This window comes from Sciurus vulgaris, assembly GCF_902686455.1.
Source record: "Sciurus vulgaris genome assembly, chromosome: 2".
NCBI classification, from domain to species: domain Eukaryota; kingdom Metazoa; phylum Chordata; class Mammalia; order Rodentia; family Sciuridae; genus Sciurus; species Sciurus vulgaris.
This window is the reverse complement of record NC_136462.1, coordinates 7,176,145-7,444,207: the sequence shown is the minus strand read 5'-3', so window position 1 is coordinate 7,444,207 and position 268,063 is coordinate 7,176,145. Positions and strand designations below refer to the sequence as shown.

The following is a 268,063-nucleotide window of genomic DNA, read 5'->3' as shown; positions in this document are numbered from 1 at the left end:
CAGCTGCAGATGGCACAGAGAGGAGTGCCTCAGCCAAGACCCTCCAAGGCTTTGCTAACACCCTCCCAGTAGAGCCAAGACAAGGTGCTATAGGTGGGGTCCCTGGGTGGCTTGAGGGAGGACATGATTGGGCAGAAGAGGACAATATGGCAGAAGTGAGAGAACCCAGGACTGAGACACGGTCCTAAAACAAGAAGGACTTCCAGGCCAGAGCCCCCACCCTGAGGGCTCCTAGATGCTGGGGTCCAGCCAGAGGTACCGTGCCCCCCATAACCCTCACAGTCCAACAGTACCAGCGTGGTAAAATGCCAAGTGACACTTGTTCTAGCCCCATAGTGACAAGACCTGTGCTTTGTCATGCGAACAGTAAGATCAAACTCAGGAGCTCCAGCACAGCAGTCCTTGAGCTGCCCAGTGAAAGTTTTGAGCCTTACACAACAGAGTTGCTCTGGTATGTAGGTGTCACATCAGAGCCACACAAGGGTTTTTAATTGGTGGCTAGGGTCGAGAATCTGTATGCTAAGAACCCGTGCGCTAACCATGGTAGACAAAATACTCCAAGTCACAGGGTCAGTGGGGAGAAATGGTAACAGGAGCAACCAGGAAGGCAAGCAGATTATACAGTACCCCCAGACAGTTCAGTGATGGGGTGTCCTTGTTTCCACATCGTAGGAGGAGGAAAGGGCATCGAGCCCAGGAGCCAGGGTTGGCCTGGTGTTAACCCCCTACAAGGGTGACAACTGGAGGTCTGCAAGAGCTCGCTCGCTCGTTCACCCACAGGTGGCTGGAATCACTGATTTCGTAGGGAGGTGATAAGGCCAAGTCCAGAAAGCCTCCTATGCTGGTGAAGTATCTCAAGTTCAACCTGAAGGCAGTGGGCAGCCATGGAAGGACCTAGAGGAGAGGAGAGACCTGGATAGACTTTGGTTTGATTAGAGAGTCAGAACCTGGAGGCTTTAGGGATGTGCCACTGAGGCAGGGAAACATCCAGGAGCCCTTGAGACCAGAGGAGCCAGAGACTGGAGCCTCCTGGGAGTAGAGATAAAGGAATGGATTGGGGGTGCTGGCCTCTGCACCCCTCCTTGCTCCTCACCTCGAAACTGGAGCCACTGAAATTCCCTACCACCCTTCCGCTGAGTCGGGAGCTCTTTGCAGGGCTAACTCTTGCCTCGAGGCACTTAAAACAGTTATTTTTATGATGGATTAGTTCATATTACAAAGAACAACAAAAAAAGCAGGGGGTAGGGAACCCACCACCAGCTGAAGGGATCCCCAAGCAGCTTGAGAGGCCCGGGCCCGGGGCACAGGCCCCAGCCTCCCCACCTGACAGCAGGGTTCTCAGTGCTGCCTGATGGAGCCTTGTTTCAGGCTCACCACATTCCCCCAGACACAGAGTTGGACGTCCACGTGCTTTTGAAATTTATTTAAGTGACATTACACTTGCAGCCTGCCTTTTCCACTCATTATTATGATGGCATATGTAGCTATAGTTTATTCCTTCCTACAACTGTATACAAAATTGCTCAATCTCAGCTCAGGTGACATTTTAAAAAAATTTTTAAATTAAAACTTTTTTTAGTTTAGATGGACACAATACCTTTATTTTATTTATTTTTTTTATGTGGTGCTGAGGATGGAACCTCACATGTGCTAGGCAAGCACTTCACCACCGAGTTACAACCCCAGCCCCAATTTGACATTTTGGACCCAATAAATCTTTGTTTAGTGGAGGTGGGGGGCGGTTCCTAAGCATTGTAGAATATTTAGCAACATCTCTGGCCTCTATCCATTGGATGAAAGTAGCACCCCTTCTCCCACTATGAGCCGTATGTGGTGGCACACACCTGCAATCCCAACAACTCAGAGGCTGAGGCAGGAAGATCTCAAGTTCAAGACCAGCCTGGACAACTTAGTGAGTCCCTGTCCCAAAATGAAAAATAAAAAGAGCAGAGGAAGAAACTCAGTGGTAGAGTACTTACCTAGCTTGGATGAGGCCTCGGGTTCAATCCCCAGTACCAAATGGCCCCCAGGGGCAAACTTGCCACTTGTTGAGAAAAGCTGCCATCTAATATCCGTTGTATGCACCTACTATCTTTATGTCTTCATTCTCCTGTTGAAGGTCGTTCGTTTCCAGTACTGCTATGGACGTTGTTGTACATGCATCCTGATGCACATGAGCCTGAACTTGGCTCAGGCCTGTACCCAGACACAGAATGGCTGAGTCAGTCCTGTGGCACACACAGCTTCGGCTGAACCAGAGGATGCCCTGGTGTGCGTCCCAAACAAGTGCTAACTCACACTCCTGCCGGCAAGGTCCAGGCTGTGCCTTCCCTGTCCTTGCTAACTGACCATTTGTTGTCACTGGTAGGCTAAACCTCCTCCTTCCTGCTCCACAGCCTACTCCGTCTCTCAGCTCTCAGCACAAGAGAAGCCCACGCCAAACTTCATACTCAAGTACTCGGGGAAAGGAGAGAAGAGACAGGTTTACCCACTTGTGATTTATTTGAAATGTTTGTATTTATCAAATTGATGTTTTCATGCTTGCACTAATATAATGCAACCTGATTACGCTGCTTATAAGATAATTACAGGGTTTATTTAGGCAATAAGTCCTAGGCCCCAGACACACAGTCTTTGAGCCCAGCTGTGTATCTCTGTGACTGTCAGCAGCTGCACCTTCTGCATCATGCACCTCTGGGCCACACCCACTCAGCCCCACAGCCCCTGGATGCACTGCATGCCAGGCCTTGGGGCTGCCCTGGGCCCAGGGTCTATAACCAGCAGTGCCACCCGCAGCCCTGCCTGCTCACTGCAGAGATCTGAGACCATTCTCCTCTGGTACCTGAATATTTCATGCAGTGAGGGTGGAATGAACGTCGCAAAGACCTTAATTGTTAATGTGGCTTCTGCTGGCGGCAGGCCCAGCCCTCCCAGCCCCCTCCTGTTTGATGTAACAACAGTGGTGACAGTAATTCCTTGTGTACCACAGGCCTTATCATGACTTATGCTGGATGAGGCTGGGAAAAAACGAGGTTGTCCCCTGACCCTCAGCTGCCCAGAGAGCAGTGGTGACAGTCATGGTCATGGAAACAGACCCTTAGGTCCACTGCTTTACCCACCACTGTCCCCCCAGTACCCATTTGGCAGAGAGATCAGGAAACTCATTAAATGTTTGTTGAATGAATGAATGAGGGGGCGAGTCCTGGAATCAGGTCTGTGTCTCTGATCTGACAGCAGCAGGGCAGCCTCACCTCCTCCCGGGGCTCTAGGTCTGTACCTGAAAATAAAGCACTTCAGCCTCCTAAGGGTGGGAGACAATCCACAGGCAGAAGGCAGGCTCCAGACCTAGGCCAGGAGGTGAGACAGTGGTGCTGCTCTCCTGGGGAGGGGGCTGGGAGGCCTGTGGGTGCTCTGGGGCCTGGGCCTCAGCCAATATTCTTAAGCCTCTGAAAATCTTCCACGTGAGCTGGGCCTTCTCTCAAGAGCAGGCTCCGCGACTCAGCCCCAACACCAGACCCATGACTGCCGTACGGCATCTCTGTCTCAGCACCCAGAAAATTAGAGTCCCTGTGAGCAACCAGGGTCCTCAGGAGACAGCTGACCAGGCTCTCAAAACAAGGGTGAAGGGTCAGCCGCATGGGTCCCAACCCTGGCCACTCGTGAGATTTACCTGAAAGATTATAAAGTACAGCTATTCAGGCCCCACCCTGACCAATCCCACCAGAGTCTCTGGGGACAGGGAGTCCAGCATCCCAGGCTGGGAAGCTCTGAGCAGAGGAGGGTTTCATTCACTGGCATCAGGTTGAACTGGAAGGAGACACCCCATTTTTGTGGGGAACACCCCTTCCAAAGTGTCAGGATTTAGAGCTCCTTCTCTAGCAGTATCCAAATTCCCCCAAATAATCCTGAAATGTGCAGCCTGGGATGGGTACAACTGGCAGTAGGGAAGGAGACTAGGGTTTGTGGAGTTTGGGATAATGTTCACTTAACACCCCATATCTAATGGAATAAAATGAAGAGGAAGAAAGTCATAAAGATATAACACTAAAAAACTCTCAGGGACTCATGGTCACAAGTCTCTCAATGGAAAGGAACATCACAGAAGTGAAGAAAGACCATATTGGGCACATGATCACAACGTTTCAGAATGCCAATGTGAGGAAATTCTAAAAACATCCAGAGAGGGAGAGTCATACACAAAAGATCAGAAATCAGCACAATATTGATTCTCCACAGCAGCTCCAGAAGCTAGAAGATTCCAGACATCCTTTCTCTAAAATTAGTAATTAATCCAAGAGAAGAAATTTAAGAAACAAAATCCCAGGATGAGAGGGCCTGATAGCCAGAAGCAAAGAGTACAGATGAGTAAATGGAGCGACTGAGACTCCAGGAAGAGCTGCCCCAGGGAGAACCCAGGGATGGATTCCCTGGGGTCTCTGCTGTCTGGAGAGGAATATTCTAGCTGTCAGAGAATTTGGTGGTGAATACAAAGAAAACCAAAAAAGTCAAAACAAGAAGGCAATTATTAACTCTAGGGAAACTCAGAAGTCACCCAAGGAATGAAATCCAGTCATGGCTCAATTGGCCATCAAATTTACATAGTACCTGTAAACAATCATGATTTCACCCAAAATTGTGGTACATTCATACTGAGAGGGTGAGAAGGGGAGGAGATGGTATGTAAGGAGACAAAAGTGGGCAAAATCCTCCTCTTCCACAATAGAAAGGCTGCAGTTGAAGAAGCAATGAAGAGTAGTACAAGTGTTTTGTTTTCAAATATGGGGACAAAGTGCAGAAGAATCCAGAGAAATCAACTCCAGGAAGCAGATGCCAGGCTGGAGGGAGATTAGGTGGGGAATATACTTTTCTTGTTTCGTTTTTTGTTTAAAATAAGCTTATCATTTTATTTTGCAACTCTGTGCACATGGTTTTTTGTCATTGTTGTTGTCATTTTTGTTTAACCCTGGCATTCCCTGTAATTCCAGCTACTCAGGAGGCTGAGGTAGGAGGATTGCAAATTCGAGGCCAGGTAGGGCAACTTAGAGGCATCCTATCTCAAAGGCACAATAAAGGACTGGGTTTGTAGCTCAGTGGTAGAGCACTTGCCTCTCACTGGGTTCAATTCTCAGCACCACATAAAAATAAAAAATAAATAAAGCAATAGTATTGTGTCCATCAACAACTAAAAATATTTTTTAAAATAACGATAAAAAGGACTGGGGCTGTAACAGTGGTAGACCGCTGCTGGGTTCTATCCCTGTTACTGTTAAAAAACAAAACAAAAAAAAACTGACATTGGACTTCTCATTATCAACACCGGAGGCTAGAAGGCCACGGAGCAGTCAGTTGCCTTAAAAATGTAAGGGAGGCTGGGTCTGTGGCCCAGTGGTAGAGCGCTTGCCTAGCCTGTGTGAGTCACTGGGTTTGATTCCCAGCACCTCATATAAATAAATAAATATCTATTGACAACTAAAATATATTTTAAAAAATGTAAGGGAAAAGAATTTTCTGCCTGGATTTTATGCCTATGAGGCTGGAATATAAACATTTTAAGAAATGCAAGGTCTCAAACAAAACAAAACAAATAAATAACTAGTGCCCCTTCCAAGAAGCCTTTGGCTCCCTCCTAGGAGCTAAGAGCCATCAGGCAGAGGGCCATCACCCAGGAAGAGGGTCCTTCCCAGGGCAACAGACAAGCAGCCCCAGAGGTTAGCAAGCATTGCCAGGAAGGACCAGGGTGACAGGGATGCTGATCACAGCACGAAGCCAGGGCACTTGACAGTATCATCAAGTTTTAAGATAAGAGGCACCTAAATACCTTGCCAGTTTTTACCCAATGCATTAACTGCAGAGCATAAGCAAGCAAATTGGAACGGGAAACTAATCAACTACTTCACGACCTTCACAGAAGAACATTTACCTAATCATCACAAACCCTTGACCAGCTGTTGCCTAAGACTGGGATAAAGCCTTGGGGGGCGGGGGGCAAGGCTGGGGAGGTGGGAATAGCGGGCTTAGGAGGGCCTCAGAAAAGTCTGGTATCAAAACATCAAGAAATAACCATATAAACATCTTACTTGAAGCCCAAAACCAGAGAGAACAACCAAACGCTAAAACAGGTTACCTGGGCTGTGGAAAAAGGAAAGAAGGAATGTTTGATTTCCTCCTGAACATTCTAGTGTTATTTGATTTTTAAAAACTTAAGTGCATGCATTATTTTGTTTATCATAAAAATATAGTTTATTTAAACAGTAATAAAACCTAGCTCTGCAGTGTGGCATGTGAAACAAGTGGGAAGGACCAGGAATGTTCCCTGACACCCCCAGGCCCAGGTCTCCCTGCTGGAGGGTGCGCCCACCTGGTCAGCCTCTCATTCTCCAGTGGTTTCCCATCACCAGAGCTGTCTCCAGGCTGTTTCCTGCACCCATCCCACGATGGGCTTGTAACCAGTGGCAGGAATCGTGCCCATTTTACCTAGTGAAGTTGGGGCTCAGGCATGTAGGTCCCTCTGGTGGCAGGTGCACCATTCTGTGAATGGTAGATAGAGGACCACCCCATGAGCAAGGCTGCAGCTGGCATGTCAGAGCTGGGGTCCCCTGCCTCTTCCAAAGTCTCTCAGCAGGAGAGCTGCCAACACTTCATTTGACTACACAGTTTCTTTCTTTCTTTTTTTTTTTTTTTTTAATTTCAGGTGTCGATAGGCCTTTATTTTATTGGTGTATTTACATGTGGTGCTGAGTCTCGAACCCAGGGTCCCACACGTGCCAGGCAATTGCTCTACTGCTGAACCGCTGAGCCACTGCCCCAGCCCCTGACTACACAGTTTCTTTACTATAATATTGAGCCTCACATTCCACCCTCAGAGTCCATCAGAAGGAACATTTCTCCAATCAGGTGGGGGTGCCTAGTAGAGGGGGTGCCACCAGCAGTTGAAGAGGAAGAGCAGGCACTGGCAGGGGCTATGTGAAGATGTGGCATCCTGGGAGCCCCAAAGCTTTATCCTGGGAGCCTGAGAGAGAGTAGGACAGGCTGCCGGAGGACATGTGGAAGTTCCGTCTAGGGCCGAGAAGTCCCCAGGACTATTCCTCCAGTGAACTCACGGAGATCCTGAATTAGGAAGGGCCCCACCAGGGGAGCGGAAGGCCCAGCTCCTGCCTGACTCTGCATTTCCCTCTTCTCTGCTTTGTGACTGCCAGGGAAGGTGCATGGGCTGGGCTCTGGAATCCCTGCTGTGGCCTGGTATCCTCCAAGCCCACACCTGCAGCCCAGCTTGTACACCCACCCGTCCTCCTCAGCCTCACCCACTGCGCCAAAAGCGTAATGACTCCAGCAATGTCTTTGCCTGGCCTTTCCCTCTTCCCAGAAGCTTCTCTGGGACGCAGCACAGCTGCTTCCTTCAGGTGCCTCCTCTTCATGGGGCTCTTCCCAGTACCTGGGCCAGAGTAGGTACAGAGGGGCCTTCTGGAAGCTCATGGACAGTGGGCATCTGGTATCCTTAAAGCAGCTGGTGTGGCCCAGGGCTGGGGGAGGGAGGAGAGAGAGGGCATCCAGCCCAGAAGGGCCCCGCCTTGCCAGGCACCAGGCCAAGCGCCTGTCCACCATCTCACCAATGCTCCTAGCACCCAGGCACCAGCCCCGGAACTAGGTCCCTCTGACAGATGCCATGGCTGAGACTTGGGTTTAAATACACACATCCTTGAAGTTGCAGTTTAGGCGGGGCCTTGCACAGCTGCCGATGATAAGGAGCAGACAGAAGCTTGTCAGCCAGGTCCCCAGTGTGAGCAGGGGGCGGGGAGTGCCAGGCTGGGATGTGGCAGCACAGGGCGAGGAGGCCCTGCCCCTGCACCCTGCCTATCCTCCTCAGGAGTCCTGTTTCTGCCGAGGTCTTGTCTGCTCCCCGGCTGCTGGGCACCAGGGCTGCTTCCAGGGCTGGACTATTATAAACAACTCCCAGGGGGCCGTGTTTGTGCACAGCTTTGCTTTCCTGTTGGATTGTTTCCTCAGGACAAGTTCCCAGAAGTGGATTCCTGAGTGGAAGGACTGCTGTTTTCCCGCTCCTAACCCTAATCCCTAGCAGAGTCTGGCCCCAGGATGAGGATCCGGCCTTTCTCCTGGTTGGAGGAATGGCAGCCGGCAAATCCCGCCTGGCACTTCCGGAGGAAAATGACAGATCTGGCCCTTCCTGTAAGACCTAATTACCAGCTCAACGCATCCCTGGCTTCAGAGCTCTGAGGGCCCAGGTGACTCGGCGCCATGCTTCTGGGGCCCACCAGGATTGCTCAGCCAGCCCGTGATGAATTTTCCTTCTTGGAGATCACAGGAAGCAAGAAAACCATCCCTGGGCTCCCTGGGAGGCAAAGTCTGTCAGCAGCTTTGGAAAAGACCAGAAAGGAGGCTTGAAAACCAGGGGCAGATAATCCCTCTGTCCTTTCAGACAACAAAGGGCTCCTGGCCCCGCCCCCTGACCCGGACAGGAATGGCTGGCTGAGGGTCCAGGAGGCCCTGCTGGTGCCTGGGCCTCTCCCAGGGTATGCCTCCCAGCCCACGCCAGCACCAGGTCAGGATCCCTGGCTAGATCCAGGGCTGAGAGGTTCCTGTCCTTGGATGATCACCACTGAGGGGAAAGGGGTCCCCAGGGAGCCGTGAGGAAAGGCAGAGTAGGGGGAGCTATGAAGTCACCTTGGCAGGCATCAGCCCCCAACTCCCACAGGGAGGCCAGGCCTGAGCACCAGGTCATTTCCCTCTACCTGCCGAAGGTGGATGGGCTGGGTCTGTGGTGAGGCCACCCCTCCAGGGCCTATCTGTGGGGCACTGTGGACCTTCCCTGTGGGAGCACCCTCTGGTGGGAACAGCAGGAAGACAGGCCTGTGAGGCCAGCCTCTTGGGACTCAGTGAGTCCCACAGGGCTGGCCCTGGTATGCTTTCCCCATGAGACAATTTTTTAAGAGAGGGGCCAGTGTCTGCCCTGCTTCAGGCTCAAGGTAGTGAGTTCCCTGTCTCTGGAGACGAACAAGTGGAGGTGGCATGACCACCCCAAGAGGGACAAGGGAGGGCCTACTGTGAGAGAGTCTGTGGCTCACTGTCCACCTACATCACCACTCAACCGATACCTACTCTGCTCTGTGTTTGTCCCCAGCTGAGGAGACTGAGGCACAGGGGCTAACATGGCTTGCCTGGAGGTCTGACATCACTGCTCCTGCAGGAACCATTGCTATTTATTAAGTGCCTGCTGTGTGCCTGGCTTCCTGAGTCTCTCCTTGACTATTTCTATCAGCCATTGTCCATAGCAACCCCCGACAGGAGCACACGGACCCCCACACCCCACCCACAGTCGCTGTTCACATGATGTGGCCCTCTGGTCTCCAAGCAGCTAGAATGACCACTTGCGGGTGGGGCCAGGGTTTGCAGGAGGGTCAGTCCCAGCTGTTGTGGGTGAGCAAGGCTTCCAGGCATTGCTGGGCCCCATCTTGGCGCAAGGGACACTGGCCACCTCTTGCAGAGAACTCGTCAGGCATGACATCCATGGTCCAGGGCCCACTGCCTGTAGGTGTTTTTAGAGAACTTCCTGTGGCTGCCCAGGCAGGAAACAGGTCTTTCCATCTCGGCCTCAGGAGATTTGCTCTTTAAAGACAATTTGGGAGGGAAAAGTCTCTTGCCAGTAACTTGGTTTGTGCAATTGACCTTTGGCGACTGAAGGCAGGTTATTCTGGCTCTCCCTGTTCGCGCCCATTCTGTTGCTTGCGGTCCCTTGTTCCACCTGCCGAGGATCCTGAGGTGTGCTGTGCTCATGGGGCGTTACCATCGCACACCCGACAAGCCTCCCCAAGCTCCATCCAGACCCGACTGGAACAGGGCTCTAGGCTGAGACCTGTGGCTCCCTTAGAGACCCTTCTTCTGGCTTGCCCTGGGGGCCAAGCATTGTTTCTGGGTCCCTCTGTCCAGGGAGTTGTGGCTTCTCCGAATTGCCCACCTTCTGTTCTCCCCAGGGACTGCACGGTGAGCAGTCCCCAGAGGACCACTCTCTTCCTCCGGGCCTTTGCCCACGGTGCACACATCCTGTCCTCATCCTCACTCGGTTGACCCCCTGCCAGGACACAGGTTCGCGAAGTCCTGTCCCTTCCAACCTGCCAGGCTCGCGAGACCCCAGGTTGCTCCGTTGTGGCATGGACATGCTACGCTGGTCTGGATTGCCTACATGCCTGGTCACTGTTCCACTTTAAGTTCTGGTGGCCCTGAGAACAGAACAGAACTGACCCAGGCTAGGGCCCCTGCAGAGCCAGCACTGTGCTGTTGGGAAAGCCCAGGATTGGGGTCAGCCAGGTTTGGGCAAATGGTTGATTCCCTGAACCTTAGTTTCTTCATCTGTAAAGTGAGGATCATGGCCACTTAAAGGCGGGTAGTGAGTCACGGGCCAGGTGCACACAGGGCTCTGCACACCAAGACTGAATGAAGGATGTTAAAGAAAACATGTTCAGTGACACCTGCCAAAGCGCAGTGAGGAGGGCTTCCTTCAGGACCGTGGCAATAGGCACAGGGAAGCCGCGGTGGGATCTTGCAGCAGGGGAGGGGAGAAAGACAGGGTTCAACTCCAAACACAGTGTGGGCAAGCGGGAATTTATAGCCGGTGGGGGTTGGGGGTCAGCAGATGGAAAATGCCTGAGAGGTAATCAGGGCCAGGGGACTCTGGCCAACTGACCTGACAAGGTGTTGCTGCAGGCAGACATCACCTGGACATGGCGGTGGATGAGGAACCCATCAGACGTGGAGGGTGATGGGCTATGAGGGTGGATGGGGGTTCTTGCTAAGCCATCTTAGCAGGATGCTTTGCTAAAACTGGATTTCAAGAGGAAGTACACTGATGGGCCTAGCAAAGGTTCAGAAGCTTGGTTAAAATGTGGCCAAGCCAGGAATGGTGAAGCGTGTTGTAATCCCAACTCTGGAGGCTGAGGCAGGAGGATCACAAGTTCAAGGCCAGTCTCAGCAATTTAGTAAGGCCCTAAACAACTTAGCAAGACCCTGCCTCAAAAAATTAAAAAAGGGCAGGGGGTGTGGCCCTGGATCTAACCCCTGGTACCAAAAGAAAAAAAAAAAAATTTGGCCAAGCAAGAATCCTTGTCCATGAGCTCTGTCCCTGTCCTCAAACTGAAAGTCTAGCTGGAGTGGAGGGGACAATAAAGTGCCACAAACAAGACCAATGTGCTGTGAGACCCGCTGGGGCAGCATTTCTGCTGGGGAGCTGGAGGGCGTCACTGAGGGGGGTAAGGGAGGCTGAGCCTGAAGGGGCTGTCCACTTTGGGAGGCCTGTGGAGTCAGGAAAGGGCACCTGAGGGAGGGCCATGCAGGAATGTGCTGAGTTTCCAGCAGCGCTGTCAGCACTGGCTTTTATCATTTTAACGGTGCGTGTGATTCAGTAGGAGTGTGGTGGCTTCCAGCCTTATTGGGCATTTCTTTGACTGCCCATTGCCCTTTAAGGCTGAAAGAATCTCAGCTCCTCACGGTGTCAGTTCAGGGAAATTGTTGACCTTCAAATTGAGATTATGGAATGAGCTCAGCCCAGGAGCATCTGGGTGATTTGGAAGAAGTGTTTCATCTGAGGCGATGGGAGCCACCCTTGGAGGCGGGGCGGGGAGGAGGCATGGCAGCTCCCTGGGGCTGCCCCTCAGGGGATGTGGGAGCAGAGAGCTTTTCCCAGCTGCCCCTGCCCCAGGCGCCAGAATTCCAACACTCAGGGCCTTTCTAGAGGCAAGGGCCTCTCTTAAAATGTAAATATTTTGTCTGGGATGGGGAACACTTAGCTTTGCTATTAAGGGAAAGGAAGATGGAAACTTACTTTAATTGAGGACCTACTGTGTGTCAAGCAGGAACCAGTGCTTCTTCATCATCTCCAAATCCACAAAGCAGACTGGCAGGGCGGGGAGCTCCCCAGCCCTGCAGCAGAGAGGGTGGGAACTCAGAAGGCGGGTCTTGCCAAGAGGGTGGGACGGGAGCTGACTGTCCACCCTGGCTCTGCCACAGTGCCAGTGCTGGGCCACTCATCCCTCATCTGTGGATGGGGTAGCATTAACACCTACACAGAGTTGTGGTGGGACAAATGGCAAAGGCATAGTGGGTGACCGGCACCTAGGCCAGGGCTCCGTAGAGGTCAAGTCTGAGTGTTCTGAGTTGTCAAGTCGCCCTCCTTAGGCACTTACTGTCCCGAGACACGCCTGCCCTTTCTCCAACTGCCCCAGCAGGAGTGGGAACTGGCTTCCCTTCCTCCATGACCTCATCCTGGATCTCAGGGAAGAAGGCATGGGGTGTTCACAAGGACTGGTGGTCTCTGCCGCCCCTGACTCCTGGTCCTCCTCCTGCCCCAACCCTGGAACTCGCCCCATTCCGAGGCCACATTTGGGGCCTCTGACCTTTACCCCTCTCAGGCCAGAGGCAAACCCTGACCTACTGCACGCCTCAGTGGTCCCATCTCTGGAGTGCCCGTCAGGTCCACGTTGGCAGAGAAGTCAACCTGGTGAAATCGCAGCCTGCCGCGAGGAAGAGGTGGGTCAGCCACCAACCAGGGGCCATCCTAACAGGAATCGAAAGCCTGCCTGTGGTGTGGCTCCGGGGACATGGATAGCAGGTGCCCTGGGATGCCGCGCTGCCCACTCCAAGAGCGCGCAACGTCATGGGGCCGCCTCCCAGGGGTGGTGCCTCAGGCAGCTACGCCAAGGTCCCTGGGTTGCTGCCGCCTCTCAACAGCCTCGGCCTGCCTTGAAGTGCAGGGAGGTCAAGTCACCAGCCTAAGGTCCCACAAGGTGGCTGGGACATGCAGCCAAGTGTGCCTGTCCTAGGGTCCCGTCTCCTGCCAAAGCCAAGTCGCCTCCCATGGTCATTATCACCATCACAATAGAATACCCAGATTAATCATGGTCATTATTATTATTACTATGACTGTAAGAGCGGGCAGGTCTGTGTGACTGTGTCACTGGAGCCAGCGCCCAGTAGGCAGGGTCCTGTCCCCATCTGCACCAGGAAGGTGCTGAAGGCGGAGGCTCCAGCCTTGGTGGAGACAATGGAAACCTCACTCACCTCCCACAGATCCTGGGCTCAGGCAGCCTCTCCATGCCCGTCTGCCCTGAGTGCACTGCTCCTGGATCCAGGGGCCATTCACCAACACGGACGTTCAGCATCAACCCATTGCTTTTAGAAAATACCACCCCTACTGTGCAAGCCAAGCTCCCAACTCCAAAAGGCAGCACCCCTGCTGATTAAGAGCATGGACCCTGGACCCAAAGCCTAGAATGACCTTGCGCAAATGACTTCCCCCGTTGCTCGGTTTCCCCATCTGCACAATAGTGCAAAACTCAGCAAGGACCCCATGGTCTGGACCTGACAGATGTCAGTGCTCAGCAACTGTCTGCACTACTATCCCTCCAGGTGGGAACAGCCAAAGGCAGTCTGTCTTAATGCTGAGGACAAGTGGACTCACTGAGAAAGAACTGGATCAGTGTCAAGTGTGATCTGCCTCCCTGGGAGTGGTCGGCCTGGAGTATATTGGATGTGCAGCTACTCTTGGCTGAGACAGTCTGAGGGCCCAGCAGGATTTGCTCTGGGCTGGTGAAGTCAAAGGCCCGTTTTCCATGGAGAGTACAGACCCTTGTGTTTGCCATCCCAGCCTCCTGGTTCCCAGGACTGAGAGGTGGCAGCTGAGCCTACCGAACACGTTATCTGCTTCCCTACTCTTGAGAAGACTCCAGCTTTGTCTTCTTTTGATCTGTCCTGCCAGTGGGGCACCTAGAAAAGAGGTAGAAACCATTCAAGACCCACTCTAGGCCTGTGGGCCTGAAGGTCAAGGCTGCAGCCTCAAGTTCAGGGAATTCAGTGCCTTTGTCAGTCCAGGGCTGGCCTCTTGGGTTCCCAAACCAGATGGATACCCAGCATGCAGGCTGCCAGAAAGGGACAGCTCTGCAGGCCTGGGACAGAGAAGGGCCAGGTCATCTTCCTGCTCTCTAAGGTAGAATTCTGGGTACTAGTTACCTGGGTGTGGCCAGGATTCCTTTTCTCTCCCCTGATCTCTGTTCTACATGTTCCTGTGCCCAGGTGACACAACCCTGGAGCTTCTTGCTTGGAAATACCTACTTTGTCCCATCCCCAGGTCTCAGGTACAAACACTGCCCAATTCAGAAATGCCTTCTGGAACCCTGGTCACTGAGGCACACCTGTTCGTCCTCCCAGTATCCTGGCCACCCTGGGGAGCCAGATGCTTCTGGAGGAATATTGGGTCAGTGAAGGAGAGAGAGGTCTCTCACCAAATGGCTCAGGATAGAGACAGCACAAGGATTCATGTGCAGCATGGAGTTAGTGCTTACCAGGGTATTCAAGCCTGAGTGTGTCAGAGTCCAGAGCCACAGCTCTCACTCATCTGCCTGCCCATCCACCCATCCACTCACTCACCCATCCATCCATTCACCCACTCTTCCATTCATCCACATATCCATCCACCCGTCCACCCATCCATCCATCCATCCATCCATCCATCCATCCATCCATCCATCCACCCGTCCACCGTCTACCCGTCCACCCGTCCACCCATCCACCCATCCTTCCACCCGTCCACCCATCCACCCACCCACCCATCCATCCACCCATCCATCCACCCACCCAGCCATCCACAAATTCATGCATGCGTGCATCCATTATGGAGTCGCTCAGACATAGTACGGTGCAATAAGAAAGGGCATGGAATGTGGGGTAGGACAGAGTCAAATCCAGGCTCCATCATTTACAACTAGTTTTGCAACGAGAAGGCAGCTCCCTTATCTCTCTACCTCCCTTCTCCAGCTGTAGGATGAGGCCCACAACATCTGGACTCTGGGTTGAATGCTGTTTTGCAAAATGTGGAGAAAGGGCTTAGCATGAACCTGATGAGGAGCGAGGGCTTGATAAATGGACAGTGTCTGCATGCCTTCATTCAGTCCCATCTCACAGCTCTTCCACCCGATGCCAAGGTGCCAGGGTTGAATGAAGAGAGGTCCTGGCCCTCACTTGGACTGGGGACACAGGACCAGGATGTCATTTCTGAGGGCGTGGGGGAATGTGAGCTGTGGAGGTATAGCCCAGGACGCTGAGGTGACTGCCAGAGACGGGTGGGGCGTTGCTGAGGTCAGGGTGAGCTGGGTCTGCTCAGAGAACATGCTGAGTGGGAGCCCAAGTCTCCAGGTGGGGCAGCAAAGGGCCAGGTGCTGAGGGTGCAGGTGGGCTGGGGAGGAGGGACATGGGGGACAGTCTCTTCCCTTCTGTCTTTCTGAATGAAAATGACAAAAAAGATGGCTAAGGAGGACCTTCAGGAGAGGTGAGTGTGGCACATGCCACCCTGGCACCTGTCCCCAGCTCCTGAGCCCTCCCTCCTCCTGCTCGCCAGCTGGAAGTTGGGCTGTCCACAGGTCCCCTCTCACTGCCTGTGTGACTTCAGCTACATCATGCCCCTCGCTGGGCCTCAGTTCCCTGTGGGCTCATGGAGTTGGCACAGCAGCCGTGCCCATCATGGAACATGGCAGGAGCATGCAGGGCAGGCAGCGCTTCAGGAAACAAGCTCTAGCCGTGGGCCTCCCTGCCTCCCACCCTCCTTGTCCTGGTCACCCCTGGACAGTGCAGTGGCCACAAGCAAGACCAGGTGGCACCAAGGAGCCCCCTGGTGGCCTGTGGAGTTGCAGCAGTCACAGCAGCCAGGCCTGCTCCTTCCCTGACACGCAGGGACATGGGGCCCTTCTTGGGCATTTTGCTGGGTGCCAAGCCAGGGAAACCTCATCTACCAGCATCATGAGTGAGGCGTGCATCATTCCAGTCGATTCTATTTAGTTATGATGATTGTTTTCCGCTGTGCTGGAGACAGAGCCCAGGACCTCAAATGGAATGGAAGCTTGCTCTAACACGGAAGCACATTCGGCTCCCATCATCCCGCCGGTCCACGGCCCGGGCTGCAGACACTCATTGTTCTGTGAAACGAGAAAGAATAGAACATAAGTACAATAATGTAGGGCTGGGCGGTAGCACCACATAAAAATACACAAAATAAAGGCAATCTACGACTATAAGAGTTTTTAATGTAAATATGGATTTGCTTTAGAAATAAAGAACGAGTATGCTGGGCCATGCATAGACGCTCTGCAGGAGGACCAAGAGGCGGGGGTCACTCAGCTTTGCTGGGAGGAGAGCTGGAAGCTGGGGGGAAGCTGGGAGGGAAGCTGGAAGGACTCGCTTTTACTGGATTTGGTTTTGTACTTTTGGATTTTTGAGTTACCTAAAAATTTTACCTGTTGTCACCAGCAGTTCACGTGTGAGGCGTGAGAGCCGGGCAGTACCCCAGCGCATGCTCACACCCCTGGAGCTCATGCTGTTCTCAGCCTGACTCTAGCCTCACACTGACACTCCAGGGCTCACCAGGTGGCATGTCTGAGGCCGGCCTCACTGGGAGACCATCCACCCGGAGGGTGTGTGGAGGACTCACCATGAGCAGGGGGCGGAGGCTAGAAGCCATCTTCTCCATCATCTCGACCAGTTCTCGCTCAGCTCATCCGGGGTCTCAGTTCTCCACCGACCGTCTCCTGCTCTCTGGCCGGTCTTCTTACAGTTCTTCTTGCATCTGCCATGGCTTGATAAGGTGGACAGCACTGGGGGTGTCAGGGGTGTTGTTCTAGACTGTCTCTCATTGGGTTACACCTTTTTGGGGGTCTCTCATTGGTTACACCTTTTTAGGGTCACATCATTGTGTTTTGCACAATCACACATAACACTGCATTGTTCATATAATATTCCATATAGTAAAGTATAACAAAGCAAAGTAAAGCAAGGTATGTTATTCACAACACCTGTACTTAAAATTACATTTAAAATGTCAAAGACTTGCAGAAGAGTGACAGGAAGGAACTTGTAAGTATCCTGATTTCCCCCTTAGATACTGTAGAGCTGACAGCAACTCCTTGCGTGCCTCCAGTGACAGGGCGCTTACCCCATAACTGGTCAAGTCCACATCTGGAAAGACTCTCCTGCTATGGGCTGAGACACATCTCCCTGGTTTACACCGCCCTTCCTTCCTGGGATGCGCTAATTCTCTGGGATTCTCTAAGATGCCCAATATTGGCTGAGCATCCATCAGACTCAGCAACCTATTTCTGAGATCTCAGCGTTGGGCAGGATTTTGAGGCCATCTGGATGGTTCTCCGACAAGGCAAGACTAGCCCCCATTGAACAGTGGTTTGGAGTAGTAGAAAGGAAGCCCCGTAGCCCAAAGCCTCTGGTCCCCTCACGGTACCCAGAATTTCATCACGTGGGATTATCTTGCTCGACTTCCTCCTGTCCAGCCTATACCCACATGCCATGGCGATGGGAGGTCACGCCCGAGCGTGATACATCTGGTGCATCTGCCTGAGCTTTGGCAGCCTCAGTCACAGCTCTGTGTCCCTCCGCTTCCGTTTGGTCCTCTACAAAGTGGGCATCGCTAATAACACTCACCAAGAAAGCTGCGGGGAGACGGAGTGCCTCATGGCGTTGGTGCAGCGGAAAGGGCCGGGGGTCATGGAGAAGGAAGTTCTGACCAAGGCCACAGCCGGCAAAGGCAGGACTGAACTGCAGTGGAAGAACCTGGGAACATGAACCTGGGGACAGGGACGTGGGGCTCGCTGGCCACACAGATCCTGCACCAGCTCCTCCAGGCTGCTGTCACAGATCCGCAGACTGGTGGCTTCAACAGGAATGTACCTTTCCTCACATTCCCTGAGGCTGGAGGTCTGAGATCCGCCTGGGCAGGGCTGGTTCCTCCTGAGGCTGAGGGCGGACCAGCTGCAGGTCTCTCCCTGGGCTTCTGCTGGCTGCTGCTGTCTTTGGTGTTCCTCGGTTTGTAGCTCTGTCTCTGGATCTCTGGCTCCACGTTCACCTGACATTCTCCCTGAGTGTCCAAATTGGCCCGTGTAATAAGAGCACCATTGGATTAGAGTCCATCCTAATGGCGTCATCTTAACTAGTTACATCCATAACAGCTCCACGCGCTTCCAACAAGGTCACCTTCTCAGCTCCTGGAGTTAGGACTTGTACCTAAGAACCCAGGGCCGGTGCAGTTCGACCCATCTGGGCCCCTCGCAGCCTCCCTCCAGCATTGATGCCTCACTCAGGGACAGTCAAGTCCCCGCACACACCAGGTCTTGCTTCCTCAGGCCCTCTGAGCGTCTTTCCACTGTCGACTCTGGCTCAGGACTCAGCCCCCCAATTCTATTCCTGCCTTCTGGTCCACGGGGGTCTATCACCCAGTGGGCTGTGACGACCCCTCCCCTGGCTACTCCATCAGAGTTCCACGTCCATCCCCCCAGCATAGCCTGGGACGTGGCGGGGGGGGGGGGGCGCTCCAAAGGGCAAGGCCAGCCCAGGGCCACTCTCTTGGGTCAGAGCCTGGGATGGAGCCGGATGTGGGGCTGGGAGTGGACGCAGGGCAAGGCCAGCTGGGATATGACCAGCCACACCCACTGGGCACAGCCTGACCCAGGTTCTGGCTCTCTCACTAGAACATGTGATGCTTCAGGGACCACAGACCCCGGGTGTGGAACAAGGGGCAGCTTGGCCCACATGTGTGAGTGCGTGTGCATGTTTGAGAATTCCTTGCTGATGCATTAGCATTAGCTGATGCATTAGGGTAGATCTTAAGGGTCACCCAGGTCCAGCAGGGATCTTCTCAAGTGCTCTTCAAGGGGCATTTACACAGCCTGTGCTGGCTTACCTCTGAGGACGGGGAGCTCATTACTTCTGGGGGAGCCTGACCCCTGACAATGAGAGCGAACTGAAATGTGCTCCCACGGGCGCTAGCTCGGCCCTCTGAGCTTCCCTCTCCCTCACCCCATGCGCAGCTGCCCCCTTTTCTTCCCTTGCCTCAACATACCAACTTTCTCATAAAACCTAAAACCAGGTCCTCTTGACATCCTAGACCCTAACTTTGAATATGCTTGCATGTGACTTTCTATCACCAAGTGGTTCTGAGCAGCCAAGTTCTGAGCAGGCTGTCTATCCCCTTCCATGTTCTGAGTGTTACACCATTGTTAATGTCAGGCATGTGATCTTTCTTCAGCCTTAATGTGGGTCTTCTAAGCCCACAGTGGGAATATATATATATATATATATATTTTTTTTTTTTTTTTTTTTTTTTTTTATGTTGCGGGGGTGTGGGGCAAGAAGGAAGTGTAGAGAAGTTTCCACCTGTGGCCTCAGCTCAATTCCCAGCTGGGATTCGAACTTGTATGGGCAAGTCTGGCCAAGCAGTGAGTAGACAGTCCTGATGAATTTGCATGAGGACCCAGCCCCATGGGAGGGACACGTGGGGTTGGGACAAGGAATTCAGCAGCTGGGAAAGGCAGTGACAATTCAAGCTGCCCCTCCACCAGCCCCGACTGAGAGGTAGTTGCACCCAAGTTAAGGACAGGGGGCCACTAACAGCTCCTCCAGGGAGCACCGCCACAGCCTGCACCCAGAAGGCAGCCTGGGGTGGTGCACTAGCCCATGTTACTATTGCTTTAGAGGCAGCCTGGAGAGCCCCCTGGCAGGCCCTGTGGGGACACCCAGGCAGAGTCCATGAGGTCTGGAAGACCCCCCCAAAGTAACTGAATGGTCCTGTTTGTGAAACTCTGTGCTCTGGGAACCCCAGATGGCACATCACAGCTAGTGGGAGTGGGCGCTTCAGCTTGAGACCTGCGGAGTTGGGAGCCAGGTCTGGACCCAGCCAGGGGCTCCCTGAAGCCCAGATGAGGTTGCTAACCACATGCAGGGGCCACACAGGGCGCGTGTGGCCGTGGAGACTTTGACATGCAGTTTTAGATGGGCTTGACTATCCCGCTTACCAAGCCAAGGTTATCAGATGGGAGGCCGTGTCTGTGGACACCAGGCCCTGCCCTGCCCTCCTGGGCCACCCTCCTTGCTAGAGGAGAGAAAGGCCCCTCAGCTTTCCCAGCTGTAAAATGGCAACCTGTTTTCCAGCTCTCCGTCCACATGCTAGGATTTCCCCCAGAATTTTGGTTTGGAAACAAGCGCTCTGACACCTTGGTTAGCATTTTCCACTTCCACCCACATCCAGGACAGGGCTGAGGCGGGCCCTGCTGAAGTCGGCCAGGGAGGCTAGCTGGACAGGAGCAAGGCTACTGCTCATTCCTCCTGGGGGTGGAGGTCTGTGGAGCGCGTCCCTGACGGCAGGTTGCACAGTCTGCTGGAGGCCAGAGGCCCCAGGGACCTGAGCCCGGAGTGCAGTGCGCACGTGGGTCTCTTCCAGGCTCCTTCAGCTGCAGGGGCATTGGCATGGGAGGCGGGCAGGGGCTGTGGGAAGTGAAATGCTTCCCCGCTCTGCCAGGCAGGAGTCGACTCCCTTTTGACGAGGAAATGTCATTGTGAGGACTTAAGACTTAGCCCAGAACACTGTTAGAGATGTGCTGCAGAAAGTTAACCTTTTTATTTTTTTAGTTGTAGATGGACACAATACTTTTATTTATTTATCTTTTTGTGAATTCTTTTATATATATATGTATACATACATATATAAACGTTAGTTGTAAGTGGACATAATACCTTTATTTTTATGTGGTGCTGAGGATCAAACCCAGGGCCTCACGCATGCTAGGCAAGCGCTCTGCCACTGAGCCACAACCCCAACCCCTGGAAAAAGTAAATCTCACTCAAGCATAGGTGAACCAGGCTTTAGCTGTGGGACTTCTTGGGGCCTTTAGCATGCAGAATCGTGTCCTGAATCTCTAGAAGGATGTGGAATAACCACGGCACCCCGTGAGGCCCCAGCCCCTGTGAAGAGCACCAAGAAACTGTGTTCCCCAGACAGAGCATAGGAAATGTCAGAAGAGAGCATTTGAAGCTTGCATCTCTGGGGCATCTCGGCTGAAGGTGTGTTCCTGGAGAGGCGGGTCCGCGGCTGGCCCTGTGCTTGTGGTTGGACTCCGCCTCACTGTGGCTCCGCCAGACCGCAGGCAGCAAGCTGGAGGAAGAGGTGGCTGAGGTGAAGGCCAACCTTCCCCAGTGGGGAGGTATCGTCTCTTATTTGTTTCTTTTTACTGATTAATTGATTTTCAAACAGTGTCTAACAGGAAGCTTTAAACATTCACAGGGTGGAGGGCCAGATAATGGGGAGTCCCCATCACGCTTCCCCTGTCATCGACTGGAGGCCAATTGCGTGTCCTACCACTGGCTCTCCTCCAGGGGTTAATTTGGAGGCAAGTCCCCATTGGAGTCTTCAGATGGTGACCCAGAAGGGATCTACTGGTTTGGAGGAGAAGATGTTGAAGGGAGAGGGGGTCGGAGGAGGAGGCCCACGTAGGACAGCCCCAGGGAAAACCAGCTGTGGGGCCAGGGAGCCTCAGTTTCCCTGCCTGGGCCACGACAAGCAGGAGCTGAACTCTGGGGGCTCCCGTCAGGATACCACTGGTCCTGTGAGTGGCAGGAGAGCCAGGCTGTTCCTTCACCTCCCCCAGCTCCCTGCAGTGCCCACGATGCCTCTCACTCATTTGTTCCATCATTTGTTCCTTCAACTGCTGGACACTGCACACAGGTCCTCAGAAACGGGGCAGCCTAGGGGACCTCTAGGGGACAGAGTGCATGCTCCCTGCTGGGGTGGACCTACAGGTTCACTTCTGGAGGTGGGAGACTGGGCTGTGCCTTGGTGTTTCTCCTTCAGAATAAGCACATATATTTATAAATGCATTTTTGGGGTGGTATTAAGGATTGAACTCAGGGGCAAATAATCACAGAGCTATATTCCCAGCCCCTTTTGTAAAAAAATTTTGGGACAAGGTCTCTGAGTTGCTTAGGGCTTCACTGAGTTACTAAGGCTGACCTTGAAATTGCGATCCTCCTGCCTCAGCCTCCTAAGCCATGGATTATAGGTGTAGGGCACCACGCCCGTTTGTGGGTGTGCTTTCAGTAAGACTGTCTGTGGAGCAGAGTCCACTGTGTGTTGGTCTCGGGTCTGGGCCCTGGCACCATCCTGGGAACTGGAAGCCCTGGGCTCCAACTCTCCTGGCGCCAACTGCACTGGGGCCTCCTGCAGGCCCCTGGCCCTGGACCCAAATCCTAACGATTTCAGACCCCAATTGATTCAGACTCACCATTGCCTGCATGCACCTCAGTTTCTCCTTCTGCATATGATGGGGAAGCGCTGGCAACAGGCTGTCCTAGGAGGTGGAGAGGGACACCATGGGGGTGGCAGAAATCCAGCAAGCCCCCTGGAGAGCCAGGAAGAACTGTGTGCCCGGGGTCCTGCAGGCTCGTGGGGCAGCGTTTGGGGAAAGGAGCTTCTCCTGGTTCTCATGGGCCCTGGGACCTGGGCCAGGCTGCTCCTGGGTGCCTTGGTGCCAGTGTGAGGCCAGTGAGGTGCAGGGCCAAGCCCTTGGCACAGCACCGGGCTTCGTGAACCCTGCCTCTGCCTTCCAGTCTTACTTTTCCCCCAAGTTTAAAATTAAGAAAAGATGTTTTGAAAGGAGACCAGCGAGTTGGCACACCGGCATGTCTTCAGGGGTGGCCCAGGCTGCTGTTTGGTGACTTGCCAGCTCTGCAGGACAGTGTGGCACTGGGTGCTCTGGTTAGATCCAGCGACTTGCCCTTATCATCACAGACGAATCTCCAGCACCACTGGATTGAGGGGACAGAAGCAAGTTACAAAAGAAAAGTTCAACACTAGAACTCCTTCTTTTCCCCCCAGTGCTGAGGATTGAACCCAGATCCTAGATACATGCTAGCCAAGCACTCTGCCACGGAGCTATGTACTCTTTTTAAATTTTATTTTGAGACAGGGTGTTACTAAATTGCTGAGGCTGGCCTTGAACATGATCCTCCTGCCTTAGCCTCCCCAGTCGCTAGGATCAGGTGCGCCACTGCACCTGCTAGGCACTTTTCTAGCTGCTTCATTTATTGTCCCCATTTAACAGATGAGTAAGTCAAGGCACAGAGAGGTTACATGACCTGTCCACAGCCACAGAGTTAGTGAGTTGCAGAGCCAGGACCCAAACCTAGTATTCGTAAAACGAAAACCCAGCACACATGGTGGAGTACAACTCCTTGTGTTTTAGAAACGATTTCAGACATCTGAAGGGAATGTGGTTGAATATTATCACTGGCGAAGTCCAGAAGAGAGTCTTGGGAGTTCCTTCCGCTGTTCCTGGTAATTTTCCATAGCTGTGAAATGTTTGCGAAAGCCCCGGGCTGTGGTCCAGGCTTCTGCTGGCCCCAGGCCTTGCCCAGCCTCGATCCACGCTGCGCAGGTAGTCCAGCTGCCAGGGTGGCCAGGCAGAGCAGTTTACTCTCCGGTGCTCAGTTCCCCTTGGGGCCAGGAGTGGCCAGAGGTGGCCTGGGCCAGGGAGAAAGGACCTACCAATGCCTGGCTGTTGCCTTCAAGATGGGGCAACAGGCTGCCCAGTGGGTGGACAGGCTGCCCCGAGGCCCTCCCTGTCTTTCGGGAAAAGACACTGACCACTATGTAATTAGCGGGCATCTGGTCTGCAGAAACCGTGCTCCACCTCTGGTACTCTGGAAGTCTGGCCAGGGAAGTGTTGGACGGCAGACTGGTTTATGTGTCCTGGATGCCGGCTCAGATTCTGGAAACGTGGGTAACAGTGCAAGACCCTCATGACTTCATGTGGCTCTCGTGAGCAGAGGCTGGGACCCAGGGTGGTCACAGTGACCCAGTCTCACCTCTTCCTGTTCACACTCAGGAGAGAGGGAAACTGAGGCCAAAGAAGGGAGAGTCCTGCATGGGGTCACCTGGGGAATCTGAAGCAGGGCCAGGGTCCTCCTTATGCCAGTTCAGGCCAGGATGGGTGGAAAGCAGTCTTTGTGACCCCAAACGACTATTTTTTTAGACCAGGGATTGAACCCAGGGATGCTCAGCCACTGAACCACATATCCATCCCTTTTTATATTTTATTTTGAGACATAGTTTTGCTAAGTTATTTAGGGCCTTGCTAAGTTGCTGAGACTGGTCTTGAACTTGTGATCCTCCTACCTCAGCCTCCTGAGTTGCTGCGATTACAGGTGTGCACCACCATGCTTGGCCTGAATGACTTTTCAAAAACTGTTTTAAGCCAAGTACGGTGGCTCATGAGTATCTGGAGCAATTCAGGAGGTTGAGGCAGAAGGAGCACAAGTGTGAGACCAGCCTGAGCAACTGACCAAGACCCTGTCTCAAAATAAAACAAAAAGGGCTGGAGACATAGCTCAGTGGTACAGCACTTGCCTAGCACGCTCAAGATCTTGGGTTCAATCCCCTACACAGCAGAAAACAACCACAACCCCAAAAAACCCTTAGGAAATTGTTTTAGAAGTTGTCTAAGAATGTGCAATCTACATTTTGTTTGTGTGATTTTTTTTTTTTTAATAGACTTTATTTCATAAAAACTTTGGGGGCTGGGGTTGTAGCCCAGTGGTAGAGCACTTGCCTAGCACATGTGAGGCACTGGGGTCAATCCTTAGCACCACATAAAAATAAATAAATAAGTGGGCACAGTGGCACACACCTGTAATCCCAGTGGCTCAGAAGGCTGAGGTAGGAGGATCACGAGTTCAAAGCTAGCCTCAGCAAAAGTGAGACACTAAACAACTCAGTGAGACCCTGTCTCTGAATAAAAAAATACAAAATAGGGCAGAGGATATGGCTCAGTGGGCAAGTGCCCCTGAGTTCAATCCCCAGTACCCCCAAAATAATAAGAAATTAATTAATTAAAGAAAGGCACTGTGTCCATCTATCTACACTCAGAAAAATATTTCTTAAAATTTTAGAATTTTTAATATTTAAAAATTTTAATTTTTTAAAAACTTTGGGGAACAGTACAGAGGAAATACACTTCCTCCTCTTCTATTTTTGTACTCAGGGCCTGGTGCATGCTAGGCAAGTGCTCTGCCATTGAGTTTACCCCAGCTGGGAAATACTCATTTTTAACTAATATAAATCCACTTTCAAATCACACAATGCAATGCCACTCCAGGTGTCGGGCGCCCCGCACCCCCACCCAGGACTCTGCTTGTTGGTCGCTCGGGTCCACACGTGGCGTGACAGACCCAGGGCAGTGCTGTTCCACTTGGAGAACTTCTCTTAACATTTATTGTAGGGCAGACCTGCTCACCAGCAGATGACTCCTCCCCGTTTGTTTTCCTGGGAAAGCCTTCGTTCGCTTTCGACGCTGGAAGGATCGTTTTGCTAGGTACAGACTTCAGGGTCCATGAAGGTTCTCCTTTTCCTTTTTTTTTTCCTTCTTTCTGACACAGGGGATTTAACCCAGGGTTGCTTTACCACTGAGCTACATCTCTGGTCCTTTTCATTTTTTATTTTGAGACAAGGTCTTTCTGAGTTGCCCAGGCTGGCCTCCAACTTGTGACCCTGCCTCCTGAGTCCCATGCAGCACTACTGTGCCCACTGAGGGTTTTTTCCTTCCACTCTGTAATCCCTGGGATTGCAGAAATTTAGGAGACCCTGTCTCAAAATAAAAATAAAAAGGGTTAGGATGCAGTGGCAGGCACCCCCGGGGTCAATCCCCAGTACTGAAGAAACCCCAAGACTATGGTTCCCAGTTGCCGGCTCTCACACTCATCCATACAACCTCCAGCACCTTGTCTGTCGAAGCCATCCTCTGGCTTGGGGCTCCAGTGACCTCTACTCCAGTCAGCAGTCTCAGCCGCAGTGCTAGATTTGCTTGTCTCTCTGATTATCAGGGGCAGTTAGCCTGGGACCTCAGTTCTCTTATGGATCTAAGACAAGTCACTCATTTTCAGGGAAAGGCGGGCAAGTCCCTGACTTCGGGTCACTTCTGTGTAAAATGGACCTCAACACAAAGTCACCATGTCCCATGCTGCCCAGAACTAAAGAGGAGGGAGCCCCTGGGAACAAGAAGACCATGATGGAGGCAGCAGGTAGGTTCTGGGCTCCACTCCTCCCTCCCCATGACTCCATGGGCAGGCCTTCTCTGAGTCAGGCAGCCAGGGCACCTGGCATAGATCTGGAATCTGGTGGGGGCTGCAGGCATCAAGTCTAGTGCCCTACAGCCGCTGATGAACAACTGCTGAATGAATGAAAAAGCCTCTAGAAGGTTCCCATGGGCTGGGAGCAGGGGCTCAGCATGACATCAGAGAGCTGTGCCTGGGTGCTGGGTGGCTGGTGCGTGGGGGAAGATGTCTGCTGCCCATCTCCTCCAGGGAACCTGTAGAATGACAGGGGACATTGATGAATGAGGCCATCCCCCAACCTCGGGGTTCTGGACCAGGCTCTGTGTCACTCCCACCTCAACACTGGCATCCAGAGCCCTGAGCTGATGCTGCCATCCCCTGTTCGGACAGCCAGCTGGGAAGGGGAAACAGTCCTGTGTCCTTCCTGCTCTGTGTGCCCTCAGACCCCACTGGCTCTGTCCTTGTCCTGCTCTCTGTGCCCCCACTCATGGCTGCATTTCCCAGGATCCCACTCAGCTCAGTCCAGCTGTTGACTTCTGGTCCCTTATGTGTATAATGGGCCTCAACACAAAGTCACCGTGTCCCAGGAGCTGGCAGGAGCTGGGGGGTTGGAGGAAGCCTCCCTCCCTCTGTCTGTCTCTAATGATCTCTGACAGTGGCCATCTCCAGCTTCCATGGAACTGGCCCACAGGCTTTGGCCCAGTGACCATAGTGCCTTGAGTCCAGTCAGGGACTTGCAGACTCTTCCTGCTGCTGCTGAACTCCAGGCTGCCACACTGTGCCCTGTGTGGCTTTTTGGCCTCTTTGTCGTTGATTCTCTGTTAGATTTGCTGTTTGAGATACTTAGAGATGTTTGGTCTTGTGTGGAGGCCTAGACTCATCACTGCCCTGTTCAGGCCTGAGACTCACAGCAGTCCTGCTGAGTCTAACCTACTCCCAGCCCTGCAGAGGATGGGTGTGTGACTTGGGTCATGAAGACTAAGCAGGGGTTTGCCGGATGCAGCCCATGGGAAATGGGTGGGCAGGTGATGAGGCCCACTTGGGAAAGCCCTAGGTGTTTTTGCCATCGTGAGATTCTGAGTCTGATGAGACAGGGTATGTGTGTATTGGGTTGGTGTGGGGGTGGGTGTCCTGAAGCTGGGGCAGCAGCTTCAGGGTGGGCAGCGAGATCCCCATCCCAGGAGGGAAACCCATCAGGGCTCCCCATTTGGAGTGGAAGGAGGGAGGCTTAGTAGGTCCTGGGCTCTGTGGGAGCTGCTGGCCCAGGAGGGGAGAATGGAAAGAATCCTGGGCTGGGGCCAAGGGTGGACCCTGGGGGCTGCCACAACCTCCCCGCCCCCATCCTCAGGTTTCAATTTTGTGACTCAGAGGTAAACAGCGCCTGCCTTTTATGACACGCCTTCACTTTAGCTCCATGAAAGTTTCTGATCACTGTCTCCTTCGCATCCGTCCCTCCTCTAGCTCAGTAGGAGGTGGGACTGGAATCTATGAGTCCCAGCCTTGGGCCCTGGAGTCCTTCACCTCTCTGGCTAACCTGCACCGCGGAGGACAAGCCAAGTCCCCGGAGAAACGTGAAACACACGCGGCGCACGGGGCCTCAGCGAGGCCAGGCTACTGCGGTTGAATTCAGAGAGGCTGCGGCGGAGGAAGGGGCTGCCTGTTGAGCGGGAACAGAGGCCGTGCGGCGGTTGCTCCGCGCGCTTCTCCCTTTAGTCCCGCCAGGGTGTCCCTGGCCAGAGGTGACCTCCTGGCAGAGGAGGTCCCCAAACTCGAGGTCTGCGGGGCGGACCTTTGCCGCGAGCGCCCCGGGAGAGTGCGTGCGAGGCGGGAGGTGGCGCTCGGGGGCTGCGCCGGGCCGGGGGTGCCGTCCTCCGCCTCTTCCTCTGCTGGCCGGGCCGGGCCGGGCCGGGCGGGGCGGCATGGCGGGGCGGCTGGCCGGGGCCGGGGCGCTGCTGGCGCTGCGGGTGCTGCTGGCGTTGCGGGCGCTCCCGGCCGCCGCGCACCCGCAGTGCCTGGACTTCAGGCCGCCCTTCCGGCCGCCGCAGCCGCTGCGCTTCTGCGCGCAGTACTCGGCCTTCGGCTGCTGCGCTCCGGAGCAGGATGCAGCGCTGGCCCACCGCTTCGGCGCCCTGGCGGCCCGCGTGGACGCCCGGGTGTGGGCCGCGTGCGCCGGCTACGCGCTGGACCTGCTGTGCCAGGTGAGTGGGCGCGGCGGCTGGGCGGGCACGCGGTGCGGCGGGCGCGTGCACGGGGGCCTTGGTCACCGGGTCGCTGAGCGGAGATCGGAACGCCAGTGGGCCGAGGATCAGAAGTGGGTCCTTGGCGTTGGAACGCGAGGAGCCTAGAGGGAGTGATTTGGCACCGGGAGAGGAGCTGGGCATCCTCGGACAGCTCTTGGCTTTGTCATTCATAAGCTTCGTGGTCTGAGCCTTCCCGGACCTCAGCTGCTCTCCCGACACAGAAGGGACAGGCGATATCATTAGTCCCTCGGAGACTGGGGATTTTCTGCGCCGGGCCCCCTTGGTGTCGGCCCCGCAGTACTCCACCTGGTGGAACCCCCCCACCCCCCAGTCTGTACCAGATGTCCTACTATCCTGCGCGGCAGGGGCGAGGGGATCAGGGCTCTGAAGAGGGCGTGCTCAAGGTGCCAGGCTGGTCGGAAGGTCTAGGAACACTGTTTCCTATGAGAGCCCCTGCCCCACTCCTGCCCCGCCCGACTCCTCCCTGACCTGACCTGTGTGGACCCTCGGACCCTGGGTGAATTCCCTGGGCACTTCCAGTCCCCACCTGGTGGCCCCACCGGGATAGCACCCTCACCTGAAAGAGACTCTCTCAAGACACCTGAGTGACATCTCCCCACAGACCTCTGCCCACTCCACATTGCCATAGCTCTTTTCCTTCTGTGAGGGTCTAGTGTTGAGTGCCTCACCCTTGTGGGCAAAAGCTGGCTGACTGAATGCAGAAACAGGGTGTCGCCAGGAGCCCTAAGGCTGGCCTGGCTATCAACTAACTGCACAGTGAGAGCGCTCAGGTGTGGAGCCATCCCACTGGCGGGCGCAGCTAATGTTCCAGACTTCAATCAGCAGAGAGCAGGCGAGGGGAAGGGGCAGAAGGGCGGATTGGAACCAGACATCCTGGGGTTTAAGCCTGGCTTTGCCACCTTCTGACTTTGTGACCTTGGGAATATCACCACTGCACTTCAGTTACATTATCTTTAAAATAGGGACAGAAGCTGGGCGTGTTGGTGCATGCCTGTAATCCCAGGTACCAGGAGGCTGAGGCAGAAGAATGGCTAGTTGCAGCGAGGCCAGCCTGGGCAACTTAGAGAGAGACCCTGTCTCAAAATATAAAAAATGGGCTGGGTGCCTTGGCACACAATGTAATCCCAATGGCTTGGGAGGTGGAGGCAGGAGGATTGTGAGTTCAAAGCCAGCCTCAGTAATTTAGCAAGGTCCTAAGTAACTCAGAGAGATCCTGTCACTTAAATAAACTATTTAAAAAGGGCTAGGGAGGTGGCTCAGTAGTTATATGCCCTTGGATTCAATCCCCAGTACTACTAATACTACTACTACTATTAACAACAACAATGATAATAAATAAAATGAGAACTGATTTCTTAACTGTCCCGTGTTGCCATGCAAATTAAATGGCTCATACAAGGGATTCGGTATTTGCAGTTAAATTTCTTTTGTGCTTCCACTTGCCCCAGACTCTGCTGAACCCCCCATGCTGTGCATCTTAACAGCTGAATAGTCTGGCTAAGTGTCTGCATCTTACCCAAGCCTGGGGACTCTTTGGGATCAGGTCCTTTGGTCTCTCTACCCCCAGGCCACATAGCACACTTTGTTTATTGAACACCTACTAGGTACTGAACCCATCAAGACAGTGAAGCAGACAGGTCCAAGGAGGAGGAAGGGAAAGCCAGTCCTGGAGTGGTCTGCTGGTAGGAGGCCCCTCCTTTTTCTTGGGAATCTCCCAGGACGGCCTGGCCTTGAGCAACCCATGGTGGAGTGTCTGCTAGCACCTCCAGCTGAGGCGTCTCTGGGAGTGACCTCATGTCTGGAGTGAGCTTGCAGAGGGCGGCTGTGGCTGGGGCTTGGTTTCCCTGACGGGGTTTTGTGGAGATCGCTGGCAGGAGAACTGCTCTCTGCCAGCCAAGACCGTGTCTAGATTCAGTATCTCCGGATTCCCAGGAAGGCGGCCCAGGCACCTTATCTAGAGGTTTCAGTCAATGATGGCATTCGGGCCTCATATCTATCCTGGGGAGGCAGGGAGGCTGTGATGCCTGTGTCCCCTGGAGGAGAAAGACCAGCTGTGTCACATGCATCCCCAGCCTGGATCCTGTGAGCCTTCCACATGCTAACTTCCCCTGTAACTGAGGTGCCCTCTCTAGGTGCCTGAGGTCACCCTAGCATGGTTTCTGATGGACATCTGCAAAGGTGCTCTGCAGGCTCACACCTTCAGAAGATTGTTCCGGGACCTGTAAGGCTTGGCCCTCTGCTGGTGCAGGGCCCAGAGGTAGTTGGCAAGTGGCCCAGCCTCAAAGTCCCCTTGTTCAGTTTAGGACAGTCAGCAGCTACTTACCAGAATGTGCACGAGATGCACCACAGTTACCAAAACCAGTGAGGGCATCGCAGAAAGGTGTCAGGAGCAGGGAAGGAAGGCTTCCTGGAGGAGGGAATATTCAGTTACTTTTTAATAGTTCATAGAATGGGAATATTTACTCAACAAACCCATGTATCATCTTGGTTTATTCCTCTTGACGACCCGTGAGGTTGGAATTCCTTACGCCTTTCATAGATGAGGATGTGGACACAGGAGCTCGCCCAAGGTCACACAGAGACCGTGTACTCTGGCTCCAAAGCCCTTCTCCCAACACTGCCTCTCTCTTTGAAGCCTGACTATGTGCTGGGTCCTCGGATGCCCACCCTAGAGGGTCCCACAGTCTGTGAGATGGACAGGCATGCAAAGAGATAATTAAGTTCTAGCCAAGCAGAGGATCCAGGCCACCTCTGTCGATGGAGAGGTGATGGCGAAAGTGGAGAGTTTCTGCTGCAAGCTGCAGGGTTACAAGGTAGTGGATGCTGTGTCTGAGCCATGAACAGATGCGGTGGGAGTGTCTGCAGGGCCAGCAGCAGCCCTGGGAGAAAGCCAAAGTAAGAGAGGACTTTGAGTCCAGCCTTGCGTCATGAACAGGAGTTTGGCAGACGTGGAAGTGGGTGAGGAGGAGTGTCCCATGGAGAGAACATTGTGTGCAAAGCTCCGACTTCCTCAAGAGTGAGTGGTGGATGCCAGAGGCCTTTGGGACTCAGGACCATGAGTCATGAGTGTCAGTGGCCATGTGGTGGCAGCCGTGGGATGGTGAGGTGACAGGTGGTCTGCCCTGCATGGCACAGCCAGCTGAGTATACTGGAGTGGTTTTCTACCCTCTCCATCACTGGGTACTGGGAGGCCTAGTGCCTCATTGTCCTTTCTGCCAGCAGTGGTCACCAGTGCTCCTTGTCACTTCCTAGTTCTGGATGCTCTGGTCCCAGCACCATGTCTGCCCTGTGTTTAAGTGAGAGTATGCAGACTGCAAGGAAGAGACCATGGACCTAGGATTTGCTGGGTGGCTGCGGAGGTCTCCAGATCCTTTGGTTCCCTCTGTGGTCCTGCCTGGTCTTTGGTGAGTGGCATGCCCTCAGACTGGCTTTTAGAAGTTGTTCTTCCCTCCACTGTGTCTCTGGAGCAGAGGACACTGCCTGGCACAGTCTGTGTCCAGTAGACATGTGTGGAGTGGAACATTCCTGGCTCATCTAGAGAGAGCACCAGGTGGGGCATGAGTTCTGGTGTGAGCCCTGGTTTGGCCACATCTTGGAACGTGTCCTCTTTTAGCCTCGGTTCCTCATCTGTAAAACAGGAGTCACGATGACCCTGACCTGCAAAGACTGAATGAGGTGTGCACATACACAGCTCCTCCCAGTCCACCTGCAGTTGGCGACGGGCCCACAGGAGGCTCCAGGGGACCATCAGAGACACTGTACTGCACAGAGCTAAGACCTGGCCACCTGGCTTGCTTTTGGCAGAGTCAGCGTGTGAGATGTGGTATCTCTGCCTGGGCCTGGGACAGCGGCTGACCAGAAGCTCCAAGTGCACACCAGGATGCTTGCCTGTCGGGTGGACTCAGCCCTACAGCAGCATAGGGGCCAGGACAGGCCATAAGCTGTCCGAAGCCATGATTGTGTGACAGGAGTGAGTGGCCCCTGGACTGGAGCTTGAGAACATAGCTGGGAGGTCAGCCAGTTGTCCACTGCCCCCAGAGACCTCCTATTGGAACTCAGCCTGGTCCTCCCTGTTGGGGTAGAGTACGTGGTGGTGAGGGCCTCCTCCGCTGCAGGAGGAGCATCCCCTGAATTCTCTGGGGGCCCAGCTTCCTCATGTAAGGTCATGCAGAATAAGAATATCCTGTGGAAGCCTTGGGGGGAAGTGCAGGTTCACAAAGAGCACCCTGCACAGTGCTGGCCCACCGTCTGCCCCAGTACCAGGAACTATTATTTGTCCAGCTAGTTCATCTTTATTATTTAAGGATGCGGAGAACACTGCCTGCCAGAGAGGCATTGGGGGAAGGGTGCACTGCTGGGGAGCAGCTGCTGAGGTGCAGGTCTGCAGCAGGGCAGGGCCAGTCGGGAAGTGGAAGGAGGGCAGGAGCAGGAGCTGGGGGCAGAGCCAGATCAGGAGAGTCGGGCCGCCTCTGGTGCGGCGCTTGGGCTCAGGTCAGCGTGGGCACTGGAGGTGTGGAGCAGGGAGGAGGCCTCCCTCCTTGCTGCCTCTGCCCGGGGTTCCCAGAGAGCAGAGCGAAGGCACAGCTCCGGGGCTCTTGGTCTTACTAGAGTTAGTGAACCCAGGCAGCAGGAGAGAGGGACAAGTGGCAGGGACAGAGAGTGGGCGAGGATGCAGTTGTGAGTGGTTACTGCCAGTGTGAACTGGGGGGAGCCACTTCTGAGCAGCCGCACTCTGCACCTCAGGGCTGTTTGGGCAGTGAGATGGGCAGAGCCCTTCGCCCATCAGATCCCTTCTCCTGGGGCCAGAGGCTTGTCTCATGGCACTGACTGCCCTGCATTCCAAGTGGTGCCCACATGGCCCTCATGAGGTCCAGCGCATCTCGCTGGTGGAGAAGTCCTGAGTGGCGGGATGTGAGGCACTGGGTTCTGCCCCAGGCGGGGCTGGGAAGAGGATCTGTGAGGCCAGAGGCCTGAGGAGGGGCCCAAGGGTGCTGGATTCATGTACCGCATAGAAGGCTGCTCTGGTTGTGGCTGCTGTGGGGACAGCCGCGGGGCCTCTGCCAGGGGCTGAGAATGAGGTGTCCAGCAGGAGGGATGGGACCAGGGTCATGGGGTGGTTGGGCAATGGCATCATGGACACACTTGCTTATGTGCCCATGCCGGTCACCATGGTGTGGAGGGAGCAGGGCCCCCCTGAGAGCCCACTCCAGACCGTCCATGTCGCTAGCCCAAGCATGGTGCTGAATGACATGGGGCCATGGGCCTACGCTCCCCAGTGGCAGCTCCTCTGAGCTCTCAGGAAGACTCAGTAAACAGGTGTAGGAGCACATGGCCTGTCTCTGGTGGATCAAGGCCTGGGGGTGGGGTAGGGTACTGCCTGTGGGCCCACCATGCGCTGGACTCCGTCAGGCTCTGGGATACAACAGCATCCCCTCCAGAACCCAGGTTCTGAAGAAGACAGGCAACAAACAAGAAACCAGTTAATTTTTAGTATAATCTCAGGCCGTGCTCCTTTGGTTTGAGATACTGGGGATGGAACCCAGGGGTACTCTCCTGCTGGGCTACATGGCCAATCTTTTTTATTTCTGATTTTTAAACAGGGTCTAAGTGGCCCAGTTTGGCCTCAAACTCTTCCTGACTCAGCTCCCGAGTGGCTGGACTGTCTGATTTTTCTTTGTTTATTTTAAAGCAAGGTCAAAGGCCAGGAGGTAGTGGGGTAGGGGTGGACTAGATGGTCAGAGAGGATTTGAGGAGGTGGCCCTGGGCAGGGTCACAAAGGGAGGGAGAAAATCAGACAGATCCAGAGGCAGGTGAGTGATATGAAATGCCGTGGTGCTGCCGGTCCTGCCCAGCAGTGCTCCCAGCGGCCTCTGCGGGCAGCAGGTAGTATCAGAAGGGACGGTTTCAGGGTTTGTTCTAACACAAGCACCAAGGCACGGGAGAGGATACAGGAGAAGGGAAACGAGACCAAGGCTGCTGCCTTGGAGTTGACTAAAGGTGGTATAGACAGCCTGGTCCCCACTTTGTGGGTCAGCAGATGGAGGCTCTGCCCACGGGCACACAGCCCACACGTGTCCCCCGGCTCCTTGAGCCCTCTCTGTCTCTGCAGGAATGCTCGCCCTATGCAGCCCACCTCTATGACGCCGAGGACCCCTCCACGCCCCTGCGAACGGTGCCCGGGCTCTGCGAGGACTACTGCCTGGACATGTGGCAGACCTGCCGGGGCCTCTTCCGCCACCTCTCACCGGACCGCGAGCTCTGGGCGCTGGAAGGGAACCGTGCCAAGTTCTGCCGCTACCTGTCCCTGGATGACGCTGACTATTGCTTCCCACGCCTACTGGTCAACGAGAACCTCAATTTGAACTTGGGCCGAGTGGCGGCCGACGCCAAGGGCTGCCTGCAGCTGTGCCTGGAGGAGGTAGCCAACGGGCTGCGCAACCCGGTGGCCATGGTCCACGCCCGGGACGGCACTCACCGCCTCTTCGTGGCCGAGCAGGTGGGGCTGGTGTGGGCCTACCTGCCCGACCGCTCGCGCCTGGAGAAGCCCTTCCTGAACATCAGCCGCGCCGTGCTCACCTCGCCCTGGGAGGGCGACGAGCGGGGCTTCCTGGGAATCGCCTTCCACCCCGACTCCCGGCGCAACCGCAGGCTCTTCGTCTACTACTCGGTGGGGGTCGACTTCGACGAGTGGATCCGGATCAGCGAGTTCAGAGTCTCGCAGGACGATGAGAACGCGGTGGACCACAGCTCCGAGAGGTGGTTTCCCGGGAGCCACGGGGTGGGAGGGCGCGGCCTGCGGAGCACCCGCAGACACTGATATCGCGGGGCGGGGACACTGGAGCGCATGCCCCTGCCCGGGGAGGGGTGGATCTGCAAACCAGACATTCAGCGGAACCCGTCCTGCCTCCTCCGTCGGCCTCCAAGCCCATCATCTCTCCCCTCTCCCAGGCACTAGTTTCCTTTCATGTGATTCTCCTAAAACCCGAGGAGTTCCTATGGTTTATCCCACTTTTCAGATAAGGAAGTGGAGGCTCCAAGAGATCTAGTGACCTTTCAGGTCACACAGCCAGGAAGCATTCCAGCAAGAACCCTGGTCTGCTCCAGAACTGGTCACCCTCCTGGCTGCCTGGCTCTGGCCCCAAGGCCCAGCCCTCGACCCCACCCTCAGCTTCTCCCCACAGGCATCCTCTGCTCCAGGAAACTTCCTTCCCTCAGCCTTCATCCATTGCCACCGCCAGGTCCTCAAGGCCTACACAGTTGTTCTCTGTGCATTATTTATGCCCCAGCTGTTTTCAAAATGGGGTTGACCTGGCCTGGCCCAAGGGCACACCTGTCAGTCTGGGTACAATGGGGAAACAGCCTCTGCATCAAAGACCCAACAGGCAGAATTTGACATTGGAAAACAGTTTCCCAGGGGTTAGGATGAAGAGAGGACAAGCTAGAGAAGGGAGGCCACTCTGAGTTGAGCAAGTAGAGGACACTCCCTCCACCCCTAGTGCTGAACAGTGGCAAGTGGGGGTTTACTGGGGCCCAGGAGCCCGGGAGCCAGGCCACCCAGTGACAGCTGGAACCATGTTGGGCCTGGGCAGGTCAACTAGAGCCGGGGAGGAGGTGCAGATGCTGCCAGGACTCCATCTGAACCAGAGAGAGATGCCCTCCCGACTCCAGTCTCATTGGCTGTACCATTTCAGCCAGCAAAGGAACATGGGAAATGTAGTTTGCAGATGTTGGCCCCGCTTCAGTAAAGAGCAGGTAGGGGGAGGGCCAGTACTGGGTCAGAGGGCAAACAGGCAAATAACAGGCAATTATATATTTGATCTGACTGGCCTCGAACTTGTGATCTTCCTGCCTCAACCTCCTGAGTAGCCAGGATTACAAGTGTGTACAGGGATACAGGTGTGGGATTATAGGTTCCGCACCTGCAGGAGGGAATTTACTACAGGAAATTGGCTACCCAGGCATTGAGAGGGCCGGGAGAGAGGATAAGGGACGGGATCAGTTTCCTGAAATTAGTGACTATAAAAAGCTACTGCCACACTGGGACTAGAGGAACAGAAGGGAGAAAGTGTTTGTGCAGCTGTGTCTGCCCTGGGGCCCAGGGTCTGTGTTAGCCACCACTATTGCACCTGCTGTTTCTGGAGGTGGAGCCAGAGGTCAGAGGACCTTCGCTTCCGCTCTCCAGCGGTAAACCCTGACCTGAAGCTGGCTGGGCTATAGTGGGACATTCCCTGCAGTCGCAGTCAGGAGGTTCCGAGGCAGGGTGTGAAGCCCAAGCATCCAGCCCAAGGTCTTAGAAGTTCTGGTAGCTAACCAATGGGTGCATGTAGAATGTGCACCTGACTAGCTGCTGTGTGGGAAGCCACGATGATGGAAAGACCAGTTGAACCAGTGGCCAGGTCGACAGTTTCGCCTATCACAGTAGGGCAGGTGCTAGCATAGACAGCAGTAGGAAAAAAACTGCACCAGAACTAGAAGATGTGAGTTCTAGTCTCAGCTCTGCTACCAATGGGCTGTGTGACCCTGGGGAAGTTGTTCAGCATCTCTGAGCCTCCAGGTCCTCCTTGGCACAATGGAGTAAATTATCCCTGCTCAACCTACTTACCAGATCTTGTGAAAATCACTTGTTATAAAGGATAGAAAAGGTCTTTTCTAGCCAGCCATGTGGCCCTCACCTGTAATCCCAGTGACTTGGGAGGCTGAGGCAGGAGGAGTCCTAGTTCAAGAACTGCCTCAGCAACTTAGTAAGACCCTATCTCAAAATAAAAAATAAAATAAAATAAAAAGGACTGGGGATGTGGTTCAGTGGTAGAGCACCTCTGAGTTCAATCCCCAGTATCAAAAAAAGAAAAAAAGAAAACCATTTTTTTCCCATTGTGAAACGGCATCCAACGGAGAGGAGGGTTCGTTGCTGTGACCTTGTTTTGGTCTTGGCTCCTGTGTGGAAGGCTGGATTCTCATTGTTGGGGCTTATCTTCCTTTAGGATAATCCTGGAGATCGAGGAACCAGCCTCCAACCACAATGGGGGCCAGCTGCTCTTCGGGGACGATGGGTACCTCTACCTCTTTACCGGAGACGGCGGGATGGCTGGGGACCCCTTCGGAAAGCTCGGAAACGCCCAGAACAAGTATGTTCTGCCTCTAGTTGGATGGCGGCGCTCTGGGACTTCTGGCACTCTTTTGGGGAGCTGGAAGTTACTTCCTCAGCCAAGCGGCTTCCATTAGTAGGGAAGGGTTCGGGTCCCAGCTCAGCCTGCAGCTAGCTGGGGATCCCAGGCAGGTCCCTGTTCCCATCAATCAGAGGGGAATAAAGTCATCTCGACGGGAGGCTGGTCAGGAGGAGAGAAGGCAGTTTCCAATTGCCAAGGGTCAGGCACAGAGCCTGTATCTCCCAGGTGCCTGGTAAAGTACATCAGTGACCCTATGGGAAGGTCAGCCCAGCCCTGATGGGGTCCTGCTGGAGGAAGGTGAGGGGTGCTCCCCAGATGGACCAGGGAATGGGAGCAGGCCAGAGCAGGGTCTTTATGGCCCCAGGGTTACTCACAAAGACTCAAATGCTGAAGTGTAATGTTGGTCTCATTGACCCACTTGCTGGCTTGCGCCAAGGGCCTGCCCTCGTTCACCTCTGTATACGCACACACACTCACATACATGCACACAGAAGCAGCCTTGTGGGTGTAAACGAGCATGTTCAGGACTCTGGCCAGCCTCTTCCATTCCCTTAGCCAAAACGACAAAACCTCCCTTAGCCCAGAAAGTAAAAATAGAAAGGATGATGTTGATTACAGTAATTAAAGTGCTCACAATTTGTGACTTATGCTTTCACATGTGACAGTGTAAGAATCATCCGAGCCTTCTCAGTTTGCAATGTGTTCAGAGATGAGGTTGAGAAAATAGAAATTAAGGATTTGTGGATAATTGGATGAGACTTAAAAACATTATTTTGCTGCTATGTGTTTTTACCCACTCACATCCTGAGGCCTGAGGCCTGTGCTGCTCAGGGTGTGAGCAGCCCAGGACAGCGGGGAGGAGCCCCTGGAGAAGCTGAAGGCCCATGGTGGAGGCAACTGGGCTTCACTGGGGAAGTGTTTTATCACCATTAGCAAGACACCTGTGAGGTGTCCCTACTGACGGGGGGGAACACTTGGGTGCTAATTCTATGTGGGAATGCAGGCACACAGTTGTGTCAACTGGGCATAGGACACCAGCCCTGCCTGGAGAGGCAGCCTGGAGGGAGGGAGTGCATCCGTGCTGGGAAGGGGACAATCAGAAACCACAGGCAAGGACTGGGGAGATAGCTCAGCTGGTAGAGTGCTTGCCGCTTAAGCACAAGGCCCTGAGTTTGATCCCCAGTACCGCAAAATAAATAAATAAATAAATAAAAAATAAGAAACCACAGGCAAGAAGGCTGTTCCCCTCCAGCCGTCAACAAGCATATCACAGATTTTTCCATGTGATTTTTGTCATGTGAAGGCAAAAGCTACTCACCCCCCAGAGCTGCACCCCGCTCTCACCTTCCCCCAGCCCAGACTCCTGTGCTGTCTGCTTGGCGCATTTGGCTTTGATCACAGCCATTTGATCACTGGCTCAACACTTGATGTCACCTACTAGGTGGGATCACTGGACTGGGTACTGGATAAAAACTAAATCTGAGTCACTTTCTAGTGGAATTTTCATTCACTAGCACAACCCTGTAAACAGGCAGGGCAGAGTAGAACCCTCTGTCACCACGGAGGGCACTGAAGTTCCACAGAGGGTCTGGAAAAGGGCTTGGGTTTCTGGGGCCAGCCGCCTGGGCTGGAGCTCTGCCCTACCATTGACTAGTGGGGTGGCGGCGGGGCACCTTATCAGACCTTTTTTGAGCTCAGCTGTCTGTGGGTAGAACTGGAACATAACTGTACTCCCCGAAAAGATTCCTTGCAGCAATGAAGTGCGGCAATAGACGACTTTAGTTCCGATCCTCTGGACAGGGCTTGGTACCCGGTTGAAAGAATGCACAGGGTTCCCGGGCCTCCAGTAGCTGGGGAGGGCTGCACCTGGGTCTCTGCGGCATAGCCGCATAGCGGGGATGGCGCCACTCCTGGCCCAGTCTCCGCCCCTGCCTGCGATCCCGGTGCGCCCTGGCACTCAGTCCTCTCCCGCGCGGTCCGCAGGTCGGCGCTGCTGGGCAAGGTGCTGCGCATCGACGTGGACCGCAGGGAGCGCGGCGCGCCCTATGGCATCCCGCCCGACAACCCGTTCGCGGGCGACCCGGCCGCACGGCCTGAGGTCTACGCCCTGGGCGTGCGCAACATGTGGCGCTGCTCCTTCGACCGCGGCGACCCGGAGTCGGGCGCCGGCCGCGGGCGCCTCTTCTGCGGCGACGTGGGCCAGAACAAGTTCGAGGAGGTGGACCTGGTGGAGCGAGGCCGCAACTACGGCTGGCGCGCCCGCGAGGGTTTCGAGTGCTACGACCGCAAGCTGTGCGCCAACGCCTCCCTCGGTGACCGCCCGCGCCCCCGCGGACCCTGATCCGGGCCGCCAAACCCTCCCCTCGGCCGCGACGGGGACTCCCGCAAGGCCCGCGCCTGGTCCCAACCCCAGGCACCTCTTCATTTTGGATCGGTCCCCGCACCCACCCTACCCGGACTGTGCATGGAGACCACCTGTCCCCGAAGGAGACTCCCCGTGCCCTTGGGGCTCTCCCTGGCTCTTGCTTCCCCCTGGCCCTGGACCCCTGCAAATGCGCCCTTCCTACCGCACAAGCCGGTCTCTGTGAGCACCTCCCTTCCTTCCGCCTGCCATTGGGGGGGGGGGGGGGCGGGGCCCTGCTGACCTCCTGTCCCCTGTCCCGCAGCCTTGTTTTGGGGTGGGGCACCCATTTCACAGGCGGGGAAACAGACCTGGCAGGTGAACAGGCCTCCCAGGCTCACCCCAGGCCCTTTCCCCTTCTGCAGATGATGTGCTGCCGATCTTCGCCTACCCGCACAAGATGGGCAAGTCTGTCACAGGGGGCTACGTGTACCGGGGCTGCGAGTACCCCAATCTGAACGGCCTCTACATTTTCGGCGATTTCATGAGCGGGTAGGTGATCCACAGCCCTGAGTCCTGGTGGTTAGGGCCTCTGCTCCCTAGGACTATGATGAAGTGTGTGTGTGAGTGTGTATACGGTTGCACACCTGCCCTGACAGGAGCAGATGTGGGCCAACAGGTCGCCCCCTCAGTGGGTAGTTGAGAGTCACATCTGAGGAAATAAGCTCCCTGCTCCCCTGGCAGAGAACTGGGCCAAGATGAAGGCCTGGTTCATGGGGTTTGCTTAAGGGGGGGGGGGTACTTGGTCTTTCCCTCCCTCCTGAGACTCCTGGGCTCTGGGCTGCAGGCTCTTCTGATAGGCAGGGCAGAGCACCAGCAACCCCTTTACACCCAGGGTCACCTTGAACCTGGGGAAGACGGGACCTGTCGCTGCATTAAATGGGAGGAGCCCAGAGCCCTTCCCAGTCAACCCCAGCCAGGACTGCGGCAGGCGTTGGTCCAAGCCCCCTTGCCTAGCTGGGAAATTGAGAGCACAGAGGGCAGTGGCCTAGCCAAGGCGACTCTGCTGAGGAGAAGGGGAACCACGGCTGTTGTCCAGGCCCGACATTGTGGCCCATGGAGCCTCCTTCCCCTACTCCCATCCTCTAGGACAGTGCCACCCCCACCACTGAGACCTAACAGGTGTGGGGGGGATGAGTCACACCAAGGTGCATTTTAGAAGGGGAACGAACATAGCTCCTAAGCCGCCTCTGAGCCAGGCTCTGTCCTCAGTGGCACTCACGGAGACTTATGACCACCTTATTGTCCCACTGTACAGAGGAGAAAACTGAGAGCCAGAGCGGACCAGGGATGATTCTTAACCTGGCTTGTTGATGCTTAAACGTGCAACTGAGATGGCCTGGGTCCAACTCCTTCGGCTTATTTGGAGTCAATCTTGAGCCAGTTACTTGGCCTCTTTGTGCTTCAGTTTTCTCACCTATAGGAAGGAGTTGACAGTAGTACCCGCCATCTCAGGTTGTCCTAAGGACAGAATCCACTGGGCCATACACAGCACTTGGAAGTTAGTACAAACTCACAGACACATGGTGGCTCCGGATTCCCATCCTGGGGAGGACAGCTGAGTAGGTACCCGGGAGAGGAGATGCAGAAGCCTGAGGCTGGCGGGGACTTCTTGCTGCTGACCTTGTGCTCAGCCTGGAGCTGAGAAAGAACCCAGCCCTGGGCCCCGATGCTGGATCATTCTCCCAGTTCTTGGAGACTCCCTTCCTTGGCAACTCAGCTTTCCATCTGGAAAAGAATGAAGCTTTCATTTTTGTCCCCAGATCTTTCTCTCCCAAGTTTCGTAGCCACAGAAATTCAACTCATCTTGCCCACATTCCCAAGTCCCAGCTGGGTCAGGCATTATGCCAGGATCAGAGCAGCTGAGAGGAAGAGCATCTTGCACCCAAGCCAGGGACACCCTTGATCTGTAACATTGCAAACTCAGAGAGCCTGTGACCAGTGCTGGGAGCAGGCATAGTCAGGGAGGGCTTCCCAGAGGAGGCAATGTCTGAGCAGGGCCTGGAAGTTTGCATAGGTGACAGAAAAGCAGAAGAGGGAATTGGCACAAAATGAGCATGTTCCCAAGGTGGCCAAGTACCAGCTATCTGAAGTGCAGGCAGTGCCAAAGGATGCATACACCCTTGGGGGCAGCTTTGGTGGACATAAGTTCTCCGAAACACTGTGCCTTCATCTGGCCAGGGACTGCACTGACCTGATGGGCAGGAACCCAGCTGATCTTGTTCACCCCAGGGTCTCTCTGGTGGATGTCAGTGAAGACCACACCCAGCCCGCTTCATAGACACATACCTACCTGTGCAGCCGAACGGTGCCATGCGCGGAAGAGCCCACACTTTGCTCACTGCTCTCTCATCACCCTCCTGAAATTCTTCACAAGTTTTGGACAAAGGGACCCTACATGAATTTTGCACTGGATCCCACAAATTACATTTGGTCCTGGGTGCACGGATGAGTAGATAAGAGGAGAGAAGGATGGATAAGTGCTGGATAGATGGAGGGATTAGTAGATAAGAGGACATATGGATGGATGGTGATGGATGGGTGGAGGCTCAATGGAGGACTACATGGGTGAGCAGATAGGAGGACAGATGGCTGGATGGACTGATGGATGATGGACAGATGGGCGATGACTGGGTGGGTGGTGTGAGGCTTTCCTGTGCACCATGCCAGGCATGACCTCACCGCTCACAGCTCATCGTCCTCTGTAGGCGTCTGATGTCCCTCCGAGAAAATCCCGGAACAGGCCAGTGGCGGTACAGTGAGATCTGCATGGGCCGCGGCCAGACCTGCGCGTTCCCAGGCCTCATCAACAACTACTACCCACACATCATCTCCTTCGCAGAGGACGAGGCCGGTGGGTGTTTGGGAGGCCTCGCCATCCAGGCTGCCTGCGCTGGGACTGGGGTTCTGGCTCTAATGTGAGGGGCGGGGTCTCCGCCTGCAATGACCTGCCTGCAGGGGAGGGAGGCATTCAGTCCCTTTGGGCAAGTCGTCACCTCTCTGAGCTTCCACTTTCTCATCCCTCTTCCCTGCTCCCATCGGGGCAAGGCTGCTGGGAGGCTAGCGATGACAGGGGTCAGGGTCTGCAGGAAGGATCTGGAGTGTGGAAATGTAGGCAGGTGGAGGAAGTGTCTCCCAGGGACCTGCAGCCCTTGGCTCTCCATGGCCAATGTATTTGGACCCATCAGTGAAGCCACATTGGAACAGCACAGCTGTGTGTTAGCTGGTCCCACTCCAGGCTCTGTGTTTTCAATGCAGGGAAAGCCAGAGGGGGAAGGGAAGAAGAAGGGCCATGGAAACTGATCCTGCTCCAGTCTCCTGCCTTTGTCCTTGGACCCCTGACTATTCCATAACAAAAGACCAGGGGCCCCCAGCAGGCCCTGGTGGATGCTTTGTAGGGGTTTCTAGGCAACGCCACTGGGGCGGGGGAGTGCTTTGGAGGTGTGTCCCCTGCAGGGCCCAGTGCCAGAGTCCCCAGGGAGTCTGGGAAACCTTTGTTGAACCCACCTCCTCCACTCCCCCATTGAATCTGAATCTGAATTTCCAATAGGGCAGCCCCAGCCCCTGGAGGCCCCTGGGCCCCTGAAAACCCTTTCTTTTGGTCAGTAGGGGGTTAACGTATTTTAGAAGCCGGGGCCTCTCCCTCCCCACCTCCCTCACCCACAGACACAGGGCGGGGAGGAAGGTACAGTGCCCTGGGGCCCTCCCTCAGCCCTCAGAGATAGAGCCCAGGAGGAGGCGCCCAAGAGCCAGGAGCCTAGGGGCAGCTCTAGGTCCAGGGCCAGCCAGTGCTCCCAGCTCCCAGCTCTGCTCGCCCCTCCAGTACTCCTGACGCTTGACAGTTATAACCAAGGATGCCTGCTGGCCCAGTGGCCTCCAAGGACAGTCCATACTGCAGTATCAAGAGAGCAGTGTGGTCCTAGCTGGCCTTGGAAGCATGAGAGGGGTCCCTGTGTACACACCGTACGGGGACCCCGCTCACAGCTCTGGAGTCTGCCTGGTCCAACCCTGTCACTTCACACATGGGGAAACTGAGACTGACTCTTCACACCCAGTAATGGGGGTGGGCACTGTGGGGAGAGCAGGGCCTTAGGTTGGTCAGCCAGGTGAAGACGAGGAGGGGCATTCAGGCCAGGGGAGGGGACGGCATGTGGGGAACCCCCACCCGCACAGGTCCAAGTGTCAGTGTGAGGGCTGTGCAGAGAGAGGGACAGGGCTGCTCCCGAGTCTCTGTCCAGAAAGGGGCCAGAGGGGGGTGGAAGGCATGAGACTACACTGCATGTCCGTGGCTTCCCTTATGGACTCTGGAGGGCCATCCTGCCCCGGCCACCTGTTCCTGCAGGGGCATCATCCCCGGGAGGAGCTCTGCCCCTTGTCCCCACCTCCCTGATGGGCCATTGCTCCTGCAAGAGGGGCATCACGCAGACAGCGTCCTGCTCAGCACCCCCTGCCCATCGCAGCTGGGGCCACCCCTTACACAGGTACCCCTCAAGAGCACCCTAGGGATTCCTGCCCCTTGCCTTCTGACCCCACCTTTGTGCGCCCTCCCTGACTGTCCCTGTCTCCAGGGACGTGCTTTCCTCTAAGTATGTCTCAGCCTCTCCTTGGGGTGCCCCTTCCCCTCCTGCCCTGAGCCCTGGAGGAGCTCTCTGCTGTGCTTTTACAAGGACAGAGATCTTAGTGTGACTGAATTGTCATGTTAGGCCATGTGCAGCTTGTGCCAGGGTTCCCAGCCACGGTGGGTCCCACACTGGTGTGGGGTTGGGAGGGCAGACTGCTGCATGCTGGGTCTGGCTTAACCATTCACTAGCTGTGAGACTTTGACCTCTCTGAGCCTGTCTCCTCATTTGTAAGAGGGCAATAATGAGTCCCATCTCCTGGGCACGGGTGGGTCTGGCTGCAGGGATGAAGGTAGGACGGTCAGGGAACACTGAGGACAAATGTCACCTGAGAGCGAGACCAGCGCCAGGTGCTCAGAACTCAGACCTGTACCTTTTCACTGCCCTGAGAGCTGGAGGGGAAGGCCAGGATGGGGCTATCACGGAGTTGCCAGACAGAGGGCTTCCAAGTGGCCGGGCTGGGCGCACGCTAGACTCCTGACCATGCTTTCCGCCCTGCCCAGGAGGGCCTGCTCCCAGGACTCTTCAGTTCACAACAGGAACACGAATATCGATTTCTGGCTCTGCTCTCTCAGGAGCCCTGTGAGCTTGCCATTTAAGGATGGGGAGGCTGGGCTCACAAGGCAACACAGGCCCGCAGGTCCCTGGGAGGCCATCTGTGGGGAGCTGTGCCAGGGCTCTGTCCATGCCCAGAGGTGCGTGGTGTCGAACTTCAAGTCAGCCAGGGCCCGGGGCCGGGCAAGCCACCAGGAAGGAGCAGAAGCAGAGATCTGAGCAGGAGTGGGTGACCGATGGTGGTAGAGGCCCAGGGGCATGCCTGGACGCCTCTCCCAGCCTCAGTTCCCAGTTCTGGGGGCTGGCCATGAGGCTGCCCTCAAGGCTTGCTGAGGTAGGGTCAGTCCCCACCTGAGTGCCGCTGGGGGCAGAGGCAGGGCTGGCCCAACAGCGTCCTAGGTTGTCTGCTCACCTGTCACCTCGTTCTGTCCAAAGGGGAGCTGTACTTCATGTCCACGGCTGTGCCAAGTGCTACGGCTGCCCGCGGGGTCATCTACAAAGTCATCGACCCTTCCAGGTGAGTCTCTGTGCAAGATACCAACTGAGCTCCTACCGTCTGACGGAGTGCTTGCCTCTCTGACCTTCCCCAACTCCCAACGCGGGGAGAATTCATATCCCCATTTTTCAGATGAAGAAACTGAGGCCTAGAGAGAAGTGACTAATCAAGCTCAAACCACTCAGGAGGTGCAGGTCCAGGATTCAAAACGGGGTCTGTCTGTCTGGGTGCAGCTCTCTGCAGGTCGTGGGGAGTGGGGGATCAGGTTTGGGGCCCATGAGTGTAGTGACCTTGCCCAACCCCTCCCCTGTGTCTTTTCTCCTGTCTGGCATGCCCCTCATTCCTTGTTTCCCAGGCTGCTCCATCCCCAGCACTCTCCAGCCTCCAACTGGCCTCTGCGATGCCTCTCCCTGACCTCCTTGTCTCGATCTGACCCTGGCTTTTCTCCTGGAGCTACCAGCTAGAACTTGTTGGGGTTCTTCAAATCCTACCCCATTCCATCTCCATCTCTATCTGCTTCACTTCTAGGTGATTCTCCACTATGTTTTCCCCCCCTGTGATACTGGGGATTGAACCCAGGGATGCTCTACCACTGAGCTTTACCTCCAACCCTTTTTTAATTTCTATATTTATTTTGAGATAGGTTCTCACTAAGTTGCTGAGGCTGGCCTCTAACTTGTGATCCTCCTGCCTCAGCCTCCCAAGTGCTGGACTACAGGCATGGGCCACCACACCTGGCTTCAACTGCCCATCTTAAGGGGCAGAAGTGAGCACAAGGATTTAAAGTCATGTATGTGCCAGAGTCCCAGAGTGGCAAGACCTGGAGCTGGGTCCAGTGACTGGCTTGAGAGCCCTACCCTGACCTTGTGGCTTCACTGTGCTGTCCACAGGCCCTGGACCTCACTGCCTCCAGGCAACCCAAGCCTACTTGTCCCCCAAAGCCGCATCTAGTCTTCCTCACCTTGTGTCACACCAGGACTGTCTCCCACCTGTCTGTCTGGGAGTCTCCAGGACTGGATGTATCTTTTCACCCCTGGAAGTCAGCTCAGGCCCCAGGAATGGCACAGAGCAAGGACGTGGGCATTTAAAAAATTTTTGTTTTAGTTGTGGATGGACCTTTGTTTTATTTATTTCTGTGCGGCGCTGAGAATTGAAGGCAGTGCCTCACACGTTAGGCAAGCGCTCTGCCCCTGAGCCACAACCCAGCCCCAGACCTGGGCACCTTTGATGAGTGTCTTTCTGAAGCTGCTTCTCCGCCCTTAGACTTCTGCCTGTCCCCCAGCCTCCCTGCTGGTCCTTCCATTGAGCACCTGGAGTGACACCATGCAAGCTCACCCGCTCCCCGCAAAGCCCAAGGCTGCGCTCCAAGAATCTGCTGGGTGTTTGGCAGAGCCTGGGGGAACCCTGATGTGTCTAGTTACCCTAAACTTTGGGACATACTAGGTATGGAAAAGTCTCGAAACATCCAGTGCATCTAAACATTATTTTTTTAAAACTTGGAGTCCTTTTAGATTTATAAAGAAGTTGCAAAGTTTCCTGTGTGCCCCTGGCACAGTGCACCCTTCTGCATCTTACCGGGTCCTTGAACGTGAACATATACGCTATTACTGAGCCGCCTTGACACATCACGAACTCTACGGGCTTTTTAAAGGATTTTTCCAGTTGTTCCCTCATGTCCATTTTTGATTCCAGGATCCCGAATTCCATTTAGTCATCTTTTTTCCTTAGCTTCTGGTCTCTGGTCTGTGACATTGTCTCACAAATATATTATTTAATGACATTTTTTTTTTTTTTTTTAAATCAAGAAAAACAGCAATCCTCCTCCCTCCCTCCCCGGTTCTCATTTCCCTGAGGTCATTTCCAACTGGTGGTGCCAGGATTTAGGTCCCCACATCTGGACACAAGCAAACTTTACATTCTTCATTCATTTGCTCCCTCTTTTGTGTAAACCTTTCCACGTTGCAACATCACCCTCAAAAAGATGGTTTTAATGGCTGGTCATTTTCTGCTGAGTCACTGAGCCATAATTGCCTTACCAACTCCTTGGAATTTGAGGTCAATTCCAATTTTTTTTAACAGAATGCTTCTCTAAGGAAATGTCACATATATTAAGTGTCTAATTCTTGCCAGATGTTGCCTGGAAGGCATCATCTCCTCTGGTTTTTGCAACACCCTCTCATTCTTGGCTCATTGTCCCTGAGTGGAGAGAGAGTGAACCTGATGAGACCAGTAGCTTCTCCAGCTCAAGGTCCAAGGGTCAGGAGGAGCCCAGAGGGGTAGACTCCTCTCTTCCTCCCTGACTCTCCTCCCTTTCATTTTTCTCTTTTGGAATAAATATTTTGTTGCTGTTGTTGTTTGGTTTTGGGGATTGAACCCTTGGGGCTCTACTACTTGGCTACATTTCCAGCCCTTTTTATTTTTGCTAAGTTGCCCAGGCTGGCCTCGAACTCGGAATCCTCCTGCCTCAGCCTCCTGAGTTGCTGAGATTACAGGTGTACTCCTGCCTCCCACACAGACTCCAGAGGGGTCCGGCACTGAACATTTGGAAAATGAAGAACCAGGAATGGAGGGGTGGGGTCATGTCACCTCTCACTGCCCAAACATAACAATTGTAGCATTTGGGGGCTTATCGCCTATCCTTTTGCATAACAGATTTAAAATATAATTTCCTCAAGGAACAAAACCCCAGCTGGGCCTGACTGAAGCACATGTACACAACCTAGAGGGAAGCCCTGCCGCTCCTCCAGCTTCCAGAAGAGAAGCAAAGAGAAGCGTGTGTGCCTAGCTGCGTTTCTTCAGCCCCGGGGGAGCAGGCCCATGGCCTTCTGCCCAGCCTGTCTGGAGGCCTCTCACGTGGCTGCTTCCCACCCCGTGCTGACGGGACCCTATTGAAGTCCTTGGCCCACGTGGGGCACTCTGGGAATGGGGTCGGTACCCTTCAAAGAATACAGGGTCGGTACCCTTCAAAGAATCACAGACCAACAGCCAAAAACTAATTAAAATGGAATTCCGTTCCTTCCTTGTGCCCCTGAAGGATGTAAAAGGAGCCCAGTTCATACCCTGGCAACCTGGCACACAGTTCCCTTGCAGTTCTCCCCAGCCCAGGCCCTGGGCTCCCACGCAGGCTTGCTTCCCACCTCCTCCCTGCCATAGCCTTTAGCCTTGACCTTTCCCAGGTTCCCAGGCAGGCTGGGCATCACCAGACATCCAGGAAGCAGAGGCTAGAGAGACCATCCTCAAAGACTAGGGGTTGAAGGGCCAGGGTAAGGTGCAAGAATAGGGCACAGTTTCAGGTGTCAGACTGGCAGGGTGGGGAGGAGAAAGACTGGCATTTCCCCAGCGGAGGACGAGGCATGGAGCCCACCCTCTGACTCCAGAGAGGCACAGAGGGAGCCTCGGGCATCACCTAGTGCTCCGCAGGTAGAGAACGGGCAGGCACCAGTGGGCTGCCGTAGTGCCGGTGTCCTGGGGCTGGGCCCTTAGAACCCTGGGAGCCTGGAGGGTACCAGAATGCTGCAGGGCACACAGTAGGTGCTCAATAACTGGCCACCAGTCACTGCTGTTCCTGTCCACACCTGCATGGCCCTTGCCTCCCTGCCTCCACATGAGAAGGGCTGGTGTCAGGTGGACATGCTCAAGGTGAGTTACCAGGGTGGGACCTCATGACTTCCTGTGTGTCGTTGGCAGACGGGCACCACCTGGCAAGTGTCAGATCCATCCTGCCCACGTGAAGGTGAGGAGCCGCCTCATCCCCTTTGTGCCCAAAGAAAGTAAGTGCCCACTGACGCGTTCACTGTGGGGGAGGGGAGCTCCTGCAGCCTGCACTCTGTGGACCCCCAAGTCAGATGTTGGGGGCCCTCGGTAGGATCTAGAGGTCCTTCCTTGGCCCCTGTGCCTAGCAGCTTGCCTGGCACACTTCAGACACTCAGTTAAAGTGGGAGGGGCTTTAAAGTGAGTCTGCTGGACTGGCCACTCCTTAGACCAGGCCCCAGACTACAGGTAGGTGGTGCCAAGGGGCTGCGGGCCTCAGGAAGGACACAGCAAGGCATAGCTGTGCCAGGCAGGGTATGCTCAGAGTGCACCAGAAGGACACAGAGAAGGACACCTGTGTGTGAGCAGGGAAGACTGAATGAAGTTACTGGGGGCGGGACATTCACGCTGGGCTTTCTGAGCTGGTTCCATTTTGACTGGTGGCGGGGGGAGCAAACCCCATGGCTTGAGGGCCAGGAGAGGTGGTGAAGGACTGAGAGTCAGGCTCTGTGAAAGAGCGTGCCGCTGTCCAGGAGAAGCAGGAAATCTGCCTGGCCATCCATCCATCCATCCACCTGGCCCTTGCGGCTATGTGCTCTGCGGGCACTGACGTGGCACTGCTCCTTGCCTTCTCAGATTAAAATTTGAAAGTGAAAATTACAAGGACTGCTCTGCCACCAAAGGGATATCAGCAGACCAGGAGCTGCCAGCAGGGTGCCAGTGCAGGCCGAGTGGCAGGCAGTAAGCAGGGCAGGCAGCGGTGCTGGAGCAGAGGAGGCTGTGGGAGGGAGGAGCCCAGTGGTTCCAGCTGCAGTTGACCTGGACCTTGGCAGGTTTGTCATTCACTCCTTCAGCAGTTTCTGGCACTGTGTCAGTCACCCGCTCTGTGCTGGGTGCTGACCACAGGAGGAAGTCAGACCAGGTCCTGTCCTGGCTAGGACAGACAGAAGTCGTTTAGAGTCCAGCACAGAGTGTGTTCCAGATCCTGTGGGGACCTGCACAGGGCAGTATGGGACAGGCCTTAGGGATAGGGGAACCTGGAGAGAAAAGTGAGAGGTGCTAAGGGGGCGGCGGGATTGGGGAGAATCTAGACGGAGCAGCAAGAGCCTCAAAGAGAGGAGTGGGTGGCGCAGACCCGGAGCAGAGCACCTTGCTCAGGTCATGGTGCTTGGGGCCTGGGGCCTGCACTTGTCCTTGTTTGGAGAGGCACTTTCTCAGCACCGCCACTCCCCCCAGCGAATTTAGCTGTGGGACTAGCTGAAGTGGGATGGGTTAAAAGGGTTAAAGGGACTTGCCCTGGTGGCCCCATCCCCCGCCCCCGTAGTAACTGTTAGTCTGGTGTTCAGCCCTCTTCTGATGGCTGTCACAGAGGGCAGTGCCCACTGCTTGGCTCTGCCCCTGCAGGGGGTAGGGCTAAACAGAGCACAGTGTCTGATGTACAGTGAGGTTTATTCCTGCAGCCATCCTGGGCCAAATATGTCTCACGTCCTTTAGGGACAAAGAGAATCACCCACCTCAGTCCCTCAAAGACCTATCAGGTCCAGGCCCTGCGACGGGGTGGATGTTCCTGCTCTGACCCCTCTGCCCCAGGTCTGATCTGTGTGAGCTCAGCCACACACCGAGAGCGCCCAGCCAGCCTTCTGTGACAGTGGCAGGCCAGCAGCCATAGGCACCTGGAGGAGAGATTCAGCCTGATCAGAGGGTCCTGTGTGGCTCCAGTTCCCATCCTGCTGGCCACCACGGCTTTAGACCCTCAGAAGTTCATGCCCATTGGTGGCTTCAGCTTCCCCACCCTATAAAAACCGAGGACTGGAAGCAACAAGGGTCCTTGCTCTTAGGAACCCCCACCCCCAGCATTGCTACCCTCCCGCCAGCTCAGAGGTTCCCGCGTGGGTACCTGCAGGAGGGCAGGGCTGGGGTGGGGAGACCCAGTGGCAGACTGTCACAAAACAACTCCCAGGATTGGCTGCTGAATGGCTGAAGAAGCATCTAGCACCCTTTGGGACCAGTATGACCCAGGAAGCGACCCTGGTGCCTTCAGAAGCGCCCTATGGTCGGGAGCTGAGTGGGGGACAGAAGAGGACATCCTTCCCTGGGTTCACCTTCTTGCAAGTGGAGGCAGCCGGGTGGGAGATGAGGCTGGTTGGGGCCCCTCTGACCGTGTGCCCTTCCTCTGCTCAGAGTTCATCCGGACGCCAGAGAGCACCCCACGGCCCACAGTGCGCGCGCCCACCAAGGCGCCCCGCAGGACCCGCCCCACCCCGCGGCCAGCCCGGCCCACCCGGCGGCCAGGGGGCAGGAGGGGCGGAGGACGGCGACGGGGGCGACCGAGCACCGCGGAGCCGGCGCCCTCCAATGGCGCAGTGCGCCTGGTGCGACCCGCAGGACTGAGCCCCGGCAGAGGACGCGTGGAGGTGTTCGCGGAGGGACGCTGGGGCACCGTGTGCGACGACGCCTGGGATACCAAGGCCGCCTCGGTTGTGTGTCGCCAGCTAGGCTTCGCGCATGCAGTGCGCGCCGTAAAGCGGGCGGAGTTCGGTGAGGGCCGCACACTGCCCATCCTGCTGGACGACGTGCGCTGCGTGGGCAGCGAGCGCAGCCTGCTCGAGTGCGCGCACGCCGGTGTGGGCACGCACAACTGCGGGCACCAGGAGGACGCCGGCGTCGTGTGCAGCCACGAAGACCCCGACTCATAGCCGAGCCTTGGCTACCCGGCCTGGCCTTTCCATCTTGCGTGGAGCCTGGCAGGCAGCCCAGGGTGCGCATGGTTATGCCATCTAATGGTGGCGGGTGGAGTGAGTGTGGCCTAAGAGGTGGCCTATCCGCATAGCTGTCCTGTCGGACACACGGGTCTGTGTGTCCCTGGCCATGTGTCTTCTGCAGCCTAATGCTGCTGTGTTGGAACAGCATGGTCTCTGCCAGTGTGTGGTCCTGGGTCAAGAAGAGCTCTTTTTCACTTCAAGAATTCCAGCTAGCCCTGAGGACAGAGGACAACCATCCTTCAAGGGCAGATAAGGTCTCTGACTGCATTAATGGAGGCCCAACTGAAAGACTGAGGAAGAGGACCTGCCGCGTGAAGTGCAGCTGCAGAAGGTGCCAGACCAGCTGAAGCCGGGACCAAGGAATGTGGTCCAGAGAGCATGGCCTGGTGGCCCAGCAGTCCAAGGCACTGGGGAGAGCAGGATGCATCCTATGGGGCAAAAAGAAGCTGCTCAGATGGACAGATCCAGGGTGTCCTGTGGCCCCGACATCCCATGAGAGGGTCAGCCTGCCTAGGAGGAAGTGAGTACCCATCTCAGGAAATGGCTGGCCAGGGGGCACTGGAGGACCTCTGAGGCATGGAGCTGGAGAAGTCCCCTGGTCATCTCCACCTCACTGTCATGCTGACTGCCTGCAGGTGTTCTGGGGAAAGTTCCTGTCCTCCTCCAGCCCTGAAGCCAGATCTTCTCCTGCTCCTGGGACAGAGTCCACTGCCCCCAGCCTCTCCAAGCACCTGGGCCCCAGTGAGTGGGTGGGCCTGTTCTACTTCCTACAGGGTCCTCGGGACCATCAGGCCCCTCTGTCATCTCCATCCCCACCCCTGCTCGGAAACCCCAGGGAACTGCTTTCTTTAGCCCCACCCAGGGGCCAGTGAGACTGCCCAGAGTTTGTCACCAGGGCTATGCCAACAATGTGACTGTTTGCAGAGCCCCCTTTAGCCTCTTCTCTGATCCTGACTGCCAGGGAGCTCAGGTGCAGGGTGAGGGGCAGAGGCAGGGGGTGGCTGGCCACCTTCCTCTTCCTCCACAGGCTATTCCCTTGCCCACTGAGGGCCTCAGCTCTGTGCTGTGCTAGGTCTACGGAGGGGAGCTAAGGACTCGGGGCTCGGTCTCTGAGGGGGCTCTAGGGTGGGGGGATAAAAGCGGATGAGTCATTAGGACAGGATGTGGCCCATGCTGGGGGTAGTGGTGAGGGGTCTGGGTGACACACTCCAACCCATCCTTGTATGAGGCAGCGGCGCCAGAGAAGAGCCATATCTGCACCCAGTTTTACATTAAGCAGGCTCTGGGGTGGTGTGCCAGCTGAGGAACTGGCACAGGCACAGGGCTGGCAGCAGCTGTGGCTGCCCATTGAAGCTTAGGTAGAACTGGGCTGCAGAGGAACCAAAACATGTGTGTAAGAGTGTTGCTGGGGACTGACCCCAGGACCTTGTCCCTGCTCAGCAAGTACTCTAGAATTGAGTTGCATCCCCAGCCTTTTTAAAAACATTTTTATTTTGAGGCAGGGTCTTGCTGAGTTGCAGAGGCTGGCCTTGAACTTGCAATCCTCCTTCCTCAGCTTCCCAAGTTGCTGGGTCTAGAGGTGTGAGCCATTGTGTCCACCCAAGCTGCAACTCTGAGGTCAGGAGTTCTCTGGAGTGAAAGGGCTTAGTGAGCTGTTACAGAGATGAAGGACAGAAGGAGGAAAGACCAGGCCCAGGGCGGTGTGCGCCGTGGTGGCAAGGCTGGGTAGAGGATGTCGCTGCCCTGGGAGGGAGTGTTCTGGTAACGCACCCAGGAGCGGCACAGGTGTGAACACTGAGCTTCTGTTGGCTGTTGACCAAGGGGGGTAAGCGGGTGGGTGGGCCTTGGTGGTCGGTGCATTAGGCACAGTGCCTGGTAAGTTGGGATTGGTGGAGACTAATAGTAGAGAAAGTTCTCTCCTCATTGACTGAGGTGGATCCTGGTGTTCAGAGACTGGGGTCAGAGCCACACTCCCAGATGGTTTACTGACTCACTTCCTGTCTCCTCTCTAGTCCATCTTCCTGCCCTTATTAATTTAATGTAGGACCTCAGAATTTTCCTCTTGTCACCCTCTTGGACTCTTCATACCTCTGTGCTAAGTGGGGTTGGCGAGGACTCAGGACCTTAGGTCTCGTCTGACCCTGTTGAGCTGTCTCCGTGTGGGGCTGCCATTCGCCCGGCTGTGGAGTGGGGCCCGTGAGCGGGGCCTGGTTCTGGGGACGGCACAGCAGGGCTTACCTCGTCCTCAGGACAGCCATCTTCTTCTCCTTTGTCACGTGAGGGGAAACCAAGGCGCGTGGGGATTACATACCTTAGCCGAGGGTGCATGGCGGGGGGAAGAGAGACCAAGACGGCTGAGGCCAGATGGGCTGCAGAGCTTGCTGCAGGGCTCAGATGCCACTGTGTCTGCAGAGAGGGGTATGCAGGCCGGTGTGGCTGCGGCCTGGCTGGGCAGCAGTTGATGGCACCCCTGTGTGCCCCTCCTGCCCAGGGGCCGAGTGCCACTCTCCTCCTGAGAAGGAGGTTGGCGGCCGCTGTTCCTTGAGTGGTGACGGGGGATGGCTGTCGCCCGTACCAGGAGCTGCTCTCCAAGGTGTGCGGTTCAGTCACTCCTTCAACATCAAGTAGCAGTCAAGGCAGGTGCTATGATCACGCCTCCCGGCACCTTACAAGTGTAGAAACGAGGGTCCAGAGAGGCTATTTCTTGCCGAATGTAACACAGCCATTAGCCAATTTGAATGCAGGCAGTCCACCCTGGAGCCCCAGCTGTGGCTATCCTTCTGTGCTCTTTGGGGCATTAAATTCCAGCCATCCGCCCTCTGGGCCCTGTGGTCGTGCAGATAAGAACACCAGTCCAGGGGACACCACCTGCTGTGGAGCGGAGTTCAGGACTTTGGCTTGGGCATGTCTGTCTTCCTTGGGGTCTCTCAGGGCACACGGCTCCCCCTTCTCCCTACCAGTTTCCATCCTTAGCACCCCACCCCAATGCGGCCTCCTGTCAGCAGCCCTGCTCAGGCTCCTCGAGAGAGGCCGCCCCTGCCCAGTGTCCCACACTGCTCTGTGTTGGACGCTCGGGGCCAATGCTGCCATGTGCTGCAGTGGAACTCAGCATCCAGGACCGTGCCAGAGCGTCAGCCTGCAGTAACGCCCCCTCGGGCCCCTACTGAGCCTCGCTTGCACTTTGTCCACCTGCGCCCATCTGCACCCAGCTGGGTCAGGGCCCCTTCCTCTGACAGTAGGAAAAGCCCTCTGTCCCTTCAACAGCCACGTGAATGGCTGAAGCCTAGTCAAGGGAGTGTATGTCTCCAACTTCCCCAAGGTACCCCTGCGTTTATACCTTGCAAATGTTTGGCCTGTGTGACCTTAGGGCAGTCACTTAACCTCTCTGAGCCTCCTGGAAAACAGACATTATTAGCAGGATTACTGTACCAAAAAACAAAACAAAACAAAAAAAAGTGGTAACATTGCAAATGTGCCCAGCACATTCCTGGTGGCTTCCTGGATAGAGAGCTCTGGCCCAGGCTGGTGATATCTATGCTGGCAGCTTCCAGCTGTGCAAGACTGAGTGGGGCTGGGCATACTGTCCTGAGAGACCAGCACTGGACTGGTACGGGAAGAAATCCTCCAAGTGGGGGGAAACGAGCCCCTTCAGAATGACGTGGAGAACCCAGGTCTTCTCGTTGGGGCCTGTGCTTGCTCTCCCTCCCCTGCTGAGGACTAGCTCTTATGAAGCACTGGCTGCAGCCATATGCCTCAAGCATGTTGGCTCGTTTCATCTTGACAGCGGTCCCTCAGGCCACCCCCAACATCACAGTCCCCTTTTCCATCCCAGAGTGGTTATGTAACTGGCCTCCAGGGCTTCCAGGGCAGTTTTGAATGGAGGCTGGCTCTCCCAGGGTCTGGTCCTCCTCCTTCCCTGGGCTCCTGCCCCTCTGCCTGAGAGGCACCCAAGTAGGGCAGCCACTTCAGAGCCACCCTGCTGCATCTCCTCCAGAGGTTCCCGCTGGGAAACCACCCCCTTTATGGCAGGTCTACACTGGTGGTTTGTTTCCCCTGCAGGGCTGCTTAAAACACAGGGGGCTGGGTGCCAACACAGTTCCAGGTCGGGGAAGGGCTGAGGGTGTGCAGTTCTAACAAGTTCCTGGGTGATGCCTAGGGGCCAGACTTTGAGAATCAGTGTGTTGCTTGTGCCTTCCAGTAAAGCATAATGTGAGCCACAGGGGCAACCAAAAGTTTTCTAGTAACCATATTAAAAAGTCAGAAGACACAGGTGAAATTAATAACATTTCATTGAAGCAACATTCAAATTACTATCATTTTAATAGGTAATCAATATAAAAATATCAATGACCTTTTAAAAGCTTTTCTGGGCATTTAATTATGAAATCTGTGTGTATTTTACACACACAGCCGATCCCAATTTGGACTAGCCACCTTTCAAGTGCTTTATAGCCACATGTGGCTACCATATTGGATGGTATTAGTCTAGACCACCACTGTGAAGGGGTAGGCGGTGGTCCTATGCTTCCGTAGCACCTTCTGTTGCAGCTGGCCGTGTTGCCTGCTCAGGAAAAAGAGCTTCAGCCCAGGGGCCTCTGTGTGTGACCATGTCACACCACCTGATGACATCAAAAGAGAGGGTGACAAGGCAGAAGAGATGTGGTGCCTTGGATAGGCGGGTCTGTTGTCCACCCAGTGGGAGGAAGGGGGTTCTACGCAGACAAAAATGCGGGGGTGAGCCCCGGTCAGGCTGAGCCAGAGGTTGCTGATGTTGCCTGACCCTCCACAGAGTGTGAACACCACCCCTGTCCTTAATCCTGGGTGAACAGGCTCAGCTGGTAATTGTGCCCACATGCTGCTCTATGCCTTCCTCACACGGGGCCCCAGTCCGTGCCCAGAGATCTGGGCCTGTCCTCAAAAAACCACTGTGCAGGCTCCAGAGGCACAAAGCAATGCAAAGGGGACTTCACACAGCCAGCTTGGTACTTTTTGTAAAAAATCAGGGCCCAGTGCCAGGAACTCTAGTTACCAAAAGTGTCGCGTCCTTTTCTTTTTCTAGCTAGCCACGCAACTCACCTGAGAGCACAAATCTACACTCCTCCTGATTGCAGCTTCATCCTGCCTGCAAACTGCCCCCAAACCCTGGCGCTCTCACAGCCCGCGGGCGGGGGACTCTGACCTCACTCCCTTGCTCCTGGCAGCCGGAGGAGCCTGAGGTCCTTGGCGCACTCCTGCGTCTGCTTCTCGCCGCCACGCGGGGGCGCGGTGGCAAGCCATTAGCTTGACTGAGGCGAGTCCAAGTGTCTGCGCGGGGATGGACTGGGACCTATGCAGGTCGGGTGCCTGGCTGTGGGACCTGCATAGGCGGCGGTGTCCCCGGGAGCAGATATCTTGTCTCTTCCGTGCCGGACACGCCTCTGAAAGCTTGGACTTCTCCATCACCCCGCAGCCCAGAGGGGTAACTGTCCCTGGCTATACCTGGGAAGGTGGGCACATGGGTCACTGTTTTCCAATCCTCAAACTCTCCAGGACTAGCCCAAGACTAGGGCAAGGGTATGGCCTCTTCCCAGAAATCCCGCTGCCTCTAAACTCTTCTGGCGCTCCCACTCTTGCTCGGAGGATCTTTATCTGCACCAGGAGTAGGCACACCTGGTCCTCCCATTCCACTTTGGATGACCCTTGGGATAGGCATTGGGAACTAAAAAGCCCAGAGTTGGGCCTTTCAGACAAACCCGGATGGGTAGGGTAGGAGGAGCTGGTTATAATAGGGAGAGGAGCCCTTGGTTATTATTTCAAAATAACCCTTTGGCCACCCAGAGCACACTCCTAGCTTTTCCCAGAGGGAGGCCCAAGGCTAGATTATGCCCCCTCCAACTCCAGCTCCTCCAGACCCGGGGTCACACCTTGGGCACGGGCATCCCGGGTCTGGGAGAATTTGCGACGCAGGGACTCAGAGAGCAGCTTCGGGTCCCGCAGCGCGCTTTATCCTTAGACTCAGGCCTCCCTGCGTCCCGCGGGGTCCCGCGGGCGATGGGCACAGACAGGCCTCAAGGGGCGGCGCCCACGGGACATTTGGGTGTACCAACTTTGGGGCACTGGGTTGGGGAGGGAGGTTTGGGAAACGTCGGCGTAACACCGGAATCTGATGGCTTCGATGGGGTTTCCAGAAGGTTTGAGCCAGAAAGGAAGGGACCTAGGACCGCGCGCGGAGAGACGCCGCTATTTGGAGGCGCCAAAAGGGCGGAGCCAACCCTTTGGACTTCACACGGCCGCCGGGGCAGCACGCGCTGAGGGATCGGGGTTGCCAAGGACAACGCGTTTGGGGCGGGGCTGCTGTCGGGGTGGAGCTTGAGCCAGAGTGGGCGGGGTCTTGGGGTGAGAGCCAGAAGCGAAGTTATGATTGGTGGAGACCTCCTGTTCTGGGCTGGGGCAGTATGGAGATCGGGGCGGAGCTTAATTGTGGGCGGGGCTTGTAGGGGGCGGGCCCTGAGAGCCCGAGTCGGAGGTGGAGACGTGGTTGGCTGGGACCGCACGCCCGGGGCGGGGTCTTGTCGGAGGGGGCGGAGCCGAGCGGCCGGGGGCGGTGCTGGGGAGCGCCGGGCCTGGGGCCGAGGCGGCGCGCGGCGCTGACAGCCGAGTCGCTCGCGGCCTCCCGCCCCCTCGGCACGGGCGCCCACCCGGCCTGGCCTGGCCTGGCCTGGCCCGGAGCCATGAGCCCCGGGCTGCTGCTGCTCGGCAGCGCCGTCCTGCTCGCCTTCGGCCTCTGCTGCACCTTCGTGCATCGCGCTCGCAGCCGCTATGAGCACATCCCCGGGCCGCCGCGGCCCAGGTGAGCAGGGGGTGGGGGCGGGGGCCTGGATGGGGCGCTCGACTGGGGGGCCGGGGCCACGTCCCAGCCAGCATCGGGTCTGGGGGTCCAGCCTGGTCTTTTGCGCGCGACTGCTTGGAAACTGAGGCCATGAGAGGGGCGCTAACTATTCTTAGTAACAAATTACTCACAGCCGCAGCAGCTGCTGGGCGCCCGCCGCGCTCGGCTGGGCCCCACAAACGTGATAGCAGCGACAACCCTGTCAGGTAGGCGCTATTGTCACCCCATCGTTCAGACCAGTAGACTGAGGCGCGCAGAAGCGAAGTCACCTGCCCAAGGTCACACAGTTGGTAAGCTTAGATTTAAGCCAAGATCAGTCTGACTCCAAAGTGGGTGCTCTTAACTTTGGGACTTGGACAGGATTAACCTAGCAAAGTGCACTCCTTGATTACATTCCCTCGTATTTGTTGTGTTTCTGTCCTGGGATATACCATTTGTCATTTCAGTAGTTTCATTCTATTCTTGGCCCCCACCCAACGTACCAACCCCCTCACCAGAACTTTGGAGTCGCTGAATTTTGGAGTTGCTATGTCATTTCCCTGCTCCTAGGGCTTCCCATCACTTTAGAACCAAAAAATCCAGTTCCAAATTAAGTCCACTGCATGGCCAGCAAGGTCCCTGATGAGTTCTCCCAGCCAGCTCTGTACCCTTCTCTTCCTCTTGCTATTCACTGCTACCCTCTTTCCAACCCCCACCCCCACCGCCTCTCTCCCCAGAAATCTTCCTGTTCCCTTCTGGAGCCTAGGCATGGTGGGCTTCTTCCTCTGTCACCTCTGACAGGCCTTCCCCAACCGCCCTGTGTCAAGCTGGCTCAGCCCCAAACTCTTTATGAGGCTCTCCCTTCTGAAGGCATCTTTCTACCTGTTGACTGTTCACCTGTTGATTGTCTGTCTCCCCCTTTTAGACTGTGAGCCCCAAGAGGGCAGGGATGCTGTGTTCACTTGTGTATCCCCAGCACCTAGCATATTGCAGTTGCTCAATAAATATCTGCTGAATGAATGAATAAACAATGGTATTAGACATAATTTTTAAAATCTCAGGGCATGGATGTTCTGGAAGGTACCCATCTCCAGCCTATGCCAGATGTGCTGCCTCTAGAAGCCTGAATTCCTATTTGGTGGTTTCAGGAATGATCTCTGGCAGGTGACATTGGGAGGCAACTGTTCTCCCCTTGGCTCCCCATTGTCTCTGCCCCTTCCAACTTTTGGGTCTTCCTGGTTCCCCTTTCCTTTGATGAGTAGTTCTGCCTTCTACTTCACCTAGGTGGATCTTTCCCCAGCCTTCCATGCTTAGATTAAATGCTAACTCCTCAGAGAGATCCCTCCTATTGATCCTTGGACTTATTACATTTGTTTCCTAAACCCTTAAATCATCATGTAATTTTTAGCAGCATAATGGTAACTGGGTAGTTGTTTGTGCAATTGCACATTGTCTTGTCTGTCTCCCCCCAGGCCCTGTGTCTGTCTCATTCACTGCTGCGTCCTGAACATCCCACCACAGTAGCACCTGGAACAGTTGACACTCAATAAATAGTAATGCAAGGTTGAATGATGGAAATCTACAGTTCTGTCAAGTACATTATCACTCTTTTTTTTTTTTTGCGGTGCTGGGGATTGAACCCAGGGCCTTATGCTTGCAATGCAAGCACTCTACCAACTGAGCTATCTCCCCAGCCCCATTATCACTCTTTTCAACTCAGTAATGTGTTTTGTGCTTGTTCTGATGGGTCTCAGTCTTCTCATAAGGCTAAGAGCTTCAAATAGTGCATACCTGGTTGGATCTCTGTATCTGAAGACAGCAGAAATTAAATCAAGTCCCTCTCTCTACATATTTTTTAAAAACCCAAGATATAACTTACATACCATAAAATTTACCCTTTTAAAGCATGTAGTTCAGTGATTTTAGTATAGTAGCAGGATCATACAACATGACCACTACTTCCAGGACATATCTCCCTGTACCTATGAGCAATTACTTCTCATTACCCCACCCCCACAGCCCCAGTACTAATCTGCTTTCCATTTCTACAGATTCACCTACTTTGGACATTTCATATAAATGGAATCATAAATATGTGGCCTTTGTGTCTGGCTTCTTTCCTGTACTGTATTCAAGGTTCATCCATGTAGTGGAATGCGTCCATATTTCTTCTCTTTTTATGACTGAATGATCCCTATCTCTTGCACCAAGAGTTTACCTGTGACCTACAGGTGTAAGGGAGGGGTCAGAGGAGGGTAAGGAGGCTGAGTGTAGTCACCAATGGGCTCTTGGTGAACTGAACAGTACATATATAAAGATTTTAGGTTAACACTTGGTTGGTGGTCAAATGTAAAACTGTTCAAAGTTCTGAAAACTTTCTAGCACAAATCAGATGTCCTGGCATTAAAAGCCTGGATCCTGGAACCATGACTGGCAATGCTGTGGTTGACAGGAGGTCTGTATAATAGGGCTCTAGTAGTGGCATTTGTCCCTTGGTATTCCAAGGTTTTGCCAGCTTGTAGCAAGGAACCTCTGCAGCTGCTGTGGCCCAGCCTGCCCTCTGTCCTCCTTATTCTGCAGGAGGCTCTCTCCTCCAGGATGTCCTCCCAGGGACATACTCTGTGCTCTTATTACAACATCCTTCTGCACTGATTCATCTAACAGCCCAGAGCTTAGAGCCGACATTCATGTTTCACATCAGTGTGTGTTGCTTTTTTATTTCGCTGTCACTGTTCTGAACATTCTCATCAGCCCGGCTGGTGGTGTGCAGTGGGTGTCAACTTGACAATGAAAAGCCTCTCCTGGTTTTTATTTATTTTGGAATGCTTTTTTTTTTTTTACTTTGATTCCTAAACAATGCTGCCTCTCTCCTCCCACTCTGACTTGCCCAGTTGTCCAGGGTGGGGCCATTCCACTAGAAGCAGGGTGTTTCCTAGCCACCTAGCCAGGGCGAGGCCCCTCCATGGGCTGTCTGGTGGTACAGCCAGTACATTTTGGATGTTCAGCTGAACACTTGCCATCCCGTCCCACCAGTTGAGATACTGACCAGCTCTCAGCCCTGCTGGATGGCCTGCTGCTCAACCGTGGCATGGGCTCCCTTGGTCCCTCTGAGTGGTCTTACAGTGGGCCCCTCCTCTAGTTGCTGTCCAGGGCCTTCTCTCCTCACAGCAACCCTGAATTCCCACCTGGGCAATCACAGTGTCATAGGAAAGTGGATGTGCTGGGCAGTACGGGGCTGGAGGACTCCTTGCCCTCCCTCTCTCTTTGGCCTGCCCTACCATATCCAGTCTATCACCAGGGGCATGACAAGTTGGCTTCTGTCTGTTGGGGGCGCTGAGCTGACAGTCCCAGTGCTGGCTATCCCCTTAGCCCTACCTGCCCATGTCCACCACCTGGTATTCCTACTGTCTTCTCCCTAGCATCCCCTACAGGAACCAGAAGGAATGGCACTTAGTTTCCTCTCTTGACTGGCAGTGGGGATCCTACTCAACTCTCTGCCCTCTATCACCTTTTGATGGCACTCACCTTCCTTCCCAGGTGGCAGTGGGGGTCCAACTGGAGTTAGACAGGAGAACGTTACCCCAACACGTATCGATTTGGGGATTGACAGTGAGAATACTAGATTATTCTGGAAATACAGCTTGTCGTGTATGATTTCCAGGGCTCCTCTTTCTGTAAGAGGGGTAATGTCAGTCAGGGCTGCTCACCTGGAGTGGGCCTCCACTGCCAGGGTCACCCTGCACTTCCTGCCCCAGAGCACTTGCCCACCCACTCTCCAGGCTGCTCTCTTGCCTTCTCTTGACTTGCGTCACCTCCCCCTCCGCCCGCACACTTGGTTTTCATTCTTGCCTCCTACTTCCCTGAGCAAATGGAACAAGCAGAGAGAACTTCCTTCCGAGGGGTCTATACCTCAGCTGCCCACCCTGCACCTTCCATCTGTTCTCGCAGATGGATGTTGGTGTCCTGGCCAAGGCCAATCTGCCCTCTGCCAGTGACCGTGCCCAGCTGTCCTTCACCCCACCCACCCTTACCTTCAGTGAGCCCTCTCTTCTGCATCCCACCATTTTATATAACCTGCCATAGAATCCCCGGCTTGGAAAATCCTGCCCTTCACCCTCTCGCTCCCTGCAGCTCCAACCCTATGGCCAGCCAGCCCTGCCAGGCCCTGCCTGGGCCCACAGTTCCTACTGCTCTCTCTTGAATCCACCACTCTAAACTTTGGTCCTTGCCTCTCCACTGAGCTTGCTTTTCTCCAGGACCCCAGGGACCTCCATGTTGGGGTGCCCAGTGGTCAGCCCTCCATCCTAATCCTGCCTGGTCTTTCAGTGGCCTGGACACAGAACATGCCAGAGCCACCTGGGCAGTGGTGGAGGCAGCCGGGGTTGGTGATGGGGCTTCTCTGCAGTGTGCTTACCTCCTGGAACTTGCAGCCCATTCCTCTCTGGGGAAGAGCCAGAGGGGGCCCTGGTGGCAGAACTGTGCAGCGGGCAGGATGCCATCTGTCACTTGAGCCAACTCTCTTAGTCCTCATCATCTTAGTGAGCGGCAGCTCCACCCATCCTCCCAGCTTCCCCGGCCGAGGCCCCAGAGCTGTCTTTGGCACCTCTTACACCTCGCCAAAATGTCAGTGTGTGCTGTTGGCTCCACTTTCGAGGACAGTCCAAAACCTGACTTCTTATCACTTCCCCTGCCCGACCCTGGTCTGGCTTTCCTCACCTCTCATAGTCCCTCGCTAGTGCCCCACCTTCGCCCCAGTGCCCTGTCCTACTCCAGCTACTCCCAGCACAGTGGCAGAAAGAATCCCCCTAATCCCAAGTTAGATCAGATCTCCTTACTGCTCAAAACCCTATGATGGCTCCACCTGACTTATTTCAAAGCAAAGTCTGGTCCACAGCATACAGCACACTCTGTCCAACCCCACTCTCTGTCCAGGAGGGTGACCTCACCTGGAACCACCTGCCCCTCAAGTACTCTGCTCTGGCTACATGGGGCTTCTCACTGTCTAAGCACATGCCTACCTCAGGGCCTTTGCACCTGCTCCTCCTGTCACCTGGAATGCTCTTCCCTAAATACCTATGTGGCCAAATCCCTTACTACTTGCAGGTGTCAGATCACAGGCCACCTGCTTGGAGAGATGTTCCCTGCCTGCATAAATGCCCCTCTCCAGCATTCTCAACCCCAGCATGTGTCCTGTTTTCCTTCCATCGCTCTCTGGCATCTTATTTATTTACTTCCTCTTTTTAATCTCCTCTCTATCTCTCCCTGGGAGGATCTGAGCTCCATGACCCAGAAAACTCCAAGTGCAGTTTCACTGTCACCCATTTGAGATGCTGCAGGGAGCATGATTGGAGTAAAAACATGTAAGAGACAGGAAATCATGGGCATCTTGAAATGTGCTTCAAGGACACACCCAACAGGCTTGCTTATACTATGGCGTATAAGACTCAGAATAATGGCCCTTGGTGAGGAGTTTGGAGCACCCTGGTACCAGCAGTGCAGCTGTGGGCAAGTCCCCGCTTCTCCAGTCTGTCCCACAAATAACACAGTTCATCATACATAGATTGCCCAGGTGACAGCGCACAGCGGGGGTTAGGCTTGGCATGGTGCCCACCACAGGAAGGTGAGACACCATGCTCCTGAACCGTTGCTGTCTGCCAGGGACAGAGAGGATACAATGCCTCCTCTCCAAGGAGGCCTTCAGCACTGGTCCGACCTGGGTTGCATCCTTTCTGCATTCCTGCCTGGAGGTCCTGAGCCAGCACCACCGCCTCCAGGGCTCAGTCCTCCCTGTGTCCTGGGGGGAGGGGCAGTCTTCCATGGTGCTGCCGGTGAGCCTAATGCCTCCTGTTCTTCCAGTTTCCTTCTAGGACACCTCCCCTACTTTTGGAGAAAGGACGAGGTTTGTGGCCGTGTGCTCCAAGATGTGTTTTTGGATTGGTGGGTTCAAACTTGTCACTTGTTGCCTTACTCCAGGTCCCCAGGGAAAGTCGTCCCATTCCATCACACAACTCCCAACCCCACCCTCCCCTGGCCCAGGCCACACCTGAGTGAGGCAGGATGGACACCACACTATGCCATTCACCAAAGGGGGGACCTTAGACCAGCTGTCAGAAGCTTTTTGAGCCTCAGTTTCCTTATCTGTAAACTGGGTGTGTGGCGGGAAGACCATCGTTTGTCAAGAAGATGTGGTTCCCAGAACAACCTTCTTAGCACCTGGATGAGGGGTGTTGCAATTCTATCTCATAGATATGGAAATTGAGGCCCAGTGGGGGATGTGACTCAGCAATGGTGGGGGACAGAGCAGGGCCTCACCCCCAGGCCTCCAGGGCCCCCCGCATGGGGTTCTTGTGCCCTGTGCCGAGCACCTTCTGGGATGGGATGCTTCTGTTTCCCCTGGCAGTAGGGGACCCACTGGGCTGAGCTGCTGAGGGGCACATCTCAGATAGTTGACAGCCTCCTTCTGGTCACTTTGGTTTCCAGGGCTAAGAAGTATGGACCTGTGGTGCGCGTCAATGTCTTCCACAAAACCTCGGTCATCGTCACAAGCCCCGAGTCAGTCAAGGTAGGGAGTGGCGTGGTTTCCAGGGCGAGGTCCCTCCCTTTCCCCAGGTTGGGGGAATGAAACTGGGTCCCAGGGACTGTGGAGGAATGTTCCAGAGCCAGATGCATCTGGGCTGTTCTCCCAGGGATCCAGAAGGGGAAGCGTCTTTCTCTCTAACAGCCCACCACTGGGGGGCGCCTCCAAGCACTGCCACTTGGCATAGGGAGTGGGAGGGGCCTCTGTTGCCCCATTTGGGCTGGGAGTTTGGTCCAACTGGTCACACACATTTGGGGCTTCATCTACAAGACAATTCTAACCCTATCTTACAGGGCTCTGACGAGAATTAAATAGATGGATTTACTTAACAGGAAGCATCTGAAGACTCAAGCAGGCCTTACTGTGGGCCAGGTGCTTCTCTAGGTACTCCACCACTAACCCAATTCATGGGGTGGAGGCTTTTATTAGTCCCCATTTTAGAGATGAGGAACCAGGGCAGATGGCATTAATCTGTATCATGTAGGTACAAGGAAAGAGCACCATCATCTACTTTGGAATTGGCCAAAGTGGGCTCAAATCTGGGCTCTGTGACTGGCTGGCTGTGGGACCTAGGACAAGCTACTTCATCACTCTGGACCTCAGTTTCCTCATCTGTAAAACAGGGATGATGCCTCTCTTACAGAGTGGTTGTGAGAGTCGGATGTGACCCCGTAGCCCATGCCTGGCACACGTCATTTGCTCAGTGGTGTTTGTGCTGTGATCCTCACCGTGGACGTGTGGATATGCTGTTGTGCATACAGGTGGCTGCTGTGAGGGGTAGAATACACCGTAGGATGCCAGTGGGCTTTGCTTTTTTTGTTTTTGTGGTGCTGGGGATTGAGCCCAAGGCCTCAAATGTGTTGGGTAAATGCTTTACCATTGAGCAATACCCCAACTTTGGGCACATTTCAGGAGATGGGTTGAACAACCCATCTAACAGATGTGCCACTAACAGAATATCAAAAATCATTTTCAAAGAAGCTTAATTTCACAGATGCAGTTTAAGAGTTTTAAAGTATGCTACCAAAAACGTGCACTAAGACTTTCCTGATAGTTGGAGGTATATGTTAGTATGATGCATTATGTCAGTGTGGCAGTTGATATTCAAGTGTTAAAACAACTTTGCATTCCTGGTCATGATATGTTATGGTTTACTTATTTCTAGATTTAATTTGCTACTGTTTTATTAAGGATTTTTTGTTCCTGTATTTACTTTTCTGTAGTGCCTTTGTCAAGTGTTGATATCAGGTTAATACCAGACTCAAGATGGGTCTGGAAGTTGTACTACCTCCCATTTTTGTTTTTGTTTAAGAGTTTGCATAAGGAGCTATTACTATTTTCTTTAATGTTTGACAGAATTTATCAGTGCAGTCATGTGGATCTAGAGTTGGCTTTGAGGGAAGTTTTGTTTGTATTTTTAAAAATTAAACATTTCATTTGTTTTAAAAGTGATATATTTTAAAATATTTTAAATTTTAAATTATGATAAAATAAAATGTAATATAGAATGTATAATTTATTTCAGGGTCTTGCACATGTTAGGCAAACATGCCCTGCACTGAGCCACATCCCCAGCCCTTTTTACAATTTTTTTTTGAGACAGGGTCTCTCTAGGTTACCCAGACTGGCCTTGAACTTGCAGTCCTTCTGCCTCAGCCTCCCCAGTAGTTGGAGTTGTAAGTACACACCACCACACCTAACTGAGTTTACAGTTTTAACCGTTTTAAGTGTACAGCTCAGGGACATTAAGTACATTCACATTGTTGTGCATTCTTTACCACCACCCAACTCCAGAACTTCTTCATCTTCCCAAACCGAAGCTCTGTGCTCATTAAACAATGAGTCTCCATTCTCCTTTACCCCAGCACCTGGCAACCAGCAGGCAATTACTGACTCCATCAACCTGACTAATTTCAGTACCACATCTAGGTGGAGTCATAGACTATTTGTCCTTTTGAGATTGGCTTATTTCACTTAGCATAACATCCTATAGGTTTATCCATAGCTCTTTTTGTCTTTTCTTAGGTTTGGTAGTTCACATATTTCAGGGAATTGTTCACTTCATTTAAATCAGTTAAATAATTGGTACAAAGACATTCATCACATTTACTTATCTCTTTAATGTCCATAGGATCTGTAGTGATGCGCCCTCTTTCATTTCTGAGAATAGTAATCTGGGTTTTCTGTTACTTCTTGATCAGTCTACAAGACAGATGAATGAGTGGTTCAGAGAACCAGCTTCTGGCTTTATCAACTTTCTCCATTGTTTTTCCATTTGCTTATTTATTGATGTCAGGTTTTTATTATCTTCTTCCTCAACTAATTTTGGATTTAATTTGTTCTTGTTCTAATTCTTTAAGGTGAGAGTCTAGAACATTGATTTAGATCACTTTTTTGTTTTTTAAAATAAACACCCAAAGGGAACTATCTTAACACAAATTTAGTAGGTTATATTTTTATTTTCATTCAGTCCAAAATATTTTCTAACTTATCTGTGCTTTCTTCTTTGAACCATGGATTATTTAGATATGTATTATTTAATTTCTAAATATTACTGAATATTTAAGATATTGTTCTGTTACTGGTTTCTAATTTAGTTTTTTTTTTAAGATCAGAGAAAATATTTATCATGATTTCAGTTCTTTTAAATTCATTGAAATTTGTTTTATGGCCTGCATATCATCCATTTTGATAAACTTTTCTTTTTTTTTTTTTTTTTTCCCTTTGCAGTGCTAGGGATTGAACCCAGGGCCTTGTGCTTGCAAGGCAAGCACTCTACCACCAGCCCTTTGATAAAATTTTCTCTATATCACCAGCCCTTTGATAAAATTTTCAAAAACACTTAAAAAGAATGCATGTTTCATAATTGTTGCATAGTGTCTTAGCCAAGTCAATTAGGTCAATTGGTCAGTCATGGTATTTAAATCCTCCAAGTCCTTTCTAATTTTCTGCTACTTGTTCTGGTGATTACTGGGTGTGGAGTATTGGACCCTCCAATCGAGATCATGAATTTGTCTGTCTCTACTTTCAGTCCTACCTACCTGTTTTACTTTGTGTATTTTGAAGTTCTTTTATCTGGTGTGTGTGCATTTAGGATGAAGGACTGACCCCTTTATTCTTAGATATGTCCATTTTTATCCCTGGGAATGTTCCTTCCCTGGAGTGCATGTTCTCTGCTTCAGCTTTCTTCTGCTCAGTGTCACCTGGCATATCTCTTTACTTTTAACCCATTGGGGTTTTATGTTTAGAGTGGACATCTCATAGGTAGCGTATAGTTGGGTCTTGTTGTTATATGTAGTATGACAATCCCCGCCTTTAAGTGGAGCACTTGGAGGCCATTTACATTTAATGTAATTAATTGTATAGTCAGGCTTAGATCTCTCATGTTCCTGTTTGTTTTCTGTGTGTTCTATCTATCATTTGTTCCCCACTCCTCCCCTCCTGCCTGCTTTTGCACTAAGTACAGTTTAGTATTCTGTTTTATCTCCATTGTTGGCTTATTAGCTCTCTCTCTCAGTGGTCATCGTAGGATTGATAATATCATCTTTAACATGTATCAATCTACCTTCAACTTACCACTTCATCTCTGTCTATCTGTTCTTATGATGTTTCTCTTTATCACTTTAGGAATTCAATTATGATCTGCCTTTGGGTCCTTTTTTGTGTGTTTATTTATTTATTTGTGGTACTGAGAATTGAACCCAGGGCCTCATGCATGCTAGGCAAGTAAACCAAAGAGGTATATTCCCAGCCTTTATTTGATTTGATTTTAGGCATGGTCTTGCTAAGTTGCCTAGGCTGTCCTTGAACTCATGATCCTTCTGCCTCAGGGCCCCAGAGTTTATGGGATTACAGGTGTGTGCCACCGTGCCCAGCTCCTTTGTTTCAATTCTATTTGGGATTCTTTGAATTTCTTGGATATGTGGATTCTTTGAATATGTTTATAATGTTTGCAACTGGTGTTTAAAGTTCTGCTGGATCATTCTATCACATTTATTATTTCTAGGACTGGTTATAGGTCAGATTTTCCTTTTTTTTTTTTTTTTTTTTTAATTGATGACTGGTCACTGTTGTTACCAATCAAGTTTCTATTTTGCTCACTAATATTCAGAGACCAGAGTTGGTGGGAAGGGAAAAACAAAGAATAACTTCACGAGGACAAAGTAAAGCTAATATTGGATAAGGTAGTGTAAAACACAATGGTGTAGTCATAACCTCTGTTACACTATTTATTTTTCATCATTGAGCATTTAATTTTGTTTTAAGAGCTAAGTGTGGTGGCACTTACCTATAGTCCCACTTACTGAAGAGGCAGGAGACTCACTTGAGCCTAGGAGTTGAAGGCCCACCTGGGCAACATAGGAAGACCCTGTCTTTAAAACAAAAACAAAAACAAAAAAAAAAAAAAAAAAAAAACTATGTTTTTGCTTTTTTCCTTTAAAGATGAACTTCATTCAGACAGGTGATAAAGTTACTTGCAGACAATTCGATCTTTTCTCTGCTTGCATTAAGGCATTGATTGGTGGGTAGACAATTGACTCCAGGGTCAGTTCATTCCTACTGCTTTGTGGTGACTCTTCTGGGGCCTTTAATGAGACTTTGTGTTGGAAATGTGTCTACTCTGGCCGGTGGGTACTTGAGTAATTCTTGGCCATGTGTAAGTGCAATTCTTAAATTGTCCAGCCTACAGCTGCAAAATAATCCTCCTCTCCCCAGAATCTGCTCTGCCCAGCCTCGTGAGTCCCCCACAGGCACACTGGTAGCCATCAAATGCTCCGGCCACCCCCTGCCTGGAGCTCATTCCAGGCATCCTCCTTTCTGGTTCTTTGTCCTATAAATTCCAGTTTCCCTTGACCTTCCTGGGCGCTGAGCTCTGTCTGTGCACTTGGCAAGGCTGATGGACTGTATTTGGGTCTCTTCTTTTAGAGTCATTGTCCTAGAATTGCCTCCAGGTAGAAGCTGGGATAGATGCCAGGTCATAGGCCTACATCTTTTTTCCTCCCTCCCTTGGTGCACAATCCTGCCCTGCTTGCCTCAAAATGGTGTCTGAAAACAGACATGTCATACATTTTTGCCCCGTTTTCTGTTATGGCAGGAGGGCACATCCATAGCCATTCCTGCCTCCGCGGCGTGTGCATCAGAGGGGAGGCAAATGCTGGTGCTTTCCTGAGCAGCCCCATTCCAGGGCTCAGCTCAACGAGCAATCACTCAATCCCCGACCCTGGGACAGCAGGCCCTGGGAGACAGCAGGCGGTGGGGATGTTGGTTGGAGCCTGTGTTGAAGCTGCCGGGTCCTGGCAGTGGGGGCTAGTTCAGATTAGGATGGGCTGACATGGACCTCAGGTGCTCAGGGACCTCTGAGCAGGGCCAGGAGGTGGGCTTTTCCTGGTGTCTTCCTCTTGGTGGGAGTGGGTGATGACAGAGCTCGGCTTACAAAATGGCAGTGTTTGGGCTAGGCTCAAGGTCCCTGGGAGGTGGCTCATTATGCAAAGTCAGTCACCTCTGGGGTTTCCTTTCAGCTGAAAAATCAATATTCCACCCCAGGAGCTAGAACTGCAGAAGGCAGCAGCCCTGGGTTGATTTACAGCAGAGGAACAGCCGACTGTCTCCTGGTGCCCACAGGATAAAGCTCAGCATCCCAGAGGGCAGGTCTGAGTCTGGGCCTGGTGGCCCCTGCAGCCCTTCCCACTCCACACACCTCGGTGCAATGTTCCATCCCAGGCTTCCTCACCTGCCCTGCAGCAGCTTGCCTGGGTCCACGTCCTGTGTCCTCCACGAGTGTGACCATGGCCAGTTCTAATTCTCAGCTGCTCTACCTGCATGTGAGACGAGCTGAGGACAGCATGTGTCGGAGGGTTGACTGGGCACCAGTGAGCTGCAGGGTGCTGGTGTGTGCCTGGCGCTTGCTGAGCACCTGCGTGTGCCAGACTCTGTGCTCAGCACACTGCTTGCAGAACCAGATCACTCCACAGCAGCCTGAGCAGACAGGCACTCTTATCCCATCTTGTACCATGAGGACACCGAGGGGCAAGGACAGGAGCGACTCAGCCAGGATCACACAAGTATTAGCGAATATTAGCACAGGGATGCTGAACCCAGATCCAAGTTCAGGCTGGCAGATCTGGGCCCAAGCCACTCACCACTGGCCTGCACTGCTTCCAAGCTGCTGGCTTATGTTACTATGGCTACCAGCCAGCTCCTGGGGAGGTGAGCTGGCTGTCCCTCCAGGAGGTCTTCCTCAGCCTCTGGGGCTGCTTGGGGTTACAACCCTGAAGCCCTGCAAGTGTCTGTCCTGTGTCCTGAAGCCTCTCCCCATGAAGCCCCTCCCCCATGAAGCCTCTCCCATGAAGCCCCTCCCCCATGAAGCCTCTCCCATGAAGCCCCTCCCGCTGGCTTCTCCCCTTCCCATCTGGGTTAAGAGCAGTGTGTGCCTTCTGTTCCGCTGCTCAGGAAGGTGGGGTGGGGTGGGGTCCTGAGTGAGGAACCCCCTGCAGCCGCGAGGGGAAAGTACCTGACCCCCTGGGCCCCATTTCCCGCGTCCCCCTTCTGCAGCGCAGGCCTTGCTGTGACCTCAGGATAGCCCTCCTCAGTGAGTGGCTGAGGGTTCTGGGAGATGGTGTATGTGGAGCCTTCACCCCAGGGCTGTGCTCAGCTGGTGCTGGGGCTCTGGGGCCCATACAGCCTCTGGTGGGTACCCCAGCTTATGTTGGTTTTTTGGGGATGTTTAGAAGTTCCTGATGTCAACCAAGTACAACAAGGATTCCAAGATGTACCGCGCCATCCAGACTGTGTTTGGTGAGAGGTAAGGAGCTGAGGGTGGGGGGGCCTCTGCTGGGAGCACAGGGGACTCTCCAGGGCTGAGGTGACCTTGTGGCTGAGGCACAGGACAGGTGTCCAAGCATGGTGACCTTGCTCTTGTCATTGGCTCTTTCTGGGAGTGTGGGCTTGCCAAGGTTGGGACACACAGTCACCCTGTGCTTATTCATTTCTAGTAGATGTATAAATTGTCATATTTGTGGGGTACCTTGCTTAATATGCGTATGCTGCACATTTTTCTTGTGGTACAATTGGCAAAACACCATTTTAGCTGCCTGATGTGTGTGATCAGTGGCATTTGGTGCTCACAGTGGGTCTCAGGCCTTCTCATAGCCCCACAGGTGACCCATGCCCACCACACAGTCTCTGCCTGTCCACCCTCTGTCTTGCATCAAGTGTCTGTTTCCCACAGATTATTTGGCCAGGGCTTGGTGTCTGAATGTGACTATGAGCGTTGGCACAAGCAGCGGAGAGTCATGGACCTGGCCTTCAGCCGGAGGTGAGTGCAGCTGGAGATGGCAGCGGGCTCGGGCTGGTCAGCGGCACTGGATGGTCATAGCACGGTGGTCCTCGGGAAGGGAGTCTCCATCCCAGGGGCCTCACCCTGCTGAAGGGAGGACAGGGAGGGTGCTCACAGTCAAAAGAGAGAGCCAGACTGGCGGAAGGGCTCCAGGGTGCTGGGGCTGAGAAAGGTGCCCAAGAGGTTTGGGAAGGTCAAGGGCAGAATGACCATGACGGCCAGAGCCAGGTGTCTTCTCCAGGAACTCGCCCAGACCCCTGCACTCCCTGTTTGGGCTGCTTCTTTCATTCTAGTTTTTATTTATTTATTTTTTGGTGATATTTTATTCTTCCAAGCGATTCATATTCCATACAGTTCACCCACTGAGAACGTCTAACTCAGTGGTTCTCACCGCATTCACAGACTTGGACGACCATCGCCACTGCGTTTTAGAACAGTCCCTTTGCCCCCACGCCAGCCAGCCCCATTTCTTCCCAGTGCCTCATCCCTGGAAACCACTGTTTACTTTCTACTTTGTGGGTGTTCGCATTCCAGACGTTTCATACAAAAGGAGCCATGTACACGTGTCCCTTCATGCCTGGCTTCTTTCGCTCCACTGTTTTCACAGGTCATTCACCTCGTGCCGTTGACACCTCGTGCCGTTGCTTCCTTCTTATGCTGAATGCACTGCGTGCATATCTCATGCTGCTGTCATCCTTCGGGTGGGGACGCAGGGTTGTTTCCGCTTTTAGCTGTCATGAATAACACTGCTATGGGCCTTTCCAAAGTTTCTGTGTCAACGCATATTTTTGTTTCTCTTGTGTATATACCCAGTAGAGTCACTGGGTAACATGATAACTCTATGTTTAACATTTTGAGGAAGGTAATCTTTTGTTTTGATATAATTTCAAATTTATAGAAGACTTGTCATAACAGTATATGGGACTCCTGTATATCTTTTACCAAGATTCACTTGTTTATGGCTAAAAATCATTATTTGCTTATGATTTCTCCTCTATCTACATATGTACATATAAAATGTATGTATCGCTCCTTCTCTGATGTGTATATATATTCATGTATTTTTGTGCGGTGCATCATGAAGCTATTTAAGAGGAAGTCAGAGACATTGCCTCGAATGCCTTTACAGAGTTGTGTACACTTCCTGAGGACAAGGACCCCATGCCTACTCTTAGATTTCCAAAATGAGGAAAATCTGGGTTAACCTACAGCTGTCCTCTCACGCCCACCCACACTCAGATCTGTCATGTGCCAGCCCGGCTGCTTGTCCTTGTCCAAGCCAGTTCAGGTGCGCATGTTGTGTTTCCAGCCTTGACCTGTAGCCCCCACGTTCTGCGGCCGTCTGGGTCTCCTCTGGACTTACCCTTTCTGCAGGCCAGGCTTGCAGACAGCCCTCCAGTTTCGGTCCGTCGCCAATTCTGTGAGGTCTGGCTCAAGTCTGTGCCCTGTCCCTCTCTGGGCTCCCTCCAGGAGGCGAGGGCTGTTGAGGCCTTGGTGCTGCCATGTTGACTTCTCTGTGGGGAAGGTGAAGTCCTTCAGATTCCCCGCTGTGGATTTACTCTGGGATGTGTAACCTGCGGGGACTGCATGCATCCTCCGCTGGACTGCACCGCAGCCTCCTCCACGACCTCCCTTTTCTCCTCTCTTGTAGCTCCTCTCACTGCCCTGGAGATATTTATTTTTTTCTTAAATGCCAGTTAGAAATTTTATTATTGTTAGATAGAAGATTTTAAAATGAAAAGAAAGATACGATCACAGAAAAGTTTGCCTGTTTCATGCCTTCAGAATTTGTTTTTTAAAATGTTGGACAAATAGGACAGTTGACAAATATTTAGTGAGCATCTTCCTCAAGCGGAGTTTTTTACAGCAAGATAGATCTTTGCTTCTCTCCAAAGTGTGGTGTACACATTCCCTGGAGAGATCTTGCCAGGATTCAGGTGTGACCATGCCACTCCCCTGCTATGAGGCTGTCAATGGCTCCCTATCACCAGAAAACCAAGGGCAGACCCCACCCACCCTCAGTCTGCCCCTCAGCCCTTCTGGAAATGCTGACCTCGCTGGCGTCTCTGCCCTTGCTCCTGTCCCTCCCTCTGCCTCAGTGTGCCGCTCTGGGGAAATGCCTGCCCTCCTTTGCTGCCCAGCTGGGACTTCCCCTCTGAGACTGCCTCGTGACCCCAAAGCAGCTCCCATCATGTTCAGTGGGTGCTTCCAGCCCCAGGAACAAGGAGCAGAGGGTGCCCCGTCCCTGACTTCTGTGTCCTCTGGGAGGGTCTGTGGGGTGCAGGACCATGTGAGGGGTCAAGGGACTGACTGGTGGCCTCACTCCCTCAGAAGCGAGGTTCGCTGTGCCAAGAGCCAGGGTGGCATGGAACCTGCCCTTGAAAGGAGCCCTGAGGTTACCCAGGTTGGGCGTGGTTCTGAGCAGACGATGGCCACATGGTCATGATGTGGAACCAGTGCGTGCTTCTACTAAGGGTGTGAGGACAGGCTGCCAGTTTCTGCTTTTCTAGGTTTTACGTTGACCAGGAGATCTTGGTCCCAATCCTTCCTGTGAAAGTCAAGGGGCCAAGAACAGCCACCCCCCAACTGGACCTTCTCTCTCTACAGTAGCTGCAAGGGACTCAGTATTGGTACGATACCCCGAGAGTCAACCGAAATGGATTTTTAAAAAAAGAGGAACACAAATTATCTTGCAAATGAACATCTATTAGCAAACAGTGTAAGCATAGGAAGAGAAACTCAAAGGTACTGTTGACACTGCTCTCAAAAAATCAGGATTGGGTCCTCACTGCCCCCACTGCTGAAGACTGAACACCCGAAAAAAGTGAGACAAGCATAGAGAGCAAGTTTTATTTAAGAGACAGAACAGAGAGAGAGAGGGACTTCCCTGGGGAGAATCCGGACCCAGAGCTGGTGCCCGTGGGAGGGGTGCGAGTCTTGCCCCTTTATAGATCTCAGGTTTCCTGTCCTCTCCCCCTTCCTATCTTGCCTATGTGACCAAAGGGCAGGAATAGAGTCACCAGGGGCAGGTGGGGGGGGGGGTCTCACTAGCAACTCATCGTGTTGGGAGGAGCTGTTTTCTGGAGCCGCGAGTAACGGGTTGAGAGGGGGAGGTGCCCTGGAGGTGTTAGCCTTCCATTTCCTTCTCCAGCCCCCATCTTTCTGACCCAGTCATTCATTGCCTACTCTGACTATCTGCTTTTTGATTGTTTTGGCCTTGTCTCCTTGCCCCCTCTGATTCAGGGAACCCTTACTTCCATAAGGGGAACTGGATGGTGACGGCTCTGGCTGCTCCAGCTGAGGGGGTGACGTGGGGAGAGCAGTTAGGGTTTCCCTGTTAGAAATGTTTTGGGTCAGTTGAGGGGTCCACAGTAAAAGTCTGGTTCAGAAAGAACAGGCTGTAAAGTCATCTGGAAGGTGGGTGCTTCCACGCGAGAAGCCAGAGACATGAGCACTGCAGTAAGATTGATACATAATAAGTGCCCATCATGATGGTGACAGGGACCAGCGACTTTTTTCACCAGGAGGTATAAGAGCTAAGAAGTTGCTCCATGACAAGGCTGGTGAGGACATGGCCTCAATTTGGGAGTGTAAATCTTTAAGGGCATTAGTTATATTGTCAGAGTTATCAGGAATGTAAACACACACTTAGTATTTTTGTCATAGATGCCCCTTGAGGCGTAGTTAAGATACCTAAAGTCATCTAAATTTTGTAAAATACCTTTCTATTGGCGTAACCTCTTTTAGTAGATCCCTTTATTTGTATCACTTAGGGCTAGATAATCACATTAGCCAAAACAGATCAAGCCTGCCTATGCATGACGTTAGGGAAATTTGTGGGTCTTAAATTGACTAAAAAAAGCTTCTGACTCTTCTAGGCTCTTACCAGGCACTCTTGGCCATGAATCCTTCTCTCATAGCCACCAGCCCTGCTTACTCTTGGTGGATCTGTCACAAGTGTGCATCTGAGGTTACATTACAAGAACTATTGCTTTTCTTTTAAATGCCCAGGAAGGCTCTGTTTTGATTATAACTTGCTTTGCCAGGTGTTTAATACCAAGCTGGTCAAATTGACCTTGTTCCTATCTAGTATTAAGGGCCAGCTGAGTTTCTTCAAGGGGTCACTTGGGAACTTGAGAGAAGCCTCTTAGCTCCTCTAGTGCCGTCGCCGGCATAGGTCAGGGTCTCGCTGACACATGGCTTCCCTTGGAAGCATCAGTGATGTTTCCCTTTCCAGTGACCCTCTTCTTTGCAGCATGTGCACTGGTCTGCTTTCTGGTCTCCAGGGTCTCATTGATGTCCCTGATTGGGAGGTCATGTGGCCCAGAGTTGCAAAGCCCTGAGAGAAGTCCCCTCATTCCTTGGGTTCAAGCTGACCTCAGAGGGCAAGAGCCAAATATTGGCTATTTTCTATCTTGACCCTTTTATTTCCTTAACATTAGTCTTCAAGTTTAGGTTTCAAACATCTAGCAAGCCAGTTTGATCAATCTTAAAGTATGAGTACTGGGTTTTAACTTTAATGTCTGAGGTTTTACAGTTGTTTACTCCTTCCATTTAATTGGGGTAAATATTAGTACTGGAAATTAACCACACGTCTTTCTGTCCTATGGGTAATGACCTATTATCTCAAATTAGCTTAGGTTGTTATATTAGAAGTTATACTTTTATAGGCATTAATAGATAATAGTTATAAAGTTTCCAAGTAAAATACAAAATGAAATTAATAAGAGTAAGAATATATTTAGTTTGTATAATAGCTAGGAACCAATAAACATAATTTTTATAATCCCAAATCTTTACTTTGAACTTCAGTGAAGAACACCACTTGGTAAAATATTCTTCTAAACCTTATATTTTAAAGATTTGTATACCTGTAAGACATGAACACATCTAGTATACAAAGAATCCAGCAACAGCACCCACAACTACACTGATGTTTATATATTAATCAAGTGTAGCTTTTAAAGAAAAATTTAGAATCTATAGTGTAGTGTAATACTCTAAAATAACAGTTGTTTAATCAGAGTTGTACAAACCCCAGTTCCTTTACTCTAAATAATACAATTTGTCAGACCCAAGGAAGTGTTGTATAAAAGCAGATTCATGTGCTAAGAAATCCTTATTACTTCAACACATAGAGGATTAAACTTTGGTTTATATCAGCACATTAATGTTTGATTTTGGAAAATAATCTTGAATAACTTTAACTAATTGTGCTAATTATAGCCAACTTAGTTACATAAACTTTTTGAGATTTACCCTCCACAAACTTTGGGCAACTTACTTAGACATCCTACAACTTTTTATTTTACCACATAAAAGAATTTCTCATTCAGAAACATTGCTTTTTCTTTTACTTTTCATATTAAAATATATTTACATACCTAGAATTTTCTTATATCTCTTTCCTAGTTGTTGACCCTTTTTAAAATTTATATTCTGAAGCAATCCTTATAAAATTTCTGAGTTAGACAAATTACTCCAGTTTAATAAGATGAAATACTTGTTTCTATATTACTTTAATTGAAACCCAAATGAAACCTTTTGTAACCTTTGTATATAAAATTACACCTGAAAGAATCTTAATTCTTAATAACCTTGTTTTTAGTGAAGACATAGAAACAAAGCAATCTTAAACTTTTTTACATTTACCAATGTTTTAAAACACATTTAATGTTTAAATATATTACATTATAGAATTTAAGAGTCAAGAGCACTTGCTTTTATATTTAGTAGTTGATGTTTTAGCATTTTAATTTTGCAAATTAATCAGATATGTCCTCTTGTATGTGAGATCATTTATGAAGATTAATCCCATTGATGTTAAATCTAATTTAGCTATAAAAACCAGAATATCAGACAAGTATAGTTAACAGTATTAGCCTTCTCTTCCCTGTTAAAGAAAAACCCTAGAAGCAATGGATATTACATTCTAGACATCTTATAGAAATCAATACTCTTGTTTGACCACCTAGAAAATCTTGTGAGTCAGTAATTTTAAAGACATCTTTACTTAATTTAAATTGATCTTCTTTTTTTAAGTCACATGAACTAAAATGTATTTGAATCTATTTCTCATTTAAATTTTCATTTATGAGCACTCATTTATCTATATGCCAATTTTTATAACATGTACTTGATATATGGACACAAGCACATACGTAGACAACAATACAATACACAGGTATGCACACATTCGTAAAACAGGAAGCAAAGGTACTGTAGTTTTTTGTAGGTAGATCTCCATAGGTAGGAGATGTTTATTAAAGCCTCTATTAGATTTAGCCTGTTAGAAATTAAAATGAGCCTCTCAGACTTTTACATTATGACTTAAATACAAGAGGCCTGTACAGTTGGAAAGGTTATGTGTAAAGTCTGAGAGCCATGGTGGATACTAAAATCAAAGGTTCAGTTGGCCACTTGTCCTTGATTGCTATCGGATTTATTCTCAACACCACGTCTATGTCCTTCTTAGGATTTTTGTGGAGATTTTTTCCAATGTATTTGAGAGCTAACCCTTGAAAAATTGGCCTCTGAACAAAGACAGAGTGTGAAAATCTCTATAGTTAGATAAAAATAAGACTGATCAGAAAAATATATTAATTTAGGAATGCAGGATCAAATGTGAATTCACCATAAAATCATGAGCTCAAAAAAAATAGAAATTTAAGAAACGGGAGTTCTAAAAAAATGACATGGTTGTAATTACTCTAGTAAAGGAGCATGTAGACATCTTTATCCGATCAGAGTGAACTTTTGGGTCAGATTAGAGTCAGTCCAGATATTTAAAGAATGTGAGAGTCCTGAAATCCTCAGATAAGGAAGACTCATTTATTTGAGATCATTCCATTTTCCTCCCTGTGCTGTAGTGTTTCGGGAGGACCTTGTTAAGAAAGCTGCATGGTAGAGTGTAAAAAGCAGATAAGATAGCCAGGCATTTAGGTGCCACAGAGGCTTGCATTTAAAAGTAACACTTTTTTTCCTTTGATCTCAAACTGGTTTTGGATAATTGCCTCTGCAAGCCTTGGAGAGATAGAAATCTTGCGGAAAGCTAAGGAAAAGAGAGGCAAAACCTCATGCATCAGGCACCATTTTTTTTTTTCCTTTTGCAGAACCAGCCTCTTAAGGTATGGTGTTACAGTTTATGTTTCCTCTGGAGACCCTTTTTCATTTTCCCAGTTGGTAGTCAGGCCAGGTTTAGGTGTGGAAAATTATAAGGCATCTCCTTTTTCCAACTTCAATTAGGTCATCTCCCAGGCCTGGCAGCAGAAGAAAATGAGGTGCTTTTTCTTGAGTGTCTGTGGGTCAAACTTATCCCCAGTCTTCAGTGTGCACGCGAGTGGTGAACCTGGCATAACTGTTGAGAATGCAGTGCCCATCTGAGTATGAGAAAACCTCTCAGTCTCCTGTGCCTGAGAAAACTGCCCTTTTTGTTAGGGAAATCTCCCTAAATGAGCTTCTGATGGTCAGCAGAGAAGTAGAACTTATTCTGTCTCACTGGAGAGAATGTGAGGGTCTCTGATTTGCTGCATGCAAAAGATCCTGGAGGATTAGTGGTGATTACTGATCTCCTCCTACTACTGCTAAACTTCCAATTGTGATGACCCACAGGGGAAAAAAATAGCCTATGGTGGGGTGTATTCCTCTGCTCTGTGGGCTAACGGAATCTCCAGAGGGTAAGGAGAACATCTAGGGTTGTTAGAAATTTAACTCCCTTTTCTCTGAGAAGTTTATAGAAGAGGTAAATTGAAAATGCCTCCTTTTTTGCAGCCCAAGAAACTAGCAGCGCACAGAGACAACAATGAGGAGAAGTCCTAAAGGTTTGTGAGGACTTAATAGGTGAACAAAGGGAACCCAGGTATTTCCTTATGAACCACTCCATGTGATCTCAATGGCTACAGTCTGATCGGCAAGGGGAGGGGTGCTTGGGGAGAAAGCACGGGAGAGTGCAGCTCAACTTGTCTGGAGGTGTAGCCACTGGGGCTTTCCCTCAGCACTGCTTGATCAGCCAGTCACCATAGGATACCCATTGGGTTGTTGGGAAAAACCTTCGGGATTCACCAGGGAATAGCCCCAGCCAGAATCTCACAGTTGTCTGACCCGTTTGTTTGTCTCCACACATCCAAAGGCAAACCAGGATTAAGGGCCTCTGTCTACTGATGCTAGACTCTCTCCGAGCCTGGATAGGATAATGAGGAATGACTTTGGCAGAACCCAACACGCCTGACCCGCAAGACAGGTGATTAGGAGCCACAGAGACTGAACCCTCACTCCTGAGTCTTGTAGAATGGCAGCTTACACTAATTGCATTTAATCAGCCAATGGGTACCCATTATTGTCTCCTAGAAAGAAAAGAAAGAGACAGAAAGGTGCACCTCAGAAAGGTATGCAGTGTAGAGGAGCTTACCTGGATGCTGACCCCAGCTGAGCCCTCCTCTGAAGGTCGGGATCAGGTCCTCATTTTCCAGGGTTGAAGACTGAGCACCCAAGAAAAGCGGAGGCAAGCATAGAGAGCAAGTTTTATTTACAAGACAGAACAGAGAGACAGATGGACTTCCCTGGGAAGAAGCTGGGACTCAGAGCTGGCGTTTGTGGGAGGGGTGTGAGTCTTGCCACTTTATAGATCTCAGGGCCTCCCCCACCCCGTGTCCCCCTGCCACTGCCCTTTCTATCTTGTCAATGTGACCAAAAGGCAGGAAAAGAGTCACCCGGGGGTCCTCATTAGAAAATCCTCGAATTGGAGGAGCTATTCTCCAGAGGTGCGGGTGTTGAGAGGGGGTGTGCTCTGGAGGTGTTAGCCTCTGTTCCCTTTCCTTGAATACTTAGCCCCCATCTTTCCGGCCTGATCATTCGTGACCTATGCTGACTACCTGTCTTTTCCCTTGCCTCACTGTGAGCTTACAGCCAGCCTAGCTGGGGCTCAGGAGACCCTGAACTGAGGAAGCAGCATGTGAGTGTCCATATGGAGCCAGGTGGTCACAGTTATTCAGGTGGTCACAGGGAGAGGAAGAGAAGAAGATCCCAGGCAGAGGAGATGCCCAGCATCAGCCCTGAGGTGGCAGGAGCTTTGTGCTTGGAGGCACCAGAGGGCCATTGCGACAGGAGGGCAGTGTGGGAGGCGGAAGCCAGCCGTGCCAGACTCTGCCCCCCGAGCCAGGGAGCGTTAGGCTCCCTTCTGGGGTGCAGGTGTTCCAACTTTTCTGGGACAAGATCAGAGTGGCACTTTCAGGAGCAGCCTGGTAAGATGCAGCACAGGGCAGGGTCAGGACTGGGCAGCAGACGCAGGAGGCCAAGGCCTGTGCGGGCGCGGGAGCCTTGGTACTAGTCCATTCTCTTTCTCTACTAAAAAGTTACTCTTTTTGTTTCCCTCCTCTCATTTTTTCCTTTTAGTGCTTTAAAATTTTTATTTGGAATAATTTCAATATTCTACAGCAGATTTGAGATTAAGAATAGAACAAAAAATACCTATACTTATCAGATTAATAGTTAAAACAATTATAAAAGCTTACTCATAGTAGAAATCTTACTCGTCCTGAAAATCTCAGAAGCATGTCGCGCACACAGTGGCAGTCTCCTTCCTTGCCCTGTTTTGTGAGCCTGGAGCACGTCCTGCCACACACTCCTAGGCTCTGTTCCTTGGCATGTCTCGATGGGGACACTGGGGCTGGGAGCTTGAGCTGCAGAGGGCAGCTGGGGACTCATTTCCACTTAGGCCTGGGCTCTGAGCTTGCTCAAGGACAGGAGTGAGATGGGACAAGAAAAGGCTGTAGATGGCGGCCTGGGGACAAGCCAGGTAAGAAGAGAGGACACTGTGGGAGTGGCGAGGGGAACAAGATTCAGTGCTGCCATGTCCCTTGAAGGGACGCAGTGAGTTGAAGGCCGCAGTGGCTGGCAGAGGACCCGTGAAACCACCAAGGCAAGGGCAGAAGGACTGTCCACCCTCAGGGGCAGGTGGTGAGACCCCAAGGCGCAGCTCATTTACCGACTCCACCCTGCAGTGAGCCAGGCCTTGAGGGGAGGCCAAGGGTCTGGGAGGGGCTGCTCCCCTCTTCTGCAGTATCCTCCCTGCAGAGGGGGTTTCAGGGCAGTCCCTGGATGGGGCTGGTCCTGGTGGCCATTGATGCTCACGGTGTTTCCCCAGCTCCTTGGTCAGCTTGATGGAGACGTTCAACGAGAAGGCCGAGCAGCTGGTGGAGATTCTGGAAGCCAAGGCAGACGGACAGACCCCAGTGTCCATGCAGGACATGCTGACCTGTGCCACCATAGACATCCTAGCCAAGGTGACAGGTGACACCAGGTCAGGGGGCTGGGGAGGACGTGGGGCGAGGTCTCTTTCTCTCCCTCTCCCCTTCCTGCCTGCGCCCACTTGCGGGTCACCCCTTCTCTCTGCTCCACGTAGTCTTCACATTTACGTCTCCTGGAATGCGCAGAGCAACCCACCGGGAGGCTGGGCGTGCTCTCTCCTTCCCAGGGCTGCAGGGCCTGCCCAGGCTGAGCTGGCTGGCTGGGGGCTTCTGACCCAAAGCCCACCTCCCTGCTGCACCCGCATGGCACGTGGCTGGCAGTGGCCCAGCCAACCCACTGACAGCAAGAGCAGGGGACATCATTATCCTTGTGAGTTCCAGCAGTTCAGTCTGGGGCTGGCTATGGGGGACAGCCAGGTTGACTTGACTCTGGGGCAAGTGTATCCTGTCACAAGGAACCAAGGTCTGTTGAGTAGCTACCGTGTGCCTGTCGCATGTCACCGTGAGGAGTGGACACTCTCAGCCCAGGGCTGTCTCTAGCTCAGTGGTGCCCGCTACGCTGGGTCTGCTGTCCTCCTGTTCCCGGGTGTGACCTCGCCCTTCTCTCTCCCCAGGCAGCTTTTGGGATGGAAACCAGCATGCTGCTAGGTGCCCAGAAACCTCTGTCCCAGGCAGTGAAGGTGATGTTGGAGGGTATCAGTGCATCCCGCAACACTCTGGCCAAGGTAACACTGGGCCCCGTCCCCTGCTCCCCGGTGACCATCTGCATAGCTGTGCTGTCTGCCTCTGCCGAAGCACCTCCTCCAGTACTTTTTCTGGAATGGGTTTTGAGTTCCAGTGTGTCTGAAGTGACTTCTGAACCAGAATTCACGTGCAAAACCTCATGGAAGCACGAGAATGAAAGGGACATAGTGGGATCAGGAGTTAATCTTCCTCTCATGTTGAGTGATCCCCAAGGCAGACTTTTGAGGTGGCTTTGATGGCCCACCATGTTCTGCCTTTCTGGACCCTTCCCACTTCAAGTTCTGCTGTCCTCAGCACATCCACTCATTGTTACAAGGTGGCTGCAGCTGCTCCAGTTGTCCCTTCCTTATTCCAGGTATGAAGAAGGAAGAAATGGGAAAGGTGATTCCTGAGGTAATCTCCAGGCTCCTCTTCTGTTCCCTGGGACTTCAGTCTCTAAGTCTGCTGTTCCCAGTGCCACCCCATCTTTACAGCCATTGATTCTATTCCTATGCGATGCCGTCTGAACTGGCTCCATCCTTCAGGGGTCCCTTCTCTTTCTTTAATTTTTAATTTAATTTAGTTTAATTTAATAACTTAGTGGTGTTGGGGATCAACTGCAGGGCCTCAGGCAGGCGAGGCAAGTGCTCTACCACCGATTCACACTCCCAGACACTTTCAAAATTTCATTTTGAGACAGGGTCCCAGTAAGTGGTCCAGTCTGGCCTCAAATTTTCCATCTTCCTGCCTCAGGCTCCAGAGCAGCTGGGATCACAGGCAAGCACCGCTGTGCCTGGTCAGGGTCCCTTCTTCCTCCCAGCGCTACACAGATGTCGTAGAGCCTTTCCATCATTTCCAAGGGCTTGGTGCAGGTGGGGAAGCTGCTGCTTGGGCTTCACTGGCCCTTGCTCTGGTGTCCCTGGCCTGGTGGGCTCTTGCACTGTCCGAGGAACCAGATGGAGGTACAGCTGCCACAGGAAGAGCACTCTTCATTCTTATGCACAAGGCAGACGGAACAAGGGCACAGAGGTCCCAGGAATCCCAAACAGAGGACAAAGGCACAGACCACGGCATCCACGGGTGGGCAGGGCCTGCCTCAAGGCTGTCGCAGGCGGGGTGGACTTTGGTGGCGCCAGGCTCTTGCTCTTGACGCTCTGTCGTGTGTCCCAGGTCTCGGTGCTGTCTGACACATCTGCTGAGGGTGCACAGCTGTGCGAAGGAGGCCCAGGGCGCCGGCCTCTTGGCCCCTGAAACTCGCTCCTTGTCACCTGGAACGTTCCTAACTAAGCTTCAGAGTAGGGCAGATGGCTGCTCGCCTCAGTGGGTTTGATTTTGATGCCATTTTTCTTGGCTCAGGCTTCTTGGTATCTCCTCTGGCCCCGTGGTCTTAGGAGGCTGAGCCGACCTCGCGACCTCCCGACTTGGGTGTTACCTTGATTTACAGCCTTGAAGGCTGGTCTACTTTTTCACTCTTCACCCCATAAGACTGAGAGCTGGCTCGCCTTCCCACCTGCCCCCTGGACGGCTGTGACTCCTCCACCCGTCTCCGTCTCCCTGGCTCACCTTTACCTTTTCTCCCAGCTTGCCAGTGCTGCTGTGGGTTCCTGAAGTCCTCTTGGGGTGCAGGGTGGGGGAGAGACAGGGCCGTGCGTGCTGGGGACCAACGTGAGTGGGGCTCTCCTTCAGTTCATGCCAGGGAAGAGGAAGAAGCTCCAGGAGATCCGGGAGAGCATCCGCCTCCTCCGCCAGGTCGGCAAGGACTGGGTCCAGCGCCGTAGGGAGGCTTTGAAGAGCGGGGAGAAGGTCCCTGCTGACATCCTCACCCAGATTCTCAAAGGTGAGTGGCTTCTGCGGAGACCTGGCGGGTGGGCACCTGCTCCTGCTGCCCCCACAACACCTTGACCGTTCGTCCGTGTCTGGCTTTGAAGGAGAAAAGCAATTGGCTCTCCCTTGCGCTCTGGGGAAAGGGAGCAAGGAGTGTCCCGGGGCTGACAGGAGTGTCCCTTGTCTTCCAGCTGAAGAGGGAGCCCAGGACGATGAGATTCTGCTGGACAACTTTGTCACCTTCTTCATTGCTGGTTTGTAGCTCCAGTGGCGGACCCAGGCTCAGTTTTGCAGAAATGATGGGCACTGTGGTCACTTAACCCTGGCCTGAGCGACTCTGCAGGCTCTCTGAGAGTCCCACGGCAGGCCTGGGGTGGGCAGAGGGGCCAGCTCGGTGGCCTCTGTTCTGACTTGGTGGTGGAGCTGGCAGTTGTGGGCATCTGTGCAGCTGGTCTTTTGGCTCAGGAGGGCTTGGTCTGGGGTCAGGTTCCTCTTACTCAGAGTTGGTGAGGAGGCCTGCCTTACAGCGGCACAAAAAGATGTGCTGGCAGCTTCCTTATCTGCTCGTCACTAGACCTTGAGTGTCACCGCCCCGGAAAGCTCCTCCTCACCCCCTCAGGAGCTCAGCCGCCTGTTCCTCAGGGAAGCCCTCGGCAATTGCCCAGGGTGCCTCTGGCTCCTGAGCTGCCCATGGCACCCAGAGCTGCTCCCCGCAGCATCTCAGATGAGCTGCGTTCTTATCTGTGGTGACTCGGCGAGGACTGTCTCCCCCGCAGACAGAACCTTCCTCTGCATCCCTGGGTTCCGGGTAGCAATGCCCACACACCTGGGTGAAATGAATGAGCTGGGACTGGGAACAAGCCGAGGCCAGGTGACCGTCCAGTGCAGAGGCGTGCAGACGCCTCCTGTCGGATGAGGGCTCTGCAGCGGCGATGGGGGGACGGGCACCCAGGGCCTGCACGGGAGGGAAGCACCTGCCCAGGGAATGGCTTTGTTTTGGCCAGCGGGAGCCCAGGTCCCAACCAGCTTCGGGATCGGTCTGGGCCTCAGCCTCCACATCTGTAGCACGGGAGCGGAGGTGCTCTCCAAGCTTCCACCCAGCTTTCCAGGGAGGACAGCCCACCCTGAGCCCTGCGCCCGCCCCAGGGTACTGAGAAAGGGCAGGCAGGTGTACCCCTCCTTCCATTCCTGTGAGGAAAAGAAAGGCCCAAGAGGGAAGCACCCTCCGGAGTGACAGCGGTCAGAGCAGAGGCAGGCCCAGGGCAGGACGTGTGGCTGCATCTGTCCCCTCCTGTCCCCTCCCAGGGGCTGCCCTGGCTGTGGGGCTAGCCCCTTTCCTACCCAGGAGCCGGCAACGTTACTTCCCAGACTTGCTTGCTGTGTGTGGCTGGGCTGGACGGTGGTGGCCCCCTGGCAAGCCCCCTACCTCCCTCTAAGTACTTGCAGCCAGGATGTCCCTTCCAGCGGAGGCTGGGGGTTCCAGCCCCTCAACTTGGTCAGGACTGCTAGACCTCAAAATCAGCCCTCCTGAATCAGTGCCCTGCCCTCTGGTCAGGGTTGTCCCCTGTCACTCCTGGTGACTAGAGGCGCCTCCCTTGCTGGACCTTAGGGGAGTGTTCTGAGCTCCAGCCTGCCTTTCTGCAATATGGGGGTGAGCCCCCCCACCCCTCCAGGCCCCAGGCTCAATGGCTGGTGGAGGAGGGAGCTTTCAGAGCAGGATGTCTGGATGCTGTTACCTGCCCACACTGGCTGGCACAGGGACGTCTCCTCATATTCCAGCCACAGGGGACAGATGTGCTGCCAGGAGCTGAGGGTCTCAGATGCCAGGTGACCAGCAACCCCATAGTCCCAGGTGACACACTGCCCTTCTTCTTCCCCGCAGGTCACGAGACTTCTGCCAACCACTTGGCATTCACAGTGATGGAGCTGTCTCGCCAGCCTGAGATCGTGGCGAGGTAGGAGAGCCGTGCTGGGCTGGCAAAGGTTTTTCTGATGTCTCGTTCCTGAGGGCCACCTGCCCCACCCTCCAGTGGCAGGAACTCTCCTGCTTCCCTCTGCCCCAGGGGCCTTGCACCTGCAGTTCCCTCTTCTGGAAGCTCTCACCCTGCTTTTCTCCCAGAAACTACCACCACCACCCCCTCAGCAAAGCCATCTCAGATTCTGAGATTCCGTGCTTCCCCTCCTGGCCTCCCCCAGTTCACAAATATGCTTCCTCCTGGGACCATCGGCTTCAAGTCTGTTTGCACCAGGAGACCAGAAGCTGCAGGGGGCAAGAGCTGTGGCTCTGTCCCTCCCCACACGTGCCCAGCTCTGCGGGTGCCAAGGACACAGCCGCATTCCACCTAAAGTGCTTCAGCCGGCAGGCCGAGCGGGGTGTCCCTAGGGAGCGGGCATTGCAACTGGGTCAGATTTCCTCTGGTGTCCTTCTGTTGGGTGGATAGACAGGGTGCCAAAGCATCTGATGGCACTGTGGGCGAGGCCCTCCGGCGGTGGGGGAGCCTAGTGACACGGGTGGCCATCACTGACTTGAAAGGAGGCTCTGAAGCAGCCTGCATGGTTTACAATGTCTGATGGTAACATGCACTCCACAGAAAGACACAGGGGTGGGGTTGTTGCCCAGTGGTGGAGCCCTTGCCTGGCATTTGCAGGACCCTGGGTCGATTCCCAGCACTGGAGGAAAAACACCAAACAAACAAACCGGAAGAGGCACAAAAGTTAGCAATCCGACAGCCTCACTGTACTGTGCCACATAACAACCCTAACGGAGGGTGACGAGAGCACCAGGCTGGCTTCTCCACCTCTACCTGTCCTAACGCGGCCCCTGGCGGGCAGCGCGTCTCCCAGGCTGGCTTCTTCACTCAGTGGTGTCCTGGGGCTCGTCGGTGCTGCCTCAGGGGTCAGGGCTCCTTCCGACCAAGGCTGAGCCATGGGCCCAGACTGACCCCTGCTCCTCCGTCTGTCTGTCCATCCACGGGCCCTGCGCAGCTTCCGCCTTTCGCTGGGTGCACATTAATGCTACCGTGGCTCCAGATTCGCAATGACCTTCTCAGTTGCTACCTTCAGCCTTGGGGACGCGCCCTGTGGAGAATTGCTGGATCATGTGGCAGTGCCGTTCTAGTTTCCCAGGACTTGCCACGCTGCTTTCCGTGGCAGTCACCCCACTTTCTGCTCCCACCAACGGGCACAAATGTCCTGATCGCTCACCCTCAGAAACAGGAACAGGACCAATCGCCACCCTACTGGCTCTTTCTATCCACTGCTGGGGCTGGAACCCAGGCCTGGGCACGCTGGGCAGGTACTCTGCCCTGTGCAGCACCTGCCCCCACATCGACCCTAACACCCCATGTTATTCCAGCCACGTACCCCAATGCTTGCCTGGCCAGGGTCCTCTGCTATTTGCTGTTGCCTGCTGTCAACCAGGCCTTGCTGGGCCCCATCAGGCACAGGCTTCCAGTGGGCTGTGCCATCTTCCACAGCGGGGCCGTGTTCCCAGGCCCTGCCGGAGCTGCACACTTGCTGGATGAGCCAAGGGACAGATGCACGCTGCCAGTGGGCTCAGCTTGCCGCAGGCAGGAAGTCTGTCTTTGGAGACCAACTTGACTTTCTCATCCACAGGCTGCAGGCTGAGGTGGATGAGGTCGTTGGTTCCAAGAGGCACCTGGACTATGAGGACCTGGGGAGACTGCAGTACCTGTCTCAGGTGTGGGGTGTGGGGAGAAGCTTCCTGGCTGTCCCAGGTGTGGGGTGTGGGGAGAAGCTTCTGGGCCGTCCCAGGTGTGGGGTGCGGGGAGAAGCTTCCGGGCTGTCTCAGGTGTTGGGGGGGGAGAAGCTTCCTGGCTGTCCTAGGTGTAGGGGGTGGATAGAAACTTCCAGGCTGTCCCAGGTGTGGGTGTGGAGAGGAAGCTTCCAGGCAAGTGGGGGCAATTTGCTGAGTCAGGCCCCCTCCCTGGACCCCTTAGTACCAGGGTTCTTCAACCTGGCTGCCGCTGAGGACCTCCTGGGAGAGTCCATGCCTCTCCAGGCCCCGGCTGCCCCCACCAACGATATCAGAGTGGAGGTCCCCAGGCGGTCCCACCCTGCAGCTGGGGTGGACATGGCCCTCCGTGAGGGGTACCACTTCTCCACGGGGCCGGGCCCACGAGCCTGGAACCAGGCCCAGCAGACTCCTGCCCACACAAGGGGCACAGTAGGAGGCCAGCCAGGCCTGCGGGCCGCGCCGTGGCCTCGGGGCCTGGTTCTTTGGGAAAGCAGGGGCCCTGGCTTCTGGCCCCAGCTCTGCACTGTGGCCTTGCACAGCTTCTCTCTCCTTCTGGGCCTCAGTTTCTCCAGCTGTCACCTGAGGGGCTGGACGTGACAGTGGGCTAGTGTCCTGGGGCCTGGGACTCAGTACGGGGCGTGGATATGCTTCAGCCCCATGAGCAGGATCAAGTGGTGCAGGGCTTGTGCTGGCACCTTCCCTGGGCTCTCCGACCTCTCTGTTCATGTGCCCTGTGTCCCCAAGGTCCTCAAGGAGTCACTGAGGCTGTACCCACCTGCCTGGGGCACCTTTCGCCTGCTGGAGGAGGAGACCTTGATCGATGGGGTCAGAGTCCCTGGCAACACTCCACTCTTGGTGCGTGGGAACTCTGGGGTGGGCTGGCCTGCTGGCTCCATGGTGGCCAATCTGAAGCTCTCTCTTGCAGCCGAGGACATCCATGTGCCCCCTGATGTCCTTGTACCAGGCTCTCCTGGCTGTCCTGCACTTTCTTATTTGAGTCTCATTGGGATCTTGTGAGACTTTTTTTTTTTTTTTACACTGTCCAGTTTGAGATCATGGTGGGTGATTCTGGAAGGGAGGTCCCACATATACAGCTGAAGACACTGAGGTTCAGAGAGGTTAGGTCACTTTCCTGGGGTCACACAGCTGATGAGCAGGAGGTATGGAGTGTGCCTGGATTCCCATCTGACCCAGACTTGCCTTGGTCCTCTCTCCCTGTTTCATAACGCCTCTCCCATCGCAGTCAGCATCCATCTGCTACCCTCTGTGCTCTCTGAGATGTGCCTAGGACATTTCATTTCTTTGTGTGCTTATCCTTCGCGTATTCGTTTGGGCGTCCATTGGTGTACGGGACCTCCCTAAACTGCTGCCACCACCCATCTGTGTATGTGCCGTTCCCCTGCACCCCAGAATAATCACTACTCTGAGTTTTGTGTTTGCCATACCCTCGTGTGTGTGGTGACATGGTGGAGGACAGCTGAGCCTGGTGCTGTCTTCTCCTGAGGCTGTGGATCGTCCACTTCTGCTGCTGCATGAGGTCTGCTGGGTCCACAGACCACCTTGCTCATCAGTGCTGGGCTGGGGGCACTGGGAGGGGGCTCTGGTTTGTCACTACCTTGAGCACCATGTGGCTGCGTGTCTGCCTCCTGTGTCCTAAACGACGTGGAAATATGTTTCTGGGCTATGCCCAGGCGGAGGCAGAGGCATGGGACACAGAAGTGTTCAGCTGAAAGATGACCCCAAAGGCCACCCCCCGGTCCTGCTGACCAGGACGAGCCCGGACACGACCGTTCTCCCTAGCCTTCCAGCACTTACTGTGGCCCAATGTCTTATTTTTTGCAATCAAATAAGTATAAAAAAGTGTTTCCCAGTGCTCTCCGCTTGCCCTTCCCTGACTCCTGGAAGGTGGCAGGCCCCACGCCGCTTTCCGCTCCTGTGAGATGCCGACTCCCTTCCCTCTCGGGCTGGCTGACTGTAGGAAAGCCACACGGTACTCCAATGTCTGTTAGAAGTGTGGCGAGTGCCTTCCCCGATTGCGCTTTGTTTTCGTTAATGTGTTTTTGATGATCTGAAGTTCTTACATTTGCAATGGCTTGTTTTTTCATTCTGTGCTCTTTACGAATGCTTCCCTGTCCCGCACTCCAAGGGCTGTTGACTTCATGCTTTGTGCTTCCCCGTTCTCCATGTTTACTCTGAAGGTTAAGCTCTTAGCAGCTGGGAGTGCTGTGTGTGGCTGTGAGGTAGGGATCTGTCGTCTGCTCGGGCAGCCGCGATGGCGTGCGCTGTGCACCAGAGTGCGTGCACCACCGCACAGCCCCCACCCCGCGGTCCTGAAGGCCGACATCCAGCACCAAGGGGTGCACAGGGCTGGCTTCTCCTGAGGCCTCTCCCCTTGGCTTGTTGACGTCATCCCCTCCCTGTCCTCACTTGGTCCTCCCACTGGTCTCCTCTTCTTATGAGGACACCAGCCACATTGCACGAGGGCCATCCTAATTCCCTAATTTTAACTGAGTCACCTTTTTAAAGCCCCTTCTCCAAGACAGTCGTGCTCTGAGGTTGGGACTCCAGCCTGTGTACCTGAAGGGGCACAGTTCATCCCACGGTGAGACCCGTTTTGTTTGTGCCTGTGGAGGAGGCACAAGCCCGTTTTGTTTGTGCTCCCCTGGGCTGCCTGGCCTCCTCTAGCATACGTCAAAGCCTCATCTGCTGTTGTTCTTCATTGTTTTGCCGGTCATTTCTTCCATGCCCCTGGACCAGTCCATCCACCTGATGGCCCCCTTGACAACTGGCCCTTCCCTCAGGTAGAGACAGCCTGCAGCTGCTGCCTTGCCTGGCAGTACAAAGCCCGTGAGCTGGAGTGGACAGACCAGCTTCCACTGAGTGCCTGGCTCCCTGGGCCATGTCCATCATCTGGGCCTGGTCCATCGTTGCAGGTTGGGGACATTGGTGCCTGCATCCCAGGCAGCTGAGAAGATCCATAGGATCAGGCACATCCCAGGTGTAGCACAAGCCCCTGGACTGGGGGTGCCCTGGCCCCAGCCCCAACTCCCCAAAGCTCCACCTTACTTTCTGGAGTCCAGCACTAGCCTCCCTCCCTTCCACTGCCCTGGGCTGTCTGCACAGAGAAGCAGAAGTGGGCCAGCTCAGGGAGACACTGTCCAAGGGAGAGAGAGGCAGAGGCCGGTTCCCAAGCCCACATTGTGGGAAAATGTTGTGCCCCCAAAGGCCAGGGCCCAGGGAGCAGCAGCTCCCAGTGGGGGGACCGGGTGCAGGCCCAGGACAGAGGCAGCTGCAGCTCCCCAAGCCCCTAGAGGAGAAGCAAGGCCAGTCAAAGAAACAGGAAAGCAACTCCCAGGGAGCTGGAGGGAAGCCTCGCGGGCCAGGCTGTGCGGATCTCAGTTGCCCCTGATTTTCTGGGTGAGCCTCTCTCTGAACCTGTTTCCTCATCAGGAAGATAGGGGTAACTGCACTCCCACGGGCTGTGCCAGCCCAGATGAGCAGCACGCCCACTGCAGTGTGGACGTCAGGCTGCCCGCTTCTTCCTCCCAGAGGCTTTCTGGGGTCCCGTGGAATTCCACGCCTCCCTAGTGGGGGGGGGGTGCGGGGGGGCTGCTGCCCTCACGGTCACCCCAGTGGGCGCTGCAGGGTCGGGATGGGGGTGCCATCTGTGGAAGCAGACCAGCTCCTCTGCCGGCAGTTCAGCACCTACGTCATGGGGCGGATGGACACCTACTTTGAGGACCCGCTGACTTTCAATCCCGATCGCTTTGGCCCTGGAGCCCCCAAGTAAGTTCCCCCTCCAGCTGTCCTGAGTGGGAAAGGGACCGTCACAGCAGCCTTTGGTCTGAGCCCTGAGCCACCTGCACGCACAGTGCCCACACAGCTCCGAGAGGCTAGGCAAGCCACGCGGTCAGAGTTGGTGCTTGGCCCTGGTCAGCTTGATCTAACACCCGCTCAGCACCACATGGTGTCCCGGATGCCACGTGCCCCGGCCAGCACCTCCAGAGAGGTGGGAGCCGTGAGGTCTGGGGGTTGCTGTGGGGACAGCCACCACGGAGAGCTGGGCTCCAGGGACACGCCCGGAGTTCAGACCCAGAACCACACTACCCCTGAGGATCGACCATGGCCAGCGGCTCTGCCTCTCAGCCTCAGTGTCTCCCTGTGTGAAATGGCACAATAGCGGCCCTTCCCGGAGGGTCAGGAGGAGGGGCCATGGGCAAAGCAGGTCCAAGTCTGGCAGCAGCCGCAGCTGAGATCCTGTGCCCTGGCTGAAGTGGGTCATCGGCGGCCAGTGCGACCTGACCTGGGCTCTCCCTTCCCTCAGGCCACGGTTCACCTACTTCCCCTTCTCTCTGGGCCACCGCTCCTGCATCGGGCAGCAGTTTGCTCAGGTAGGAGGGCCAGGCCAGGGTCCTGCCCAGCAGTGATGGTGGGGCAGGGCTTTTCCTGGCCCAAAGCATTTCCCATCCCCTGTGGGCCTCTTGGACGGCAGGAGGGTGGCGGGGGAGGGCGGCAGCCCGGTTCGGTTCACGTGTCTTCCCTCTTCCTCCCTCCCTCCCTCCCTCACTTCCTTGGCTTGGCCCTCACTCCCCCGCCCCCACACCCAGATGGAGGTCAAGGTGGTCATGGCCAAGCTGCTGCAGAGGCTCGAGTTCCGGCTGGTGCCCGGGCAGCGATTCGGGCTGCAGGAGCAGGCCACGCTCAAGCCACTGGACCCTGTGCTCTGCACCCTGCGGCCTCGCGGCTGGCAGCCGGCGCCTCCGCCCCCGCCCTGCTGAGGGCTCTGGGCAGGACGGGACTCCTCGGGCCAGGACCGCCGCCCTCCTCTGCTGCCATGGCTGCCCACCTGAACCCCTGCCCCATCCCCTGGCACCCTCTGCACTGGCTCCCAGGGCACCCTGTGCCCCTCCTGCTTCACTCCCCTCAGCCCCACCGCTGTCCACAGCTCTTGGGCCCTGCGTCACCCCAGCTGCTGCCAGTGTGGCTCCCCACCTTCCAACCTCTGCACTGGCCACTCCCTCAGACAAGTCACCCTAACTCTTGCTCACTCCTTAAGACCCTCTTCAAGTGTCACCTCCCCCGAGAAGCCCTCTCTGCCACCCCCGGCCGGGCCAGGGGCCCCTCCTCTGTGCTCCCTCGGTCACCTGTGCTACCTCTAACACCACACTGACCACACAGTATCGTGAGTGCCCGCTGACATGACCCACTGCTCTGGCAGGCTGTGAGTGCCTCCAGGGCAGGGTCTGTGTGTGCTTCGCCTCTGAGCCCCTGTGGCCACCCAGGGCTGCACAGAGTCGATGCCAATAAACGTGTGTTGACCGCATGAATGAACGGCCCGCTCGGGCCAGGGCTCTCGCCTGGGTTTGCTTACCTGTAGGAGGGAGCTGTGGAGACTGGTCTTTAAGGGCTGGCACAAGGGCCCTAGAGAAGCCCGCCCAGGTCACTGACAGGCCCTGTGTTAGTGGAAGCCCGTTCACCACGTTGTATAAAAGACAAGTTGGGGGTGCAGGTTTGAGAGCTCGCTTTGAAGGGCCAGGGCCAGGCCTCCCTGGGAGGGCCTTGGTGAAGCTAGGCAAATGTACCTGTGTACACCTACTGGCCTGGCCAGAGGCGGCGATCGCAGCAGCCCCAGGTGGGGGGACTGTAACCCTCAGGGTGTATGGGTGGAAGACGCCATCCCTTCCTCCCCAGCCTAGGATGGCCAAGGGGCGGTAAATCTGGGCAGAACATGTCCTCTGGGTCTGTCCAGGGAAAAGGACCTGCCCCAAGTTCCTCCTTCAGTTTTTGGAGCTTATCTATGTCAGAGACAAGAAACTCCCATTGTCCCTGCCTGGGGTCTGTCCCCAGGAAGGTCCTTCTGCACCCCAGGGCAGGTGTGGATTTGTGCCATGCTGTCTCCTTTGATCCTTGCCACAGTCTTGAACATCACCTCTGGGGGATGAGGTCACAGGCTCAGAGGAGGAAGGGACACGTTCAGACCTGGGGGCGCTGGTAGGAGACACATGTTGGGTTCCTGGTCTGTTCCTGTCCCCAGCCCAGGGATTCGTGGGCACCAACACAAGAGTTCTGTTGCAGCTCTGGGCACCTTCTAGCTGCAGCGTCTGCCTGGGGGTGGCCCCCTGTTCCTCAGCGCTTCGCCTGACCACCTGATCACCTGGCCAGACTCATTGAGCTGTGCCCTCCCCAATCCCTCCCTGGGGGCCCTAGAACCCCCACCCACTCTGAGAATGGTGTGCCTGGGTTTAGCCTATGTGCTTAGCCAAAGCCACTCTTGCTTGTCATCTCCCTGCCCAGAAGCAGCCCCTTCCCATGGCCACCCCACGTGGGGTCCCCAGCCCTGCACTGCTTCCCCACCTACCCTGCTGTGACCTCCCTCACTGTCCTTCCCCGAAGTTCACCAGGACCCCCATGCCAGCCCCGACCAAGTCCATGTGCTCTGCTTCCTGCCACAGCGTGACGTGGCCCCACAGAACAGCACCCCTCTTGCCACTCACTGAGGGGTCCCAGGCACCACGCCTCTGTGTTGCAGGGCACAACCTAGCATCCTCTGGGGAGTCAGCTCCTTCCAGGAACCTCAGGATGCCCCTTGCCTCCTGATGTAGCAAATGCCCAGCAAGCGCTGAGTCTGAGTCTGCACGTTGTTTCTTCAAATGCTCCAGAGGGACAGAATGAGTGTGTGCCATTTCACAGGTGGAGCAAGCAAGGCCACAGACACAATTGGGTCATGGTGGAGGTGAGACTCCAACCCATGGCCTGTGCACCCAGAGGCAGGCCATGAGCTCAGCATGCACAGCTTTCCCTCTGCACTGGAACCCAAGGGCTGGAGGGGCAGATGCCAGGGATAGCCTGGCACCCCACCCCGGCTCTCCTCTGCCTGCCTTGGGCCAGTGTGCCACCCTGACTATCCAGTGCACTCTTCTGCCACAGAATGGGCTATCTGTGTGGGCCAGGGTGCTCTCAGTCCCAGCTTAATGGAAGAGTCACCCAGGCTGGGTGATTTGGTCTCTGGGGTGGGGACCAGAAACTTTTCTTTTTAGGCATCCCAGGGCTGCTCCCCATGTGCACCGGCTGGTGCCACAAGCCCAAGTGGAGCTTTCTGTGAGGGCCCAGGTAGGGCAGGTGGGATTGAACCCCAGGCTCTGACAGGCTCTGAAGCCAGACAGTCTGGAGTCCTGCCGCCATCTGTCTGTCACTGGCCATGCTGCTTGGGCCCCAGTTCGCCATCTGTAAGGGAAGACAAGTAACAGGAATCACTTCCGAGGGTTGGCAAGGGAGTTAAGATCGTTCACACGTGGGTGATGCTTGGCACAGAGCGAGCCAGCTCAGCTCAACTCAAGACCTGCTGGCTGTTACTAGTGTCTTCACTGCCTGGCACCTGCAGGAGAGGGAGTGCTTTTCTGCAGTCCCCCGTGGGGCCGCACGGGGGCGCCCTGGCGTAGCGCTCGGAGGCAGAGTGGGCGGCGCCTTCTTCTGCCTGCGGGGTCCGGATTGGGACCGACGGGCCCCGGGGGACCCGCCCCACAGACGCCAGCGCAGCCTCCTGCGGGCGGAGCGGAGGCGAGGGGGCGCAAGGCAGAACCTCCTCCCCGGCCATCTCGGGCATCCGCTCACCACTAGGTTGGGGTGGGTCTGGCGTCCCCATGTCACGGGGCGCGGGGGCACCGAGGCTCGGCGAGATTGCCGGGCGAGCAGGAGCTGGGTCGCACAGGGACACGGCCACCGAGCCGGGTGCGGTGGTCACTCGGCGGCCCCTCATCACTGCGTCTGGGGACCGTCCAGGTCTGGCGGTGGGACGCTGGCAGGCGGTCAGAGGGGCGAGCCGTGCGCGGGAGCAGACCCGGGCCACCGGAGGGGAGGGGAGAGCTTTGGGTGGAAACGCTCAAGGGGAGGTCGGGAGTGCCTCCCCACCCCAGCGACTCCGGAGGGTCCCGAGCCCGCCCCTGTGACCGGCAGTGGGTCTTTTCTCCCCTGTAAACCGGAAGTCAGGATGCGGGGTAGGCGCAAGGCTTCGGATCTTCACCCCTGGCTGGGGGCTTGCCTCCCTACGCTTGTGCTTGCTTAGCACGCAGCTGCTCCAACTCTCAGGGGACCCCTGAAGAGGGACCCTGAACTGGTCCGGCTATCCCAGCTCTCTGGTAGCCCAGACTGGGCTGGGGGTGACCTCAGGGACCTTGGTCTGCAGGGCTGAGTGAGTTTGACCTAGCATGGAAAGGTGGGAGTTTTCTTCCTCTCTGCTCTGGGTGCTGGGCTGGTGGCTCTCCCAGGCAGTGAGCCAGTGTGGGTGGACTGAAGGCTCTGCCCCATGGTCCCAGCAACTAGCTGCCCACCTAGGAAGGTTCCGGATGGGGGCTTGACAGGGAGCCTGAGCTGGCTCCTCCTGGCAGGCATGGTCTAGGGGCACTAAGTCCTTTACACTGGTCCAGAGTCAGGAGGATCTCCAGATTCCCCGGGTTGTGTGACTCCTGAATCCACATCTGCCCCAACCTCTGCTGGATCTCGGGCAGCTGCCCATCTCTGCCTGAATGTCCAAAAGTAACTGGATGTCCAACTGGGTGTCAGGCAGACACTGGGATTACTTGGGGCAGGGGGACATTTGCTACTGAGGGAGGGACATGTCTCTGATCAGGGTCAGCGAGGGGAAGTGAGGCCCTGCCTTTACTGGAGCATTAAAACACTGATTTCTTTCAGAACAAGCCGCTTCCCTGAAAGTCCTTCAAGCTTTAGGAAACTACCCTCTACGCCTGGCACTGCCCTCCTTGGGCAGCCCCTGCTGGCCGGACAGACCCCAGGCAGCCAGGTAGTGGCCACCCATAGCCAGAGCAGCCTGGGAGTGAGAGGGCAGCTTGACCAGGGGGGCCCAGGAGGAGGCCCAGGCCCACTGGGGCTGGCTTGCTGGGCAACACCCACCCTGGAGGGGCCTGGGCGTGGGAGGGGACAGCTGCAGCAGGAGCACCTGGCTTTCCAGAGGGCCAGGAAGGGTTCCAGGTCCAGCCTGGGTTGGCAGGGGCCCAGGGCCCATCTCCCTCCCACTCCTCTCCTTGGGCCCAGCTCCTCTGATGGTTTGACGTGGGGGGCCAGAGGGATGAAGCAGCTATATGGGCCCCTCGATGCCCACTCCAAGGGCAGGGCCTACGTGGCTTGAGTGGCTCTGGGGCCAGGGAAAGGGCTAGCCCTCACTGGGTGAGGAGGGGCATAGATGCTGGTGGTGGCCCTTACCTCTGTGGCATACCTGCCGTGAGGCCAGCCTGGCCCAGCTGCTCTGTAACCAGGGCCCCTGTAATACAGACAAGCGGGCCCCTTCCCAGGGCCAGAGAACAGAGGCACAGCCTCACCACCCCTGGGAGCCTCACCCCGCTATGGAAGCCAGGAGTTTGAGCTTGGGAGGCCTCCCCAACAGCTACCATCCCCCTTCACCAAGTGACAGTGGCTTCTCTGCCCCTGCCTCAGATATGAGGGGTTAGCCCCAGGGGACCCAGGAGATTCCCACCCTTCACACCCCAGGGACACTCAGTGCAGCTGGATGGGGCTCCCAGGCCTCTTTCCTGGCCAGGAGCCCGGAGGCTGGGAGGGTTGTCCAAGACCACCCAGGTGGTGGTCAGCTTGGGGGTGTCTGGGCTGGGTGGGGGAGATTAATTCCCAAGCTATGCTGGAGTGTGTGTGTGTGTGTGTGTGTGTGTGTGCCCTGTGTGTCCATGTATGTGTGTACTCTGTGAGTGTGTAAGTCCCACACCTATGGACCCCCGTGTGTGAGCATCTCTGTATGTCCCCACGTTCCTGTGGTCCCTGTCTCTGGGAGGCTATGGTTCGTGAGGCTGCGTGCAAGGAGGCATCTGCTCTGCCTGAGGCACTGGAAGACATGTGCACGTGACTGGCCTGGCACTGACGAGTCCCAGGCACCCCATCCTCACCACCGTCAGCCATAGGCGCCTGCTCAAGGCCACATGCCTAGCGGGTGCGGTTCCCCAATGTGGCCTGGCCTTGCAGTCATAGCCCTAAGGCCCCAACAGAGGCTCCATGTTCCCCCACTGTCCTGCCTCTATTTACAGGGGGAACCCAAGGCCCACAAAGAAGGGGGTGTCCATCAGGGAGGAGACGTGGGACTCCCGAGGTGGTGGCAGTGTGTGCATTGGCAGGGATGGGAGCAGGGCCTCCTCTCCAACCCTGCCTCATTTGACGCCCAGCTTGGGGCTGGCCCCACTGGTGTCTAGGAGATGGGTCTCCCCTCCCATCGCCCTGTTCCACGTCAGATTGCCCCAGCTCCTGCAAAACCAGTTCTCCCACCATTCCTGGGGTGTCCCAAGCCCCTTCCCCTCCACCAGCCCTTGTCCTCCTGCCTGCTGCCCCAGCCTGTTCCTCACCTCCAGGTCTCTGCCCGGAGGACTCTCTACTGAGGTCCTCTGACCACCCATCCTTCCTTCTTGACCTTGGCTTCTCCACTCGTGGTACCCCCATGAGCCACGAGCCACACACAAGAGGCTGCCCCCAGGACTCTTCAAGCACTAGTAGGGGCCGCCATGTCAGGGCACCCACCAAGTAGTTGTTGAAATTGGCATCAGACACTTGTAACCCCACAGGGGCTGGTGGGCACATGGACTGCTGGGGAGAATTGGGGTTTCTGATGAGCTGGTAGCAACATGCACATCACGCACACTCCTGATGCACGTAAGCTCCTACACAGTGCCTGCTCGTGCTCACGTGGGGACACACACGTTCTCACGCTCACTATTACACTGCCGTGCACATACACATACTCACACCTGAGTGCACCCCCACATGCACTTGCATGCTCGGCTGGCGTGAGGGGCCTGCGCTGCTGCAGTGACCTCAGGAGTGGCCAGCCAAGCTGTTTTTTTCCCTGCAACACATGTTCCCACAATACAGAGAACAGGAAGGGACTTGGGCCAGGGACAGGAAGGGGAAGTGGACTACACACAGGAGCACGCACCAGCCGGTCTGTTTGGGGGGAATGAAGGGACAGACAGACAGACGGCTGTAGGGTGAGGAGGTGGGAGGCCCCTCGGTGGCATCTCAGCCCTGGTGTCCTTTTCATTGCAGCCCCTCGCAGCAAACCAAGGCCAGGGGCTGGCTTGTTCTCATCACCAGGGAGGGCTGGTGGAGCTGGCATTTGACCCAGGTCTGTCTGCCACCGGGCTCCTTCCAGCCCTGTGTCTGCAGCCCACCTGGTGGTGACCAAGAAGAGGGCCTCCCTGGGATCTCTCTTCTGCAGCCCACACCAGGGCATGTGGCATACCCATGGCGCCTGGCCTGGACTGTGGCAGTCTCCCGGGGCTCCTGGAGGTAAGTCACTGTTCCATGGGGTGCTCCGCCATGGAATCTGCCCATGCCAGGGGCTCAGAGCAGGTACCCTGCATTGCCACATGGGCCTGCGCGTGCCTAATGCCAGGGGTTCTTCCTGTTCCCAAGCCTGGCCTATGGCCTGGCACACAGGAGGGCTCATTAGTTCTCCGCAGATTTGGGAACAGAGGGACCCATAGTGGAAGGGTGGTCACATGCCCAAAGCCATTCAGCAAGGCAGGACCCAGGAGGCAGGCCTGACCCCAGCCCCTGCCTCCTGTGCCCTCTGATATCTGCAATTGGTTACAGTTCCATTGGCCACCAGCTCCCCTTCCCTGACATTCCCCTGCACCGGGGAAACAGTGCCACCTCTGCTGACCTGGGCCATATCCGAAATCTGACACCCCCCACCTGTTAGTCTTCAAGGACCCATCCCCCGGGGCGAGGATCTTGAGGGGGAAATTGGCTTCTGTCCTTGAGACCCACATCTGCTTCTCCCCTGGTGCCCATGCTGCCCTGCCCACACACCCTGCCCATAGAGCAGCTGGGCTTCCAGCTGGGACTGAGTAGTCCTGGGATGGCATCCAGATGGGGAAGCCGGAGGAGGGGCGGGGGGGAGGGGCCTAGGCACCGTGCACTGATGCTCCTCACACTCTCGTTTTCCCGGACTGGTTGTCCCCAGTATCAGCATCAGCATCTGCCCCCGATTTCCCCAGCCCTGAACGCCTCCCTTCCACAAGCACAATCCTGGTTCCCTGGGGATTGCCACCACCTTCAGCCCCAGCAGGGAATCCCTGACACTCTTGTTTCAGCTTAGCCACCTCTGACCCTTGCGCCTGCTGGTCCCTCTTCCTGGATTCCCTCTGCCCTGAAAAACCTGTCTTGTCCCATGACAAGGGAACTAAATTGCTGGCTCTTCTGGAAGCCCAGGCATCTCTGCCCCGAGGTCATACCAACTCTTCTCTCTTCTCTGTCAGTCACGCGGTTCCCTCTGCTCTGTAGCAGAACTGGGTGGACCTCAAACCTGGGTGTCCAGTAGAACCATTTCCCTGGGGCGAAGCTTCTGAGTCTCTGACCCTTAGCTGGACCTGCCCTCCACCTTAGGGGGACCAACAAGGGGGCTGCACTAGCTCTTAACCAAGCACGTGGTGAGCACATCCTGAGTGCTCGTGGGAGTGTGTTCTCTCACCGAAATGTCTGAGCACCTTAAAATCACTTGGCTGCCTGGGGGACCCCTTCCCATCACTGCTGTCCCCCATACATATGGAGCAGTCAGCACCCAGTAGGTGCTCCACAGTGTGGCTGCTCTTGGCCAAACAATCAAAGGCCAGGTCAGGCCTTTCTATGGCTTTGGAGACAGACAGCCTGGCTCCCGGTCCTGGTCACACCCCTCAGGGCCGGATTGCCTTGGGTGGGCCACTTAACCCCATCCGTGTCATGGACATGGTGTGACCATCCGGAGAGCATGCAGGGACCAGGACAAGAGCAGCAGCACTCAGTGTGGCTCCTGGTACCCGCACGCTTGAGCGGGGGCATCACATGGCCAGACATGTCCCCGGCTGGGTGGGCAGAATCAGTCTCAGGCAGAGTACGAGCGGGCATTCTGGAGTCCCCAGGAACTGGGGACCTGGGGACCCTCCGTGCACCAGGGGTGCAGCAGCTTCTGAAGCAACATTCCGGGGCTGCCTGGGAGAGGCCCCAGGCAGGGGAGGGCAGTGCCCAGAATTATCCACCAATCGCACGGGCTCCTGGCACTGAAGCGTGCTCTTATCTGCCCAGCCCAGCATGGGGGGGTGGCCAGGCTGGCCGAGGCGGGACACTGCCTAGGGGCTGGACACGGAGCGGCCCCAATCCTACCAGGTGGGTGACAGCCCCTGAGGACTCTGAGTGTCCCTGCAGGCTGGAGGCCAGCGGCTGCCCCATCTTCAGCACCATGTCGGACGGCGAGGGCCCCTCAGCTGGTGAGTGGCAGCGCTATATTTACTCGCCATGGCTCCGGTTGCAGAGCCCAAGCCGCCGGTCGCGGAGGGCACTGGGCCCCCGTGGGCTGCAGGCAGCTGTGAGCCAGGCCCCCTTCCTCACAAGCAAGTCTGGGGAACGCTTGGCTTTCAAAGTCCAGTTCTTCCGCACCTCTGCTTCCCAGCGGCCAGGGCAGGAAGTCCCAGGCTGCCAGCCCGGGGAGGGGAGTTGCAGGCCACGGGAGGGAGGTACCTGGACCTGGCCAGACCCCAGGTGGCTCAGAGTGCCACAGGCCCTTGACACCACGTGCAAATGAGCATGTGTGAACATTTAACTGGGGCACAATTCATAGATTCCGTGAGAGTCTGAGATGGCTGGGAATTCCTGAGCCCCCTGCCCACCAGCATGAGGCGAGCTCCCCATGCCCCCGAATCCTCTAGGTTAGAAATGACCAAGGGAGTGGAGAGGGGTTGGATTCTGGGCCTGCCACATGCTCTCCACCTTTTCTTGGGAGAGAGGCTGCGGTGGTGATTGGCTGCCCTGGTCCAGCTCTGAAGTAGGCATTCCTTGGAGCAGCCTAGGGTAGAGAGGGGGCTGTGGACAACCAAATCCAGGGGTTGTGTAGGGACTCTGGAGTTGGGCTCTTCGGGTTCAATTACAGTTCCTTCGTTTCCAGGTCGGGTGACCTTGGGCAAGTGGCTTCACTTCTCTGAGCTTGTGTCCCCAGGTGTAAATGGAGACAGTGGTGATTTAACGCAATGATGTATGAAAGGATTTGCCAGGGCCTGGTGTATGGTGAGCGGTCATGGCTCTGTGTGCCGAGGCAAGTGGGCACCCAGGGCAGAAGCCCAGAGAGACGGGAGACCTGGGCACCTCTCCCGCCGGGGCTTCCTTTGGAAGCCGTGGATTGCCTCTGATCCAGAGGCCTTATCCTCAAGCCCTGCCTCGGAGATTCTTGGGCCTGCCAAGTCGTCTCGGGAGCTGCTGGGGTAGGTTGTGTGCAGCGCAGGGCAAGTCCCAGTGCCTGGGCCTGGCTGTGTGTGCGTGGGAGGGGAACCCGGACAAAAGCAGCCCCACCTTGCCCTCTACCATCAGGCGCCAGCCCTGCAGCTGCCAGGCATTGCTCCCTGGCTGCTCAGGCTGCCAGAGCTGGGGGAGCCGGCAGACAGCCCCTTCTGGCTGGCCGTGCCCACACCTGACGCGCACCCGGAATAGCACTCTCCCTTCACCAGGGACATGGCCCTGCTTTCAGCAGCTTGTAAAGCCAGCCGCAAGAAGATGAGTATTTCAGGAAGGCAGGGACAATATTTAGCCCGTCGGGTCGATGGAAAGGGTGCTGAGTGCCTGTGTGTGACCTGGGGACGGGGGGAGTTGTGGGCCTCACTGTCCCTCACTGCCCAGGACAGGGGTGTTTGGGTTTGGAGGTAGGGCAGGGCTCCATCCCAACTCTGTCTGTCCTGGCCAGAACAGTGGCCCTGGGCAAACTCTGGGCTTGGTTTCCTTGGTGATAAAATCCGTGTGGTGGTCTTTGTCTCTGATCTTGGGACCTAACACTGAGCCAGGTCTGCTGAAATCCAGGCAGGCTGGTGGGGGAGCACATTGCCTGCGGGGCCTGATGCCCAGGACTCAGGATGCCCTGAGATGCTTCTACCTGTTTTCTGTCAGCAGTCCCTGAACCTGTGCCAAAAACGGGAACATCTCAGTTCTCCACCCACAACCTGTGTGACCTTGGGCAGATTACACAAGAGCATGGTGTCTCTGTTTTCTCATCTGTTAAACGGGGACAGTAATAGAACATCAGCTCCTCGTGGTGCAGTAAGAATTAAATGATGGAAATCTTGTGACACACTTAAGATAATGCCTAGCTTCTTGTTAGCTGTAGTTATTATTATTCAACCACTAGTTAAGCTGCCACCCAGAGAAAGAAACAAAGGGACCAAATTATCTGCTGTGCCCTGGACATTGAGGACATGTCAGCCCGGCTGCTGAGTGCAGTTAAGGAAACAAACTCAGAGAGGCACAGGACTTGCCCAAGGTCATCTGCTAAAGCAGAGATTTGAATGCAAGTCTCCTGCACTCTGTTTGCACAGAGCCCTGTCTGGCTCCCTCTCCTGGGGGTCCCGTCCTGCCGGACTGGCCTCCTGGAGGGCTCTGTGGCTCCTGTCTGCCACATCGCCCCCCTCATTTCAGAGACAACTAGCTCAATACTGCCCACAATAATTTGGAGCCTGTAGGGAAAAAAAATGTGGTACCTTGTTAGGGCATCGGGAAAATTCCGCAGAGTAGGAGCGCAGCAGGAGGTGGCGGGCTCACTCGGGGATTTATGGCCAGGCGCCTGGGAGGGCAAGCACCAGGCTAGAGTTACCAGGGAGTCAGCACCATATTTATAGCAGGAACCGCCAGCCCACACTGTGGCCAGTGAAGGCGCGTCCTTTACAGTTGCCTGCATTCCAGGCCCAGCTCTGCCTCCGAGGTGCAGGGCAGGCACCTACTGAGCCTCAGTGTCCTCATCTGTAAAATAGGGGACTTGCAGTGACCCTCACTGAGTCTGGTGTCAGGATCTGAAAGTGCTTAGCACCTGCGTGCCATGTGGGGTGGGGGGGGGGGCAGACGGACTGGCTCCACACATCCTGGGTCTGTTGATTGTCTCTTCCTGCCTTTGACCTTGAGATGTACCCTTTCCCCCTCTGCAGGAAGTGAAGCCGGTCTTCCTGCTGTCAGCCCCTCCCCCACCCCGCCCACCCTGGTGTCGGGAAGGTTTCCAGCAACGCCAAAGAGCAGGCTGCTGTGTCTCAGAGAGCAAAGAATGTAGGTGGATCCCAGCCCAGAGTTGGGATCCCTGCTCTGCTGCTCCCTGGCTCTGTGGCCTTGGGCAACTCACTTAGCCTCTCTGAGACTCCGTGACGGGTGGGCATTCACTCTGCTGAGGAGGATTTGATAAAGACAGACCCTGACCTGAGTACAGCTCAGCCAGCAGGCTGACCCTCTTTCTCCTCCTGTGTAAACTCAGGCTTCCTCCCTTGTGCAGTAGGGAGCCAATGAGTGCTCTGAAGCTGGATTGCTTCGTTGCCCTGGGTGGGAGGACCGGAGACAGAATCTGGAGGGCGAGAGGTCATATGGTCCTGAGGCGAGAGCGTAGGGCTGACTTGGGAGATGGGTGACAGTGGCTAGATGGAGATCTAGCCATCGCTGGGTAAGAGGGCTAGGGAAGGCAGGGGAGGCTGAGGCCAGAGACCACCTCCCCATTAGGAAGACCCAGGGGACAGGCTGCTCATCTTCAGGAGTCTAGGGGTGACCAGACGAGACCTGCCAATGGCTCAGGTTCCATCTGTGAAAGCGAGTCAGTGTGGAGGAAATCCTAGATCAGAGGAGGTTCTGTGCCCACCATGACACGTTGCCGCTGACCCTCAGTTGTCTTCTCTGTGGGGTGGGGCAACACCCAGCCTCCACTGTCTCCCTTCTAATTTCATGAGATCCTCCTTTTTAAATTCCTTTTTCTTCTCTCTAGCTTCCACATATGAGAGAAAATACTCAGCCCTTGACTTTGGGAGACTGGCTTACTTCACTTAGCATGATGCGTTCCAGTTCCATTTACCAGCAGAGGACATAATCTCATTCTTCATGCTTAAGTGGAACCCTGCGTGTACATACACCACATTTTCCTCACCCGGTTGCCTGTTGAGGGACCCCTACGCTGGTTCCATAACTTGGCTATTGTGAGTCTTGCTGCTATAAACATTGGTATGCATGCGTTGCTATAGTATGCTGATTTTAGTTCTTTTGGATAAATACCAAGGAGTGGGACAGCTGGGTGACATGGTGGCTATATTCGTAGCCTTTTGAGGAAACTCGTACTGATTTCCATAGTGGTTGCCCTAATTTGCGATCCTACCATCAATGTACAAGTGTTCCTTTCTCGACATCCTCACCAGCATTTATTGTTATTTGTATTCTTGATGATTGCCATTCTAACTGGGGTGACAGGAAATCTCAGAGTTGTTTTGATTTGCATTTCCCTAATTACTAAGGATCTTTACTAAGGATGAATATTTTTTCATATGTTTGTTAGTCATTGGTATTTATTCTTTTGAGAAATGTCTGTTGGTTCATTTGTCCATTTGATGGAATCTTTTGGGGGGTGTTAAGTTTTTGAGTTCTTCATACATTCTGGATGTGAATCCTCTGGTAGGAGTGGCTGGCGAAGGTCTTCTCCCGTTCTGTAGTCTGTCTCTCCACACGCTCCTTTCCTTTGTGGTGCAGAAGCTTTTTAATTTGATGCCATCCCACTTACTGATTCTTGGTTTATTTCTTGAGCTTTCAGGGTCTTGTTAAGCCGCCTGGGCCTTTATGCTTTCTTCTCGCATTTGCACGTTGCTAGTCTAGTTCTGAGGTCTTGGATCCACTTTGAGTGGACTTTTGCATTGAGTGAGAGAGAGGGATCAAGTTTCATTCTTCTATAATGGATATCCAGTCTCCCCAGCACCATTTGTTAAAAAGGCTGTCTTTATTCCAGTGTATGTTTTGGTGCCTTTGTGGAAGGTCACACCACTGTATCTGTGTGGTTTGTCTCTGTCTTCTTTTCCGTTCCACTGGCTTACGTGCATGCTGCTTCTGTTACTGCAGCTCCCCAACTAGAGGTCAGTTATCGTGCTGATTGGGCATGGACCTTTAGACTGTTGCTAGAGACGCGCTGGGCACCTGTGACGTAGGTGGCGTGAAGGTATTACCCTGGGTCGCATCTTAGGACCTCACAAGAAGGGCTGGCTGGGGGGCGGGGCAGATGCAGGAAGAACCCAGGGCTCTGTCGTGCACGGTTCATGCCACACTTCCTACCTTAGGCTCCCTGTGCCTTCAGGAGGGAAACTGAGGCTCAAGAGGAGGACAGACTGGCTCCAAGTCACTTGGCAAAGGTGGTTCTCAGGCTGTATTGCCTAATACCTGCCCCTCCCGGGGGCACTCTGCTGACTGACCCTCTCTTTTCTCCTGCTCAAAGTCAGCTCATCATTGAGGTTTGGGGCCTCCAGCCTCCTCCAGGGACTCTTCCCTGAGTTCTGCAGCTCTCATGGGACACTGCACCCTGGGAGCACCTATCTTCCTCTCCTGCCCCTTCCGCTGGGTAATGGCATTGAATGGTGCCAGCCTGGGCTCCTGTGCTGCTTGCAGGCATGTCCAGGTAAGCTGCAGGTGTCCAGGTGACCAGGTGTTGCAGGCATAACCAGGTAAGCTGCAGGTGTCCAGGGCAGGTGGACAGGGCTCCCTCCCCTCCTGGACTCAGGGGGGCTACTCATTGGTGATCACTGGCCTACAGTGGACGTGCATACGTGGCCTGAGTTTGCACATCTGCTCGGCCCACGGTCCCACTATCCCACAGGCCCCGGGACCTCTGAGCAGCAAAGGAATGAGTTTTGCTAGAGCCCGCCCCGTGCCCGAAAAGGACAATAAATACAGGTCAGAGGCTGTTAAGAATTCAGCTTAAAAACGAAAACCTCCCTAGGTTCTTTCAAAGTCTTGGGTCAATCTGGATTGAGCATTCTTGAGGCAGAAAGTTAGGTTTGTTTTTGTTTTTGTTTTTGTTTTTTTTAAATTGTATTTTTAAAAAAAGAAACAGAGCTGCATTTATAGCCCCCCTAGCTGGCATTTTCCCTGATACTATACAGTCAAACAAACTGAACGTTGGTTGTAGAAGCAGGTAGAATATCTGTGGTTGCACAGGTCAAATTTCAGGGGTTTGCACTTTGTGTTTATTTCAAATATTAAAATTTATCAGAACAGCCTCTGTTTCTTATGGAATCGACTGTAAGTTGGGATGGGCTTGGAATATGGTGGAAAATCTAATTGCCATGCTGCAAAGCATGAAAGGTGTTTCTGGCTCATGCAGGTTCATTTTGCGGCTGGTAATTCTCCAGGGCAGGTCCCCTCATGGTGGCTCAGCAACATACATCAGCATGAACCCATGTTTTTCCAGTCCCTGCCGCCGAGAAGACACCAGCATGGCAACTAAATGCTCCCTCCAGGAAGGGACAGACTTCATTACCACTGGCATCTCACTGGAGGCAAGAGGGTGGGGACAGCCCTCCAGGAGAGAACAGAAATCATATCCACCCTCTGAGCTTTTTCCCAACTGACAATTTGTTTTGTTGGTGCTGAGGATCGAACCCAGGGGCACTTTGTCACTGAGCCCCATCCCCACTCCTTTTTATTTTGAGATAGGGTTTCACTAAGTTGCTTAGGACCTCATCAAATTGCTGCAAACTTGCCTCAACAGCCTCCCGAGCTGCTGAGAATACAGGCATCTGCCACCAGGCCTGGCTGCTTCCCCCACCCCCTTTAAAAAAAGAAATCCATTTTAATTGTGAAATCTTCATGGTACATATGTTGTGTGAGCTGCCGCCAGCCAGCATCTAAAATGAAGATCATGAGATTTCCAACATGCAAATCAAAGCACAGGGCAAGATCTTTCAAACCATCCTTCTCTCCAGTAACTTGAATTTGCACTTCAAAGCACAAAAATATCCACCCATCCACTGATGGACGCTGAGGATGGCCACATCTTAGTCACGTTGAGTGGTGCTGCAGTGGCCTTGGGTGCACAGGAGTCTCTCCTACATCCCGATTTCACTGCCTTTGGTGATAGACCGGAAGTGGGTAATGGGGTCCTATGGTAGCTCTGGTTTTAGTTTTTGAGGAACCTCCGACTGCTTTCCAAAATGACTTGGAATTTACACCCACGGTGTGCAGGGCTCCTGTTTCTTCACATCTGGTGAACACTCGCCGTGCTCTGTCGGATAACAGACTGAGGTGCTTTCCTGTTGTGGTTTCAATTTGTGTTGCACTGATGAGAGATGACGTTGGACATTTTTTTATATACCTGTTGGCCAGTTGTGTGTCTTTTTGAGAAATGTCTATTCAAGTCTTTTGCTCATTTTAATCGAATTCCTTGGTACCTTGCTATTGAGCTGTCTGAGTTCCTTATTATGCTCTGCATATGAAGTGCGTGTCAGATGTACACGGTCCTGCCTGGTGTCCTCAGGGACCACCCCAGGCCCTGAGTTACCAGGATGCCAGAATCCATGTTGCTCAAGTCCCTTATAGAAAATGGTGTGGTGTCTGCCATCACCTTCACACATCTTCCCGCACTTTCGCTCATCTCTAGATTATGCACAATGGCTAAGGCAGTGTGAGCGATGGAAATGGTTGTTACCCTGAGTTATTTAATGAAAGATGACAAAAAAAAAAAAAAAAAAAAAAGCCTACACCTGTTCAGTACAGGCAGAACCGTTTTAGGCCTTGCTACATGGGGCAGGACGGAAACACATCATATCTTTTTCAAATGTTTTGATGGTGTGTCGGCTGACTCCACAGAGGCAGAGCCCAGGGGTAGGCTGGGCACCCAGTGTGAGCAGTGTCTCCTCACCTTCAGGCTGTGTCTTCACCTGTCGACGTCAGTATTCCCTTCGGATGTAATCCCGTTCGTCCCATTGGTTTATGTATGCTTTAGGTGGCTGTGAGGTTTTGGTTGGGGTTTGGTTTGTTTGGTGCTGGGGACTGAACCCCGGGCCTTGCTCATGCTAGGCAAGCACTCTACCACAGAGCCACGCCCACACCTCCCCTGGGCTTCTGAGGTCCTGTGGAAAGAATTGTCGTCGGGCCTCAGTGTTCATCAGTGGATGAATAGATAAAAAAAATTCAGCCACTTATGCAGTGGAATACTGTTCAGCCACAAAAAGATGAAATCCTGCATTTGTGAGCACATGAATGACCTAGCACAGGATGAACCTCTGTTAGTGAAATAAGCGAGACACTGAAAGACAAAGACCATGAGGTCAGTCATATGTGGAATCTGAAAAAGGTTGATCCCCTGAAGTAGACGGGTGGGCACCAGGGGCCTGGGGCAGCAGAGGAGGGGCAGAGATCTTGGGTAAAGGACACATAATTGTAGTTAGATAGGAGGAGTACAGTTCAAGATGTCTGTGTATAGCAAAGTGACTAGTTAATGAGGATATCCTGCGTTCTTGAACAATGTAGCGTGGGTGTTCTGTTCTCTCAGCACAAACAATGGTAAGTAAATGAGCTACCGCTACTAAGCTAGACATAACCGTTCCGCGGGGTATGTACACTTCAAAACATGACACTCTAAGTAACAAGGGCACACACTGTTACCTGTCAGTTTTTTAAACTCCCCCCCCTCCCCCCCCAGTTTTAAAGACATTGGGAGAGACAGAGAAGGGACAAATAGGGACACGGTCATTTATAGGCCAAGGAGAGAGGCTGCAGAAGAAACCAACTCTGCCAACTCCGATCCCAGACCTCCAGCCTCCAGAATTGTGAGAAATGGGTTTGTGTTGTCTAGTGGGTGGGGGAGCACAAAAATAGATTTCTGAAGGACTTGGTCCTAAGACCAGCAAGGAAAAGCATCACAAGAAAACCTTATTGGCTGTTAATGGTCAAAACATTTCATTTGGCAATTCCTTTGCTAAGGCACAAGAGAGGGAGTTGGGTGGGGAGGCCACAGGGCGACCCATGGCTGTGATCCCCAGATCCCAAACGTGGCTGTGAGCTTAGGAGGAAAGGAACATGGAAGCATTTTGTAAACTGCTTGTAAATCCGCAAGGAGAATCTGCTTGTCTGATATGGACGCCGTGTCCTTGATTCTGTGGCACCTGGCGGTGAGTATCCCGCCACCCATTCGACCCACAGTGTTTCCTGCGCAGCTGGAGGAACTGATGGGAATGTGCGGCCTTAGCAGGGCAACGCTGTGTGATGAGGTGGGGCCCCAGGGCCTGGAGGGCGTCCACCAGCCCTTCCCAAAAACCAGGGATGTCTGCCTTGCTTTAAAAACAGCCTGGAATTGTAGAAGGAACCCCTGAGCTAGCTCCCCACGGGGAAGCCCCAGCCGCGGCCGCGCTGTCTGGGCAGCTCTACCAAATCTAAAAGCGCCTCCAGGAGCCGAGCCGAGCCTCACCGCTTTTGCTTTTTGCATTTTCCGGATAGAAGAGCAGGCCACACGCGGGTACAATTGCAGAGGACATCCTTCCTGCTGCTGCCGGCTGAAGGGACTCGGTCTGAGCTGACATTCTGATGCAGCGGTGGCTTATTAAGCATGTACTGTGTGCCTGGTGTCCTGGTGGGCACTGCAGGCGAGGCGAGCACAGGGGCTTTGGCCTGTCTCCTCTTGTGGGATTCGCCTTCACCAACTCACTTCACCAACCCTCTTGGGTAGGGTTAATATCCTGATGCTGCCAGAGGACTAAATGAGAAGGTATGCAGTAGGCACTTCAGGAGTGGTGTTCCTTTTACACACATAGTTCCCCCTGACTCCCTAGAACCTGGTGCAGTAAACATAATTGCTCCATTTTACAGGTGAGCAAACTGAGGTCTAAACAGACTACTGGCCCCAAATCCCCCAGTGTAGGTGTCGGCTGGACCATCTCTTGTGCGCACTCCTTCCCAAACAGGGCTGCTGCGTCACAGCAGGCTCAGGACGGAGCCAAGACAAGCAAACCCGACTCACCTGCCTTTGGAGAGCAGGCCATATGGGGGAGAGCCTGGAGCCATGGCGCTGGGCCAGCCCGTCACTAAAGCACTGGCCTCCGAGTCCTTTGTCTCTGCAGAGGTTCCCACAGGGTCCTGGGCCAGGTGTGTGACACACAGGAACACACCTCTTCCTCAGAGCCAAGTCCAGGGCTGGTGGCACCTCAGAAGTGCCAACCTTCCGCCTGAAGTAGCTGCTGGCTCTCTAGGTGGCTACGGTCCAGCTGGGGTGCCCTGGCTCTGCCCCATGACCAGGTGGGCTCAGCCACACCTGTGGCCACTCTCCACCCACCTGGGGCCGGGCAGCATCCCAGTTCTGCGGCCGAGGGCACCTTGGCTGCAACGCGCCCCTCCCCCAGGAAGCCAGGTCCTCCCGGTGAGAGTGGACCCACTCCCTGTTCACCGTGCCCTGCCCTGGGCCGCGCCCTCCTGTTTGCTTCTCCGTGCATGTCACAGCCTTAGGGAGACATGGTGCCCTCTCACAAGCCCCAATACCTGGGCTGAGCACATTAGACAGATAAACAGCCGCTGCTGTCCAGAAACAGAGCTGTGGGACCCTAGGGCCCTGGAAACTGCGAGGGGGAGAACACCAAGCTCCGCCCCGGCCTCGGCCCCAGGGCCGGAGCCCAGGGCCAGGGAAGGCCGCTGGGTGCACAGCACCAGGTGCATGCAGGGGTGCCGCTGCCTGGCCTGTGGGAAGGTGGGGTCTGCGGGGAGAAGGAAGGGCCAGACCCTGCAGTGGGGTGGGGGTGGCCTGCGATGAGGAGACTACGGCAGGGCCTGTGGGGGCACCGCAAGGCCTGTTCTGAATCAAGGTTATAAAGGGAAGCGGCACCTCCCCGTAGTTCAGGGTCCCAGGCAAGGGGACCAGCTGGGCCACAGCTGGGGGGCCCTTGTGAAGCCCGTAGGACCCACTGAGCTCACACTGAGGGCCAAGAGCACCAAGCCCTGCTCTCTCGCAGGCTGACGGCGGCCATTCGGGCTCAGGGTCGCCCCAGGGTGGGGCTGTGAGGTCTCCCTGCAGAGACAGTGACGCTTAGGGAAGGGCGCCCCATCTTTTCTCGGTCACATGGCTGACCACAGGAGTGTTAGCCCTGACAGTAAATAAATAAACCAAAAGCAAAATAAAAAAGCGCCCATTCAGGTTTTTTTTTCCCTGTTCTTTTCATCTTGAAACTTGCTGAACTTAAGCCAGGGGGTCACGAGCCATAAATAGGGGCCACCATGAGATTGTGTGCGTCCTGGTGCTCCGCTGCGAGCCCCCCCCCCCCCCCCCCCGCCCCTGCCCAGTTGGAGTCCACGTGGCCACACCCCCTCCACTCAGCCCTACTGGGCAGGGCTGTGGCTGCGGCCAGGGCTTCCTGCCCTGTGGGCTCTTCCTGGTGGCCTTCGCCCCGGGGCAGCAACAGGGATCCCGCTACTCCTCAGAGGAGTGGGGACTGGGGGTGGGGTGGTCAGCCAGGGGAGCTGTGCTCTGGTCCCTCTGAGGTGCCCGGGGAGGCAAAGGGAAGGACCGGGGCGCTCATGGCTGTAGAGTTAGGGGAGAGTCCTGGGTTCCAATTCCGACTCCTTTATCTTTCTTTTTTGGAGGGACAGTTTTAGAACATCGTCATCACCCCGAGGAAACCCTGTACCCCTTAGCCTCACGCACACCCTCGGGCCGCTGGCAGCTGCTCCCGTTCCTTCCTATAGGTCTGCTTCTCCTCGGTGGAGTCAGGTAACCGTGGCCTTTCGCTTCTTGGCTTCTCTCACTCAGGACGAGGTTTCAGGTTCCTCCAGGTTGCCAACCTGTCCCTGCTTCTTTCTAAAAGGGACATGGCTCTCATGAATAGGGGGCTGTGGACATGGGGTGCAGTTTTGTTTCCCTTGGGTGCACACCCAGCAGAAAGGTTGTGGGGTCAGATAGATGGGGACTCTGGTCCCACTTTGGGGGACCTGCCAGGCTGTCTTCTGCGGCAGCTGCTCCTCTCAGGCTCCCACCAACATGCCTCTGGGTTCTGCTTTCACCACCTGCTCACAGGCACCTGCCACTGTGCTTCCATCACGCCATGGCCCTTGCACTGTGCGTGTGAAGTGGCATCTCAGTGTGAGTGTGAAGTGGCATCCCAGTGTGGGGGTGAAGTGCCATCTCACTGTGCGTGTGAAGTGGCATCTCAGTGTGAGTGTGAAGTGCCATCTCAGTGTGGGGGTGAAGTGCCGTCTCACTGTGGGTGTGAAGTGCCGTCTCACTGTGGGTGTGAAGTGCCCTCTCAGTGTGGGTGTGAAGTGCCCCTCAGTGTGGATGTGAAGTGCCCCTCAGTGCGGGTGTGAATTGCCCTCTCAGTGTGAGCGTGAAGTGGTTTCTCAGTGTGGGTGTGAAGTGGTTTCTCAGTGTGGGTGTGAAGTGGTTTCTCAGTGTGAGTGTGAAGTGGTTTCTCAGTGTGAGCATGAAGTGGTTTCTCAGTGTGGGTGTGAAGTGGTTTCTCAGTGTGGGTGTGAAGTGGCATCTCACTGTGGGTGTGAAGTGGCATCTCACTGTGGGTGTGAAGTGGCATCTCACTGTGGGAGTGAAGTGGCATCTCACTGTGGGTGTGAAGTGGCATCTCACTGTGGGTGTGAAGTGGTATCTTAGTGTGGTTGTGAAGTGCCTTCTCAGTGTGGGTGTGAAGTGCCCTCCCAGTGTGGGTGTGAAGTGCCCCTCAGTGTGGATGTGAAGTGCCCTCTCAGTGTGAGCATGAAGTGACTTCTCAGTGTGGGTGTGAAACGACATCTCACTGCGTGTGCGAAGTGGCATTTCACTGTGGCGTGGAGTCCCATCTCACTGTGGGTATGCAGTGGCATCGCACTGGTTTTGATTTACATTTCCCTAGTGACTAAGGCTGCTAAGCATCTTCCCCTGTGCTTATTGGCCATCACCTCTTGGCTCTGTGACCCAAGTCTCAGATTCCTTATCTGTAAACTGGGGATGAAGCATCTGCCTCACCGGCTGTGGTGAGGGAGCAGTACTCAGCCTGGCCCAGAGTGGGTACCCCGCGGACTCCAGATGCTTTGAGCTGAATCAGGGTTAGGGCCCCTTCTCTGAAAGCTGGTAGGAGAGAGTTGCAGAAGAAGCTGGCGTCCTGGAGGTTTCTGTGGGTGCCAAGCCCCGTCAGAAAGGTTCAGATCTCATCAGAGAAAGTGCTCACTGACGCTGGCCCAGCTCCACGTGGTTCCTCCTGCATCTGTGAGGCTCTGTAACCGAGCAGGCCGCAGGACACCCCAGCTGGGCACTCGGCAGCTCACGAGAGGCCTCATCTAGCTTTGTGGACTTGCTGTGGCCAGCTGCCACACTGGTGCCCGTCAATGGAGAGCTCTGGAGCCAGGAGCACCCTGTTGGGGAACCTGCAGCCACCCTGGCAGAGGTGCTGATGGTCAGGCCGATTGTGTAGCCGCAACATGAGCCAGGCAGGAGGTGACGATCACAGCCTGCTGATTACAGTGGAACCCAACCTGCCTCTGATAGTAGGCTCATTAGGCCCGCCTGAAGGGAGCAGTTCTGTTCTGTTCTGGAACCGCATGGGACAAGTGAGAATAGGCCCACTGATGTCCCCTGGGTGACCAGTGGGGGCTAGACTCTGGAGAGCCCCACCACATATCTGATGGAGGACTGGGGCTCCAGTCTGGGTGTGGATGCTGTGGAGGGTGGAGGGCCAGGCTCTTTCCTTGTTCTGCTCCTATGTCCCTGACCACCTGGGCGGTAGATGGAGACATGGAGGAGGGGAGGGGCTGAGGAACAAGAAAGACTGACATGACTTTGACATTAGAGTTTCGCCCACTGGTGCTGTGTGATTTTTGCAAATCATGTAACCTCTCTGGGCCTTTGTCTCCTTGTGTGCAAAAGAAGGCTGCTGACCTCTTCCTGGGTGGTGGCTATGAGTGACTGAAAGAGTGGATGTGTTTGAGGGTGGAGTTGGGGCACTAGGGTGCTTTTAGAGGGCTCATTTTAGATCTTGGCCTGTAAAGCAGAGCTTCTGTCCTGGGCATGTAGCTTACTGGGACAGGCTCTCAGGATAAACGGTAAAGGAAGGAGGGGTGTGAATAGGGTTCCAGTTTTGTTTCAGGTCTGTGAGAACCTCTCTGCTCCTGAGGCTCAGCCCCCGAGGGCAGGAACCTGGAATCTTTGTCTGCAGTTGTTAGCAGACGTTTGTTGAATGACTGATTAACTACATGCTGCTGCTGCCTCATGGAGGACCCTCTGGTTCCACGGGGAGCTCCAGAGCCCAGACACTGCACACCCTGCAGAGGCAGGATGGGAAGTCAGGCTTCGCCGAGGCCCAGGAGTCGCGGCTGTGATCAGGGAGCCCATCCGCCTCCTCACCTCTCGCTCGGCGCGGCTTGACTCTGGTGCTGTATTTGTTTCTGGGGCTGGTAACAGATGCCACAAACTCAGTCACTTAAAACAACAGAAATTAATGTCCATGTAGTTCTGGAGCCTAAAGTCTGATATTAACAGCACGGGGTAAAGTCAAGGTGTGGGAAGGCTCTAGAAGAAAACCTGTCTTGCGCCTCCTCCGGCTTTCTGCCGTCAGGCTTCCTCCACTCCACTGTCTCTGTGGCCACCTGCTCCTCTTCTAATCTCTGTCTGCCCCTGTCTTATGAGGACATTGATGACAGCGTTCAGGGCCTCCTTGGATAATCCAGGATAATCTCCTGTCTCAGGAGCCTTAACTAGGTAACGTCTGCAGACCCTTCCACACAGGGTGCTCTTCACAGGGGCGGGAATTAGGACCTGTGGTCCTGGGGACCATGATTAAGCCCGGTGCAGGCGCCAGCCGGGATCCCCATGACGCTGGCGGCCTCTGGGTGTCCGACTGGGGAACCAGGAAATGACTAAGGTCTCGGATCCTCCAAGATGGCTTTGCCCCAGGGAGAGCCGCTCTCCTTGCCCCCGCAGGCCCTCCCTCCAGGTGCCTCGAGCCCTGTGCTCCCTCCCTCTGGGTGGAAGGACCCCACCTGGCCGAGCACCAGGTCCTGTACCTGCTCTGTCCTCCCTCCTGTGCCTTAACGCCCCCCCCCCCCCCCCCCCCCGCCAGGCTCTCCTCTGGGTGCAGAGGGAGCTTGGGATTTAGAAGGAGTTCAGTCCTGTGAAACCTGCATCCATCCCAAGGCTACTGCCAGTAGATGCTCAGCGCCTAACCCCAGCACGCTGGGTTCGAGGCTGTGACCCCCATCTCTGACAGGCATGTGCTGTGGGCATTGAATAAAATAAATAGCCATGCATGATGGTGACCAAGGCGATGTGGATGAAGGCTCAGGAAACAGGAAGGAGAGTCAGAACAGGGCCATGGAGAGAGGCCAGGAGGTTTCTCTGAGAATGTCACTTGAGAAGGACCAGGCGTATGAGGGAATGGACCGTGGAACATCTGAGGAAAGGGTGTTCCTGGCAGAACAAACAGCAGGTGCAAAGGCCCTGAGGTGGGAATACCAGGTCTTTTAAAAAAAAATACAGGTGAGATCCGTTTGGGCAGTAAATGAGAGACTAACAGGAGATGAGCTCAGAGAGGAGGGGACAGAGACTGTCAAGGACCTCTGGCAGGGGCTCCTAGAACCTGTCCCCTGCAGATTCAGAGGGATGACTGTGTATTCCAAATATTGCTCTTTCTTGGCAACTCAAGACTCCCCTTCCCTGTCCTTACCAGCTCCTCCCTACAAGGTCAGGACCTTGGAGTCAGGAAGTGTCAGGGTCCCATTGCAGGGTGGCAAGGGGTGGGGAGCTGGGCCTGAGCTGCTGCTGCCCTGAGGTGCCTGGAGGGACCAAGGGAGGGAGACCCCCCCCCCAAGAGGAGTGCAGCCTCAACCTTTGGGCTCAGCTGCCCTCTGGGGTCTCCAGACCTGGATCTCATTGGCTGGTGAAGCACAGCTTGCCAAGGACAATTATCTCCCCGCTGGGCCTCCAGGCCCCTTTGAGGAAGTGATTTATGGCCCTGAGAAAACAGGGTAAGTGGGAGAAGATGCTCAGGACTGACTCCAGGAAGAGCAGCAGCTGCTACCTTTAAAAAGCACACACCACGGAGCAGCAGCGTGTACGACGGTGACGCCCGAATAAGGAAATAAATCTCGAGCCGTGGGACAGGGAAGAGAAGCCCCAGGACGCTGGGAGGCACAGGCAGCACCAGGGAAGCCGGCTTCGACCCAGGCTGCCCGGCCTGATGCCCTGCACTGTCGTTCGGGGCCTGTGATTTCCCTTGGCCAGGGATTCGGCTGACCTCAGGATGAGTGTGAGAGGGAGGCAGGGAGGCTGGCAGAGTGGACAAGGACCTGTGGTGGCAATCCCTCATCCCTCGGAGCAGTATGTGGTCCCTCCACACCTGCTCCGCTCCTTGGCCGGTGGCCCTGGGTCCCTGCACTTCTGTGTGGGGAGAAGTCTCCATGGGAGAGTCTGAGCACGCCACAGCCCCCTGGACTCCCCCGGGGGCCCCTCCAGCTTCAAGTGCAGCCAAGGCAGACGGCCCCGCAAGCCCTGAGAGGGGTCTCACCTCCCAGCCCTTGCCAGTGTCCAGCCCTCTCCCTGGAATGTCTGGTCACCCCCAGGCAGGTCCTCCTTTGCTCCCCTGCCTCCCTGGCCCTGCCCAGCCCCTGCCTTCCCCTTCCATGGGCCCCACTGGACTGCGAGCGTCGGAGGGCAGGGTCTATGTTGGTCACCTCACCCTCCAGCACATAGTAGGTGTTCAACGGCAGTGTCACTGCTTGTCACTGTTCCTCCAGTCGCCTTAGGAACCACTTGGCATGGGTCCTCAGCAAGACCCTTGACAATCACTGTCCCCACGACCCCATTGACCCGTCGGCTCAGTGCTACTGTCACTCTCACGGCATTGCCAAGGCAACTGGGCCGCCTCGGGGCCTCCTGGGGAAATCCCTTCCCTTCTCTAAGCCTCGGTTTCCTGACCTGTAAAATGGGAGGGGAGCTGCAGCCATGGTGGCTCAAGCACCTCAGCCTGGGCTGGGAAGATGAGACAGGCTGTCTCTGACGTGACCCCGCATCCCTGGCGTGCCAGCCTCGGGACATGCTTATTGGTGCCTGCACTAAGCTGCTTCTCGTGACATAATCCCACAGCAGGCAGCCGCGCCGGGGCCAAGAGGGGCCCTCATCTCCCAGCCTCGAGCGCCTCCCCCACTCCTGCTCCCCCACGGTGGCACACACAACCTGGGAGCCGGGGGCTTGGGGGCTCTGGGAGCTCCCTCCGAGCCCTGGGAGGGGCCCTGGCTCCCCCTGCTGCAGACGGAGGGGCAGGGCTGCAGGCTGACCTCCCAGGGGTCCCTGGGGGCCTCGCTTCTGTCCTCTGCTGTCAACTCCTCTTTGACTAGAATGGAAAGTCAGAGGCTGGCGTGGGTGGGCAGGGTCGGCAGGCATGAACTCACTCCTTCCAAGTCCTGTTTTGAGGACAAATGAGTCAGCCTGGCATCCCAGCCGGGGCAGAGTGCTGGCAGCACCACCCACCAGCTGTGGCTCTGAGCTTGTCGCCTCACTGAGCCTCAGTTTCCTCACCCATCACTCAGGACATGGGATACCGAGCCGCACGGACTTCTCCAGGCCATGCGTGTGAAGCCCTGCGACCTGGGAGACAGCAGGCACCTGCCTCTCGGCCCACGCAGCGTTACGCAGGGGACAGGTGGCCGAGGGGAGAGCTGTAAACCTAGCCGGCCCTAATCCCACTAATGGTTTATCTTCCTTTCATGAGGAGGAGGCCCTGCTTCCCCCAGCCAGGAACACAACAGGCCTTTGTGTCCATTCTTTCGGGAAAAGGAGGGGCACTGGAAGACAAGCGGGGCACTGGGCCTTATCTTTCCTGGCACAGCCAGGGCCTCTGGGCCAGGGCCCTGCTGGCAACCGAAGGGAGCCTGAATAATAGAAGGGCTGGCACCGCGTCCCCCCACCGCCTGTGTCAGGGAGCAGGATGTGCAGCGCTGGGCAGCCCCGGGGTCTCAGAGGCCCACAGCAGCTCAGGGCTGGGGAGGCGATTGGAGAGGGCTGGACACCATGTCTCTGCTTCAGCGTTACCGTGGAGGCCCCGGGTTTACACCTCAGGTCCCACACACCATGTGTCCTTGGGCAAGCCACCTGACCTCTCTGAGCCCCCATCTCCTCATCTGCGACATCCTCATCTACCTTTCATGGCGGTTTGAGGATCCAGAAGAGAGCCTGCAGCATGCCTGGCCCAGCAGGCCGGGGCTGTGACGCCGGTGGAGGCGGGCCCTCTGGATGGGGACCGGAAGACACGGTTCTGGTCCCGGCTGTTCAGGCCCCAGCCCTGCCTCTTCCATGCTTCCCGGTGCAGGCAGCTTCCCCTTCTGGGAAGCAGGGCCTCCCGATGCCCCTGCGGCCCGCTGGACTCCTAATTCACACTGATGCTGGCAGGCGGCGCTGTCATTGGCCTCCTGAGAGGCACAGCGAGGGAACAGCTGTGCCTCTGGCCAGCCTGTGGGGGTCAAGCCACAGGAGGGTGTGGCTGGAAGGAGGCAGGGGCTTTCACCACCGAGGAAACTGAGGCCGAGGGTGTCAGTCACCCGCCCAGCTTACCTGATAGCCACGTGGGTGCCTGCTGCCCTCAACCCCTTAGCAGCAGGGCAGGCTCCACAGGGGTGGGACGTCCTCACCCTGGGATGGCTCTCAGTGACATGAGCTCGGAGCAGGTCGTGCTGAGTGAGCCTCCAGTGTGCTGAGGGCTCGGTCAGCACGTGCTGGGCCGCAGCGGGTGGGCGGAGGACCCTTGCCTGTGCTGCCAGGAGTGGCATAGGGGGCTGGGGTCACTGACCAATGCTAAGCACTCCTGATTAAGGGGCTCGAGTGGGGGCCGGCAGGCGGTGTGACCTACAGGATGGAGAAGTAGCAGCCCTGGCCCCGCCCTGCTGTTGTGGGACGGGGGACGTGGAAGGCCGACCACAGGGCCCCTTCGTCCAGCTCCACCGTGAGTCACTGGCTGGCTCAAGGCCCAGGCAGAGGCTGACGGAGGCTCTGGCCCGTCACTGCCCTCGTGTTTCTGGTGGGTTTTGTTCCTCTGGGAACCTGGACAGCAGATTGTGGAGTGGGTGGTCAGATGGTTTGGAGCTGGATGAAGTTACAAGTCCGCCCTCAAAGAATTCCTGGTTTGTTGGCTTCAATTTCCAGTAGCTAAAATCTTTGTCCAGTTGTTCTCACCCGACGGTGGGTGTTGGAGTCATCTGGGCCAGGACAGCTAGTTAAAATGACATGTTGTGAGCCCGCAGTGTCCGAGGCCGAAGCAGGAGAATCCCTTGAGCCCACAGGTTCAAATTCAGCCTGGGCAACATAGTGAGACCCTCCTCCCCAAAAAGATGTTCTGGAGCCCCACCTAGACCTGAAGAATCTGAATCTGGGGCTCCCTGTGTGGCTCCCTTCCCTAATGTTTGAGACCTGCTGTCTCAGGTGCTCTTGGACACGGTCACGAGGACTCTCCTTCCCCCCTCGCACCCACTTCCTCATGTTCTCCACCCACAGCCTCAGGGACTGCTCACCAGACACGTGTTCACACTCACCCACACACTCAGCTAGGTTTGGGGGGCACATGTATTCTTGTGCCCACAGGGACATGCAGACAGACTCACGTATACGCAAGACCTGCTACGTGGTTCTCCGGATCCACAGCAAAATGAATCTGTGCAAGAAGTCTTCATTTCACAATTGTGACAGCAGAATATTAGTCCCACGGGACAGCACAGGTCACAGGTCAGCAGAACTGGCCTTGTACATGCCGGACTCCACCATTTCCACACATCTGGGACCCTCCAGATGAACGTGCCCCACAGCCCAGGTGTCCACAGACACACTCACATGCACACACACTAAGCATTCTCTCATGCACACACTCAGCAAGGTGCTAAAAATTATCTCTTCTTGGATTGGGGAATATGTTGGTTCGAGTTTAAAAGCAAAATCCAAGCTGAGTCAGATGGGTCGCTTGAAGCAAAAAGTGCCAGATGGAGTTGTATGTGACTCATTGTCTTGGGTTTCATGAGTAACATTTTAATTGGGTTGTGACTAGTTTGGGAAAACTTTAAAGCTCCCCCACCCCAAATCTGAATTAAAGTGGGACTTACTGAATGCTTCCAAGGCCACCATGCTCCCCGATTGGGGTTTTGTGAATATACTTCTTTACTACACACGGTGCAACGCGTGGGTCAGTTCTTTCTGCCTACGGAGAAGGAGGGAAACTTGGGTTTACTGAGCCTGTACTATGTGCCAGCCCTCCGTTCAGTGGTGTGCACACAGAATCCATGCACTGATCGTAGGCGCCAGACGCGGCGCCTGGCGTGCAGCCGCGCCTAGTAAATGGTAGTTTAATGCTGGCTTTCATCGGATCTTAGGATTCCACTGTCAGTAAGAAGCGCATTATCTTCTGGGCACTAAGAAAGAAAAATCCACTAAAATCCTGACATCAGCTAGGACACACGGGTGGGAGGGCACGCACCAGGCTCAGAGGCCTGAGAAAAGTGCATCTTAAAGTCATCGGAAGCCAAGGCTGAAAGAGGGATTCCCTTCCCGGGCCACAGAGAGACTGCAGAGAGGCAATACCCCCCCGGAGCCCCAGGGGCTCACTCCCAGGTCCCACCAACATGGAGAACGCACAGTCCTGCAACTGAACAGGGAGATGTGTTGGGGGAGGAGAGCTGCCTCAGTTTCCCCTGAAAAGCTGCCCACGAGCCACCATTTGTGCTGCCTGGGGGCAAAGGGGTGCCCCAAATGAAGGCTCCATTCTTTGCTTCTGTCCACTTTTGAGCAAAGGCGGGCACAGCCGGGAATTTTTTCTTGAAAGCAGGTTTTAGAGATCAGTAGTAATTTGGAGGACTGGGCCGCCCAGGGCCAGGTCCCACCCGCACGCAGTGATTCATTATTCCAGAATTCTTCACAGACGGCAACTGGCCTTGGAAGGCAATGAGCTCATGAATATGCACAGGCCAGTCCTCATAAATTATGCATCCCATAGTCGGGAGGCTGAGGAGGGCTGAGTGGTTTTCTGCCCCAGGCGACAGAAGGCTTGCTCACAAGGACTTCTTGTGAAGCTCACATTCCGGGCTCCCTCCTTCTCCCCCATCACAATGACCATGCGGGGCGCCCCCCACCCAGCTCTGGTTTGCAAAGCAACCAGCGCCCGGACTGTGGCTTCACTGATGGTGATGCCGATGCTGCGGGCCCGCCCTTGATCAAGCCCAGGGCTGCCCAAAGCATCTGACCTTACAGGGCGGAAGGCTGTGTGCAGAGGTGGGACTTGCCTGTTCTTACCCTGCAGCGTGCTCGGGTGTTGGCCAAGTGTCACAGAACAAGCCCTGGAGTCGGGAAGGGGTCCAGGTCCCAGCAGGAATTGGGGGAAGGCTCTGCCTTCCCTCAGGGAGGGGTCTGGGCAAGCAGAGGGTCGACTGGGTTTCTCCTCTGCTTTCCGCCCACTCAGGTGCCAGAGCTGGGCACACAGAGGGCTCGCTGCCAGAGGGCGGGGGTTCCTGGGGAGCTCCAAATGCCTACTCGAATCAGGGTTGCCCCTCCCTGAAGGGCCTTCCCCCTCCTGCCAACCCCCTACTCCCAGGCGCCACAGCAAGCAGGGAGAAAGAAAAACGAAGAATCACAGACAAATCTAGAAGCCCTAGCGGACGCTGCCAGGGTCCAAGCCAGACAGTGACCACAGAGTTCTAGAAACGTTAACTCACTTAATCCTCTCTACACCCTCAGAGGCGCTGTCATGATCCCCACCTTACAGATGAGGAAACTGAGGCTCAGTGAAGTTGAGTGACTTGGGTGCAGTCACACAGCCCAGAGTGGCCGCGTCAGGATTCGCACTCAGGCTGCCTGGCTCCAGAGTTACAACCACCTCACTCCTGCTTGCTCCACATTCAACCCCTGTGGTGCTAGCACAGGATGTTCCCACGGTGGGTGCTCCTTAATACCTGTGAAAGGGATGGCGGGCGCTGACAGGCCCCAGGCAGGCTGGCGAGCAGGCTGGCAGGCAGGCCACACAGACCCACAGTGGCTTTGGGGTCCTGGGATGAGCTGCGCCTCCTGGGAAGAGCAGAGTGGCCCTTGCTTGTCTGAAGGGGTTGGGTGGAGCCCCAGAGGTCACAGGATGAGTATTGGAAATGATCTCAGCTGAGCCAGGACGGAGGACCAAATAGCTCAAAATCCAAGGTTAGCAAAACCCAGCACCTGATCAGCCTGGGGTGCCAGCGACAGTTAGGGAGATAGACGCAGAAAGAACTGGTGGACTCTGTGGCCGAACCGAGGTGGGTCAGACGGGCAAGGACAGTACATAAGTTAACACTGGGCCCCGAAGCAGACAGTGACCTTGACTTTCAGCACCTTCATCTATGTCATGGGGACAAAAACAGCACCTGCTCCATTGGGTTGTTTTTAAATCTATTTTTTCATAAGCTTTAAAAAATTGTAGTGTGGGATCTGGGTACTGTGGTGCATGCCTGTCATCCAAGCCAATGGGGGAGCTGAGGGAGGAGGACCACAAGTTCAAAGCCAGCCTCAGTGACTTGGATAGGGTCTCAAAACATAAAAGGGCTGGGGATGTAGCTCAGTGATAGAGCACCCCTGGTTTTAATCCCCAGTACCCCTCCCAAAAATTGTGGTGTCCATGTGTACAGAAAAGTGCAGAGATCATAAGCTCGCAGCTTCACGAATTTTCACACAGAGCACTCCTGAGTCACCAGTTCTTTAAGTAAGAAGAACATCACAGCATCAGAAACCCCCTCGACCTTCACCAGTCACTGTGCCCAAAGACGAACACTGTTTGGATTTCTCATACTGAATTAACTTTGCTTGTTTATAGACTTCATGAAAATTAAAACACCAATGGAAGTATTCCTAAGGACACAGAGCAACTGCAATTCACACACGTTCCTGGTAGAAAGTTATGACCATTTTGGAAAACTGATATCATCTACTGTATCGGTTCATTTTCTGTTACTGAAACAAAATGCCTGAGGCTGAGTAACTTAATAAAGAAAAGAGATACATTTAGCTCCTAGTTCTGGGGGCCCAAGAGTGTGGTGCCAGCTTCTGCTTATCTCTGGTGACATGGCCTCACAATGGCAGGAGCAACCGTGTGTGTGTGTGTGTGTGTGTGTGTGTGTGTGTGTGTGTGTGTGTGTGTGAGAGAGAGAGAGAGAGAGAGAGAGAGAGAGAGAAAGTGAGAGAGAGGGAGACTATATCACTGGAGAGGAAGCCAAAGAGGCTGAGGAGTGGCTGGCTTGTTCTTTCCACAGCTGTCTCTTGAGAACTAACTTGGGGTCCCTCGAGAACTACCTTAGTCCATTCTCAGGGAGGATCCCCAGTCACCCCACCAGGCTCCACATCTTGAAGGCCTGGGGCCTCTGTAGGGCCACACTGAGGACCAACACAGAAGCCACTGGGAGACTTGCAAACCACATCCAAAGGACGCCTGGGCACACGTGCATGGTGTGTGTTGAAGAATGACCATAGAGGGGGCGTGCATGTGAAAACACACTCCATTCACACACACCCAGGCGCGTGAGCAGTGAACCCACGGATCTCCGGAAGGACAGCAGCAACCCAGGGTAGCCTTGAGCTGGATGCTGGCAATAAACAGATGAGCACGGAGACCCCAGGCAGAGCACTCCCCCAGCAGGGAGGGAGGAAGGCGAGGAGCAGGAGGAAGCCCAAGGCCCGAGGAGCCAGGCAGGGCAGGGCAGTGCACATGAAGGCTACGGCAGGTCAGAACAACCAAGGGCACAGGGGTCATGCTTAGGGAAGCGCGAGGCTGGCCTGTCCCTCTCCCGAGCTCCCATCTCTAGGTCCAGACTCAGGTCTCCATCCATCTCACCAGCTGGATGCCTCGCCTGCCTGGCTCCCCAGGGGGGTGATGGGTGGTGACAGGCAGCCCCACCATGTGGCCACACCCACCTGTGCATGCAGGGGAGGGGACCGACAGCTCTAGAGGGACTGGGGCCACAGGAGGCTCGGAGCCTGGGAGGCCATAGTCCTCCTGCAGAGGCAGGTGTGGATGTTGGGCGGCTCTGCCTCTGGCTAGCACTGGCTCGGCCGAGGGTCTCGAATGCTTCCGGGGGAGGAGACAGCTTGGGCGGGTCAGCTTGGGTGTGAGTGGTCCTACACTGGCCACTCTTCTGCTGTGCGACATGCCCCTCTCCCCGCCCTCTCTGTGACTCGCCTTCCTGGCGCCTGCTTCCTCCCCTGCCCTGCTCACCTGTTCCGCCAGCTCCTCCGCACAGGGTCTTCATTGGTGGCTCTTCCCATTCCCCCTCTCAGCCCTGGGATTCCGGGTGAGACAGGGACAGCTCAGACAGGGACTGGGATTCTCGCCCGATTGTTCTGCCCCCACCAAGCTGTCTCCATGCAGGACGGCCTCCCCTCTCCAGCCGACAGCCCCTGCTCTGAGCTCATCATGCTGGGCCTCGGGGCTAGAGCCTCCACCAGCCACCCCTGCTAGGTGCCCTTGTCCTCCTCTCTCTCGGCCCCTCCCACCAAGGCATCAGGCCTGGGCTGCCTCCTCCATGTCCACCCTCTGTGGTGGACAAAAAAGACGGAAATTGCTCTGCTGCTGGGGCCTGGTCTTGGTGACACGTTCATCGCCTCTGTGGCCCGCAGGCCCATCCCACGGCTGTCCCTGTGCTGCCCATGAGACAGCCAGGGCTCTGAGGCCAGAGGGAAGCTCTGGGGGCCTCTGCCAGACGCCACGGCTCCTTTTCTGTCCTGTTCAGTGGATGACAACACTAAGAAATGCATCCGTCACCCTGGTGTGAGTCTGAAGTTCAGGCAGGTCCTTCTTTCCAAGAAGACGGCCATGGCCAGGCTGTGAGGCCATTCTGCTGATGAGGGGTCTCTGCCACCAAGTGCCCTGGCCATGCAGAGCCACCCTGTGGTGCCTGGGGACAGAAGAGCCCTGGGAGGCCGGAGGGGGTGTCTGTGGAGCGACGAGGGGAGAGAGCAGGCTGTCGACAGTCCTGTGAGTGGGTTAGGGAAGAAAAGAGACACTTGAAAACTCTGATATCACTCCTGTAACCCCAGTGGCTCAGGAGGCTGAGGCAGGAGGATGGTGAGTTCAAAGCCAGCCTCCACAACTTAGTGAGACCCTGTCTCTAAATAAAAAGGGCTGGAGATGTGGCTCAATGGTTAGGCACCTCTGGCTTCAATCCAAAATGAAAGAGAGAGAGGGGTGGGGGGGAATGTTCTGATATCGGCCATATGAGCGTTTAACAGCAAGGACCTCTGAAATGTCCCATGAATCCAGCCCTGGGGTGCAAAGACGAACCAGACCCCCAGAGCCCAGCTCCCAGGGGGACGTCCAGGGTCTGGGAAAGGAGGGCAGGGCAGGGCGAGGCCCAGGTCTAGTCTTAGCCTGGGGGCTCACCAGCCATTGTTGGCCAAGAGCCATGGAGGGGACAGGGAAGGAGGATAGGGACAAGATCCCAGCACTTTGTCCTCTGCCAGTGGAGCAAAAATGGGCCAGTAGCCTGAGCAGAGCTCCAAAGAGAACCGATCCCCACGAGGGCTTGGGGGCAAAAGAACCAGAGGCCGAGTCGGCTGCCCGGGATCCACATGGAGACGGGCGCCTCCGAATCTCCTGGGCAGGTGCCGTCTCGCTGCCACTGACCGGCGCTCCGACAAGCCGCAGGCTCTGAGGGCCAAGGTCACGTGTGGCGCCTCCATGGCCTCCAGTGTAGGGCTCACAGGGTCTGGTGAGCCGATAAGGCCAGAGGGTCAGGCAGGCTTCCTGAGGGCACACCTGAGGGTGCCGCTGCGGTCACACGTAAGGAAGCGCAGGCCACCACCCATAGCACAGCCCGGTCGGCGGGAGCCACGTGCATGTGACCTTCAGGCGCAGTGCGTCCGGGGCCCTTGGCGTGGTGGCCAGCAGCGCGTCCGCGCAGGGTGTGGGGACCCCCAACCTCTGTTGCGCGGCTCCTCGGCCCGTTCCTCTGTCGGAGTGTAAAGTACACTCTCAGCCGCTTCAGGGGCGTCAAGGAAACCCGGATCTGCAGTCGCCACCGCCGCCCCTCCCCCAGCTCCCTGCCATGGAAACTGTCCCGCTGCTTCCCGAGCGCCCAGCCCAGCCCTGCTCCCGCCCCTGCTTTCGTCTTGAGACCCTGACTCCTCCAGGTATCATGGAGTGGGAACAATACCACCTTCCTCCTCTCTGCCTGGCGCTTCTCAGCCCGCGTTGCTCTCAGGGCTCCTCCGTGTTGTAGCATGTGTCAGAATTTTCTTCCCTTTTAGAGCAGAATAATATTCCGTGTGTGTACATGCGAGGTTTTGTGTATCCACGTCCATCCACGGACACTTTTGGCCACTCTGGACACGGGTAAGCACCTCTCCGTCCATTTCCCTGCCTTCAACTCTCTTTGTTATGTTCCTAAAAGCCACGCTGCTGGATCACAGGCTAAGCTTATTTTTGATCCTGTTTCAGGGAGTGGATGGGTAGTTCCTACCACACGTTGCATAGACCAACTCCCCATGTTAGGCGGGCTCAGCCGCAGCAGCACAGGCCGCCGGGCCCTTCTAGAATTATTTAATATCAAAGGAACAGCTCCACGAGTCTAGACCTAAAAAGCAGGTTTGAACTCTTCATCCTTGAAATTCTATTGGACAACGTTAAACGTCTGCCCAAATCAACATCAATAATTTGTTTCCCTTGGCAAGGAAAAATGTTTAAAATTTAATGAAGCCAGCAGATTTCCACAGCCCCCTGTAGCCAAGCAGCAATCACACTAATAAATGGCCAGAGCTTTTCTTGTAAGAATGCTTGCACGGAGAGAAAGGGCCATTCTCTAATGGAGCAAGGATGCCACGGTGTCCACAGGAAACAAAGTGCAATCCATCATTCGGGGGAGTTTACTTTGAAAAAGCAGCGCCTCCACTGGGAGTCACAGCTTTCCAAAGGTCCTCTTGCTGCTTCTGCTGATTCATATTCCCATAATTCCCCCACTGCATAATATTTCCCCATCTCCATGGCGACTGTGAGAAGAAGGCCTGGTGAGGAACTTCAGGGTTTACTTCTGATTTCACTGAAAGTGGACTGCACGCTTGTATTTTAAGGAGGAGAGAGACCTGGGGCTCCCTGAGCAGGTCTCGCTAGAGCCAAGAGGAACCATGGGCTGGGGGACAGCAGCCGGCAAGCTGGCCCTGGTTCTCGCACTTTCCAGTCCTCCCCTCAGAGCCCCAGCTCCTTTTTCAGTAAAATGGTGCAGAGGATGGGAACCAGGATTCCCTGGGGAACCAGTCGAGAACCGCAAGCTGTAAAACCTTATCTAAAACAAACCACCACCACAACAAAAAACCCAAATGCAAGGCCCTGTTCCGGGCCAATGCGTTGCTGTCAGTGGCTTTCCTGTGGCCTCCCCGGGCCCCTCACTCACACCCATGTCTGTGACCTAGGGGACAGGAACTTGGCTGTATGCCTATTCTGAACCCTCCCCTTCTCCCAGCACGTGAGTCTACTCAGCACAGACCCCAAGAAGTGCTTGAATTCAAATCTGATCCAGCAAATGCTTGGCAAGCCCATTCTGCACCCGGTTAGGGGCGATGGGGTACATGGGGGAACTGAGTCACCCTGACTTGAAGATGCACCTCTGACTTCCCAGTAGCTTTGTGCAGGGTGGCGGATGAGAGCAGCCGACATTGGATCCAGCACTGGATGCTAGGTTCGCCCTCGCTACCTTTGAGGGCGGAAGCATGGTCATCACCAGTGCCGCATGTGGAGTGGAATCATTGGAAGGGTACGTGGTTCTCAGACGTGACCCAGAGGACAGAGGAATTCACTCTGCGCACTACCGTAGCATCTCAGAGTGTTTTGCAGAGTGGCTTTCTGAGCGGGGCTGAGGATGTGTCGGGGAGGGGGATGAAGGATTGTGGAGGTGACAGAGCTGCCTTGGAGAAGCGGATCTTGGGCAGAGGCAGAGATGAGAACAGCACAGGGTGGGCCAAGCGGACCTACTGACTTCTGGTGCTCAGGGTTCCTCACGATGTTATGCTGGGGACGCTCAGGTCCTACGTGTGCAGGAGATTCCTCTGAGGCCGCACCTCCCACGCTGGCGCTGGCACTGGCGACGTGAGCACCCCAGGCCTTCTTTCTCCCCCTCCTCCCTCCGCCTGGGAGCAGGGCCTTGGCCCTCCAGCTGTGTTTCCCACCAGTCCCTAATGCCTCCTCCAAGTGCAGGCCTCCTGTCCTGTGTCACGGGGCCACTTCACCTTGTCTCCTTTTGCCCTTCTCCCAGTTCCGGTGACGTCTACACTTGGTTGTTCATTCTCCTTCCTGGAAGAGGGATTCCCTCCTCCGTCTGCCTACAGTGGTTTTCTAGAGTCAGAGCTGTGTTCAAATTCCAGTTCCCACACTTCCTAGCAGTCCTCCTCAGTGCAGGCTGCCATAAGAATGCCGTAGACCGGGGACTTCAACCATGGTTACTCATCACAATTCTGGGGCCAGAAGTCCAGGATCGGGTGCTGGCAGAGCCAGTGTTCACTGAGAGCTCGCTTTTGGTTTGCAGACAGCTGTCTTGTGTCCTCACATTGTGGTAAGCAAAGAGAGAGAAAGCAAGCTCTCACACCTGTCACCTCCCAAAGGCTTCATCCCCTCCTGTCATCTTGCTGGGGTTAGAATTTCCGCACACGGATTTTGAAGGGGCATGAACATTCAGTTCATAGCTCTACCACAGTTTTGTTTTGTTTTGTTCTGTTTAACATCTCGGGCCTCCTTTTCTCCATTTACAAAGCAGGGATTATGGCCAAGGAACAAGAATTATTTAATTACATAACAAGCTGAGTGCAAGGCTTTGTGCCTAGGAAGAGCATCCCTGTCTTCCCTCTCCTGCTCTTCCTTATAGCAGTCTCCATTGGTATCAAAATGATCTGTATCTGCCTTGCCCTCTGGATGCTGAGTTTTGCAGGATCTGTGGCTCTGCCCTCTGTGTTTGCTACCCTAATAAACTTGTTCTCAAACTTATAAAACCACAAGTCACAGAAAGAAATACATTTTACATCATAACCTGTTGGTATAAGTAACAGATGAAGGGATTGAGGGAATGATCATCTACATCATTGCTAATTTTTATTGTTATTATTTTAGTATTCTACAAATTGCTGACAAGAGGGTGTTAAAAACTAGTGTGATATGGAATTGCCTATTGCTCCCTTTTAAAGTTGTCATTTTTGCTTTGTGATTTTGAGATTCTGTTATTAGGCACATACACATTTATTATTGCTATATCGTCCTTTAATCATCATGATGTGTTTCTTTTTATCTCTGGTAGTACTCTTTGTCTTAAAGTCTGTTAAATCTTAATAGTGCCACTCCAGCCCTGTCATACGTCCTGTGTTCATAATATATAATTTTCTGTCCATTTACCTTCAACCTCTATGTATCTTTATTTTTAAAATGAGTCTCTTATAGACAGAGATTCCATTCTGGTAATCTCTGCCTTCTCATTATTTAGTCCATTAATGTTTAATGTAATTATTGATTTGATTGGATATAATTATGTCATTTTATTATTTATTTTGCATTTATTCCTGCTATGGCTTAGATAATTGTCCCCTAAAGGTGCATGTGTTAAAGTCTTTGTTGCTAGCCTGGATGCTATTGGGAGGTGGTGGAATCTTTGGGGGAGGGTCTAGTTGGAGGAAAGGGATGTTGGGATCCCCGCCCCTCCATCTCTTTCCTTGCTGCCCTGCTCTGTCCCCATGAGGTGAGCAGTTCTCTTCTACCGTGTGCTCCCATCATGATGCACTGTACTGCCACAGGCCCAGAACCACAGGGCCAAGCGACCATGAGCCAAAACCTAAAATCACAACTCAAAATAAGCCTTTTTCCCTTACTAAGTTTTTTATTTCAGGTGTATTTTTTATAGTAATGAAAAGTTAACTAAAAAAACCTCCATACTTTTTAAAATTTCTCTATTCGCCTTTCCAGTTTTTTAATTGTCTTAATAGTTTTAGTATTTTAACTTATATCTATTGACTTTTTAGCTGTTCTCTTTAGTATTTTTAGAGATCATCGTATACACCTTAACTTTTCACTGCCCACATGATATTGCATCATTTTATATAGGTTCATTTATCCAAACTCCCACCATCCTCTGTGTGTGTGTGTGTGTGTGTGTGTGTGAGACTAAGATTGGAACCAGGCATGCTCTACCACTGAGCCGCCTCCCCAGCCCTTTTCATTTTGACAGTGTTTTGCCAGGTTGCCAAGGCTAGCCTCTAACTGGCCATCCTCCTGCAACAGCCTCCTGAGTCACTGGGATGACACACATGTGCCATTGCACCCAACATCCACCCCCCTTCTTAGGACAGGTGTCGTGTATACGAATTCTCATTTGTCAGTGACATTTTTTCCAGAACTTTAAACTGCCCTTACACTCTGGCCTCCATATCCACAGCCACTCCCTGCATAGCCCCAGTGCATGGTCTGTCTTGTGGTCTGCTTTTAAGGCTTTATTCTTTACTTTGTTTCTATCAACTTGACTATCATGTGCCTTAAATACAGTGTTTTTAAAAATATATTTTAGTTGTTGACAGATCTTTATTTTATTCATTTATTTATATGTGGTGCTGTGAATTGAACCCAGTGCCTCACACGTTCCTCTACCACACTCTTTATGTGGTTCTACCACTGGGCCACACCCCCGGTCCCTAAATACAGTTTTATTCATTATTCTGTTCAGATTTTCCTGAGATGTTAAAAAAATCTTTTTTATTTATATATATTTTTAGTTGTAGGTAGACACAATACCTTTATTTTATATTATGTAGTGCTGAGGATCAAACCCAGGGCCTCACACATGCTAGGCAAGCACACTACCACTGAGCCTTAACCCCAGCCCTTCCTGAGAGTCTTGAAACTGTAATTTGTTTCTCTCTAAATGTGGGACATTTGTGGCTGTTATTTCTTCAGATACTTGTCGCGCCCTGTCTTCTCCTCTGCTTCTGGTACTACGGGACTGTCCGTATGTCCCTGCTATAGTTTTATTTGTTTCTCTCTCTCTCTTCTTCAGATTAGAAAGTTTCTGTTCACCTCTCAAGTCTATGGATTTTTTCCCTCTGTCATCTCTATTCTGATACTGAGTCCAACCAGTGATTTTTCTTGTCTCAGATATTCTTCAGTTCTGAAGTTTTCATGATTCATTTTTATTTTTAAGTCCACAAATCAGTGATTTTTTGTATGTTCACAGAGATGTGCAACAAAACCTTTCATTACCCCCAAAAGAAACCACATGCCCATTAGCGACCGCCGGCCGGTCCCTGGTAACCATTAATCAACTTCACGTCTCTATAGCCTTACGCTGCGCATCTCCTGGGAATGGAGGCCTACAACGTGAGGGCCTCCAAGCCTGCCTTCTTTCTTCAACACGAGATCTCAGGTTCACCCAGGTCACAGCCTCTATTAGTACTTCATTCCTTTTTATGACTGAATAATATTCTATTGTGTCGACAACCACATTTTTTCCCCTATGCAGCAGTTGGTAGACTGACATCAGTCAGCGTCCACTTCTGGGCTACTAAGAATAACACTGACAAGTGGTTTGTTTATATGTTTTATGCTTCTTGACAGATATGTCTTCTCTTTATATTTATTAGATCATAGTTTCTTTATTTCACTCAATATTGTTATAATAGCTGCTTTAAAGTTCTTGCCTAATAATTCCAATGTGTGGATCATCATAGGATCGATATGTGTTGACTGACATTTTTCTTGAGAATGAGTTGCTTTTTCCCATCTCTGACACTTATACATATATATATACATAGACATTGTATAAATGTATGTGTGTATATTTGTATATATATATGTACACGCATATACATGAACATACATGCATACACATGCATACACATGCATACACACATACGCGTACTACATACATTTTGGGGATTATATCTGGGTTTGTGAGTGTTCTGTGGTGCAGACTCTGGGTTTTGTGATTCTGTTTTGAAGAGTTGCTGTTTTAGTTTCATCGGGCAGTTAGCTTAGTCAGAGGCAAATGTAGTCACACTCATGGACTGGGGTTCAGACTGCTTTTGATATCCCCAGAACATGTGCGGTTTGGGGTTCAGACAGAAGCGGACAGAGTTCACGTCCATGCCGGCTCTTTCTCTCCTGTCTTTCCTTTCTTGTTCTAGCCTCCTCTCCTGGTTCCTCTGCATCGAGGGACAACAGGCCTTCTGCTGGAGCTTAGTTACACTGGGCTACCACTACAGTGTGGCCACCCTCAGGGCAAAGTCACACACCGCACCCTTCCCGCCGAAATCCACCCTGGGGGGAATGATCCTTCTAGGTTTTAATGCTGCTCCAAAACCTCCTTCTGTCAAGGCCACAGGTCCCTCGGTGGTTTTATTTTTAAATACTTACTACTTAGTCATCGACGGACCTTTACTTTCTTCATTTATATGTGGTGCTAAGAATCAAACATAGTGCCTCGCACATGCTAGGCGAGCGCCCTGCCACTGAGCCCCAGCCCAGCCCCATCGGGTTTGTTGAGCGGAGTTCGTGCTATCTGCAGGGGTGCTTAGGACCTTACTCTCCCTACCAGACGTGGAGCAAAATCAGAGCCCGTGCTTACCCTCCCAGTGGTGTAGCTGATATGTTTCGCTCTCTTCCACAGCACTGCACTTTCGAGATGCTGGCCTTAGTCTCTGCCACACTGATTTTATGGCCCCTTAGAGGGTCACAGCCTGCAGTTTGGCCCGAGGTGCTCTCTCGTGGGCAGGAGGTCTCCCCTCCCGCCCAGAGGCTCCGTGTGCTGAACACACAGGGTGCAGAGCGGTCACAGGCGACCCCTACAGATGGGTGTGCAATGGTGTCCCCTCCTCCGTTCCTCTGGGCCCACAGTGACCAGGCCCGCAGTCCCTCAGGTGCAGTCCTCAAGCTAGCCCACGATTTAGACCTTCGCACCTCGCGGACGCCTTGGAGCGGCAACACAAGGCCGCCAACTTTTGATTTTGCTAGATAAAGACATTTAATAAGGTTGACCACCCACTGTGGCTGTCACTTCACACAAGGTAGGCTGTTTTATCACCCCAAATGTCATATGAACTATCTCAGAATAAATCAAAGTCCCGAAGTGAAACACATTTGCTTTCATGACAAACTCAGGCCACCTTTTCTTCAGGGTTCCTTGGGCAGCATTTGGGAGTCTCCCATCCAGCCAGGGCCACAGGAGCTCCCAGAATCCATCCGTGTCGGGCCCAGAGAGGGGCAGTCATTACCCAGGACTGAGCATTGGGAGGAAAGAGGTTTCCTGTTTTCCCTGGGTAATTCTCCACTGAAAATCCATCTGACTCCAGAGATGCAGCCTGGCTCCCAGAGCCCCTCTCTGCTGGGTAGAATTCCCAGGCCACCAAGTGTGCCGAGTGTGCCGCACTGACTGTCGTCGTCCCCCTGAGGCAGCCCCGGCTGCCCTACTTGCTATTACCCAGATACGCAGGGTCTTGTGGCAGAGAGCAGGAGCCTGGATGGGGAGCGGAGGCAGCCTGGCGAGCTGGTGCTTCTCCCCTCGCAGACCACACCCCGCTCCCCCAGCAACCCGGGAGCCCCAGGGGCCCTTTAGAGCCTGCATAATGGACGTCTGCTCGCTTCTGGGAAACCACCAACCCATCTTGCTTAATGGCCACAGAGGCAACCGGACGCAGGCATTCTGCTCCTAAACCGCCTCCCGGGCTCCCCTTGGAGGAGGGGCAACAGCGGCTCACACCGGAGAACCTGGCTTGGTGTCTTTCTTCTGCTTCTGGAAGGCTGGGTAAGCATCTTCCCTCATCTCACCCTCGGTCCGACTTCCTGGGAGGCTGGGGTACCAGCCATGGGGAGCCCCACAACCATACTTGGGGTGGGCAGGAAGAGTCTAGGTCTGAGAAGACCCCCTGGCAGGGCTCTCGGGGAGACGGCATGGGAGAGGGGCAGCCAAGAGGCCCTGGCTAAGCGCAGAGGGCTTGGAGTTGGAACTGAGAAGGTGGGGCTCCAGCAGGGCTTCTTCCTCTGGTTTCCAGAATGCCTGGTGGCACAGATGGCAGCCTGGGACCTCAGCACTAACCCCTGTCCACACTCTTCCCCAAGACTCTTTGCCTTCCTTTTGGGTAGGCAAAGCCCAGACTCAGTAGGCACACACCAATGGTCAAGGCAGCTGTGTAACGCTCTGGGTTTTTGTGATACTGTCCACCTCATCTCCTCTTCTGGGATCCTTCAGACCTCCGCACATGCAGCAGCTAATGGGTGCATGCCTGGCACTCCAGGGCACCTCCAGCCGCAGCCCTGGACGAGCAGATTGTGCACATTTTAAATAACTCCTGGGGCCTGGTGTAGGACAAGTGTCCAAATACATGACTGATGGGTGGTTTGCAGCCATGGGCACATGCCCTGCCTGCCTGTGAGGGCAACAGGGATGTCAGCTATGCTTGTGGTACCCCGCAGCCCCAAGGGTAAGGAGCAAACCTGCTGCATGCGCTTGAAGCCCCAGGTAGGAAAGAAGCTTAAGAGATGAAGGGAAGGAGGAGGGGTGTCTTGGCAGCATGCTCTTGAATAAGAAAGTTAAGATTTTAATTGCAAATCTTGCAAATCCCTCTGACAGCTTGACTTTAAGGGAAAAGATGAGCTAAATTTACCCCAGCCAGTTAAAGAGCCCAAAATTCAATTTACTAATTAGCTTAAAATGGAAACTAGTCCAGTTATCATAAAGAGCTTTTCTGTTTAAAAAAAATACAGAAAGAAAAAGAGTTGTTCCTCGTTTCATTCCGCCATGCACTTGAGCACCAACACGTAACCAGGAGTGCAGCTTGCGGGTGCACTGGCCGTGACAGGCAGGCAGTGTCACAGCCTTCCTGGACGGTGACAGGAGCCCTGCCCTAGGTACAATACTGGGATGGGGCATCAGGCCTGACCTGTTGCTCATTACCAAGCATCCACGAATGGTCCAGTCTCTGTTCTTCGGGAGTGCAGCACCAGTGGGTAAGCCAGGCAAGGTCATGAGAACCATCACACACCTGGACAGGTCCTGGGTGTGAAGAGTTCCCAGGAGGCAGGGCTACCTCTGGGAGGAAGGCTCCGAGGGTAGATGGCATTCAAGATAAACCTTGAGAGATGGTGAAGAGGGAAAATGTGGAGCAATGAGAAGGAACAGGTGTGAGGTGGGAAGAGGGGGTGGTCCATTTCCCAGGCAGGTAGACTGAGGCACAGTGGAAAAGGTCGTTCCCATGCCAGCAAGGTTGGCCTGGCCCTGTCAGTGTGGGCTCACAGACCGGGCTTCTTCTTCACGTGGTGGGCTGCGGGGATTGAGGGAGCCCCTGAGGACCTGAGCTGGGAGTGGGTGGATTATAGCCTCACGCTGGCAGCTCAGCCGGCCACTGTGTGCGGGATGCGCTGTCATGGCTGGGGTACGTAGTCACTTAGTGTAACTACAATATGATACTAGGAATGGCATGCCAGAAGCAGGCGTGCCATTATTAACCTCTTCCTATGGAATGGCAGCCTGGGGAGAGAAACAAAGACGCTGAATGAAACCTTTTGTAGATTCGTCCAGGACATTATAGGCGTGTTAATAATCGTGGCTCAAAAAGTAACATTTGGGAGGAAGAGCCTTCCACAGCACGATTTCGTGGCACGGTGTATGTTTATACTCTTCCAAGGAAAACAGATGGTTTTTCTAAACTTCAGCTCTCTTTGAGATGATTTTCCGTCTGCTCTCAAACAGTGCCATAAAATGTCCCAGAAGCAAAAATAAAATCAGAGCAGGTAGCACAGCTCCTCATACGAGAGCTGGTCCCTGTATCTGTGGTTCCACAGCCACAGATTCTGACACCCACAGATTGGAAATATCTGGAAAAAACTGTGTCTACTGAAGCTATACAGATGTTTTCTCTTGTCCCGATTCCCCAAACAATACACCTAACAGTTATTTACATAGGATTTGTATTTTAGGAGGTAGTGTAAGTAATCTAAAGGATAGGGCTGGACAGGGCTGGTGGTGTGGTCAGTGGAAAAGCCCTTGCTGAGCAGGTGTGAGGCCCAGGGTTTCACTTACAGTAACTGCTACCACCCAAACACACACACACACACACACACACACACACACACACACACACACACTCTACACAGGAGGATGTGCACAGGATTGTGCAAATAACTCTGCATTCTATACGAGGTACTTGTGCACACTTGGATTTTAGAATTAGCAAGATCCGGAGCCAATGCCCCATGGATAACCAGAGATGAATCTACAAAAGAGCCTCCCTCTCTAATGCCAGTGCTCTTAGAGACGATGCAGGAAGGAAGCAATTTTACCCGTTATAAGTGAAGGAAAAGTGAACACCTGTGAAATTGTGTTGAACCCCCAGGACATAGAGACATGCCTTTTGCTGTTGTGTTTATTGGGTGGAGTTGGTTTTAAATCACTGAGTGACATCACTACGAGGGCACATAGTAATGTATCTAACGACCTCATCTCAGTATATGGCATGAAAATGAATTCTAATTTGTTGTCGTGAGTAAGAGGGTCCTAGTGAACTCCCCTGTTCTCACAGGGTGAGAGCTTGCCTGGAAACGTGCTCCCCAGCTACCTTTCAGCTGCCACCTCTATTTCTCAGCAGAGTGGACAATATATGAAAACAGGACTTTATGCATCATACTATTGTGCAGGAATGCACTTTTTCCTGGAAGATTTACCTTAAAATCGTGAGCCTTAGCCACACATTATCCCGAACTCAATTGATTTACATAGGATTTTTAGTTTGGGGGAAACCCAACTGCAACGCAAAGCAAAGTAAAAAGGTACGTAGATCTTTCACCACCCAAGATTTTCTTACTCAAAGGACAGGTCCCTCTTGGGCTGGAGTTGAGACTTGGACTGGCACAGTTGCCGGCCTCAGAAGATGGCTCCGCAGATGTCTGCAGCGCCGACGACTGACCGAACTCACAAATAAGAGCAAATAAACAAACAGAAGCTTGAGAAGTTAGATTAAAACGCACGAGTGACTTTAAAGTGAGTTTAAAATTTGCCATGTCACACACTGTGCTTATTTTAAAAAATCAAATAGTTCCACAAGGCTTAAGACTAAAAGGGGGGGTGGCCGTTCCCTTCCCTGGTTTCCCACGCCACGCCTCACCCGTCCTCTTGCGTGAAGCCACCGCCGCTTCCGAACGTCATCTTTCCTTTTGGTATGCAATTGCCTTTCTTGGAATAGCGTCCACCGCTGCTCTCTGGTCTTCCTGGCTGCCAGGACACACTGGTGCTGTCCCGCCCCCTTTCCTGGGGACTCCTCCCATCTCTCCGTTCCCACATCACTCTCTTGGCAGCTCCTGTGTGGGATGAGCAAGCCAGGTGCCACGTGGTGAGCAGGCCCCAGGCAAATCTCAGACGTGGGACTTTTTTTCTTGACTTCTGTGATAAAAATCTAGATGACTGGCAACTTTATTTCTTGCCACTTTGATGCTGTGAGGCAGCTTCTGATGTTTTTTAATAACCCTGTGTGAATCTAAAATAATCTGCTGCAACGCACAGCGTGGATGGATGCTGAACCTTTCCATATCAGCTAGGATGACCATATAATTTATCATCCCCACCAGAATACTTCAGCGAGTCAAAGGGAGACATTAGCCACCAGCCAGGACACAGGCAGGAGCCCAGCTGTCCCAGGCACCGCAGGATGAGCAGTGGCTCTAACATTAGCTTATTTACTCTGTGGTTAGCCTGTGGTATGCCAAGAACTACCACGAAACTTCACAATAGAGCAAATCACCAAATGTCCTGAAATTGACATTATTCGGTGGAAAGGCTACAGGCAAAGATTAACATACAATGTTCTGTGGCACTTACAATAGAGACAGTGATGGCGAGTTTTATGAATGCAATGATGTTTCTAAGAAGAGGAAACCAACAACTATTGCTTTTGATCTTCCACTTCACTTCAGATACTTTGAAACATGTGTAAATTCTTTTGATGAAATACATCATTAAGAATGTCTGAGTGAATAGCCTACGGGGGTAAAAAGGTCAAGGGCTTCTTAGATAATAAAGAAGTATTCTGTCTCTTCGGACAGTAAACAAATTATCTAAGAAAATCTCCAACTTTCGTGGCTCTGGGGTGTCAACATTTTTATAATAGAATAATGGAGTTGGAGCGACCTTGATAAGGCTGTCTGAGCAGAGTGCTGCTTCTCAGCCGACCCTCTCCTCTGTCCTGGTCCATCCCAGCCAGTGACAGCGTTGGTCCAGGAGCTGGGTTCACCAGGCTAAGAATATCTTGGCTTTTTAGGATCTGATACCACACCTAACGCTCCCAGCCAGGTGCAAGGCCAGGGCACCCACAGATTCAGTGGAAAGACATTTCCATCAGCAGGAATCTCAAGAGCAAAATCCCCTGGGGCAGGCAATTAAGGGGTTTTAGGGAAATGAGAAGCAGAGTGGACTGCTGAGAACAGAACACATCCCCAGCCAGGAGCACTAGGATGGGAGCAGGAAGGACCCCGAGAGCCAGTGTGCGGATTTGGGACTTGGTTTCATGAGCTGGGAGCCAGGAAGGACCCCAAAAGCCAGTGTGCATATTTGGAACTTGGTTTTGTGGGCTTCTTTTCCTCCAGTGAGGACAATAATCTTAAAACTGGAGGGATAGGAGAAACATCCCTCTGGAGGTGTTGTCAGGAGTCCAAAGAAGGCAAGAGATGGCAGGAGACTGCAGTTCTCCAGGGCTCCACCAGCCACCCTTAATTTTGCCAGATGGGAGTCACAGAAAACTGGGAAGGGAGAAAAGGTCAGCATTTCCCAAAGAACAGAAAAAGTTGGATTCTGGAAAATGCAGCTGATATGTTTGATATTAATATGGGTTCTGAGCAAAGATTTCAACAGATCTTTGAAGAGCTAGCGTGTCGACACTTGGCAGGAAAGGTAGTTCCTCAGAGCCCAGCCAACCACCTTCCTCTTCTCGTGGTGTAACCAGACTGGCTTTCAAAGCAGTGGCAGAGATTCTTCTCAAACCCCCTGGACAAACAGAGGAAGACAGGCAAACAGCTGGACAAGCAGACCCAGGGATAGGCAAAGAGCTGATCGGAGGTGCAGGCAGGTGTCCCCAGTGCTCCCTGCAGGTTCTGTCCCCTTCCTGCACTGATGATGTGCTCATCAATTACCAAAATGAGGAGACCTTAAAGGCACATTCCCTGCTGTCACAAAGCTGATGTGTTACATGTCAGATTTAAGAGTTTAAGAGATTTTGGTTGTAAAAGGATGGATGGAAACCAATAAGATGACATTTAACAGGGATAAAGATAAATTCTGTCTTTATTTTATTTTATTTTTTTTTTTTAATTCTGTCTTTAGATAGAAAAAAATTAATTAGCTCAGTACAGAATGGGGAAGACCCAAGAGCAATTCATTTCAAAAAGACTGATGGGTTTATAATTGAGCAGAAATTCAATGTGAAACAATAGCCCACATCCTGGCTGCTCAAAAAAAATCAATATAAACTTTGGATACATCAATAGAATTATAATATTCAAGGTTCTAAAGGGAAGTACCACCAGGTCAGAGTCCTCTGGGGTTGCTGTGTGCAGTTATGGGTTCCAGGATGCAGGGGAAAGTTGACTTGGTGAGGTGGGATGTGCATCTGGGCAGATGAGGGGGTCTCAAAGTGGTCACATGATGGACAGGGAGGAAATGGTGTTACTCTGCAGACATGAGGGCTGCCTTCCAAGTTTTTGGAAGTCTGTCATGTGTAATGGGCGGCCAATTTTGTCGGGAGAGTTCATTCATTCATTCAGCAGCATTTTGATCCCTGTCAGTTAGATTCCACATTGTGGCAGGCATGATGGGTATTAGAGGCATGTGATCTCCTGGGAGAGATGGACACATACGGTGTCCCACAGGTCAAGGTGGATTGACATGAGGGATATGGAAAGGAATTGTAAGGGGTAGATTTGCTTGGGCCTACAGAGGTCCATTAAAGCCCTCCTGACTAGGCAGCCTTGGTGCTGGTGGGCAGGGAAGGCCAGCACTCAGGACTGGGGAACAGTGCTGGCTGAGGTCCAAAGTATTCAAGCACATGGTATGTCTGAGAGCCGAAGTTTGCTGATGGCATGGTGTGACAGGGCAGTTGGATGCCAAAGATGGCCTTTGGAGCAGGACAAAGTCTGTGCCAAGATGTTTGCCCTTAACGGTAGGCAACAGAGAATGAAATGACATCAAGTGACTTGTCTCTCTGGGCAAGTTAACCCTAGAGTAGTGAAGCTGAGCTGGGGGGATCAGTCCCTGGACTGTTATTGCAATATTTCAGAATAGATGAAGACTTGAACCAGGACAGAGGGAGATCAAATTGGCCAGACAGAAGTAGGACCCGCGAAGGATGCTTTGCAAGGGCTACTCGGGCTAAAAATAAGCAGCCATCTATTTAATCATTGGAGTTCTTCAACTTGTGAGAGGGGCTTAGTGACCACTTGTCAGGGATGCTGTAGAAACGACAGTCATGTTGGCAGGCAGGTGGGACACCATGGGGTTTAATGTTCCTTATCAGTGCTAAGAATCGGTGATTATCTCTCCCTGTACGGAGTGATGATTTCATCATAAGAAGGTATATTTCATATTTTTTTTAAAAAAACTTTGTTTTAGTTGTAGGTGGACACAATACCTTTATTTTATTTTATGTGGTGCTGAGGATCGAACCCAGGACCTCACACGTGCTAGGCAAGTGCTCTACCATTGAGCCACGACCCCAACCCTCTAGTTCATGTTTCAGTGTCAGTAATGAAGGGTGGCATTGCCAGCTCCTGGCTTTGAGACTCTATGCCAACAGCATTGACGTGCTATAACTCCCACAGCAAAAGACCACAAACCAGGCAGTCAAACAACAGGCACTTGCTACTTCTCTGGAGGCTGGAAGTCCAAGATCAAGGTGGTATAGGCAAGGTTGGTTCCTCTGAGGCTGCAAGGGAAGGACCAGGTCCAGGCCACCCTCCTGGCTTGTAGATGCCATCTTCTGCCAGGCCATCATCTTTCTTCTGTGGGGAACTGTCTGTGTCCACATTTCCCCTTCTTATAAGGATGCCTGTCACATTAGATTAGGTCCCAGTGTAATGACCTCATTTTGACCTGATTGCCTCTGTAAAGACCCCATGTCCAAATAGGTTACCTTCTGAGGTCTGAGGGTTAGCACTTCAGCCCAGGAATTTGGAGGAACAGGATTCAGCCCATAACACTAACTGAAGGTCAACCGTTTTTTGTTCTTGGAGCGAAAGCACAGCCCCCAATAGGATCTTCGAGCCCTCCTATGAGCAGGCTGTGTCCGTCACAGTGAAGTCCTGGGCTCCTCAGGTGCCTTCATCTGCCAGGAGCAGCCTTCCCTAGCTCAGTGCTCCCTTCTACAGCTCTGGTCCCTCAATTTCCTCCTCAAGCCAATTCAGATCCTCCAGAACCATCTGGAATCCTTCCATTTTTGTTTCATAGCACTTACAATTTGTAATTATGTATCTGCTTGTAGGATCAGTATATGTCTGAATGTTACCAGAAGGAATATGCTTTACCCGTTGTAACTCAGCACACATAGCTGCATTTAAAGGAAAGACCCATTGATCCAAGTAAAAATATTTGTTCCATACCAAATTTTCTAGTCCATTTCATTTTTTAAAGTTGTGGTAACATATAGGGAACAAAAAATTGACCGGTGTACCCATTTTTAAGTGAACAGCTCTGAAGCATTGGCAGATCCACCTTGGTGGCCCACCATTGCCACCATCCATCTCCAGACCTTTCCCATCATCCCAAACTGAAACTGTCCCCCCATCCTACCTCCCCTAAGCCCCCACACCCACCCTGCTATTTTCCATCTCTATGAATTTGTCTGCTCTAGGAACTTGATGGAAGTGGAGTTCTATAGCGTTTGTCCCTTTGGAACAGACTTCTTTCACTCGGCACCATGTCCTCAAGGTTCCTCTGTATCATCGCCTGTGTCCAAATGCCCTCTGTTTTAAAAGTGGAATGACAGTCCGTCGTCCGGCTCCCCACCCTGGTGCTTATCCTGTCATCCCTCAGCATGAGCTTGGGTTACTCCTACTTTCGGCCCCTGTGAACGATGCTGCCGTGAACACGGGTGTGCATGTATCTATGAAGTCTCTGCTTTCGGATCTTGGGAGGACACACCCAGAAGTGGCATTTTCTATTTCATTGTTAAGGTGCTGATTACAACCCTATAACCTGAGTTCATGGCCATCTGCCATTGGGAAGTCTCCATGTTTTCTAAGCTGCACCTTCAGTCCCAAGCCTGGCGCCTGGCACTGTGTGACTCTTTTTGGAGGCCTGTCCCACTAAACAATAGTGTGCAAGGCTTCACATTTCTGAGAAATTTTTTTATTGCTGCTCTCTGAATAAAGGCTACAGAGCTCCTCCCTCCCTTTCTCTTTTCCACACATCATACACATGCTGTTATTAATTCCACTGCACACTATGGTTACATTGTCCTGGAGAGTGTACATCATTTATTACAATGACAACATTTTCTGGGTGTAGGCCACAGATTATCTTAAAATGATATGGAATCACAGTCTATTAAAATATTTGGGCACAAATATCACACATTATTAATTAAATTTTCAGAGATTTTTCTTGAACTTCCTACTTGAATCCCTTTTTTTAGTGTTGTATAGGTTAGACCTAATTGACTTAATGTTAATATCCTTATAATGGTTCTAAATTTTTTTTTAGCCTAAGATTTTATCATTTTGGGGAAAATAGGGCAGTTTGACACCCTAGATTGAGTGTAATAATGATCTTGATTGACTCAAAAGCAAGTGGACTGAGTTCTTTATTGTGTTCCTTGTAATTCCATTCTAGTGGAATTAATATCTTCTAAGAAAATCTCCAGCTCAAATTTGCAGCTGAACTTTGAAACAGATTTCTCCTTTCCCAATTCTGAATTTTCTTTACTCCCAAACCTCAGCTCTGGCAACCAACTAGTATTCTTTTACCGTTGGAGGTCAGGGACACAAACATTCCTAAAGACAATCAACTTTTAATCATGTACTCATGGTTAACATTTCTTTCCTAGTTCAGAAATGCCACGCCTGGCTGATGCCAACCCTCCCCTGGATCCTGAGGCTTTAGATTGCAGGTGGAGCAGAGAGTGTGGAGATGGGCACTGGAGAGGGGAAGGGCAGTGGATGAGAAAACAGGAGGGCAAACTTGGGATGGCCATCTGTGCTCCATGCCACCCTTTGGAAGCTTCCTCTGCATAGCACCTGCCTCTTAGAAATGCAGGGGACAAAGGGAACCTTTGCTTGCCCTTTTGCCAACCATCTTGGACCCTCATTTCCTTTCCCTACCGACATCCTCCAACATACGGGTACATGTGTCTTCCCCGTGGTGTCCAGCAACCCGGTTTCCATTCTCACTGCCTCCCTGAGATGCTCCAGGTCACCTGGGAGTCCTCTGTCACCAGAAGAAGGGCCTTTTCCCAGTTGCATCCTCCCTGGCCTTCTGCAGAGGACCCAGTCAAGCACCCACCCCCGGAAGCTGTCTGTGCTCTCAGCTTCCTGCATCCCATCCTCCAGCGAGCTTCTGGCCTCTCCCAACTGCTCCTTTGGAATTTCCTTCTGTCCCCCTTGCCAAGGCTTTGCCTCAGCTCCCCTGATTGTCCACTCCCTTCTTCTGAGAATTCATTAGCAACTCTTTGCCAAGGACTCCTAGAGACCATTCTCTCCAGCTGCCACAGGGCACTCCTTACTGGAGGTTTTGCTGTCCCAGTCTGTCCCTCAGGCCCACCTGGCTTCTTCTGTCTGGGTCCTCAGTGCCTTATTTCTGGAACACTAAAGACAACCTGGGCTGCCCTAGCAACAGACCCTGACCCCAGGTGTCCAGGTCACACACAGACTCAGCTCCCAACCCCATTCTCATCAGCATGTGCACCCATGAAAACCTCCACGTATCCCTCAATCTCCTGCAGGGACTTGTTTAGTCCCCTCTGGCTCTTGGGATGCTCTCCCCTGGCCCCTATCCCTCAGTCCAATCTCATTCCGCAAATGTCTGCAACATGGGCCACCAGTTCCCATCAGGCCAGGCCTCCTGGCCTGTCCTCTTTCCTGCAGCATGCCTAGCATGTCCTGCCCACTGTCCCTCATCCACCTGGGCCCTTCAGCCTCTGTCCTCTATGAATTCAACAATACTTGTTCCTAGTTCTAGGTCCCCCTAAGTAGGACAGAGATCAGGCCTCAAACATCCCTCTTTGCCTGTAGTATCTAACAGCAGCTCTGGCTCCCCCTAAACTAAACGTGCCACACACAGAATGACAGACCCGGTCCCTCACCCTGCCATTTATTGATGTCTACTCTGGCTTCAAGAAAGATAGGCCTTCGAATGCAGGGAGGCCCAAAAGTTTCTTAACGATAGCTCATATGTCACCTGCTGTATTCAGCCTGTACAAGTTAATACCTAAAACTTTAGTTTTGTACACGAAACTCAATGAGATTGTGCAACAGGGGTGTAAACGTTACTCTGTTTCTTCTGGACCCAGTCGGTTAGGAGTTAGAGCTTCCTCACTTGCTCGTGCCGCATTTTTGTTTACTTCTGGCCATGGGTAGTTTGCTCAGATGGTTAACCTCGCATTTACACGGGATGGAAAAGTTGCAAACTCGCGGATTTGCGCTTTTCTCCTGCCAGGTTAGTTTGTCCTCCCTCGGCCTCTCCGTGAGTGAACGAATGCGGCTCGAGGCTGTGATGGGACAGGACTGTGACCCCGGCGCCGCCGGGCGCAGCGGCAGGACGAGGGGCTTTTCAGTCCGGCCGGACCGCCCTCCGGGTGGGAAGCGGCGGCAGCGCTGCAGCGGCGCGCGGTCCTCGCCCAGGCAGGGCCCGCAGCGGCGGGAAAACGTGCGGAGAGGGGCGCGGGGCTGGACGTGGCCCGGGGAGGCGCCCGGCGGTGGGGAGGCCGAGACGCGCCGGCCCGTTGTCCGTGCTCGGTCCTGGAGCTGCGCGCGGGCGCGGGGGCTGCGCGTCGCCGAGGGTGGGCAGGGGTCCCCGCACCCCTACTCGCGGCCTCGCCCTTTGTCCCCGCGAGGCCGCCGGCCGCTGCAGGGCCGGGCCGGGAGGCGCCCGCCCCGCCCGCCACGTCCCCGCGCCGCCGAGGCGCCCCCTGGCGGGCGGCGCGGGCGGCGGCGGCGGGCCGGTTGCCATGGTGACCGGCGGCAGCCGCCGCCACAGCAGGGCCGGCCCCAGCGCCAGCGCCGCCGCGGCGCGGCTCGGCTCAGTGTGTGGGTGAGCGGCGGCCGGCCGGGAGCGGGCGCGGCCCGCGGCCTCAGCATGGAGGACGGCTTCTCGAGCTACAGCAGCCTGTACGACACGTCCTCGCTGCTCCAGTTCTGCAACGGTGAGGGGCGGCGGCGGGCGGCGGCGCGCGGGCCAGGCCCGGCGCCGGGAGGCCGCGCGGCAGGCTCCGCTCCCGCCGCCGCCGGCGCATTGTGCTGGGGCCGCGGGGCCGCGCTCGCCCCGGGCCCCGCGCCGGCGGCCGGCGCGCGGACCCCGGCGGGAAGCGCGGGAGGCGGCGGGGAGGCCGGCGGCCCGGCCCGGCCGGGCCCGGCCCGCGGACCGGCAGCCGCGCCGCCGCCCGGCTCCCCGGCGCGCGGCGTCCCGCACGCCGCGCTGGGCGGTCAGACCCCGAGCCACCCGCGCGACGCCGAGGATGCGCGGTGTGCTGCAGGGGGACCCGGAGTCCGCCGGGGCCGCTCCACATCCCACCGTTTCTTGCAGCCCAGAGCTTTTCAATGCAAAGACGGGGGACCTGGCTGAAGAGTGCAGCGTCTTATTTGGCGTACGGGATAATAGTTTTTTGTTTGTTGCAATTTTTACAAGAAGGAAATGTTCATACCTATGCTTAGGGCATCTTTTTAAAAAAAAATGTAAAATCCTGCATGCTTGAAAGAGTTCTAGTCTCACTGGCGGGGTTGAAAGAGATTTTCACAGCACGCTGCATATTTTATCAGAACATGATGTGTGATAATTCATGCACAAAAGTTTACCACCAATCTTTTACATGTTGGGGTTATTGCTTCATCAGAGGGTCCCCAAAAGTTTGTTAAAGGAAAAAATGTGTTTTATAGGATATGCTTAAAGGCAGTCGGGATAATTTTCAATTCTAGAGTCTGGAGCAACTAGAGAGATTTTGCATTGTAACTGTGGTTTAGGGAGACCTAACACCTGTTTGCAAACAAGAGGTATCACTGTAGCAATAGAGAGTAGCAAGTGTGTTGATTCATCCTCTATACTGAGTTTCTTTTCTCTCTCTCTCTCTCTCTCTCTCTCTCTCTCTCTCTGGTGAAATTTATCATCTTTTTCAAGGCAGTGTGTACTCTGACGGTTTTGCAGCTTGTGATTTTCATATGGGCGGGGTAGAATGGGTTTGGTACTCCGTTGCCACTGAAATCTTTATAGTAGAGTCACGGGGTGCCAGTGGGTTGAATGCACTCTTCAGTTAATATTTTGAGTAATTTCCTTAATTGACTTATGATTGATCATACCCGAATTGCTATTTTTGATCTCCAAGGTACATGTTTATGGTAGAATTTTCTGTGCCTTAGTTGTAAAAGGCATGTGGTTGAAAATTACATGAAATGACTTCCAGGCATAGAGCCTTTCAGAAATTAGTATGTGGGCAGTATCACTGACAGTTTGACTTGGATACGAAAATGACTGTAGATATTTTTATTTGAGCAGTTGTTCGGGAGTCTGGTCATATGGTTCTTAAATAGAAATTCAGTCATGAAGTTGGCTTACACAAATATTCATGAATGTTTTGGTTTTCTGCCTTTTCCTGTTAATTGCCAGCCTGGAGATATTGGTATGGTATTTTACTGGTAACTATGTCTAGAAGAAAGTAAAAGCCAGCTCTTAAGCTTGTTTTTAGACCTGATGTGTTTTTAAACCAGCTTAAAAAAAGAAAAATCACTTTATAATCAAACAATAAGATCAATATTAAATCTTGTTGGATGACTTTTTTATTTTAAAGTTCTTATTAGCTCTGTATTTTTGTGGGAAGGGTTGCTTTATGAATAAAGTTGAAGGCAAGAGTAGCCTTTGGGGCAGAAATGCATGTTTAACTGATGACATCTTAGGCAATAGATGTTTTGATGTGAAAATATTCATTTTAAGAGGCTCCCATCAAGTGAAAATATAAATGAATACAATTCAGTTAATTACTATGTTGATTCAATTAAAGCCGTGCACCACAGAAACACCATTTCACCAAGAACTAAATTAAACATTTGGATATTTCATTAGCTACTTTGGAAAAAAAATTCTTTTAAAAGTGGATTTACATTACAATGGCAAGGCCACATGGGATAATATGTGAACTCCTACATTTTCATATGTCGAGTGTGCTTCATGGTTTTAATAGTGACAGGAACTCGAGACTCAGAAGTCATCATTATACTATATTAGCTTCAGAAAATGCAATCCACTCTTATTATCTGCAAGACTCTCATAGTGAGATAAAGACAAAAGAATGCATAAGTGAGAAGGGAGAAAGAGGGAAATGTTGTTCTAATGAGTGAAATTTCCATCTTCCCCATTTGCTCTTTTTCTTGTTCTCTCTCCTGCTTAATTTGTTGTGGCTGCTGAATGTAAACTTGGGCAGTCTCTGGCCTGCTGAAGAGGCTGCCCAGTTTTATCTTTCAGGAATCATCTCTTATTAAAGTAGAAAACGTGTGCATTGCTTCTTCTTCAAGGTATTTAAAATCTGTAGTATGAGCTGGAAATCACAAACTTCTTTTTAATGCTGTAAGAAAAACTGCAGTAATTTGAAAAGTGGACAATAGTTGTGCTTTGTAAGCCAATTTGTGGTTTGGAAAACACCATCTGTCACTCCAGGTTTTCTTTAGAGCCTCCCTGTGAGGTAGTAGCATTACCATCCTCCTCCTGGGGAAACTGAGGCACACATTGACTTGGGAACTTTAAAAGGCCACACACTAGGCCTTGGGTAATGGTCTGAACCTTTGGATTGTTTGTGCAAATGATAGTTCTGCGGAGCTATTTGCGGACCCAGGATTAGCTCACCCTCTTGAGGAACACCATTTTGTATTCTCGTCCGGGTCCTCTAATGTTAGAAGACTCTTGTTGCCCCAAGAGAGGCCTGGCACCCTCTGGCCCTCTAGCCCCTGTAGCTGCTCATCTGCTTTCCGTCTCTTCAATTCTGGTCGTTTCTCATAGCTGAAAGCTGTTCAGGCTCTGGTGCCTGGCTTCTTTCTGTGCCAAGCTGTGGTGTCATTGTGCCATTCCTTTTTATGGCCATGTGAAGTCTCGTCCTGTGGATGTGCCTACTGTCTGTTCCTTCAAGGTTGATGCACATTTGGGGTTTTCCACGCACTCTATTATGAATGACGCCTCTGTGAGATTCACACACATCTTTTACTGTTGCCTTATGAGTGTACATCATAGTGGTATTCCTGATGCTGTATTCTTCCTTGAACACAATTTGGTTCATCTCATTCCCTTTTCCCTCCCCCTGACAGGCCTGCTCAGATCTATTATTATTATTTTAATTAGTGCATTATAATCCTATGTAAAAGCTGTCCATCGTGGTAGACGCACACGGACTCGGCGAAGTCTGGTGGATTTCATTCCCCGGAGTTTCCTGTGTTGCCCTCCTCCTCCCTCTCCATCCCAGTCACAGACACACATCTCCCCCCACCCCCCTTTTTGGTACCAGGGATCAAACCCAGGGCACTTAACCACTGGGCCACATTCCCAGCCCATTTTTATATTTTATTTAGAGACAGTGTCTCACTAAGTTGTTCAGGGCCTCACTAAGTTGCTGAGGCTGGCTTGAACTTGCAGTCCTCCTGCCTCAGTCTCCCAAGCTGCTGAGATTACACACAGACACATCTTGAGTGACACAGGTTTGTTTGGGGCTGATACCTAGGAGTGGAATTGCTGGGTTCCATGGTCAATTGTTTTAACATTTTGAGGAACTGACCTGAATTTTTGAAATCTAAATATCTAGCTCTTTCTATGACACCTTGCTGGTAAAAGAATAGGAATTAAGGGATTTGAGGACAGAGGGGAAGAAGTGAGGGCAAAGAACAAATGTTGCTGCTCCATTTCTGTGTCCTTGGGATACCTGGACCATCACACCTGGCCCCGTGCTCCAGTGCATGCCCCTGCTCATCCTCACCACGGGTTTCACGGGACGGAGTGGGTGGTCTCATCTTGGGCTTCACTGTCTTGGGCCTTTGAGCAGTTTCTTCAGAGTAGATGACCCGGGGACACGGCTGGCTGGCATGGAGAGGGAAGCTGCTCTGGCTGGGTGGAGCCTCGTTTCCTGCGCCCTCCTGCCCCTCGGCTCGTTGAGCCAGTGGGTGGCCGGTGACTCGGGAACTCACTACCTCCCTGCACAGTGCATTCCTTCTTTCAATATTTAGACTGTAGATTCTGACATGCAGTCAAAATTTGGCACCCAGTTTTCCCTGTGGTTCTGGAGAGAAGAGTTTTCATCGCCTTCTGTGTTACTGGGGTGTCACTGTTGGAAGACACTCCTTATGGTTCCTTCTCAAGCCTTCTTTTGGCTAAACAAAACCATTAAAAAAATTCCTCAATTTTAGACCCTTAATCATCCAGGTCTACCTCCTCACCACCTGTTCCATTTTGTCTGTGTCCCTTTTCAAATTTGAGGCGACTGTATGTGGTATTCAGAGCAGAGCACTATCCCACTCCTCTACTCTCAAGTCTGTCCTTCTCATAATGCAGCCTAAGATGATATTAGCTCCTTTGCTGGCCACATGCCCTTATCACCGCTTGCTGATGTTCACCTAAAGTTCTTATCTGTTTTACATGTACTGTGGCCGAGTCCTTTCTTTTCTTGCTTTTAGTAGCTCTGTGTTTGTGTGTGTGTGTGTGAGAGAGAGAGAGAGAGAGAAAGAGGGGGTGGGGAGTGTCCTCCAGCAGGCAGAGCCCTATCAGATTAAACCCAATATCATCTCTGTCATAAAGACAGTAATCATCGTCTATGAAGAATCCCAGGACTCGGAAAATACATTGGCGTTACAACAACGTGGAAGTTGATCATCATCGAAGGATTTGGTCCTGGCTCGCTGCCTGTTCTCCTCCGTGCCTGGGGAGGTGTCTTGAGCGACCTTAGATCCCTCCAGAGCCTGTAGGAGGGTGTCCCCTCATCCCTCACATGGCTTTTCCCCACAGGGGCTGCTCCTTAGGAGGCACTCAGGCCAACCCACAGGACCTGCCCGGCACATTTCGAAGTCACTCTAATAATCTTTTGAATGCCTGCAGTTAGTTTCCTCTAGCTTGGAAATGGAAGATTGCTTTAATTTTCGTCATTCTGTTGTGGGAATTGAGAGTCACTTATTTAATCATCCTAGACATCTCCTGACATCTATGGTGTTGGTGGCATTCTCTTAACTGTGACAATGATAGAATTTTCAAGTTGGCAAATACTTGGATTTCACCCAGGATCCAGGGACTCCTGTGAGGGCGTACTCTGGACTCCGCGACGTGAAGTGTGTTCAGACCTCTTTTGCATTCTCACGTGGTGACAGAGTACTGACTTAGGCATTCTGTGGTAGCACAATCAAAAGGAAATGCCTCCATGGGAAAGTGCAAAGCAAGCACCATGCTAAGCGAGAATTGCTAATTGGCGCACTCAGCTCTCCGCCCAGCAAGGAATTTATTTTATAGCCAAACCACAAGCGTTTATGACATTACAAACAAACCCACATGTCTTGGTGGAAAATGCACAAAACTCTGTTTAAAAAGTGCTTATTAATTGGCTATTGTTAATATCTGGGATAGTATAAGCCTTTTCATATATTCTCTTAAAAAGTAAGCATTTGGTTGGGTGGAGGGTGGAGAAGAGAGAATCGACTTCTTGGTGTCTAGTGCTGCGACCCATAAAGCCAGGAGTGTGTCGGGGACGTGCGGTGGGCTGAGCTCTTAGGGCCAGGCAGCCTCCCAGGCTCTGGGAGCAGTGGTATTTTGTGCTGCTTCCTCTTGGGGAAAAATTATTATTCATCTTTAAAGCCCTGGCTTATTCACAGAGAGGTTCTAGTATTAACAAAATGTTTTAAATACCTGTGGAAACATTGCTAGTAAAAAAGAAAAAGCCCGCTGTGAACTCAGCTGCTGTGTGGTCGCCCCGTGGCTCCCTGGATCTTTGACAGTTGCCTGAAGCCCCGGGGTGGGGGGGACTTCAGTCCTGGGCAGGAGCAAGTGCCATCCTCTGTGGTTTGCTTTTAAGAAACAGCTCTTTTGAAAGGGGTTTTCCGTAAAGTACTGGGCTTGCTGTTTAATTAAGAGTTAGGTAGACACACTTCCACTTCCGTTCTCTTCGGCTCTGGTAATGGGAAACGCCGGCGGGGTGGGAACCCCGTGTTTGCAGAGGACCCGTGTGTGAGAGTGCGGTGGCTTATTATCCTGCCAGCCTCTGAAAAATACTTCAACTGTCTTAGTGCCCCCCCTCCCACCCCCGCTGGTGGGGCATATCTGACCTGCAGAGTGCGGGGTGCCCAAGGGCAGGACACGGCACGTGGAGCTGCCTACAGTGGGATGACCGTGGCCCCCTAGGAGGAACGCTGTACTGTCAGAGGGAGGGGAACCAGAGGCCACGCCGAGTGATGCCCACCCCTGGGCGTGGATCCTCTTTGGAGGCGTGGCCCTTCACTCCACACATGCCTCTGGGTGGGCAGTCATGCACTGACAGCCTTGCTGGACGGTGGGCAGCACAGGTCAAGACACAGGCTGGAGGTGGTAGGCAGGTGTGCATCAGGAGGCCTTCAGGTCCCTTGGCAGATTCTGCCCCATTTTTAGTGAATACCCACAATGGGTTGAGGCAATTACCAGAGCTAAAAATGTGGTCTCTGCTAGAAACAGTGGGCTCTTCTTCCCCCACCTCACCTCTTAGCTCAGTGGATTCTGCTCTGCAAACATCTGACCATCCGTCCCTCCTGCTTTAGCTAGGGCCCCAGCAGTCCTCATCCAGGGTTGATTTGTTGGCAGTAGTGGCCCTGGGCTAGTCTTTCTGCCTCTAGTGCTCACAGTTATTTATGCCAACAGGGATAGGCGTGCTGAGCAGTCTGGGGAGCCATGGTGGGGTGCCGTAGGCCTTGGCCTGGGGCTTTGTCTGGGCTGCTTCCCCAGGAAGGCAAAGCGGGCCATCCTCCAGCCTCTTGCTCCAGGCAGGTAGGTGAGGGCTGGGGGAGGACGTTCCAGACCCAGGGAAGCTTGCAGAAAGCCTCCCTGGGTGGAAAGAACCTTTTGGGAACTGAAAGATGGTCTCATGTGGTGAAGGAAAACAAAGCCAGGTGGCTTGCTGTGTGGCAGGAGATGGCATGGGACTTTGAAACCATGCTAAGGAGTTTGCTCTTGTTGCTTGGAGCAGGGAGAGTGTAGGGGACGATGTTGAGGCATGGGTGACTGGACCAGAGTTTCAGGGTGTTTGTGTGTGTGTGTGTGTGTATGGGGGAGGAACCGGGCCTTGCTATGTTGCCAGGGTAGCCTTGAACTCCTGGGTTCAAACGATCCTTCTACCTCATCCTCCCGAGTAGCTGCAGCTACAGGTTCAAGTCTCCATCTGGTTAGATTTTCAGTTTTGAAATCTGTCCCTTCAGTGGGGAGAGTAGGCTGGAAGACCCAGCCACGTGGAGATGGAAGGCAGGCTGTGACCGAGGAGAGCCTTGGTAATTACATGGGAGGGGTGAGAGCAAGGTTCAGGAGATACCTGCAGGCAACATCACCTGGACTTGGCTTAGGACGAGGAGGCACCAAGGACAACCCCAGACCTGGGCTTCTCCAGCCAGACCAGAGGCCAGGCGAGTGAGAGATAGGATTATGGGCCTGTTGGACATGAAACTGAGGTGCTGAGCAGGCCTTGGGTGCAGACCCTGGAGCCTGGGAGGCATCTGGGCTGGAACTGACAGGCATTTGCCAGCCGTCAGCACAGACAGAAGTTGAACCTGTAGGCATGGCTGGGCTCAACTAAGGAGAGGTTGACCCCAAGCGTTCCTCCTGGCAGATCCGATCCAATGCCTTCAGCTTGCCCCTTTCCCCCTTTAGCACTCAAGGTCCTTCCAGGTGTGGCCTGTGGCTCCTGGCCCTTTGGGGCTTGCTCACCTGCCAGGGCCTCAGCCCTGCAGTGGGGTCAGGTGTCCTGCTTTAGACTAAGCTCCTTCTGTGCTGTTTCTTGGGTTCATCTTTGGGCCTTAACCCCTTGGCAGTGCCAGGCCTGTGGTGGGCTTCCTGGTGAATGTCCACTGAGTCAACTCAGAGATGGACTAATTTATCTTCCAGGGACTCCTCACATGCACACACTAGCTCAGTGTGCAGAGGAAAAGCTCTCCCCCCACTTCCTTGACATCTTGACATCATGTGTGTTTGTGTATGGCAGGTCATGCACATTACATCTGCTTGCACGTACGTGCACCTGCACTCGGGATGCATGAGACACCTAGCTCTCTCCTCATCAGAGAACCGGTAGACCCGGGCTCTCGGGAGGGAAGGCATTCCAGGCCGGCGATCCCCAAGGCTAAGCCCCACCTGTGTGCAGGCTGACTAGGGCTGGCCTGACGCCTCAGGACTCTCCCGTGCCATCAGTACACAGTGTCTCTAGCTGGACGCTGTCACTTGAATCACTAAGTAGAAACATTTGGGGAAAGCGTTTGGTGGTTTGACAGTCTTAGCACACATTATTTTAAGCCAAAGTAATTGACACAATGAAGTCGTTCTTGGCAAACCCAGCGCTTTTAACAGTAAAAAGGATTTGACTTAAATCGCCCCCAAAAAGTTACGTAACAAGAATCTTACATTCTTAGAAAAATATGCTCCAGTTAAGAAATGATTGAATGGAGTCAGGGCTTCCTTGTGCTGCAGTATTATTAAATATTTTAGCTCCAACTGTAGACATGAACATGGTGAGATCCTTAGAGAGGGAAGCGTCCTGGAAACCTCGGGGAGGGACCTCCTGAGACCCTCATCCTGCAGAGTCACTTGTGTTGCCCACCCATCCCGTGCATGAAGCTGGGCGGCCACTCCTTGGGGATCCTTGGAGTGTGATAACAATGTCGTCCATTGCAGCTTCCCAGACCAGCCCCTAGAAAGCGGTGAAGCGGGACTGTCCACAGCTCATGCTCTCAAAGACTAGAATTTGACTTGGTGTGTAATTTCTTTGCCTTTCTCGAGACTGATCTTTTATCTAGTTGATACAATTTAATTATGTAAAGATACCTTTCACATTGCCTCTTTTACTTAATTGTATGTAACACCACAGTTATTTCCCAGCCAGCCAGAGCTGTGCTTTTTGAAAGTAGGCACCATGTCACTTTCATCTCTATCTCCCATCGCCAGGCATTGTGAGTGAGCATGTGAGTGTGTGTGTGCATGCATGTGTCTTGCGGCAGAGGGGACCCTGCCGATGTGCCCTCACCCAGTCCTGGCTTTGCCCTTCACAGTGGGCACCATCATGGCCTCTGTCGTGGCCGTGGAGGAGTTGTTAGTACTGTGCTGCCGGTGGCTGGTGCACTTCAGAGCAGGGATGTGAACCCACGCGTTCCGGGTCCTGAGTCTGGGACACTCCAGGTGCTCAGTCATGTTTGGTGAAGGCTGAGGGGTCCACAGATGGGAATGATTGTGGACATGAGAGGGGGTGGAGGGTCTTCAGTCTGCCCTTGGCATCTGGGCATATCGCTGGTTTGATTGCCTGTCACCCCTGGGGAGTCTGGAGCAAGCTTCTCTGTTGCTGTGCCTTGGATGTGGTTTGGCCTGTGCCCCAAGGGTCTTGTGTTGACAGGTAACCACTGGGGTGTTTGGGGTGAGGCCTTTCGGAGGCAACTATGGTCAGGTAAGGCCATAGGAGGAGACCCTGGTTGAACCTCCTGGCTGTGTAAGGAGAGGGAGCACAAGGGCACACTGGTCTCTGTCTCTGGCCCACCATGTGATATTCTGTGTCACCTCAGGACCCCACAGGAAGGCCACCTCTAGATGGCCTTCACCTCAGACCTCCAGACAGAGCCTGAGTGGACCTCCTGTCATCACAGGCATGGTCTGTGGTGCTGTTCTTGCAACAGGAAATGGACCAAGCAGTTGTGGTCACTGGTTGCTTTCGGGTCGCACTTGGACACTCTTCACTATGGAAACCTCATTTGTCTGAATTGCTCCAAGTCCCACAGAGTTTAGCCCCTGGAATACAACCCCAGGACGTGGGCGGACCTGGATGCCACAGCTACCTGTGTCGCTGACCCAGTGCCCTGGGATCCAGCCACCCACAGTGGAATACTAAACGGGGGTGTCCGTCTGGTCACCGCCTGCTCAGGAAGCTTTCAGGTTCTGGCCGGTGTGGCCTAGGGGTGAGCGCTGGCCATGCTGCCCGAGGTCGCTGGGGAGAGCCCCGGCGCCAAACCACGGGGGCCAGGAGTCGCGCAGCAGCCTCTGTCGACGAGCCCTCCTATGACTGCCGGCAGAGTTGTTCCTTCAGTTTTTCTTTAACCTCCTATTTACTTACTTTCTTGCTTCCCTCTGCTAGAGGAAAACATGGACTTGTGGTGAAGCACACAGCGTGCAGGTTGGCACCCTGCCCAGTCTTGGGGTGCAGCCTCAGGCGTTGAGTGTGTTCCCGACGCCGACTGACCGTCTCCGCCTGTCATCCCAGCCCAAACCCTCTTCTTGCTCAGGGTCTTCTGTAAGTGTCACTTGCAAGTGGTCGTCTTTTTGCCAGTGGCTTACTTCACTCCCAGAACCCTCGGTAAAAACAGTAGTGTCAAGAAGTCCCAGAATCCCAGGTTGGACAACGTCTGGCTACAAGTTCAAGGCCCTGTGCATTCGGGTGTCAGAATGACTAATGCCCTGTCCCCACTTGGTGCCCACGGGCACTGCTGCAGCCCCGCCCAGCCTGTGCAGGGTAGGCATCTCGCCTCTGGAATCAGAGCAGTAAAAACATCTCTTTCCCCGGAGCCAGGGCCAGAGTGAGGCCACGCTCCAGCAGGGCAGTGTGGAGCACCGGCCCGGGCCCCAAGCCTGACACGCCTCCCCACCATCTAAGCCAGAAAAGCTGCTCTTGGCAGGCCGAGTGGTGGCCAGGAACTGGGCTCCGGGGGTGGGGGTGGGCGGGAGCTGGAGTGAGATTTCAGAGTGGCGTAGAGAAGTGGTGAGGGGCATGTGTTTGCTACAGAACTCCCACGACATATGCCTTCTCATCACCAGTAACACGCATTCTCTCTCCACGAGCTAAGGATCTAAGAAAGGAAACAGCAGATGCAGGACCCAGGATCTGGGCAGGATCTGGACTGGAGTCCTGGAATATCTCTGAGTTCTTTTTCTTTGAGATTGTTTTTGCACATTGGGCACAATTCACTGACATGAGCATCTGATTGGAGCCTCTCATTTGCAGGACCATTTAAAAAGATAAGCAGCAGAAGCTGCACATGTCCAAAATGGATAAGTAATTCTTGAGAATTAGCACAAAAAGATTATGTGCATTCCTTTCAGGATTCTCTGTAATCTACCACAAATTATTTCTCAGGAGTTGGGATCCTGGGCTTTGGAGACAAGGCACATCTGGGTTCCAGTCCTGGTTTAGCATTTGCTGAAATGACTGGACTTAAATCAGTTGCTTGTTCTTTCCTGGCCTTGGGATCCTCAGCTGGCATAATGGGTGGAGTCCTGAGCCCTGCACGAGGTGCTTCCAGAGTCCAGCAGAAGCAGCCGTAGCTCGGTCTTAGGTAGTTTTAGGGGCATTTAATAAAGAGGCTGTTAGAAAGGCTGGGGGCGGGGTGTGCTGAGCTGCAGGGCTGGACTAGTGCCTGTGACTAGTGCAGAAGGTACAATTCTAGTGGGGGAGCAGCTACCAGTTACCAGACCAGATTCAGGGCTCTGAGGACAGGACCTTCAGATAGGAGCTGTGCCCAGCCAACCACAGTGGCCCCATGTGGAGAAGCTGGGGAATCCAGAGCTGACCTCAGTCTCCTCTCTCTTCCCATCTGTTGGGACTGTGCCCCAGTGGGCACACCCTGGGGAGGGCTTTTGGCACAGCTCAAGCACAGAGGACAGAGAGGGGTCCAGTAGGGTCTGTAGGGGAAACTCGAGAGACCCAGCATGTTGTGTCTGGGATGTAGATGTTAGAATTTAGCAGGGAGGGTCCCCTTAGTGCTATCCTGGTGGTTGCAGCTAGCTTGACTGTTCTTGTTGTGACACTTAGGATCCATCCATGTTGGATCCCTCTGTGTACTGTGTGCCAAGAATGTCCGTTGGCTCTGTGGTTGTGCCTCGTCCTCTTGACCCCTCCTGTCTGCTATTGAAATGTGTCCACACCTTGGGACCCAGCTTCAGCCTGCCCCCCAGGTGAAATCTTCCCTGATCTTGAGTTGCTTGTCTCTCCTATTTCCAACAATGCTGGCTTCGTCTGGTCCTGTCCTGTCCCATCTTGTATTGTGGCTGGCCAGGAGTGCCTTCATTTCCACCATCAGCTGGGACGCTCCTTGAGGGCTGGCACCTGAGCTGCCTTTTTGTTTTGCCTCTTTTATCAGCTCTGCTGGCTGCCTGGCTTGCAGCGTGGGTTCACTGGATGCTGGCTGAATGAAAACATCTAATGCTGGAGTCATGCAAGGGCCCTGCTGCCTGTGTTATGATGACTGTCAGAGAGAACTTCTGGGTCCGGAGCGCTTTTCGGACTTACCCAAGCGTTTCTTATTACTGTGTTGCACAGTAATAAGTGGCCTGCGTTCATGGGCAGCCAGCCTCTGGTTCTTGGAGATGAAGCCAGAGCATATGGACTTGCAGCGGTCACGGGTCCTGGGTGTCTGTGCCAAAGTTGGCAAAACACTGCCTATCTGCTTTCATTTTGTTCACCTGTTTTTTCGACGTGTTCCCTGAAGGCAGGCCAGACTGCAGGTTCAGCTGACGGAACAGTGGTCCTGCGCATTCTTGGAGAAATGGTGCCGTCCGTACAGACCCCTGTGTGCGCCACTCTGTGGACCATGTAGGAGCTTTAAAGACAGTTTCCATCTCAGTCACTGACCTTAGGACGTGACCCCAACAGTGAACAGTCCCCTCTCTTTTTGCAGGTTTGGTTTTGTTTCTTGAGGTGCGTCTCATCATGCCAGGCTGTTTTTTTTTTTTCCCCCTTGATATTTTTTTAGTTGTCAATGATCTTTATTTTATTTATTTATTTATATGTGGTGCTGAGACTCAAACCCAGTGTCTCACACGTGCCAGATGCGCACTCTACCACTGAGCCACAGCCCCGGTCCCCACCAGGCTGGTCTTGACCTCCTGGGCTCAGGCCATCCTCCCAACCCTACCTCCCCAGGCACCGGGCCTGCAGGTGAGGCCAGCTGGCCTGGCTGTGCTCAGCACCTCTGGGCCTGTTTTCCCTTGGTCCTCAGGTGGGAGCTCCCTGGTGGGTGAAGCAGCAAATCGGTGTGCCTCTCCCCTTGTGTGGATGGGGTGGGCGTGCCGTGACTTTGTGGAGGCCGTGGGCAGCAGTGACAGGTCTCCTGCCGCCCTTCCCCAGGGGTCCCGGTGCCTCCTCTTGGTGATCTCCAGACTGCGTACGCAGCCTGTGGGCCCACCTCTGATGAGAGGGATGGTTGTATCTTTATTCTGCAAGTTTGGTTCCTCCCCTGATCTTGAGTGTGCACGTAGCTTTGCCTTGCGTGGGGAAACCTGGCTGAGATTTCTGCATATAGAAAACAGAGGCCATTACAAGGTTACATGATCCCAGTGCATTGTCTTAAAATTGCTCAAGCGTCCCACTTAAGGAGCTTGTGTTCCACAGGTTGCATCTGGGATAAGGTGGCTTGCACTTCGTTTTCAATCCTGTTTTCCCTTGGATCCCAGCGGGACCTGTCTTAAAGGTCCCGCTACCCAAGAAGGCAGCTTTGCTCCTGTGGTTTCTGCCTGGGCCGAGCGGATGTCCAGAGTGTGTCTGATGCTTGAACAGGGCCCTGGTGGGCACCCTTGGGGACCTGCTTGGTGTTCTGCCTGTTTGCTGGGTCCCTCCGCAGCTCAGGGTGTACCTCACACCTCGAGATCTGGGCAATGGCCAAGTCTGGCCCACAGCCCCTTATCTGTGATTTCAAATTCAGAAAGCCCTGGACACCAAATGCTTTTAGTAACCGGTTTGCTGGGTAGACTGGCCTGAGCTGAAATCATTTTTGGTGAAACAGAAATCCCCAAGTTGGGGCTGGGGAGATAGCTCAGCTGGTAGAGTGCTTGCCTCAAAAACACAAGGCCCTGAGTTCGATCCCCAGCACCGCAAAAAAAAAAAAAAAAATAGAAATCCCCAAGTTGAACCATTTGGCCCTTAGAAGTTTCTGTTGACTTCTGGAGAGGTGCTTTTGTGTAGTTGCCCGCAGACGGGGAGTGTCGGTAGTACCTAGAATTCGCCCCATACTTCCATTCTAAAGTCTGAATCCAAATTCAGAAGCATTCTGGGTCCTGGAGGTTTGGGGAGGCCATTGTGTCCCAGTGACCCAGCTGGACCCGTCCCCATGCTGGTTCCCAGGGCCGCATGCTGCCTCGTCCTCACGCTTGTGATGTTCCGGTGAAAACCTGACCTGTGTGTGAATGTGTCCCTGGGGAGCTGTAAGTCACCCGCCATAGCATCCTTGAGAAGGAGCAGGTGTCTGGAGAGCCAGGCAGCAGCCTTGGTAGAATCCTGTCCTGAGAACGCAAAGTTCAGGAGGGCTCGGTGACTTTGTTAACTGGTTGACCGGCCGTTCCCTCCTTCCTTCTTGCTCCGCTCAGCAGGAAAGTCTGCTGTGCGTGAAGGCTGGCTGTGGCCTGAGAACAGCAGCGGCTCGCCACCTCTGCCTGGCACCTGCGCCGCGGTTTCGTGGAAGTGTCTCCTCTCACGCTGGGCAGGCTGGTGTCGGCCTTTTCCACAGAAGAGGAAGTCGAGGCTCCGAGTGTTTCCAAGGCTGCAGACTCCGGGCGCCTGCCTCTCCTTTCTGCTTCCTCCAGGGCCCTCACAGTGACTTGTCCCCCTTCCCCGTCTAGGGTCAGCTCTTCCTCAACGCCTAGTCCAGGCAGGTGATGGCTCCTTTAGGTGCCCGGGACTCACGGCTGGACCTCGCGGCCCAGCTGCCTGTGCTGCGGGGCGGATGCTTGTTTTGGGGCTGCAGAACCCCCGGTGGCTCTGGTCAGTGTCTGGTGTTCGTGCAAAGCTGGAAATCGAGTCTTCTCAGTTGCTGCGACGGTGGATCCCAGGTGTTCTCAGCATGAAGAGAGACGAGCAGCAGGGTGGTGGCACGTTGTGGCCCGACTCGGCCATCGCGTTGTGTCCTTCTATCTGAAGTTCACATTTTGCCCCCTAGATATATAAATTGTTATTTGCCATTTTTGAAGAAAACCCATCAGATCACATGGAGAAGCATTTCCCAATTTTTCTTCGTCCCACACCCAGACTTGCCTGTCTGGGGTCCTCCCGTGTGCCGCCCCCGTCTCTCATGGGCTCTCTTCACACAGCCCCGCGTCACTCAACACAGGGGTTCGTTCTGATAAATGTGGCGTTAGGCGTTTCATTGTCATGCACACATCACAGATGCGCTTGCACAAACTGAGCCAGCTACGGAGTTGGTGTCGGTGTCACTAGACGGCGTGAGTGACGGCCCACCATAGCAGATGTGGCTTGTTGTTGAAAGGTTGCTGAGGGCACGTGACGCAGCGCCTGTCTGACCTGCCCTGGGACTGTGCGCTGCCTAGCTCACAGAATGAGAACCCCTTGGTGTCTGCACCAGCCGGAGCTGTATCGCATGCTACTTTGGCAGTTCAAGCTTGCTGGTGTTGCTGGGTGCCTGGGCACCTGCAGTGCCCCTGGCTGTCACCACCGTGGTGTGTGGGTGCCTGATTGAGGGTGGGCACTCAGGTGTGCCTTCGTGACAACAGAACAGCTGGATGTAGACTGAAGAAGCAAGTCAGCCCGCAAATGTTTTCTAGCCTAAATCTGAGAATGCCGCTGACGATCCTGTTTGAATCACATCCTGGGAGTATTCCCTCCCCATATGCTGGACCGGAGTCTGTGGCCCACAAGCCATTGGCCTTCTGGACAAGCCCCTAGCAGTAAGGTGTTTGTCAACCTTCCTCCTCTGCTCCAAGCCCATCTGCCCCTCCTTCTCCGTCGTGTGGGGTCCTTCTGCAGGCCATTGTCCCTTACTTCCACGTGATTGGCTCTAGCATTGTGAGGGACTCGGGGTGACAGAATTTAGGGGCATGAAGATAGGCAGGGAGTGGGTGCAGCTTTCTGGACAGGGCTGCTGAGGACGTCAGGGGCCAGGATATCATGAGCCTTTGAACAGAGGCTGCAGGTAGGGCAGGTCCCTCTGCCTGGTGTCTCAGTGGCCGACTGCTTTGTCACTTGGTTTTGCAGGCAAGCGCACTCAGAGAATCGAGCACGGCAGTCTTCTCTGTTGGATCACAGGGCGTGGGGAGCGGGTGGCGGGGCTGCCCACCAACAGCTCCCCGCTCCGTGGGCTCAGGCTCTTCCTCCTTGAGGCCGCACACGGTGCGTGCTGTCCTTTGAAGTGGAGGGCCTACTACCCCAGACCCTTTTGTTAGTGCACCTTCTTGAGGAAAGAGGAGTAATCCTGTTATGAAGCAAAAGGATCACGGGTAGGGCTGAGCCATAACATGTGCTCCGAGACACAACCCTGTCCATCCTGGGATTCTCAGTGAGGGCAGAACAAGGGCCAGCCTCAGGCGAGAGAAGGACCAGCTTTGGATTTAAGGGAAAATATAAAGCTAATCATTGTCTTCAAGCAAAATTCAGATGCCCTAGCAAACACATTTATATAGGAAGTGCTTGAAATCCTAGTTGTAGAAAAAGATAAGCTGGTAGAGTAGCAAAGGAAGCAGCCCGTTAGAAACCTGAATGGTGAGGTGGCTCTTAGCTTTGCAGGTCATTGTCTGGTCCTCACGGGGTTGTCACAGGGTCACCAACTGCGAGGGAATTCAGACTTGAGTTTGGACAGATTGATTATTTTTATGCCCTGGAAAACCTGACCTGAGAATCCCTTTTGCGCCTGCCCTGGGGTTGCTGGTGCCCGAGTTGGTGGCCTGAGCGCAGCTCCTGCCAGGAGACCCTCTTCCACTGGCTGGGCCAACGGCTTCAAGACGGCAGTTGCCGGCCCCCATCTGGAGCAGGTGGCGCAGATCCATGCGTTTGCCTCCACGGTGTCAGTGAGGTGGCTTCCAAGAGTTGGCACCGTTCTTTCCCCAGAGAGGGGAGCAGGGAGGGAAGGTAGAGCTGTTCTCATTTTCATGTAAAGAACCTGACGAGACTCAGGACCAAACTCATCTCAGAACAGCACACCTTCCAAAGGAAGGCCCGCGGATCACGGCTTGCCATAACACACTCCTACACCGGTGGGTCACGTGAGCCGCCTGTCAGGGCTCATTGAGGCTGTGGCCCGTCCTCATTCCCACCCTAGTGGCAGTAGCATGGAGGTCCTTTTCCAGGCCACAGATTGCAAGCCCCAACAGAGACGCCATCCTGTGCATGACTCCACGGTCCTTATTCCAGCAAAGACAAAGAGCCAGTGCCTGCTAGTGTGTGGGCCCATCACTGCTCTCTGCAGTCCCTGGGGAGGATGGGCCCCCTCGGGTTTATAGCTGAAACAGCTGAGGCTCAGAGAGCCCAAGTAAACTACTCAAGGTCACACAGCTAGGGAGGGGCAGAATTCAAACCAACTTGATTCTGGAATGTTCTTGTGGAACCCATAGTTCATAGTTGAGTACTGCGTGGTCATTTTGGTATCTGTGAGCCTGAATTTTCCCCGTGCTAAAACTGAGATCTGTGAGGCTTTGTTTGAGAACTGTGCGTGTTGGCACAGCAATGATACTGCCTCTTTTGTGACTGCCTCTTGTGTCATGATCAACAGTGATTTGTTTTAGAGAAAATAATAATGGATCTATTTTTCTTCCAAAAACAGGTTTCCCTTTGTATTTCTTTTTTGAAAGGGGATGAACGATCCCTATTTTAGAAAGCCAGATCTAGCAGCTCTTCAAGATACTCCCTGCATTCTGGAAGAACAGTCTCGGATCAGGAGGATCCCTGATCAAAGCTGCTCAGGGATCAGTGAGGGCAGGGTCCAGTCAGTCTTTGTTGGGGTTCAAGAGCTAAGAGGATTTTGAGGGTGTTTGTGATATTTCTTCTGTATGGTTTGAAGACGATGGCTTGGGCCACTCTGACACTGGTTCTGTGTGGCAGGAGGGGTGGCCCCGGGAGACAGAGGCCCTGGGAATGGGGTCCGGGAGCCTGGTGGGCAGGGCTCCCGGTGATGCTGCCTGCCCCAGGCTCGGTGCCTCACCTCCCCCGTTCTCCCCGCTCTGGCCTCCCCACTCGGATCCTCAGTGCGTGTTTGTCCCTCTGTCTCAGGCTGTGCCCCTTCCCTCTGAGGTGTAGCCTGAGTGCACCTGGGGGCAGGGACACCACCTGGAAGATGGATTGGTTTTGATTTGCATCCTGGGACAGTCTGTCCACAGGCTACAGGTGACAGTGCCAGGGACTTCAAGGCTCTGGGGGGCCTCGCTCCACCCAGGTGACCAGGGGTCACTGACATGGTCCACAGGGTTTCTCCTAACTCTGTCTTGTTTGAAGTGGGACAGCCTCGGTGGAACAGTACAGCTGTCAGATCAGTTCTACCTGCTGGGGCTCACGGCCAGTTTTGAGGGAGACACATCTGCCTGACGTCTTTCTACTTCACACCCTTCCTTTTGGCCCTGTAAGTCAGTAGCTCTCAAGCCTGGGGTCTGTCTTACATTTAAATGGCTCTTTTCCAATGCAAGCTTTTGTAACATTACAATCTGGTCACTTGAGAAACATCCAGAGCCAGGCGCAGTAGTCATACCTATAACCCCAGCAACTCCGGAGGCTGAGGCAGGAGAATTGCAAGTTTGAGGCCAGTAATTTAGTGAGACCCTGTCTCAAAATAACAGAAGGGACCGGGATGCAGCCCAGGGGTAGAGTGCCCTCGGCTCAATCCTCAGCACTGAAAAGCAGCAGATTCAGGTTATGCAGATGTTCCAGGTCTGTCACTTTTCACACACTAGCAGAAAGTCACCAGGGTTAGCATCACCACCGGATCATCAAAAACACACGAGGCTGGGAAAGCTGTCACGCCCGCAGAGACCAGAGCCAGTTCTCCGAAGTTCTCTTGTGTTTCTGGAAAGCTCAGATAATATCCTGGGCAGCAAGCAGTGCTGTCTCTCTGAGCAATTTGTCCGTCAGCTCTTCTTCCAAGTGGACAGATGTCCTTAGGGGCCGCTCCAGCTCTAGTGCACAGCGCTCGGCCCTGGGGCAGTGGGCACTGGGGGCAACGGGTGCTCTGCAGAGACCTGTGCTCCAGGCCTGAACTCGAGTACAGTGAATGCTCTCTGCAGTGTCCCCAGAGGCCTCTGGGGTGAACTTTGATTTTTGCCGTAAGTGGCAGCAAGAGCATAGACCTTGGTGTCACCCCCTTGACAGCTGCTAAGGCACTGGCACAGCTGCCCAGTGTCACTTTGGCACCAAATGTTGACACAGAGACAAAGGAAATAACATCTTGGTATTAGTACAACAGTGGTTTTACCTCCTGAAGGGTCTGGGGGACTCTCAGGGGTCTGTGGACTGTTCTTTTAGAGCCACTGCCATTAAGTGTAAGAAAAAACTTGTTCGGCACGATCCCGGAGGGCCGACTTTGTGCCAGGTAGCATGCTAGGTGTGTGGAACACCAGAAGCCAACAGCACAGTCCTGTGCTCACGGAGTCCAGGTCTGATGGAGAAGGGGCTGTGACCTTGGTTAATAGGGGCTGTGCCCTGGCGAGAGGGCAGAGGAGCCCCCAGCCCGCTTGCTGTTCCTGTGGTGGAGACAAGGGGAGTTTCTGGGAGGAAATAGCCTGGTCTGGACTGAGAAGATGGAAGTAAGCCAAGTGAAGAAGAGGGGGACGTGCCCATGAGGCAGAAGGGTGTGAGCAGGCCCACAGGAGTTCCCTAAGGCTGGCCCAGGACGTCCACGGAGGTCAGGTCCAAGTGCTAAGAGTCTCATCCCCCAGACAGTGGAGATTGCTGCACAAGTCACGCAGCACTGGGAGATGATGGCGTCCCTGTTTTAGAAGGAGCACTCTGACATAATGAAGAGGGATGGGAAGGGGATTTAGGGCTGCTGGCAAGTAACCCAGCCCAGGCCGTTGCAGGAGTCCAGAAGCAAATGACCAGATCGAACCAAAGAGTGGGTGATGGAGGTGGGATCCGTAGGAATTTAGGTCTAGAATTTCCTCAACACGCAGATATCTAGAATCAGCAGCGTTTGGTGATTGATATATGGAACCAGTCAAGGACACTCCGAGGTTGCTTAATGACTGACTGAGCAGTGGTTATTCATAGAGCCAAGGGAGTCTGGGAAGAGAGGCACGATCGATACCACATCACGGCTTGTGTTCACATACTCACGCACATGCACTCCCATAGGCACCTACCCACCTACCCATCTACTTACCCACCAACCCACCCACCTATCCACCTACCTACCCATCTACCCGTCTACATACCCACCTACCCATCTACTTACTCACCAACCTACCTACCTACCCATCTACTTATCCACCTACCCATCTACATACCCACCTACCCACCTACCCATCTACCTACCCACCTACCCATCTACTTACCCACCTACCTACCCACCTCACATCTACCCACCCATCCACCTACCCACCTCACATCTACCCACCCATCCACCTACCTACCTACCTTCCCACCTACCCACCTACCCACCTACCTACTTACCTACCCACCTACCCACCTACCCACCTACCTACCTACCTACTTACCTACCCACCTACCTACCTACCCACCTACCCACCTACCTACTTACCTACCCACCTTCCCACCTACCTACCCACCACCCACCTACCTGTATCTCCAGGTGCAGGTGCCCGGCAGGGGTGAGACCTGGCTGTAGAGTCAGTTGAGGTTGAGTTGAGAGTGTGCGCCAGGGGAAGTGTGCACCTGCCCAACGTGGACCAAAGGCTCGCATCGAGAGAGGTGTCAGGTGGGCTGGCGGGCTTAGGGGGAAGGACAGCTGAAACCCAGGCCTTCCTGGTCCTCAGGCCTGCAGAGGAGAGCAGAGGAAACTGCAGGATTTGTAATTCTTCAGCTCATTGTTTGGCTGTGGTTCAAACATGCTTTTAAGCGCACCATCCTGAGCAAGGCGTTTTGTGAGCTAGTAGCCTAGGTAGTTTGTAGTTTTGTTCCTGAGCTCACCCAGACTTTATGTCTGTAAAAGTGGTAAAAACACCAATTACGGTTTATATTTCCTTTTCCCAGCAGAACGTTTTCTTTTAAAAAGGGAGCGGTTCTTTTCCGATCTGTGGTTTCACGATTCTTGGAAATTTCACCCTCCTTTCTTTATACTAAGTGGGTATACTGATGTGTGAGCGTGTAACAGCAGATCCCATCGTGTGTACAATGGAGTGCACCAGCAGCCAATGGGAGAAGCTGGGGTGACTGGTGGTTTTGGAAGTGACAGTTTCTGTGTTGCTGAACGGCCAGGGTGGCATTAATAACCTCCAAAGCTCCCCCATCTTTCCTGTGGGGTTTAGACAAGAACTGGGGCTGGTGCTGTGGTGACGGGAAGAGAGGAGCTGCAAGTCTCTTAGGACTGAAGCAGTGTGGCTCAGGTGGTGGTGCCTGCTGGGGTTCCCCCATGCGTGGTGTGCAGCAGACCTGGAAGAGAGGGGAGGCGGCAGGAACGCCCCCTGCCCCACTCTGCACCCTCGGCGTGTGCTCAGGCCCATCCTGAACCGTGGCCCAGCACCTGGCTCACCTAGGGTGGGAAGGGCTCATGATGCTATCTTTCTTACCTTTGGAGATCTTTTCTAATGTGCGTTTGTCTAAGATCACAAAGCTAGCTTGCACGAGATTCTGGGTTCCATCCCCAGCACTACAAAAAATTAGCAAAATAAAAATGAAAATCAAGACAAATAAAAAGAATAACCATTGGAAGGACTTCTAGCCCTCCATCTGTGAACCACAGGCGGCTCACCTGCCACCCAGGCCTCCTGTGGCGCACACTGCCCTGTGCCCATCCGGGGGAGTTAGGATGAAGAGCTGGGCGCAGTCACGAGCGTGAGGCTGCTGGACACGGTCATTGCTGTCACATGCCGGGCCCCTCGACCTGCTGGGTGTTTGGAGGTTCTCTGCCTTTAACTGCTGCTTGAAGCTTTTCAGCCAGCCGTGTGCTGTGTCCTTTGGTCTTTGGTCCTGGAATTCTGGGTGGGTTAGCACAGCATTTTGTCTTGCCAGCTGCTCTCGACTTGCAGTTCCTGCTGCTCCTGTGCGGGGCATGGCTGTGCGGCCTCCAGAGGGAGGCGTCTGCACCTCCTGGTCTCGCTCCTGGTTGTCAGCAGCCCTCAGGGGGAGGACTTGAGGCTGACCAGTGAGAGCCTTGACATCTCAGCACCTGTCGTCTGCTATCTCGTTTCCCTGATGGGCTGGATGCTTAGAAAGCCAGCTCTGCCCTGGTCAGATCAGAGTGCGGGACGATTGTCAGGCCACAGACGTGGTGCAGGTCGCTGGACTCTCCAGGCTCACTAACTCCTAGGCATGACCCACGCGCCTCACACCAGGTGGGGACACAGGCAGGTGAGCAGGCTCACCTCCAGCAACATGCACGTCCCAGAGCGTACCCAAGCAGCTGCGTGCAGGAGGCGGAGCAGCAGGGGAGGCTGTGTAGGAAGTGCCCTCCCCCAGCCTCACTGGGAGGCTGAGACAGGGCTGGGCGATGACCGACAGGGCTGTGCCTCACAGGGACTCCTGAATCAACTTTTTAATTTTTTCAGCTCTTTACATTTGAGCCTCTCAGTCCTGGGGAACAGGGTCATGGCCCCTTGTGCACAGATGAGGAGTGTGTCTGCTGTTGGCTGACTTGTCAGGGTGCTAGGACACCAGGTCCTTTGGCCCCAGAGCCCTTTCTCTTACTGGATCAGTGGCGGCTGGCTCCAGGAAGAAGGGCATGCTCTCTCTTCCAGCTCCAGAGATGCCACACTGCAACAGCGCATGGTGACAAGGAGCAGGGGCAGATCCAAAAATCCTTCGGGTGAGGCTCTGCAAGCCTGCGCCCATTAGCCAGCAGGTGGGCTCTGCAGGGTGCCTCTGCGGCCAGCCACAGGCTGCGAGCGAGGACGGCTGTGGTTGGGCTGGTGCGCCCATGGGGCGGTGAGTGAGGCGGGTCCAAGGCAGCTGAGGTGCGCCGTGCCCTGAGTAGTCGGCTACAGATGGCCTGGTGTGTGCGAGGGAGAGACCTGCTGCTCCGTGTTGAACAAGGGCATTTTCCACTGCGCGCCCTGTGAATGACGGCAGCGATGCCCTGGCAGACCAGGGTGCCCTCCACGCACTCGGGGCGCTATTTTTTTTACGTTCTGCCTTTTGAGACCGTCACTCCATCATCGCTGGCGTTTTTGAATACGCAAGGCAGGAGCGTGTGAGGGACACAAGTGCACACGTGTGGCAGGGGACCCTGGCCACTGATGAGTGGTCCTTTGACAGCATTCAGTTTTTGGAACAATGGCGATAATCCTCTTGAGCCTAATTTGCTGGCTCAGGTTGGCAGAGAAGCCGACTCTAGCCGGCTGCCCAAGCCCACTTTCTGCTTTCCTCAGCTGTTTCTTATTTGTTTCTCGGGTCCCCCTGCGGCTGCTGAGACCTCTCCAGCCTTTCCTCTCCTAGCACCCCTCCTTTCTGGCCCACTGTGCCCCACCAGACCTGCTGGCTGTCACCAGTCCAGTCCATCTGTTTTCTGGATGCACACTGGGCACCAGGGCCTGGGCAGCATGGGTTCTAGCAGGCCCCGCATTCTCCACAGGCATCTCCCTAGGGAAGCAGACTTGGGCCCTCTGCTTTCTGTCTGAGACCTGCCAACCTGTGGTGCCCTTAGTCCCAGGACGTGATGGGGAGGCTGGTTTGAGATACAGGACTGGCTTGTCGTCCGCTCAGTTTCTTTATGACATCGCCAGGGCGAGACCCTGCTGCCAGCAGAACAGCTTCTCTTCTTGTGCTTGTGCGAGTTCCGCCCCTGTGTGGGCGACAGCCACCTTGCCATGGTCACACAGTAGCCAAGTCTGCTCGGGCGTCAGAGGTGCTTGTGCTAGAGCAGCAGGCCTGAGGGCTTGGCTTCCCGGGACCTGGGCCGGACCTCGATGCGGTGCAGGGGTGGCACGCCCTCTCCGAGCCTGAATCTCTGTACGTTGGATTCAGGATCAGTAACAGCCGTCCCACCCGCCATGTTCCTGTAGAAATGACGGAGCCAAGGTGTGTGCAAGGACTGCAGCTCTGCCGCCTACAGGGCTGCCGTGCCAAACCTGCTGAGGCTCTTGGCAGCGAGGTAGAGAAACAGCCCGAGGTCCCTGCAGTCCAGTGCGGGAGGGCAGGGGACAAGGAGGCAAACGCAGGGGCAGGGACCTTCCTGCAGTGCGTGCCGAGGAGACTCGGTGGTGGCTGCAGGGACTTCGCCTGGAGGCTGGGCATCCACTTACACAAGCCGGGCACTGTGTCTTCCAGGAAGGGTCGTCCGGTTGTCCCAGGCCGGCCAGGGTGACAGGGGCTGTGGGTGCTGAGGACTTCCCTGTGCTTTGCTCCCTCCTCCCCCGGCACTGCTCTGTGGAGCTGGGGTGGAACCCAGGGCCTCCCGTGGGGTGCCACCCCTGCCCCTCGTGTTTTCTCTGAGGAAACTCGGGTCCTGAAGGCCAAGCTACTGCTCAGGCCACCTACAGGCCAGGTGGGATGCAGCATCCTGACTGCGGAGGCCCCACACCTCACCCTCATCCCCAGGACCCTGCGCCTCTCGCCCAGCCTTGCTGTGTCTCTGAGAATTGATACCACCGTGTTCTCCCCCGGAGCCCCAGAGCTGCTGAGGCATGGGACTGCCTCCCTTGGCACCAGAGCCTGGCCGACCACTTTCTAGAAGCGTACTCCAAGTCCCTGAGTGCACAAGCAGCCCCAGCCCCTGGTCCTGTGTGCCGCAGATTTCAGTAGTCCTGACACCCGCTCTCTGTAGGCTGCGGTGGGCGCTGGCCTGTTGGATGTGCCTGGAGAGAAAATAAGGATTCTTCATGTAAGAAATAACTTTAGATAGAAGGTGCCTGTTTACAAAAGCTGACCTTCTGAGAAGGCTTTCCTCCCAAATTCATGGTAATCATGCTGAGCGCTTGCTTACCGCTGCAAGGAAGCCGGGTCGCAGTGGTATAGAAGAGGGCAGCAGGCCGCTCTGTGTGGCAAGCCTTCAGCCTGGGGTGTATGTCTCCACAACTCTGAGCAGCGGGGACAGGGCTGGTGCGTGGCTGTGGTGCGCCGGGTTGGGTCTTGACCCTCTGCTGCAGAACACTGAGGCTGATCTCGCGGAGGGTCCTCCCTTCACCACGTGCCTATGGCTTCTGGAGATGGGTCCAGTTGCTCCTGTCCCAGCACAGTGGACACTGCCCTTTGTCCAGGGACTTGAGTGACACCACTGTCATGCAGTATGAACTAGTCCAACTTTATGTCGCCCTGTTTCTTAAAAACAGTGAAGTTAGGGCAAAAGCAATGACTGGACTGCTCAAGAATTCCATTCCAGGACCTCATTTTGGAGAAGCAAGCTGCAGTCCATTCTGATGCCGAGGAGAGGCACGTCCTGTCACCAGGAAGGTACTGCAAACCAGGACCTGGGGTGGCCAGGAGAGAGGAGCAAGGTCAGGCTCAGACAGTGGGGACTGCAAGGCAGGTCCAGGTGCAGGCTCAGTGGGCGGAGCCAGACGTTGGGCTTACACTAAGTGCAAAGTCAACAGCACCCCAGGAGCCGACTGGCAGTGAGACCCCTAAAGACCAGCTGGCCTGCTATGAGTACTGGGAGCACTCTCTGCTATGGGCATATCGAATCCCTGACCCCTAGTACCTCCGAATGTGACTGTGTTTGGAGAAGGGTCTTTGCAGTGGTGGTTAAGCTAAAATGAGGCTGTTAGGACGAATGGATAAAGAAACTGTGGTATATATACACAGCGGAGTATTATTCAGTCATAAAGAAGGATGACTTTGTGATATTTGCCAGTAAATGGATGGGTCTGGAGACTGTCATGCTAAGTGAAATAAGCTAGCCTCCAAAAACCAAAGGTCAACTGTTTTCTCTACGTGGATACTAACCCACAATGGGTGGGTGTGGAAGTTCAGTGAATTAGACAAAGGGAAGTGAAGGGACATAGGAGTAGGAAGGTCAGTGGGACGAGTCTGGCCTGACTTTCCCTGGAACACACATGAATGCACCACAGCGGATCCACCATCACGTACAGCCGCAGACTAGGTGCCCATGTGAAGAAGATACACCCCGCGCTTGTGCTATCACATCAAAAGGGACTCCACTGTCAGGTATGACTAAAAAGAGCCAATGGAAAGAGAATAAATTGGCATTGTCAAGAACATATCTATAGGGCTGGGGTTGAGTCTCAGTGGTAGATACTTGCCTGGCATGTGTGAGGCACTGGGTTTGATCCTCAGCACCACATGTAAGTAAAATAAAGGCCACCGACAACTAAAAATATTTTTTAAAAAGAATATATATATATACACACACACACATACATAAATATGTCTATGTAAGTATATACGTCTGTATGAAAACGAGGCTGTTTGGGTGGGCCTGCATGAGGAGAGGAGACCAGGACCGACTCTCAGCGAGGAGGACCACATGAAGTCACGGGGCGAGGGTGGCGAGGGCGGAGGCCTCAGAAGAAACCAGCCCTGCCCAGCCTTGGTCGCAGGTCCCCCCTCCAGAATCGAGAGGGAAACACATTTCTGATGTGGAAGCCACCGGGACTATGCCACTCTGTCATGGCAGCCCTGGCCAGCCACCAGTCGAGTGTCTGGACCCCATAGGTGGGCCTGGCAGTCTGGGTGCTGGGTACTCAGGGCACCCTTGGCCCACGAATGTGGCTGCTCACTCTGCCACCTGGGTGTGGGTCTTGGGTGCTTTGCTGGTGTTTGGTGGCTGCGGTTCCTTCTCCTTATGCTCAGCACCCGCCTTTCTCTGCCCCTCTCCTTGGTGCGTGCGTCCTGTGTCTTCCCAGGCTGCGTCCCCATCCCGCACGTGGTCTCTGTGCCCCTGGGCCTGTTCTCCCTTCTTGCTGAGTGGGCGTGAATGAACACACCGTTTTCTAGAAAGCCAGCCATTCAGAGTGGTTTATTACTTTGTGATTTTTTGAATTGAGGTAAAATAGATATAACAAGCTTGAAAGTTTAACCATTTCCAGGGAATAGTCCGTGGTGTAGATGACATTCCCACGCTGAGCAGGCATCGCCTCTCTTTCCGATTCTTCCCTCACCCCAGACAACTCTGCTCCTGAAGCAGTGACCACCATTCCCTGCTCCCACCCCTGGGAGCCTCCAGTCCACCTTCTTTCTCTAGGAATTTGCCATCTGGATATTTCATACAGGTGGAATCACAGAGGCCCTTTCTTTCTGAGACTAGCTTTTCTCTCTTGGCGAGTTGTTTCCAAGGGCCGTCCTGCTGCCCCATGCATCAAAACGCCGTCCCTTTTCACAGTATGGTGTCCCCCATGGCTGCAGCCTGTGCTGGCCGGCACCATACCTTGGTGGACACCGGCTGCTGCCACCTTTGGGTTGCTGTGAGCCTGGCCGCTGTGACTGGCTGTGTGCACATCTTCTCTGCCCTGCTCTCAGACCTGCAGCGTGGATTCCCGGGAGAAGCGCTTTCCTCGGGGCTCCCCGCTGCGTCCTACAGCGACGCCTCAGGGCTGTTTTCCTAGGTCCCCTTTTTCCAGGTCTCTTGGTCACAGCAGGTCTGGTCAGGGAAGGGGCAACTCATGGTGGTTTTAGTTTGTGTTTCTGGGCTGACTTGTGACTTGTCCTGAGCTCCTTGGCCATTCACATATCTTCCTGGGGAGCTTCTGTTTAAGGCTCTTGTCCATTCTTAGGTTGGGTTTTTTATTTTTTTGTTATTGAACAAAATAGTTAAAACTTAAAAGACAAGAGTGTGCTGCTCACAGGGCAGAAGTCCTTGCACTCAGCTTTCTAGAGTCTTCTGACAGCCTGAGTTGACAAGGTTCCGTCAACTGTGTGTCCTGCTTTCTTCCACTTTACCCTAGTGCTCGCATTTCAGTGAGCCCTCACATGGTACTCTAAGAACAACCCAACTGCACGATTTCACTTCGGAAATTCCTACAGCTGAAGCATTTAAAGTGCATTTTAAAAAGTCAGAGAACTGGAGTGTCAGCCTGGGTTCCGCGGATGCTCTTAGAAAGTGGCACTGTTACGTAAGTGCTCCCTGGACAGTTTTCCAGTGTTTCGGCCTGGAGTTTGAAGCAGGGCTTTGAACAGGGAGAGGCAAGTGGCTTTTGGGTGTCTGAACAGTCAGGTAAGGATGGCATCCAGTTGGCTGTCCAGTGACAGCTTCGCCCTCCGAGCTGTAAGTGCCAGAGAGCTAGTGGAGCTTGGGGTGCAGTGGCCATGGGGACAGGTGCCGGCCAGTGCAGCGTCCTGGCACAGCCCTGGGGTCTGGGGTCGGCATCCTCAGCTGGGGCAGAGGCTTCGCGTCTTGTGTGGAGCTTAGGATACCCTGTCCAGTGGGTGTCAAAAGCCCTGCTGGGAGTAAAGTGGCTCTGGGGAGCCGCGTCCTTCTGAACTGCCTGCTGGGAGAGGTGGCACTGGCCTTCATTAGACCTGTCTCTCCTTAGGGCTATTAAGAAAAAAATCTGCCGTGACCTTGAGGCCCAGAAACAGTTCAATTGATCACTTTATTTTCTTCGCCCAAATTGGATATGTTCTTCCATTTAATGTCCTGCCTTGAAGGACCATGAAGGATCTATGTTCCTTCTAGCCCTTGAGGAAGTTCCTAGAATCACTCACCAGTATGTTTCCCCTCCTGGTCTGCCCCTCCTGCCTCAGCCACCCCTTCCCTGTGCTCTCCAATGCCATTGATGTACGGTTTGAACTTACTGAATAGAACAACTCGGAAAGTCCTGACATACATATGTGACCACAGACCCACAACGTAGTCGGAACAGTGAGGACTCCCTGCCCCTGGGGTTTCTTTGTGCCTGTCCTCCGCCTGGCCCGTCTCCACCACTCACCTGTCCCTGTCAGTCAGCGCACTTCCTGCGGTGCTTTGTGGACACACCACCCGCACTTGGGAATCTTCCCCTGCATCATAGTGGTGGGCTCTGTGTTGTTGCGGGGGTCGTGTTTTTGTTGCTGGGCACCGTGGTGTGGCCGTACCGCAGCGTCTGTGCTTACTCGTTGATGGACATTCAGACAGTTTCCAGCTTTGGCCGATTGCAGATAAAGCTGTTGGTCATTTGTGTCCAAGCCTTGGTGGAGATTGAATCTCTCGTTTTTCCTGGGTGAATGAATACCTAGGGAGGGAGCCCTTGGATCATGAGGTGTGTGTTTAAGTGTTGTGGTTGTACATGTTACGACTTCCTGTGTCATTTGCGGTTGTCTACCCTCTCACCGGCACATGGGATGCTCCACTTCAGTTTCAGACCTTCTGATGGGTACAAGAGGATAACTCCTTTTGACTGAGTCTGCGTTCCCTGTGATATGGCGTTGAGCTTATTTGCCATCAGGATGTCTTCTCTGGTGGAGTCTCTGTTCAGATCTTCTCCCTCTTGTTCAGATACTTTAAGCTGGGCACAGCAGCACATCAGGAACCCCAGCCACTTGGAAGACTGAGGCTTGAGGTCCACAAGTTTGAGGTGGGCCTGGACTAGAGACCCTGTCTTGTCAAAATGATAGGAATGTAGCTCAGTGGTAGAGCCCTTGCCTACCACGTGAGAGGCCCTGGGTTTGATCCCAGTACCACACAAAAATTAATAAAGAAAGATTTAAAAAAAGAAAACAAATTATTCACTTTCTTCCTGAGTTCTGAGATGTCCAGGGTCTTCCGGGTCCAGTTCTGTGTGAGAGGCATGACCTGCAGCTGGCCTCTGGCCACCCTGCTTGCGGCATCTTGTCAGGAGCCGCGGTTCTGGGGCTGATGGAGTGCCACATGTCATCTTTTTCCTCTGTGGAGTTCTGTCGTCCCGTCCAGAGACGTTCCCAAGTGAGGTCACAAAGGTCATCAGGTTTCCTTCTGGTGTCCTACAGTCTGTTTTGAGTTGGTTTTCTCGCGTGGTGAGGGCGGCTGGCATTTGTCCTGTGTGCACCATTGGTCCAGCATGACTTGTGGGAGAGACTCCTCCTGCACTGTGGCCTCCACTGCCATCTCCTGTGCGTGTCCCTCCTCCTCTCATTTTCCCAGGGTGGACCCGCTCGCCCACACCCACGCGGCCTGCACTGCCAGAGCCCTGCAACTGTGGAGGTGGGCATCCAGCTCGTCCTTGCCCAAGCCGCGCGCTCCTTAGGTCCTCCGCATCTGCACAGACGCGTCAGGACCTGCTTCTCAGCTCTGCAGAGTGCTGCTGGAAGCTTTGATTGAGATTGCCTTGAGTGGATGGATTTGATTTTCTGTAGGGAAAATTGCCATCTCAACAAATCTTCCATTTATGTAACACTTTGATTTCTCTCTACAGAGTTTTCTAAGAGTAAAAGCAATGTTTCTTTTCTGTGTACAGATCTTAGACACCTTTTATCATATTGATTCCCAACCGTTTCTTATTTTTTATATTATTATAAATAGTTCCCTTTGTTTGGTGCAAGGATATGGAAATGCAATTTATTTCTCTGTGTTGATCTTGCTTCCTGCAACCTTGGTAAACTGAATAGTTCCAGTAGCTTTCCTGGAGATTCCCGCAGATTTTCTAGTTGCATAATCATGTCACCTGTGAAAAACGGTTTGTTTTTCTTTTCTAATCTAAATTGGAATACTTGATTTTTTTTCTTGCGGTCCTTACCTGTTGGGCTGCCCAGAGCCTCCAGCCCATGCTTCATGGTGTGACGTTTGTTGTGGGTCTTCTGTCCATGTCCTTCTTCACATGGAGATATCCTCTCCTCTTCCTCGTTCGCCAAGTGTTAATCAGAAATGGAGGTTGGTTTTGTCCGATGCTTTTTCTCCGTCCACTGAGATGATCACTGGTTCCTTTCTAAGTCTGTTCCGATGGGTTGCATTGATTTTTGAATGTTGAACCCAACTTGTGTTCCTGGACTGAACTATTAATGGGTCAAGATATTTTTTGCATAAGATTTTGTTTTGCCAAAGTTTAAAGAACTTTTGCGCTTATTTTCATGAGAGGTGTGGCGTGTACTTTTCTTTGCTATAATGTATTGGTTTGATGTTAACGTGAGTCTGGAGCTGGCTGGTAGATGAGGAGGGAATGCTGCCTCCTCTTGGGTACCTGGGAGAGTGTGGAATCCACGCTGTTCTTCTGCAAAGCTCGGGGGAGCCACCAGGGAAATGGTCTGGGGAGGACTTGCCCTAGCTCCGTTCCATTCCAGGGCCGTGGAGCCATCCGGTCCTCCTTGTGTGGGCCTTGGACGGGGTTTTCCTCAAGGAGCCGTGTGTTTGACCCCAGATACCGCATGTGTGGGCGTGCAGGCTTTCTTGCGTTGCCTTAGCCTCCTAGTTCCTCAGGTGTGGGGCTGTCCTTTCTCTTGTTGCTGATGTAGACATTTTGTGTCTTCTCTCTCTCTTCATTTGCTCATTGCTTTGGCTACAGGTTTGTGGATTTTATTGATTTTTCTCAAAGAGTCAGGTTTAGTTTTGTTAGTTTCCTGTTGTCTTCCTGTTCTGGTGCCTTCTGCTCAGTGTCTGCTGCTTGCTTTGGGTTTCTGAGGGTGGGCTGAGGGCGTTTCCCTCCTCCACTTTCTCCTTTCTGACGCAGGTGTCCCTGGTATGATCCTAGGCGTTATTGGCTCCCTCTACACGTTTTGATACGCTGCACATTGGAGTCATTAAACTCCAGTGACTTCCTAGTGTCCTGTCTTCTCTTTTCTTTGTGGTGCTGGTGGTGGAACCGGGGCTGCTGGGCAGCGCTGTGCTGCTGAGCCCCCTTCTTCCAGCTGAGTCAGTGTTTGTGAAATCCTGCGTCTGGATCGCTTCCTTTTCCCACGCAGGCCTCCAGTTGTCCCGGGGTTGGACACCGTTTGCTGACGTGTGTCCTTCATTTCTTCGTCCACTGGCTTACCTTTGCTGCTGTGTGAAGGGCTGGCTGATGTATTTGGGGTCTGTTCCTTCAGCAGCGGCAGTCTTGAAGTCACGTGGTCCTGCTCTCTTGCTCCTTCCCTGTGTTGCATGGCTGCTCCCTGAACTTTAGAATGATCTTGTCGATATTCACAAAATAGCTTTTTAGCATTTTGAGTGGGGTCTCGTTGAATATGCAGATCAAGTTGGGAAGATTTAACATCCTAACAGCTTTGGCTCTGCTAATCCATGAACATGAACTATCTCTCCACTTCTTTGGAATTTCTGTCATCATAATTATGTAGTTTTCTGCATATATGTCCAATATGCATATTTTGTTAGATTCATACATAGTTTTTTCAACTCAGTGCTGTTGTTAGTGGTGTTATATTTTAAATTTCAAACTCTACCTGCTCATTGCTGGTCTGTAGGAGAGTCGTTGGTTTTATATTTTAACCTCGTAACACGTGACCTTGTTAGAGTCACTCACCAGTTCCAGGAGTCTTTTCCGTGGTTCTTGGGCACCATCTATGTGGACCCACAGGACACCCGCAAGGCGGTCAGCTCTGCCTAACCTGAATGCCTCTTGCTTTGGCTTCTTGCCCTGCCGCACCAGGGGGACTTGTGTGATGTCGCCTTGGCATGGTGGCGGGGCCCCTGCTTTGCTCCTGATCCTAGGGGAGCGTGTGGGGCATCTCACCATGAAGTGCCCTGCTACCTCCAGGTTGCTGTGCGTGTCCTCGGCCCCCTTGAGGGGGCTCCCTCGTGCACCCCATTTTCTCTTGCCGCTTGTCTGAAGCAGTCTTTTTGGCTTTTCTCCGTGTCCTTTTCTTTGTGTTTCTTGTGCTTAGGATTCACAGAGCCTCTTGATCTGTAGGTTAGTTGTCATCACTCTTGGGATTTCCCACCATTATTTGTTAAGAGCCTTCCGTTGTCCACAACGTTGTCTTGCTGTTTCTTTGTGTCGCTGCCCTGCCTTGATCTCGTTCAGTGTCCGGCAGGGTCCCATCCACCAGTCTGACAGGCTCTGGCGGGTGTTCCCCACGTCTCTGCTACTTCTCATCCACCTTTCCTCCAGCATCTCGAACTCACGCTGTTGCTACTGAATTCTCCTCTCATTTCTACTGCCTGTGACTTCTGAGTGCTTTGGCTTCGTCCATCTGTGCCTCACTGGATCTGTTTCCAAGCTTCTGACTGCCGGTAGTCTGTTGGGGACACCGGCTTGTGCGTTCTGCCTGGCTGGGCGAGCGGGTGTTCTCCTGTTCCTGTAGATATTTTCCAGCTTTGTTCTGGGAGGTGGTTAAGCTACTTGGAATCATTTGGTCACTTTGGGTCTCGTACTTCAGCCCGTGGGGACCGCAGTAGCATTTAGTCTAGTGCAGTGCATGTGAGCGCTCTGTCCGCCACCCTGGGAGTGACGGGCTTTGTGGCCTGCCTGGTGGCGACAGGCACCGTTCCTGGCCCCGGGTCCTAGGGGCTGTTCTCGGTACCTCTTGTGGACGACTGAGCCCTCGCACGGCTGTCGCCTGCAGACTCTGGAACTCTCCTTCTCTGCGGCACTTTCCTTTCCAGCTTCCTGCCCTGCAACTCCAGTCACCGTGGCTGTGCTGACCTTGCAGCTCTGCGGCCTCAGCTTAGGGATGCCACCAGCCCCACCCCAACTTGCAGTGCCTCCTGGATGCTCCAGGCTATGTGCTGAGGTCGTCACAGGTTTACCCCTTCTGTCCACCTCTCGGCCCTCACCGCCCCTCACTGTCTGATGCCCAGGGAATTGAAAGCCATTGCTTGGTGTATTTTTTTTCTTGATTTGTTTTCCTTGCTCAAGGTAAGGATACTAAATACAGTCCCTGTTTTTTCATCTTGGCTGAAAGCACAAGCTAATGGCACTTTTTAGAAAGTAGCTCCACAATATTACTAAAAAAGGGCAAAAAAATTTACAACAACATCAATCACAAAAGGTACGTGGGTGGAAGGCTGGAACTCACTCTTCCTTTAGATTCTGGCCTTGAGTTGTTGTGACTCCACTTTTTGATGGTAACCTGAGCGAGAAGTTCTACAAGAACCTGCAGATGTGTTTTTGTTCTTCAGTGTCCTTGGTCAGCTGAACCTATCACCGTAACACCCTGCAGAGGGATCACTGTCTGCAGTGTGTTTTAGAAAGTTTTCATCTTGAGCAGCCAGTTATGTGGCTTCAGCCTCATTGGTGGGTTTTTACCTATTTAAACTGTGCTTTTCTGATTTTCATCTCAGCTGTTCCAGGAAAGGTCCTCATGGGCAAGGAAACATTTATCTGAAACTCAGCAAAAGTAGTAAGTTCAGAAGTTAGTTCATTTTGTGAGTAACGTATAATACCTTAGATAGAAAGTAATTGACACTAATACAAGTTAATGGAAAAAATTAAGCTTGTTTTTGAGACAGGGTCTTGCAATGTTGCCAAGGCTGACCTTTAACTTGTCCCAGGTAATTCTCCTGCCTTAACCTCCTGAGTAGCTAGGACCAGGTGCACACCACCGTACCCAGCTTAAAAAAGAGCTTTTCTTTCACTCTGTTTACAGAGTAATGTTCGAAACCTTGGTATCTAATAAAAAAGCAAGTAAAGCTACCTTTTAGATGCTTTTGTTAATTAGCTTATGACCTGACATTTCATAGTGTACAGCTGTAGTGTACAGCTTCTCTAGAGAAGACTGCCAGTGGTCTCCATGTACAGCAAACCTTTGGGCTGACGGAGCTCACCTCTGTAGCTTTAATCTTTCCTTGTATGGTTGGGATTTCGCGATCTTGTGTAACTTACTAGGAGCATTATTAAAAGACCTTGGTCCCCTGCCCTCATCCCAGCTGTCCCAGAGACGGGGCGTATGTCTGCTGCCATCGCTGTGTCTAGTACTGGACCCTCACGGCAAATGGTCAAGTTCTAAAGCATGTTGCTCCTCCCTCCCCAGGAATAGGTTTCTGCCCAGAGGTAGGATCCTTGGTTTGTTCAAGGCTGGAAAGTGTGTACGTGGGAAGGGATTAACAAGCTTACAGTGCAGGGGACCCTTGGCTCCTAATAGAAACACTCCTGCAGAGGCAGAGGATGGTGTATGTGCATGTGTGCACGCCTGCCTGCACGCACCCGCACGTGCGTATGGCATTTATAAACATTCCAAGGGTCCCTAGGAAGCCAAGGCCTCCATGGGAAGTCTTTTTTGGCTGGTAACTGTGGTCAGGCGAGGTGAAATGAGAGCTAAAGAAAGTAACTAATGAATTTCCTGAGCACTCAACTCATCATCCACAGATGAAGGTTCCTCCGCCTCCTCTCTTATTTTCAATGATTATTTGAATACTAATGAAACGGAAGCGACTGGCTGGAAGGCCTACTCTTCCCTCCCCACTGCTGGGGCTCGTCTGTCGAGGCCTCAGGTCCCTTTGCGGCCTTGTGATTTAGGCATGGGAGAGTTGGGGCAGGGCTGGGCATGGCTCCTGCAGAGAGCTTGCCCCACATGTGCAAGGTCCTGGGTTCCATACCCAGAACTGGAAAGAGAGCTGGGGTGAAGTGGGGCCTGGCTTTGCCCTCTCTGTTCTCATGTTTCTCTGGTGGTTGCTTGTCGGCCAGTCTCCTTGCAAGACTGAGCACTTAAGACCAGGGAGGTGGCAGTGTTAGCCATGTTGCCCAGGGGTAGGACTGGCCCAGGGAGGCAGCAATGCTCTGTGCAATCGAGCTGAAGGTTTGCCAGCTTTAAACTCCATGTCATCCAGACAGTCACGTGTTGCTTCTTAGGGTGATCTCAGGTCTTCTGGTCTCCACCACCACCATTATATAGCCTAAGACTTGTTTAAAAAATCTGTTAGTCAGCTTTTCATCATTGTGATGAAATACCTAGGAAAATCAATTTAAGGAAAGATTTGTTTTGGCTCACAGTTTCAAGATTTCAGTCCAAGTTGGCCAGTCCCATTGCTCTGGCCCAAATTGAGGCAGACTGTCATTGTGGAAGGGTGTGGCAGCAAAACCGCTCCCTTCGAGGTAGCCAGGAAGCCGGGGAAGGGGCAGCTGGGGACACGCTGTACCTTCCCAGAGCATGCCCCCCGTGACCCACTGCTTCCTCCAGTTGGGCCCCCTCCACAGTTTCCACCACCTCCCAAGAAAGCCGTCAGCTTGTGAATCCCTCCATGGACCCCACCTTCAGCACAGGAGCTCTGGGGGACGTTCCAGGTCAAACCTGCCCAGCTCTTTATACCACCCTCCCCAGATTCATGGGTTCCGCCGCCGCAGTTCTCTTCACCAGCAGGCAATGGCCACCTAGCTGTGTCCAGGGCTATTGCCAAGGCTTTGATGGTCAGTCATGCAAACATTAGCTCATGGCCTTTGTGGGACGGGTTTACTTTGAGATCTGGCTGATTCCTGTGGTTTTCTGTGGAGCGATGGTTTTGGGAGCCAGAGCACCGGTGGCAGGTCCAACCTAGGGAGGAGGAGGACTCGGCTCCTGGCTGACCAGATCAGAGGAGAACCCGCAGTCTTGGTGTAGGAATAAGCTGGACTCTGTCAGCCAGGGTGGCATCTAGGGCTGGGAATCTGACGGGAGACTGAGTTCTAGGCCTAAAAATGACACTGAGTGTTTTCAAGCTCCCTTTGCTATTGGATGCAAATAGGGTACTGCAGGGCATGACAATATAATGTATTTTTTTCTGCAAATAATACATAACATGGAAAGCCAACTTTTATATTAGCTTTTCTTGCAAATGATTGAACAAAAGGTTATTATTCCTTATTGGCTTTAAAATACTAAAACCCAGTGAGTTTTTTTTTAAATTAAACAATATTTAATATGTTGGAAAAGCCAAAAGGATGCAGAAATGCTGTGTGTTTCACTTAGTACGTGGAGCCCCGCTGGGTGGTGCTTTCCCCTGGGTGGACGGCGCATGCCACATGCTTCTGCTGAGAGCAGCTGCCTACAGCCGGCTCCACCTGCCACCTGCAGCAGCGCCACTCGGCTAGGCAGACGAGAGGCGAGGCGGATGAGAGACGGAGCTTCTCCATCCTCATATCTGAAGAGGACAGCAGCTCAGCAGAAGGATGTGGTGGGGACAGAGACAGGCATGTGGCACAGGCTCTGACACCGCCCCAGCAGAGGGAAAGGACGGCTGTTGCTTTGGTGTAAAGAAATAATAATTAAGGAAAAGAAAGTAAGACCATCTCAACATAAAGGAGACAGATTCTAGGTCAACCTTTGAAAATGAATAGGCCCCTTTGACCTCCAGGAATGGTGCTTGACAACAGCCGAGTCTTAGTGTCGCAGAACACTGCAGAGGGGCCTGCTCTCGCCACGACTGACACGGCCGTCTGAAGGAGGCACGGGGAGGCCCACACCTCCCTGCCTCATGGGGGAATAAAACAGACACGCTTCCTGAAGCTCTTTTGGCATCACCTCTTACAGCTACGAAAGTCATCATAGGGTGAGGACACGGGTCACCCCCGGGTCCAGAGCAGGGCTGAGCTGCAGGCTGACCTTTCATCTGAAGCATGGCCGGTTCCCGTGAGAGGCAGTGGGAGGCTGTGCTTGCTGCCCGGGAGAGGGTTTGTCGCACCCAGCTCTGCTGCCTCAACTCCTGCTGCATTTCCTCCGCCCGCCAGAGGTGCTAGAGGTAGCAATGGCAATTTTACTTCAGTCAGGGCCTCATTCCTGGGCCAAGCCCTGCAAGGTATTTGCAGAATTTGTTCAGTAACCGTTTTTAGTCATGAGTTTCACTGAAGGTCAGTATTTCCTTTAACAACAGTGAACTATAGGGTAAACATGTCTAATCTGAAAATCCCCAATCCAAAATGCTCTGAAGTCCAAAACTTTTGGAGGGTCAAGATCATGCTCCAGGAGGATTGGATTCAGAGCACTTTAGATTTGTTTTTTTCAGACTGAGGCTGGTCACTTGGCAATGTCTATACAAATGTTCTCAAATCGTAAACACTCTGGTCCCAGGTCTCTCAGGTGAGGGACACCAGCCTCTGTAGTGCTGCTACACCATCATTTGGGCTGAGCATCTGTGTGTCCTCGTGCTAGATGCTTCACCTTCCTTAGGAAGAAACTCAGAGGCAGGGGGACTGTGCCTGAGTGGTCAAGTCCCTTGCCAGGGTCACATGGCCAGCAAGTAGCAGATCAGGAGTCAGTCCTGCCCACCTTGAATCCCCCCCTCCAGTGTTCTCTGACAGGACTCAGATTAGTACAGGTAAACCTCAGTAACTTTTCTGAAGACTAGTTTTCTCACCCGTGCTTGGCCCTTGACAAAATATGGGGAGGTTGGAATTGTAGCCCCAAGAAGGTCTGATGTTGGCCAAAGAGGCTGAGCAGCCTGTGGAGAGGTTGCCAGCAGAGACCTCTGCACCTCACACCTCATGCCACTGTGGGCTGAGCCCAGCTCGGAGTGAATTGCGTGTACTCTGCATCCTTGGAGTCAGCCCGGCCAGTGTTGCCACTGTCTGTGAGATGCCCACTTGCTGCCCACCTGCTGTGGTGGAGACCACCACACACCAGCCGTGTAAGCAACTTCCTGGCCTCGCCAAGGAGCGGGCAGGTGCCCCAGTGCTTCCAGTGTAGAGGGGAGCCCTACAAACCGCTCTAAAACATCCCAGGAGGTCAGTACATGCCAGTAAGATCCCAGCTACTCAGGAGGCTGAGGCAGGGAGATCTCAAGTTCAAGTCCAGCTCCAGAAACTCAGTGAGACCCTGTCTTAAAACAAATACCCTCTTTTTTAAACTTCCCTCTAATGCTACAAAGCAGTGATGATTGACAAGAATGTGGAAACTTTGGAAGCAATAAGATGAAGGGCTCTACTGTTGACACTTTTAATGACTTCCTTAGATAAGTTGCAGAAGCACAGGAACTGAACGGACAACTTGTTAAAGTCTTATTTGTGCTGTGTCCTAATCTAACGAGGTCTTTGACAATCAATGCAGCCTTCCCCCTGGAGCCCGGAATCTTGTGGGATGAGGGGTTGGAAAGGTCTGTGGGGCTAGGCAAGGCTCTGGGCTTTGTTTTCATTATGCTAATCAGCTTCCCCAGCTGAACTGAAGTGCGAAGTTATGTGAGCAGCACTTCTGGCCTTTTCTAAAAGCAAGAGGGGTAAGAGCCTCAGCCTCACTGTGCTGCCAGGAAGTCTCCTTGAGATTAATTACCTGCAGAAATAGAAGAAAGAAAATCCATTACAGCTTAAAGCAATGATTCTGGCAGGATTTGAAAAGCACTGGGATCATATCATGGGGGAAACATTCTCACAAGTGAATGGTCTTGCAAGTGGATCAGACATTACAGGTTTCAACTATTCGTATTTGAAGGCAAATACTGAGGTGCTTGGAAGTTTTTGTTTGTCTCATGAAATATGAAAATCAGGCTTTTTCCTATACAAATTTCACAATGTAATTAAAAGTCTGACTTATGCATTTTATTAAGCTCTATCTGCCCATCCACCCACCCACCCATCCCTTCTATCCATTGAAGCCACAGTGATGCTGTGGTAAATCATGGGTTTTTAGAAGGAGGGAGCAGCCAAGCTGGTCTTACTCTGCATTATGTTATACAATAGTGATCTGAGATTCCAGCTTGCACTGCAGATGCTAACTTTCCTTTCCAGTACGTGCTGGCTCTGGCCCCACTGAGTGGTGTGCCCTCTCTAGAAGCTGCTCTCAGTGTGAACGACTCAGAGAGGATCGAAATTCATGATTCTCTATACGGCAGATTCTGTTGGTCATCTTTCCATCACTGTACCAAAATAGCTGGGGTAATTAACTTATTTTAAAAAGGGGTAATTAACTTATTAAAAAAGGTTCATTTTGGCTCATAGTTTTGAAGTTTGCAGGTCATGATCAATTGGCCCAGTAGGCCAAGTGACTTTGGGCCTGTGATGAAGCTTTGGGCCTCTCAAGCACATGGTGCAAAACTGTTCACCGGGAAGCACAAAGAAGAAAAGAGGAAGAGGAGACTGGGGTCCCACAGTCCCCTTCAGAAGCGCTCCCCCAGTGACTTAAGAGCCTGCCAGTAGGCCCTATTGCCCACAGGTGGCATTTCTTAATAGTGCCACCCAGGGGACCAGTCTTTGATCATAGGCTTTTGGGGGACATTTACAATCCAAACTATAGCACTCTCATAACTTAAAAAATATGTAGTATTAATAAAATACTAGTTCCTAATTAATTATTCAATGCCAATATGCATAGCAGTACCTGGGAATTGCAAAGGAAATGTTAAATTTGGATTTGCTTTGAATTGTTATTGATAATAATAATAAATAGCTTACCTTTATACCTTCACTATATGTGAAACATATATTCCACGGGCTCTACATCTATGAACTCATATGACATTACAGTGACCCTTTAAGTAGATACTGTTGTTGTTTCTGTTTTACTAGAGGAGAAATCGAGGTACCTAGAGATTAACCCGTTTGCTCTAGGTCACTTAGAAAGCAGCCACGTTGGGATTTGGACCGGGGTATACCTCTTGCACCAGAGTTCTCCAGCATCCCACTTAGCCCTGGAATGGTCCCCCACCTGACACCTCCCTGCTTCCTCCGGGGCAGAGACCCCCCGTGAGGCTGACTACCCAGGCGGCCCTGTCACAGTCGCTGCTCAGGCCTTCCCTTCCCGTCTCTTGTTCAGGCTCTTCTGTCGCTCCTCTGCTCTGTTCCACAGACCTGCTGCCCTTTGCCAGAGTCAGGCAGCACCTAGGGGTGTCTCTTCCCAGGGGCAGCGACTGTTATTTCAAAGAAGCATTTCTCAGCTGTGATCTTGTAGTCTAATGACAACCAGTTCCAACAAGCAAGACTCTAACCTTCCAAAGCGGCAAAGCCAGTACGTGGACCTTACCTCACTTGGACCCTCACAAAACCATTTTGTGGGATAACTCAGCAAAGCCACTGCTTTCGAGATAGTTCTGTCATTGGAACACAGTATGGATTTGTGCAGCTGCATGCACTGGGATACAGAGCGCTGTAAACCCCTCCCCATTCCCTTGTGCCACACCCCTCTCACCCCATCTGTTCTCCTCCATGGCATTGTCCTTCAGAGAGTGTCACCTCATGGATTCCTATCCACGCACCTTTGCAAGTGGCTTCCTTTGAGAACCACCCCTGCTGCTCTGGGTATCGGGGTTCACTTTCTGTTGCCCAGGGTGCTCCGCTGTACCTGCCACTCGGTCCACTCACCCGTAGAGCCATGGGAGACAGATCTGCGTCTGGGTGTGTTCGTTCCCCTGGGGTAAGGACCTAGAAAGAGCTGGGTCCTCGGGGAAGTGCATGCTGGCACTGTAAGTGGGTGCCAGCCTGCCCTCCAAAGGGGTCAGACCGCCCTGTCTGCCGGCTGCCTGGAGGAGGCTGCCTTTGCTGTATGTTGTCGCACTTGTTGGCGTCAGCACTCTTTAGCCATTCTAATGCTTGGGTAGTGGTATCTCTGAGTCTTACTTTTGAGATAAGTCTTACCACCTTGCCTGGACTGGTCTTGAACTCCAGGGCTCAAGCTCTCCTGCCTCCGCCTCTGAGCACGGGGGTGGCAGGTGTGCACCTCCTGCCCTGCTCTCTGGGTTTGCCTTTCAGTGGGGACTAATGACTCAAGCATCCTTTCATGTTCAAGTCTTTTGCACGTTTTCTCTCTCATCAGTGTTTTCGTTGGGTTGTTGGTTTTCTCACTGTTGAGTTTAAAAACTCTGTGTGTCTTAATCAACAGGGAGAGACAGGAGGAAAGGCTACCCAGATACCTCCTGACGGACACTGGGATTCTGTAGGAGCATAAAAGTAACACCTAGAGTTCTTGGAGAGACAGAGTGAGAAGAGGATATTTGCAAGTTTTTCTGCCTCCAGAGTTTGCTTTCTGTAAAGAGATACACTTTTTAAAAAATTTGGATGGGGCTGGGGTTGTAATTCAATGGTAAAGTGCTTGCCTAACGTGTGGGCCCTGGGTTTGATTCCCAGCACTGCAAAAAATAAAAAGTAACAAAATTAAATTAGAAAAAGGACTTACACAATGCTTTCTTCGTAAAAGTTTAGCAGTTTTATAATAATAATAATAATTGTTGTGCAGTACTGTGGATTGAACCCAGGGGTGCTCTACCACTGAACTACAACCCTAGCCTTTTTTATTTTTTATTTTGAGACAGGGTATCACTAAGTTAATGAGGCTGGCCTTGAATTTGTAATCCTCCTGCCTCAGGTATACACCACCATGCCCAGCTGAGCTTAGCAGTTTTAAATGTATTTAGGTAGTTAATAAGTTCTGTTAATTATCAGATATTTAATATGTGTCATTCTTTCTCAGAGGTACCATGAACACACTTAAAAATATTTCTATGTATGAAGCAATTATCTGTTATTTATAGAGTTGACGGAATGTGCATATTAGGGGCCAACCCCTACTTGATCATATTTTTCCAGATACAGTTAATGTCCCCATCTCTGTATTTACTTATACACTTGGTGTATTTCTCAATTATACAACTTATCAATTTGTTTTTAAAACTTGTGTACATGTCTCTTCTCCATTAGACAGAGAGATTCTTAAGGGTAGGTGAGTGAATCAGTCATTTTTATATCCCCATCATCTAATTTAATGCATGCCTTAAAAATTATTATTTATCCATTTATTAATTAATTTACCAAATATTTATTGAGTTCCTACTATATGTTAGGGACTGAGACATGGAGCAGTGGACCAGCAGAAAAGACCCCTACTTTGTGGAATTTATATTTTATTGATCTTCCCTAATACAGGGATTTAAAGCTATTGGTTTTCCTCAAAGCTCTGCTTTAGCTGCCTTTCATACATTGTGATATGTTGTATTTTCATTATCTTTGAATTAAACGGTTTTCTAATTTCTCCTGTGATTTCTTCTTTGACCCAAGAAGTATTTAACTTTCAAATATTTGTTATCTTTATTTTTTATTTCTATTTTAATACCATCATGGTCAGAGAATCTCTAAGCTTGTTCAGATCAGTTTTACAGCTCAGAAAGTGATGTGCCATATAACTATCATGGGTAGGTGTGGTTTCTGTCTGTAGCAAGTCAGTGTTGTTTATAGTGTTCAGATCTTCTGTGACTTCACTGATTTTTTTTTTTATTAGTTGTTCATCGTTCATCACTCACTGAAAGATGGGGTGTAAAATCTTCAGAAAAGATTGTAGAATCATCTGTTTTACATTTCAATTCTGTCAAATTTTGCTTCATGTATTTTAAAGCTCTATATTGGTCACATACATGTTTATGATTGTTTTATCTTCCTTTTTATTATCCCCTTTTTCATTGTGAAGTGACTGAATCTCTAATAATACATCTTAATTAGATGCTTAGTTTAATATTACCATTAATATTACCATTCCAGCCTTCTTTTGCCTACTCTTTGCATGGTGTATTTTTTCTGTTCATTTACTTCCATCCAACTGTGTCTTTGTATTGAAGTGTGTCTCTTGTAGACAGCATATAGTTGGGTCTTGCTTTTTAAAAATATCATACACAATACCCTTACAATTTTTGTCAGAAAAATTAATTATAACCATCTACTTCTTGGTCTTTGATTAGCATTTTGTAATTGTATAAGATTTGGGATACTTGGACCATTATTTTTCAGATTTTTTTCTGCCTTATTCTTTTTCTTCTCCTTGGGTGCCAATTAAGTGTATGTTGGACTGCTGATATTGTCTAACAGATCCCCAAGGCTCTCTTCATTTTTGGGTTTTTTTTTTCTCTGTGCCCTTTACCTTCATTGCTTCCAGTTGGTCTGCCTTCAGGTTTACTTAGTCTTTCCTCTGTTGTGTCCTTTCCGTTGTGTCCTTTCAGCTGTGTTCACATAGTGAACTTTTTATTTCAGAGATTTTTTTTTTTTAAGTTTTGGAATGTACATTTGGTTCTCTTTTAAAATTTATTTAGTTGTAGATGGAAACAATACCTTTATTTTGTTTGTTTGTTTTTTTGACGTGGAGGCTTGAACCCAGTGCCTCCCACGTGCCAGGCCAGCGCTCTACCACTGAGCCACACACAACCCCAGCCCTTGGTTCTCTTTTTAATTGTTTCTATTCTGCTGGGATTTCCCATTTCTCTACTGAATTTTTCATTCATTTAAAAAGTGTTAATTTTCCTTTTTAGAATAGTTACATTATCTATTTTAAATTCCTCATCTGATAGTTCCAATATTTTGCTCCTTTTGAGATTAGACTCAAATCTATTTTTTCTTCTCTTGAGATTGTGTTCCATTTTTTTATTCTTAGTATGTTTGATAATTTTGAATTGTGTTCTGGACATTATGATTGCTGAGCTGTCTGATATCATCTCTATGATATCATCCTTTTTGGTGGTGTTTTCTTTGTTTTAGTAAGTGCTTTTCTTGTCTGGACTTTAGCTGCGGTCTCTATTTCTGGGTCATCAGCTCCACCCTCAGTTCTGACGTTTTGCAGTCTGCTGGAGCACTTAGCTCTGTTCCGTGTATACAGTTTACAGATCAGGTAGAGATTCGAGCAGACAGGATTTGGGGAACCCCTCTTGCTTTCTTCCTTGTGGCGTTTTCCCACTCTCCTCAGTATTGTTTCCTGATGATTTTTTTGTTTGCTTGTTTTATTTCTTAGGTCAAAAAGATTTCAAAGTTTCCCACTTGTGCCCTCACCACTGTGTATACCACTTAGCCCCAGGATAAAAGCAATGAGACGGGCTTCCTGTATGGTTTCCTATCTTACTTCCTCTAAGTGAATGTGAAGTCTTCAGTGTTGAGTGTGAACTTTCCCCAGAGACTAAATGTGAGTGCCCCCAGAGTCCAAGTGTGAGGTCCTCACCATTGTCTAAGTGTGAGCTCCCCACCAGAGTCTCAGTGTGAGCTCCCCACCAGTCAAGTGTGACCTCCCCCCATGGTCTAAGTGTGTTCTCCATCAGAGTCTAAGTGTGAGCCTCCCAATAGGGTCCAAGTGTGAGTGGCCCAAAAGAGTCTAAGTGTGAGCTCCCTACCGGAGTCTAAGTGTGCTCTTCACCAAAGTCTAAGTGTGAGCTCCCTACCAGAGTCTAAGTGTGCTTTCCATCAGAGTCTAAGTGTGCTTTCCATCATAGTCTGTGTGCTCTCCATTAGAGTGTAAATGGGAGCTCTCCACCAAAGCCTAAGTGTGAGATCCCACCATAGTCTAAGCGTGCTCTCCATCAGAGTCTCAGTGTGAGCTCCCACCATAGTCTATGAGCTCTCCATTAGGGTGAGTGAGCTTCCCCTCCTATAGTGAGTGTGAGTGCCCACCAGAGTGTACTTTTCCGTTCATTTCCCCGTACCTTCAGGTAGCTGTTTTCTGTGCTATTTCAGGCTTTTGTTTCCTGCATGGGGCTGAGGCTGTTGTCCAGGAGGGTCTTTTAGTCTGGCATGCCCCAAAGCAGAAGTCCTTCCACGATGCTTACATTCCAGGTGGAGGGGTAGACCATACAATGAACTGGCCAGCAAGACAATGATAAGGTTTTTTTTAATAAATTTTTTTGTAGTTGTAGATGGGCAGAATATCTTTATTATTTGTTTATTTTTATGTGGTGCTGAGGATCAAACCCAGTGCCTCATGTATGCTAGGAAAGCGCTCTACCACTGAGCTACAGCTCCAGCCCAGAAAATCATAGTTTTTAGTGAAAAAAAATAAGGTCAACAAAATAGAAAGTAATAACCTAGGTAAAGTTTTTAGGAAGGTTCTCCAAAAAACTCCTGTTTGAGTTGAGACTCAAAGAACAAGAATTTGGTCATGCAAAAAGGCTGGCTGAGAAATGTCCCAAGCAAAGGCAATGCAGAAACAACAGTCCCAGGGGAGGAGAGGCTGACGCAGCTGGAGCAGGGTAGCGGTGGGGAGGACCATGCCAGGGAGCTGGCAGGGCAGGACGATGCCGAGCCCCTGGACCCTGTGCAGGGTGGGGAAGTGTGACGGTGGGAAGGGCGCCCGCCGTAGCTGCGAGGCACGCTTACCAAGCACGCTTGATCACTCAGCGCTTTGTCCTTCAAATCTTGATTGACGGATGGCACGGCCTGAGCCCTGTTTGACAGTGGTCAACATGGCCGAATTAAAGCTAGAAGACCAGGCAGAATGGACCTCTGGGCAGGTGAAGTCAACAGGTTCCAACATCCTTCCTCTTCTGAGTTCTTGATATCATGGAAAAGAAGGCAAGTTGGCCAACAAGCAGAAAAGCAGAACAGCAGTTAAAACCACAGCTGAAACCTGAGAGACACAGGCAGAACGAAAGAGCCGGAGAAGGAAGCTCTGCGGCATGTGGCAGTGCCGTACTGCCTGCCTGGGAGGGGTCGTTCGCAGTTTATAAGTTACGATTTACAAACAATGTGCAATTTACAGCCTCGTTGGAGCCTCGTGCTGGTCTGTGTTTAGAGATCTGGTTGCTCTGGCAGAGTCTAACTCTCACCCTCTTCCCTTTGGCTTAGATGACAGCGCATCTGCTGCAAGCAGCATGGAGGTGTCCGACCGCATCGCCTCTCTGGAGCAGCGGGTCCAGATGCAGGAAGATGACATCCAGCTGCTCAAGTCAGCGCTGGCTGACGTGGTTCGGCGGCTGAACATCACTGAGGAACAGCAGGCTGTGCTTAATAGGAAAGGACCTACCAAAGGTGGGCGTCACACAGGGAGAGGGTGGCGCTGGTCCCATGGATGGTTGCTGACAGAATCAAAACTCAGAATCACAGTAAAACAGTTGGCTCTGTCATGATAATCACATGAGTGTGGCAGTAATTTTTGTCATGATATTGGTGATCGCACCGCTTAGGGGGTGTGCATTTGCAGGTGGTCATTAAATGCTCATGAGTCCGGGAAGGACTATCCGAATGGACTGCTGAGAGCCAAGTGCATCGAGGCCACAGGGGCGGGCGCCTCAGAGCAACTGTGCTCCTTCCAGCCAGAGTTGGTTTCTGCCAACTCCCACCTCTGCCCGCAGCTCGCGCTGCCATTCAGCATAGCAAGCACTTCACTGCTCCCCGTCACCAGGGAGGTCCCCAGCCAACGCCTGCGGCACCGAGCTTGGGCCCTTCCTTGAGGGGCTCTGGATCCGGAGGGAGTCAGTAACTTCCCGCCTGGCTGGCGTGCTCCCCCAGCCTCCCTCCCCATTTCTGTGAGTCTCCTGTGCTGTCCATGGGGGACACACCCCGGGCAGAGGTCTTGCCAGTGGACTTCTGACAAACTTAAGTCACCATTTCATGTCCCTGTGGCTCCTGGGAATGAGGCATCAGGAAACATAGTGATAAGTACTGTCGCAGTGACCCTCTTCTTAGAATTTTGGGATTGAAGCCCTTCAGAAACATTTCCCTGCCTCTGTTGGCACCCAAGGTCTGCACTGGACAGGGGGCAGTTGCTCATCTGCCGCACTGTGCTGCTGCGACTGTCCTCACGGCTGAAAGGTTGAGGTCGCAGAATGTGAAAGTCCCTTGAAAAACGCCTTTCCCTTTTGTTTGGATCTAGCAGATCACTTCACAGTTGATGTGTTTCCTTGGCACAGAGATGACTGTCCAGCGTATCTTTTAATTTTTTTTCTCAAGTTCTTGGCTACATTTTTACACACCTGGGGAAGGAAACCTCTCTGTACTTCAGGAGCGTTCTCACCCACCTCCTGTGAAATACACATGCTCAGCAGATGTCTATATTTTGAATAATCGTTTTAAGTAATCTTTTTTTCCCTTTTGAGTTGCAAAGTGATTATGGTATTTTAAATAGAAACTAGGTTATTTTAGGTATTCTTGACCTACTCAGCTTTCCAAAAATAAGTATGATGACTACTGTATCCAAAAGGGTACATTTGAAGCCGTTGCCTTATGAAGACTGAGACTTCTAAAACTTCATTTTTAGAAAAGTAGGAAAATAAATATAAAGGGCTTACCCAGTTTTATTTTCTTGATTATGAGTGAAATTTGGTTGTTATAAAACTTCTTCTAAGAGAAATAATTTGTTTTCATAGTCACCAGACTTTATTTTATACCCTGCTTTTCATAAGTGAAAATGAATCCAAGCGTGAGAGCCAGAAGGTCCCACTGAGAAATGGAGTCCACAGAAGGCGGGCGAGCGGGAGGTCTCTGGGGAGCAGGCGGAGTTTCCCCTTGCTGGGGAGCAGAGCAGGGCAGGGCAGGGGACATGCATCCGAAGCTGTGGGTACAGGAGAGCTGCCCCTGGCAGTGGCACGCTTGGTAGTCTGACCCTGCACTCAGTAGCCACGGTTTGCTGTGGGTCTCCTCCATGAGATGTGCTTGGGTTTATTGCAGGTCAAGCTGCCTTACTTCAAACACTTGGGAGCAGAGGTATCTCAGACTTTTTCAGATTTTGGAAGAGTTACATATACATAATGAAATATCTTGCCAATGAGTCCTAACAAAATTCATTTAGGCTGCATATACACCTTATGCACCAGAAGGCAATTGTGTTCATCAGTTTTCCATCACTGTACAGATTCCTGAGATGGTCAACTCATCAAAAGGAAAGTTTTATTTTGGCTCACAGTTTTGGAGGGTTTTGTCCATGATTGATTGGTGCTGTGGCTTTGGGCCTTCGGTGAGGCAGCACATCATGGTGACATTGCATAGCAAATCCATACACCTCACAGCCTAGGGGTGCAGAAAACATGTCCCCTTCAAGGGCACACCCCAGGTACCAGAAGACCTCCCACCAGGCCCACCGCCTTCCAAGAGCACCACACTGGGAACAATCCTTTAACACACGGGCCTTCGGAGACATTCCGGATCCGGACGGTAGCAGCAGTGTTAAACAGCATTTCTGTGTGCCCGCATTTTTACTGCAACTGTCCTGGGTGGAATATTCTACTTGTGGTGTCAGGTCAGCATTCAAAAAAGTTCAGATTTGAGGGCATTTTGGGTTTTTGGATCAGGTGTGCTTGACCTGTGTTGTTGTCATTTTGTAACAGTTTGGCTCTTCTCTGATACAGGTTGCCGGACACAGGCATTCTGAGTTTTAAATGTTAAGTGACTGCCCCAGCCCTGAGACTCGCTGGCAGGAATCTAGGGCTCAGTGTTTGGAGTTTCAAGTGGAAATCCTTGTTCTGTTTGCCTGAGTGTCCGTGGGGGTGGTTGTGCCACAGCGGAACAGGCCTGCAGGGCACATTCGAAGTGCTCACATGGCTCAGCAGAAAGTCAGTGCCTGGCAGCATCCATCTTTGTGTGGTGCCCTGGCCGTTAGCCTGCAGTGAGCGCTCACTGGCCGGGTGCTGCCTGGGAGCTCACAGATACCCATTCAGACCACAGGAACGGTTTGTCTCTCAGGTGCATTAAATTGAAGGATTTGTCCCTGGTTATTGGTCCTGAACCCAAAAACCAAAGCATCAAATTAGCCAAGAAATTATCATATGTAGTGAATGGGAATGGAAAGCATGATTTCCAAATTGACTACGCCACATAAATTTAGCCAAATACGGGTCTGCCTTTCTCAGTGAACTCTGTTGGTCTCACACCTTGCTTTATGTTCGTTCCAGAGAACCGATAGCAGCTTGTCTATTTCACAACAGAAACTAGCTATCAGCCATAGTGAGGGGCCGAAAGTCCAGTAACAGCAGCCCTTTCTCTGTGATTTCCGGAGACCATAAGAAGAGAGGACATAGCCACGTTTTTAAGGAAACGTGGGATTTGGTGGTGGGAGTAATCCTTCTAAAGAGACAGGGTGATTGGCAGTTGCCAGGAGGGCCTTTCCACAACAGCCTTAGCCCTAGGGTTGCCCCGCCCGCCACAAGGGCTGGTCCAAAACCAAGATGACAAGCGATGCTGCTTCTGGAAGTCTGTGGCTGGGAGGTGTGCAGCACGGGGGTAACAGTGTGTCCTGAAACCCACGTCTGTCTTCTGGGACAGAGGAGGTGAAAATTTTCTCAAAATAAAACCACTAAAAAAAATAAAACTTGAAATTGCCCCACAGGTTGGATCATAGTTAGGTAGTCTGGCCTGCAGGGACAGCTCTTTCTGTTGAAGGACCACAGGAAGCGCTGGCTTGCAGGGACCAAGCACAGTTGGTCCCATAGTTCCTTCGCACCCCGATACTCCACTTGTTGGAAGCAGGTTACCTGACTTCAGGCTTCCGCCTACTACCTCACTCTTTGTTGACTTCACTAGGTAGCAGTGAGCACTGCAGGAAGGAATTCACATCAGGTGGGGTTCCAGCCAGTGACTAGCTGCATAGACGCTCCCCCTCCCATACTCTACCACACACTGGACAGGGCCCAAAATCAGGTCCTTCCATGCGGTTAAGTCCTGCACAGTCTTTAAAAATGCTGCCTGTGGTAATAAGAGGGAAAGTGCTTATGCAGTATTTTGAGGGGGATGTAAATTTGCATACACTGTCATTTCAAGTAGAGATGAAAGTTATCAATGAAGTTGACAAAAGTTATCAATTTTTTTTTTTCTGAGTCGTGAGGTAATTCTTTTCTTTTTTATAATTTTAGTTTGTTTCTAAATGTTAAATTGTACCTAATCCTTAATAAGCAGGAAAAAATGTCTTAAAAATCACTTCTTCCTTACCGCAGACTCTGAGGTGGACGGGGGCTCTCGGCAAGCGTCAGGAGGTGGGTTTGCTCAATGCGCCCTGGAGAAGCCAGGGATCAGGGTGTGGAGTTCACTTAATAAAAGATCCATTGTGTGCAGACTTGGCTGTTTTCCATTTTAGTGCTGGAATTTTAAATATAAAATGTAGATTAAAATTAGCCATTCTTCCATGTATCTGGGATTATCTCTCGTTATTCAGTAACCAGCACGGAGTTTATGTTTCTTACTTTAACTTGTGTTCATTTGCTCAAAATGTAGTTAGGCAGTTTGTCTTTTAAAATACTTTAATATGCCTTTGGAAACTATTTTATTGGCTATATCAGCTAGTGGATCCACTCATTAATAGATTTGGGAATTACATTAATTAATAGCTCCATGAATTAATAGATCAGAGAATTACTGAAGAACCGAAAGACTTCAGTGGGCACAGTCGGCAAGTGAGCCCTGCCATTCCAAGACCCTGACACCCTCCAGCCCCAGACCTTAACCTCGGCCACACTGGCCACGAAGACCAAGGACTCCTGCCAGTGGCTGTGCTGGCCTGACCGCCACGCCTCAGAACAGTACCCACAGCTGCCGCTGTGGGGCGGGCCTGGCGGGGGTGGCTTTGGGTGTACTGGCTCATTTCACCTCTCCACAGTCCCGCCTGGCAGGTATTGTCAGGTTCATTTTTTACAAGAAAAAGCAGCTCCAGGACGCTAAATAATATGTCTAGTGGCTCAGCTGGCTGGGGACCTCCCTAGGCAGGACTCCTGGGTATTCTTTTTGCCAGGGGGCTGCTTCCCTATGCAGGTGTCTGAGCATTAGTACTTAAATTAGCATTATACAAATCAAACCAAATGCTTAAGAAATGAATAGCTCTATGACTTGAAATAAAAGCTTTTATCCACCAAGATTTAATTTGATTTGCAAAGTATTCTCAATACAATAGATATATTCGGCACACCCTTGTGGTCTCTCCACAGGCTTTACTAGATAGGTACAACTAACAAATTGAAAAGTTTGAGCTCTTTGCCCTCAATGGCATCAGTGAATAATTAACTTAGTTCTTTATCCTGGTTAACCAAATTTAGGGAACAATTGACTCTCTCTCTCTCTCTGTCTCTCTCTGTCTCTCTCTCTGTCTCTCTCTCTCTCTCTCTCTCTTTCTCTCTCTCCTCGTGTACTCTCTCCCTATCTTTCCCCTTACAAATTGGTGAATGACAGGGGAATTTCTGTCTTTTGCTCTTTTAGCTGAATACCCTGGTTTCTTCCACTTTCTCATTATTGCGCTGCCAGCTTTAGAGAGGGTTTCTGTGGTGATCTATAGAAAACGTTGGGCATGTTCTTAACTCTTCAGAGATTAAGATTGCTTTTAAACCTCATAGTAGGAAAACATTCAGACCTGAACAGAAGTAGAAAGAACAACGCCTCTGCCTGCCTCCGTCCTGTGTGCACGTGCTGGGTTTGAGTCCTCACCCCCACTGGTCCCTCCTGGCGGTGGTCCTAAAGCAAGCCCATGACACTTGTCACTTGGTGCACGACACGACATTGTGCATCTGCAGGCTACAAGGGCTCGCCATTCCCAGTAACCATCAAACCCAACAACAAGTCCTTAACGTGCTTTACAATCAAGACAGCACTCCTGTTCCCTCACTGGCCCATCAGTTCCTTTTTAACAGCAGTTTTTAAAAATAGTGTTTAATATGAGATACACTTAGCCCATCGTAAGCGTACGATTCATTGGTTTCTAATATTCACAGAACTCTTGACGTCACCCAAGAAGGAACCTGCCCTCCTCTGTAGCCATTTCCGGTGGCTCCCCCAGCTTGCTGCCACAGGGTCGCCCGTGCCCCCTCCCCAGGTACTCAGTGAACAGACTCATGCAGTGTGAGGCTTCGCACTGTCTCCCTCACACGGCAGGACTGTAGCCAGGGTACATCCATGTTGCAGCACGCTCTCTGTTATGTATGTATTCACTTGAATTTTTTTGCAGTGTTCGCTAGGCAAGCGCTCTACCACTGAGCTATATCCCCAGCCCTTATCATTCCTTTTTATTGCTAAATAATATTCTACTAAATGCAACATTTTGTTTATCTGTTCATTGGTTGATGGACATTTAGATTGTTAATAAATGACTGAATTCAATTCGTTAGTGTCTTTTCCACACATATTTCTATTACATTGAATTTTTAATGTTACAGGACTCTTGCATAGAGTCCTCAGAATTGAAATTTAAAAAATGGTACAATGGACAGTCTCATCCACATGTTGATCAATATATTAAAATTTGATTTCTGCATTTCAGTAATTTAAATTATGAGAGGAGGGGGTACCAGGAATTGAACCCAGAAGCCTTCAACCACTGAGCAATGTCTCTAGACTTTTTATTTTTTTACTTTGAGACAGGGTCTTGCTAAGTTGTTTAGGGCCTCTCTAAGTTGCTGAGACTGGTTTTGAACTTGCAATCCTCCTGCCAGAGCCTCCTGAGTCTCTGGGATCACTACACACAGTCCATTAAAAAAATTTTTTTAATGATGTAAGAAGCTAGGCATAGTAGCCCATAACTGTAATCCCAGCAACTCAGGAAACTGATGCAGGACAATCACAAGATTGAGGCCCATTTATTGATTGGGTTATTTGTTTTTTTGGTGTTGAGTTTTTTGAGTTCTTTATATATCCTGGAGATTACTATTTTACCTGAGGTACATGTGGTAAAGATTTTCTCCCTTCACATTTTTTATTGTTTCCTTTGCTGTAAAGAAGCATTTTAGTTTAATACCATCCCATTTATTTATTCTTGATTTTATTTCTTATGCTTTAAGAGTCTTGTTAAGGAAGTCAGTTCCTAAGCCAACATGGTAAAGATTTGCGCCTTCTTTTTTCTTCTGTTAGGCACAGGGTCTCTGTTCTGGTGCCTAAATCTTTGATCCACTTTGAGTTGAGTTTTGTGCAGGGTAAGACCTAAGCAACTTAGCGAGACCCTTACTCAAAACAAAAAATAAATGGGTCTGGGGATAAATAAATGTGACTGAGTGGTAAAGTGCCTCTGGGTTCAATCCCTAGTACAATAAATAAATAAGAGTTAGGGGTCTAAGCCTGCTCTAGATCTTCAGGTTTGTGGGGCAGTAAATACCAGGTGATGTCCCCTGCTGCCCTGCAGTCTCTGTTCACAAGGGTACGTCCAGAGGCCCTGCAGGGCAGCGCAGGCAGGTTTTCCTTACCCCTCTGGAGCTGCCTGAAGCTCTGCCTGATCAAGGGCCACGACTATGGCAGTCTGTGTGGTCTTACCTTTTACAAAGAGCTCTGCAGGGCCTGGCCTTCTGCACAGGGTGTTTTGTGGTTTTGCCAGGACGGCTTTAGGATTGATTCCTAGAAGTGGGGCTGCTGGGTTGGAGGACAAATGCCTCTCTGATTTTGCTAGGTATTGGTGACGGCGATGACAGGAATCTTCCCTAGCACTTAGCAGTCCTCTACTTTGTCATGCAGTTTAGCAAAAGCAGGTTGCCTTCTCCTGTTCCAAATATGGACATCTTTTCAATGTTGAAATAGGTAATTAGGAATTCTTTCTTTCTTTTCTCTCTTTTGGTGGTACTGGGAATGGAACCCAGGGCCTTGTGAATGTTAGGCAAGTGCTCCACCACTGAGCTGCCTTCCCAGCCCTTTTTATTTTATTTTTTATTTTGAGAGAGGGTCATCTAAGTTGCCCACGTGATCCTCCTGCCTCAGCCTCCCAAGTAGCCGGGATTGCAGATGTGGCCCCCCAGGCCTGGTGATAATTAGGGATTCCTGATGCATAACGGTCAAATGTACTCAATTAAACTTTGGATTTCTATACTTAATCACAGACATAATCATATTCCGTATAATTACATTTACTTCTCAATCTAATGGGAAGTTGTACTTACCAGATATTGTACATTGAGTTATGAATATGATACGAGGTAAAGGGGTTTGTTGATCTTTAGATTGCTACTTAATCCCATAATAACATGCTTTAGTAGGTTTGACTAGCTTATACTTAAAATTTGTATTTACAGCAACTGTGATTTTGAAAATATATTATCATGATTAGTACCTCTTGAAGTCAAGGTGTCCCAAAACTACCATTAAGAAAGATGAAAGGAGAAATTTCATTTCCGGCTTTGGTTGAGTGTTTTTGTTGCTGTGATTCTGGATGAACTTTAGTTACAGCCAGAGATCTTTCAGCCTCCAAACTGGACTGGAACTGCAGGGAATTTGCCCCCAGGTGGTTGGTGAGACTTGGTCAGTGGGTGTGGGGTGCATCTGGAAGATGCCAGCCGCCCACTCTGCTTCCTACTGCAAGCTGCAGGCTGCACTGGCTGCTCTCCCTCAGGCCTCGGCCCTGGGGGGTCTGCCTGTAGGAAGGGGTGGCCAACTGCAAGCCTCAGGTGTCGCTTTGCAGAATCCTCTTCTCCCCTGTGAAGGAGCATGGATGCAGAGCAGGAAAATCCCTAAGCCTTTCCCCTGTAGGCAAGGAAAGCAGGGCCCAGAGGGCCTCACCTGTGGTCACGCTGCGTGCCCTGGCTCCTGACCTCAGACCTGAGTGCCCTGCTCTGTCGCCTGCCTCCCTTTGCCTGGGCATCAGTGTGGAAGTGACTGCTGGGCATGAGCACGCCTGCAGTCTTCCCCCAGCTCTCCTAGTGTGCACAGGAGCAGCCCGGGCTCCCTCAAGTTCCGGTCCCCATGGCTCATGCTATTCAGGATGCACCCTGATGTCCACACGGAGCATCCCATGGTGTGGCGGGGCCATGGGATCTCAGCTGCCACGCTGTGTGCCGGCCCTCAACTCCGTCCCTCACCCCAGCCTTGAGGTGGCACGTCACGCGCTGTTGTGCACTCGTGCCAGGCCCCCGCGAGGAGCTAAGCACCTGGGCTCGCGTCATTTTCCTGCAGTGTCCCGAGAGCGCTCTAAAGCGGGCGCTGCGGCCGCGCCACTGCCCTGCCCTCCTCATGTCCAGGCCAGAGCCTGCACTCCCTGCTTCCCGCTGCTGTCACATCTGCCTCTGGCGAGCAAGTTGGAAGGAGGAAAGGTTTATTTGCACTGTGGTCTCAGAGGTTTCAGTCCAGTCACTTGGTCTGTTGCTTTGGGCCGTGGTGAGGCAGAGCATCACGGGAGCATGTGCTGGAGGAAGCTGCTCACCTCAAGGCGGTCGGGAAGCAAAGAGAGCGAGGAAGAGGCCAGGCCACACTGTCCCCCTTCAGGGGCACGCCCCCAGTGACTGCTTCCTTCTCCTACGCCCCACTTCCCAAAGGTCCCCACCTCCCAGCAGCACCCCAGGCTGTGACCAAGCCTTCGGCCCATGGGCCTCTAGGGACACTTCAGATCCCAACGGGAGCAGAGAAGGCAACTGTTTTCCTTCCTCTAGAGGCGAATGTGATGGGCGTCAATGGCTGACACTTGTGATTTGGTGCCCTGAAAGGAGCCTGGAGAGCACCGTGTGAAAAATCAGCGTTTGGGGCGCTGTCGGAGCCGGGGGTGATGCTGTGTAAGAGCAGTGGTGGCCAAGCTCCGAAGATGTCACCTGTGGGATGCGGCTGGAACCGATCTTGCCATGGAGCCTTCCACCTTCATCTGAAGGGTGCTCCTGGCCCTTCCCTCTCTCTTTCTTCCCTGATTCTTCAGCACAACTTCAATAGTTTTGTCTACTTTTGATGCTACTCTATTAGATTTTAAGGTGAAATTTCTTATACGTTGTGTAGCATGCACTTGGTTTTCATTACATAGGATTTTAAAGTCCTATTTCTGCTATGCGGAGAAGGACAATACTAGATTATTGTGAGACTGAATTTGAACTATAGCTCAAGAAAGAATGAACAGCCAGGTGTAGCAATGCATACCTGTAATCCCAGTGACTCAGGAGGCTGAGGCAGGAGGCTTGCAAGTTTGAGGCCAGCCTCAACAATTTAGTGAGGCCTTCAGCAACATAGTGAGACTGTCTCAAAATAAAAAATAAAATGGGCTGGGGATGTTCCAGCGCCTCTGGGTTCAATCCCCAGTTTAAAAAAAAAAAAAAAAGAGAGAGAGAGAGAAAAATGAATGAATGGTAGAGTAGTGACTTTGAAAGAACAACATAATGCCTCTTAGAAGCAAAGTTTTCACAGTTGCTTTAGCACCACCTGATCAACAAATAAGTCATCCCTCCATATCTCCAGGGTATTGGTTCCAGGACCACGCATGTACCAAAATCTGATGACGCTCAAGTCCCTTTTGTAAGATGTCACAGTTGGCATAGAGCCCACTCCCGTCTCCCTGCATACTTTAAGTCATCTCTGGGTGACTCGTAATTCCCAACACGTCATTGCTATGTGAACGATTGTTACATTATATCGTTTAGGGACTGATGATAAGAAAAGAATGGGATTTTTTGAGTATTTACTGTGTGCAGTTGGCTGAATCAACGGATGTGGGACCCGAGCATCCAGGGGGCTGGTTGTGGAGCCCCTTCTGGGTGAGGCTGGCAGCAGGCACTACCTTCAGGGCCGACAGTCAGTGAAGTGAACAGGCAGTTGACAGACGTCTGCTGTGCTGTGTTCTCTGTGTGGGGACAGCCGCGAAGGTAGGGTGCTGTCTACGCAGGTGCATACAGAAGGCGCCTGGCCTGTGCGAGCACTGGTCTGGGAGGCTGGCACCAGACCATGTGCCCTGGAGGAGCTGGCACCAGAGCTTCAGCTGCCCCTTCAGGTCCTTTCTTGACCCTCCCCAGCAGCATCTGCCCGGAGGCCAGGCCCCCCCAGCAGGCTCCCTCATCCCCGCCCTCCATTGGGGTGCAGCGGTGGGGATCAGAGCAGGGAGGGGGTCCAGGACTGATGTCCTTGGCTCCTTCCACACGGGTTCCAAGCGTGGCTCTGTCCCCCACCCCATATGTCACTGCTGCTCCTCTGGGCAGCTGCTGTCTTCCAGACTCTGCTCAGCAGGTCAAGCCTGGTGCTCCGTAGCCCGGAGGACAGAGCGGCTAGCCTGTGCTCTGGAGCAGGGAGTGGATTCATTGCACTCGGAGCACAAGGATGGAGCTGGGTAGGGGCAGTGACCTCTCTGGACTCTGGGACGGTGTGACCAGCCCATTCGACTGGCAGGATGTGATCATTGCTGACTCCAGGTGTGCACTAATCCATGACAGAAGTCCCCAGAGAGGGCAGTCAATGCAGGCTGGGATGGTAAGCAAACACCCTCCAAGGCAGATGCCATAGCCAGCAGTTCTCAAAGTGTGGTCCCCAGAGCGGCAGCAGTGTGGCCCGAGCGCAGCCTAGATATGCAGATTCCCAGGCCCTCTGCAGCCCCACCAGCTCAGCTCTGGAGCTGTGTCCAACTGGCCCACCAGGTGACCCGGGCATGCTCACTTTCAGATGAGCTGGGGCAGGGGGCGAGATAGGGTTTTGCTGGTTGTGGTTTTGTCTGTTTGTGTTGAGGCACGAGAGTCTGGGTGTGTGGAGTGAAAAATAAAATCAACTGGGAGAGAGTGAGCCCAGACCAGCTGGCTGACCTCACGAAGTGGAGTGTTGGAGCCCCAGCCTGGCAGGCGGGGCACAGCCCCCTTCTCCCAAGACCTGGTTGTAAAGTGGGCGTCGGGCGAGGCAGTGAGCTTCGCGAGCTGGCAGGCAGCTGGACTGGCACCCGGGGCTGGAAGGCTGGAGGGGAGACACAGAGATAGTGACCATGGGGACAGAAAGGACAGCGCCGCCAAGGCCTGCTCACTCCCTGGGCCCAAGTCAAGGTGTCAGCAGGGTGGTTCCTCCTGACTCTGCAGGAGCACCGTTCCATGGCTCTGCCAGCGTCGGGTGGCTGCTGACGTCCTCAGCTCTCCTTGGCTGGGGACACCTCACACTGGTCCCCACCCGTCCGGCAGGGCCCTCTTGTGGGTCCACACTTGGCCTTCTTGCGAAGGTACTCTCATTGTGTTTAGGGACCACCCAAATCCATCGTTTCACCTGTCTCCCCACCTTGCTAACACCTGCCAAGACCCAGTTTCCAAGTAAGGCCACATTCTGAGCTTCCGCGTGGATGTGAATTTGTGGGGAGCAGGGAGGGACGCTGTTAGCAGCTGAGGATGTGTATTCTTTCTTTTAATATATTTTGTTGTAGATGGACGTGATACCTTTATTTAGTTTATGTGGTGCTGAGGATTGAACCCAGTGCCCCACACATGCTAAGCAAGTGCTCTGCCACCGAACAATGGCCCCGGCCCGTTAAATACGTGTACTCTTAAAGAATGCATGAGACTGAAAGGTGGGTGAGGCAGAGAGAGGAGGCTGAGATAAGGCGAGGACCCCGGCAGGGTCGGAGAGCAGCAAGGAGACCACGTGTGGAGGGAGCCCACGTTGTTCAGTCGTCTGCCTTCCAAGGCCCTGCTAGACTGGCAATCTGCCCTCTTTGGATGACTTGGACGGTTTGGAGGAATTCTGGTCAGGGAGTTCCTTGTCCTTCAGTGTGGGGCCACCTGCTGTGCTCTTGGGCAGACTCGGGCTGTGGGTGTCAGGCAGGAAGACCACAGTGAGGGCCACTCTCCTCTCATCATCTGCCAGGGCTCGGGACCTGGAATGACTCACCTCTGCCCCCAGTGACCGGGATCACCTGGTGAAGGGTCAGGCTTCCCCCGGCCCACCTTATGTCCTGTTTGGAGGGAATTCATCGGGCCTCGCACACTGAAGGGGTGGGAGATGAGCCGCGCCTGGGGAGGGCAAGCACCTGCACAAGTCTAGAGCGCGGACGTTGTCATTCTGCCCGGGGGTGTGTATTCTCCTCACTTATTTACTCATGCAATCATTTATTTCTATCAGTCTGAGCTTATGAACATTCACACTGTCCTTCTGGTTACAGTCCAGTGCTGTTCTAGCCTTGGCCTTGGGAACTTTGCATTGGCTCTGGTGTCCCTTCAGCCTGCTCCTCGGTCCCGGGTTTGAGGGTTCTCTGCCGTTGAGCCTTTCTCTACTTTCTCGCCTCCCCCTTGCTCCCTCTGCACCAGTGAGAGACCCAGCTCCTGCTATCATGGCTGTGCCATGCTGTGTGCGGTTCCTCTCGTCCATCTCTGCAAGGTTTCTAGGTGGGCACCTCCCCTCCCACTGTTCGGTGATGCTGGGGGTGCGGCCCAGTAGTGGAGCACTGGCGTAGCGTCCCGAAGGCCAGCGGCTCCAACCCTAGTAGTGCCACACAACACAAGCCCTAGTGCAGGTCAGTTCTTTCTCACAGCCTGCACCCATCACAGGCTCCTCCGCCTCCACGCTGGCCTTCACTCGTGTGTATCAGATCCTCTCTTGGTGGGTCTCTGGGTTTTGACGAGGCATGGTGTGCCTGTCCACCAGCACAGCATCACAGAACGGCCTGCCGCCCTGGCGAGTCTGCTGCACCTGCTCCACCCCACGCCCTGCCTCGGGCAGCGCAGCCCCAACTCAACTCCATCCTTCTAGTGTCACGAGAACGGAACCTCATAGCACACGGCCCATGACTGCAGGGTGTGGCGTCACTCAGCCATGCAGTTGGTGCATCGGTTTGTCCCTTCCTAATCCCAAATCACATCACCACATGACGAGAGCAGTTTGTTTCTCCATTTACCTGTCGAAGGGCATATTGATTGCTTCCAGTTTATGACAGTCATGAATTAGATTGCTGTAAATATTTACACACAGGTCTGCGTAGACATAAGTTCTCTGATCAATCGAGTAAACACCTAGTGTCAGCACCATCTCCGCATCACATGGTAAGCCTATATTTAGCTTTATAAAAACTGCCAAACTGTCTCCCGGAGTGGCTGTCGATCGCATTCCCTCCCGCGAGGAAGGAGGTTCCTGCGGCTCGGCTTCCTGGCCAGCACTGGGTACTTGGTCTGCGTTTTGGATTCAGCCATTCTAATAGGTGTATAGAGGTATCTCATGACTGTTTTAATTTGCATTTCCCTGATGACAAGGAACGCGGAGCATCTTTTCATATGCTTATTTGCCATCTGTACATCTTCTTTGGTGAGGCATCTTTTCAGATCTTTTGCCCATTTTTTACATTGGGCTGTTTATTTTCTTGCTGTTGAATCTTGAGCGTTCTTTTTATGTTCTTTATACAAGTCCTTTATCAGATATGTACTTTACAAATATTTTCTCCCAATGACTTGTATTTCCGTCCTCTTAACTGTCTTTCATAAATTCAAGAGAATTTTAATGTGGTTCATGCTGCTCATGTTCTTTCTTTCTTTCACGAATCGTGCTTTGGGCTTTGTATCTAAAATCTCGTTCCCGGACCCTAGGATGCTTGCGTCTGGAGCTGTTACAGTCTCGTGCTTTTCACCAAGCTCGTTTCTGCACAGGGTGTGAGCTGGCGTCCAGGGTGAGAAGCACCAGGTGGTGAAGGGCTCACCTGCATCCCTGCATCAGCTCTGCCACTCAGTTTTGGTTTTCCAGGACTGGGGATCAAACTCAGTATAGTACCACTGAGCCACCTCCCCAGCCCTCTTCACTTTTTATTTTAGGGAAGGATCTCCCTGCGTTGTCCAGGCTGGCCTGGAACTTTCGATCCTCCGGCCTGAACCTCCCAGTCCCTGGGATCACATGCATGCACCACTGCACCCAGCTCTGCACGGATTTGAAAGATTGGCATCCTCTTCCTTTCTGTATGAGCTTAAGGTCTGTAAAGTGTCACTTGCAAGGGGGAAAACTCTGATTCCTCTTCCGCTTGTCTTACAGCAAGACCCCTGGTACAGACCCTGCCTTTAAGAACCACCGTCAACAATGGCACCGTGTTACCAAAGAAACCTAGCGGCTCCCTACCTTCCCCCTCCGGGGCCAGGAAGGAAACCCCTGTGCCAGCAACCAAAAGGTAAGCCAACCCAGTGCCTTAGCCAAATTCTAAGGCGGTCCCTTCTTAGATTTTGAAGGGATGTGACCATTTTAGGTGACATTCCACAGTTTTTCATGGGGTTAAAACTTGAAGTCCAGCCATTGGTGTGTGGCCATTTGCAAGCTGTATGAATGTTCTTGTTTTAGACATACTGTGAAATCATTGGCGAAAACCACAGTGTGCTGTTTTGTATTTTTAGTTAGATTCTCTTTATAAAATCAAATGGGACTACGATGTAGGTAAAAGTGACTGTGTTGTTTCCAAGTCCGTTCTGGGAACACAGCAGTATTCAGATTGCCATAGCAACTTCCAGGTTCCCGTCTGTCACGTTTGGGTAGGCTCCACTGTTGACTTGTACCGACAGTGGAGTTCTAGACGCTGGTGTCATCCGTCAGACAGATTGCAGGTTCTCCTAACCTTCTGGTTACTTCGTAATCATCATATTAAAATGTGCGATCTTTAGATCTTTAGAGCCTGTCTAAATGCCCAGGCTGCGGGGAATCGAGTGCTTGGTGCTTATACGTCATGAAAAGCCTCGAAGAGATTCCTGTGCAGCTCTAGGTCCTGGTGAGTCCCTTGGCACACCCACGGCTGGCTCAGCACTGGGGGCGCAGTGCACCTACTCGCCCTGCAGTGTGCCCAGGGGCCTGTGACCCAGGGGGCCACTGCTACCCTTGATGCCTGCACGCCTGACTCGGGATGCTAGTCTAGCCCTTCGCCTTTCCCTTCCCTCGGTGTGTCTCGATGCTCTCCGGTCCCGGCCCTGGGGTTTGGCCGTGAATATTTGAAGTGCACCTTTCACGGGAGACTTCTTTATCTTGTCAGAAGCCTGAGGCCTGCTTCCACCTGTGCCCTTCTCACAGGAAACTCATCTGCACTGGAAAATGCCTTTGTGGCTCTCGTCTGACCCATGTCCAGTTTATACTGACCAAGATAGAAGCTCTCAGGAGAGCCCTGCCTGGGAAGAAGTCAGGATCGTGTTGTTGGCTGGGTGGGACACAGCAGGCGACTCGCAGATGCTCCAGAGCACTCTATTACTCCCAGGCCCTGAGAGAAGAGGGCATCCTGGGTGACACCAGTGCTCAGCCAGGTGTGGGCCACGCCTGCAGAAGGACCACGAACGTCCCCAGGCTTTCCAGGGGTGTGGTGGTGCTTTAAGAATCTGTGCCCTGTGGAGACCGGCTTGCAGGTTCTAGTATGGACTGTGTTGGGTTTTGGGTGGGTGAGATGAAGAGTGAGTGGATCACATCACCCACAAGGAGAGAGTGTTTTACCAGGCCGAAGGGGACGAGGTACAGCTGGGTTCTGAATAAATCATGTCAAGCCTCAGAATGGGTGCTGAGCCAGCAGCCACGTTAGCCACGCCTCTGGCCCCTCGGAAGACAGTTTATAGTAAGGACTGTCCTTTGCCCTGCAGGTTCCCCTTGTTTCAAAACAGAGCTTCTTGCATTTAGTTTAAATCTCTTGTTGGCCTCATTTTACACCTATTTAATGCTTGTCTGAATAACTTGTATTTGTAATCAACGCAAAATGACCTGGTTTCTAACTGGCAGCATAGGTGGGACCTCCTCATCTGGATGTAAGATTAACAAGATCGACGATTTTCTTCAAGATGCAGGTTTCCCTCTGCAAGTTTTTCACTGTTATGAGAAGCACATGGCATTGAATTTCCTGCCTCCACTTCAGAGTGTATTCAACTGCGTCGAGCGTGTGACTGCTGTTGTGCAAGATGTCTCGAGCATTTCCGCAGTGTAGACCTGAAACTCTGTGCTCGTTAACAGCTGTCCCCTCTCCCCTCCCCACAGCCATGTCGGCCACCCCCTGCTTTGTCCCTGTGGTTGGACACTCCATATGCGTGTAGTCGTTGGTCCTTTTGTGACTGGCTTATTTATTTTGGGTGGCATAATGTCCTCAAGATTCATCCCCATTGTAGTGTCTGACTTATTTTGTTTCTCGGATGGGTAATATTCCACTGGATATGTGTCCTGCCCTTTTCTGTCCCTCCAGCCGTTGGTGGCTGCTGGGTTGCTCCCACACTTTGGCTAGAATGTTCTGTGAACGTGGGTGTGCGAGTGTGCCTTTGAGACCCTGCTTTCTGTCCCCTTTGGAGTGCGCCCTGTGGTGGATGGCGGGGTCACAGTCAGTCTGTTTTGAGTCTCCTGGTGACCTCCGCATGGTCTTCCATAATCACAGCAGCATTCTATGTTCCCACGAGGACTCCAGGTTCCTGAGCCTCACCAGCACTTTTTATTTCTGTTTTGATTGTGCCATCTGAATGGATGTGGCAGTAGCTCATGGTGATTTGGATCTGCGTCCTGTGGTTGGAAAGGCAAAGCACCTTCTCGTAGCCATGCGAGCCTCTTTGGAGGACCATCTGTCCAAGAGCCTGGCCACATTTTAGTCGGGCCATTCTGCTGCTGTTAACATTGAGTTGTAGACATTCCTTATTTTGTTATTAGCCACTTATGGACACATGACTTCCAGGGTTTTTTCTCATTCCCTGAATGATTTCTTCGTTCTGTTGATTGTTTCCTTTGACGTGCAGAAGCTTTTAGGAACATGCGTATAATAGCCTGCCAATTGTTTCTTTCCTCTCTTGTCTGTACTTTTGGTGTCATATCCAAGAAATCATCAGCAATCCAGTGACCTGTACCCTCTCCCCTGTGTGTGGATGATGCTTCACAACAGGAAGCTTACTGGCCTCGGTGTCACGTCTAGGTCTGTGATCCATGTGAGTGAGTTTTCATTTGGGTGTCAGTCAGGACTGTGTCTGCAGTCCTCCCAGCCCATCTGTTGGAGACATGCCTCTTCCCACACGATGCAGCCTTGACATCCTCGTCAAAAATCACTCGGCCATGGGTGGAGGGTTCTTTCCGGGTTCTCTATTCTGTGCCATTGGTCTGTATAGCTGTCTTTATTGCCAGTACTTTATTGCTTGATTACCATTGCTTTTTAGTATGTTTTAAAATCAGGAAATGTAAGCCCTCCAACTTTATTATTTTTTTTTTCAAGATTGTTTTGGTTATTTGGACTCTCTTGAGATTTCTTACAAATGTTAGGAGGGTAGTTTTTCTATCTGTGCGACAAATGCCACTGATACTTTCATAGGGGTTGCGCTGAATCTGTAGATTGGATTAGTGAGTATGGACATTTTAACCATATTAAGTCTTCCCATCCATGATCATGGGATGTCTTCCCATTTGTTTATGTCTTTTAAAGAGTCTTGAGTTTTCAGTGTACATTCTACCTCTGAGCGCAAGTTTACGTCTGAGTAGTTTATCTTTTTGATGCTGAGGTACATTGGATTGTTTCCTTAATGTACTTTTTAGGTTGAGCATTATTATCATATAGAAACTACCTGATGTTGTGTGTCAGTTTTGTATGCCATGATGTGCTGAAATCATTTATTTGTTTTGGTAGTTTTTTGTGGAATCTTCAGGGATGTCTATGTGTAAGAACTTGTCATCTGTGAGCAGTTTTCCTTTCCAGTTTGTCTGCCTTTTATTTCTTGTCTGATTCTAGTGCTATGTTGAAAATAGTGGTAAGAGTGAGCATTCTTGCCTTCTTCCTAATCTTAGAGGAAAAGCTTTCTGTCTTTCACTACTGAGTGTTATTAGCTATAGACTTTTTTTTTTTTTTTTTTTTTTTTTTTGGTACTGGGGATTGGACCAGGGGCACTTAACCACTGAGCCACATCCCCAGACCCTTTTATTTTGAGACAGGATCTCACTTAGTTGCTTAGGGCCTCACTGAGGCTGAGGCTGACTTTGAACTCATGATCAATCCCCCTGCCTCAGCCTCCCAGGCCTCTGAGATTACCGACATGTGTCACCACACCCGGCTAGACTTCTTATGCATGGCATTTGTTACATTGAAGTACTTTGCTCCTATTTCTAGTTTGTTGAGAGTTTTTATCATGACAGGATATTAAATTTGTCAGCTGCTTCTTCTGCAGCAATCAAGATGATCATACAGCTTTTGTCTTTTGTTCTATTATTGTGGCGTATTCACCCACTATTTTCACACGTTGAGCCATCCTTGCATTGCAGACACAGATCCGAGTTGGTAGTGTTGGGCAGTCCTCTAATGTACTGTTGGTTTGCTGGTGTTTTGTTGAGGAATCTTTCATCCATCTTCGTCATCAAGGGGTGTTAGTCTTTAGTTTTCTTGTCAAGTCTTTGGTTTTGGTATCAGAGTAAGGCTGGTCTCAGGATGAATCTGGGACAATTTCTCCTTCGGTTCTTCAGAAGAGTTCAGGGAGGATTGGTATTAATTTTTCTGTAACTGGTAGATTCTGTAGTGAAGCCATCTAGTTCTGTGGGCTTTTCATTGGTGGAGACTTTTGATTACTGCTTCATTCTCCTCACTGATTACATACAGGTCCATTCATATTTTCAGTGTCTTTTGATTCAGTCTTGTTAGGTTTTACGCTTCTAGGAATTCATCCATTTCCTCTAGTCATCCAATTTTTTGGTATATAATTATTCACAGTGATCTCTTAATTCTTTTTATTTCTGACATTGATTGCCACGTCTACTCCTTTACTTCTAATTTTAATTATTTAAATCTTTTTCTTTTTTAGTCCACCTGAGGGCTTTTTGGTGGTGTTGGTCACATACAAAAACAAAATCTGGAGGCTCACTTTGTCTTCCCTGCTCTCTGCGTCTCACCTGCCTGGCTCCGATTGTCGCCAGCTCCCTCCTCCTGCCGGCTTGCGGCCTCATTCCTCCTCGCTTTCCGGTTCCCCGAGGGGCGACGCTGGCTGGCGGGTTTGGGGTCTCTGTGTGTCCTGTTGGCATCGCCACTTCCCCCTGGGGCGGCAGTCCCTTTGTCCTGGGAGGGCTGCTAGTCCAGCTCGTTCCCGGTTGTCTCCAGGTATTTCCTAAACATCCTGGTGAGTTCTTTGCCCAGTGGTCGTTTAAGGACAAGTGCTTAGTTTCAAGACTGACGTTTTGTAGTAGCAAATGGTTAATGAAGAAGTGAGATTCTTCCCCCTTATTTTTGAAGAAAAGAATTTTGTGATTCATTCATATCTTCATATATTTGGAATGTAAATTATTTTTTCAGAGAAAACCAGTAGTGGTAATGATCGCCCTGTGACATCATTCTCAGCCTTCAGCCCCTCTGGTCCCTCCTGGAGCTCGTGGTGAGCATTCTTCTCTCTGATTCTGTGAGTCTTCACGTTTGCTGCAGAGTGGCTTGAATGGGCAGTCATGCTGATGTCTGTAAGATTTCTCACAGCCTTCCTAGGATCAGGTGACATGATTGTTAGAATTCCTGGAAGATTGTATTTTGGGGTTCTGATTATTTGAAACATTTATTCAGGAAAGGAAGAGGCTGGGCAGGAGATTCCTGAAGTTAGCACAGGAGTGAGTGGGTTCTAATTGACACTTGCCCACGGGATGTGGAAGCAACGGGGAGGCATTGGTGGGCAGGCACAGCACCCCTCTTTAAATCATTGATGATAGCAGGAGCCACTTGTGATGGTAACAGAAGCCGTGGGCCAGCTATTTAGTGCCGTGTCCCTGAGGCTGCAGACATCCCGGCAAGGTAGACATCATTACTGTTTTGCCACTGAGAAAACCAAGGCTCTGGAAAGTGAAGTTGTCCAGGGGTCTCATGACTAGAGGTGGGAACACAGGCCCCACCTGGCTGCCTGGTCTCTATCCCAAGAACCCCTGCCCCTTGTACCGTGCTAGGCTGCTTCCTGCAAAGAGCTCCAGGTCAACCCTGGCTTCTCCTCGGGAAACATGCGTGGTGTGGCCAGAGTTCAGAAGGCATCCCCTTTATGCCTCGTGTGTGAGCTGTCAGGAGCAGGAGTGTGGGCAGCAGTGAGGGTGCCTGGGCAGAGATCGCTGGCTGGCTGCAAGTCCCTTAGTAAGGGCTCCAGGGCCGACTCCAGCTAGAGGGACAGGCCTGTGCCACCAGCAGTCCCCAGTCCCCACCAGAATTCCAGGCATGTAGAGAAGGGCTCTTGGGCGGAGATGCTCTCAGCATGTTTCAGGAGGAAGGAAAGAGGAGACATGACAACTTGTAGGCGTCATATGTGTGTGTGTTAGCGCCTGAACAGTTACCCTCTTTCCAGAAACATCTGAAGGCCTCCCTAGACTTTTCATTTTCATTTACAAAAGAATGCGTCCAGTCCATCTGCTAAGCTGTGGTCAGCATAAAGCCACCAACTGGAAACCTATGGTTTTCTAGACTGAGCATCCAGCCTCTGGATTCCACGTGCAGACTGAGTGACTCCTGGATTCTGTGGCCTTCCTGGGTGAGAGTCCCCATCCACTGGAAGCTGGAAACGGGAGGAGCAGCAGGTCTTGGCTTTCCTGGTGACCTTCCCATAGATCTCTCCTTAGGAGAGAAATTCCAACAGCACAAGAAGTGCGCAGGGCATTCCCAATATCAGGATTGGAGCAGCTGCCGAGTCACTTCAAACGAGCTTACAGTCTCCAGGGCATCTCTCCATAATCGGCTGTGAACCGGGCTGGGGCATCTGCGGTGTGCAAGGGTATGTCTGTTTCCTTTTCTCTGGGGTTTTCAGCCTAGTGCCTAAGAACAAAATCCTCCTTGGAAGCAGTCCAGTGCCCAGCAGGGGTGCTTTGTGCTGCCAATTAAGACCTCGATTGGGATTGGAGTCTTGATATAGAATGCTTGGGAAAGCCTGTTTTCGGTAGTCCAAGGAAAAGGGGCGGGAAGCCCAGGGAAGACACAGTAGTGCATACCTTGCTGTGCAGAATGCTGGGCTGACCTGGGGTGCCATTTCCCCTGGACCAGGAAGAGACGCCCCTCGTTCTCTTAATGCAGAAGCAGAGCAGAGCTAGGAGAGAGACCAAAAGAACAAATCTGGAGCAGAAAGCCTTATTTTAGAAGTGCTGTGTGCCCAGCGTGAGGCCAGTGGTACAATAGCCATTGCTTCCAGATGCCAGCATCTGGAAAGAGTGTCCTTTGTTAGAAGTGCAGAGTTTGCAGCAGGGCTGAAGCCAGTGCCAGGTGCATACATGATTTGAAGAATAGAAAAACAAGATCTGGCTTTACCCGGTTTAGTGTTTTATCGGCTAATCAGCTGATCGATGGAGGTGCTAGGGATTGAACTCAGGGCCTCATGCATGCTAGGCAAGCACTCTACTGCTGAGCCACGAGCTCAGCCCTTATTTGAGTTTTTAAAAAATTATTTATAATGTTTATTTGTCATTCAGATGCATTGAAACGTAGGTGTTAACTAGAAGCTGTGGTTTGAATCTTTATCAGTAAAAATCTCAAAGACTCTCAAAGACCACCAGCCTTCCAGAATGATGTTTTGCCAGAATGATATGTTTTTAGACAGTGATAGATAAGAGCATTTCTTTACTTCCTTATTGAAATGTATTATCTCAGTTCATCAGAACCGGCTATTTTGCCAATTGCAGTGGCGCATGCCTATAATCCCAGGGGCTTGGGAGGCTGAGGCAGGAGGATCCCGAGTTCAAAGCCAGTCTCAGCAACTTAGTGAGGCCCTAAGCCACGTAATGAGACCCTGTCTCAAAATAAAAGGTAAAAAGAACTGGGGATGTGGTGCAGTGGTTAAGGGGCCCTGGGCTCAATCCTTGGTACCACAAAAGAAGATTTGGGTACTTCATTTGTGGACAAGAGCCAGGTGGACCCTGGGTACCTGTGGAGCCTGTAGTGCTCTCCCCAGCACCCAGTTGCTGGGTGGTGCCTGGTAAGTGTTTACTGAGAGGATAACAGTTTGATCTGGCACTAGTCACCCCCACTGACATGACAAACAAAATCATCGTAACAATCTCTGGTCATGCGTGAGCACTCCCTGCCCCATCTCTGCTCTGATTGCTAAAGTTTGGGATCTCTGCAGAATTTTGGAAAACCATCTCTGGACTCCAAATCACCTGATGAAAGACAGAATCATACCTTCTGGTTTTCAGGGTCATTATCTGACCATACGGAGATTGTCACCTTTCCTGGTCACCAGTCTCCCCTGCAGAAAGTCATCCCGTCCAAAATGTAAATGGGCAAGGATTCCTGAATGCAGATGTCACGAAATTGAAGAGCCATTCTCTTTTCACAACCCAGGAGGCTTGGGGGTTGGGCGTGGGGTACTGAACTGAAGGAAAGGAGGAGGGGTGACATTCATGCGTTTATACACCGCAGAAGCACTGAGGAATGCACAGCGCAGCTGCGCGGTCTCCCGCGAGCCAGCGCCCCACCGCTTCCAAAATAAAGAGCATTATATTCGTCGCTGTCCAGAGGGCACGTACTTCCTGGATGCTCACTGTGTGACTGAAGGAGCCGTCCTGTGGAGAGGCACAGGGTTGCTCTCTCCTCACGGCAAAGCCTCGTCTTCGAGCTTTTGTCTTCTGTCCTTCCTTGAGTTCCAGTATCCTGTTTAATTAAGAGCTCTTGGCTCTCACAAGGAAATCTCATTTTTCTCTTAAGCACAGGACAATGATAAGTCATTGCTGTAAGTCTAACTTGTGATGTGAACGTGGGAGTGACGGGCACCTGGACGGGCCGTGATGGGCCGCGCCCCGTTTTGCAGGTGCAGCCCGCGGGCAGGGGTGCTATCGCGTCCTCGCCACGCATTCCCTTTTGTGCTGCCGTGGCTCTGTTTGTTTCCGTGCTCGGTACGTAGATAGAGCAGGTCTGCAGGTCTTCTCAGCGCAGGCGACCGGACAGATGGACACCAAGGAGAGGGGAGCTCAACTTCAGCGGCCCTTCTGTCCTGTCACCTCCCTTTCAACTCGGTGGCTTAGAGGTTTTGGACAGGCTCACCTGCGGCACAGCTCTGCCTGATCTCAACACTGATCACTGATCTGCATGGGACACACAGGGGCCCAACAGTCCTCCCGCTGGTGTCCCTTAGCTTGGTGACTGGCACGTGATGGTCCTATCTAAGCACTCGCAGGAGAGCACCCAGGAGAGTCGCCCGGCCTCTCGCTCATCTCAGTTTGCTCCGTGTCCCTGAATCCCTGGATGTGTCTCCTCCTGGGCAGAAGGGAGGAGTTTTTTTGTTTTGTTTTGTTTTTTGCGGAGGACACGTGAGGTTCAGATGAAATAATCTCTATCAAGTGCAGTGTTACTACTTTTTAACTATTTCAGCCACGGCCGTTCCCACCACTAACATCCTGTGTCGCAGGCAACAGAGTGAGTGGTGATCATTAGGAAATTGGCCAGTGTTTACTCTAATTGACGAGTAGTCATAGGTTTGCAGCTCGGTAAGGGTGTTTTTATATAATTCTTTAAATTGCCATGAACTTGCCGTGAACTCCCAAAAGGACACCATAGAGGTGACACTGTGGCTGTGATCTGCTGCTGCAGAATCTCCGGGGGCCCGCAGCCGGTCCGTGGAGAGCCTCGGAGCCTGGACCAGGTGCCTGGCAGGGAAGCTCTGGCTTCCGTCACTGGAGGGTCTCAAGCTCTAGGCACAGAGGTACATTTTAGACTGCGATCCCACGCTGCAGAGCGAGAGTGCTGTCCTAAAATCCGTCATTTCTTTGCTCCCAAATCAAGCATTCTAAAAATTCACCCTTTGACCTTAAGACATGCCCTGTGCAGATTCCCGTTGTAAGTTTCCGGCACTGTAGATCAAAAGTTCCCTTTGTTACCAAAAGCCTGTGTAAACCAAATATTAAAATAAATGATCATGAGAATTGGCCGAATGATATTGCTCTGTTATGTAGTGTACGTATACGAAATGAGATGTCCCACTATCTTGCATGATTAGAATGTGCCAGTAAAATTTTTTTAAGTCATAAAATTTCTCCTGTAATGGGGAAAACGAATCACAATAATAGCCATTTTATTTGTGTTTGCTCACTCAGAGAGTGAGGCGAGTTTTCAAAAGCCACCACCCAGGTAGTTTTTAAAAACACACGGGGACGTAGTTAACTGGACGTTTGGAAGCCACACAGAAGAAGGGACTGAAGGCTGGGCCAGAGGAGCAGGCGGAGGAGGGAAAGAGGTGCTAGCAGGGAGGCAGGAGTCACGGGGGCCCAGCAGGAGCCCAAGCGACTTGACCCCAGGGTGGCATCACCGGCACCAGCTCAGAGGGGTCCTGCGGCTCCTGCACGTGAGGTTGGGTTCCATGTCCTCCCGCCGTGGAGTGTCCCGCAGCTCCTGAGATGGCCTGCTGTGGGGCCCCTTCTCTGTGCGGTGCGTGCCTCCTGCTCTCTGCCCACTGCTCGCTCCTGGCGTCTGCCACCTGTGACACGGAGCCAGCTCTCAGCTCGCATCTTAAACGTCACTGTTCCCTGAGAGCCCTTCTCTCTCTCCTGTGTCCTTCCTTGCTGCCTCAGTTGGCTCAGTGGCCCCCTTCCGTAGCCACCGGGGTGGGCTGTCCTGTCGCAAGCCGTCTCATGAGTGCAGGCCTCCGTGTGCACCTCCCACACCTCCACTCCATGTGACCCAGACCAGCCAGGTGTGCAGGTGGGCACCTCTTCACCACCTGCCCTCCCCCTTCTTTCTGCAGAGCAGGTGGGACGTCAAGGCAACTTGTGTCTCTTTCCATGACAGGGTCATAATAAGAGACTTGCATGCATCTTCCTTTTATTTCATCCTTTCCTGTAACAAATCTCTACTGAGCTTCTTTATGAGGCTCTGCAAAGTGGACAAAAGTAGGTGAGGTGAGATCTTGAGACTGGCTTGCGTTGAAGGTGAAAAGTCTCGAGGGACACCTTCAATGCAGTTGCGTGCTCTTGGTGAGTTCCACAGACCCAGTGGCTTATAGACAGCAGAGGGTTGTAAACAGTCATGGTTCAGGAGACTGGAAGTCCCAGGGCAGGTGCCAGCATGCGGAGGTTCTGGTGAGGGTCTTTTCTGTGTTGCACACTGTCCTTACACAGTGGAAAGAGTGAGAAAGCTCTCTGTGGTCCCTTTTATGGGGGCACTAACTACAATCATGAGGTCTCCACCCTTGACCTAATTGTCTCCCAAAGTCCCCACATCCAAGTGCTATAGCCCTGGTGTCAGTGTTCCAATGCAGGAGATTCTGAGGACGCAAACACTCAGTCTGTTACGTGTTCTAAGAGGGCAGTGATCGGTCTGCCCTGTGCCCCAGCCCTGCTGCCTGCCTGCAGGTTTCCTGGGTACAGGGTTTCCTTCCCTAGAGGCAGGTGCTTCTGTCTGGGTCATTACAACACATTCAAGTCCTTCATTTGACCTTTCCTAGAAGTTTCAGTCTTCAGAAAGTCCTTCCAGCCCTCCCTTCCAGGCCACCATCCCCTGTGGTCCTCCGGTTGTAAGGGATGAAAGTGATGTTCACATGGGCAGTGGCTCTGAACCGTGGCATCCTGCATGTGGCCAGGCATTTTCTGTCATTACCTGTGGCGTCCTGTTTGTTTGTCCCAGGTATACCCGTAGGCCCGTAGCACTGCTGGCCTTTGGGGCTGGATGGTTCTCTGCTGTGGGCCGTCCTGGGAGTTGTAGGTGGTTTAGCAGCATCTCTGGTCTCCACCCACCAGATTCCAGTTGTGACTCCCCTGGGGCTGACAAGCAGAAATGCCTGCAGATGTGGTCCCCGCGGGCATCATCACCCCCTGCTGAGCACCACCAGGCTCAGGGAAGCACCCCAGGGCTGGATGCCATCCCTCCAGCCCCACCTTTGTGGCAGGTCCTTTGGCCCTGGCTGCCCCGGTTAAAGGCACTCACGTTGCCTGGGTGCCCTTCGGAAAGCCCTCTACCTCTGCAGGCAGGGTTTCAGCGGGGCGCTCTCCGTGCACCTGGAAGCGTGTGGCCTCTGCATATTCACACGCAGCAGTGATGTAAGTTGCAGTAGGAAGGATGTCATTGTCCTCCGCTTCCCCCTTCAGCAGCATCAAGCGGACCAGCTCCTCCGAGCGCGTGTCTCCTGGGGGCCGGAGGGAGAGCTCTGGGGACTCCAAAGGCAGTCGGAACCGCACCGGCTCCACCAGCAGCTCCTCTAGTGGCAAGAAGAACAGCGAAAGGTAAGGTCCCTGCCACGAACCCTTTGACGGCCAGGCCCCGGGGACAGACCAGACCAGCCGGGAGCTCTCCCGAAGGTCCTCGGTCCTTGCTCAGGTAGCACCCCTGGCGCTCCCGCAGCCAGCAAGGGTCTGGCCGTTTGCACGGCCTCTGAGCAGGCAGGCCTGCGTTCCCGAATGGAGCCCCATCTTAAAGCTGAAATAATGGACTGTTTTAAGCTTGTCGGCAGTATTTTCTAATCCAGAATGGGACAAAAGTTGCAATTTTATAATTTGTCAGAGACTGTTTTTAATACTGAGTTAACACCACAAACGTGGGCCATTCTTCTTTCTGGTTTCTGACTTACCTTTATTCCTAACTTTGCTTTTTTTATGATGTTGGTATTTAATGGATTATAACAGATATTTGTGACATTCTATTCATAAAAGTTACTTTTTTGGCATTCTAACAGCTTGTTTTGTGTGTAAGACTGTGTTATGTAGATGAGGTCAGTTTTTCTGTGTATATCTGCCCAACATGTGTTGTGCTAACTTTTTAAACATTGTGCTTTGATTTTATTCTTTCTGTTTAGCAAAGCTCAGAAAGGAATTTCAGTTTCAGAGGCTAAACATGTTTCTTTTCAAATGTTCACGTAAGAAGGCTTATTCATAACGCAGTTGACTCCAAACCACAGTTGTGCAAGTTCCAAGTCTGTAAATCTGCTGTGCTTCATTCCTGTTCAGGACACAAAACTTTTTCATTCCCAAAAGGTATCTTTTGCAGAAAAAATACAGATATCTCTTAATTTATAGCAGGTCAGGTTCACTGTCAGTTAACGATTTCAGAAACTATTGACATAGGTTCTGTCTTCTATATTACACAGTTTGGACTCCTCTTCAATTCCCTCCACCCCGGTAACTGGGGATTGAGCGCAGGGGCACTTTACCACCAAGCCACAACCCCGGCCCTTTTATCTTTTATTTTGAGACAGGGTATCACTAATTTGCAGACTGGCCTGGAACGTGCAATCCTCCTGCCTCGGCCCCCTGAGTTGCTGGGATTACAGGCATGCGCCACCACTCTCGGCCCTGTTAGTACTTGCTATCAGAAGATTATGCAAATTGAGTGATAATACCTAGGAAATAAGACCAGATGGTCACAATGGCAGCAGAGTGAACCAATGGGAGGAACAGTGGCTCTGAAGGCTTCAAGTTCGGGGTGAGCCTGGAAGATGACCTGAAATGTCTAGATCTTGGCAGCTCTTATAAACTTGGCTCCTCCTCAGCACATCTGATTTTTATTAAGAATTTCCAGAAAGAATCTGCATTGTGTAAACTCCAGATCTGTTTTATCTTTTAAATCCTATGGCTTTGGTAAATGTGCTGGGTAAATATTTCCACAGAAGATATTTACAAAGGGATTTTTGAGAAATGCCACAGTAGGAAATTTTTATTTGGAAGTGAGGGACTGGAAAAGTTTGCTAATCAGTTCCTAAAAATAGTTCAGGCAACTGAAAGTGTCCATTTAAAAATAAATTCTTTTCCTCACTAGAACTCAGGGCTGTGGAGGCCAGCACAGACTGAGCTGTCCAGTGGCCAACAACCGCAGGGTTTCCAGGGAGTGTCGCATCCCCCTGGGTGACTGCTGGTACTGACAGGCACCCCCAGGGCCCAAGGAAGTCACAGCAAAGAAGCATTAGGAAGCGACAGGAGTGGAGGTCAAGGTGGACATCCAGGCACTGCCTGACCCCTCTCCTCCATTCTTCTCTCCATTCCCCAGGGGCAGCCCCAAACCTGGCTGCTCTGACCTCACAGGAGTGTCACTAAGGAAGCCTGCCTTGGGGTGTAGACAGGTGCGGAGGAACGCATAGCCAGAGGCCTGCGGGATTCCTTCTCAAGCATGGCTGCGTGCAGGTGGCCTCAAGAGTCTGGCCTCCACCCCTCACTGGCTTGCCTGTGTCCACTCTTCCAGTGGCCACCTCCTGTTTCAAAAGGCTTGCTCGTTGGTGACTGCACAAAGGGCTGGTTTGTAAGCCAGCTCTGCCTTCCCTTCTGCAGCCTGGGTTCCATCCTCTAGGTATTCTGCTCTGATCCCCTTGGATCTTACAAGTGAGCGAGGCCCTTGGAAGCAACAGCATAGGGAGTAGCGCTCAGTAGATGTCCCCACTGCTGCAGAGGAGTCACGGAGAGAAATTCGTGTAGAACACAGGGAAATGGTTGGCAAGGCCGTAGCCATCCTCCACTTGATTTTCTTCTTGTAGGGTGAGGGTGTTCAGGGCATCTCAGGTAGCCTCACTGCCTAGGCAGCACAGTCCTGTGGTGTAGCCTAGATTTTGACACAATCCAGCCATGGTTGGGGCAAGGTAAAGTGCAGTGTGTCCCTGTAATTCCCCCAGCTGCTGCAAGGTGGCACAGCACGGGGGTCCACGGGCCAGGTGGGCTTCCTGCCCGCCATGGCTGAGGTCCTGTCCCTTTCTCTCCCACAAGCTCTTTGGGAAGCTCATGAGTACATGCTGACGTCACAGGGAGAGCTCGGGTCCTGGCCTAACTAGTCGGAGCATCACCCACACAGCGCTATTGTACTGCGGAGTCCCTGCAGAGTGCTAGCTGCAAATCCAGCATGTCCTGCCCATGAGCAAGGCTGTTTGTGGCACATCAGGCACTTTCATGCAAATCAGAAAATATTCCCTTTGCTCAAAAAATAATTCCACGTCAGCATGTGTATTTCTCCACACTAATAAGAGCAAAAGCTATTCTGTACATTGTATCAGTTTAACTATGGAACAGAAAATAGGTGGTTTTAAAGTCCTAGACATTCACATTGTCCAAAACACAATAATTTAAAAATAATTAGCATATTTGTTTTCACAGAAACTGTTTAAGATAGTTTCTGTGTTCTTACTGCTGTACCCCTCACCTTTAGAACTGATCACTGGATTTGACAGTCTTTCTTGTGACATGGTAGACTCTTACCCTTCATCTTAGAATGCTTACCATTTTAAAATATTTTGCTTATAACAAGCTGCAGAATTTTAATAGCATTGAATCTTTGCACTGACAAAGTTTTCATTAAAAACAAAAGCAGTGTAGGGCAATGTGATCTATTACTTTATGTATTATTGGTAATAGGTGATTATTGATAATTATACAGTGGTTCATGTCATCATGAAGTACTTATTAAATTTAAAGAGATAATCAGCAATAACATTCCAATGGCAGACTTGTATAATGTAGTCAATGTCCTAATTCAACAAGGGACTTTTAAAAATTTTTAAGTAAGTATTTCCTATCAGATAGAAAAATAGCTACTTATTTAGAAGCGCAATTTATGCTACTTGTTGCTAAATCAATCAAGTGTTCTGGTTCCCCCTTTGAAATTTCTAGGGAATGAGAGAAATCAACTTCAGGAGCAAGACGCAAGATTGTAAGGACTGATTTCTAGATGTTTCCCCCTCCACTGGAAACTTTGTTGTGGCATACCTATACATGGTCCATCTTTAGAATGAACACATTAAAGTACACAGGCTAGCAGTGTTGTCCCAGGTGCAGTGCCCCTCTGTGCCTGGCAGCCCTGCAAAGTCAGGAGCCACTGCTGGACACCCGGGGCCTCCCTCCTTAAGCCCCAGTATGCGTGACATGGTCCCTGACAGCTCCCTTGAGCCCCTGAGGGCCCAGAGTTGTTTTTCTTGAACTGCAGCATCACTGAGCTATAACCACAATCCGAATCCTCAGCCCAGGGGCGTGGCCAGGGTATTCTGTCTCCTTGCCCTCTCCTGGGCCCTGACATCCATGCCTCTCCATGTCTCTCATTTTCTCCCAGCAAGACTTTTTTTCTCCTTTTGTGTTATTTTATTATTACACAACTAACCTGCTTTAGAAAATCCAGATGTGCAAAAAGAAATGGAAGTCACCTATGATCTGGCTGCTTAGGAGGCTCAGAGGTGGCACTCGTCACTTCTCCACCCGGCTGTATCGCTGGGGTGCTGTTTGGCTGTGTGGGTACTTCTGACATAATTCACATTTTTCTGCATGTTTTTTGTATTCCCCTGTTTCATTTGCCATGTAAGCGTGGCTCTGTGTCAGTGAGCATACCTTTACAGTGTGTTTTGTTATCTTTGTTTAAAAACGTTTTATCTGGAAATAATTTCACACAAAAATTAAAATAGCCCTGGGAACACCTTGCAGCATTGGCTTGGCTGGATGTCGTGCATGCAGCGCAGCACACCTTCGCGAGACAGCCAGGTACCAACAAGGTCTTCCTAACCCAGTCAGACCAGTCCAACACCTAGAAATGTGCAGCTCAGAGTAGTTACTCAATACATCGCTGAATTCGTGTTTCCCAGTTAATACAGGCAAGGGAGGTTGGAGCCATGCAGCTTTCTAGCCACCACCAAGGTTTGATTCCAGTTCTGCCAGTATTTGTTGTACGATGGTAAATTGCTTCATTTCTTCTGGGAATTCCTCAGTGTCAGTAAAAATAGTACCTGCTGCACAGGTGTTGTGAGGATGGAAGGAGAAAAGGTGTACAGAGCTCCAGCGTGGACTTGCCTGCCGCCGGCCCTCCATGGCTGCTGCCCCACCCCAGAGCACTGGAATTGCTGTTTATGCTGCCATGCCCCAGATCTGGAGTGTCTCTTCTTGGGGACGTTTCATAATTCCCCAACTCTGGGATCTGCCCTCACCCCAACCTGAAAAGAGAGGAATCAGAAATTCTGGAAATTTCTATCATCTTATTCATTCAGTTCCACAGGACTGCTTAACTTAGCACCTACTGTATGCAAAACATGGTGCAAGGCAGGACCAGAAGTAGGAAGGGGTAGTGCAAAAGGATTCATCCTCTCAGCAGAATTAACGACTCCGTGAAAGATAAGGGTGAGTTCCTTTAATTTTCCTGAGACTCAGCACAAACCAGCAAGAAAAAGATAACACTGTAGGAAAGTGGGTAAAGGGTCTGAACTCGCAGTTCCCTGAGAAAGAAATTCAGATAGCCAGCAAACTATCCGACAGCCTCAGATAAATGCTACCTGAGCAAGCCGGTGGTGTGCTTAAGAGCTTAGGGAGTTATTCCCAGGCGGACGCCTCCCAGATCTTAGTAGGTGCCAGGGCTTTCCCTCTGCCAAGTGACATGTGTGTCTGGGACCTGGGGCAGGGGGTAAATGTGCTGGGTCCTCCCACCCCCAAGCCTTCCCTGGCTTCACATGGCCCTGGGCCTGCGCTAACTTGTCTGTGACCCTGACTCCCACACAGCCCTCAGGCGCAGAATGGCTTAGCCGCGTGCCTCCAGCGCCTTGCACAGGGCCTGTCACACAGTGTGTGAGTGTGTGAGGCTGCTGGGTGCTTGAAGACCAGAGCCACTTAAGCACGGGTCAACAGCGCCACTTATGGGTAGGATGATTTAACACCACACTTGCAGAACCATTCCCTCTGGATGGAAATCAGGTGACTTCCAGTAAGCATCTTTTTCCTGAAAAAATGGCTTCACCCTTCAGACTATGAGGTCATTTATTTTTGGGTATATTCTTGAATAGTCAGAGCTGGTATTCTTTAAGTTGTTTTAGTTCTGTGACTATCAGGCAGGGAGCCCAGAAAGTCAATTATGTTCTTGTCGGTGACACTGGAGGAAGAGGGAAGTGGTTTACTCTACTTCGTTACACTTCTCACTCCATCCTGCCGGCCCCTGCACCACACAGTGGTCCAGTTTCTGTTTTGTAACCCCTACTCAAAATCTGCGCTCTCCTGGGCTCAAGCCGTTAGTTTTCCCTGGCAGTGTCTGTGAGGCAGTAGTTGGGCCCCCAAAGAGTTTCCAGTGATTTCTGAACAAAGAGGGTGCCTGAAAGACCCTGACCCAGTAAAGCCGTGTGGAGCCATCATTTACATGGTAGGGTGACGTGACTTCCTGTGACAATTTTATTTCCTCACACGGAATCCTTTTCAAGAAGACTCACATCGTGGTGTGTGAATGAGTTGCAGGGAGGTGGCGTGTAGGACATGGCAGTGGCTCCTCCTGACTTTATTCGTCCTTTCAAAAGTGAGACTCTCTGCTCGGATGGCATCTGGCTCCTTTCGGTCCTGCAGTGCTAGGCGCTGCGAGGGCTGTCACATGCCACGGTGTGTCTGAGACCCTGTCAGGACGTAGAGTGAGTTGGTCCTCCCAGATGACTGTGTAGCACAGCTCCCCACTAGGGACATGTCACAGCAGGGTCTGAGCAAGCTGTCCCCTGAACTCTCCTCCGTGGACACCAGCTCGCAGTGTGGCCAACAGGTAAACAGCCACCCAGATTCCAGGTGAGCACTCAGCTCAGCTAGCACACGAGGCGGCCATGGCCACTTCCTGGGCGACCATTCTGCGGCCTCTGTTGGTGTGAGCAGCTGTGACCTGCCCTCTCTAGATCCTGCAGTGGGGACCTCTGAGAGTTCCCAGGGATTGCTTCTGTCTTGGACAAGTCCATCTGCTGAAGCAGGGCAGCCAGGCCAGGCTGGTCACTGGGGGTCCTGCACCCTCACTGTGGGCAGTGCCTGTGAACTCCATGCTGGCCGGACAGGTAGAGGATGCCATTCCTTCTGGGATGGGACAGGCATCACCCAGGGATCCCCACGCCAGCTGAGCTGCTGGTCACCCACGTCATCCTTTCCACTTAGCTCACATTGAGGAATGGGTCATCAGATAAGCACCACTACACGGGAGAGGCCATCGCCCATCCCCAGCAAGTTCACAGCCCACGCTTGTCCCTGGGCTTCTCAGCAAGGTGCTCAGGACACAGCTCTGGCCAATGGGCTCTGGTGGGGCCACAGCGCCTTGGGCTGCGGGCCATCGTCACCACCTGCCTTGATGGCCTGCCGAGGAGGAGCTCAGAAGAGCCCCTGTGGTTTCATAGGTCGCTCTTGTGACCTGTACCTGTGGGTGTGGGTGGACTGGCCTCCCTCAGTCGCTCCTTCTGCCCTTCAGGGAAGGTGCCAGCGTGTTGTCAGGGAAAAGCTTTAAAGTAAGTACACAAGTTTTCTATGAACTTGCAATTTTCTAAAATAATGAAGCAGAGTCCTGGTACATTTTCTAAATACAGCATTTCAAAAACTGATCGTTTTTAGATGTGAAGAAGGCACAGCTCTTTGGTGCCACCTCAGGGCCCCTCGCTCTCACTGACCTTCACTGTTTATATTACATTACCTTCTTCTGACCTTTTAATAGAAGAATTGCCTTCTCAGGGCCGGGCACAGTGGCTCACACCTGTAATCCCAGCTACCCTGGAGGCTGAGGCGGAAGGGTTGCAAGTTCAAGGCCAGCCTGGGAAACTTAGCAAGACCCTGTCTCAAAATAAAGGGATGGGGGTACAGCCAGTGTTGGAGTCCTCCTGGGTTCCGTCCCCACTACTGCAGGAAGGAAAATGAGAGGAAGAGCGGGAGAACAACTTCCGCCTTGCTCTTGGAGTACACCAGCATCAGGAGTTGGGCTCCCCTACATTTGGGGTTTGAGTTCCCCCATGGATGTTCTCGTTCTCAGAGGAAATAGGCCATGATTGCACTTTTCCATTTCTAGAAAATTGGGTGGGGGGGAAAGGGCCCAAACTGTTTATGTCTGCGTTCGTGGCTTTTACTTCTCTCTACCCTTGTGATCGTCAGGAGGACAGACATGGTCGCCTTCCCTGAGCACGCGTCTCAGTTTGGTATTTCAATACATACCAGAGGCTGGGTACCTAATAAAGGAAAGAGGTTTGTTTTGGCTCATGGTTGTAGGGGCTGAGAAGTTCAAGGGGGCAGTCCATCCTGCGAAGGCCCTTGCTGCATCATGACACGGCAGGGCTTGTACGGAAGAGGCCCAGACCCTGGGGTAACCCGCTTTACGGTGCCCTCCTTTGAGGTGGCTGATCCAGTCCCAAGAGACCAGACTCACTCCCAGAGGCCTAACCCAGCCTCTCGAAAATCCCGAATCCGTGCACTAGGACGGGACCCTCGTGGCCTAACCATCCCTTAAAGATCCCACCAGCTGCGACACCATTGTGATGGGGACCAGGCTCCATGCATCCCAACCACAGCAGCACCCTGGCTGGAGTGGAGGTCGTGCTGTCCCGTCAGGGCCTGAGCCGTGACCCAATTCTGCTGTGGCATCTGAGGATCTCTAGGGGAAGTTTTGGGCTGTTTGGACTCTGGCCCCCCAAAATGACATTGGTCCATCAGGGGCCCTCCAGTCCTTGGGGGACTCGGTCCCCAGGTGCACACACAGGGTGGTCTCAGCCTGCTTGGTGGGGTCAGCCGGGTGGCTGAGGTCAGCGGTGGTGTCCCCAGGTCTTGCATGACGTGCCTCTGGCCTCCCTCCTGTCTTCCTCAGAAGGATTGTCTGCCCAGGCAATGAGCACACCCATAGGTCTCTCACCAGGAAGTCGCTGGCTTTAAAGAAGTTCTTTAAGTCTGTCAGAGGAGCGTGGACAAGAGGCAACCCCCTCTCACATCCAGCAGAGCCAGCCACCTTGCTCCCTCCTCTCAGGAGCAGCACAGCCCGTGACAGACGGTCCAACATCTCGCTCCCCGTTATGGACGTTCCATTACTCATGCTTCTTTTGCGACCACATGGGTTTTGCTCTTCTTATTAACGCACGTCATTAGTGTGGCTTTCCCTTGCATCTTCCTGCAGTGTGGGCTGAGGGGCTAGGGACTGAGATCAAACACCCAGCTCCCTTTAAAGCTGTTTTTGGTTTATTTCCACAGCAAACCCAAGGAGCCTGTGTTCAGCGCAGGTAAGTCTGATTTAATTTTTCTCTGGGCGTCCCTCCCTCCCTCCCTTGGACAGCCTTCATAAGTGGCCGAGATGTGGATCTCGACTGGGGGGCAGATAAGCAGTAGCTGTCTTGGGTCAGGCCTTGGTGTTTGGGGTCGAGTGCTAACGGGCAGCCTGGTGTGGGGCCTTGTGGCTCAGAGAACAGCAGGATGACCATCCGACAGTCACCAACACCAGACCCTCAGCTGCCCCTTCTGAAACCCGTCCAAGACATGCCAGTAAGAGCCTCCAGCGGCATGCCGCGCGGATGGTGAGATCCAGTGTGAGACGCTCGGCTGTCTGTTCCTTCCCCACTAACTGGGCTTCTGTCCACATGTGCATTTCTCTCAGAGAGGTTTCTGGTGCATCAAGTTATGTCACTGTCTAAAAGTAGCGTTCCTTTTTCTGTCTCTGATTTCCTAAACTGCAAACTAATAGTTCATGTGTCCCTTTCTTTTTAAAGCATACTTTATACTAAGGTAAATGCTGGGAGTTTTAGCATATTAATCTGATTCTTAAATGTATTTAAAATGTAAAACAATTTTCAAGTGTGTAATCGGTTAAGTTCTGTAATGTTAATGATTCCAGTTTGTCCCCTTCGAATTCTGAATCAAAACCCAAAAGGCAGCTTTGTGCCCCTCAGCAGGGGCTTGAGTGTCGTGCCACTCTCAGGAAACAGGAGGTTACTCACTGAAAGGTTGACTGCCACCAGCTCTCAGGTCCACACTGCGAGTGCCCTTGTCAGACCCCCGAAATGCCCCGACGTCCCGCGGGAGGCAGGGCGGCACCCACGAGCTAGGGAGCCAGCACCCCAGAGCAGGCAGGCCAACCACACTTGCAGCCCCCACGTCTCTTTATCTAGCCCTTCAGTCTCTGTCTCCGAAATCACAAGGGAAGCGCCGGGTGACGCACTGCAAAGGTAGGCAGCATTCCGAGCCCATAGCTCTCTGAGCGGGGCTGCTCCCCGGCTCCAGAGACCGCTTTCATACAGGCAGAGCCCTCCTTGTATGAAAACGCTTCTGCGACGCAAGCACCCCGTCCAGGCCACAAGAAAGCACCCCTGAGCCTTTCCTCAGCCGCCTTGAATAAGCAGCTATGATTTGGACCTTGCCTGATTATTGGCTGATCATAGGACGTCCTAAAATCTCCCTCGACCTGAAGAGAGCTATAGGGCAGCCCCGGATTCCCCGTTTGGCACAGTCCCTGCACTGCCGCTGGCCTTGCTCACTCTGCCTGTCAGGTGTGGCTGCGTGTGGTCCTCCTAACACGCCTGAACACAGCTCCGCTGGCGCTCGTGCGTTTCGGTGTTAGGGGTGGGGCATCTGGGGCACCAGTAGGGACAGCCAGGCCCAGCACTGTTTGGCCCAGCTGTGCAGCGGGTCGGCCTCAGCCACGCTGCTGGCCAGCACGTGCTGACGACTCACGCCCGGAGGCTCTCCCGAACGGGCCCGCATGCTCGCAGCCTGTGTTGCTGCATCCTGTGGGCACACTGGCCGCTCACCCATGCCTTACAGAGCCGGCAAAGTCGGCCGTGGCTCCTGCGTCCCTTTCACCAGGGTTGGCCTGCTGGGCAATTTTAAGATCTCACCTGTGGTCCCCGCTCAGTATGGTGAGCCAAGGTGTGGGGAGGGCTCAGGGCAAAGAAGGGCTTCAGAAGACAGGGCGCAAGAGGAGCTCAGAGGCGGATGGGGCACGCAGCAGATTCTGGCCAGAGGACGTTGGGCAAGGTGGCACCTGACAGGGCTCTTAGACCTACTGGTCCAGCAAGTCCGAGGGTGGGCAGAGTGCTGTTGACATGGCTCAGTGGCAGAGTACTTGCCTGGCACATGGGGGCCTGGGTTCCAGCCCCAGCACTGCACACACACGAGGGCAGGCGGAGGACATGGCATGGAAGAAGTGCCAGCTGAAATGCAGTTCGGGTGCACATGGGTTTGGCAGCAGGACAGACAGTGACCCAGGGGAGCCATAAGAGAGCCTCCGACAGGCAGCTCCCAGCACAGGTGGGGCGTCACCGCGTGGGGCACGTCCTAACAGGGCGATCCATAGGACGCAGGCTCGGGCGTGCAGGGTGGGCGCAGTCCCGGCTCTCACTTAAAGTCAGGCTGTGCACGCAGAGTGGAGATGTCACGCATGCCCTAAGCTCTGGAGCTCATGCGCGGTAACACAGAACCCGGCCTCTTTGTTGTTAGGTAATATCGCATGTGGCATTGTTTGAAAATCCTTCGGGATAAGACTTAACAAAGTTACTAATTCGTAACTGTGGCCCCCATGGTACTGTGGCTATTCCGTGGTTTTCCTCACCAGCTTGCTCTCTGGGAATTTCTGTTGAGTCACGTACAGATTTGCTGGTTCCAGTGGCCCAGTTGAAATGCCATTAAGACTGGGCCCCTTGATGTGCAGTGGAGCCTCACTGATGGAGCAGAATTCATCAGGGGCTTGGGAACACTTCCTCGCTCCTTCTGTATCCTGAAAACTTTAGACAGAACACCCCAAGCTGGTTTGCTTAAGGACCAGAGGTTGCCACAGGTTTTCACTTTATCCCTATAATTTATTAAAATATCGGGTTATTTTAATAGAAATATTCATTCTAGAAAGTTCCGCGTCCTGGTCTCCCTCTGCTGGGTCTTGTTTTCCACCTTCTCCTGGAACATTTCCCTTTTTGCTGTACCCTTGCATGCGCTCCTGCCGATTTTGTGCTCTTCACACTTGAAAGAATCTGTCCGATGTGAAAGATAGATGAATACATGTTTTTATACTTCGATATAGCAAACCAATTTAAATATTGAAAGAGTTTGTGATTTTGATACATTGGCACTTTATGCATTGAACTCAGTAGGGAATTTAGGTGGATTCCTTGTGCTGTGATTTTTGGTGTGGTACCTTTCCCCTCCTGGTGATAGAGAAGGTGTGAATGCTGACGTCGCCTGGGAAACAGTGGTCAGCATCTAGTCCTTCCTGCCTCTTACAATTTCTTACATGTTTCACATACCAAAGTAAGCAAAATGTCAAAAAAAAAAAAAAAAAAAAAAGATGAAAACTTTTGTTTAAAGCCATTTAATTTTCTGGGTCAACTGTTTTTCCCCTAGGACAGTAATTAGAAATGACAGAGGAGTGAAGTTTTCGCTTCTGCAGTGACAAGCTAGAGAGAATGTGGCATTTGTTTTCAGGTGCCCTGGGCACTGGGGGGTCTTACTGACATCTCTGTTCCTTTTGTAGAGGAAGGATATGTGAAAATGTTTCTTCGCGGACGCCCTGTTACCATGTACATGCCCAAAGATCAAGTGGACTCTTACAGTTTGGAAGCAAAAGTTGAACTACCGACCAAGAGGCTGAAGCTGGAGTGGGTGTATCCTTTACTCGCTGATTAGGTCTCGCACCAGGTTGTCAGCAGTGGGTGCTTCAAGTCTAATTGCAAAATTTCATGAAGTATAAGTCCCCTTGAGTTTTTGAAAAAATATTTTGCTCTCACTTTTTAGAAGATTAATTTTACAAAAGTGGTCATACCTTAGAACCCAGGACAGTGTCCTAACATCCTCCAGAGGAGCTGTTAATCTGAGGGGAAACCGACTCATGGTTCCTGAATGAAGTGCTTGTGGTTCTTGCTCCAATATGTAGACATTGTTTTCCTGAAAGTATCAAAATGTTACAAGATCGTTATGAATGGACTTGGGGGGAAGCAGGTAAGATGTATCATTAGTCTATGGCTCAAATTTCAGTCTCTCTAAAAAAACTAACTTTAGTTAGTTAAAAACATACTGAGAAGCAAGCTTAATGAAAATAATAAAAAATGGAGGGAATTGGGGATTCTGACCAGACCAAAGGGGCTGGTTGCTGTGCCAGCAGCTCTCAGGTGCTTGGTGAACCCTGCAAGGACAAACAGAAAGGCGAGGAGCCCCAAACACTTACCAGGAAACGGCAGCAAAAAGTGCCAGAAAAAAGTGCATGAGAAAGCGGGAATATCAAAAATTGAAATCACACCATGGTGGCAACATGGTTTTAGACCCCAAAAAAGAGGGATGTCCGGAGAGGAAGGACCTGCACTCTCCCCTCAGCCGAGTAGGAACATGGCCAGCATTAGGAGCCAAGTTCAAGGCCACCACTGAGGGACTGAAGAGATGGTAGAGAATAATCATGCCTGTGTGCTAAAGAAGGGGGCGAGATGTGGGGCTTCCTGGAGCTGGCACGCAGCTAGTTTTAGAAAGGACAGTTTCCCACCAAAATCTGGACCACCACAGTCTGACCCTGCCCTGGGACTAACGTTCTTGGAATGGACCTGCTGCAGCCTCCAGGTGTGGAGTTTGGAAACGGGTGTTTCCAGGAAAGCAGCCGAGTGATGTGGAGAGAGCTGGGGACCTTGGGTCGGCTGCCACCATCTGTCCTCCATTTCATTCAGTTCAAGGCCGAGGCGTCCTCCTTCCAGACTATCCTGACTCTGAGTCAAAGAGGAAGGATCCCTTCACCCGTCGAGCAATGGTTCGTCCATCACCTGTTCAGTACCAAGCCCTGAAGATGGACTGTAAGCCATTGGTTCAAATCAAAGCTGTGGTCACCAAGTTTAGGACAATTGCTGTTTCAGATTACGAAGTCATACTTTTGGGAATTTTTGAAAAATTATCCCCTGTACCTAAATCTCTCCTGAGAAGACTTTTGCCTGTTTTTTCAGATTCACATGTTGTGGTGCTTACCTACCCCGTGTCACTGAAGAGACCCGCCTCTTCTTGAAGTCGGCAGTGGCATATTAAGTACTTAAATTCCAAACACCCTCTCCAGCCCACTTCCTGTTCATATTTCAGAGGATGTAAACACTGACATTTACTCCAAATAAATGGCAGTTTTGCCAGGCTATTTTTTACACCCAAGTTCAAGTGAGGTTTTGCACTCAAAATAATTTTCAAGTTTTAAAAGTACACATATCAAAATTTTAACAAGGCTAATTACCCCCAAAGAGCTGGGGCCAGGAGGATCCAAATGTTTTGTATTGGGCATATGTGTGCATACAAGTGTGTGTGTGTGATTTGTACCCTTGTATGAGTATTTTTTTTCATGTTTTTAAGTTTTCTTTTTTTCTTTAGTAAGTCAGCCCCTAACTCACAATTGACTCAATAAAATAAAACTAATCTTTGTATTGTTAAAAATCTGTGTTCATGGGACTGGGGTTATAGCTCAGTGGTAGAGTACTTGCCCAGCATGTGTGAGGCACTGGGTTCTATTCTGCATATAATTAAATGAATAAAATAAAAGTCCATCAACAACTAAAAAACATATATTAAAAAATAGGTACTCACATTGCATCAGTGACGATGCCCAAGTTGATTGCGGGCCTCCTGGGGGCCGTGTGTTGGGCACTGAGCATTTGCAGGTCGCGTTGCTTAGATCATAAAGCTGCTGATGTGCCAGCACTCCCAGGACAGCCATGTTCACCTTGACGCACACACAGCTACGGGTACCGGGGACGAGACTGTCGCAACAACCTGTACCTGCTGCCCACAGGGGAGACGGTGTATTTCATCGCCTCCGTGGTGGTGCTGTACAACGTGGAGGAACAGCTGCAGAGGCATTATTCGGGCCACAACGATGACGTGAAGTGGTGAGTCCTCAAAAGCTGGAGGTGGCTTTAGCAGCGCGGTCAGCGTCAGGATGTCTAGGGAAGCCAAGGGAAGGAAGGGAGGGAGGCAGAGAGCAGGCTCTGGCACTCTTCTCCGCATGTCCCCTGCTAGCCCCTGGCCTGCTGAGCCCTTCCAGGTCTAGCTGTTCATCCTCAGGCACAGAGTCTAACCAGCCAGTGACCTTGGCCCACCACCCAGCAGACCCTGCCCAGGCTTCTTAACACGTTGCACATGAAGGCTACCTCGCCTCATGGTTATGGCTAGTCTGCTCTTTCCCCAACTTGTCTACAGCTTTTGGTGGGAATACCATTCTTGGAAGGATGAATGAATGAATACGTTTGTGTATATTTGTGTTTGTCCCGGGTCTCTGTCAATGAAAAAAATACCATTGGCAAAGATGAGGTGTCTTTCCTAAGATACTCAAAACAACTTCTTAATACAGGGTGTAGACTAATTAAGTGGTTCGCAGGTTAAAATGGTATTTTTCCAGCAAAGAATGTTTCGCCTTAAGTTTAAAAGTTCTTTAGGAGAAATTGGAGACGTAGGATGACATGAAGTCGGCACTCGCTGTCCGGGGGCTGGGCTTCGGGAGCTCCGGGGCCTCCCAAGAGTCAAGCATTGTGTTTCTCAGGTTCAAACGTCTGACTGCATTGCGCTTGGCCAGGGAAAAGTGAAGCCTACCTTAAAGTGTGGGTGTCTCATAAATATCCTCTTTGTAGCCTAGCAGTCCACCCTGACAGGATCACTATAGCAACAGGACAAGTCGCAGGCACATCTAAGGATGGAAAGGTGAGTAGTGCTCTCTGTTCTGATTTTTTTTTTAAGTGAACTGATAGCAAAATAATTTCCTCAAACACTTCCGGTGGCACCGCCTGCTTGGGTGTGGCATGGCGTCTGAGCACCCCACTCGGTCCAAGGATCCCTAACTGCCTTCGGTGGCCTTGAAAAGCAGCGTTGTTCTTGCCTGAGACCTCATAGTGCTTAACTTGCCTGCTGGCTCACACAATAAGCTTTGAAATGTGCAGGCACCTGTTCAGTGCATGAGGTTAACACCATGATGAGCGGTCACTTGGTCCTGCGTTGGGCAGCCTGTCGAGCAAGCCCGCAGGATTTAACGGAACGACAGTGTCTCGTCTGACCATCGTGTCTTACCAAAAACTCCTTGTGGCCTTTTGATACCTTGTCCCGCACAGCTTATTGTTATATGACATATTACTGAAATAACCATGGTAAGTACTTGTGTTTGTATCAGTGGGTTTTCTCTCAGAAAGCGTGAATGCTACTGTATTTTAGGAAACAGTTTAATAACATTGAATTTTAGATATTAACTTTGTGCTGTTTTCCATTAAAATTCTACACTTGGAAAGAACTAACAGGGATAATGGAAATCAGACTGTGGTTATGCAAATCACATAAATGGAACAGGCACTCATCTTTTTTTTTGTTACATGGCCTTGAAAATTTCTTTGAAATGAGTAGTGACTGGTTGCTCTGCCCTCTAGTGGCTTCATGATGTATTTCTGTTCTGCATTGAAATTGAATCAGAACTTTTAGAACCAGAGGAAATGCTGTAGTTACATGAGGTCGTCCAGCTTACCCGTGGAGAAACGCACAGCCCAAGTGCCTGTGCAGACACCCAGCCACTCAGAGACAAAGCTGAACCAGAGCCCAGTTCACCTCATGCCTTCTGACCGAGAGAGACAGTGCAGTGTCCTCTTTTGCTGTCCTCTCAGTGCCAAATCTGCAGGTTGCTGTGCAATGCTTTCTTCTACAAGGAAGAGAGAAGTTAGTATAAATAACCCGAACACGCCGAGAGGGTTTCTAGCTAGTTATGACAACCCTAGGTTTCCTTATGCATAATCAATAGCCTGATTTGCTCCTATTGCGCCCAGGTATGTCAAACAAACTCTTATCGCTGGTGGTGACCATTTTGATGAACTTAGACATGCTGGTGCCTCAGCAACAAAATGGACTTTAAAAAAAAAAAACCTCAGCCGGGGGTGGTGGGGCAAGCCTGCAATCCCAGCTACTCTGGAGGCTGAAGCAGGAGGATCGCTTGAGCCCAGGCGTTTGAGGCCAGTCTGGGCAACACAGCCCTATCACAATAAAAAATAAAAATAATAATCATCACTTGCAATGCCACTTTCGTATCCTTTGTCATTTCTAAAGTCACAGCGCATCTAAATAGACAGGTTACAGTTGTCAAGAGCTGCCTACTCAAACTGTAAAACTCAGTGAGCTTCTAGTGGTTCGACTGGCCACAGGGCCCAGGGCCCCTGTGGCCACTGAGATGTTTTTGTCTCATTCAGAGGCAGCTCCTCAAATGAGGGAGAAAAACCTTTGTTTTGACAAAATTGAAGTTCCTGTGCAGGTGACTGTAGCTTCACAGTAGGGAGGAATGGGTCAGGTGTCGGGACTTAGGACCACATTTTTTCATAACAGCAACTACCCCCACATGTACGCATCTGGGATTCTGTGACATTGAACACACTGCATGTCATCGGGATAGGCTTTTTTGACCGAGCTGTCACCTGTATTGCATTCTCAAAATCTGTAAGTATGAACCCCACGGGCATTGGAGTCTTCTGACTGGAGTGGGGACTTAAGGTCCCCATGCATGTGCAGATTCCCCTCTGAGACCTCCCTGCCTCCCAGGTCCCCTCAGGGACACTCTTCCAAGCACATGCTTCCAGCCCCGTGGGCTTGGGAAAGGAGAGAGCCCCCATCCCCATATTCGTCCTTGTAGTCTTCAAGACAGGTTTCCTGCTCTGGCCTTGCACGTCACCTGCTTCCGTGGCAGGTGGCTTCCGCTTGTCCTGTTGCCTGTCTGCAAATGGGTTGAGGGGACCTCATGGTCTTCCAGGCTTCCTCAGGATGTTCTGCCTACCGATCCACATTTCATCCAGTTCAGAAAGTGACATTCATGAGCCCATGCACATGCTCATGTCACCTGCCCACACTACTCAGCTGCCGCTGCGCAGCCCTCCCAGGCTCTGTCTGCTCCAGGAGCTGGCCCTGAGCCCACTGGGCTGACTCTCTGGAGTCTGGGCGTGCAGAGCTGCCCTCTGACCCTGGCTATCCCACTCTGCCACTCCATAAGCCCAGGCACACCTGTGCTCCCTGTCTGGCCAGGGGCATAGGTCTCAAAAGCAGCTGGTGAATGACCTCTGACTACAGCATAGCAGACTTTTTATTAAAAGCAGAATCACTTCCCCTTTTAATCACGCTCATCCTGTCTTATTTCAATGAAGTCTTGCTGTGAAGCGCTTTCTCTTCCAGAACGGGGGAAGCAACCTCTGTGCTGTGGATGACTCCAATGACCACGTGCTGTCCCTGTGGGACTGGCAGAAGGAAGAACGGCTGGCCGACGCGAAGGTCTCGCCCCACCCCTCCTGGCAGCTCCTGCCCTGTCCCACCCCAGGCGTGGCTCCTTCCCCATGGGCTTGCAGCTGCGCCCTCTCCCCTGCAGGACCCTGGTGCTGCATGCTGTCACAGCTCAGTCCTCCACAGTTGTTTCTTTGTTCACTTTTTCTTTCACTCATTTAATAAATCCCAGGTGACCCTCCCTGGTGAGCGAGCGGGGCCTCAGCTCCCCAGAGGTCCAGGCACCGCCTAGCCCGCGCTCCTCCAAAGCTGAGCAGACGCAAAGGGTTTGAGACTAGTCCAGACCCCTCAGGGGTCCTCCTGCAGTGGTCCATGTTGGCCTTCTTCCACTGCCTCGAGCCCATTTCACAAAATGTCGAATTAATGTTCTTTAAGCTTCCTCGCATTTTTCTCCATTAAGATCATCATTGGATTTCTATTTTTGTAGACCTGACTGTGGAGTTCTCATTTTGGCATCTGTTTACCGTAGCTAACCGTACTTCCCTAGTGTTAGGAATACCGTCAGAGAGCGCTACTTGTCTACCCCAGGATTCTGGCTGGATAACCTTAGTTACTACGTTAGGATCACCCTCAGCTGACCTCTCGCTATTAGGCATCTCTTGTGAGTCTGGGAGGCAGGTCCTCATGTTTCCTGACGTGCTATAGCCCTGCCTTCAGGTGTTCTTGCCAGGTTGCTTGGTCAGAAGTAATCAGGCAAGTTTTATCCAGGTTCAAGGACATATGATTGAATTCTTAAGGAGAAGCAACAAGCAGGGCTGGGCTTAGCAGACCGGGGTGCATCCCGGAAGCCAGAACTTGAGCCAAGAGGTGATAACGGAGCTGCCAAAGGCCCAGACCCAGTGCAGTAGACCCCAGCCTGAGCCTCAGGCAGAGGCCCAGGGATAGGATGCAGAGCCTCCTTGGGGGAGGGGCAGAGCAGCCAGTCAGCCAGGCCGTGGGGCTGCAGGAGTCCAGATTCCTGGCCCTTCCCTGGAGGGGAAGCCCCCGGCTGGGGACGAAGCCTAGACCTCTGCACCTTGCCATGCGCCAGGACTCGGGGGCCAGAGTGGGCACTGCCAACCCTACCCCTAAGCCTGCTGCCCTGGCGGCTCCTCCAGTGGAGCAGGTGGCCCGCTGCCCTCAGCTCCCTGTCCTCATGGCCAGTCGGGGGCAAGCATGGGTGGGGCTTGAGGCCATGGCCAGATCACTTCATGCAAGGTGACTTAGTGGGAAAATCAAAGGCATCTGCTTGGCTCGAATGAGTTACTTACTGGTGGTTCAGATTTATTTTCTTAAGAGAAAATTGTCCAAGATTCGAGAAGTCTGACTGTCCTGTTTCCCTGAAGTGTTCTAATGAAGCTGTATTTGCTGCGGATTTCCACCCCACGGACACCAACGTCATAGTCACCTGTGGAAAATCACACCTCTACTTCTGGACACTAGAAGGAAGCTCCCTTAATAAGAAGCAAGGCTTATTTGAAGTAAAGTCACATCTTTTGTCTCATTTTCCCAGGGAGGTACCTGCCGTCAGCTGGGTTTTGGGGAGTGCCGAGGTGTCCCAGTCTTGACGTCAGTTTCAGTGGCAAATGCGGGCTGCCCCTGGGTGTGGTGGCAGATCACCGCTGGACCCCTCCCATAGACGGGAGTGTCCTGGACCCCGTGGCTGCAGTGAAGAAGGCAGGGAGCAGGCCCGGTGGGGGGATGCTGGGACCGTGCAGAGGGTGCCTTCTGTGGGGCAGGCAAGCACTGCGGCCTTCTCCTTGGAGGACTCTTGACTCTGGCGGGGCTCTGACTTTCATTCTGTGGTCAAGACAGCACGTCCGCCCCATCCCCCTCCACACCCCTTCAGTCACTTCTCCAGCAGAGCCGGGTCAGGGTAGATAAAAGGGAAGACCGCAGAGAGGCTGGGCCTCCAGCTCTCCTTAACACAAAGGAAAGGCTGTCCTGGTCAAACACATCTGTATATTTACTACATTCTACAGAAACAAGAAAAGCCAAAGTTTGTCCTCTGCGTGACGTTTTCTGAAAACGGTGACACCATTACTGGAGATTCCAGTGGCAACATCTTAGTCTGGGGAAAAGGTAACAGTGGCCGTTCCCAAGGTCAATGCTTTGATAATAAGCAAGCCCTCAGGGTGACTTGTATAAGAACTGTCTGTGAACATGACCCATCGAGTTACCATTAAATTCCCAGGTGTGTGCGTGTGTGTGTGTGTGTGTGTGTGTGTGTGTGTGTCCTGAAACCATAAAACTGTAGCGGAAGAAAGCTGGAGAGCGGTAAGTTATTGACCCTAAGTGTACGATTCTAAAAGGCTCTTTGAGGCCAAGACGCTGTGGTGAGCTGAACGACATTATCAGGAGATCTGCTAACAAGCCTGATGATGGCTACGAAGCATTTAGGTGGCTTTCCTGGTTTGCATGCCTTCGGCAGACATCTGATTGCCGTAGGTAGTGGAATGGCGAGGCGCTCAGGAGCCAGAGCCGGATCCCTGCTGCCGCCAGCAGCGGGGACGAGTCTCCCGGGAAAGGTGTGCCCAGTTCAGTGCAGGCGCCTTGTGAGCGTGCACCAGGGGCAGGAAGATACTCGCCCGTCCTCAAGGATAAGGAACAGAGGGCTGGGACGGGGCAGGGGAGAAGGCCCGCCAGTGTGGGCAGGGGGCCGGCGGAACCCCCTGCTCCTGGAGCCTCATGTGCTGTGCTTAGTCCTTGGAACAGTCCTGTGGGGCGCAGCGACCTGTTCCACGGAGGTCAGCCGAGGAAGGGGCAGAGCTGGCCTGGCACACAGCTCACGGGGGAAGGCGCAAGCGTGGCGTTGCCTTCCCTGATGGCAGAGGAGTCCAGCTTGGGCACGTCCAGTGCATCGTGAACTTCTAGAAGTCGGTCCTTCATAGAGTAGAACCAAAACAACGTTCTAACCCACCACGTCTCTTTCTAAACCAAAATGCAGCGGGTTTGGAAGATGGACAGGGGCAAGCCTTGGGAAGCGGGCTAACAGTGGTTTTCCCGGTGTGTGTAGGTACGAACCGAATAAGCTATGCTGTTCAAGGTGCCCACGAGGGCGGCATTTTTGCACTTTGCATGCTGAGAGATGGCACACTGGTGTCAGGAGGAGGGAAAGACCGGAAGCTTATATCTTGGAATGGGAACTATCAAAAACTCCATAAAACTGAGGTGAGTCAGCAAGCTGCTGCAGAGGCTCATTTTGAACCTTAAACTGCTATTCTAACCTGTTTCCTCATTTGTTTAGAGTCTTTGACTTATAGTTTTAAAAATTGTTTAGATGAAGTTATATGGAGAAACATGTTTTATGACAGTCATGTAGACAATTTAAGTACAACTAAAATAAACTTCCATTTGTTGGTGTCTGGGACTCCTCTTTGTGTATGTTGCTGTCTCCTTTTCCCAATGAACTGCACAGCAGATAGAGGAAGGGCACAGGGTGGGCTGTTGTCCTTGACCTAAGCCTGCCAGACCCAGACACTCCTGCCCGGATTGCCCTTGGTTTTTGTGAGGCCTGCCGGCCCAGATACACTAGCTCTTGTAGGGCGAGAACTCATCATAGCAAACTGCTCTCAGGGATTGCGTTTTGCAATTCCTTTTCTTAATATTTGTATCATTTCTTGTGTCCATTAGCATGAACAGCACATTTCAGAACTAAACAGAGTGATGTTCCCATTTCAAAGTTACAGCAACTCTTACTAGTCCTTGTTTTCCAAATTTTATCAACTCTCGCCATGGAAGTCATAACAAGCAGGGAGTAGACTAACCAATCGTATTCCTTCATTTATTTATTTTTTGGGTCAGAAAAATACCCTTTTCTATTTTTAAACAACTTGATTCTTGCTGATTCCTTTAAGATATGTAAACTGTTCGTAGTTTTGGAAGTAAGGTTTGAGACTGTGGGTGTAGCACGGTGGTAGCATGCCTGGGTCCAATCCCCAGCACTGCACAAAAACTTAACCAAAATAAGTAATCAAATAATAAAACATAAGGTTTGGGGTTGCAGTCATTCACCCCACAGCTGGCTTTGGTATCTATCTAAATCTCTGTGTGTGTCTGTGTGTGCACAGATGTACACACGTGTGAACCTGCCAAGCCCTTCCCGTACGATTTTAAACAAGGACTTTGGATGTTTGAGCTAACGGTTTCATGAAATCTGAGATCTTTTCATACCACCCTTTCTGACGCAGATTCCTGAACAGTTTGGCCCCATCCGGACAGTGGCTGAAGGGAAGGGCGAGGTCATCCTCATAGGCACGACAAGGAACTTTGTTCTGCAAGGCACCCTTTCAGGGGACTTTGCACCCATTACTCAGGTACGGTTAGCTGAGTGTTCAAGCAAGCTCTGGAAGGAGGCGGCCACACTTTGTGTCCCCCTGGGATGGCCGTGGCAGAGATGAATCAGGGCCCTGCTAAAGGAGCACAGGCTGTCATGGACTCTGGGGTCTCAGAAAGCTCCTGTGTCTTGGTTCTTTGTAGGGTCACACTGATGAGCTCTGGGGGCTGGCCATCCATGCCTCCAAGCCTCAATTCTTGACCTGTGGGCATGACAAGCACGCCACTCTCTGGGATGCCATCGGCCACCGGCCCGTCTGGGACAAAATCATAGAGGTAAGCGTGTGTGCTACGTTTCCACTTTTCTTGTAAAAATTCTTCTGGAACATGTTCGTTTATTTTTTGCATGAGATAGTGGTGATGAAATCGCCTCCAGGCAGGCCTCATCTGATAAGCCGAGTCCCGTTGCGTTCACGCAGCCTTGGCCGGTCTCACCCTGCGGTTCCAAGGCTTCGCTGAAACCCTAGCAGCTGGCTGGCCTCCCCAGATTGCTCCCTGGGGTTCTAGTGCAGGGCCCTAACTGGCTCGAGGGCTGAAGACCCGTGTTATGAGCTGCGTCCTGCTTTCCTCTCGGATAAGCACTTAGGAGCTGTACTGAAGACATAGTTTCATTTCTCTCTCCCTCTTCCGTGTGATAGTAAGGATAAGCATCAGTTCTAAAGTCAGCATCTCTGGGAATTTTGCAAGAGGAGCACAGATTGGGTGACACGATGTGGAAATATCTTTCCCTACGTGTAAAACAGGCATGCGTTTCTTGAGCACCGACTGCATGCCAGACACTGGTTATGTGTCGTCCTGATCCCTGTGGCCACCCTGCAGGGTGAAGTTTTTTTTTTTCTCTCTGATTTTATCAATTAGGAAATTGAGGTTTAAAGAAGTTAAATAATTTGCCAAGGTCACGGGTTAGTTGCAAGGCCAGTACTTACACCAGCTCAGTCTGGCCAGACCCAGGCTCTGTCCTCAGCATCACACTGTGGAGACTTCAAGGTACCTCCTGTACCTTTGCTTGCACCCCTGACGACGTTCACAGCCCCATGTAAGGAAGGAGCCCTCTGCAGAGCCCTGCATACCCTTCCATGCCCTGCAGAGTGGCTGGCATCCTCCAGGTGCTGGGTCCAGGTCCGACTCTCCTCCCTCCGCTTCAGAGAAAGGTATGGGGGCTGCTGACCCCCGGCAGCCAGCTGAGCCCCGGGAGGGAAGAGCCTGAGGGGCAGCTGTACAGAGGGGGGGCAGCCTTCCCCGTGGTCTCATCATCTGGAAGCAGAGACGGTCACCATGCTTCCCTGCCCCCTTGCCACTCAGCTTGACACGTGAGGGTAGGGGCCAGAGCTGGAGGCCAGAGCCCGCAGTAAGTGAGCTCCCGTGCCCACTGGCCTCGTGACTTCCGGCAGGAAGACCTCGTTTCTCTGTGCCTCGAAATTGTCATGAGATTGGATTAATTGTGTATGCGAAGTGCTTTGTAAATGGTGGCATGTCAAGGGAACATGGTTTCCACTCGTGGGTCAGTGGCAGCTCTGAGCTCCACTTAGGAAGAGGCACGAGGTGGTAAACTAGAAGCCGAAGCTTCTTCGCAGTCTCTGGAATCCTTAGTTTATCCAGGAGCATCTCTGTGCCCCCTGTGTCCACTCCCGGCTGCTTTGCAGGGGTCAGCTGGTCGTATCTCCAGACAGCTCACTCTCTGACAAGCTGACCACTGTGCCACGGGGACTAGGCATCCAAACCGGTGCCCGGAAGAAGAGCATTTACCTGCTGGTCTCTCATCCAATCACTGACACAAAAGGGGAAAAGATGGGAGAAATTCTGAAGGATAAAAATTTAGTGTTATTGAAATGTGCCACGCATCCAGGTGGGAAACCATTTTCTGCTCTGGAGAGAGAAGACTTTTCGAATAGAGCCCCTGGGCCTGAGGAGGAGGAGGTGTGGGTGTGTTGTATGCTGCGGTGCTGTATCTGCCATCAATTTACACTTCCTTTAAAATATTTTAGGATCCAGCTCAGTCTTCTGGTTTTCATCCTTCAGGGTCTGTGGTTGCGGTCGGAACGCTCACTGGGAGGTAAGCCCGCGCAGGCGGCCTGTGCTCTCAGGGCGTGGAGAGGAGCCCCCTGAGTGGGCCCGGCCCGGCGCAGGTCGGCTCTGGCGGCATCTTCTCCGCTCCCAATCACTTCCCAAGAATTAAGTCCAAACGCAAAACTTAAGGCCATGGGTCTTCCCGTTTTGAAACTGGGGGAAATTTGGAAAGCTATGGGTCCTCAATCCTATAAAAATGCCCTGTCTTCAGGTCCCCCCAGAGCCCACCCCTCCATCTGTCTCCAGTTTCGGAGGCTCTGAGGAGCTCCGCAGGGCCTGCCCTTGAGCCTGGGAGGAGCCTCAGTTTGGAATCAAGTGAGAAAGTAGCCAAAGTGCCAAGAACTTGCAGCTGCTCTTTTTTTAACTATACTTTGAGAATACTAGAAGCACCCTATCCCAAGTCTCAGGTTCAGTTTTGCTCGCATTTCTTTACCAAGACCTCTGACATCTGTACCTGAACCCGGCTTTGCCACTCGGCAACGTGTGTCTTCAAGCCAGTCACAGGACTCTGAATTTGTTTCTCCTGTAAATCATGGTAACGTTGTCTGCCTGGCTGTGTCTAGTGACTGCAGGAGGCCATGGTGGAGTACCTTCCCTGCGTCCATACCTATGATAAGTCAGGCACAGGAAGAGGCTCGCCACAACAGCAACTAGAGCAGTTGTAACGCTGTGGCATGAGTTAGGGGGCACGTCTCTGCAGAAACGTCCGATCACACTGCCACCCTTCTGCTGCAATGACGCGAGGTGACACAGTGCCTGCCTGATGAGAAGGGAGGCGGGTGACGTATGCAGAAGGGCACACGCTTTAACCCGTTTATTTCTGGAATTTTCCACGTAGTGTTTTCAGGCCAGGGTTGACCATGGGTAATGGAAACTGTGGGGAGTGAAGAAGGCAGCCCGGGCCGGGGCTGCCTGGACGCGTTTACCACAGTTTCACTCCAACTCTCCCCTGTTCCCTCCCCCCCCCATCTCCCTGAGCAGTGCACCACTGCAGGCCTGAGGGTGGGGAGTGGCCGTCCCCACGGCATTAGCAGCTGCATCAGGACGCGGTTGCCTGGCCACCTTCCGTCCCTCTTCCAGGCAGCAGGAGCTGCGAGCGCTGGGCTCTCACACAAGGGCTCACTCCCCGCGGACCCCAGGGAGAACATTCTCGGAGGCACCGGTGGCGGTGGGGCTTGAAGACGTCCCACCCCTCCGTCTGCACCTCTGTTGCTGGGCCCAGGCCAGATGCTCCGACTGCCCTTTACACAGCACGTGTCAGCCCAGCCCCCATATCTGTTACGTGCTGGCCGCCGCTAAGGTTCAATAGCACGTGAAGGGTAAACGGTTGTTGCAGGTGCCAGAAATCAATGCTGAGAAACCAGGAACCTCGGTGGTCCTGACGAGCGGTGGTCACGCCTGAACGGAAGGCGAGCACAGGGCAGCCCCGCTCCAGGGCCGTCCAGGTTGAACCTGCAGCCCCAGCGAGCCCGCAGCCCGCTGAACCCTGCAGCCTCCCCTGGGTGCTCCCTCACTCTGACACCTAGCAAACTCGAAGGGAGTGCCCGGTCCCTAAGGGAAGGGAGGGAGCACCCCCAGGTCCAAGGTGACAATGCCGAGCCTGTGGAGGAGACCCCAGCTCTCATCCCCAATTGTCTAGGCCTGTCTCCCTTCGGCCCCTTCTAGGCTTGCTGGCCTTCCGTCCGCCCTGTGCTGCTCCCCAGCACGCCCTGCCCAGCCCCTCCTCCACAGCAGGCCAGCCCAGGTGAGCTCGCAGGCGGGCCTCGGCCACGCCTCTGACCACAGGCTGCAGCACTAGGTGTCGGCCACCTTCCTGCAAGTGTAAATGAGAAAACACGCTAGGAGAGGCCGCATCACCGCACGGAGATCCGAATCGCTCCACACGGTCGTGTGTCCTTCCTCTAGGAAACGCTCCTGCCTTGGACGTTCCTGAGCACAGTCTGGATGACTTTCCTGTGAAGCCTCCAGAGCGTCCCACCCTCTCTCGGCCGAGGTCGGGGTCCTGCATTGCTGTCGCGCCTTACTTGCTTCCCCTGAACTAACTTCTCTTTTTCTCACATCTGTCGCAGGTGGTTTGTGTTCGACACGGAAACAAAAGACCTGGTCACCGTGCACACGGATGGCAACGAGCAGCTGTCCGTGATGCGCTACTCCCCAGGTTAGAGCCATGTCACTGCGCGGCCCCGCGGCTCACCTCGCTGTCTGGGGGAGCGTCAGCCGGCCACGTAGGAGCCTGGGGTCTCTGCCCTCCTACGCTGCCCTGTGTCACCTTGCTATTACAGATAATTTCAGGCAAAGTCAAAATTAAACAGAACAACGAGTGGGCCAGTGCTCAGCGGGGCCGGCCTCCTAGCCCCTGCTCCTCCTCCCGCGTCAGTTTCCTCGCTAACTCTTGTTACATCCACAGAAGATGAGGGCTGGTTGGACGGCTTTCTTGAGGCATAATGCACAGATGTCACTCACCCATTTCAGTGGGTACAGTTCAGTGATCCCTAGCACATTCGTAGGGTTTCACAACCATCACAATTCAGATTTGAAACCTTTCCATCCCCCTGAGAGGTCCCCTCTGTCCCCATGAGCCATTCATCTTTGCCTGGAGCCCTGTTCAGGACAACCGCTGATCTGCTGTTTGTCCATATAAATTGTTCTCCATAGTTAATTCCTTTTTAATTGCTGCATAGCATTCCCCTCTGGGGATGTCCCACATTTTGTGTAACTGCGCCTCAATTCATGGACGTGTGGATGGTCCCTCGTTTTCCACGAACATTCACGGATATGACTTTGTGCACACACGTTTTCATGTCTCTTGGGGAGATTCCTCAGAGCCGCGTTGGTGGGTTGTGTGGGAAACTCCTGTTGAGCATGATAGAAACTGGCCAGCCGTCTGTCACCATGGCTGCTGTGCCTGCCATTCCCTCAGCAGCGTCTGGGCCTCTGGGGGCCCCGCCACCTCCGCCACCTGTCACTATCTCGTGGTAGCCATTCTCAGGGGTGTGACGTGCCTGCCGCGGTTTGAATCGGCAGCACCTGGCCACCTTGCCGGTGGGTGGTTTTCACGTGTCCCTCTGGCGTTCCTCCATCCTCCTTGGTGAAACGTCTGCTCGCGCACTTTGCCCATTGAAAATCAGGCTGTCTTACCATTGAGTCGCAGGCGCTCTCTGTTCCACCTGTGCGTTCCTTACCTGATAAATGCTTCACAAAGATCCATTCCCACCGTCTGGTGGGCTTCGTTTTCCTGGTGGCGTCTCCTGAGGTTGTTCTCTGGTATGTCTGTTTTGTTTTGTTCTGTGGACAAAGCCCGGGGGGACTGTGCCTGGCTCAGGAAGGCCTCCCCTGCTTTCTCTAGATGCTTGCCGACGTGGCCCCTGCAGTGAGCTGGAGCCGCTTTGAGTTGCTTCTCATGGTAGCTGAGTCAGGACACTGTTTCGCAGACAGACGTCCCTGTCCCCTCGCCTTGTGTTGACAGCACTGTCTGTTCTCTACTGAATTTTCTTGGCCTTTTTGTCAGAGACGATTGCCCATAGCATGAAGATGGTCTTGAGATACTCCTCCTGTCCTTTGCCTATGCGTACCCTGTCCATCCCCGTGGTCACCACTGCGACTTAGGGTGAGCTTTGAAGCCCAGTGGTGTAACTCCAGCTGGGGCTTATACTTCCCATAGTTACATTGGCTGTTTGGGTTGCTTGACTACATACAATGTTACACGAATTTTAGGATCAGCTTGTCACTTTGTAATTTTAAAAAAGCCTATTAGGGTCTTAATAGAAGTTATGTTGAATTTATAGATCAATATGGGGAGAATTCCTACCTTGATTGATGAATTGAGTCTTCTGATCCATGTCCATGAGTATCTCTCCATTTATATAGATTTTCTTTTTTTTAATTACATTTTTAAAAATTTTTACAGACCGCATTTTCATTCATTGTACACAAATGGGATACAACTTTTCATTTCTGTGGTTGTACACAATGTAGATTCACACCATTGATGTAATTGAACATATATATAGGGTAATACTGCCTGTCTCATTCTACTCTTTCCATCCCCCACCCCCCATCCCACCCCATTTTCCTCTACAACATCCAAAGTTTTCTTCATTCTTCTCTTCCCCCAATCACCCCCCCCCTCGTTATATATTGTCATCCAGTTATCAGAAAACATTCAGCCTTCAGTTTTTTTGGCTTGGCCTATTTCACTTAGCATGATATTTTCCAATTTCATCCGTCTACCAGCAAATGCCATAATTTTATTCTTCTTTATGGCTGAGTAATATTCTATTATGTACATATACCAGTTTCTTGATCCATTCATCAATTGAAGGGCATCTCGGTTGGTTCCACAATCTAGCTATTGTGAATTGAGCTGCTGTGAACATTGATGTGGCTGCATCACTGTAATATGCTGATTTTTAAGTCCTTTGGGTATAAACTGAGGAGTGGGTTAGCTGGGTCAAATGGTGGGTCCATTCCAAGTTTTGTGAAGAATCTCCATATTGCTTTCCAGAGTGGCTGCACCAATTTGCAACTCCACCAGCAATGTATGAGTGTGCCTTTTTCCCCACATCCACGCCAACACTTATTATTGCTTGTGTTCTTGATAATAGCCATTCTGATTGAAGTTAGATGAAATCTTAGGGTGGTTTTAATTTGCATTTCTCTAATTACTAGGGATGATGAGCACTTTTTCATATATTTGTTGATCGCCTGTATATCTTTTTCTGCGAAATGTCTATCCAGTTGCTTGGCCTATTTATTGATTGGGTTCTTTGTATTTTGGGCGTAAAGTTTTTTAAGTTCTTTATATACTTTGGAGATTAGTGCTCTGTCTGAAGTGTGTATGAAAGATTTTCTCCCACTATGTAGGCTCTCTTTTCACATTGTTGATTATTTCCTGTGCTGAGAAAAAACTTTTTAATTTGAATCTATCCCATTTATTGATTCTTGCATTTACTTCTTGCACTATGGGGGTCTTGTTAAGGAAGTCTGGTCCGAAGCCAACGTGATGGAGATTCGGGCCTGTAGTATAAAGTCTGCCATTGTGATACCTCCTGCATCACTCTTCCTGCCCAGAATTGCTTTGGCTATTCTGGGTCTTTTGTTCTTCCAGATGAATTTCATGATCGCTTTTTCTATTTCTGTAAGAAATATCATTGGGATTTTAATTGGAATTGTGTTAAATCTTTATAGCACCTTTGGAAGTATGGCCATTGTGATAATATTAATTCTGCCTATCCAAGAACATGGGAGATTTTTTCATCTTCTAAGGTCTTCTTCAACTGAAGACCTTAGATTTTCTTTTTTTCTTTCTTTTTTTTTTTTTTGGTATTGGGTGTTGAACCTGGGGCCTCACATATGCTAGGCAGTTACTGTACCACTGAGCTACATTTCCATTCCTTTTTAAAATTTTTATTTTGAAACAGGGCCTTGCTAAGTTGCTGAAGCTAGCCTCAAACTTGTTATCCTCCTACTTCAGCCTCCTGAGTAACTGGGAGTACAGACATGAGCCCTATGTACATCTTCTTTAATTGTTCTCAGGAATATTTTATAGTTTTCATGTGCAATTCAAGTCTTGTACTTCCTTTATTAAATTTATTCCTAAGTTGTTTTTATGTTGTGAATTGTGTAAACTTGGGGGCACTATTAGCGGCCAAATAAAATCGGACAGAAAGTGGCCAAAGCAAGCTTTATTGGAATTTGGCTCTCGAGCGAATTTCCCAGACCTCCGGGAACAGCTCAAGTAGGGACCTGGAGAAAATCTCATGTGGCTCCGGCTGCTGAGGGTTTTTATAGGCCAGAATGGGCGGGGGTCCTGATGAGTGACAGGTAGATGTTAAGGGTCAGTGGAATTTTCTAGCCCACTTGATTGGTCACCATTTGGCAGACTGACCTTTGTTTCAGCTGCTCTGCTCTGCTCCCTACAGCCGCCTAAATTCCGACCTAACAAATTGAATTTTTTCTGAATTTTATTTTCAGATTATTTGTTAGTAGTATATAGAAATAAAATCGAATTTTTCACGTGGACCTTATATTCATTTATCTTTCCAACTTTTATTAATTTTAGAGGTGTGGGTGTGTGTGTGTGTGCACTTGTGTGTTTAACCAGTGGGAGTTCTTCATGCCAGGATCACGTCATCTGAAGTTGACAGTTTTTCTTCTTCCTTTCCACTCTGGGCATCTGTAGTTGATTTCTCTTTCCTGCATCAGGTAGTACCTCCAGTTAAATGTTAAAGAGAAGTGGCAAGAGAGGCTCCCTGGCCTTGCTGCCCATCGTAGATAAAGCCTGTCTCTCCTCTCAAGGCATAAGGAACCTTCACCTTGAAGAGAAAGTCCCCCTCTGTTCCTGAGTTGCTTAGGATCTTGGTGTGAACGGCGTTTGTCAGGTGCTCTGTCTGCAGAGATGACCACGTGGTTTTCTTTTTCTTTTTCAACTTGGTGAGTTAGAATAATTTTCCAATGTTAAGCCAACTTGACAATCCTCTGTAAATCCTGCTGGGTCCTGGTGTACAATCCCTTTTTCATATTACTGGACCCCATTTGTCAATAATCCTTTTGCGACTGTGTCCCCAGGGGATGTTGTTCCCTTCTTTCCTGGTGCCTTGGCCTGGCTTGGTTGAGTCCTGCAGGCCTTGAGGGTTGGGAGGGGCCTTCCTCTGCTTCTGAGCTTGTGGAGGATTGCTATTGTTCTTTACTACAAAGCTGATGGAATTCATGTGAATTCAGTGGAACCTTCTGGGCTTTTCCTTTTGGGAAGGTTTATAATTGCTAATTCCATGTCTTTATTTATTATAGGTCTATTTGAATTTCTCATTTCTTCTTGAGTTATTTGGTAGTTTGGGTTTATCTAGGAATTTTTGTTTAAGTTGTCTCATTTGTTGGCACAAATCTGTTCATAGTATTTGCCTATATGATCCTTTTAATTTCCTTAAGGTTCATTCCCAGTTGCTTATCATTATCCTTGATTCTGGTGACTTGTATCCTTGCTGTTTCCTTGATTGGTTCAGCCAAGGGTTCACCAAGTTGGTTGATCTTTCCAGAAAACCAACTTTTGGTTTCATTGGGTTTTCTTCCATTATTTTTCTTCCATTATTTTTTTCTCTTTTTTCTGTTCTGATCTTTATTGTTTCCTTTCTTCTGCTGGGTGTGTGTTAATTTGTTCTTTCTTTAGGTTTCTGAGGGTGGAGGCTTGGGTTACTTGTTGGAGAACGTTCTTTTTAATGCTATAAATTCCTCTTAAGCCTTGTTTGAGCCACATCCCATAAATTTTGACGTGTGTTTTCCTTTTTATTCAGTTCAAAAGTATTTCCTAATTTCCCTGGTGGTTTTCTCTGTGGCTTACAAGTTATTCAGAAATACATTGCCTAATTTCCAAATATCTGGGGAGTCCCTGTGTTTCTTCTGCTGCTGAGATCTGTGTGGTCATTGTAGCCGTTGAGCAGACTTTGTGTGACCGTTCACTTGAAATACTTTGAAGTGTGTCTTGTGGCCTCCTCGTGGCCCGTCCTGGGAGGTTCCCTGGTCGCCGGAGAAGAGCGTTCGCTCTGCGGCCCTGGCGGGTGTTCTAGGTCGACCAGCTAGCACGCGGTGGTGGTGTTCCAGGCACCACGTCCTGCTGCTTCGCTAGTTGTCCTGGCAGTGGTTGGGAGTGACAGTGTCTTTTCACTGTGTTGTCCGTGTCACTTGAGGTCTCTCTGGTGTCGCTTCATGCATTTTGGAAGGGTACCTGGACAGAAGTGTCGTTGAACACCTGCAGCCAGCCAGGCCTCCACCTGCTGCCAGCGGGCCTGCGTGCGGGTGGAGAGGAAATCCAAAGTTCAGGCCCTTCAGACTCCAGCTGCCTGGCTTCCCCCTGCTCTGCGCACCTGTGCAGCCTCCTTGTGGCCCAGGGACCTCCCCGTCGCCACTGGGCACACAGCAGCATTCCCTCCCGCCTCCCCAGGAACACGCCCCAAGCACGGCTGCACCTCAGGCTTGAGCTGCTGGCACTTCCCGCTGAGCCACCTGGAGACTGTCATCTCCATCCACAGTGCTGCTTCACAACGAGAGACCCGCTTTGGTCACAGCTGTGAAGCTGCTGTCCCCAGAGCGTGCTCCTCCCGGGCAGACCTTGGTGCCAGCTGAGCTGCCGGGAGGGGGAGGACAGCCCCCAGGTGCACCCCGCTCTCCTGAAGTGCAGCGGGATCACCCACAGAAGGTCGTTCTGTCACTGATCCATTTCCAGAATGCCGAGATGGTCCTGGGGAGCTTTGCAGAGGGTCATCGTAGCCTTGGGGAGAGGATTTGCCGGCCTCCGCCGGCCGCAGCGCCAAGTCTGCCCTCAGGTTTTACGTGATCACCACGTCGTCGTCTCCCCACGCCAGACTGACATGGATACCTCAGTATCACCAGATGTCCAGATGGTACTCAGATGTTCCGCCCATATAGGCTTTATTTAAATACGTTTTATTTAAATCGGGATCCAGAGCAAGGCCACACGTGGTCATTGGCTGATGTGTCTTCCAAGTCCCTGCTGATCCAGAGGTGCCTTCTCCTTCCCCCTCAAGTATGGCCGCTGAAGAGCCTGCCCCCCACCCGGTGGGCTTTTCACTCTTCGTTTGCTGGCCACGTCCCTGTGGGGAGGCTTGACGTGTCCCTCTGTCCCCCGTGCCCCATTTCCTTGGAGTGATTCTCGAGTCCTGAGATGTGATCCCACACGGTGTTTTTCCTGCAGGGGGTGCGGGTTAGGTGTGGCTCCTCCTGAACACGAGCACTGTGGACGCCCCTCACCTGCTCTCATAGGGGTCTCCAGCCATCCATGTCCCTCTGAGCTCTTCTTCATTTATCAGATGCAGTAGTTCTTTTCGGGGAGACTTCCCCTTCCCCAGGGAAGTTGGAATAAAATGTTGATTTCCCTCACTTTACTTTCTAGTCTTCAAGATAAAGAATGTTCCCTCTCCTCCTCTAGCAGTGACCAGTCAGTGGTGGCAGTTGGGCGCCTTTATGAATTTAAGTTATTCGCTGTTTCGGACGTAGTTAAAACAAGTGGCACAATAAGTCTATGCTTAGACTTCAGGGTGCTATTTTCTGTGAGAGGCAGGATGCTTGGCTATGTTATCAGTCTTGGAAATAGCAGTTTGGGGTCCCTGGAATGCTGACCTGATTCAGCTACTGCTGCCCTGGAGGAATCCTTTCTTTTACCTGCTGATTGACAGTGTCATCTCTGCCTCGTTGCGAAAGTGGTCTCTCCTCTTGAGAGAGCCCTACAGAGGGCACCCTTCGGGTGCTCTTTCCTTGGGCCGGAAGAAAGTTCCTAACCTCTCACCTCATCCAACAGCTGCCGGCCACCTGGGAGCCTCTGCTTCTTGGTGAGGAGCCTGCTCAACTACAGTGCCTTTCACTTCGTGCTTTCCAAGGTGTTGCCTTCCTGTGTTGATTCCAGCCAACGTTCTGCCTGCTCTCATGAGCACCTCATCCTCTTCAGTTACTTTGAACCTCTGCTAAGTGCCGGAGGGCCCTCGTCACCGCCTGCCTGCTCCGGAGGCCCCGCGTCTCCTCGGCTCCCACTCAGCGGGCAGGCCTTTCAGGGTGTTTCCATTTCCCCTCGGTTGCACCAGTGACTGTCCCCACAGACCAGAGCACTCTTTCAGCTGGAAGCCCTGTATCCCGGTCTTCCAGTGGTGGACTGAGGCTGCATGGGGCAGAGCTGAGAGCTCTGGGCCAGGCCCAAGCTCCTGAGTAGGTCCAGTGCCTTCCTCAAGCATCCTTGTGACAACAGGTGGCGAGTAACTGTGAGACTCAGATGAAAGAGGGGACATCAGTGTGCTCTCTGAAGAGCAGATCATTGTACAGACAGCTCAGGAGACATGATGTCATCATCAGTCTTGGCGGCCATGGAGGCCCCAGGAATGGCCCAAGTGGTGGACCCTTGGGGAGTGACCCAGGGTCCCTTGGTGGCAGAGACCCCACTGCACTCAGCACTGTCTGCATTGTAGAGCAGGCACTCGGTAAATACCAGTTGCATGCATCAGTGCAGATTCAAGTGTGTACACACTTTAGCCCTCCAGAAAGAAGAGGGCATCAGATGTCCAAGCACAGATGGCCATTGCCACAGAATCCCAGCAGAATCCCTGCTACTGGAATCCCAGCTTAGACCTGTAGCCCATCTCCTGGGCAGCTTCCTGAGTGGCGAAATGCTAAGAAAAGAAGCCATCCTTAAATTAGGAGGGCTCTTCCCTTCCCTTGTCTCGAGAAGGTTCTAGATGTTGTGCTGGCTGCTAGGGAAGAGCTGGCACCTCCTGAGCTTCACCAGTGGAGCTGTCACAGGATAGGGGAGGGTCTGCTGCTTCATGGATGCTTCTCAAGGCTGATGTTGAGTGTGCAGGTCATAGAGGCTGAGAAGCTACTTGGTTCATAAAGCCAAGCCAAATGGCCACAACTGGGACTTGGAATTGACAGTGAAACCCGTCCAGCCATGGGTCCCTCCGTAAATGCAGCAGGGCGTGCAGTTGAACGCCCGTCTCACCTCTGGTTGAAGAAGGAGTCCAGAAAGATAGTCCTGGGACTGCAGGAGATGGCTGGGGCTGAGCACGAGGCGGGTCCTTGGGCATGAGAACCACCCAGAGAGGACAGACATCCTGGATACCCCAAGATCACAGACCAAGAGACCGTCTGTGGGCCTAGTGTCTGTTTCAGCCACTGAACATCACCCGTTTTTCATTTATGAAACATTTCACCTAAGATGTATCATGTGAATTTGTTTTGAAACCATAGCTCACTTAATTGTTGGCCAGATGCCAACCTCGCAGTTCCATCAACCATAGACGCAGAGTCGTGACGGTTCTTATGATGAAGACGCATCAGCCTTTTGGAACACTTCATGATTGGACAAAATGCATTTTGGTTGAAAAAAGTTTATATTTTTTTAAAGAACAGAAATAGGAAAAAAAAATTTCAAGGGCTGTCAGTCAGCTGCACACACTTGGCCGGCCTGTCCTGGGTTCGACCCGTTGCAGCAAGGGTCACTAACACTGCATGCGGGTGAACGCAGTCCAGGGGAGGAGTGCCCCCTGGGTGTCCGTCGCTCGTGCTTGCCTCATCTCACCATCATTTGAGGCGTGGGTTCCTCTGCTTCTGCTAGAACAAGTCAGAGCCCACTGCTCACCGGGTCACTCCGGCATCAAATCCACCTCTTCTGCCTGGTCTGAGACCTGCTGGGATGCGGGCCCTGCCTGCCAGCCAGCCTCTCTCCTCTGCCACATGGTGCCCCACACTCCTGTGCCAGTGTGACAGGAAGGAGGGTGCACTGCCCTGGAGACCTGTGCAGTCCTTCCCCTGCACGGTGCCCCTGCCCTAGTGCTCACCTGTCACTCCAGGCCCTGGTGAGGCAAACGCTTGGCTTCCTGGACGGCTGGTCAGCTTCTTTCCCAGCCATGACACTCTGTGCCTGGGCGGCTGCTGAGGCTGTTTTCTCGCCTGCAGCCCAAGATGAGGTGCCCCCTCTGTGGGTGCTGTCAGGCTGCCCAGGTTCCGTGCGGATGCCGCCAGCCTAGGCCCAGGCAGGCTGGGCTACCAGGAAAACGGCCCTTCCCTCCTCCCCTGCTGATGGGGCCCTGGCTCTCGTCTTTGTACGTTCTCCAACTGATTCTCCTCTTGGACCAAAGAGAGCTTAGTGGAGTAAGTTTAGGAACTTGGCAGGCCCCGAGCAAGCGGAAATGAGGCGGGATGCGGGGAGAGGAAGGCTGGTGACGGGAGAAACCGGTGGTTCTGGGCCGCATCCGACCTCCGGTAGCCTGTTGACTGACCCTGGCAGGCTTTAGTTATTAGCCAGACATTTGGTTTTATATTCAGATCTCCCAGCTCACAATGGGGTTCCCTCCTGACAAACCCCCCACTGCATGAGAATACCGTAAGCTGCAGCACCCTGGCTTAAGCACACAGCACACTGCAGGGTGCCGTCGTCTCCCCTGTGGTCACAGGGCTGACTGGCAACTGCCCCATGTACCCAGGGAGGCGTGAACCACATAACATCATCCCTAACCAAGATCAAAATTCACAATTCCAAGTGTGGTTTCTACTGGACGCTTAGAACTTTCTCACCATCTACCATAGTCTGGGTCTTGAATGTCACCCGAAGGCCTGGTGTTGAAGGCTTGGTCCCCAGCCGATGGCACTATCGGGAGCAGGTGAATCTTCAGGAGGCAAGGCCTGGTGGGAGGAAGTCAGGTCACTGGAGGCAGGCCCCTGGAGGGGACGTTGGGACCCGGCCCCAGCCCCAGCCCCTCTCTCTGCTTCCTGGCTGCCCAGAGCTAAGCAGCTTTGCTTCCCAACACGCTCCTGCCATGATGTTCTGCCTACCACAGGCCCAGAGCCTGAAACCTCTGAAACCATGAGCCAAGATAGATCTTTCCTCCTTCTGTCATCTCAGGTATTCTGTCACGGTGACAGAAAGCTGACTAATGTAACCCTGGAACTGTGAACACCACAGAGCGCATCCATCACAGGTGGAGGCCATCTGTATTGCAAGTCGCCCGCAACCCCAGCTGGGGCGGAGAGACCAGCCTCCATTCCATTCTGGGCGTCTGTGTAGCTGCAGGTCGACGCCACAGACACTGCTCTGCCCTGTGTCCTTCCCTCCGCCCCTGCTGAGGAAGGGCTGGCACTTCCAGGACTGGTCTCCCCGCCCTAGCGCCATTCCCAGGGGTCCTGGGTCTTTCTCCCCTAGCGTGGCTCCCTGTCGTCATTCGCCAAGGAGGAAGCCAGGTCTACCTTCGTCACAGTGAGCTCCTTCCCTGTGGCTCAGCCAGCAGCCTGGCCTGATTGTCATGACTGCCCAAGGCAGGACCTTGTCAAAGAAGACGCCAAGGATGGCCCCTGGGAAGAGGCAGGAAGGGCCCAGGCAGAGGCAGGAGAGCAGAGGCCGGGGAGAACCGTGCGTTCCCTGAGGAGGCCCTCCCAGGAGTCAAGTCTCCATCCTGCATGGCTGGGGCAGGACGGCCAGGGAAGGGGTCTGTAAGATGGCATAGAATGATGTTTTTAAAAGTGTACAGAAAGATTTTATAAATTGTTACCAGACTTCATAATTTGGTCAGGTGTATTTTTCCAAAGATAACCTCAGAATTGCTATCAGACTCATTCAAAAGCAATTTTTTTCTTTGAAATGATTTGCCTAAGTCTGGTGGCAGCTGTGTTTTTCCTTAGAATGAATTAAATGCTTGCTGGTAACATTCCCGCTACCATTTGTCCCGTTCCTGTAGATGGGAATTTCTTAGCAATCGGCTCTCATGACAACTGTATCTACATATACGGAGTTGGGGACAACGGGAGAAAGTACACTCGGGTTGGCAAGTGCTCGGTAGGTACCCACGTCTGGGGGCAGCGCCTGGCTCGCCCATGTGGCCGTGTGCTGCTGGCAGGGTCTGTGCCACGCGTGCCGCTCACACAGGTCTCCTCCCCAGGGCCACTCCAGCTTCATCACCCACCTGGACTGGTCTGCAGACTCGCAGTACCTTGTGTCCAACTCCGGGGACTACGAAATCCTTTACTGTGAGTAACGACCCCAGAGGGGTCTACATTTAGGTCACATGGGACGTTGACCGTGAGACCCAATGGCCCCGTAGGGCCCAAGCACATGGGGTCCTCCCTGGGCCTCAGTTTCCTCCTCTGTAAGATGGAGGAGTTGCACAGCATCCCAGACCTTCCCGGTGCTGAGACACAGGGTTCAGGCTGGCGTGGGCCCTGTGGAGGAGGAGGTGTGGGCCTCCTCCAGGAGAAGAGGCCGAGCCCTGCTGGAGAGGCTGAGTGGACAGCTGTGGGGTGAGAATGGGGTCTGCAGCTGTCACAGCAAGAGTGACCCTGGTCAAGGTGCCATCCAAAGCAGGCGGGGGCCATAAAGTCCCTGAGACCCCTCCTCTTTTCCAGCCTCCCCCTGGCCGATCTCTGGCTAAAGGAGACCTAGGGCTGGGAGGGTGACAAAAGGTGGCACTTACTGAGCACACAGGCCCCACCATGCCCTAGCTCCTCAGACCCTTACTGGCACCTGCTCTGGGCTAAGCAGGAGGATCATGGAGCACGAGAAAGGCCTGGCCTCCACCCCTCTGGCAGTGACTAGGAAGTTCAGTGTTTCCACCTACATTTCCTCATGATCCAGAGCACTTTCTGACTCAGAGAAGGAAATTGGGGCTCAGGTACGGGCCATGGGCCCAGAGCTGGTGGGTGGAGAGGAAGTCACACCCTGGGCCATGTCATGTTGCACTCTCATTGAGGAGCCCAGGACAGGCAGGACACTGGGCGAGTAGCATGTACAGGACTGAGCCTCCCCGAAGGAGGGTGGCCGCCTGGACTCTCCAGGTTCTGCCTGACACACAGGAGGAAGGGGGCCGCCTGGGCTCCCCAGGTCCTGCCCGACACCCAGGGGCAAGGGGGCCGCCTGGGCTCCCCAGATCCTGCCCAACACACAGGAGGAAGGGGGCTGCCTGGGCTCCCCAGGTCCTGCCCAACACACAGGGGGAAGGGGGTCACCTGGCTCCTGGGCTCCCGGCCTCCCTCCCCAGGTCCTGCTTGACACAGGCACAGAAGCAGGGTGATGGTTTGGGGGATGGTCTGTAGGTCTAAAACCTTAGACACTCATTCTCCAGTGATGAGAGCTCATCTAGGAACAAGCACGTCACCTTGGAGTCTCTGGGCTCTTGGAGAGACCAGTTTCCATTTGTCTCCAGTCCCAACTTGGAGCCCATGGGGCTGAGGGCTGTGCAAGCTGATGGCCACACACACAGTCTCTATGGGTTGGGGATGGGGGTGCCCCCTGCTGGGGCACAGTCCTGAGGACTCAGGCTTCCCCAGGGAGAGCTGGGGCTTGGATTGGTTGTCACCAGACCATGGCCTTTTCCAGGGGTTCCCGCTGCTTGCAAGCAAGTCGTAAGTGTGGAGACTACGAGAGATATCGAGTGGGCTACCTACACCTGCACTTTGGGATTCCACGTCTTTGGTAAGTTCTGCACATGTCCCTAGGTTTGAACAGAAGATGCATCTACTTGTAGAACATTTTCTAATAGTTGTGAAGCCTTACAGTCTCCAGTCTTGTCAACTGCTCAGCTTTGGCATGTGCCCCACTAGACACCCCTTGCAGCTCCCTGGGTAGGGCCAGGGTGACCCAGCCACGGCCAGATGGGAAGAGCTGGAGAAATGGGCTTTTACCCCTTTTCCATGGTATAAAACAGGTCCTGAGATAATTCTCTAGAATCTTGTACATCAGGTTGCGCCAGGCACACCTAGATGAACCACAGGGCACTTATTGTTACTTGTTAGGGTTATGACATTTTTTGGTCCTTAAACTAATAATATATTGTACTTTTGTCTAAGTTCAGTTTAGGAATATATTCATGAATATCCTAAAATAAATTGCCACAATTTAGTAGAATAAAAGGGAAAGGTAGTATTTGTCATCTCTTTTGAAAGACCACAAGTCCGTAGGTTGGAAAGAATTCACAGCCTTCTTGGTACTGGTGTTTTACCATTTTCTGGTATTAAGCACTAAGAGCCCCAAGTTGTACTCCAGAACGCCAGCTGAGAAACTCAGATGCACCCAGCTCTGTCGTGCCCAATGTTTCTGGAACCAAAAGGTTTCCCAGAGCAACAGTCAGGCTGGCGTCTCCCCTACCACCTGGACACAGGGCTCTGGAGCCCCAGCAAGTGAGTGAGAGCCACAGGCACACCCACCAGGCAGCCAGCAGACAAATGACAGCCCTCAGGACCAGCACCAAGGAACACCTGGAAGGCACACACACCCAGGGCTAACTGGTCCTGGAGACTTTCACATGTAAACAGTAACCATGTAAATTTATGATTACACAAATGGTATACCTTTACGCCATGTACAAACAGAAACAACACGTATCCCATTTGTTTACAATAAAAAAAATACATTATAAAAAAAAAATACAGCTGTACTGAACAATTAAAAAAAAAAAAAAAAAAAACAGTAACCAAAGAAAAAGAAAAAAGGAAACTGCAACCATGGGGAGTAGTCAGCCTCCATCACGTGATCTGGGGACAGTAGAAAGGCGTTGTATTCAGAAGGAGAGTTTCTGCCATGGTGTCCAGAAGGGGCTCCAGAGATGGGTGCTAGAAAGCCTGCCAGTGTTGCCCACTCAGCATGACAGGCTTCCTGAGAACGGCCCAGCTTGGGATGAACCTGAAGCAGAGGAGAGGCCCTGCTCACGCCAAGCGCCCTCGTGGCCCCTGCCTCTGAAGCACCCGCTCAGGCAGTTGCTGGGTGACAGCAGGTGGCCCTGTGCCTCGGGCGTCTCCAGTGCTATCTGTGGTCTTTGTTTCAGGAGTGTGGCCAGAAGGCTCGGACGGAACCGACATCAACGCTGTCTGTCGGGCCCACGAGAAAAAGCTGCTGTCGACGGGCGATGACTTTGGCAAAGTGCACCTCTTCTCCTACCCGTGCTCTCAGTTCAGGGTGAGGGGCTGTCCTCGCTAGTCTCCTCCCTCGCGGCCATGCTGTAGATGTGACGCTGCTCTCAGTTCTCAGAGCACCTGGGCAGCCCTGGCAGGCCCACAGAGCCCTCCAGGTCTCGGTCAGCTCTGGAGCTTCCGCAGCTCTTTCCTCCCGCTCCACGCCTCCTCCGCCCAGCCCTGCTGAGCCCACCCTGCCTCGAGCCCCTCCCTCTCCTCTCCTGCATCAAGGAGACCCTCCCGCTGCCCCCAGCAGCCGGTCAGTCCTGCCTCTGGGCACACCTGCCTGCTGCCACCTTCTGATATCCTAGGTTCCCCGGCCTAGGGCCATCGCTTGGCTCCTGTCTGTCCCCCACACCCTCAGCAGGTCCACAGTGAGGGCTGTTGCCGAGAGACAGCCCAGTACTGAACCTGGAGTCCGGGCACTTTCTGATCCCACTCTGCTCTGTAGTGAGCCTTCCTCTGTGTTGTCATTTCCAGGCTCCGAGCCACATATATGGCGGACACAGCAGCCACGTCACCAATGTCGACTTCCTCTGTGAAGACAGCCACCTCATCTCCACAGGCGGGAAAGACACAAGCATCATGCAGTGGCGGGTAGTGTAGGCCCCGCAGGCTCAGCGGGAGCAGATCGTGCCCAAGAAGACAGAGTCGCGCTCCGCTTGGTCACTGTGATTTCTGTTGTCTAAGAATTCTTACAACCTCAGGAAAACTATCCCTCTACCAGTTACCTTAGCTTAGGGAGTCCGCGAGCGTCCTGCCAGAGAGCGGTCCCCTTTCTGCTTTTGTTGTACAATATATGAAACTGTGCACGTTGTGTGTAGAAAAGGTCCCAAGGTCTACGTGACAGTGGCATCCACAGAAGAAGCTGGTGTATCCTTAGTAACTTTTCTATGAACTTTTCAAAAACGGTCACAGAATGCCTTTTACAATATTGTACATAGTCTCCACTGTTCACCATTTAGCTTGCTAAGTTCAGTATGTCGGATGATAATGAGGTTCTGAACCGTGATCGCCATTCACCCACTGGTCCTTGAGAAGAGAGTGACAACTGGTTTGCACAGAGGGATCAGGAAATGCAAATACAAGACTTTCTTTGGGTACATTTTCTAAGATGTCATTCGGGTCCCCCTTTGGGAGGCTGGCAAGGTGTGGGGGTGTTTTCTTGTGCAGGCAGACTCTGCTTCAGACTCACCTGCCTGTTGTAGCAGGGCATGCGGGCGCGGCGGGTCTGACCTAGACCGTCGTCCTGGCCACACACAGTCAGCCTCTGAGCACCTATGTGAGCCGCGGCCCCTCTGCTCCCGTTCCCGCTCAGTGCCCTGGTCAGTGGCAAGACACTTGGCCACCTTCCCATGTGTGTTAACTGGCATGATACGGTATTGTTCTTGTATAGGATGCTAGCAGCTCATGGTAAGTCCATAAGGCTAGGCTTCACTGTTTTCCGCTTGTGGACATTGTACATTTGTATTTTACGACCAAGTAGACCGAGCCGAGAAGAAATCTCCTCAGTGCACCGCAGCCGGGAGGAGACATCTCAGAAGGCTCCAGGTACTAAGGGCAGCTTCTTTCCCTGTCTTTTGTGCATGGCGGGCTCACGACAATATGAAATAAGACCTGTTCTGATGAGTAAAACGTAGGTGGTATAAATTTGTCAAGAAGGCCTTATCCATTGTGTGACAGATTGAAATTTATTGTTTACATTGGGGAATATATCTTGGATTTTTAAATAGAAGAGTGATAAACAGACTGAAGAACAAATACTAAGATTTTTACTCATTCTAGGCAGTGAATGAATTGCATCATCTGAACGCCACAGCACTGGATGTTTTCAGTGGCTGATTAGGTATGACATTTGGAAAGAGTTCTTGTGACATCTCCAGCCTGCCATGGTGGTGCAGGCACCCATAAGCAACGTGTATTAAAGATGAATCTGTTTGTATGTATCCTTATCAAATATATTCTATAATGAAATAAAACCTGAAAAGTGGATTTCTTATTGACCTATATTCCTGAAAGTATATACATTAAAATATTTGAAATTAGACGTGATTCACACTATATTCTGTTTCACGTGCAGCTTGTTTTCCTCACCTGGGCCGTTGGCCAATGGAACTCTCTTCCAGCAGTGTTGCGGCGTGCATCAGATGAGGCCGCTCTGGAGAGTGTGGCTTGCCACCAGCCCATTGTTAGTTACCTTGTTAAGCAAACACTGGCAAGAGCAAGTCGTGCTACATGGACAATTGAAAGAATAATTAGCTACAAGGAAGGGAAAGAGATCCATTATCGACTTGAAAGTCAAAATGTGACATACGTACACACTAGTATTTGGTGTATAGATTTATATGCTATTTTATTAATTATGAAGGTGGCAGTAGTAGTTTTATATCTAGTAACGTAGGTAATCTTGAGATGTGCTTGGCTGAGCGATGTGCTGGTAACCTTGCGCATGCTGGTGGTTTGCTCCCTGACTCAGTGAGCAGTGACTGCCTACCACCACTTACCTCCTCTCAGGCACGCAAGGCCTAGAGGCCTTTGGGATTGTTCTGGAGGCTCCAGGAAATGGGCAGCTCTCAAGAGCCTGTGGCCATCAGCTCTTAGCCTGGCTTCCCTGCCACACATGAGACAAGGAAGGTAAAGAGTGTTGTTTACTTGTGGATAAAATAGGTAATTTTGTTAGCATAAGAAAATTTCCCAGGGCTGGGGTGGTGGCTCAGTGATGGAGCGCTTGCCTGGCATGTGTGAGGCACTGGGTTCTCATCACCACATACAAATAAATGAATAAAATAAAGGTCCACCAAAAGCTAAAAATAAAAGTTTCTTAAAAAGGAAAAAAAAATTTCCCAGTGACAAAAGATCCTTGAGGGTTGTTTGTTTTTGTTTTTTCCAGCAGTGGGGATGGAAGTCAGGGCCTCATGCATGCTAGGCAAGGGCTCTCCCACTGAGCTACACCCCCAACCCTTTTTATTTTGAGTCAGGCTCTTGCCAAGTGGCCCAGGGTGACTTTGAATGTGGGGTCCTCCTGCCACAGCCTCCCAAGTAACTGAGGTTACAGGCATGTGCCACTTCATTGGCAGCATTTGTAGATTTTAGCATCTGTGCTTTCCGCCGTGTGGTGCGCCCCATGGTGGGGTCAGCGGGGGCTGCCTGGGTTCACTGAAAGGTCAAGGATTCCGTCCTTCAGTTCATCTTTCTGAGATTTGGGAGCAGGACGCCATCACCCCAGCTCACAGGCCAAGCTCACAGAAGTGCCACGTGACACTCTGGCCTCTGTCTGGGGTCCACTCCACTCAAAAGTGGGGAGGCATTTGTTAGCAGAAGCCAGCCGAGAGACCACACTTGCACAAGGCCCACCCTCCTGCAGGTCTCTCTCTCTGCTCTTTCAATGCTACAGAGAATTTCAGAAAAAAGTGGAGAGAGGATTACCCTGCTTCAAAGATCCTGGACACTTAGAAATTCTCATCTCCTACTGGAGCATTTTTAAAGCAAGCTGCAGCCTTAGGTCCTTCCACCTGTGAATACCTGTCCACCACGTGTAACCTCCATGATGTCATCACAGCTGACAGACACCTCCATGGTTTCAGGGCCTGGGGTTGTTAAACCCTCCCACATCTCAGTGCCAGGCAGTGGCAGTGCCTGAACATCCACGCACATGAAGTAAACCACGTGGGCTGCCTGCCAGGAAGGTTCAGGACGGGGGCTCACACCTGCAGGTGCCGCTCAGATCTGAACCCTTCTCTTGAGCCCGCTTCTCCTACCCTGACCCTGGTCCCCTGCTGGCTGCCCGTGGCACTCCTGCCCCTCCTTCCCAGAGCTGGATGCCCACTGCTGTCCTCCTGTAACTGGGGCTCCCTCCTGCCCAGGGTCCCTGTGCTGCCTCAGGCCACCCAGGGAACTGCCCCCCCAGCTCACCCAGCCCGGACCCTCTGTCCCAGCTGGCAGACCCACAGGAGTGTCTCAGCAACTGCTCCCTCTTGAAGGAGGGAGCCTTCCCTGGCAGGAATCCAGTGCCCTCTGGGGCAACCTCAGTGAGCCATCATGTCTTCACGTGTTTCAGCAACAACAGGCACACGTTCACACCAATCTGGGGCCAAGGAGCTGGCAGCGGGGGTGGGGTGCATCTGCATCTTCAGCTGACTGATCTTGGTGCAGCTCTGTATCCAAGAAGACTGATTGAGGGTCTCTTGACACAGGTTTTGTCCGAGCTTGCAATATGAATGGTGAAGAACAAATTTAATCATTTAGGCTTTAAAAGAAGTGGGTGCCTTAGCATCCCTAAGATGAACAATGTGTAGGTAATTATTAAAACTCTGAACTTGGGTTGGACTTAAACTTGCCACTTGCCTTCCCCAAGTGAAAAGTCCCGCTGCTGGCCACTTGTGCACCACCTGGCGGCAGAAAAGCAGAGTACAGCCTTCCCACCCGCACCTGGCCAAACCTGGTTCTGCCCTCTGTAGGGCTGGGGTGTGGACGGGAGAAAGGGAGGCTCTCTTTGACTATGATGGTCTCCATCCTGAGGGACCTGTATTTCACCTGACTCTTCTTGGAAGAGCTTCAGAGGTTTTTGGAGGACCCAGCATTGCTGAAGGTCCCTCACCTGCAGTCCCCTAGACCCAGGTAGAGATGTTCTGTTCAGGTAACTGCTTCCTTCTTCCATAGCCCCCAAGCACAAGGAGGCGGTCTCCACCCATCCTCCTCTCATGGGGGTCCCGCCACCCCTCCAGGTGGCCCTGTGGGCAGAATCTGAGATGATGCACCTGGTTCTCCTGGGGGGTTTCACACCTTGGGTGGGAAACGCTGCCTCCAACAGCCCGACATCCATTGGGAGGCTGTTCCTTCATCTTCTCTGAGCATCTGGCTGAAAGCTGCCCCTGACTTTTGGACTTTTCAGCCACTGGTCCAAAAATTCCAGAGGGCCCATGTCAGTCTCTCCAGGTGACCTGGGAAGAGATGGAAGCACCCCACTCCTCCTGCCGAGAGGAAAGGGTGGAATCAACAGTCAACTTCCCCCTAAGCCCCCTAAGAATCATCCTTAAAAATACTTTTTGAATTTTGAATTCCTGACCTTTTGTGGATGACCTTTTCTAATTCCTGACCTTCGTAAGGATGAAGGTGTCTAAGGGGCTCCTCGGGCACCTTCTCTGTGTCCTCTGCTTTGTGGTTCAACAGCTACTGGATCTTGGATCCTCAGCTAAACATCAGTCCAACATCCAGTCACAGAAGCGGTGCTGCCGTGAGGATTCTTGTACTACTTCTTTGTGCATCTGTGCGAGAGATCCCCTGCCCTGGGGTGGGACCGCCGATGCCAGGGCACGCGCCAGGTGCTGCCAGTTTCCTCCAGCAGTGACCAGCAGTGTGGGCGAAGCCATCACTCCACCCGCCATGCTTGGGATTGTCACTGCATCTCATCTAAGAGATAAGACCAGGCTCCTTTTTGACAACAAAGAGGCAGAGGGTTAGAGAGATGGAGGCCCTGGCCCAAGGTCACTCAGCTGATCTGTGGCAGAGTGAAGGGTAGAAGTTTCAATCTCACAAGCCACCTCCTACACCAGCGTTCTCGGGCTGGCGACCGCAGAGCACCCCGTAGGAGTTGCTATTGGGGGGTTCCAAATAAGTTTAGGAAGTGTCCCGTAGCATATAAAGACTAGAGTGCGAGTTTCCTGGCAAAGGCTGGGTGGAGCTGGTCCCCAGCGAGAGCATTGGACACTTTGGCTCCCAGGGCAATGAGTACTGGCCCAGGGATCAGGGTCCGCGTACAGAATCTTGGCTATGCTATGGGAGAAGGCTCTACAGACAAGCCTAGTGTGAAAAGGAACTCAGGTTCTTCTGCTCCCCGCAGGGCCTGCTAGCAATCCTGAGGACTGGCGCCCGAGGGCTTCCATCGCCCCAGGGATCCCGGCCAGTTCCCACAGTGTGGGGGGCTCCTTTGCAGCAGGGGAACCCACCGGTGTATAAAATCAGGTAACTGGAGCCCCTTGGGGTCCAGTGATGGATGTAGTGTGGCAGAGATTCCACTGCCCCTGGACAAAGGGGGCCCGAACCCTCTTCTTACTCCTTTGGGGGGCTGCTGTGGCAATGGGAGGGGCAGGATGGGGGCCCGGGGGAGCCTGGGTTAAACGTCGTCGCAGTTCATGACATCTGGGGCCCACTTCCCCTCTTTCTTTCCCACACCTTCACTAGGAAATCGCCAGTCTCCCTGTCATGGTGAGGCTGATGTCACATGCTCTGTGACGCTTTTGAGATTCTTTTGGCCAAACGGGCTTCTCTGCCTTTCCAGTTCCCCCGCAGAGCCTGGCTCCCGGAAGGAGAGTGAGCTGACGTTGCCAAAGCCCCAGAGCGGCCCGGCCACCTCATCCCTGGTGGCCCCCGGTGCTCCTCAGCTTCCTGTGGTTTGTCTTGTCCTGTCGCAGACACAAGGTCATTGTCTGCGTTTGGAGGAGCCTTGGGGGAAGGCAGGCGGCCTCCCTGTCCTCCTGCCTGAGGTGGCCCTGTCTCACTTCTGCTGTTGCCGGTGTGTGCAAGACATCAGCTATTGGAAAGTGCCATCAGGCTCCGACCGAAGGAAAGACCTTTCTCCGATTCTGGCAAGTTAGGCCCTGCTCATGTTCCTTCCCAGGTTGAGGCAGCTCCAGGGCTCAGACATCACCTGAAAGCAGGGCAGGTAGAGTTCTCGGCCCACTCAGGACAGCTGAGGTGGGCCACCGTATTCCACCTCCCTACAGATATTCTGGCCCATCTGTTTATTCGGATGACTTGCAGAATAGCAGCACTGCCCTGAAACTGAAGGTGGTCTTGGGAGAGTGTTTCCCAAAGTGTGTTCTGTGGAACACCAGTCCACAGTGTAAAGGACCCTGGGTTTGGGTGCCACTGAATTAAATATGTTAATGTGCATCATGGGTCCAGAGCAGCTATGGTGTCTGTCCACCCATCCACCCATCCACCCATCCACCTTTTGGTGACTTTGAGCAGGGCATATCCTAGGAGCCAGAAGTTCTCGCTGTCATGGAATCGTGATGGAAATGGCAACAAAGAGGCCTAGAAGAGTGGGCCAGCGGTGACAGGCCACCTAAGCCCAGGCCCTGGGCAAAGGCAGCCTTGAGCAACAGCGAGTGGTGAAGCAGAGGCCCGAGCGGCAGCTCTCTGGGTCACACTTCTGAGGCGCAGAGGCCGGAGGCTGGCTGTCTGCACAGCTTTCCTTCCCTGCGCGCCCCCCTC

The 268,063-nt window shown here is 52.4% G+C and overlaps 3 protein-coding genes across 15 annotated transcripts; all 3 read left to right on the top strand.

The window, feature by feature from the left end:
• The first annotated feature begins 27,652 nt into the window (after positions 1-27,652).
• HHIPL1 (HHIP like 1) lies at positions 27,653-58,303 on the top strand. 3 transcript variants are annotated; one of them, XR_013762132.1, is made up of 10 exons: positions 27,751-28,139; positions 34,312-34,958; positions 37,184-37,327; positions 39,353-39,681; positions 40,136-40,262; positions 42,479-42,624; positions 45,380-45,461; positions 49,128-49,210; positions 51,372-52,472; positions 57,012-58,303. XR_013762132.1 is itself a non-coding variant. In XM_079128949.1 (9 exons), exons 1-9 carry the CDS (start codon positions 27,861-27,863, stop codon positions 51,884-51,886), a joined length of 2,352 nt encoding a protein of 783 aa, XP_078985075.1. In that variant the 5' UTR covers positions 27,653-27,860; the 3' UTR covers positions 51,887-54,499. The 3 variants fall into 3 exon arrangements, 2 of the variants coding, with proteins under 2 accessions (XP_078985075.1, XP_078985076.1); XM_079128949.1 differs by lacking the exon at positions 57,012-58,303 and having other exon boundaries at positions 27,653-28,139; positions 51,372-54,499; XM_079128950.1 differs by lacking the exons at positions 27,751-28,139; positions 57,012-58,303 and adding an exon at positions 33,991-34,012 and having other exon boundaries at positions 51,372-54,499.
• Positions 58,304-58,433: 130 nt separating this feature from the next.
• CYP46A1 (cytochrome P450 family 46 subfamily A member 1) lies at positions 58,434-95,368 on the top strand. 2 transcript variants are annotated; one of them, XM_079127056.1, is made up of 16 exons: positions 58,434-58,781; positions 64,656-64,736; positions 65,280-65,361; positions 72,105-72,178; positions 72,605-72,691; positions 82,854-82,999; positions 83,571-83,681; positions 84,056-84,093; positions 85,366-85,516; positions 85,695-85,757; positions 87,386-87,458; positions 89,119-89,203; positions 90,005-90,115; positions 92,958-93,046; positions 93,585-93,651; positions 93,868-95,368. In XM_079127056.1, exons 1-16 carry the CDS (start codon positions 58,663-58,665, stop codon positions 94,036-94,038), a joined length of 1,548 nt encoding a protein of 515 aa, XP_078983182.1. In that variant the 5' UTR covers positions 58,434-58,662; the 3' UTR covers positions 94,039-95,368. The 2 variants fall into 2 exon arrangements, with proteins under 2 accessions (XP_078983182.1, XP_078983181.1); XM_079127055.1 differs by lacking the exon at positions 84,056-84,093 and having other exon boundaries at positions 58,528-58,781; positions 82,854-82,992; positions 93,868-95,364.
• A 4,837-nt stretch (positions 95,369-100,205) lies between these two features.
• Positions 100,206-262,840, top strand: EML1 (EMAP like 1). Of its 10 annotated transcripts, XM_079129485.1 has the most exons (24): positions 102,411-102,516; positions 135,565-135,781; positions 193,463-193,645; positions 208,229-208,361; positions 220,184-220,318; positions 228,995-229,023; positions 229,906-229,962; positions 232,260-232,389; positions 234,481-234,630; positions 235,369-235,438; positions 237,092-237,202; positions 237,929-238,024; positions 239,359-239,493; positions 239,995-240,094; positions 241,029-241,183; positions 242,203-242,328; positions 242,492-242,623; positions 244,333-244,400; positions 246,484-246,572; positions 257,644-257,741; positions 257,845-257,932; positions 259,278-259,373; positions 260,722-260,852; positions 261,329-262,840. In XM_079129485.1, exons 2-24 carry the CDS (start codon positions 135,649-135,651, stop codon positions 261,452-261,454), a joined length of 2,571 nt encoding a protein of 856 aa, XP_078985611.1. In that variant the 5' UTR covers positions 102,411-102,516; positions 135,565-135,648; the 3' UTR covers positions 261,455-262,840. The 10 variants fall into 10 exon arrangements, with proteins under 10 accessions (XP_078985613.1, XP_078985607.1, XP_078985609.1 ...); XM_079129487.1 differs by lacking the exons at positions 102,411-102,516; positions 135,565-135,781 and adding an exon at positions 100,206-100,558; XM_079129481.1 differs by lacking the exon at positions 135,565-135,781 and having other exon boundaries at positions 100,641-102,516; positions 220,187-220,318.
• Positions 262,841-268,063: the final 5,223 nt, after the last annotated feature.

Coding starts and splice junctions, on each gene's coding strand:
- HHIPL1 (XM_079128949.1), top strand. CDS start 27,861: ATGGCGGGGCGGCTGGCCGGGGCCGGGGCGCTGCTGGCGCTGCGGGTG. Junction 39,682..40,135: donor GTGCGCCAACGCCTCCCTCG/GTGACCGCCCGC, acceptor CCCCTTCTGCAG/ATGATGTGCTGCCGATCTTC. Junction 42,625..45,379: donor CTTCGCAGAGGACGAGGCCG/GTGGGTGTTTGG, acceptor TTCTGTCCAAAG/GGGAGCTGTACTTCATGTCC.
- EML1 (XM_079129479.1), top strand. CDS start 102,021: ATGCAGGGACCAGGACAAGAGCAGCAGCACTCAGTGTGGCTCCTGGTA. Junction 239,494..239,994: donor AGAAGCAAGGCTTATTTGAA/GTAAAGTCACAT, acceptor TACATTCTACAG/AAACAAGAAAAGCCAAAGTT. Junction 257,933..259,277: donor GGACTACGAAATCCTTTACT/GTGAGTAACGAC, acceptor GGCCTTTTCCAG/GGGTTCCCGCTGCTTGCAAG.
- CYP46A1 (XM_079127056.1), top strand. CDS start 58,663: ATGAGCCCCGGGCTGCTGCTGCTCGGCAGCGCCGTCCTGCTCGCCTTC. Junction 72,692..82,853: donor GACCTGGCCTTCAGCCGGAG/GTGAGTGCAGCT, acceptor GTGTTTCCCCAG/CTCCTTGGTCAGCTTGATGG. Junction 90,116..92,957: donor CTGGCAACACTCCACTCTTG/GTGCGTGGGAAC, acceptor CTCTGCCGGCAG/TTCAGCACCTACGTCATGGG.